Source organism: Vulpes lagopus, chromosome 18 (genome assembly GCF_018345385.1).
Source record: "Vulpes lagopus strain Blue_001 chromosome 18, ASM1834538v1, whole genome shotgun sequence".
Classification (NCBI taxonomy): domain Eukaryota; kingdom Metazoa; phylum Chordata; class Mammalia; order Carnivora; family Canidae; genus Vulpes; species Vulpes lagopus.
Window position 1 is genome coordinate 23,330,002 of NC_054841.1, and position 208,706 is coordinate 23,538,707.

Here is a 208,706-nt window from a genome sequence, read left to right on the forward strand (position 1 = left end):
AGCCACAGTGAGCCTTGATAAGCTTTCACACAGCCCTTCACAGGTGGTCTGAAAGGCTGCACACTTGCACGAGACTTTACACATGCTCACAAGAGCTTAGAGAGCGTCCTAGTTATCTAGTCATCCCTGACTGAATGTGAGGCCCAAGCAGGCAGAAAGTAAAAGGCGGGTAAATCTGTAAACTGCTCGAATTTTCAGCATGTTTCCAAAACCACAGAGAGCTCCATTGGTATAGACTAGAAGTGTTACTGGCTCAAGATGCTTAATTAAGTGTAACCTGAATAAATAAAATGTGGCATATCCACACAATGGAATATTAGTTTCCAAACAAAACAAAACAAAAGAAACTAACTCCTGGTACCTGCTATAATATAAACCTCAAAAACATTATGCTAGAAAAAGAAGTAGATACAAGAAACTACAAAATGTATGATCCCATTTATACGAGATGATCAAACAAGGCAAATCTTTCTCTTTAAAAAAAAAAACATTTAATTTATTTATTCATGAGAGACACACACACACACACACAGAGAGAGAGGCAGAGACACAGGCAGAAGCAGGCTCCATGCAGGGAGCCCAACGTGGGACTCAATCCTGGGTCTCCAGGATCACACCCTGGGCCAAAGGCTAAACCGCTGAGCCACCGGGGCTGCCCAAACAAGGCAAATCTATAGAGGAAGTAGGTTTTTTTTTTTTTTTATTTTTTTATTTATTTATGATAGTCACACAGGGAGAGAGAGAGAGAGGCAGAGACACAGGCAGAGGGAGAAGCAGGCTCCATGCACCGGAAGCCCGACGTGGGATTCGATCCCGGGTCTCCAGGATCGCGCCCTGGGCCAAAGGCAGGCACCAAACCGCTGCGCCACCCAGGGATCCCGAGGAAGTAGGTTTGAGTTGCTTGGAATGAGGAGAGAGATTGATGGTAAATGTGAATGAGGGGTCTCTGATGGGAACATTCGAAACTGGGCTGTGGTGATGCTTACATAACTACAAATTTACTAAAAAAATCATTGAACTTAAAATGTGTGATTTTTTTTGACATGCAAATTGTGCCTCAACAAAGTTGTCAAAAAGAAAAGCAAGGCTAATATTTTAAGATGTTTTAATTTTTAAAAACTCCTACCTTGCCAGAGGCTGGAGAAGATGAAAATAGGACTTGATTGCTTACTGGGAATGGAGCTGCCTCTTGTGGGGATGAATATGTTCCGGAACTAGATGGAGATGGTAGCTGCATAGTACTGCACAATGTACTGTCACTGAATTCTACACTTGAAAATGGTTGGAAAGGTAATTTTTGAGTGTTTTACAATAATAAAAAACAATAATACAATAATAAATAAAATAATAAAATATATCACTTGATATAAAGGAAACTGCAATAAAGCTTACTATACATTTTTTCTTTTTCTTTTTTTTAAAGATTTATTTTTATTTATTTATGATAGTCACAGAGAGAGAGAGAGAGAGAGGCAGAGACACAGGCGGAGGGAGAAGCAGGCTCCATGCACCGGGAGCCCGACGTGGGATTCGATCCCGGGTCTCCAGGATCGCGCCCCGGGGCCAAAGGCAGGCGCCAAACCGCTGCGCCACCCAGGGATCCCTCTAGAGGATTTTTAAAACCTTTTTATTTTGAGGGGTGCCTGGGTGGCACAGTCTGTTGAGCATCCCACGCTTGGTTCTGACTCAGATCATGGCCTCAGGATTGTGAGGTCAAGCCCGAGTCAAGCTTTGGGCTCTGCACTCAGTGAGGAGTCTGCTTGAGATTCTCTCTTTCTCTCCTTCTACTTCTCCCCATTCTCTGTCTCTGTCTCTCCAAAATACGTAAATAAATCTTTAAAAAACAAAACACAACACAACTTTTTGTTTTTAAATAACTATAGGCACATAAGAAATTGCAAAAATAGTAAGGAGAGGTCCTATGTACCCAGTTTCCCCTAATGGTAGCATCTTATATAGTAGCAACAGTACATTGTCCAAACCAGGAAATTGGCATTGGCACAGTACAATTAATTAAACTATAGACCTTACTCAATTTTTTTTGTGTGAATTGTTTTAAAAGCTATAAAATACCCAGCTGGGGAGCCTGGGTGGCTCAGTGGTTGAGTGTCTGCCTTTGGCTCAGGTCATGATCCTGGGGTCCAGGGATCAAGTCCTGCATTAGGTCCCTGCATGGAGCCTGCTTCTCCCTCTGCCCATGTCTCTGCCCCTCTCTGCATGTCTCTCATGAATAAATAATAAAATCTTAACAAAAAAGGGGTGGTGGTGGTAGTGGAAATGAAGAAGGTGGTATGGAGACAGAAACAAATGAATGGAAAATGGTTTTGGAAATCACAGGAGAAGGAGAAATCCAGGAGAGCCCATAGATTTCTGGCTTGAGCCACTTGGTGACAGGTGGGACATTTACCGAGATGGAGAAGTCTTGGGAAGGAATTAGCTTACAGGGAAAATCATGAGTTAGGAGAGGTCTCTGAGACATCTAAGGGTAAGTCCATAAGGCTGTTGGGTATGAGGTCTGGAGAATAGAAGAGAGATCTGAGCCTAGTTACACGTTTGGAGAGAGGGGCATCACACAGACACTAATTAGTCTCTTAGTTCCCTCTCATCTCTGCTCATGTATCCCACAAATATTTATTAAATGATTCTCAGTCTTAGGGATGCAGAGCTAAAAAAGACAGTCAAGTTCCATCTCTGCCCTCATGCAGACTGCTGGTATATCGCAGACAGGACTGGGTAGCGGCTCTGCCCAGGCAGGCTACAGAAGGGAGGTCACAATGTATACTTTATGATGAGATCTGTGGTATGATTGGTGGTATGGGGGACCACACTGAGAGCTAATCCTTCCTCCTGAAGGAGGATACGGGACCCACCATATGTTATCTCTCTGTGCTTGCACTTTCCATCCCAGGGCCAGCTAGGTCCTCTCTGGAGGTGAGCAAATGGGCAGGGAGGCAGGAGGTATGATGTGGTGGGTTGGGGAGCCATAGGGGCCAAAGGGACAGAGAGAGCCTAGGGCCTCGGTTTCTCCTCCTTCTCAATACCAGGTAGAGAAGTCAGTCTGCTGTCTGCCCCAGGACATGAAGCATTTGTGGCAGATTTTTGTCCTGTGGGTCTTCTGGGTACTCATCATGTGGCTGATGGCACCCTGCCTGGATCCCAAACCTGAATCGCCACCCCAGGGAAAACCGATGGTCTTGGTACCACGGCATTGCAACTGCCCTTGGCTCAAATTCAGGAGAAGTGGCTGCCCATCTGAGACACTAAACGCCTCCCTCTGCTACCACAGAGTTGGAGAATGGAACCGATTTGCTACCTGCTACGAGAAGGCCCTGGAATACCTGATGGGAGCAACAGAATCCATGACCCCTGATACTGTACTCTGGTGGTTGGTCAGTGGTCAACCCTGGCCCCAGTCCCACCCCTGGTCCTTCCAAGGCCCAGCCCATGTCCCACTTTCTCACCCGGCCCCTGCCCTCGGCCCTGGTTTAGCGCACCTCTCCTCCTCACGGCCTCAAACCCTGACCACCAGTATAAGGGTCTCACCCTCCAGGTCTGCTTTCTTTCCACTAGAGCTGATACCCAGCTCCCAGCCCCTGGTCTTCTTTCTGCTGTTTCCAGGGCATGAACTCAGCAAGTGGCCTTGGCAAAATGTGGGAAAAGCTGTTCAAGGTGATTCCCAGGCCCTCAGCGAGCCATTTCCAAATCTACTGTGGGACTTGTGCTTTGATGGGGCACTCCCAGACCCTGCGGGGCCCTGGCCTTAGCAGCAACGTCCACCAACCCACTGCAGCCTTCGGGTGGGTGCCGGGAGAGGGCAGGGCATGGGAAGGGCGTGGCTGCCCTCAGAGCTCTGCCAGTTTCTGCCCTCCTTCCCAGGATGAACGAGGGCTGTGTCCAGGGCTTCGAGACAGTGGGGAACCAAGCCATGGGACACTTCATCCATCCCGGGAACGCCAGCAACCAGGGCTCCTGGAGAAAGCTGCTGCTGCTGCTGCTACAGTTTCCTGGTCTGGTGTGGACTTCAGATGCTCCGCGTGAGGAGGTGATGGTCTGGGAACCCAGATGTTCTTAGCACCGGAGTGAGGGGCGGTCACTGCAGGGAGGACAGAGAGGGGCTCCTGGCAGAACCTTCCCAGGTTCTCAGTCTGCCAAGACTCCCCCACTTCCCAATTCTCTTAGATTTTGGAGGGTGGTCCAGTGCCCTCGTGGAATGGAAGATCACAAAGACCAAATAAGGGGACAGGAGGGAGGAAGATGTGGCTGTGGGCTGCCGTGCGAAGGGTCCCAGGTTGGCCCCCTCTCCTCTCTTCCCCACCTCCTGGTGATCATCCTTACCTTCCTCAGGTATAACCAGGGCAACTGGCTGAATGATCAGGGTCAGTATGCTTCTGTGGGGCTCGTGGCTCTCTTCTGTACACCTGTGACCAGGTTAGGAAAGGTTCTTGTCCATTTCTCACACAAGATTTCTCTCCTTCAGGCCTTCAACACAAAGTCTAAAAATTTCAAGACCCTGCATCATCTCCCAGGCTCACACACTGGGCTTCTTGCTGTCCCCCAAAACATACCAGCTACCTTCTGCTTTCTCACACACTGCTGCTTCTGCCTGGAATGCCTTTCTCTTGTTTCCCTGGGGAGTCCTCTTTTCCTCCAATATGACGAGGAGCAGCTAGTTGATGCTCTCCTTGCAGGCTCTGGGATCACACTGTGTGTTCAGTGTGTGTCTTCCCTGGGGAAGGTGAGCTCTGTTCTCCCAGCTCCAGGAGGCAGGCTGTCACACTTGATGCTGAGTGAGGGCAGTAGGAACAAAGGCACGAATCAGCCTGCTGACACATTATATTCCTCTCTCATTCACCAGGATGCCTGCTTCAGATTTGGATCAGAAAAGCAAGGAGAGGGATGCCAAGACTGGGAGGGTGTTAATCGGACTAAGGGCTCCGAGGAGATTCTATGTGCAGCACGGAAGCAGGAATGGAAGTCAGCTATGGTGTGGCGGGTGAACTCACTGTCCACACCCAACACCCACCAGAGTCCCCACAAGTCCTAGTCCTTTGAGCGTCAAGGCAGGTTCTTGGGACAGCGGTGGTGGCGGCAGCAGCAGGACCATGAGGACTTTCAGGCGCCAAAGGCAAGAGGAAATTATATGGAGACCAGTCAGTCTAGTGCTGAATAAAATTCTCGTCGGATCTGTTGCCTACAAGGACAGGGTCAGGAGACGAAGAGCCAAACTTGATTTCCAGATCTCAGGGGCAGTATTTATGTTACTTTCTCTGTTTGACCCTGGATCATGCAGGTGGTGTAGATTTAGACCCAATCTCACACAAAATGCAAGGCCAGACAGAGTTCTTGGGGGAAGCTCTTTTCCCATATGAGGAAAGAGTTGTATAAGCCTTTGTATTTCATCCTGTATCGGGGGTGGATTTTTTTTCTAGCTTAGCTTTTCACCAAAGGTTCAGCTCCTTGAGGTTCCTAGTGTTTTACAGTGACCTCTGTTCCTCCTCTGCCTCCCCTGGGCTCAAAGTCCTCAGCCCACATGGGCATTAAACTCCTAAGTTCCTGGACAAGCACTCAGGCAGCTAGAGCACTCCTTGTGCTGTTTTTCAGGGGACTTCCTGTTTTATTTGGGCCTCTGCTCTGTGTTTAAAATAATTCTTGCTAAAATAATATATGCACTTGTAAATTTTTCAATTAACTCAGGAAGGATACACAAGACATTAAGGATGGTAGTTGCTGCTGGTAGTTGCCAGATATAAACTGTCTCTGGAAAATAAGTGGGGGAAAAGGTGGGGATGGATTTTCTTTTCTTTTCTTTTTTTCTTTTCTTTGTTTTTCTTTCTTTTCTTTTCTAATGATTTTGGATTTTCTTTTAATTCACTTTTTGTACCTTTTGGACTATGTGTCATGGACCCATAATACACATTAAAAAATAAATACAACTAAAAAAATTTACTATTTTAAAAAATATTTATTTATTCATGAAAGAGAGGGAGAGAGGCAGAGACACAAGCAGAGGGAGAAGCAGGCTCCATGCAGGGAGCCCAACGTGGGACTTGGTCCCGGGTCTCCAGGATCATGCCCTGGGCTGAAGGCAGCGCTAAACCGCTGGGCCACGGGGACTGCCCAACTAAAACAAAAATTAACACTAAAAGGGCAACAGGGTAGCTCAGCTGGTTGAGCATCCAACTCTTGATTTCAGCTCAGGTCATGATCTCAGGGTCGTGAGATTGAGCCCCATGTTGTGTGTATGGGGGGGTCCCCACTCAGCAGGGAGTCTGCTTCTCTCCTTCTTACCCTGCCCCTACTCTCTCAAAATAAATATATAAGTAAGTAAGTAAATAAATAAATAAATAATAAAATATTTTTGAAAATTTAGTTACTATATTTTGACCAGGGGTTCTGGATTTTTGTAGCAGGAGAGTTTTCAGGTTATCTTTTCACTTACTATTTTGCTAGAACTGGAGCCCAAACTAAGTCTTCATAGCTCTCCTGCAGTGAGTATGAGTGAGCTGGGTGAGTATGTGATGATTCCTCAGAAAGTTAAACAAAGAATTACCATAGGAGCCAGCAGTTCTACTTTTAGGAAAATACCCAAGAGAAATGAAAACATACGTCCACACAGAAACTGGTACACAAATATTTAGCAGCATTATTCATAATAGCAAAAAGGCGGAAACAACCCAAATGTCTAGTGGTGAATGAATGGGTAAACAAATTGTGGTACGTCCATACACTGTGATATTATTCAGCTATCAAAAGGAGCAAAGTATTAATACATGCTATAGGGGCATCTGGGTGTCTCAGTCAGTTAGGCATATGCCTCAGCTCAGGTCATGATCTCAGGGTCCTGGGATCAAGCCCGGAGTCGGGTTCCCTGTTCAGCAAGGAGTCTGCTTGTCCCTCTCCCTCTGCCTTCCAGACTGGTACTCTCTTTCAAATAAATAAATAAATAAATAAATAAATAAATAAATAAAATCTTTTTTTTTTTTAGAGTGGTTATTTTTTTTATAAGATTTATTTATTTATTCATTCAGAGAGAGCAAAGAGAGAGGCAGAGACACAGGCAGAGGGAGAAGCAGGCTCCCCGCAGGAAGCCTGATGTGGGACTCAATCCTGGGTCTCCAGGATCACACCCCGGGCTGCAGGCGGTGCTAAACCGCTGCGCCACCGGGGCTGCCCTTTAAAAAAAAATAATACATGCTACATCTTAGAAGAACTACAAAAACATTATGCTAAGTGAAAGAAGCCAGACACAAAAGATCACATATTGTATGATTCCTTTTATATGATATATATGGAATAGGAAAAGCCACAGAAAAAGAAAGCAGATTAATGGTTACCAGGGGTTGGGGACAGGAGGCAACAGCGAGTGATGATTTAATTGGAACATGGTGTTTTTAAGGGAAGTTGAAAAAAATATTTTTTTTTGAAATTTAATTTATTAATGAGAGACAGAGAGAGACAGAGAGAGAGAGAGAGAGCACGCAGCAGAGACACAGGCAGAGGGAGAAGCAGGCTCCACGCTGGGAGCCTGACACAGAACTCGATCCCAGGTCTCCAGGATCACACCCTGGGCTGAAGGCAGCGCTGAACCTCTGAGCCACCCGGGCTGCCCTGAGCCACCTGAGCTGCCCCAAAAAAGTCTTGAAAATAGAGCTGGTGGCTGGCTACACAACACTGTGAGTACATTAAATGCCACTGAATTGCATACCTGAATAATCTCCTATTTTGGTGTCAGTTTTTACTAAAGTTTTGAATTATGTTTAATTTTGTAAGGTTTACAACAGTGATCTCCTATTTTGGTGTCAGTTTTTCAATAAAGTTTTGAATTATGTTTAATTTTGTAAGGTTTGCATACCTGAATAGTTCATTGTGTTATGTGTGTTCTGTGAATTTCACCTCGATAAAAAAAGCAGTTGCATAAAAATGCATATCACGTGATTACATCTAATGTTAAAAAATATACACAATTAAATAATATACTGCTTAGATGCACAATGATGTAGTAAAAATAAAATGCCAAGGGAATGATAAATACAAATTTCTCCATACTGTTAACATCTGGCAGGGAAGAAGGAGCATCAAGGTCTTCAGTGATTAAGATAGGTGCATGGGGGTCACCTGGAGAAACTGGGTGGCTCAGTCAGTTAAGCAGAAAGCTCTTGATTTTGGCTCAAGTCATGATCTCAGTCATGAGATGGAGCCCCACGTCAGGGCTCTGCACTCAGTGGGGTGCAGAGATTCTCTTCTCCCTCTCTCCCTGCCCCTCCCCACCTCAAATAGACAAATCAGTCTTAAAAAAAAAAAAAAGGTACATGGGTATTTGTTTTCTTTTATATTCTTTTATATGTATTTAATATTTTAATACAATTTAAAGACATAATAAGGAAGGAAAACCTGTCACATGCTGTAACATGGATGAGCCTTGAGGACATTAGGCTAAGTGAAAGAAACCAGACACAAAAGACAAATAATACATGATTCTTCTCTCATAGGAACAGAAAGTATAATGGTAGTTTCCAGAGGCTGAGATGGAGGGGAAGGGGAAGTTATTGTTCAATAAGAGTTTCAATTTGGCAAGATGAAAAGTTCTGGAGATCTCTTTCAAAATGTAAATATACTTAACTGCCCACTTAAAAAAATGGTTTAGATGGTAAATTTTATGTTATTTACTTTTTACCACAACCAAAAAATTATAGTAATTAGAATTTAATTTTAGACACGTGGAAGAACTGTTGACAAGTTCAGGTATGCATGAACTCACTAAAAAAGTTGCAAAAATTTTTTTAAAAGTTGCATGCTGGGATCCCTGGGTGGCGCAGCGGTTTGGCGCCTGCCTTTGGCCCAGGGCGCGATCCTGGAGACCCGGGATCGAATCCCACGTCGGGCTCCCGGTGCATGGAGCCTGCTTCTCCCTCTGCCTGTGTCTCTGCCTCTCTCTCTCTCTCTCTGTGTGTGTGACTATCTTAGATTAAAATAAATAAATAAATAAAGATTTTAAAAAATAAAAAATAAAAAAATAAATAAAAGTTGCATGCTAGGGTAATAGTGTTCTAGCTATAATTGTAATCATTTGTCAAAGGCAACAAGCAAATATAAAACAAGTGGAACTATATCAAACTAAAAATCTTCTTCTGCCCGGCAAAGGAAACCATCAACAAAATGAAAAGGTATACTACAGGAGACAATATTTGCAAATCCTATATCTGATAAGGGATTAATTAACATCCAAAATATATAAAGAACTCCTACAACTCAAAGCAAAAAAAAAAAAAAGACCAATCCAATTGAAAAATGGGCAGAGGGCAGCCCGGGTGGCTCAGCGGTTTAGCACTGCCTTCAGCCCAGGGCGTGATCCTGGAGACCTGGGATCGAGTCCCACATGGGGCTCCCTGCATGGAGTCTGCTTCTCCCTCTGCCTGTGTCTCTGCCTCTGTGTGTGTGTGTGTGTGTGTCTCTCATGAATAAATAAATAAAATCGTAAAAAAAAAAAAAAAAAGAAAAGAAAAAAATGGGCAAAGAAACTGAATAGATGAGTTTTTAAAATTATTTGGGTATTTATTTATTAAATATTTTATTTATTTGAGAGAGAGAAAGAGCACAGGCAGAGAGCCCCACATGAGACTTGATCCCAGGACCCTGGGATCATGACCTAAGCCGAAGGCAGATGCCTAACCAACTGAGCCACCCAGGTGCCCCAAGATTTTATTTATTTGAGAGTGAGAGAAAGCAGGTGTACAGGAGGGGGGGAGAAGCAGAGGGACAAGCAGACTCCCCACTGAGTGAGGAGCCTGATACGGGCCTTTATCCCAGGACCCAAGATCATGACCTGAGCCAAAGTCAGACACTTAACTGACTGAGCCACCCAGGCACCCTGAATAGACAGTTTTCCAAAGAAGACCTACAAAAAAATGGTCAACAGGGGCACCTTGGTGGCTCAGTCAGTTAAGCTTTTGCTTTTGGCTCCAGTTATAATCCCAGGGTCCCAGGATTGAGCCCTGCATCAGGATCCTTGCTCAACGAGGAGTCTGCTTCTCCCTCCCTCTCTCTGTCCCACACTCCCACCCCCCACAGCTTGTGCTTTCTCTCTAGCTTTGCTCTCTGTCAAATAAATAAATAAAATCTGTAAACAAAACAAAAACAAAAAATGCTCAACATCACTCAACATCAGGAAAATGCAAATCAAAACCACAGTGAGATATCTGTCAGAATGGCCATCACCGACATGGTACTATAATACCAAATATTGTATAGTTGAAAAGTGCTAAGAGAATAGATTTTAAAAGTCTTCATCACAAGGGACGCCTGGGTGGCTCAAGCATCTGCTCCTGATTCCAGGGTCCTAGGGTCTAGTCCCGCATCAGTCTCTTCGCAGGGAGCATGCTACTCCCTCTGCCTATGTCTCTGCCTCTCTCTCTGTGTCTCTCATGAATAAATAAATAAAAAATATTTTTAAAAATCTTCATCATGAGAAAAAAATTGTAACCATTTGAGATGATAGATGTTAATAAAACTTATTGTGGTAATTATTTCACAATATAGACATATATTACATCATTTTGCTGTGTACCTTAAGCCAACACAACATTATATGACAATTTTATCAATGAAACTGGGAAAAAGATGAAATAGAAAAAATTTCACCAAGACAAAAACAGAATATCTTCATATACAAAGTAATTTAAATCTTACAGACAAGCACAGCAATTTTAAAAAAGCAGCCTAATATTTTTTTTTGCAGCCTAATATTTTTGAAGAAAAATCAGACTTCTAATTATATTAAGAGACTGAAAAAAACAACCATTAGAATGGTTAATTTGGGGGCAGCCCCGGTTGCCCAGCAGTTTAGCTCCACCTTCAGCCCAGGGTGTGATCCTGGAGACCCGGGGTCTAGACCCGCATCAGGCTCCCTGCATGGAGCCTGCTTCTCCCTCTGCCTGTGTCTCTGCCTCTCTCTCTCTCTCTCTCTCTCTCTCTGTGTCTATCATGAATAAATAAATAAGATCTTTTTTAATAAATAAAATCTTAAAAAATGGTTAATTTTGCAGAAAAATGTAACAATATCCTCTGTGTCAAAAGCTTAAAGTTGATGAAATTCAATTGGAAGTTAAATTTCCAATTTTAAATACTGAGAAATACTGAGAAATCACGAGCTAGCAAGTTTGATCTGGTATTTTGAACAAGAAATGATGCTGAGAATAGACTTACAACAAGGTGAGTGTGAAAGCAGAGATAGACAGCAGAAGTGGACTTGATATTAAGCAAACCCATCTGTTATTCCTGAGAAACCACAAGACCACATTTTCCGGTTGTCTTGTACTTAGTTATGGCAATGTAATTTATTTCTGTTGGGTGTGTGTGTGTACATGTATCTCATGTGCCACTTCTATGCCTGGTCTAAATAATCTCCCATTTGCCACTTTCTTTTCCTTTTTAAATTTTTAAATATTTTATTTATTTATTCATGAGAGACACAGAGAGGCAAAGACATAGGCAGAGGGAGAAGCAGGCTCCCCATAGGGAGCCTGATGCTGGACTCAATCCTAGGACCCCAGGATCACAACCGGAGCCAAAGGCAGATGATCAACCACTGAGCCACCCAGATGTCCCTCTCTTTCTCTTTTCCTAACACCCAGCTGTGTGTGGCGACCCATGAAAATCTTGGAATCCTTTGTTGAAGATGATAGAGACTTGATGTGTATCTTACTGAGTGCCTGAGTACTTGTGGGGTAGAGGTATTACCCTATTCCTATCTATTTTGAATTTATATGAACAAGAAATAAATTTCCATTTAGTTAAAAAAAATAGTAGCCGTTTGTAACTAGCCCTATATGACAGAAAAGTACTCTTGTCATAATACTTACTATTAATAAAAAGAGGAGAGAAAAAATTAGAAGCAGAAGGAATGCCATTAAGGACACTTTATGATGAGAGGGGAAAAAATGCCTCTTTCTACTGGGGACAAACCCAAGATAGGTGGAATCAGGGTTCTGCCTCCCATTTGGATCCCTCCCATCCAAATGGATCCACCAGTTCCCCTTCCTGCCCATGGAAGCTAGTACACGGGCATGTGCCCTATGTGGGCTCAATCAGATGGTTCTCTCATGAATTTGAAACTTGATGTCATGATGCAAAAGTGCAGAATCAGAGATTACTTTCTCTGTAGTCTGAACTGGGCAGTGTCGGTATCCATTACACACTGTTTCATAGGAAACTTCCCTTAAAATGTACTGACTCAAGACAGCAATTATTATTTATTGCAATTCTATGGATCGGTAGGATAGTTTTTCTAATGGTCTTACCTGAGTTCGCTTATGCAGCTGCTGATAGCTTGTGGCTTGAGGCTGCGTTGTCTCTGATGACTTCACTTTGGTGTCTGCGTCCCACCTGGGGTGGCTGGGGTCACTAGGCAGCTGGGCGTCTCTCTCCACACAATCTTTGATCCTGGGCTTCTTGGTGGAAGTCTTACCGGAGAGTGGAAGCTGCAAGGTGTGTTAAGGTGGAAGCTATGAAGTCACACGGTGTCTGTGCAGCATTGTATTGGTCAGATGAAGTTGTAACATGACCTCAGATTCAAGAAGTAGGGAAATGGACTCCTCATCCTGCTGGAAGGAGCTAAGAAGAATTTGTAGTCATATTGAAACTACCGTCGTCCCACAGGGTCAAGGATCTGGTTGCAGTGGCAACAGTGGTGACATTCCAGGCCGGCCATTCCTGGAGTAGTCTTTGGCTACATCTTACCTCCCTTGGTGATAGCCTCAGACTGGTTCTGCAGCTTTCACATCTATTCTGTAAACTGCTAGATATTTAACCAGTGAGTTATTTTTGTGCTTACATTTAGCAATTTGTTTCTGTTTCTGAGACCAAGGATTCCAATTACCTCAGTCCACAAGGATCAAGCATCATACTTTTGTCAACAGCACCGAAGGCTGGAAGATGATAGAAAAATGTCAAAAAAAATGTCATCAAGGTCTGGTTCTATTTTTGCAACCTAGATCCTCTACCCCCAGCCAAACTATCAATCAAGCCCAAGGACAGTGTGGTCGTTCTCTTCTCTGGGGCTGCCATAACAAATGACTAGGTAGTTTAAAACAATGGAAACTTATTCTCTCATAGCTCTGGAGGCTAAAGTCCAAAATTCATGTTGGTTCCTCTGGGGACTCTTTCTTCTTTCTTTTCTTTCTTTCTTTCTTTTTTTTTTTAATTTTTATTTATTTATGATAGTCACAGAGAGATAGAGAGAGAGGCAGAGACACAGGCAGAGGGAGAAACAGGCTCCATGCACCGGGAGCCTGATGTGGGATTCGATCCCGGGTCTCCAGGATCGCGCCCTGGGCCAAAGGCAGGCGCCAAACCGCTGCGCCACCCAGGGATCCCTCTTTCTTTCTTTCTTTCTTTCTTTCTTTCTTTCTTTCTTTCTTTCTTTCTTTCTTTCTTTCTTTCTTCTTTCTTTCTATTTATTTATTTATTTATTTATTTATTTATTTATTTATTTAACAGAGAGAGGGAAAGAGAGAGAGAGAGAGAGAGAAGGAGCGCACAGGCAGGGGAAATGGCAGGCAGAGCGAGAGGGAGAAGCTGGGTCCCTGCTGATATGGGGCTTGATCACAGAACCGTGGATCCCAGAACCCTGGGATCATGACCGGAGCAGAAGGCAGATGCTTAACTGACTTAGCCACCCAGGTGCCCCACCTTCTGGAGGTTCTGAGGGAGAATCAGTTCCATGCCTCTCTCTGAGCTTCTGTTAGTTGCTAGTACATTCTCTTTATATTTTTTGGCTTGCAGACACACAATTCTAATCTCTGCCTTCGTCTTCATATGGAATGCTCCCCTGTGTCTTCTGTTCGTAAATTTCCTTCATTTTAGGATACCAGTCATTAGATTAAGGGCCATCTTAATCCAGTACAAACTTTTAAAAACTTGGTTACTTTTGCAAAAACCAAAATAAGGTCACTTTGATAGGTACCAGGGCCCAGGACTTGAACATATTTTTTCTGAGGTCACAGTTCTATCCACCATAAGCAGAAAAATAGCTTTTCTAGACTTGCAAAGATTCAGAATGTTTATCTCCTATATGTCCTTTCTTAGGAAATTACAATAAACAATAAAAGGAAAGTAGTCCTAGTTCACTACCAGATTCTATAGGAAACAATATTTGTCTACTCACTGTAATGTGAACATGATCATAGATCTTTGACTTTTAGAACCAGTCTCTAGTTCTCCACCATCAAATGTGATCGATGAGCATGTGACATTAGCTAGTGCAAGTAAGGAATCAAAATTCATCAATCTAAATTTTAAAATGAACACAATTTAAAAAAATAAATAAATAAAAATGAACACAATTCAGTTATTGGAAAGTCTTTAAGTATACTTGTTATAACTTGGATATGTAAATCTACTTTATAGATAATAACATTTTATTAAATGTATAGATCATGTCTTTCTGATGAAAACTGAGTGTGAGAAATTGAGATAGACTGTGAGTGTAAAATACAATTCAGATTTAGAAGACTTCGTTCCAAGCATGAAGAATGCAAAATATCTCAATAATATTTTTATATTCATATATTTCTTGTGGTTAGTGCTGCTAGAGGCAAAGCACATGAAACTTAATGACATCACAGCTTACACAACAGAATGTAAATTTTTTTTATTTTAAGGGTATTTTTTTGTATATTTTTTATTGGAGTTCGATTTGCGGACATATAGTATAGCACCCAGTGCTCATACCGTCAAGTGCCCCCCTCAGTGCCCATCACCCAGTCACCCCAACCCCTTGCCCACCTCCCCTTTGACTACCCCTTGTTCGTTTCCCAGAGTTAGGGGTCTCTCATGGTCTGTCACCCTCTCGGATATTTCCCACTCATTTTCTCTCCTTTCCCCTTTAATCCTTCTCACTATTCTTTATATTCCCTGAATGAATGAAACCATATAATGTTTGTCCTTCTCCGATTGACTTCACTCAGCATAACACCCTCCAGTTCCATCCACGTTGAAGCAAATGGTGGGTATTCGTCGTTTCTAATGGCTGAGTAATATTCCATTGTATATATAGACCACATCTTCTTCATCCACAAAATATAAATGTTATCCTTGATGGTATAAAAGTTCCAAATACCAAGGTCGGGAAGTGTAAAAGGAAAATGATTGACAAGTAGAAGTGTATGGCCCAATATTCTCATCTCAGAGAGAAGGGCTTCAAGAAACCTTGTCCTGCAGTGACAGAATGAGGAATAGATGTTAGGGCCCATTCTATAAAGTTACAATGTGACCCAAGAGGTTATTACTAAGCATGATGATATGATCATACATAGCAAGTAGTCTACATGTAGTATCATGATCTAGTGGTATGAGCACATTATTTAGAGCTATGGAAGCAAGTGCTGAAGAACAGAAGGGGAGATACGAGGGCAGGGACAATTGCTTTATGTTAAAAGCCTTCTTGGAGGCACCTGCATGGCTCAGTAGGTTAGGCGTTTGATTCTTATCAGCTCAGGTCTTGATCTCAGGGTCGTGAGTTTAAGCCCTATGCTGGGCTCCAGGATGGTGGAGGTCACTTAAAAAAAATTTTTTTTTAAATTTTTTTTTAAAAAGATTTGATTTATTTATACATGAGCCACACAGTGAGAGGGGAGGGGTGCAGAGACACAAGCAGGCTCCCTGCAGGGAGCCTGATGTGGGACTCAAACCCAGGACTGCAGGATCAGGCCCTGGGCCGAAGCTGCCGTCAAACCGCTGAGCCACCCAGGCTGCCCCTAAAAATTTTTTTTAAATTAAAAAAAAAAAAAAGTCTTTCTGTACAATGTGATTTTTTTAAAAATAATTTGCGTGTATTTACCAATTCTCAAAAAGAAAATAAATTCAATGTTTGAGAGGTCTTAAGAGTTGAATAGAAGAGACCTGATATTCTCACTTTCATGAATTCGTCAAGATGAGAAATTTTCTCTGACCTAGGAGGTTGAGTGGCCCTTCCTCTTGCTTCTCTCTCTCCTGCTCATCTACATCAGACCTAGCACACACCTACTCCCTCCTCACCTTCTTGTTTCCTTGGCACTTCACTTCCCAAGCTTCCCCCCCATCTGCTGGGCTCTGGGCTAAATGCTAAAGTGAATAAGGGGGACCTGCTGACATGCCTACACAGTGGAGGTCACAATGTGGTGGCTGTGATGAGGTCCTTGTTATAACTAGACTGGCATGAAAGACTTCACTGGGTATCAGTCTCCTCTGGGAGACCACAGGACATGTGTCACCTCTCCCATCCTCTCAGCCTCCAGCCCAGACCTTGGCAGAGTTCCTTTTAGGAGTTAGCAAGTGGCTGAGGAGGCAAGAGGTGAGGTGTTGGAGGCATCTGGCTCAGTCAGTGGAGCATGTGACTCTTCATCTTGGGGCTGAAAGTTTAAGCTCCATATTGGGTGAAGAGATTACTTATAAAATCCTTAGGGGTCCTTGGGTGGCTCAGTCAGTTAACTGTCTGCCTCTGCCCCAGGTCATGATCTCAGGGTCCTGGGATGGAGTGGGGAGTGGGGAGTCTGTTTCTTCCTTTCCCTCTGCCAATCCCTCGGCTCATGCTCTCTCTCTCTCTCTCTTTTATGATTTTATTTATTCATTCATGACACACACACACACACACACACACACGTGCAGAGAGAATGAGAGAGAGGCAGAGACAGAGGCAGAGGGAGAAGCAGGCTCCATGCAGGGAGCCCGACGTGGGACTCGATCCCGAGATCCAGGATCACACCCTAGGCCAAAGGCAGGCGCTAAACTGCTGAGTCACCCAGGGATCCCCTCTCTCTTTCAATCTCTCTCTCTCTCAAATAAATAAACAAAAATCTTAAAGAAAATAGTATCTCTTAAAAAAAAATCCTTTAAAAATAAATTGATCAATCGAACTAAAAAAAAAAAAAAAAAAGAGGTGAGGTGTTGGGAAGAGGTGTGGTGTGAAGGGTTAGGGGAGGGATAAGAGCCTCCAGGACAGGGGATACTGAGGATGTCTGTTGGCCCCAGCCCCTTCTCCTTCCTATTACCAGGTGCCAGAGCCAATCTACTATCTGCTGGGGGATGATTGCCAGGGCCAGAGATGAGGGCTCAATACTTGAAGTGGGGTCTGGTAGCTGCCTGTATAGTTACGTTATGGCTGATGATGATGATGAACTTCCTGGACCAGGAGTTCAAACAGAATGACTTCCCTAAAAAGACAAGAATACAATTATGCCACTGCCCCAGGAACTCTTTCAGAAAGTGTAGGTGTTCGTCTGAGATCCGCGAGTGCTCTGCCTGCCTCCGCGTACCTGGAACGTCTGTCTGGTTTGATGAACGCTTCGAAACGGCTATTGAGCCTGTGCAGAGGCCAGAAGATCCCATATCCTCTGATGCTCTGATATTGTGGTTGGTCGGTGCACAGTTTTGGTCTCTGTCCAGTCCCTACTCCCAACCCCATGCCCTGCCCATCTCTCCATTCATGGCCCCACACTCTAACCTTCTTCCAAAGGTAGTGAGAGTAGGATGAGTCCCTAAGTTCCTCCCTCCCTCCTATGCTTTTTTTTTTTTTTTTAAGGAGATTGAGAGAGAGAGAGAAAGCTTGAGGATGAGGGTGAGTGGGAGCAAGGAGGGTGAGTGGGGAGGGTGAGATCAGCAGACTTCATACCAATCCCAGAGCCCGACGTGGCACTCAATCTCATGACCCTGAACCATGACCCTAGCCAAAATCAAGAGTTGTTTGCCTAACCGACTGAGCACACAGGTACCCTACAACCTGTGCTTTTCGAAACTTCAGGGTGTCCAATCAAAGAGGGAGTTTGAGACTCAGAAGCCAATAGAAGAGCCTCCTGGGCAACCACTGGGCTACGTGGAGTCCAGTTGTCGGACCTGTGCAGTGGTTGGAAACTCAAGGTGCCTACGGGGCTCTGGCCATGGATTCAGGATTAACCAACATGACATGGTCCTCAGGTGGGTGCAGAGTAGGAGGTGGAGACCAGGATGGTCAGGCCAGATCCTCCTCCCCCAAATGTCTACCCTGCTCTCCTTTCCAGGATGAACCAGGCCCCTGTCCAAGGATTTGAGATGGATGTGGGGAACACAACCACCATGCGCATAATGTACCCCGATATGGCTAGCATGCAGAATCCTGGCACAAAATTGCTGCTGCTTCCTCTGAATTCATCTGGTCTAAAGTGGTTTATGGAAGTACTACAGGAACAGAGCTTCAGAAAGCCTATAAACCCTGGGTATGACAGTGAGGGAAGCCATTGTTGGGGGTGATAGTGGGGACTCCAGAGAGATCCTTGCTGAATATTGGGAGATCCCCAAGGCTTACCTAAGCTGCTGTGTTAAGTGACTCTGAAACTCCCCCATCCCAAACCCTTTTTAGATTTCAGATAGTCCAGTTTCCTGGTGGAAGTAACACGAGCAAAGACGAGGTAAGGGACCCAGGAGGGAAAAGGGGAAGGAGTCAGGTGATATGGCTGTGGGCAGCCCCAGGATGGACTACTTTCTTTCATATTTCCCAGGTCTTGGTGATCAGCCTCACCTTTCTTCAGTACATCCAGGATCATTGGCTGCGAAAACGTCATCGTTTTCCATCCTTGGGGTTTGTGGGTCTGTTATATGCCCTGCACACTTGTGACCAGGTAAGACATCTTCTGCAACTCAGATTTTCATCCCCCTGCCAACAATGTCCGTTTTCTCAGGGACTTCAGATTGAGTCTAAAGTTTTTTGCCTGGCTTACAAGATCCTCCTTGATACCACTCCCTTCCTCTTCTCTCTCTAAACTCACACACTGGGCTTCTTAGGGTTCTCCAAACATATCAGCTACCTCCTGCTTTCTCATACACTGCTGCTTCTGCCTGGAATGCCCTTCTCTTATCTCCCTGGGGAGTCCTCTCTCTTCCTCTAATATGATGATGAGCAGCTAGTTGATGCTCTCCTTGCCAGGCTCTGGGATCACACTATGTGTTCAGAGTGTGTCCTCCCTGGAGGTGAGCTCTGTTCTCCTCCCAGCTCTAAGAGGAAACCTGTCACACTAGATGTTAAATGAGTGCTGAAGGGGGCTTTGGCAGACATGGAGGCAGGACAGGATCCAACCTGTGACCCTGTGGCTCTCTCCTGTCTTATCCTATTTCCCAGGTATCCTTATTTGGTTTTGGGACAGATCAGCTCATGAGGTGGTCCCATTACTGGGATGATAAATATTGGTTCGAGAGTAACATGCACAGTTTCAAAGAAGAGCAGAAGCTCATCCTCCAGCTGCAGTGTGAGGGGAAGATTGTTATCTACAGCTGACATGTTTCTGTCCTGTTCAGTCCACTGGAGGCCCCAGGAGGGTGACAGGTAGTCAAGGGGACCACAGAGTGTCAGAGAGGGACTGGGGCTTCAAGTGGACCCTGGATATAGATCACTCTGCTGCTAAATAAAACTACAGCTTGTTTCTCCCATGGGATTCCTGGTGGTATTAAAGGGCTGCATTCTATTCCACTTTCTTAACAGCACACATATCACCATATAACATATATATACATCACCAAAAAATAACCAAATGAAAAAGGGGAACAAACTGTAAAGTTGAGAATAAATCAAATGGATCTAACCATATATCAAATTAATAACATAAGCACCAGAGAAAAGAATTATTTCAAGTTCCTTTGGAACTCAGTACACTCTGTATCCTTTGCAGGATATATTCTGTAGGCAAAAAGAACTACAAAGAAATTTTAAACTTCACTCAGTAGATTTATTATAATATCGGTATTTTTTTTGAAACTAGATAATCAGTATCATGGAATAAAGTAAAATAAGTAATTATATTAACATTATTAGGAACCAAATACAAAGTCAGACATGCATAGTCAAAACTCTGTGACATTTGGACGCCTGGTGGCTCAATGATTGAGCATCTGCCTTTGGCTCAGGGTGTGATCTTGGGATCCAGAATCGAGTCCCACATCGGGCTCCCTGCATGGAGCCTGCTTCTCCCTCTGCCTGTGTCTCTGCCTCTCTCTCAGTCTCTCTGTCTCTCATTAATAAATAAATAAATAATCTTAAAAAAAAAAAACTCTGTGACATTAAGTTCAAACTGGAAATATCATTATAAACTCCATTTAAAAAAATAAACTCCATTTTTAATTTTTGTTGTCCCAAAATATACATCACATTTACCATTTTAACCACTTTAAGTGTGCAGTTCAGTGGCATTAAGTACACACACTGTTGTGCAAGCAACACCACCGTGAACTCACAATTTTCCAAATACATTTTCTGCTCTGTCATCTGAACAATCTAAAAAACCCCTAACATACTGGTAGCAATGATCAGTCCTGGAACTCAGATTTGGTTTTCAATACCTCTTTCCCACGAAAAGATTCCAGGTCTGACAGGAAAAGTACACAGGAAATCTAGGCCTCAAAGTTGGGAAGATTTGAACATCAAAAAAAGCAATTGTCATGATGGAATCACAGGGAATATATAAAAAGTCCCGAGTCCATCATGATACTCAGAAATAAAAACAATTCACTGGAGAAGACTATTACATCAACTGGGGAGGGGGAGGCTTTTTTTTTTTTTTTTTTTTTAATAAACAGAATTTCAAGGTAACCAAATAGCCTCAGTTAATGAGGGTGTTTGGTTGCTGGGTGCATAAAACAAATATCCACTACATTCTACCTCCCTGGCTGCCCAAAAAGTACACACAAACTAACAAAATGCAAATATCCCATATATGGCCAAGAGCACATGTACCTGCCTCCCCCAGAGCAATGGGGTCTACAGAGTGTCTAGCTTGGAGCCAGAGTCCAAAAACCCCAAAGGTGTGAACAGTACAGCTGCCTACCGTCATGTTTTCCAAATCCTGGACCCACTAGGACATCCTATCAACATATTATTTAGGGAAATAAAAGTTACCTGCTACAAAAATAGTCTTAAAAAATTAGTTGCTCCTGGAGAGAGGTTAGAAAAGAACTGGATGGCAAACTGCTTCTTCTTTTTTACTTAATTTTGTAACCATGTGCAGGCACTGGTTCCATTTTATATAAATGAAACAAAAATCTACAAAACAAAACAAAAAGTTTGGTTGGGTAGAAATTTACTTTTAACCACATCCCAAAGTTTTCCTGTAGACTCTTTTCTCAAGAGGGGCCAGAAGGCTCTTTCTTTCCCCTTTCTGCCTCATGCCTACCAACCCTGTGCTGGCAATAGATGGCTCCCATCTCAGAGAGATGCTCCACACCAGCCTTGGCACATATTCTTCCTATTTTATTCCTATCCCCATTATACTTGATTCCCAAGCCCTTCCTTGTCTGTTGGACCCTGGGCTGAATGCCAAGGCGAAGGCAGTTATCCACAAAGCCTCCATGCAGGAACTCACAATGTGACTTGTGGTGGGGTCCCTGATTCTGGGCTGGCATGAAGAAACCCACTGAGCATCAACCTCTTCTCCTCTAGGGAGGCCACAGGATACACCAAGAATTGCCTCTCCCCTCCCTCCTCTCAGCCTCCAGTGGTGCACCCTGTAGAGCTTAGCAAGTGACTATGGAGTTGTGAAGGAGGCTGCCAGGCCGGCGTGGTGCTGGTGAAGTCTGTGACCACATCTTCCTACTTTTCCCAGTGTTTGGTGTCTGAGTCAGCCTGCCATTTTCCCTCTGCATGGGACCGTGAAGCCTTATGGTGGATTTTAGGCTTGTGGGTCGCCTTGATGCTCACCTGTGGCTGATGCTTGTTCTCTTGTCAGGAAGGTCTAACTTGAACGGGCTAGCTCCAAGGTTCTTGGGACCACAGGCACACCCCCTGGACCCTAGAAATCTGTGCATACACCCAATCAGCGTGAAAACACTTTGAAAGGGCTCTCCAGCCCTCTCTTCTACCAAGATGTTCTGTGACACTTTCTCATCCAGTGGCCAGTGAGCCTCTTCTGGACATTGCAAGTGTTTGTCTATGTCCAAGCTCTATCTTCCCTGGAGAAGAGGTCTTCTTTTTCAGTGTTCATTGTAAAGCTTCATGACACACAGGTTTAGTATTTGCCAAGTGAATGAAGAGCTGGATTAGGGGCAGGGACAGCAATCAACTCATTTTCTCCACAAGGTTACTACATTTGGAGATGGGCAGACAAGAGGTGGGCCCCATATAGGGAAAGGAGTTACATCCACCCCAGCACGATTTGTTGAGCCACAACGCCACGGCAGAAGGCAAGGTAATCATATAGCTAGAACGTGGGACTAATTTTGGACAGCAACAAGCCTTAGACTTTTGGATCTGCCAGGTGGGGCTGGAATACTCAGATCTAGGAGAGATTATGACAGGATACCAAGATATGAGGTACAAGAGTGATGTATGGATTATCAGGCACTGGATAAAAGCCTTCCCCGATTCCATCACCTCAACAACTAGCAATAATTAAGGAAGAATCAAAATCGAGTATGAATTCTCATCCCCTCCCTGCCTCCACACATAAGCCCCTGTGCTGAGAACAGAGAGCAGCCACTCTGTTGGGGACACAATGCACAGCCTCTAGAGGAGAACTGCAACTCTCCTCTGACCCCTGACCCATTCCTCTTTTTACCTGCAAACCCTCCCACCAGTGTCATGCTTCAGGCCTCAAGAAGGCAAATAAAGAGCTAGTGGGATTGATTAACAAAGGACCAAGAAAGAGGTCACAATGTCCACACTGTGACAGGCTACTGATATAAACCAATTAGGTGGGACCCATGGCACCAGGGAGCACAGCCCTACCTTATCTGGAAGTCTCCCTTCTCAGCCTCACCTCCACTGGGGTCTAGGCAAACCCTGGTCCCAGCAGGTGTAGATGGAGGAAATTCCAGGGCCCCGAGTTGAGACCCCATGTTCTTCTTGCTCCCTTGGCTACTTCCTAAGTGTAGCAAGCAGAGCTGAGCTTGTACTCCTTCCCCATGGTGCTGGAGGATCACACAGGGGATGTTACTGCTTGTAGCATGCTGATAGACCCTCCTTCTTCATGCTCCCTGACTTTGCCTCCTCCCCCTGCTTCTTCCTGTCCCCCACCTCTGCACCCTGACTCCACTTTTCAGGACCTAGTGTTAGCACAGGGCTCAGATGCTCCCTTCCCCTGCCCTGAGGAGCGAACAGGTGGTTAGCAGGTCAGGAGACAGGTGAGGTATTGCGGGGTGGGGGTGGGGGTACATAACACAGGAAGGTGTCATGTGTCCTAAGACCAAACAATTAAACGACCAGCTGGCTGAAAAGGGACCTGTTTTATGTGATGAGAGGAGGCCTGCATGCAGTCTTTGGCTGGGGGTTGCCTTGTTGCTTTTGTGGGCGACATATCCCCACTTCCACAGGAACATCTGGAAGTTCTGCTGCTGGCCCAGAGCCCCAGAGGCTCTGAGGTTGCTCACCACGGTGCCACATCTGCATAGCCTGCTTTCACCAGCAGGCTTGCCTGATTTGACCAGTGCTTCCAGATGGGCCCCGAAGCTCCTTATGAAGTTGGAGACCATCTCCAGAGTTCCTGGGCTCTGAGCTATACCACCTCCCTGACTCCTTTCTCTGTTCCAATAGCCTCCTTTGTGTTAGAACATGGGGGTCAAGCAGTAAGTGGTTTGTGCTCTTCTCTGTAGGCCCTGATGCTAGGAGACCAAATCCAGTGCCAGCCAACCAAGGAGGAACTATTTCAGCTGACCCCAGGCCACAGCAAAACTCTGAGACCATGACGGTCCTGTGCTATATACAGTGAGGAACTTAGGTAATGTGAAATCGTGTTGTGGCATGGGACATCCACTGAGGAGCACCACACCGTGCTCTGGTGGGGGCAGGAGGGTGAGGGTGGTGAGCAGTGCCAGCCTGTAAGCCTCAGTGCCTTCCTGACTTCCTTTCCTATCTCTGCAGAATAAACCAGGCCTCATTTTTAGGTTCAGGGAACAAGGGCAACAAACAGAACTTACTTGTACATAGTGCACCTGAGAATACCCATGACCTGGTAAGAATATCCACGTGCTGCTGGCGTTGCTGAAGCCTCCATATGCAGTATGGACTGTGGTGGTCTTGAGCCAAGGTGGAAAAGGGCATCTTTTATCAGGTGGTGTGGCTGGTGGAGGCCCCAGGCCTGGAGCAGACAGCCCTTAGCTTTTTGGTGTTGTTACCTTGCCGTCACTCTGCTGTGATTGCACGCTCCCCAACCCCCTCACTAACGTACAACCAGTTTTTCCTTCTCTACCTCATGCTAGGCAGCTTTTCTGCCTTCAAGCTACTGCTAGTTCCAAGCAGGGAAGCAGATGAATCAAGGTAATTCAGTTGTGCTCTGATGATTGTTGCTCTAACACACAAAGTAGGGAGACTGGTTGAGAGAATGGGGTGCCACACCCACCAGACCCAGGCACTCCCTAGGAACAAGAACATTGCCCAGACTCTGGCTAAGCTCTACTACTCTCACGACTTTCTGGCCTGCACCAGCCTCTAGCAAACAGACAAGGAGAAGGTTGAAGAGAAGGGAAAGATTTTGTGAAAGGAACCCTCTGTGCTCAGCTCTGACCTTTCCCCTCAGGGTTCTGGTGATTAACTTTACTGTCCTCAAGTACATCCATGAGACCTAGCTGGTCAGGGACATTTCCTAACCACTGATTTGCTGTGACATGAGATGAGGAAAAGGAAAGGAAGCTCTGGCCTGATGCCCTTAGGCAAGGTTCAGTCCTGCCTGGAAGATCCACACTCTCCTCTAAGCTAGAGAATCAGAGGATGGGACAGAATATAATGAGCCAAGTCCTGTTTGTCTTTGAGAACTCCCAGCACAGAAAAGGCCAGGTGAGGCTTCTGAGTCACAGGGAACCTCACTAGGGTCTAGCATCTCTCAGGCCCCAGGCCTAGTTCTGGGGACTTCTAAACTGTGATGTTTTGCTAAGCATCTGTTGCTGAGTCCCAAGCCATGAGTTTTTGGAATAAAGCTTCCACAGTGGTGAACAGCCCCCTGTCTGCTCTGTGTGATGTGATGAAATACAAGGGGACTGGGCCCTGAGTAAGTAGGTTTGCGGGAGTCAGGTGCTATTCTTAAACCCCTACATTCTTAACCAGGCCTTAGCTCCATCCTCAGGCTTAGGAAAAGGAATTCCAGGTTACACCTGAAGGGCCAGAGGAAGGCCAAGCCCAGCTTCTTTAAAGAAAATTGTTCTTCTAGGTTTCGAGAAAGTTGCCAACAATAAGTTTTAAGGTGGCGAATGGGGTTCAGTCCAGGGTGCCTCCACCAGGGTCAGTCCCTAAGTGACAAATTCTGCCATTGGCCATTCTCTTTACTGGCTTGACACACAGTTGGACTACAGGGGACCAGAGCTGGTCGCAGCTGGTATGCCCAGGAAGGGACGCCAAGGGCATCACCCAGAGCAGAAGGGGACTGAGGCCAGATGGAGTGTGTGAACTCCAGAAACCGACTAGCCTAAGGTCAACTCAATGTTTTCGAAGCCCCAGAAGTTATTTTAAGTCAAGAACATATGATGGTTCCTCATTATCCATGAGTTCAAATCTATATTCCAGGGCCCTCTATAATTTCCCTCCCTACGCATCCAACCTGAGCCCCAGCATGCTTTGCCACAGGCTGACTGATCTTCCCAGCATGCTTAGCAACCCCGCCCAACTCCTCCATCCTTCAAGGGCCAGCTCATGCCTTCCTTCCTCAGTCTCCAGAATTTCTACACACTTCTAGTCAGCACACAGAGCTGTCTGTGTGACTCATTGATAAGTGTTCTTGTCAACTGGACTCCAGCTCCCTGTGGATAGTGGCTTTGTCTTGTTCCATCGGTCATAAGCCTTCTCTGTCAGAATGTAGGCAGATGACAAATTCATGCTACCTGACAGGAATCTTTAGCAAATTCTTCCTTCACAGATGCCCTGATGTGCTACTGTTGCCCAGTGACACGAGTGAAGACAGCAGCAGAGAACAAATGTGGAGACATGGGGTTTATTGTTGGAGGGGAGGAGAAAGATTAGGTGAGGTGCTGGGGTAATACATTCTAGACAAGAGGCAGGAGATGCCCCTGGGCCAGAGCAAAACTCCTGCAGGTGACTCTCGGTTACGGGCAGGTGTGGCTTGCCTCATGCCTACGTGAGTCAGGGCCTTCTCCAGCCTTGTGGGTTTCCTTCCCTGTCTCTGGGCCATGACAGCCATTCATCTGTTCATGTATCCCCAGGTTGGCCCAGATCCTGCCCTCGCTGTGGCTGCTACCTGGAGATGGCCTGGATAGTGCTGGGGCTGGGGCACAGCAAAGCTGGCCCTGGGGATGTCAGACTTTGAGTCAGGGACTCGTCCAGCTTGCGGGTCTCGGCCTCCAGGACGGTGGCTTCAGGGGCCTGGGCCACGGCCAGCAGTGAGTGGGAGAGGCTGTGGTGCAGGCCCGCTAGCTCACGGCTAGTCTGCACCGAGCGAGCAATGTAGTCCTGCCTCTGCTTCCGCTCCAAGGACAGCTGGCCCCGCAGCATGGCCACCTGGGGGCAGGAAACCAAGAGGGAAAGGGTAAGTGCCCCAAAGCTGCCCCACACCCTCCTGCTCTACTCCCCGGGCTCTTGTGAGGGAGTACCTGAATCAACTACCACACACAAATCTCATGATCAGCACTATGGTATTTGGGGCAAGAGTCCTTGGGAATCATGGGAATTCCAGTGATTCTCAACCCTGGCTGCACAGGAGACTCGAATAGGGACCTTAAGAACAAGAGCAACAACAAAATACTCATGTACTTCATTGATGGATCATTTATGTAATAAAATGCCAGGATTTTAACTGTATATTTTGGTGAGTTTGATAATGTTTATACCCATGTATAACCACTATCCCAATCAAGATACAGAATATTTTAAGCCCTGCAGAAAGCTCTACAGTGCCCCTTTGGAAGCTTTTGATAAATACTCTGACTTAATTAGATTGTGGTGAGGCCTGGGCATCAGTATTTTTTCAAAGCTCCTCAGGTGATTCTAATGTGCAGCCGAGGTTGAGAATCAATACTTGTTTCTCTGGGCAGCCTGGGTGGGTCAACAGCTTGGTGCCACCTACGGCCCAGGGCGTGGTACCGGAGACCTGGGATCAAGTCCCGCGTCAGGCTCCCTGCCTGGAGCCTGCTTCTCCTGCCTGTGTCTCTGCCTCTCCTTCTCTGTGTCTCTCATGAATAAATAAATAAAATCTTTAAAAATAATAATAATCCTTCTCTGATGAGTACATGGAGACTACCAGGAGGTGGTTACTGGGAGCTCAGGGGAGATCTAGGACTAGGGTGAGGCAAGAGACTCCTGGAGTGTACAATTTAAGGAGGGACTCCAGGTCGATAATGAGCATCCCCTTAAATTCTCCACCCTACATGCTTCCCTTGCCTCCCCCTAGTCTGGGCCCCAACTCGGGACTGCTTCCTATGAATTCAAATGAATGGCTAAGTGTAGCTATACAGTCAGGCTCTGCCAGTAGTGCTATTAATTTCTGAAACAGACTCAGAAATAAAAATTTCATAGTTCTTATTACTCCTGGGCTTTGGAAGACAGGGCAAACCTTATAATAAAATGCCAGGATTTTAAGTGAGGCCTAAGGGGCAAGAAGGCACTTGATCCTAGCTTTCTTGTATGCGGTGGCTTCAACTGAGCTATGAGGTATGGATCTTGGTGCTGGTGCCAGACTACTGTACCTGGTATGCTGGCGACAGCCCTGCTTGCATGGGTGTATTTGAGGGCAGAGGAGACCAGGATGCTCATGTTTGCTTTTGTTTGTCCTCCTAGAATCTTCTGTCTGCCCCCCGGCCCTCTTCCTTCTCCTTTCCCTTCCTAAGTAGGAAGCTGGTGGTCTGGGGTCTGGAGCATGCTTTCTTCCCCACTCCTACCCTAAACAGCTGGGATGCTGAGTTGGGACTGGGTTCTTCTTGCCTCCCATACAGACTGAAGTTCTCTGAGGAACTATCTCCCATCTCTCTGCTGGAAGGTCCACAAGGGGTCAAGCACACAGCAATTAACCAAAGCCTTGTCCCCGGATTTCAAGGGAGGGGAAAGGGGGCTTAGAAAGCTGATCCTTCCAGAACATACCTCTTTCTGCAGCTCAGCCATCTGCTTGTCATCTGAGGAGCCCTTCTGTCCTCCCCTTCCATCCTATGGAGGACAAATATCATTCTCTATCGGAATAGGCCCTCCCGCCCTGGGGGTTCTGTAGGCATTTTCAGGCAGCTCATCCCAATCTCGGGGGCCAAGGCAGGTGCTGTGGGCCAGATGTGCCTGGATCCACACTGGACTCCATGGGGCACCATGGCCCTTGGGCAAGGAAGTCCATAAGGGGCCAAGCCAGCCTAATGGATGATGCCCATGGAGACATGATGCTGAATATCCAACAGGCTCAGATGGCATTGGCTTGAGTCACCTTTTCATTTACAGAAGTATACCTCACCTCTGCTTTGTGCCAGCCCTGGGCTGTGAGCTAGGGATGCAGAAAGGAAGTAAGGCGAGGTGCCTGCCCTTGGGAAGCTTTCATAAAGGAAGGGGGACAAACAGCTGGGAGATGCTCAGCCACCAGAAGAAGTCTCTCCCGATCAGGCTGCAGCACTGTTTATTGATGGGCATAACTCAGCTAAAAGAGTGCTGGTCTGGAGAGTCTTCCCCCAATTCCTTTTTTTTTTTTCTTCCCCCAATTCCTTACCCAAAAAGCGAGTCTAGTCCCAGGAAATACCATGGACTCTAATCTTATAAATTCAGTACTACCAGGGAGGAGAGCCAAGGGGCCCACAAAGCTGCTATCAAGCTCCTGGGCACATCAGGGTCTGGCAAGCACCACTTGAAACTCATATACAGGGATTCTGACCAGAAGCCCAAGGAACCCCACTCCTGGGTGAGCCTGAGGCCCTGGTCTGGCAGCAGGTAGGTTACACGCCAGGGAAGCCTTCCTGAGTTCCTGAGAAGGTAGGGCTGCATGCTGTGACTCCATCCCTACTGAGGATAGACCGCTTTCCTGGGTCAGGAACAGACTGAGCTGCCTTGGGTGGGTAGAAGCCAGCCAGGAGGGGCTCTCCAGGTCAGCTAGCATCATGGCTGTCTTCCCCCAGAGGGTAGCCTGGGCTATGTACTGCAGGGGACTGTTTCTGGGGGCCAGGTTTGGGCTTTCTGGAGGCCGCAGTCAATAAGAGGCACACCTGCTGTGTGGGGGACGAAGCCGCAGCTTCCTTAACCTCCAGGCCGCCTGTCCGTGACACGCGCATGGACTCCCTCTTCAGCTTCCTGCGCTCTCGCTCCACCTGCAAGATTCAGCTGAGAAGTCAGGACTTGGCTTGGCTCTGGGGCTGGAGCAGGACTGCCTGTTTGAGAGGAGGCTGGTGTGGCTGTGGGTGTAGGTGTGAGCAGAGGACAGCAATCATGAGAAGCTAAACTCCCAGCATGAGGAGAGCAATGGGCCAGGGCAGCCTGAGAGCAGAGATGTGCTGCTGGGCCAGAAGAGGTAGGGCCAGCCACTCAGGCCTTCAGAGCAGGCTTAGTGAAGGCTTTCTGTAGTATTCTAGACTCTGCAGGCCATTAAATCTCTGTCACAACTATTCACTTCCTCTATTGTAGTGTTCCCATGAGAATTTCTTTTCAGCAACAGGCAGCAGGGCTGAATGTGGCCCTGGGGCTACAGCTTACAGCTCTGCTCTGCGGGCTACACGGGAGGTAGAGATGCCTGCCCACTGGACCCCAGTTGAGGGAGCTGAGGACAAGAGAAATGGATTACCTGCTCCAAGGTGGCTCGCAGCTGGACATTGTGGTGCTGCAGCCTGCTCCGGTCAATCTCCAGCTGTGCCACTGCTTGCTGGAGGTACTCCAGCCTTTGTCCCCATAGCTGCCTCTCCTCCAGCCCAAGACTAGGCTCAGCCTTGACTTCTGACACCTGCAGGACAGACCTGTTACTCTCACCTGGGCAGCCCCTTAGGCAGATGGGGATCAGATAGAGGGCAAAGGGATCAATCTGGCAGAGCTGAGCTTCAGGGACCCAATTCCCAAAGGAGGGGAAGAAGCCCCTGGAAAGGAGCTTCCCCCTGGCCATCTGTTCCCACCAGGCCCCCAGCTCACCTCTTCCAGCTGTCCACCTACCTCTTCTCTGGGCCTCTGTTCTGCTCTGCTGGTTGAACTAGGGCTCAGGAGCTGCTCCTTCTCCAGAGCCTGTCTGGTGAGCTCCAACTCATCCTGGGACATCAAGGTGTGGAGCAAATCACCCCCTGACAACGTCATATCCAGACCTTCTCTGCCTTCCATCCTCATAAAAACCGATTACTTTTCTCATCAGATTATAGTCTTATTGTTCCTGGAGCCTCTTCTGAACTATTCTAGTGAAGAATCTTTATTTTACAGGTGGATAAAGCAAAGAAGCAGAGAGGGGTCTATTCAAAGATGCACAGTTGGCTAGGGCTAAAACCTGGCTCGTCTGAGATCTCCCATAAGCTAAACAACAACTTGGAGCACTGAGACATGGACTCTGGGATCACACACAGTTGGGCATTATGTCACCACTTGTGGGCTCTGTGACTTGGTAAAAGAAAAGAAAAGAGAACAGAAGAAAAGAAAAAAAGAAAAGAAAAGAAAAGAAAAGAAAAGAAAAGAAAAGAGAAGAGAAGAGAAGAGAAGAGAAGAGAAGAGAAGAGAAGAAAAGAAAAGAAAAGAAAAAAAAAAGAAAAGAAAAGAAAAGAAAAGCTCTATGAAGCGTAGATCAAGACCCTGAGGTTAAATCCCTATCGATAAGTGGGGACCCCAGCACTAGATATTTTCTAGGTGCCGTATGTCTCATACGTGTTAATGGTCAAGAAGACAGGTAAGAGGAAGTGCGTGTGCACAGGTGGAAGTTGTCTGGGAGACAGGAAGATCTCAGCAATAAACAGGCTGCATTTTAGAGTCAGACTCCCTAGATCTAATTCTGCCATCAACTGGCCATATGACCTTGGACAAGTTACCTGGCCTCTCTGAACTGCAAACTGAAGATAATAATTCCTACTTCACAGGGCTGTTGTGGAAGGAAGCAAGAATAAAAACGCATGGCATGGAAAATGCTTAAGATAAAAAATGACAGCATTGCGATGGAGGGCTGCATCTGAAAGATGTTCTTGAGTGTTTGAGGGGTGAGGAGTGCAGGGGGACTCTGACCTGGCCTACAGTACTGCTCAGTAATCCTCCTGCCCAGTGATATACCTTACTTTCTCTGTGCCTATAAGAATGAGCCTAGAAATAGGAAAGGAATTCTACTTATTGAATGCTTCCTTCCTATGCATTTTATATGTATTATCTCATTTTATACTCAAGATGACCCTTGGGGCTAGTACTGTCATTCCCTATTTTATTGAAGAGAAAACCAAGAGTCAGAGAAGTAAAGGCACTTATCTAGGGTCACACAGCCCATAAGCTGTAGGACTGTGTTACAAACTCAGGAACTTGACTCCAAAGTTCACAATGGATCCCCTTCTCTGCATATCGCTTCCAGAAGGTAAGTCCCTGCATGGCTGTGTCTGAGATAACGAAGGGGGGACACCTTGAGCGTTTGCCTGAGGCTCAGGGCATGATCCCGGAGTCCCAGGATCAAGTCCCACATCGGGCTTCCTGCATGGAGCCTGCTTCTCCCTCTGCCTATGTCTCTGCCTCTGTCTCTTCATGAATAAATAAAATCTTAAAAAAAAAATGAGATAACAAAGGGGGTTCTCTGGGGCTCAGCCCTGGTCAAGGCCCCACAATGTAGAGTCAATTTCCTGGGAAAATTGGACTGGGTTCCTCTTGGCAAAAGAGACAATGGCTCTCTATGACCAATAGCCAACCTCACTTTCCTGACTGCCTACTCCGTGCAGGCCTTATGCTCAGTGCTGGGGTGCCCAGGGGACTAAGACATGGCCCCTGACCTTGAGGTTGAATGCTACACCTTAAGGCCCACTTCCCTTCTCACTCAATATTCCACCTAGAGGAGTACACTTATCCCTAACTGGTGTGGACCCCAAGTCTCTATCCCTAGCATCATCCTTCAACTTCAGGTCACTTTACAGTCCTGCCCACTGGACGTCATCCCCTACACATCCCACAGGCACCTCACCTTGCTGCCTTCCATAGCATTTCTGAAACCTGCCTTTGAGCAGAAACCTGAGGGTTTGGTTTTCTTCTGCCCTTTTTTTACTTCCCCATCTCTTAGCCAGTCAACTGCCAGAAGTCCTGTGAGCTTCTATACCCACCCTGTGTCACCATCCACCCCTACTGTCTTAGGTGACCATCTGTCCCGGGACTTCAATGACTGCCTCCTTGTTCTCCAGATCCACTGTTGCTTCACAGAGTAGCCTGAGTGATTTTCTGGACTAAACATTGGATTGTGTCACCCTCCTCCACTGCCCCAAATGCTTCATCCAGGTCCCACTGGTCAGCCAGGTCCTTGACACAACTTAGAAGCCCTCAACGATGATGGCACCCTGCTGCCTTGTCTTCTGTTGCTAACTGCCCCTCTGTGTCCCAGGCAGCCCGAAGTCCCTATGCAGACATTACACATTCTCCTTCCTTTTTCCTCTTCCCCAGTAAGCTCCTCCCGTACCTGTGCTTGGCTAATTCCTTACTGTTCCCTTCTCATCTAATTTTAAAGCCTGCTTTTATTGGGAAGCCTTTCAGGATTTTCCACTAGGAACGGCTGGCTGAGTGCCCTCTGCATGCTCAAGAGCACACTGATCTTCCCTAATGAGGATCTAATTAGAACCTGACAGTGCATTCTAATTGTTTATCTGCTTGACTAGAAGCTCTATGAGGACAGGAACCGTGGCTGTCTTACTTTCTCCATATCCCCCCAGACTAGCACAGTACCCTGGATTCCACTTATCTCCACTCTCTCACACCCTGAGGTGCCACAAGCCCAGGGTGGTGGGCAGCCCCTGAGCTCAGCCAAACTGGGCTCTGCACCCTCCCTGCTGTTATGATTCATGGGGTGACTCACCTGCAGCCTCTGCTGTTCCAAGTCCCGCTCCAGAACAGAGGCCTGTAGGAACATGGCTGCCTCCTGCAAACTGCTGACGCTAGCCTTGCTCTGGGCCAGGGACAGCGCCAAGTCCTGGGCCTTCTCCCTCCACTCAATCTCCCTGGCCTCAGTTAGCCTCAGCGCTGTCTGCAGTCGCTCCAGCTCCTGCTGCAGCCTGGATCCTAAGGTGGCAAAGTCTGTAGAGGGCTCTGGGGGCGCTGTGTGGCTGTGCAGTGAGTCCTCCAGATTCTTCCTTTGCTGGGCCTCCCTCAGCCCCAGGATCTCCTCTTCCTTTTGGGCTAGAGTCAGCTGCAACTCCCTTAGGCTTTCTCGAAGGCCCCTCATCTCTTCCTCTTCTCTCTCCTGCTCCGGACCTGGCTTCCCTTGGATGGCATCTTCTCGGGCCCTCCGGGCCAGAGACTGCTCTAGCAGCTGCCCCTGTCTCTTCTGATGGCTCAATTCTTCATCTCTCTGGGCAAGTGCCCGCTGGAGCTGCTGCACGGCCTCCTGGTGCCGGAGGTCCCGGTCCTGGATCTCGCCCTCTCGCCTCCTCAGAGCCTCCTCCAGCTGCCGGGCTTGTGCCTGGCAGGAGTCCAGGGCAGCCTGTAAAGTGGCGGTGCTGGTCTCCAGGCTGCGGCTCAACTCTGCTTGACTCAGCAGCCGCTGCTCTTTCTCCTGCACGGCAGCCTGGGCCTTGCTTAGGGCCTCCTGCAGAGCTTGGGCCCAGTCCCGGGCTGCCTCCTCCCGAAGCTGGGAGGCCCGGCCATCGGCTCGCAGGGCCTCCAGCTCCAGGTCCCGTTCCTTGAGTGCAGTCTCTGCCTGCAGCAGGCTGGCCCGCAGGCCCCCGACCTCCGCCTCATGCTCCTGTGCCCGCTCAGCACCCTGTTGCTGGAGGGCCAGCAAAGCCTCCTCCTGCTCCCGAGACTCAGCCCTTAGGTCACCCACCACCTCCTCCAGGGCCTGCACACGCCGTCCCTCCATGGCCAGCTCCTCCTGGAGCCTTCGCACATGCTCCTTGTGGTCCTCAAGCTCTCCCTGGCGCTCTTTCAGTGCCGTGTGGGCCTGCTCCAGAGCCCTCTGTAGGGTGCTTGCCTCTTCCTTCCTAGTCTCCTCCTGCCCCAGGGCCTGCTGCTGTTGGTGCTGCAGGGCCTCGAGCTCCTGTTCCCTCTGGGCCAGGGCTCTCTGGGCCTCTTCCAGGTGACCCTGAAGTGACCGCTCTTTCAGCTCCCCCTGTTCTGCGGCTTCCTGCAGATGCCGCTGCAAGACCACTATCTCCTGCTCTCGCTGAGTCAGGAGGAGGCCAGTCTCCCCTGCCTTCCTGTGTAGGCCCTGGAGCTGCTGCTCCAGCTGATCCTTATACTCCTTCAGTTCCTGGATGCGTTCCTGCTGGCATTCTACCTCCCTCTCCTTGTCACGCAGGATCAGCTTCAGGTGCTCCAGGCTCCCGCGCTGGGCTTTACTCTGGCCCTTCCCTTCCTCTGCCCGCTCCTGCATCGGTGGCCTCTGGGAAGCCAGCTCCCGGCCTCGCTCTCTCAAGGACAGCTTGATCTGTCCCAGGTCCTCCTCCAGGATCTTGGTCTGCAGCGTCCTCTGGTCTTCTAGGACCCGAATCCTTTCCCTCTGGAGCACCACGTCCTGGTCCCTCCTCTCTAGGTCCTGAGCCAGACGCTCCTTCTGCCTCTGCAGCTCCTCGATCTGTTCTCGCTGGGACTTCAGCTCCTGGTCCTTGTCCTGGAGCTCTCGCGCCAGAAGGGTGCTATGGCTCTCGAGCTTGTCGATCTGACTGCTCTGGGCCTGCAGCTCCTGGCTCTTTTCTTCCAGGTCCAGTGTGAGGTGGGTCAGAGCTACTCTCTGCATTTCCCTCTGGCCCTCCAGCTCCTCGATTGCCTTCTGTTGGCACTCCATCTTGTGATGGTTTTCCTCTCGTTCCAGAGCCAGGCATTCCAGAGTAACCAGCTGCTTCTTCAGGTCCTGAATCTCTCCTTTCTGGGACTCTATCATTTGGGCCTTCTTCTCAAGTTCGAGAAGCTGATGCTCCAAGATGTTCCTCTGGGTCTCTCGATCCTTCTCGAGCTCTTGGATTTGCTCCCTCTGTGCAACCAGCCTCTGCTCTTGTTCCTGCATGGCCAGAGGCAGATCTTCTAAAAGGGACCTGCACTTCTCCAGCTCCTGGATCTGTTCTTGTTGCACATCTACCTCTTCACTCTTCTTCTTCAGGTCCAGAGACAGAGCTTCCAAAGTAGCCTTTTGCATCTCCTGTTGTTTTTCCAGTTCCTGAATACTTCCCCGCAAAGCCTCCACCTCCCCTTCTCTTTCGGATAGAGTCTGAGCCAGGATAGCTAAATTCTCCTGTAGAGCCTTCCCTTGGGCCACCTTCAGCTCGCCCTGCTCCTGCAGAGCCTGGGCCCGCTCACGCTCGGTCTCTGCTTCCTCACTCTTGAGTTTCAGGGCTGAGCGAGCAGTTCTCAAGTCCTCCTCCAGAGCCCTGGTGGCACCGGCCTGAGCCCTGGCTTCTGCCACAGATGCCTGCAAACGTTCCACCTGGGCTGTCAGGCTCTCCTTGGCTGCCTGCAGTAGCTCTCGCTCATTCTGGGAAACAAGATGCAAAAACCGCCTTAGGCTACGCTTCCTTGATACTGTCACCCCAGCTCAGGCCCTCCGTTTCCTTACTCTGTGGCACAGCCTGCCCTGTCAAGGAGTAACAAAAAGAACTGGTGCATTCCACGTAAGCTGATACCATAAGAAATCATCCCTACAACATTCCAGGGCTCTGCTAGGCCCAGAGAAGAAAGCCTGATACAAACGAGCCATCCCAGATTCTGGTCTTTCGGGACAAGGGACAAAAATTTCTACCTCAGTTCAGAAAAACTCACCAGGGCCTTCCTAACGGGCCTCAGGGACAGGGAAATAGCCAGGGAAACAGACTTTTGCTGAAGGACGTTGGACATGACACATATGGATGGGTTATGACCATAAGCTGAGGTGGTCTGGAGCCTGGCCCCTGAGAGGTCCTCCTGAAGAAATCCCCTCCCCCAGATCAGGGCCATCTCACCTGGGCCTCTAGTCCCTGCAGCTCTGCTTGCCGTAGACGACTCTGTAATGATGCCACAGTTCCATGCAGTTCAGTCAGCTCAGATTCCAGGGAGTTCTGTTTTCCTTCCCACTTGGATTTCTCTTTGGGAAGAGAAGGTGGTAGAGCAGGGCCCAGAGTTGAGGGTGGAGGAAAAGAGGGATATAGAGGCAGAAGGATGGTGAGGAACAGAATCAAAGGGGAAGAAGGCTAAGAAGGAGAATTACATCATTTCGCAGACCTGTCACCCATCTGCCAGCTGTTCCTGGTTGTCGAGGCTCCTTGCAGCATCCGCACTCGCAACTGTGTCTGCTGCCCAGTGCCAGCACTTGCCTGACTATCCTCCCAACACTGCCTCACCCTGATCACGTAGAGATCGCCAACCCTGAGTTCCAGGCAGGGGTGAACTAGAGGACATTGGAGGTCCTTTCTAGTTTCCAGTTCTATGATTTGCAGAGGTTCCTAGGGACTGGTGTCACTCTATTGGCTGCCCCCTCATTTCTGAAAAATGCACCAGAACCCAGCTCTCAGGGAGCCCTCTGGGATATTTTCAAGGCCCAGACTCCCTCCCCAAGCTGTCCTCTTCTCTTCTACAATGGAGCCTTGGCCCCCAAGACCCTCCCTCTCTTTTTTTTTTCCAAGTAGTCACCACCCATACACTTGGCTGTGGTAGGGGGACATTCTCCTTAGATCCTCACACTTTGCTATCTCCCAAACAAACCCATAATCCTTGTGCTGTCAAAGGTTAATAATTTTGACGACATAGTTGGAGATGACAAAAGTTATCGTGGATAAATGACAAAAGACAGAATTTTATAACCTTCTCACAGTCCTGGCCCTAGGTAGCTAGTTTTTAAGTCTATGGACAGAGAAAGTAGAAGCTTAGCCAGGAACTTCCCTCACTTCAGCCACTCTGTCCCCCTCTGTCTCCCTCCTTCCAGAATGGCCCTCGAAACAGAAAAATAGTCATCACCCCTTTGGAGAGGTCTCTAAGTAGCTTCTCACAGTTGTGAGCGAGCAGTGAAGAGCAGCTGCCCCTTCTGGACTTCGGCATCTCCTCTGTCTTCGCTCCAAACCTCCCTGCCTGCCTTGAGCTTCTCACCTTCCTGGTTCTGGGAGAGTTGTCTCTGCAAATCCTGCAATTCTGTGCAGACCTGACTCTTCTCGGCCTCTGTATCAGTGAGACGCTGTTCCAGCTTCAGGGCCTGCTCCCGCAGATCATCCTGGGAAAGGTAGGGTGAGGTTAAGCTCCTCATCTTCCACAAAACTATCCCAGCTCTGGACCCAAGCACCCCCCTCCTCCCCTTCAGCCTCTGTGGGGTCTGCCCTGTGGATCTATTCCTAGATGGCTCTCTGGAGTGATGACAGGCTCTGCTCCAACTGACTGGAGCCTAGAATCCTTGTCTGACCCTGCTGAGCTCAGGGTCAGTTCTCCCCCCAAATTCCAACTTCAAAGCTCAGCTCAAAGGTCACTTCTTCCTTCCCTGTGACCCTCCCCAAGTAAGAATGAATTGTCCCTTCCTCCTATTATCACTATTTACATCTGTTATTGATCCGATTAATTCTATCAGTTCTGCTTATTTTAGAATTCAGTTTCCTTCCTCAGCCTTCTCAATGGTGGAAACCTGGTCTTTCTCCTTCCCATACCATCAGCCCATAAGGCTGGCATATAGGTGGCATTCAATTTTTATTGAATGATTGGTTCACTGAGAGGTGGAATTTATGGGACATTTAGTTCAATATATAAATGGCAACCTCAAATCTTAGTGGTCCCCAGTTTTGTCGGGTTTTTCTTGGAGGTACTGGCACCAAGAATAGATAAATCAGAGCTAAAGGGAAAATGATACATAACAATATCCCTCATTTCTCCAGGCTTTTCTAGTTCAGAGCCCACTCAGATCCCTCCCTCCCTACCCTCCTCACAACCCCAAGGCAGGCATGGTTTGCCTCAGTTGGCTAGTGAAACCCAGGTCCAGGAAACCAAATGCCATGCTCATGCTTGCCCAGGTAGAGAGTGTTGGGGTGGAACTCATCCCAACTTCATTTTGGGAATAAAACAGCTCAAACTGCTTCATGAGTCCTCTGCCAGGGAGTGAAGAGTTCAAGGAAGGAGAGCACAGCATCATACCCGGGCCTGCTGAGTCTTCCATAGGTCTTGGTGAAGTTTCTGGAGGGCAGATGCCACTGCCTCAGCTGACAGAGCTGTCAGGAGGGGCCCTCTCTTAAGGAGGATCCCAGTTCCATTCTGGTCTGAAAAAATGAGAAAACACGTCCTCGCTTGTCACTATGAAAGAAACAGCCAAACCTCCCCAGATCTGGCCATGGCATCCCTCCTGTCCCCAAAGAACGCCTTCGAGCAATTCATTCATCGTGAACTTTCTGTGTTCCTATGTGCCAGGAGCTATGGTGGGCACTAGATAATGCTAGCTATCATTTGTTAGGCATTTAGTAAATGCCAGGAACTGTGTGACCTATTTTACTTATGTAATCGCATTAACTCCTTAGAAAAATCCTGAGGTGGGGTGCCTGGGTGGTGTAGTTGGTTAAGCTCAGGTCATGGTCTCAGGGTTCTGAGATCGAGCCCCATGTCAGGCTATGAGCTCTGTGGGGAGTCTGTTTAAGACTCTCTCTCCCTTTTCCTCTGCCCCTCCCCTGCTTGCACACGAGTGAGCTCACATAAGTGTGCACAAGCTCTCTTTCTCTCTCTCTCTCAAAAAAAAAAAAAAAAAATCAAGCTCAGAGAGGATAGGTGACTTGCCCAAGTACACATCTAGCAAATGGCAGAGCACGGGTTTAGACTCTGATTGAATTCCAGAGTCTGTGGCCTTAGCCTTGATGCAATACTGCCTAAGGAACCAGAGGCCCCTTCTTTCTCCCCCCAAGGGAAACAGGCCTGGCTTTGGCCAAAGGACTGAGTCCTTGGGTTGCCGGCTTACCTGGCTCGGGGCCCCAGAGGGAAGCAGAGTCTCCCCCGCCATGCAGCTCAGGCCTGCTCTCACAAGCAAACCCCAAGGCCTGCTGCAGGACAGAACAGAGGCTGGCCAGCTGGGCCTGGGCCTGGTGCCCCGGCTGCTGCTCTGCCACCAGAGCTGCCAACTGGTTCTCTGTGCTGCGCAGTCGCAGCTGGACTTGGGCTGCCTTGGCTTCCAGGGCCCGCAAGGAAGCTCGCAACCGCTGCTCTGTTACTTGAGATGCCTCCAGCTCCTCCAGGAGTTGTGCTTCCTGAGCCAAAAAGTCAGCCTCCTTTTCCTTCACCTCCTGCTTCAGTAATTCCACCTGCCAGGAAGGAAGTGTCATCACTCTAAGCAGGGAGTGGACACCTTCTCATCAGACCCTCCCCAGCCTATGCTTGCCTTGATCAGGGCCTTGATCAGCTCTCCAGCAGAAAGGAAGGCTCTGGAATGAGTGTTACTCTCAATCTGACCTGTTTGTCCACCAACTGACTCCTGACACATGGGCCTAGGTGATGCAAATGGGCTGTGGCCCTAGTTCCCCTGGCAGCAATGCCAACTCCCTGCTACAATCAGAACTCTGCCTGAAACCCTGACACTCAGCCCAAAGAAGACTAGTCACAATAATGATGGCTACTATTTATAAAATGCCTACTGTGTTCTGACACCACACATTCCTATAGTGGCTAAGAGTTATTCTTGTCTGATGGATGAAGAAACGAATGCCCATGTAACCTAGAAGCAGGATTGCTGGGAGCAAATCCAGCACTGTCTAATGACTGGACCTGGCCTTTCATTGCTCTGGTCTACTTTCTATCTCTGACCGACTTAGTTTTCCCCTCTGTGTCCAAGGTCTGGGGTTATGAGCAGACTGAATCCTGAAATTTTCTTGCTGCTGCCTCCCAGATCTGTGTAATGACCTGTTCCACTGCTGTGTCTTGCCAACCTGACCAAGCACACTTAGATGTAGCCATGCTTGGACTAGGCCTATGTGAGCTCCACCCCTTTGGGCACCAGGTTCTGTTCTCAACTCTGGGTCAGGTTCTCAAGCCCCCAGCCTGCCCAGTTCTGACTTGCACCTCCTGCCAGGGCTGCTGAGGTCCCAGCACACCTTGTACAATGGAACAAGAGAACCGTCCTCTTACGAGACGATCCTGAACAACAGCCTTCCGCACTCCAGAAGGAGGCCTCCACCAAGGAATGGCGCCCCGGGCAGCATGGGAAGTACCTGGGTGCTGAGCTCTTTCTGCCCTTCCTGGGACTCCTGCATGTCCTGGCGCAGGGAGCTCAGCTCCTGTTGTCGAATAGAGTCAGCTTCTTGTAAGACAAGGAGTCTCTGCTCCTTTTCCATCAGCGACTGAATCAGGCTACAGAGAGGCCAGAGAGTTAAGGTCATTTTCTTAGGGAATGAATAATTCCTTTCACATCTGACTATGCTAAATGTAGCATTAATACTTAAAAGAGTAATTGTGAGAGAGCAATTACAGCGTAACAATAAAAGCTAGAATCTGTTGAGCACTGAGCGCTCCTAGGTACTTCACGGACCTGATATCACCTTTTAGCTTCAGTTTCTTCTTCTCTGGCAAATTCCAGAAATACCTGTGTAATACCACAAATTCAACATATCCAGTTCTTCCCATCCCCTCTGCACCCTCCTCTCCCCAGCCACCCTCTACCCTGCTCCCTAGCTCAGCGAATGGCACCTTTATCCACCCAATGCTCTAATTTGGTGGCCCTGACCACATCAGAGAGTTCTCCCTTCATCCCACTTATGTCCAATCGGTGATGACATATAATGAACTCCAGCACCCTCAATGTCCCTTGAGCTCCCTCCCTGAGCTCCTTCCCTCCTCCCCTTCCCCACTGCCCCTACCCTTGTGCATCCTTAGTATCTCTCCAGCAAACAACCACATCCACCTCCTAACCCTGTCTAGCTCCCTGTGATTGTTTCAACAAGACGATCTGTCCCTCTTCAAACTCCTACGTCACTGAGGAGACACGCCGCACTTTACCTGGATGGCCGTATCTCACTCCTGAGATTTCCTGCCATCACTCTCTTCTGATATATCATAAACGGGACCATGTCAATTTCCCTGCTTAAAACCCTCCTTTGGTTTCCTACTAAACCCAAAATAAATGACACACTCCTGGTTGTGGCCCACAAATCCCAAACGATGCAGACTTGCCCAGGTCATGTACCCTGTCCTCGTTCACCAGGCTCTGGTCATATAGTGCTTCTGGTATCCCCAAAGATCTTCAGTATAGATCTGCCTCCAGGCCACTGAGATTTCTAACCTACCACAGAACTTTCCCTCACCCCTTTGCATGGCTGTTTTCAGTTTATCCTCAGTGATCGGTTTAAAGGCAACCTCCCCTCCCCTTTAAGGGGAGGAAGGCTTTCCCTAAAACCTTAATCTAAAGTACATCCTCACCTTTACCTCTACTTCAGCATCCTGTTTCTTCCCTTCACACCATGTAATGTAACCAGCAATGATTTATCTGGGTGATTACTTAATCACGTCTTCCCCACAAAACCATATATTCTACTGAGGCAGGAACCATGCTGTCTTGTTTATCACTAATGTGTTTTCTCAAAGTATACTACCTGAAGTATAAGCTTTGAAGACAGGGACCATATCCTCTCTACATGGCTACCCATACAGTCCAGGGCTAGAGACATGAGATGCCAGGTTGCCTGAGCAAAGGCCTGTCCATCTCACAGTGACAATAGTGGCTGGACAGGCAAAAACTACTCCATGGACTATCAAGCCTACCTGGCTTTCTCTCTCTCCAGCTCCTTCTGAATTCGGCTATACTCCTGGGCCTCCCTCAGCTTCTCCTGAACCTCCTGCTCCACCAGCCTCTGGGAGTCATCTCTGGAAACCAGCTGAGACTTCAAGTCTTCCACCTGGAAAGATAATGGCATGAGGATCAAGGGCACGGGGCCAGCAAGAAGATGCTTCTCACATAGGGCTCCAGGGTCCTTCGAGGCCACAGTCACTGGCCCATTTCCAATGCTCGGGGGGCTTCTGCCAATGCTTACATACTATTCTGACCACCCGTCCCCCAGTACCATTCAGCCTCACCGCTGTCTCCCAGCCTCACATCTGCTGTGTAAAGGCAGGCACAAATCAAAATCTTGGCTGAATAGAATCACCCAAAGGCCAAGTGATAAGTGATAGGCAAGTGTATAGTGATTGTATTTTTTTAAAATAAACAATGAGAACACCAACTGATAAATGATCCTGAAAAGGAAAAGCAATCAGAGTAGGAAAAGCAACATGATATTTTTACAATATCTGATCTCTGGGGGAGGGTGGGAAGAACGACCGCCTAAGAAAATCTAAGTTCTGTGGTTGCCACAGGGAGAGATGACTATCTCAGGGCTCCAAGGGCACAGGCTCAGCTGTAAGCACCCTTCTGTTTTCCACTCCTTCCCAAGCAGAAGGAGGGGAAGAGCCAGGCTATGCTGGGGAAGGGCTGCAGGACCGGGAGAGAGAAGGACGCACCCGCTTCTGCAGGTCCATCTTCGCCTGCAGCAGGGCCCCGCACTCTTCTTGGACAGCAACAAGGTCATCTCTGTTCTGCTGGGCTGCCTGCTCCAGCTCCCCCCGAGCCTCCCGGAGCTGGGTCTGCAGGATCTGAGTGGTCTCCTGCAAAAGGAGAAGACCACAGTGAGCAGAAGAAAGCTCCCACTGGGGCCCATGTCTTACAATCTATGTCATACAGATACTGGTTTTTCAATTGGGTTGGCAAAAGCGGAGGCAGGACCCAGCAATCCACGTTCTTTTTACCATGCCATCTCAACCCTTACCTCCTGCTCCCTTTCCTCCCTCACAAAGCGTGCTGGCTCACCTTGGCTTTCTCTGTCAGCACCCCTGAGTTGGTAGCAGTCCCTCACCCGGACCACTGCTGCAAGCTCCTATTGCGTATCCCTACAACCACTTCATGTCACCACCACTTGCGCACATGCATGTGCATGCGCGCGCGTGCACACACACACACACACACACACACACACACACCTCCACAAAGCAGCTAAAGTATTTTTTAAAGTACCATCCAACAGTTTCCCACTGCCCTTAGAACAAATTCCAAGCTCCTAGCATAGCTGACCAAGAGCTCCTGGGCTCCTGTCTATTTCTCCACTTGCCCCTGACCCTATTGTGCTGGAGTCACATGGCTTGCTTTCTGTCCTGGCACTCCTCAAGCCCCTGTGTCTCACTGCCCTTATGATGGCTATTTCCCTTGTTGAAACTATTCTTCAAATAGCTGGCTTTTTTTTTTTAAAGGCTTTACCGAGGGGTGCCTGGACAGCTCAGGTCATGATCTCAGGGTCCTGGGATCTAGCAATGTCCCAGCTGAGAAGGGAGCCTGCTTCTCCCTCTCTCTCTGCACCCCCTGCTCGAGCTCTCTCTCTAAAATACATAAATTCTTAAAAAAATAAATAAATAAAAGGGCTTTATTGAGATATAGTTCACATATATAATTCACCCATTTAGGCATATAATGGTTAAACCATATCGATGGTTTTTAGAATATTCAGAGTTGGACAACGGGCACCACATTTTAGAATACTGTTATCACCCAAGAAAACAAGCCTGTACCCTCCCTATTCCCATCTTCTCTCCCAACTACTCATCTGCTGCCTCTGTAGATTTGCCTATTTGGGACATTTCCTACATATGGAACCATGTGCTGTGTGGCCTCTTGTGACTGGCTTCTTACACTCAGCATAATGCTTTCAGGGTCTGTCCCTACTGTTGGCTGGGGCTGGCCTATTTTCAACCTTCATGCTTCAGCTCAAATGCCACTTTCTCGGTGAGCCCTACCCCTTTTGAACCACCTTGTTCAAAGTGGCCTCTGGTGAATCCCTCTCAATTACTTCACCCTAACCATTTCCCTTACAGCATTTATTAGGACCCACGATTATCTCATTTATCTCTATCTGCTCATTTTCGTCTGCTCTGCCACTAGAACTCGAGCTCTTTGAGGACAGGGACTGTGTATGTCATGCCACCTGCTGTGACAGCACCATGCCCAGGACCTAGTACAAAGAAGCACCACAGAACTGGTCCATGCCAAAGGATCATGTCGATGCCACCTTTCTTTCCCACCCAGATCCACTCTCCATACCTGCTCCTTTAACTTCTGGACCTTCATGTCCTGCCTCAGCCGCTCTAGTTGTTGGCTGGCATCTGCCAGCTCCTTCTGGGTCTGCAGCAGGGTCTCCAGGAGGGACACTCTCTCCTTCTCTGTTTCGAGCTGCATCTGCAGAGGGGCAGGAGGCCAAGGGCTTGCTACATCAGGGGTCACCATGCTCATCTGCTGGGCCAGAAACACATCCCAGCTGCTCTGGGTCTCATCCAGCAAATGGGGAGGGGGCTGAGGGCCAAAGAAGGTCTGGACCTGCTTGTCAGGAACCAGGAAGTGCAAAGATTGTCACTGGTTTGCAAGCTAACAGGATGTGGTGAACATTGGCCCTCCCTCAGGAAGTGTGATACACTGCAGGGTCCTGCAGCTAACAGCACTGGTCACCCTGCTCACGAGCAGCAAAGTGAACAGGTACTTCTCGTCTGGAAGCCCCCTGTGGCAGCACTCTTGGGAGTAGAAAAGGAAGTGGTCAGAAGGAGGGGGATCACAGCTCCAATCTCCCCAGCTTCCCACCTGGCAGAGGGCACTCTCTGCCTCCGCCCGTTCTTCCTCCCTCTGTGTCCGGATGGCCTCGGCTTCTGCCTGCTGTTCCCTCAGCCTCGTTTCCAGCTCCATTTTCTCCTTCTCTAGGCTCTCCAGGGCCTTATCCAGTTCCTGCTGGTGCCAAGAGCGCTCCTTCTCCTGGTCATGTGAGGGAAGCAGGGTTAGAACCCAGTGGGTGAGGAGAAGAGGCAGGGGGAGGGCTCGAGTGGAGGTCCGCCCTCCCCAGCTGAGCATCTCTGGTATCTCTCCCTCTGCTGGTCTCCCCCTCGATAAAGTGAGGTTGCTAACTCCTGCCTTATCTATCTTATTAAATTTTAGGAGAATCAAATGAGATTTAAAAAACCCAAGTGATACAATACATGAAAACGTGTTTTCTAAAGTGCAACTGTCCCTAATATAACCTATAAATATCTGTTATTTTAAACCAACCACACCACGGTTGATGGTTATAACCATGAACTGAGGAGACAGATTAGTTCTCTGTTGCCCACTCTCCCCTGTTCAGGGTGGTGGATAAGCCTCCTGAAAAGTCAGGTTGAGCCTTGTTAGGATGTCTCCTGCTATACAAGAGCTTTAGAACAGGGCATCCTGGTCCTTCCAGAGGTCCACCAGTGACCAAAGTCTTACCTGATCCCCTAGACTAACCCAGGATCCTCTCCTAGTTCCCAAGATAGTAGTGAAGGGCTCTCGAACCCAGCTGCCTGGGTTATGGTCTTCTTTTTTTTTTTTTTTTTTAAGATTTTATGTATTTATTTGATAGAGAACACAAGTAGGCAGAGAGATAGGAAGAGGGAGAGGGAGAAGCAGACTCCCCAGTGAGCAGGAAGCCTTGATGTGGGGCTTGATCCCAGGACTCAGGGATCATGACTTGAGCCTAAGGTAGATGCTCAACTGTGTGAGACCTCCAGGTGCCTCCGGATTATGGTCACTACTGTTGAGTGACTTTAGTTAATGTCAATCACATTTCTGTGCTTCAGTTTCCTCATCTATAAATACAGGGAGAGCAATTCAGGTTGCTCTGAGGATTGAGATAAGTCAGTAGAGCACCTTAAGTACATGGAAAGCACTCCATATTTAACACCTGTCGACATGATTCATCACGTTAGCAGTTCCCGGAACCTTTCCTTTAAAATGTGTCTAAGCTCAAGTTATACATTCATTTCATGGGAATGCTCCTTGGGCTTCACCCCTTCCCAACATCATCTCGTGCAGTGCCCCCCCTCTCTGGCCACACTGGCCTCCTTTCAGGACCTCGGGCACACTACACACCCTCATACCTTAAGGCCTTTGCTCCTGCTCTCCATCTCCCTGGAATGCCCTTGCCTGCCCCCGACACCACTGTTCCTCACAGCCTAAATAATGTTTGCTCAGAGAGGCCTTCCCAGACCACACACTCGCAACAGGTCTCCTTGTTGTTCCTCTTGTAACACCCAGTTCTTTGTCTACTTAGATCTTACGTCATCACTTACTTATTTGCATATTAACTTGTTTAATACTTGTCTTTCCTTTGAGGCCTTAAGCTCCATAAGGAGAACCACATCTACTTTGCTCCCACTGTATCCTCAGGTCCCACCACTGTGCCAGCACATAATGAATACTCCACAACGCATGAATGAATCACGTTTCAGCTACTGCACTGTTAAGATGCCTAAGAACAGCAATTTATAATGCCACAATTATAGAACAACTATGAATATCAAATCTTACCCTCTGATTCAAAAAGCCAGCTGTAAAAATATGGGAAAGATGGATTTTAATAGTAGTAAGTGTTAAAAAAAAAAACAAACACAAAACTGACCTATTTGCTCAATTTGAGTTAGAAGTGTGTATGGCTACTGGAAGAGCCAATTCTGTGATGTCCAGGAAGTAATAGTCTAGGGTTGCCAGCTAGGCTGTGGATCAGAATATTCTGCACACTGGGTCATGAGTAATGGGTAACATGTCTAGAGGAGAGCAACCATGTTGATAAGGGATTTCAAGCAAACCTAACACTGATTTGTTTCACATGAATAGATTTTGGCTCAACATAAGGAATAGGTCACAAATCGGGTCTGAACCGATACCAAAAGATCGGGATAGTCCCCTGTATATTCTCAGACCATAATGCCTTGAAATTAGAACTTAATCACAACAAGAAGTTTGGAAGGACCACAAACACGTGGAGGTTAAGGACCATCCTGCTAAAAGATGAAAAGGTCAACCAGAAAATTAAGGAAGAATTGAAAAGATTCATGGAAACTAATGAGAATGAAGATACAACCGTTCAAAACCTTTGGGATGCAACAAAAGCAGTCCTGAGGGGGAAATACATCGCAATACAAGCATCCATTCAAAAACTGGAAAGAACTCAAATACAAAAGTCACCTTACACATAAAGGAGCTAGGGAAAAAGCAGCAAATGGACCCCACCCCCAGCAGAAGAAAAGAGTTAATTAAAATTCGAGCAGAACTAAATGAAATTGAGACCAAAAGAACTGTGGAACAGATCAACAGAACCAGGAGTTGGTTCTTTGAAAGAATTAATAAGATAGATAAACCATTAGCCAATCTTATTAAAAAGAAGAGAGAGAAGACTCAAATTAATAAAATCATGAATGAGAAAGGAGTGATCACTACCAACACCAAGGAAATACAAACAATCTTAAAAACATATTATGAACAGCTATACGCCAATAAATTAGGCAGTCTAGAAGAAATGGACGCATTCCTGGAAAGCCACAAACTACCAAAACTGGAGCAGGAAGCAATAGAAAACCTGAACAGGCCAATAACCAGGGAGGAAATTGAAGCAGTCATCAAAAACCTCCCAAGACACAAGAGTCCAGGGCCAGATGGCTTCCCAGGGGAATTCTATCAAACGTTTAAAGAAGAAATCATACCTATTCTACTAAAGCTGTTTGGAAAGATAGAAAGAGATGGAGTACTTCCAAATTCTTTCTATGAGGCCAGCATCACCTTAATTCCGAAACCAGACAAAGACCCCATCAAAAAGGAGAATTACAGACCAATATCCCTGATGAACATGGATGCAAAAATTCTCAACAAGATACTAGCCAATAGGATCCAACAACACATTAAGAAAATTATTCACCATGACCAAGTAGGATTTATCCCCGGGACACAAGGCTGGTTCAACACTCGTAAAACAATCAATGTGATTCATCATATCAGCAAGAGAAAAACCAAGAACCATATGATCCTCTCATTAGATGCAGAGAAAGCATTTGACAAAATACAGCATCCATTCCTGATCAAAACACTTCAGAGTGTTGGGATAGAGGGAACTTTCCTCAACATCTTAAAAGCCATCTACAAAAAGCCCACAGCAAATATCATTCTCAATGGGGAAGCACTGGGAGCCTTTCCCCTAAGATCAGGAACAAGACAGGGATGTCCACTCTCACCACTGCTATTCAACATAGTACTGGAAGTCCTCACCTCAGCAATCAGACAACAAAAAGACATTAAAGGCATTCAAATTGGCAAAGAAGTCAAACTCTCCCTCTTCGCCGATGACATGATACTCTACATAGAAAACCCAAAAGCCTCCACCCCAAGATTGCTAGAACTCATACAGCAATTTGGTAGCGTGACAGGATACAAAATCAATGCCCAGAAATCAATGGCATTTCTATACACTAACAATGAGACTGAAGAAAGAGAAATTAAGGAGTCAATCCCATTTACAATTGCACCCAAAAGCATAAGATACCTAGGAATAAACCTAACCAAAGAGGTAAAGGATCTATACCCTAAAAACTATAGAATACTTCTGAAAGAAATTGAGAAAGACACAAAGAGATGGAAAAATATTCCATGCTCATGGATTGGCAGAATTAATATTGTGAAAATGTTAATGTTACCCAGGGCAATTTACACGTTTAATGCAATCCCTATCAAAATACCATGGACTTTCTTCAGAGAGTTAGAACAAATTATTTTAAGATTTGTGTGGAATCAGAAAAGACCCCGAATAGCCAGGGGAATTTTAAAAAAGAACCATAGCTGGGGGCATCACAATGCCAGATTTTAGGTTGTACTACAAAGCTGTGGTCATCAAGACAGTGTGGTACTGGCACAAAAACAGACACATAGATCAATGGAACAGAATAGAGAATCCAGAAGTGGACCCTGAACTGTGTGGTCAACTAATATTCAATAAAGGAGGAAAGACTATCCATTGGAAGAAAGACAGTCTCTTCAATAAATGGTGTTGGGAAAATTGGACATCCACATGCAGAAGAATGAAACTGGACCACTCTCTTTCACCATACACAAAGATAAACTCAAAATGGATGAGAGATCTAAATGTGAGACAAGAGTCCATCAAAATCCTAGAGGAGAACACAGGCAACACCCTCTTTGAACTCGGCCACAGTAACTTCTTGCAAGATACATCCACAAAAGCAAAAGAAACAAAAGTAAAAATGAACTATTGGGACTTCATCAAGATAAGAAGCTTTTGCACAGCAAAGGATACAGTCAACAAAACTAAAAGACAACCTACAGAATGGGAGAAGATATTTGCAAATGACATATCAGATAAAGGGCTAGTTTCCAAAATCTATAAAGAACTTATTAAACTCAACACCAAAGAAACAAACAATCCAATCATGAAATGGGCAAAAGACATGAAGAGAAATCTCACAGAGGAAGACATGGACATGACCAACATTCACATGAGAAAATGCTCTGCATCACTTGCCATCAGGGAAATACAAATCAAAACCACGATGAGATACCACCTCACACCAGTGAGAATGGGGGAAATTAACAAGGCAGGAAACCACAAATGTTGGAGAGGATGCGGAGAAAAGGGAACCCTCTTACACTGTTGGTGGGAATGTGAACTGGTGCAGCCACTCTGGAAAACTGTGTGGAGGTTCCTCAAAGAGTTAAAAATAGACCTGCCCTATGACCCAGCAATTGCACTGTTGGGGATTTACCCCAAAGATTCAGATGCAATGAAACGCCGGGACACCTGCACCCCGATGTTTCTGGCAGCAATGTCCACAATAGCCAAACTGTGGAAGGAGCCTCGGTGTCCATCGAAAGATGAATGGATAAAGAAGATGTGGTTTATGTATACAATGGAATATTACTCAGCCATTAGAAACGACAAATACCCACCATTTGCTTCGATGTGGATGGAACTGGAGGGTATTATGCTGAGTGCAGTAAGTCAATCGGAGAAGGACAAACAGTGTATGTTCTCATTCATTTGGGGAATATAAATAATAGTGAAAGGGAATATAAGGGAAGGGAGAAGAAATGTGTGGGAAATATCAGGAAGGGAGACAGAACATAAAGACTCCTAACTCTGGGAAATGAACTAGGGGTGGTGAAAGGGGAGGAGGGCGGGGGGTGGGGAGGAATGGGTGACGGGCACTGAGGGGGACACTTGACGGGATGAGCACTGGGTGTTTTTCTGTATGTTGGTAAATTGAACACCAATAAAAATTAATTTATTAAAAAAAACCATAAGGAATAATTTTCCAATAACTAGATCTATAAAAATAAATGAGCAGCCACTGGCAGAATACAACTGAAGCTAAGCAACCATTGACCACAGCACGAATGGTTAAAAGATGCTTAATCCCTGCTCTACTGTTTATTAGCAATGTGACCCTAAGTGACTTCTTGAAGTTTCAATTTCCTTACCAGTCATAGGTAGGCTATTTGAAATAATGTAAGTAGCATTTAGCATGGCACTTGGCATGGGCAAGTGGTTAATAAGTGCCCACTATCACTAGAATTAAAGTGGGTCCAGGCACCAGGTGGAAGAATGTGAAGACTATAGCCTCTAAAAGTTTTTCCAATTGCTAAGATTCCAGGAGAAGCAAGTCAGTTAAAATTAACAGATTCTTGGGGTGGCCTGGCTGGCTCAGTCAATACAGCGTTTGACTCTTGACCTCAGGGTCGTGAGTTCAAGCTCGACATTGGGCATAGAGCTTACTTAAGAAACAATAAATAAATAAAACAAATAGACTCTCAAAAGTCAAGAGAGTAGTCAACCTTTTTTAATTAGTAGGGAGATCATAAAGTCAGACAATCAGAATTCAGGGGGATTATCTGAATGAGGAAAAGAAAAGATGGAAGAGGCCCTCCCATGACTTAGGTATGGCCATGAGATAGTCAATCCTTTCAGAGAAGCCTAGGCTTTGTCAAGTGGTAACTCATCATTCAGAAACTTTATTGCATCTTTCACTTGCAGGGTTTTCCTTAGGGGGTACACCTGATTCTTGCTGGGCAAAGTGCCTTCTGGACACCATTCAACAAATAATTCAGTTACCTACTTTAGGCACATAATTCCCAAAACCAGCAAACGTTTGTCATCTTGCCAGCAAGTCTGCCTTGTAATAAGAGTCAAATCACAAATACACACAAAGCACAAGTCAACTTCCATTTCCAGAAACCTGACAAATACGATCTCTAACCCCCTCCACCCACGAAATGGCAAAACATCTTGGATAAAATATTAAATCTATGGGTTTTTTTTCCTAGATTTTATTTATTTATTCATGAGAGACACAGAGAGGGAGAGAGGCAGAGGGAGAAGCAGGCTCCATGCAGGGAGCCCAATGTGGGACTCAATCCCAAGATCATGGGATCACAACCCCAGCCAAAGGCAGATGCTCAACCGCTGAGCCACCCAGGCATCCCTTAAATCTAATGTTTTAATGTGTAAGTGAGCCAGCCGTAATTTCATAGGAGTCAAAAATCAAAGCAAGACTTGGGATCCAAAGAGGTAAATGAGCACAGAACTGGCTTTCCACTGGAGGCATTTGCTATACCTAATAACCTTGAAATTCATTTTAATGCTATGTGGAGAAAAGAAAACAGAAGACAAGGGTAGGGAGTCAATAGAAGATTCTCATATAAAGCTGGACCTCCAAAGGGCTAACCGGGAGTCAATAAAATATGGCATGCTGGGCCATAATCTGTCCATCCATGGACATGTGGGCCAAATCTGTCCATCCTCTTGCTGCTATATGGCCTGTGACCTAATAATGGTTTTTACATTTTTATTATTTATTTATTTATTTTTTTAAAGGTTTTATTTATTTATTCATGAGAGACACACAGAAAGAGAGGCAGAGACATAGGGAGAGGGAGAAGCAGGCCCCATGCAGGGAACCTGATGCGGGACTCGATCCCAGGACCCCAGGATCATGCCCTGGGCCGAAGGCAGGTGCTAAACCACTGAGCTACCCAGGCATCCCGGTTTTTACATTTTTAATGGTTGAAAAGAAATTAAAAAAAAAATTTTGTAACATGTGAAAATTAGATGAAGTTCAAATTTCAGTGCTACACTTATGAACACAGAATGTTCATTTGTTTACGTATTATCTATGGCTGCTTTTGTACTACAACAACAGAGGTGAGTAATTATGACAGAAACCATAAGGTCCACAAAGCTTAGTATGTGGTGGCCCTTTACCAAAAGCCCTGGGCTAGAGTGCCCTCAATAGAAAGATAAACCTGGGGCAGGGGGAGAAAAGAGGAGAGAAATGGGGAAGAAAAAAGGAGAGAAAGGAAGAGAGAAAACAAAACAAAAAAATCCCACAGAAGGAAACAGCAAGAATATCTAGCCAAGAAGGGGTCCAAGGCATTCCTCTGCTCCCTTTACAGCCTGGGGCCAGTTTAACAACCTTATGTCCCAGAACCCATGCTTAATTCTCTGTACATACCAAAACACTAACAGCTAACACAAATAGAGAGTTTACTATATGTCAGGAATTGTTCTCAGTGTTCTCCATATATTACTCACTTAACAGCTAGAAACTGGATTTTGCACCTTGGTGGCCAGGTTAGTTCTGTTCAGATTTCACCTTTATAAGCAGCAGCAATATTTGGCCCAAGAGCCAGCAGGTGGAATACTCACTGAAGGGAGGCCATGTGTGCCTCTCCTGTCCCCAGCCACATCCATGACGTACCCATTTCTCCTGGAGCCGGTTCACCTCCTCCTCGTGGGCTGACTTCTGCTGCTGCAGGGCAGTCTGCCCCTCTTGCTCGGCCTGGGCCAGCCGTCTGGCTGCTGTCTCCCGCTCTTGTTCTGCCCGGTTCCGCTCATTGTCCAGTTCCAGCTTCAGGCACCTCACTTCCCCTAAGGTGCCAGTGACAGGTGATCTCTCACCAAGCATCCGCCCTCTTTCTTTCACCCCTCTCCCCAGACCTCATGAGCAACTTCCATCACGGAGGCCCTGGGCCTGGCTGGAGAAGGACGTCTGATAACTTCCCACTGCCTTCCTAGTTTTCAAAATCTCCAAGGAATGAAGTGCCCCCCACCCCAGTTGGGGGTCTCACCTGAATTACTTCCTTGGCTCGAATGACAGTTTGAATCTGGACCATCCCCAAAGAATGAAGTGCCCCCCACCCCAGTTGGGGTCTCACCTTGAATTACTTCCTTGGCTCGAATGACAGTTTGAATCTGGACCTCCAGCTGGCCCTTCGTGACCTCTACCAGAGAATTTTGTTGTTGGGCCTCAAACAGAGTGCTCTCCAGTTGCTCCTTGGCTGAGCTGTCAGGTTCAGGAATCAGGAAGAGTTCTTATCCATCAAGTCCCTTAACCTTCCTTAAGAGGACTTGGGTTTGACATACTGACTACCCGGAGAAATTAGGGGGCAATTATAAATTCCTAATTCATTTGGGACCCATATACTTTGGGCAGGGAACTTAGTTTGGCTACCCCTTGCTTTGCAAAGCTCTCTCTGCCCTTGGCTGAATTGGGTCTGAGCCCTACCTGAGGCCCAGTAGTTGTTCAGCGAGGTCCTGCCGGTCTCGCTCCACGGCCTGCAGCCGCACCTCTAGGGCTGCTCTCTCCCGTACTAGGGCCTCCTTCTCCTGGACTTCTCGAGCAAGCACTTCTTCCTGTCGCTTTGTCTCCTGACGCAGCTGATCCAGCTGAGCTAAGGCTGCCTCCTGCTGATGACGTGCCTGAGAGGAAGAAATCTATAATAGACAGAGGCTGCTATTGCCAGGTTGGGGCCACAGGCCCTTCAGAGATTCTGGGCCCAGCTCTGTGAGTCCTGAGCGTTGCCCACTCATACAAATACTACTTCCTGCATCAACCCATAGAACTCCCAACCCAGGAAGGATGGCTCTCCTTTGTGCAAGACCCTGTGTTAGGGCTGCAAGAAACTACCTCTAAGGAGCTTTTAGTTTTAAGCAGTAAGATAGATATAACATCAGGAAGAAAGCGATCAGCCTCTAAGAAAGGGACTCTGGGAAGGAAGATTATGTATCATTTTTAGGGCAGTGGGAAGTTTGGTAGAGAAAGAGGCCCGTTGAGCTGAGTCATTGGTTCAGAAAAAATTTACTAAGTCGCTCTATGTGTTAAACATTGTACTAACAGATAAAGGAATAGGGGGCCCAGGGGGCGCAGTTGGTTAAGCATCTGACTCTTGGTTTCGTCTCAGGTACTGATCTCAGGGTTGTGAGATCAAGCCCTACGTTGGCTCCATATTCAGCATGGAGTCTGTTTAAGTGTCTCTCTCCCTCTTCCTATCCCCCTTCTCAACGCGCTTGTGTGTTCTCTCTCTCTCTCAAATAAATACATAAATCTAAAAAAAAAAAAAAGAAAGAAAGAAAGAAAGAAAGAAAGAATAAAAACAAGTAAGACACAGCCTTGCCTTCCAGACCTTTTGATCTAGTGGTGGAGACTATAAATGGATAATCACAATACAGTGTGAGTTGTGTGTGGTGTGGCAGTTGGAATATGCAGAAGGTGCTGTCAGAGCAACCAGAAGAGGCATCTAATTCAAAGTGGAGGGTGTGAAGTAGTAGGGAACCTGAAGGATTCTTACAGGAATTCTCTTGAAAAACTGGAAGATGTACCCCAAACTAGTACACTGGTCATTTTTAGGAAGTTAAGACCTCTTCACTTTCTGAATCATTTCTGTAGAATTTTCATTTTTTATGATGAATACACATGATACCTTAATGTGATGGTATTAGTTTTATCTTCTTACCTCGCTTAGTTTCTCTTGAATTTCTTCCTTCTCATCTTGGATGGCCCTGAGATCTGCCTGCAGCTCAGCACCCCTCTCCTCTGCCTTCTGCAGCTGTGCCTCCAGGTGAGTGTTCTTTTCCTGTAGGGTTTCCCTGCTCCTCTCGGCCTCTGCCAGGCCCAACTGCAAAGTGTTTCTTGCCTGCTCTGCTGCTTCCATTCTGTGGCACACAGACTGGTTCTCTTGTTCTAACTACTGGCCAAAATGGGAAAGGCATCAAAGGCAAATGGTTACAGTTTTTAGATCAAGTGCTAAGACAGAAATCCCAGTGAGATGTGAATCTATCCTCCAATGAGGAACACAGGAGGGCTTTTATGAGAGGGGGCTACACATTCATTTGCTCTGGCGCTGTATTTCAGGTACTAGATGGGTTGATGCTGGGGATGGCAATTAAAAAGGCAAAACTCTACTCTCATAGAATTCAGAATAAAGGAAATCCGGGACATTTCTAGGGCTTAAGGTAATGGGTGGTGAAGAAACATGTTAAATTTGCAACCTATAGAGAAGATTCTTTGAGATGTAGGCTCTTTGGCAGATTCTTTTCTGGTGATTACTGCTATCCCATGCGATGGAATTAAATACCTAGTCTTAAAAAAAAAATAAAATAAACACCTAGTCTTCCTTCCAGAGGACATGGGTCTTCTTCCTGGGCCTGGTGATTTTACCCTACAGCCCAAAGGTGGTTCTGCTATAGGAGTGAAAGGGGACTATTTTCAATGGCTAAACCCAGGCCTTATAGTCTCAGCTGTCCTCTGCACCACCAATGTTCCTTTGGCTCATTTCAGGACAGGAGCTGATCCGTCTTGCACTGATCCATTATAAACTCTCCCCTGTCAAGGGCATCAGCTTTATCAGTCACTGGCTTGCCTTCTATCAGGGCCCAGAACTACCCTGTGGGTCAGAGAAATCTTTGCTCACCTGGAGAAGCTGCTGGTTCAGTCCAACCTTATCCAAGGCCAAAGCCTCATTTAAGGCGCTGAGCTTGATGGTTGCAGCCCGAAGATCAGCAACCTCGGCCTTCAGGCTGTTTTCAGAACTCGACAGCTCTGCAACTGACTGTTCTGCCTAAAAACAAAGAGAGTTAAAGGGCTTCCTTGTACCAGCTTTCCTGCCACAGTGAGAAGCTCACATCCCTGCCACCTGCTGCTGTCCTGGTACAGAGATCAGGTAACGCTCCGTTCCTTCCCTTATATTCTAAACAAGTTTTCCCTTCATTCATTCATTCAATCAATCATTCAAACATCAAGAAGAAAGGAGCTCGCAGTATAGAGAGCCAGACAGACACCGAGATGTACAAACAACCATAATTACGATAGCTTCATAGACAATGTAGGCACAAAGTGCTCTGGAAACTCATTCAGTTTTGGGGAGTCAGAAGTACTTGGGAGAAGAACTGGTAATGAAGGTAGGTATTGAGAGGTGAAGAATAGTATGTGGTTAGAGGGAGAGGAAAGAAGCAATCTAGGCAAAGGGAAGAGTATACGAAATGCAGTGGAGTCATGAAAAAGCAGGTGAAGCTGAGGCTGTAATTAGTGCTGTGTGGCAGGAGTCAAGGTGGATGGGGAGTTAGGACAGGATGAGACAGGAGGAGCTAGAAATAGTTTGGGGCACATGCGGAGGAGCTTTGAATGTGTCACCAAGCAGTTGCAAAGCAACTGAATGGGTTACAGGAGGGAGACCAACGTAACTGGATTTATACCTTTGAAAACCATTCTAAGGTCAACATAGAGAGTACATTGGAAGGGACAGAACCCAAAAGCAGAGGCTAGTAAGGGACGCAGGGAATATGGAAGGTCATGGCTTAAAGGATGAAGAACGAGGCAGGCTGCATGTCCTTTGCCTACAAACACAACTTTCTAAGCCATACACCCCACTTAGCAAACAAGCAATGGAGGCCCACGCACCCTGGCCAGCGCCGCAGTCACTTCTGTTTGCTCTTGCCTCAGCAGCTCCCCTTCCAGGTGACAAGACTCCAGGGCTTCCCGAAGAATGATCAGTTCACTGAGTGATTCTGACTGTTTGGCTTCCAGACCTGCTAGTGTCTCCTGACTAAGATGGAAAGAAGAGGAGGCTGGGGGCAATCTCAGGGAGTGGCTACACCCCAAAAGGTAATAGGAGTCGAATTACCTTTGCTATGCAAAAGAAGGAAGAAGGTCTCTAAAAACTGTTAAGACTTCCATGACATGTAAAGCGAAAAAAGCAAAATATTTGGGAGAAATAAGAATATGCATAGGGGTGCCTGGCCAGCTCAGGCAGTAGAGCATGCAACTCTTAATCTCAGGGTCATGAGTTCAAACCCGATGTTGGGTGTGGAGCCTACTTAAAAAAATAAAATAAAATTTAGTTAAAAAAAGATTAGGTGTATATATTTGCATAAAGCAACTGGAAAGATAAACAAGAAAGCAATTTAAGTGGTTGGCTACAGAAGGAAGGGAAATAAGGTGGATGAAGCAGAGAGGAGGATCTCTGTGTTTGTCTATTTTTTTTTTTTTTAAGAGAGAGGGAGAAAAGGGGATCCCTGGGTGGCGCAGCGGTTTGGCGCCTGCCTTTGGCCCAGGGCGCGATCCTGGAGACCCGGGATCGAATCCCACATCGGGCTCCCGGTGCATGGAGCCTGTTTCTCCTTCTGCCTGTGTCTCTGCCTCTCTCTCTCTCTCTGTGACTATCATAAATAAATAAATAAATAAAAATTTAAAAAAAAAAAAAAAAAGAGAGAGAGGGAGAAGAAGGGCAGAGGGGGAGGAAGAGAGAGTCTTAAGCAGGCTCCACGCCCAGCAAGGAGCTTAACACAGGGGTCGATCTCATGACCTTGAGATCACGACCTGAGCCAAAATCAAGAATCAGGAGCTTTAACCAAATGAGCCACCCAGGTGCCCCTGTGTTTGTCTTTTTAAATAGTTTTGACTTTCAGATCATAATAAATATTGATAAATGTATTACTGAATCACACTAATTAAATTTAAAAACATAACTATCGGGATGCCTGGTGGCTCAGTGGTTGAATGCCTGCCTTTGGCCCAGGGTGTGATCCTGGAGTCCTGGGATCGAGTCCCACTTCGGGGTCCCTGCATGGAGGCTGCTTCTCTCTCTGTCTATGTCTCTGCCTCTCTCTCTGCCTCTCTGTGTCTCTCCTGAATAAATAAATAAAATCTTTACAAAAAAAAAAAACAAAACACAACGTTACAATCTTTGTGGATTGTCTATTCTTCTAAAGGTATAAGAGAGACCATTCTTTGTAGGAGTCGTGATTCTTATAGCAGTCCTTCAAGATTCTATTATTCATGCCTACCAGCTGCAAGGAACTAGAGCACAGGAGAGGAGGGAGATATATGGAGGTGAAGAATACAGTCCCTGATACCAGTTACTGAAGATCCACCATCTGCCAGGCTCTGTGCACAAAATGGTGCTCTATTCTTCCTGGTGATCCTTCAAGGTAAATACTATCATCCCTATTTTACAAATAAAGTAATCTGTTCAAATGGTGGAGCCATAATTTTAACCAAACTTTTGCCAGCTTGAAAGTCCTTGCTTTTTCTATGATATTACATAGAAGAATTTACAATTTTGCTATGTCTCTGGATTCTAGAATTCCCTTTCTTAGCCAGTTCATTTCCCATTATTACCTGGGGTAAATCCTACCCTTCGGCCAGCCTGGCCTACTCTGAACATGCCATGAACCTGCATCCTTTTCTTTGCTAATCTGTCCCTTTTGCCCCTCTCCCACTCTCTACCAATCAAAAGATGTCAAGGCCCAGCTCAAAGGCCTCTCCTCTGTGAGGCTTTCAATTATTAACTGTCACTCCCAGGCTTCCAAAGGACCCAGCCTGAAGCTCTGTTTCACTCATACTTCATTTGGCCTCATGCCACAGTTCATTGTTTACTTGAACATTAGACTGTGAACTGCTGGCGATCAGGGCCTGTGTCTTATTTGTTTCTGTGCCCCTGCAGTGTCTCAGCCCCTAGGGGTGCTCAGAAAAGCCTGGGTGAACTTTCTGTATTTATCCTTCTGCAAAAAGAAGGAGCAGTAAGCTAATGTGAACCCACCACAGGCCAAGCTTCAATTTTGACTCTACTTTCTAAGAGATGGGAGTGGATGAAAGAGGGTGTAGAAATGAAGGGAAAATCAAGCCCCAAGCAGGAGGGGACCAGTCACACTTACAGGCGCTCCCTTTCACGGACAGCCAGGTGCAGCTCCTCCTGCTGCTCCTCCTTCTCACCCTGAACAGAATCCCCCTGCAACTGAAGCTCCATGTTTGTCCTTCGCAGCCGCCATGCCTCCTGCTCTAGCACCTCCAACTGCTGCTGCAGCTCCTCCCTCGTCTTCTGCAGGAGCTCTCGCTCCCTGAAACAAAAGACGAGAGATGAGTAAAAACCCTGGAACCTCAAATCCTTCCTGGTAGCAGATATAGGATCAAAGGAGAGAGATGTCTGTTTCTTTTTAAAGATCTCATCTCCCCTTTTGAGCGGGAACCTGTTTGTTTGTTTTGTCATCACAAAGAACACAAGATGGCCCTGAACAGCCCTGGGTGGCAGGGAGGGCAGGGTTAGGCAACCAGAAATGTCCAGGAGTGAGTAAATGGCTGGATGAGGACTGAGCCGGGAGGGATGAACAGCCCCCTGCTCACTTGTTGAGAGACTCCACCTCTCCCTGTAGGTCCGAGGTCTGCCCTGCCAGAGTGTCGCGTTCCCCGGTGAGCTTCTGCAGACGCTGTCTTAAGGCCTCACCCTCCTCCTCCCACTGATTATGCTGCTGCCGCAAAGAGCTCATAGCTTCCTGACAGGCCGAAAGCTGCTGCCTTAGGTCCTGGGGAGGGAGGGTGACAAAAGGGAGATGGTGAGCAAGAGGGCAGAGCAAAGGCAGGGTGGCAGAAGCCTGAGAGTGAGGTTAGGCCAGGGGCCGAGGCCTGGTACAAGGATAAGCTGAGAATAGAGATGCAGCCAGTCGAGGAGACAGGATCAGAGATTACTGGGCTTCTGTGGTTCCTAGAGTCTCAGAGTCCATCATCTTTAGACGTGCATTGGGGGGCCATCACGGAAATGGCTAAGTCTGGCTGGGACCCTTAGAGTCAGGCAACGCTTACTCACGGTCTCCCAGGGCTCCAGTTGCCTATCTTTGCATAGTGCTATATGAAGATAGCATGCAAAGTGAGGTGTACTATTGGGCACAGAGAATGTACCCATTAGCCACAAGTATGACTTGGCAGACACTGAGAGATTCTAATGGGCACCTTGGGAGTACTGACCAAACACCTCATGATTGGTTGACATAGTGGAAGGGACAGTCCAGGCAAGGAGGTTACCTGGGGCACACATCAGTTCAGATACCCACACCCGTGTCTGAGGAAGAATGGTGGTTTCTTACCTGCACAGCCTGGCGTCTTTGAGTCACCACTGAACGCACCAGAGTAAGGGCCTTGTCTGGGTCCTGGGAATCAAACTGGGATGAGAGGCCACTAGGGTCCAATTCTAAGGAGCTGTCTCGACCACAGCCTTGGGTCATACTGTCCCCTTCTTCCACCATGACCTGAAACCCAACACAGCAGAATCACCACCCTATTGACAAAGGCCTAGAATCCACATAGAAGACTGACACTACATCCTGGACAAACCTGACATCTTCTTTCTCAGGTTCTCTCCCTTGCACATAAGAGGAGGGTAGCTAAGAGCAAAAAGGATTGGTTCCTGGGGCACCAGGGTGGCTCAATGGTTGAGCATCTGCCTTCGGCTCAGGTCATGATCCTAGAGTCCTGGGATGGAGTCCTGCATCAGTCTCCCCATGGGGGAGGCTGCTTCTCCCCCTGCCTATGTCTCTGCCTCTCTCTGTGTGTCTCTCATGAGTAAATAAAATCTTAAAAAAAAAAAAAAAAAGGATTGGTTCCTCCAACTCCTCACCTTCTGTCACCCAAACCTAGGACTAGCAACAAGGCCAGAGCATTCTGAGGTAATAATAAACGAAGAAATGAAGAAGAAGATATTGATGTAACAAGGACCAGAGCCCCTGTCCTGAGAAGTACAACTGGCGATAAGAAGGAGGGCCTGCCTGTTCCAGCAGGCAGTGCTAGCATGTGAATGCTTAGCTACCCCTTAAGGTACCAGTCTTCAGATACACTCAGAGAACTCATTCCTCAAAGACCCTAAGCGCAAACATCTCAGAGAGTGGAAATCTAGGCATGACTAAGAAACACGGAGGCCTAGGGGAGGAGTGAGCCGTAACCCAGTTCCCACAAACAGAAGGCTTACCAGTACCTGGGTTATATCCCTGATCACCTGCTGTAAAGACAGCTTCTCCTCTTGGGCATTCTTACTGAGAGATGCCTCATGTTCCATTAATTCTGCATGATTTGTCTCCTGAACAGGGAACAAGACAGAGCTGTGAGCAAAACTCTCAGAAGTATCTATCATTTCAGCCCCCAAATCAACCAGAATCTCATTCTGGCTCTGTGGTCAACCCTACTTTTTTCCTTGACCACATATGACTGCTACTGTTGTCCCAGGACTCTGAGGACAGTGTGATGTGGTGATTAAGAGTTCAGAATAAGTGAATCAGAGCTCTAAATTAGACTCCCTCAATTAGAGTTCTCACTCAATCACTTCCTAGTTTGGTAGCCATAGGCAACTGTTTTTTTGAGCTTCTTTTCTCTTTAAAATAGGAATAATTAACAGCAACTACTTCACACGTTTGTGTTGAGTCTTAAGTGAAAAGGATGCGTGTAAATCACTCAACATAGTGCCTGGCACAAAGAAAATGCTCAATACATGTCAGCTATCACAAAAGAAAGAATGGGAGCAAAAAAATAAATAAATAAATAAAAAATTAAAAAAAAGAAAGAATGGGAGCTGTCTCTGAACAGCAAATTGATGCTTGAGACCTAAGGCTAGTCCAGAGAAACCCCTAGCCCCAGAGCTAGCAATGAATCTGAAGAAGACTCAAGATTTCCTCAGTTCCTTCTGATCCTATTGTTAGTGAAGGCCTGAAGACACAGACCCGCAACTATGTTTTCTTGGGCCTGTACAAAACTTGAGCCAACATTTATAAATTGAGAGATTCTGAGAGGTTTTATGAATTGAGAAATTCTGACCTTCTGGCTTTTCTCAAAAAGTTAACAGATGGGCCATATCAGGCCCCATTGCTACATGGCAGTAATATCCTGAAGCTGAACACCTCCTCCATGTGAGACACATACTCTTCACCCTCCTGCAGTCCCTACTATACCTCATCGTTTCCTTAATATTGAGATCAAGTGTCCCCTTCTGTCCTCAAAACTAACTATGATAATGCTGGACAACCAGAATCCTTACAACTGAACCCACTTCACTCTTTGGCATTATCTGGACACTGCGGACATCTGAATTTGCAAATTTCTGACCAAAAGGAACCAAAAAAGGCATAAATGACTCTGAATCCCTGCCGATCCCAGCTCAGATAAGACTAGAGGTTTGTACACAGATCATCATTCAGGATCTGCCTAAAAACAGAGATCTGAAAATTCTTAGCAATGAAAAGAAATGTAGAATCAAGCCAGAGGTTCTATCTAGTATAACCTTAGAGAGTCCCTCTGATAGTATCTCTGGCAGATGAGAAGCCGAGAAGCCCGTGACACAAACCTCAATCTTCCACAGAACAGACTGGTCAACTACTGAGCAGCTCTTGGTTTTTAATCTCTCACATGTCCCCATCTTTTGCCACTGTGCCTTGTAGTATATGTTCCACTCTCTCTGATGAGGACCCACTGCATTCATACATCATTGTAATTTCCCCAGGAATATAGTAGGCATGGTACACAGTACTCACCAATGAGTGAATAAACTGAATGAGTTAATTACTTTTTCAGATTCAGCCAAAATTTATTTATTTTTGTTTGTTTGTTATTATTAAGGAATATTTAACTGGTCTCCTGCATCATCTGTCTATAGAGGACAAGGAACATATAGGCCCACTCCTAAGTCCTTTCCAGAACAAAGGGTCATGTACCAGGATCTCCACTGTCTCTCTCAGGGCCCCTAACATCTTCTCATACTCTTCATTTTGCTTCCGAGCCTGGATCAGCAGAGCAGAGAGCTCCGTCACCCTGAAGAGAAGAGCACAGCACTGTTACCCAGGAGACTCACCATGGTGGACAGAGCTAATACGCAGCATACCCCAGCCCCAATGGACACTCCCCCTAAAGCCCCCCGAAGCCACCTGGGCACCCCCAGCCCCTGCATTCCCTGGATGCCACACGATGCTATAGCCTTGAATCGGGGGTGAGGGGGAGGGGAGAGTCAAAAGCCACTCAGACACATGCAGGGATTTACCACATCTCAAGACTGGAACACGTGTTTGGGGGCACGAGAGCTGAGGGAAAGCCCTGGCCCAGGCCCTTCCAGGCCTCGCTTGATCTTGAAGTCAAGCACCCTGAAGCCAATAAGAACATCAGAATTGCCACATGGGACAGTCCCAAGGTCCCTCCAGCCCAAGGGTCTTTCATAAGGAAATCGGAGGGGCAGTTTGGGGGAGATTTTAGTCAACCTCTGTGATACTAACCTCAAGGTTGAGGGAAATCATACAACTCTGTCACTTAATGCTATATCTTGGAGTTTATTACCTGGGATTATATGCATAGTTAAACAAATATTTCTTTTTCTAAGATTTTCTTTTTTTAGGTAATCTCTACCCCTGGCACAGGGCTCAAACACATGGACCCCAAGATCCAGAGCTACATGCTCTACCAACTGAGCCAGCCAAGTGCCCCTAAGTAAATATTTCTTAAATGAATGTTATCCAGGAGTAAATATTCTTTTTTTTTTCAAAGTCTTAATAATTTTATTCTGTACCACCTCTAGGAGCCTTCATTAATTGGATGGCCATTCACTTAATGATTGTGTCTTTCAACAAACATTCACTGAATGTTACTCTACTGCAAATGAAGTGCAAAGCACCAGAGACATAGACTCACTAAGACATAGTCTCTGTCCTTGCCTTTCCAGGACCCAGGCAACCAAAACCAAAACAAACTGCTATTTACATACACCGTCAATAGGTGGTGACACAAACCTAGCCATGGGGTATAAGCCCAAACCTGTCCAGAAATTCAATGGGGTTCTTGGTTTCTGTCCCTGCCCTTTTTACTATTATTTTTTTTTAAATAAATTTGAAAAAATAAATAAATAAATAAATAAATAAATTTTAGGGACGCCTGGGTGGCTCAGCGGTTTGGCGCCTGCCTTTGGCCCAGGGCATGATCCCAGAGTCCCAGGATCGAGTCCCGTGTCGGGTTCCCTGAGTGGGGCCTGTTTCTCCCTCTGCCTGTGTCTCTGCTTCTCTCTCTCTCTCTCTTTGTCTCTCAAGAATAAATAAATAAAATATTTTAAAAATAAAAATAAAAAATAAATTTTATCATAATCTAAAAAAATAGGAGAACCTAACAACAACAACAAAAGCTAAATAATCAGAAACAGTGAGAGCAATGCTGTAACAAGCAGGTCAAAAGACCACACCTGGGCATAGAAATTTAACAGGCTATTGAGGTCAGAGAAGGCTTCTCAGAACCATGCCTTAATGGATAAGGTGGAGGCAGAAGGGAGGCAAGCATTTCAGGCTAAGGTCAGTATGTACCAAGGCAGAGAGGCATAGAATAGCTTGGCTGTTCTGGGAATGGGAGTAGTTTGGTGTTGAGAGACAATAGTCACAGCTAGCTCTATAAATCAAGAGGAGAGAAACCGAACTGCAGAGGGCGGTGACACAGCCCCCCCTGTGGCACTGGGTCCTAGACTGGACTCCCTCTGGCACCTCTCCTTCCTCTCTGGTGGGAGAACGCTCTTTATGCCCCCTACCCCCTGCCAGCTCTATCTCCCTAAGGGAGTCAACACCCTCAGCAACCCCTTCCCAGGACCCCAACCCATCTCACTGATCCTGCAGCTCAGCCTTCTCCAGATCGCCCCGACTCTTCAGCTGTATTAGCTCCTGGCTCCTTTCATGCGCTTCCTTCTCCAGCTCCTGGGTCTTGGTCAGTAGTAGCAGCAGCTGGGTTGGCTCACTCCCATCCCGTCTCCCAGATCCATCTGACTCTCGAGACTGGGTGCCCACAGTCAAGCGCAGACAACATGTCAACAGGGACCCTGAAAGCTTCACATGCTCAGCCTTGAGCTCCGTCAGATCTCTGAGTACAAGCAAGGAAAGAGCAGACTCCAGTAGGGATGGGTGAAGGGAGCTTGGAGATCAGGCCCAGTGAACCCTGAGGAGCAGGTCTGGGGAAAATCCTTTGAATCCAATAATATCATCCCTCCCCACTCACTCTTCCATCCTCTCTACTCCCCACCCCCATCCCCAGCTTCCACAGCAGCCCATAGTCATTAAATCTAGAATCGGTAGGGGCAAACCTCCCTTCCTATCCCCACACTTACCTGTCAGTAGCTGACTTCATCTCCAGGAAGTGGCGTCGGAAGGTCACCACCTCCCGCCACAGACCAAGAAGGCGACCGTGCTCCCCTTTCAGGTAGCCCTTGAAGAACTGTGTATTCAGAAACCCTGGTCATATCAAAGGGCAGAGGACCACCTTTTGCCAGCATAGGAGTCTTGGATTCCTCCTGACAACCCGGGGGAGGGAAGAAGGGGCTTATGATGGCATATGACCTTCCTCTGAGCTGATCAGAAAAAGATAAACAGTAGCTGCCACTGCCATTATCATCAAAGACTCACAATGAGGACTAAGTGACATACCATGTAAATCACCAAGCATGGCACCTGGCACACAGCAAAGGCTCAGGAAATATTAGTTTCCTTTGGGATCTGAAAAATCCACCCAGGTCTGTGTCTGGTCTTTCTTCCCCATTTGGTTTCAACAGCTATCTCCTTAGCATCTAAACATGCAGACCTCCAGAAGAGGGAAGTCAGCAAGCTTTCAGATCCTCCTAAAACCGAAGCTAGCCACACATGCAGGGACAGAGCTGCTCTGAGTGTCATACCACTTGCCAGCAAAACCTCAACTAGGCAGGTAAGGACAGAAGTCAGGCGAGAGCTGAAGCAGGGCAAAGCTGCCCAAAGCTGCCTGCCTGCATGGGGAGGAGGGTCAGGGACTTTAGCAACAGCTCAGCTTCTGTGCAGGTCCTGAAGTTAACCCTTCCCAGCACCGACGAGGGTGGTGCCCAGCATGCAAGCCTCCTGTCCAAGTTCCAGCTCCCTGTTCCTCCCACCTCCTGCTCCATCTGCCACTGGCTCTCCTTCCTCCTGAGCTCATCCCGGGCTCGGCTCCAGTCCACTGTCAGGTTTTCCACATCTTCCCGAAGTGCTTTATTCACCATGTCAGCTTTTTCCATGTGCAGCCGAAGCTGGGTGTTCACCTCTGCTAGACTCTCACACCTGCACTGGGGAGGGGCGGGAGCAAGTGCAAAATAAAGGCTTGATCCAACCTTGGACCTCGTGGAGTAAGATGACACACACTGGAATTTTCCATCACCAGGAACAGGAGGGCTAAGGCTGAGGTCTGTGGTTTTAGCCACGTTAGCACTCAGGGCAGGGGTTTGCCTTCAGCCTTCTCAACCCACAGGCCACCACCATCACCCTGGCAGATAACTTGGGGTTCATCACCTCTGTTGTTCCTCCTCCAAACGGACCAGCAACTGTTCCAGGTCTGGCTCCTCCACGCTTTCCCATCTCTGAGGAGTTGGTCCCTTAGCCAGACAGAAACAGTCTTATTGACCTCCAAAGGGAACACCATTCAGACCAATTCCCTGATGCCCCCTTCTGCAGCCACCTGCTTTCTTTTCACGCCTCCTCTCTTGTGTCAGCAAATATGCTCTTTTCTCAATCACTACAGCCTGAAGGTAAATCCATGGCATCCCCTCCTCCCAGAGTGAACCTGTGACATCTGCTCAAACATGGCATTTGGTAGTGAAAAGAGCTTTCAGCCCAAGAAGCATGAGATACAGCTTTCACTAATGGCCTTGACTTCTACTACACTACATTTTTGACGTCAGGAAGTTTTTCAGCTTCTCTGAGCCACAAAGTCTTCACTACAAAATGAAGGAAACACCATTCCTCTAAAAAAGTTGCCTTGTGGATTGAGTGACATCATTATCTGACAATGTCTAATGGTGCCTGGCCTACATAGAATGGTGCTAAGTTTTGGTTCTTTCCTTCCTGAGAGAACTTTTCTGAGGGTAATGTGAGAAGGTGGCGAGAGGGAACTGGAACAAAGGCAATGGTTTTTTCAAAGTCAGCTCTACCCAGCCAATGGCACAAGTAAATCCCTCTGCCACAAACAAGTTTAGGCCTGCAAAGGTCTGCATCTAAGACAGATAAACACTGACACCTTCTGGAGGAAAAATGCATTTCTTCCCTCTGATACCATATCCTTTCCAGTCTGATTAAATCTCCTGAAGCTGCATTTTGTCCTTAGAGAGCCACGGGTTGGCGTCTGACAGGCCTGGAATAGCCAGTCCAACGAAAGTATCTGTGTGATAAAGCTCTCAGGGGCTGAAGACAGACTTCCACCGAACACCGCCTTATCAGACCACAACCTCCCTCAGTCAGCAAACAGAGCCGTCCTTACAGGTATATTCAATGAGGGCACAGGGGGAACACAGAACAGCCTCACTCACCCCAGTGGCTTCCAGCTGCTTCTCCAGCTCTTGGCACCAGGTCCGGTACTGCAACACCTGAGGCAAACAGAGCAGGATGTGGTGATGGTCATGGCTGGTATAAAAAGCCCAAACCAAAGGTCCTGGAGGATTTGGGGCAAATCTGCTGTGAACAGGGTCTAGGTGGTAACAGTGGGGTAAGGCCATACATCTTGTCATTTCTACTTGGTCAGTTAAACATACTCTCTGTGCCTATTGGCTTTGGAACCAGAAAACACAGGGCCAGGTCCTAGCTCTAGCCTAGGAGAACACAGACAACTATTTTAGCCCTTGTGACCATCATCTTTAAAAACGACAGGATATACCTCTCATGGAGTAGTTGTGAGCATCACAGGAGAGGCTGTTTAGGGACATTCCCACCACATGGTTCTGTCTCCTAGAACCCTTATCCCACATTACACTCAGCATTCATTTGGCAGTGTTCTCTTTGCCTCCCTGCAAGGGTAGCTGCCTCACCTTGGCCTGCAGCTTCCTCACGAGGGTTGCTTGCCTCTGCTGGGCCTCCTGGGAGTTCTTCAGCTTCCGCCAGGAGGCTGCTTGGTTCTCTGCCATCTGCTGCTGTAGTGCTAGTACTTGCTCCTCCAGCACCAACTGCAGTGACTGGGGCTTCATATTATTCAACCCAGGGCCTCCCGTCTCCATGGGAGCACCAAACAGGTAAGCTCACAATCCCTTATCTGGCCAGAGGCTGCTCACTCCTAGTAAAGTCTCTAATCATTGCTGTGCCACGTGGAGTGCCTCTTGAGCTGGGGACGAAAGCACACAGAGGAGTTGAAAAGAATGTCTAGGTGATTCAAATTTACTCACCAAATAGTAGGTTTGGCAAAGCTGGGTTGGACAAAGTAAGTGGGTTCCTTTATTACAGGACCCATCAGAGCCTTTAAAATACTAACATGGGGGCAGCCCGGGTGGCTCAGAGGTTTAGTGCCGCCTTCAGCCCAGGGTGTGATCCTGGAGACCCGGGATTGAGTCCCACGTCGGGCTCCCTGCATGGAGCCTGCTTCTCCCTCTGCCTGTGCCTCTGCCTCTCTCTCTCCTCTCTGTGCTTCTCATGAATGAATAAATAAAATCTTTTAAAATAAATAAATAAATAAATAAATAAATAAATAAATAAATAAATAAAATACTAACATGGACCCTAATCTCTAAGTGGTGTGAGAGCTAAGTATCACTCCCAAATCTATTGGGAATCATTAGACAAGCTCACAGGACCAATGTTTCCTTCTGGGACTCTGCACTAGATCAAGAGCTCCTGGTTTACCACTGCATCCCTAGTGCCTGGCAGAGAGCCTAATAAACATCTATGGGATGAATCCCTGAAGGTATTTCTAGTCTAGCAGAGGAGAAGGACATATCAAACACAATGTGGTATATGTAATCGTAACAGAAGCAGTATAGAACAGTAAGAGAAAATAGTGGAAGGGCATTAAACCTAACCTGCTGGTCTGTGAACTGTGCAAATCATCATCATCATAATTAATCCTTGTTATAATTAATCCTGTCATAATTAATCCTTGACCTGTCTACAGGTCAGTCACAGTTAACTGCTTTACCTGTACTATGTCATTTTGTCATCACAAGAATCTTGAAACCTTCCAATGCCTTTCTATCACATTTCAGTGTAGGTAATACTACAACTGTTTGTACGTGGATGAAGAAACGGAGGCTTACAAAGGTTACACCTCAGTTAAGAAATTAGAAAGGTTAAACAAAAGTTGTCCAAATTCATACAATTGGCATTTGGTTGATTAGGGATTTGAATACAAGCCAGTTTGACTCTCTGACAAAGAAATGGAGTAGCAGGCATTTCAGGCAGGAAATCCATTAAGAGAGATGGGGTGGGGGATGAGCAATCAGCTTCAGCAGGATAGTAAACCTCCTCACCCAGCAGAACTGGGCCAAATCAGGGCAACCTGTCACCCACAGGGGCGGAGGGGAGATGGGGAGAGCAGGGACGCCAGCTTAACCAGAGACCTTGAGAGATCCCCAGGAGAGGGGAAAGCACAGTGGTCAGGAAGAGTTTGGAATGCCAGTTCAAGCTCTGCCTCTAATGGGTTCTGTGATCTCAGACATACCACTTCTCTTTCAGCCCCTTATCTAAAAATGAGGGCTACCAGCCATGTGACCTCTGACTTTCTGAGGCCTCTAAAACACACAATAACCTGGGAGGAGGTGGGTAGATTAGAGTTCTCATTTAATTAACCCTGAGGCATAACCCCAAAAGGGTTAAGGAATATTTGTTTTTCCAATTACCTATTAAGAAAATAGAATATTAGAGATGCCCTCTTGGTCCAGCCAGCAGCCCATCAGTATAAACATCTGAAGAAAGCGGTATATACAGCAAATGCAAATCTAACATTTCCATATACAGTGGGAGTTTCAAGGCCCCAAATCCCTTTAATGCACTAAACTGTTGATTTCCTACATCCTGGCTCAAATGCCACCCCCTATCATGTCATCCCAGATATACCCAGGAAGAGTTAATCACTTTTCTAGCTATGTACGTGAAATTATTACACATAAGAAATTTATATATATTTAACTGTATATATAATATATAGAGTCTAAATTACATTTGACTAAATTACATTTTATCATTATTATTTATCTATCTTCTCTACTAATCTGTAAATTCCTCAAAAGCAAAAGCTATCTAATTCATTTTGGTCATTAGTAGGTTGAAGAAATCCATGTAGGCCTCTACTCCAGGCAAGTCTAAATCCTTGGTAGAGGTTACAAGTGTGGCCTGCTGGTTCTTTTCAACCATTATGTGGCCTATATCAAGCTTTTAAGAATTCAAAGTAGGTACAAACATTTACCATTGGGAGAATGCATGTAAAAAAAAAAAATCTTATTTCTGAGGGTGCCTGGGTTGATGGAGCATTCGTCTGACTCAGGCTTCAGTGGAAGTCATGATCTAGGAGTCATGGGATTGAGCCCTGTGTCTGTCTCTGCACTCAGCAAGGACTCTGCTTCAGATTCTCTCCTTCTACCTCCCACTCATGCTCAAGTGCTCTCTCTCTCTCAAATAAATAAATATATAAATCTTTAAAAAACAATTCTTATTTCTGGCTCTTTTGGAGAATCCGAGTATCTAGCAAACTGTGACCTGTGTTCCTACAAGGCAACAACCTTAGCTGCAGTTACATGTGTCTTCCCCCTTAGACAGGACATATTCTCATTAGTTTACCAGTCTCAACCCCCAACACACCATCCCCCGGCCCCAGCCTATTCTCTCCCTCACGCTGATAGATTTTAGTTGTCATTGATCATTGAACTTGTGCTATTGCTTTTCTTATAGGAGTTACAGAAGAAAACTCAGTTTACTAATTTACATTACCTCCTGGACAACAGAAGACAGCTGAGTTTGTAGAGCTTGAAGTAGACCATAAGGAAAGTGCATCAAGTAAGAAGAGTAGAATGGCACCAACACCGCAGGCTGCCTCTTCCTAGCCTCTAACCTGAATGAGTAGTCTTCCCTCACACTCCAAAGATCTTCTTTTTCTGCTCTTCCTTTCCACAGGGTTGTGTCAACCAGCTCACTGTGTCTCTGTTAAATGATGGCTCAGTCTCTCTCTGCTAGTAGGAGGCACAAACTTGCTGGGAAACCACTCTTGCTGCCAACACTGCCAGCAACAAGAGCAGCTCTGAGTTGCTTCAAGGTTCAAGGGACTTGATGGGCCTTTTCTCTAATCCTATTAGGGCTGCTCTGGGCTGGGCTGGGCTTTTGCATGTGCTGGGAGTCTGAGAGGCCTCTCCTCCTCCTTTGAATTCCTCCTCCCTCCTCCCCTCACCCCCTCGATATTTGGTTGAACCATAGAAAGTTGTCAATATTTGCCCATTTTTTAACCTACAAAAATGATAATGTCATATAGTTCAGCCTATATCTCTATAGGCAGCTCTGCCACAGTCCCCAGAATTCTCTTACTAAACCATCTCTAAGGATGAGGCTAAGGCTGCTCTTAACACATAGGAGTACTTCGGTGGCTCAATCAGTTAACTGTCTGACTCTTGGTTTTAGCTCAGGTCATGATTTCATGGGTCGTGAGATCAAACCCCAAGTCCTACTCCAGACTCCAAGGGGAGTCTGCTTCCTTTCTCTCTCTCCCTCTCCCTCTCCCCCTACTCACATGTGCTTTCTCTCTAAAATAAATAAATCTTTTTTTAAAAAAAGAAGGCTGCTGTTAACATGTATACATTATTTGGGAAGGTGATAGTAATACTTCAGTAAAGAAGTGGAATTATATCAGAATTACATGATTATTTTACTTCAACTGATAACTCAAAAATTTTAGAGCTATTTAAAAATTTAGTTGAGGGATGCCTGGGTGGCTCAGCGGTTGAGCATCTGCCTTCGGTTCAGGGCATGATCCTGGGGTCCCAGGATCGAGTTCTGCATCGGGCTCCCCGTATGGAGTCTGCTTCTCCCTCTGCATATGTCTCTGCCTATCTCTCTCTGTGTGTCTTTCATGAATAAATAAAAATTTTTAAATGTACTTTAAAAAATAATAATAGGGGATCCCTGGGTGGCGCAGCGGTTTGGCGCCTGCCTTTGGCTCAGGGCGCGATCCTGGAGACCTGGGATCGAATCCCACATCAGGCTCCCGGTGCATGGAGCCTGCTTCTCCCTCTGCCTGTGTCTCTGCCTCTCTCTCTCTCTCTCTGTGACTCTCGTAAATAAATAATAATAATAATAAATTTTAAAAAATAATAATAATAATAATAAATCAAAATTTAAAAAAATAAAAATTTAGTCCAATCCTCCCATTTTACAGATAAGGAAACTGAGGACTCCAGAAATGCAGTAACTTTATTTTGTTTATGTTTTGTTTATATGCCCCATTTACCTCAAAAAATGATTTGGAACCATAGCAAATGTACCATATGAACATAAGATGTTACTAATAGGGGAAATGGGGTACAGGGCATATGGGAACTCTTTGTATTATGCAATTTTTCTATAAACCTAAAATTGTTCTAAAAAATTTTATCTTAAAAATGATTTGAGGGGCACCTGGGTGGCTCACCAGTTGAGCATCTGCCTTCAGTTCAGGGTGTGATCCTGTGGTCCTGGGATGGAGTCCCACATCAGGTTCCCCACAGGGAGCCTACTTCTTGCTCTGCCTATATCTCTGTCTCTCTCTGTGTCTCTCAAGAATAAATAAATAAAATATATTTTTTAATGATTTGGGGGATCCTTGGGTGGCTCAGCAGTTTAGCGCCTGCCGTTGGCCCAGGGCGTCATCCTGGAGTCCTGGGATCGAGTCCCACATCAGGCTCCTTGCATGGAGCCTGCTTCTCCCTCTGCCTATGTCTCTGTTTCTCTCTCTCTTTCTGTATCTCTCATGAATAAATAAATAAAATCTTAAAAAAAAAATTTGAAGTGTTTTAGGATTAAAACAAAAAAAAAACCCATAAAACTTAAATTCATTAGGGAGTGGAGGCACCTGGGTGGCTCAGCAGTTGAGCGTCTGCCTTTGGCTCAGATGGTGATCTCGGGGTCCTGGGATCAAGTCCCATATCAGGCTCCTCTTAGGGAGCTTGCTTCTCCTACCTATGTCTCTGCCTCTCTGTGTCTGTTATAAATAAATAAATAAATAAATAAATAAATAAATAAATAAACAAACAAACAAACAAACAAATAAATATATATATATTTTTTTTTAAAGAGGGAATGAACAGAGAAAAATTACATCAGGGATCTTTCTGAAATTGAGATTTAGTTCTGAGCTTTTTCAAGATGCAGTTCAGCACTGTTTTATTAACACTGTCAGATCTGCCAGAGAACAAACTAGCAGAGTACCAAAAGACAGGTAGGTTTCAGTATCCCCCCAGACAAAGAAAAGGTCAGTAGTTGGCAAATGGTAACAGACTGGATCTCATTCACGTGAGATAATGGATGTCAGTGTGCTTTGCAAACTGTAAAGCACTGAATAGACAGGAAAAGGAAAAAGAGTCACTTCTTTTACGCATTCATCTTTTATGAATTAAATTATCCCATAAACGCTCATGAATTGGAACTCAGTTCCTGGCAGTCGGTCACAGACAGGAACAAGACTGACCTCCTTTTGCTAGGAACCAGACCAGAAGGGTAGTAACCTCTGAACTGAGGGAAAGTAACAGAGTGATATACATTATGTTTAGTCCCCCTCACCCCAAATTCCAAAAGGGGTATTTAAATAAAGTTTAATATAGAAATGACACCACCTAGACTTGGAGGTATATATACTGCAAGGACTAGGATGGGGACTAGTATCATTAAATAGAATTTTTCACTTAAAGCAAAAAAGAAAAAATGCTTGAAAGGCACAACATTTTACTTCCTGAGCAAAGAAACTACATATATTTGTCTGCAGAAACAATTTCTGTTTCTTATTCCACACACAAAAACGTTGCATGTTTTCTGCCTCCAGTATGCCATGGCACCCGTGAAAAACCTTGTGGCAAGGGGGTGGTTAAGAAAAAAGAGGTGAGTTCTGAGGTTTACCCTTTACTTGCACCCACCCCGTAAAAGATGGAATCATGGAGGCTCCAATTTTGAGCACTTTCTTCAAGAGAGAATCAAAGTGAATGGAAAAGCTGGGAATCTCAGTGGAGGGGTGGTAACCAAGAGCAAGATTACTGTAATTTCTGAGGGGACTTTTTCCAAAAGGTATTTGAAATATCCCACCAAAAAATATTTGAAGGAGAATAATCTACATGATTGGTTGCGTTACTTCCAGATTAACCAGGAGGAGGGAGAGGAGGAAGATGAGGATTAAAACTCATTTATCTGGAATATTTTGTATGAGTTCCTAAATAAAACTTGGGAACAAAAAAAAAAAAATTAGTATGCAGCCCCTTCCGTAAATTTGCCAAGCGAGGCCTTTCTCTTTTCTCCTCCCACCTCTCCAGCCTCTCCTTTTAGTTTCCTTTGCTGGTTTTTCATCTTCTCCATAAGGTCGGAGGCCCTAGGGCTCAGGCTTCAGACCTCGCCTCCATCTACATTCATTTCCTGGGCAACCTCATCCGGTTTCATGACTTACAATGGCACCATGACTCCCCATGTTGCCTCCCCAGCCCACACTTCCCTCTGAAAAGTCACACTCCTAGACTAAACCAGACACCTATTTATCTTCTCCACATGGGCATCTAACAGGCACCTCAAAGGTAACCTGTCCAAAAGTGAACTTCTGCTCCTCCAATCTTCCCCATTTCAGTAAATGGCAATTCCATCCTTCTGGCTGCTCAAGCCCAAAGCCTGCAGTCTTATGTACTCCATTCTCCCACACGCTGTAACCAATCTACTGGCAAATCCTGTTGGCTCTTCCAGATTGTATCACTTTTCAATCCCTCACCACCACCATCCTGAGGCAAGCCACTCTCTCTTGCCTGGAATGGTGGCTTTAAGGTATGCCCACGAATTCTTTGTTACTCCTTCAAGAGGCGGAGCCTAATTCTCTTTCCCGGAGTAGGAACTGGAATAAAGTTAATGAAGCTGAATAAAGTAGAAATGACTTCCAAGAAAAGGTCATAAAAGACACCACAGCCTCTCTCTCTCTTCACTCCCTCTACCACGTCCTAAGGACATTCAGGCAGCCCTGTGAAAAGGCCTAGCAGTAAGGAAACATCTTGGGAGCAAAGCAGCCATCAACTTGACTGCCATCTCCTGAGAGATCCTAAGCCAGAAACACTCGGCTAAATTGCTCCTGGACTTCTTTTTTTAAGGTTGACTTATTTATGTTGAAAAACAAAGAGTGAGCATAAGCGGGAAGGGAAGAGGGGGTAGGAGAGAGAATCCCAAACGTGGAGCCCGACATGGGACTAGATCCCACAACCTTGAGGTCACAACCTGAGCTGAAACCAAGAGTCAGATGTTTAACCTGACTGTGCCTCACTCCTAGATTTTTTTTTTTAAGATTTTATTTTTTATTTATTCAGAGAGAGAAAGACAGAGACACAGACAGAGGGAGAAGCAGGCTCCATGCAGAGAGCGGGATGTGGGACTCCATCCCGGGTATCCAGGATCACACCCCAGGCTGCAGGTGGCGCTAAACCGCGCGCCACCGGGGCTGCCCTAGATTTTTTTTTTTTTTTTTTTTGAGGATTCTATTTTTGAAGATTTTATTTATTTGAGAGAGAGAGAGCACAAGCAGCAGGGACAGGCAGAAGGAGAGGGAGAAGAAGACTCCCCACTGAGCAGTGAGCCTGATGCAGGACTCCATCCCAGGACCCTGGGATTGTGACCTGAGCCGAAAGCAGACACTTAAGGGACTGAACCACCCAGGTGCCACCCAGGTGCCACTCACCCTGCTCCTAGATTTCTATTCCACAACTGTATGAGATAATAATTGCTATTTCAAGCTGCTAAATTTGGGGATGATTTTTTTTCCCAGCAATAGAGAATACATTTAGATTACTGCAAAAGCTCCCTAGACAGCTGAGATGCTTCCACCCTTGCTTCTAAAATTTGTTCCTTCTCAACAGAGTAATCAGAGTGATCCTTTTAAAACAGTGACAGATTACGCAACTCAGAACCCTCCAATGGCTACTCAGAGTAAAAACCAAAATCATCCTCATGGCCTACAGGCTCCTAATTATTTGATCCTAGCCTCCAATCATTTTAATTCCATTTCCTACTCCTCTCCAGTCACACAGCCTTCCTTGCCGCTTGTGCTTGGGAATGCACCAAACTACCCACTCTTTTCTGGGCCTCTTCTTCCAGTTAGTTATCTTGATTCGCTTGCTCCCTTACCACCTTCAGGTCTCTGTTCAACCATCACCTTCTCAGTTAAAGTTGCTCCCTAACCACTCAATATAAAGTACCATGACCCCTCCACACACACTGGTGTTATCTGTCCCTATCTGATTATTATGTGTAATATACTTCTAAGAATACTTGCAAGAATAGTTTTATTGACTGCGATATCCCCAGCTCCTAAAACAGTGCCTGGCATATAGCAGCTACTCATTAAATACTTGACTGACTGAATGAAAGAATATAAAGCATTAGGTAATATGATCCACATCACCAATGGTCTTACAAAATGCTGAAAGCTCTATAACCTCCTAAAAGGTAAAAAACAGATCATGTAGCTTATATAGCACTTTACTCCCAAAACAATTATTTGCAACCTTCACAAAAAAACCTTTGAGATCATTGTCTTAATTTTGCAGATAAGAAAACAGACTCAAAAAATGGAAGACATAAATGATCGACAGCTGAGCAAACATGTAACCCTAATCTGCTTCCAAACTCTAGGGTTAATCTATTACATTAAAGTGCCTCCTAAATCATGAAGTACAAAAAATCACATCTCTGTGAGAGGTACTTCCTAAAGGCTGTGAAGTGATGAGGTCTAGGTCTGCAGCTCTGGCAGCAAAGGAGCAAAGAAAGGTAGAGTGTGCCTGAACAAACAGGGCTGGCAAAAGGTTCTAGAGCCGGTTTTGTCAGGAACTCTATATGTAATTTGGGAACAACAATTCTCCTTTCCAAGCCTTCTCAATCAAATGCACATCATAAGCGTGTGGTTAAAGTAAAAAACAATCCAATAAACATTTATCAAACCCAAAGGCAGTTTGTGAAATTATCACATGCTCTGGAAACAGACATCCTAGAATTCACTGCCCAGCTCCACTCATTAGTTGTGGAACTCTAGGCAAAATGATCTTGTAATGCCTGTTTCTTCATGCATAAAATGTGAAGACGTAACAACCCGCTTCATGAAATTACTGTGAGGATTAAGCGGGCCTTCCCATGTAATGCATTTAGTAGCACTTGACGCTTCGTGACTGTTTAGGATATATTATTATTTATCATCATGTGCCGGACCCTGGAATAATATAGAGACGAAAAAGGCAAGGAAGGCATAACGGCCCAACTGCACGGCTGTACAAGAGCCACAGGAAAAATCACTCGGTGCAACGGGTTAAAGAACCGAGCAGTGGGAGGAACGGCGCTTGCAGAAAGCGGTCGGGAAAGATTTGCAAGCAAGCGACATTTGAAGACCCAGAGTTCCCGAGCTCCCGAGCCGGGCGGCGGGTGGGACTGCGCTTTAGGACAGATCACGTGCAAAGCCCCAAGGGCAGAGGGAGCCGCAAAATTCTGGGAGCGAGACGCGCAGCAGAGCACAGCGCCTTTTCCTGATACTCCCGGACTCGGCAGCCCTGGGTACGAGGGTCGGGAAGGAAGCTCCCTTTGTCCGCGGATTGGAGCCCAGCGCGGTGGCCGCAGCTGGACGCGGAGGCAAGCGGCGGGAATCCCGAGGATGGGTCCCAGACCGTCTCTGGGCCTCGGGTTCCTCCCGGGAAACGGGAGGCCGCTGCACCAAACGGGATTCCCTAAGGCGCCCTTGGCGGGCGGGCCTCTGGGCCTTGGACCGTTAACCCGGGCACCTCCCGCCTGCCCCTGAGGCCCCACCTCACCACGCTCGACTCCCGCGATTTCCAGCGTGATCCTCGGCGTGGGAGTGGGAGACGCAGCCACTAAGGCCCGGCCGGGGGCGGGGGGCGGGGGGCGGGGCCCCAGCGCCCGCCCGCGGCCCAGGCCCCGCCCCCAGGCTCCCGCCCCGGCGGCGGCCCCGCCCCCCGAGCCGGGAGCCCTGCGGCGGATAGCGCCGCTTGAGGGGGGGCCTGCCGCCATGTTGAGTACTGGCAGCCGACTTACTGGAGTGGCCCGGAAGGAACAGTGGGATTACACTAAGACATGTAAGATTCCCCGGCCAGAAACGAGGACAGCCAGGGTTGCTGGATTCGAGCGAGGGAAGTCTTGGTAACAGAAAGATCTTGCCCTCAACCATCATCCTCTTGGCTTCGAGATTACACACTGCGCATGTGTATGGGGCCTTGTTCTTCGTGCGCCTGCTCGCTGCTCCACCCACAAATCCGAATACAATTAGCAACTGCGTGAGCGGCGGGGAAACCTGCTCCTGGGTCTGGATAAAATCTACCCGTCGACCAGTTCTAGGGTTTTACAGCGTTCAGACCTCCAGCCTCCGAGCAGCCTCAGGCCACACAACACTCCTAGCATACTTAGTGTGTTTGGACTCACGGCACTGTTTCTCACTCAAGTCTTGCACCGAGTGGTCCCTGCCCGAGTGTCTTACATCCTTCCAGAGAACTGCAGTTTGTCTAATTTTCTTTATTTTATTTTATTTTATTTTTTATGATAGTCACAGAGAGAGAGAGGCAGAGACACAGGCAGAGGGAGAAGCAGGCTCCACGCACCGGGAGCCCGACGTGGGATTCGATCCCGGGTCTCCAGGATCGCCAAAGGCAGGCGCCAAACCGCTGCGCCACCCAGGGATCCCCTTTGTCTAATTTTCTATGTAAGCCTGACTTCTAGACGACTCTGGGATCCCTGGGTGGCTCAGCGGTTTAGTGCCCGCCTTCGGCCCAAGGCGTGATCCTGGAGTCCCAGAATCGAGTCGTGCATCGAGCTCCCTGCACGGAGCCTGCTTCTCCCTCTGCCTGTGTCTCTGCCTCTCTGTATATCTCATGAATAAATAAATAAAATCTTAAAAAAAAAAAAAAAAAAAGGACTCTCTCTTACCTCTATGACCCAGGTGTTATTTCGTAGCCTTTTGATAAGCTTAAACTATCAATCAAAACATTTTCTTGGGAGTTGTAAATTTCATTTATCTGTCTCTTTTCCACTCAGTGGTTCTAAATTTTTAGTTGGGATTAAAAAAAAAAAAAAAAACCCTGGGAATTTCTTAGAAGTGTAAAGTCTTGCGTTCTACTCCTAGAGAATGGGTAAAACCAAGGGTGGAGTCCTGGAATTGGCATTTTAGCAAGTACCTTAGGTGCATTGGAACATACTTGAAAAGCTTTGCATAAGGCTGTTCTAGGACCTAGAACAATGCCTGGTACAAGATAGGTGCTCAGTAAGTACTGAGTGAATAGAGGAGTGGATGGATGGACAGTAGGAGTGAAACAATCTGCAGCCAAAGAACATGAGAAGCAAATACTTTGATAAGAGCTATACTGTATCTTTTCTCCTATAAGAACAAAAAAGTTCTTTTTTTTTTTTTTTTAAGATTTTATTCACTTATTCATGAGAGACACACAACACAGAGAGAGGCAGAGACATGTGCAGAGGGAGAAGCAGGCTCCATGCAGGGAGCCCGACATAGGACCCGATCCCGGGTCTCCAGAATCGCATCCTGGGCTGAAGGAGGCGCTAAACTGCTGAGCCAGCACGGCTGCCCAAACAAAAACGTTCTTAACAGTTATTTTGAGGAAAAAAGAGGGATCCCTGGGTGGCGCAGCGGTTTGGCGCCTGCCTTTGGCCCAGGGCGCGATCCTGGAGACCCGGGATCGAATCCCACATCGGGCTCCCGGTGCATGGAGCCTGCTTCTCCCTCCGCCTGTGTCTCTGCCTCTCTCTCTCTCTGTGACTATCAAAAATAAATAAAAAATTTAAAAAAGAAAAAAGAAAGTGGGGGGGGGATAAAAAAAAAAGAGAAAGTGGGGGGAACGGGAGAAGGGAGAAGACCCCAATTCAGAAAGACAAACTAGGGAGAGAAAAAGAAACATCACAGACATGGAACAGAGAAAAAGATGCAAACCTGGAATCCAACCCAGAGAAATACTCCTGCAACAGGTACTGTCACTGTGCAAGAATGTTCACTACAACAGGATTTGGAATGGAGAGAAAAGAAACAACCTCTTTGCCTCCGGGCCTTTGCATATACTATGCCTTCCATCTAGACTGGTTTTCCCCCCATCTCTAGGCTTAACTGATATCTTCCCCTCCTTCAGGCCTCAGCTTAAATGATACTTCCTCAGCTAGGTCTTCCCTGACTATGCTATTTAAAATAATACCCTATTATTTTCTCTCACAATACTCTTGTTTCTTTCACAGCATTTTCCACTTATTATAATTTTTTGTTTACTTATTTCTTCCCATCTAAAGTTTAAGCTTCCTAAGGACAGGAGAAAAAAAACAACAACATAAGGACAGGAGACTATATCTAACTTATTCCCAGCATTTAGCACAAAGCCTGATAGGTCGTGGGTGTTAAGCATCCATTGAATGTATAAATCAAGTCAGCCTCAGTGTTACAAATGTTAATAGTATAAAATCCATCACCAAACTACATACTATGTTTTAAGACCGTGAGGCGTGAACATAGGTTTCAGACTACCAATAAAGGGTAAATGGAGTAGAAGGGGATTAAAACCAAACTAAACTTTGATCTTTGCAAAGAGGAATTTGTTTATTCATTCCCTTGTTTGTTTATTCATTCACATTTTGTTTATTATTCACATTTGTTTATTTAGCATTTGCTGAGCATCTAATATGCATTAGTGTTGAATAATAATACAACATATGAACAGAAAGTTGGCAATTGTATTAAAACACAAAGTAGTACAACTGAGTATTTTGTCTGGGCCAGAGCAGAAAGTAGAGTTAACTGATGTGTGGTTGGTAACATCCCCCCTAGAGGTTTTCCAGGCTTTAAGAATACTTCAGCCTTTGAATGTTCCTCAAAGTGCCAGGAATTTTGAGACAAGCAAACAAGGAATCATACACATCACTTGAATTGCTTGAGGCCCTAGTGTTCTCTGAGAAAAGACTTAATCGATCTGGCCATATTCAGTCTGTCTAATGAACCAGAGTGGAGAGAGGTCCTCAAAGGAGGCTGCATTGGTGGGAAAGATGATGGATCAGTGGAAAGAAAACCAACGTTGGTCCCCTCTAGGTGAACTGGGCTTCTTTCTTTATACTCCAAATTCTATCTCTGGAACATGCTTTATATTCTAACCCTCTTCCAGCGCCAAAATATGGATCCTGCACCCCAGCCTTGCTCATTGTTTATAGATACTCTCCCTACCCCATGCCAAGAGACTGCCTGGACTGACTTTCTTTCTTTTTAAATTTACATATGTGAAATTTCAAAGTGAGGTGTAAAAACCGTATGTATTTTTTTCTAATGGCCTAAAATCTATTTTAAGGTTCTTAAATCCGGGCAGCCCCGGTGGCGCAGCGGTTTAGCGCCGCCTGCAGCCCAGGGCGTGATCCTGGAGACCTGGGATGGAGTCCCACGTCGGGCTCCCGGCATGGAGCCTGCTTCTCCCTCTGCCTGTCTCTCTCTCTCTCTCTCTCTCTCTCTCTCTCTCTGTGCCTCAATAAATAAATAAAATCTTTAAAATAAAAAAATAAAGTTCTTAAATCCCTTACCTATGGGGTCAAGAGAGTGGAGGATAGAGAATTTGTGTGGAACTATTTCTGGCTATGAGTCTGCACCCTTCTTGGAGAAGATTTAGCTGCTCAGGCCAGGTGATTTGGGAGAGGGAACTTCCAGGGGCGTTTGAGGTGCCAAATTCGTCCCCATTGCTGTTGGAGAACACAGTGACTGGATCTACCTCCTACCCGGGAAATCTAGCAACAAGAGACAAGCCTGATAACTGCTTTGGTTGCAGACCCAGGAGAGTGCTGCTATATTGCTGCTCTCCCAGAATTTGTCAGGGAATGTTTTGTTTGTTTATTTTAGGGGAGGCAGCAGGAGAGAAAGAGAGGATCTTAAGCAGACTCCACTCCCAGCATGAAGCCAACTCCAGGCTCCATCTCACAACCCTGAGATCATGACCTGAGCTGAAATCAAGAGTTGGACACTTAACCGTCCAAGCCACCCAGGCACCCCATGAAATGTTTTCTGAAGGCCAGATGTGGGCTAAGTGAGAGAAAGCTTGCATAGGCCCATCCTGGGTCCTGTTCAGTAGGGCCTCCTGGAGGGGAAAAGAGACCCCAGAAGTAAGAAGACAAATGACTACTGGCAACAGGGAAATTCAGGACAGAGGCCCAGCAGGGAACCCCTGAAGAGCCTGTAAAAGCACCCCATGAAGCTTTGATGATGGATAGGAACATCTTATAAACATCAGCCAGACCCAAAAAGCATAAAGGCAGATGCATTACTAGTTCAAAGAAGACTTTTCCCACTCCTTTCCCCGTCTTCCTCTCTATGTCAACACCTCACCTCAAGTGGCTGAAGCAAGATGAGGATGACAGAGAGGAAGAAATTGAGGCAATGTCCCAACTATTCCACTCTTTCTTATTACAAGTTACCCACCTGGGGCAGAGCTGGAGGCATAAAAAGAATATAGTATCTTGCAGTAGATTATGAACAACTTGCTGCTGTCCATCTGAGTCCATTCATTCCTCATTAATAAATACTGATTGAGCACCTAACTTTGTGCCAAATTCTGAGCTAGACACTGGAAGGGACCCAAAGAACAATCAAACATGGACTCTGCCGAGAGCTTCAGTTCACAGATTCACATGGGAAGGAGGAGAATACACACATGTTTCTTACATACAGTGTGGTAAATTTTATAAAGGAGTGCCTGGCTCTATAGAGGTAGTGATGTTATAACCTGATTGTAAAAGGTAAATCTGCTGAGCAGAGAAAGGCAGGAAGGACATTCCAAACAGTGCGCACAGCATAGTGGTTACAAGAGCAAAGGATGTTTGGAGAATGTGGAGGATTTCCTCTGGGCATTCCTCTTGCTGATTCTGCCACTTGGTTGGATTATATAAATTTTCTTAGATTGGATAATTAGATAATAATACAGAGCCTTTCATCTGCTGGATATTTTCTCCCTGGTCTTGACCCTGCCTCAGGAGGCAGGTCTCATTCTAGTCCTAGCCCCTTCTTACTGACAAAGTCTAGCTCTAAGTAACTAACTCACCCAAGCTTGACATTTCTTTCTTTAAAAAAAAATTTTTTTATTCATTTCATGAGAGACAGAGACACAGAGAGAAGCACACTCCACACGGGAGCCCAACGTGGGACTCAATCCCAGGTCTCCAGGTTCAGGCCCTGGACTGAAGGCAGCACTAAACCGCTGAGCCACCCGGGCTGCCCAAGCTTGATGTTTCTTAAAGTAGGTGGCATCTTTTCACTACCCTTCAGGAATTGGGCAATAAAGGATGTTTGGTGACAGCTCCCACAGAGGTCCTCTCTTTCTTTCTTTCTTTCTTTTTTTTAATATTTCATTTATTTATTCACAAGAGACACACAGAGAGAGATAGAGGCAGAGACACAGGCAGAGGGAGAAGCAGGCTCCATGCAGGGAGCCCAACGTGGGACTCCATGCCGGGTCTCCAGGATCATGCCCTGGACCGAAGGCAGCACTAAACCTCTGAGCCACCAGGGCTGCCCAGATCCTCTCTTTCTTAAAAAAAAAAAAAAAGAGTCCTTAATTATATTTTAACCTGAGACTTTATCTGCTGCTTCATATGTCACAGCAACTAAGCTCTAAGATTCCAGACAGGAATCAGGTGGAGGAACATAGTGCAAAATGCATTGAAATTGAAGGCAGATGCACTCACCTGAGTTTGAACTTCTGGCTCTGCCTCGTGTCCTGGAGCAACCAATCTCCACTCTCTGAGCCTCAAATATCTCAGCTACAAAATGGGGATAATATTACTTATCTATTAGAATTTTATGTGCAAAGTGGGAGATGAAATTAGATGGAGGGAGGAGTAGAAGTCTAGCAAGAATCTGAGCTTTCTGAGTTCAAGAGTGACAATAAGGTTCCTAGGTCCCAAATATTAACAATGGTTACCGCCAGGGAGAGACACTGGGGAGAAGTGCAAGGGGACTTTCTCTTTTAGTTAAAAAGCATTGCTAATGTTTTTGTTTTGTTTCGTTTTGTTTTTACAATGAGCATGACTTAATTTGTAATTGGAATATATTCAGTATGGGTATCATATTTCAATAAAACGTTTTTAAAAATACCTCATATTGCATAGAAAATTATCCATGAGACTGATAAGAGTGGTTGCTTTCCAGGAAAGACTAGAATAAATGGGTCTTTCTGTGTATTCTTTTGTGCTGTTTGAATTTTTTTTCATCATAAATTTGTATTATTTATTTAATATGTATAGTTTTTAAAAGGGGTTTTACTTTATTATTTATTTATTTATTTATGATAGTCACAGAGAGAGAGAGAGAGAGGGGCAGAGACACAGGCAGAGGGAGAAGGCAGGCTCCATGCACCAGGAGCCTGATGTGGGATTCGATCCGGGGTCTCCAGGATCGCGCCCTGGGCCAAAGGCCGGTGGCCTTTTTAAGATTTTTTTAAGATTTTATTTATTTATTTGAGAGAGAGAGCATGAGTGGGGAGAGAGACAGAGGAACAGAGGCAGAAAGGCAGAGAGAAGAAAACTCCCCACTGGGCAGGGAGCCTGACCCCAGGGCTCTATCCCAGGACCCTGGGATCATGACCTGAGCTGAAGGCAGACGCTTAACCAACTGAGCCACCCAGGTGCCCCTAAATTACTTTTAAAACAAAAATATTTAAAAAAAACATTTAAAATAAAGAATAAAAGTGAAAAACATATGGTTACTCTGTTCATACCTCATGCCTGCAACAGACAGAAACACACGGACACCTGCACAGTTTCCAGATTATAGCCAGTGGGATGGATTGACCTAGGACAGAAAGCCCTCTCCCTGACAAGGTGCAGTTCCCGAGGAGCTCAGCTGGGGGAGCCATGGAGAGCTCCCTAGGAGAGAGCCTTTAGGATTGACTGTTTCTGGGATATTTAAACAACACAAACCATAAGAATGTTTTGGGGGAAGGATTAGGTGGCTCTGATCTTGCAGAGCTGTCTGGGCTCCCTTGATGGGAAAGGCCCAGGCCCCACAGATCAGAAGAAACAGAAGGAGAATCAGGGACTCTGGGCCTTCCTCCCTGCCAACTCCTAACATGTAGGGTGATAGCAGGAAAGATCAACCTTCCTTCTTGTAGGAAGAGCACTAGATTCTGAGTCATGTGTCTGGATTGAGTCTTGCCTCCGTCATTTCTAACTATGTGATGTTGTGTCAGTCGTTTCACTTTTCTGAAACTCAATTTCCTCATTTGTGAACAAGGGTAGCATATTAACAACTGAACCCCCTTTTTTTTTTAACTATAATTTATGGAGCACCTATTGTATGCTGGTCATACAATGAAAGAAAGGTGCTTTACATATGTAAATACAATTTAGTTCTTTTTTTTTTTTTTTTTTTTTATGATAGTCACAGAGAGAGAGAGAGAGAGAGAGGCAGAGGCACAGGCAGAGGGAGAAGCAGGCTCCATGCACCGGGAGCCCGATGTGGGATTCGATCCCGGGTCTCCAGGATCACGCCCTGGGCCAAAGGCAGGCGCCGAACCGCTGCGCCACCCAGGGATCCCACAATTTAGTTCTTAAAAGAAGATATTTTTATCCTAATTTTATAGGTAAAGAAATAGGTTCAGCAGCGACTTTTTAAGGGTAATCTCTATGCCCAGTTTGGGGCTCAAACTCACAACCCTGAAATCAAGAGTTGTATACTCTACCGACTGAGCCACCCAAGTGCCCTTGGAAGTGACTTTTAAAAAAAATATAGATAGGTAACATTATGTACTGCTTACTATGCATGAGACAGTGTTCTAAGAACTTACAACAACAATTGATAACAATTCCATGAGGTAGGCATATTCTTTTTCTTCTCACTTTATATAGGAGGAAACCAAGGCACAGAGATTAAATTAGCCTAAGGTTACACAGCTGGTGAATTGGGGAATCAGGAATTAAAGGTAGGTAGCCCAGCTCTTAATCATGTTACAAATCAGACTTTCTTTCTTAGAACTCTCCGTTGGGTTTCCCACCACATTAACCATAAAATCCAACTTCCTTTCTCTGCCTTGCAAAGCAGTCCTGGCATGATCTGACCTCATCTCCTCTGACTCCCCCCCCCCACTTGCTCACTCTGCTTCAGCCATACCAACTTCTCTTGGTTCATAGATATGCAGAGCACTTTCCTGACTCAAGGCTTTTACATCTGCTATTCCTTCCGCCTGGAATGATCATCCTCCAGACCTTTGGGTGGCTCATTCCCTCACTACCTCCAGATCTCTGCTCAAATTTCACCCCCTCAAAGAGACATTCCTATCTAAAACAAACATTCCTTTGACCCTTCTGAAGTGACCTTTCTGAACTTCTACTTAATTTTTCTTCACTGCATTTAGAATTCTCTGAAGTTATGCATTGGTTTGCTTGTTTTTCCATCTCTTCCACCAGAATTTTGGTTTCACCAGACTTGGTTGTCTTGTCCACTGCTAGATATTGAGTGCTTAGGTACAGAGCCTGTCAACACGGTAGGCACCCAATATATAGTTGCTGAATAATTAAGTCATAAATGAATGAATATCCACAGTCACCCAATTGGTTAGAGGCACAGGCAGGACACAAGCTGAGTTGTCTGATCCTGGAGGCTAGACTCTCAGCCACTGTCCTGTGTGCTGGACTGGCTCTGAGAGATCCCAGGAGGCTCAGATAGTATCATGAATGTGAAATCACTTTGAAAATTGCTAAGTGCCTGAAAAAAAGCAAAGGATGATTATTATTATTACTCAATTCACTATTTGCTCATCTGTGAAATGGGGATAATAATACTCTGGCCCACCAACTTTAAGAGGATGTTTTGTGGAGTACCAAAGAGATAATGGATGGGGAAACATATAAAACTTAAAGGTTCTTCATGGCAAAAGGTACTATAAGGATTATTTCCATGCCGGTGGCTTCCAAGGCTTCTATCCTCTACCTCAAGTTTGACATTAATATTGCTGACAGGAGTGGGGGAAGTTGGGGGACCTGGGAGGCCTAGGGACTGTGCGTCCCAGTAATTAAATATGTTGGGACTGAAGCGTTGCCAGCGGCAGCATCTGGTTGCAATTACCAGAAGGGACTGAAGTGATTAGTCACCTTTATAGTGAGAGCCAGGTCCGTCCCCTGGGCTCTTCCCTGGAGAGGGCCTTCTCAGCTAGCTCAGAGTCCCCTTTCCCTGCTCCTATCCCATTTCTGGAGTTCCCTGATCCCCAAACAATAGCCTCTGTGCCCCTACTCTGAGACTCCTCTGTGTCCCCGAAGTCCCAGTCCTTTGGATGAGACCTTGACTGAAAGCCAAGAATACCAGAATCAGGGACGCCTGGGTGGCTCAGCGGTTGAGCACATCTGCCTTCAGCTCAGGGCATGATCCTGGAATTTGGGATCCAGTCCCATATTGGGCTCCCTGCATGGAGCCTGCTTCTCCCTCTGCTGATGTCTCTGCCTCTCTCTGTGTCTCTCATGAATAGATAAATAAAATAAAAATCTTTTTTAAAATAATAAAATAAAATATCTAAATTCTCTCTCAAAAAAAAAAAAAAAAAAAAAGGAATACCAGCATCATCTCCACCACCCTTTTACTTCTTGTATTTCTAGAGGCCAAGTTAGAATTCTTAAGCATAAAATGTGTCAAAGCAGGAATTAAGCTTAAAAAGTGACCTTTCTGGGGATCCCTGGGTGGCGCAGCGGTTTGGCACGTGCCTTTGGCCCAGGGCGTGATCCTGGAGTCCTGGGATCGAGTCCCACGCCGGGCTCCCGGTGCATGGAGCCTGCTTCTCCTTCTGCCTATGTCTCTGCCTCTCTCTCTCTCTCTCTCTCTGTGACTATCATAAATAAATAAAAATTTAAAAAAAAGAAAATATTAAAAAAATAACTGAACTTCTATTTCTTCATCTGCAAAATGGGGATATCAGGAGCACTTTCATCATATGATTATTGTGAAGATCAATAGGGTAAAAATACAGTGGACTGCAAAAACTGGAGTTTAGTTTATTTGACTACCTGCTCAATAAATAGTAGCTATTATGAATATTTGTCAGGTGAGAGGTTACTCACCTTTTATGATTCAGTTAATTGAATCCCTACAAACACCCTATGATGTAAGTACTTCTTGTGATCCTTGTTCCAAGTTTCAGAGAGGTGTAGAGGCTTCCAAAAATCACACAATGCACTAAAGCATCTAGCAGAACCAGGATTCCAAACCAGTCTGCTCGTCTCCAGGGGCCTTCACTCTTTATCAAACCACGTGCAGGGACATCTTCGTTGTTTGATTCATTCATCCCTTCATTTGCTCACTAAATCAAGCTTACAAAGTGCCAGATAAGTGCCAAGACAGAATCCCTCCCTGTAGGGAACTCAGAGTCCAGCAGGGAAGTCATGATACGTCTATAAGTAACTATATCTTGAAGCTGAAAATTATGGCTTTTGTATATAAGTGTCTGTTAGAGATTTACTCATCCATATCTCTACACACGCTGAGAATCTGCTATATGCTGGACCCTGTGCCCAGTGCTGGGAATAAGTGAAAGATTAATATGTACCGATTAGTCATAAGGATGGAGGAGATAGAAATCTAAATCAATTATCACAGTCATAGGGATTAAATTATGATTTTAAAAAATGGGAAAAAGTACATACACGGAGTAGAAGAAATGAACTGTATTTGAGAAAGGGGACAGAGGCAGAACTGGGTAAACTCTAAGCTGCCCAAGTGGGAAGGAGCACAGAAAATGTGTGATGTCAATTTAGGAGTGTATATTTTGGGCAGCCCGGGTGGCTCAGCGGTTTAGTGCTGCCTTCAGCTCGGGGTATGATCCTGGAGTCCCTGGATTGAGTCCCACATCAGGCTCCCTGCATGGACCCTGCTTCTCCCTTTGCCTCTCTCTCTCTCTCTCTCTCTCTTTCTGTCTCTCATGAATAAATAAATAAAATCTTTAAAAAAAAAAAGAAATGCATGTTTTCTAGTGGATGAGGGAAGGCTTCGTGGAGGAGAGGGCACATGAGCTGGTGCTTTTCTTTTTCTTTTCTTTTAAGATTTTATTTATTTATTTGACACAGAGAGAGAAAGAGTACAAACAGAGGAGCAGCAAGGAGAGGGAGAAGCAGATCCCCTGCTGAGCACGGAGGCCTATGTGGGGCTCCATCCCAGGACCCCGGGATCATGACCTGAGCCGAAGGCAGAAGCTTAACCAACTGAGCCACCCGGGGCCCCATGAGCTGGCACTTTTCAATAAGTAGGTTTTAGAGAGGGAGAGCTTTGGAACAGAGAGATCTTGGAGGCCTAGAAGCCAATTATGGTAGTAAGTGGTGAGGAAGATCGAGATAGTGAGGGACTGAGAGGAAGGAAGAGTGTCAGAGACACCTGCTTCAGTGTGGACAAGTCAAAGGGAGGCCTAGTGTTGTGAATCTGGGCAACTGGGAGGGATAGTAATGAATTCAGCTCTTCCTTAAAGCTGCCCCAAAGAGTGCCTGATGGTGCCTTGGTCCTTTGAGATGGAGAGATGGAACTCTACAGGGTATTCTGACCCAGGAGCACCACATGAAGTTTGAAATGGCCAAGTTATGCTGCTGTGCTCTGAAGATCAGCAAGGATTTGGGAGCATCACCATGAAAGGGTTGGTCAGGTACCTCGACACCCCAACCTGGTTTCATCTTTCATTCATCAAACCCTTACTGAGCTTCTACTCCGTGCCAAGTAATGCGGGAAACCCACCTGGTGACCTTAAAATGAGAACAGATCTCCATTAGGCAGGCCCAAAGAATCTCAGACTAAGAAGGAAGCTTTCCTGATTGCTATCCCTACACTGCCTCTTACAGCGTGACAAGTGTTATAGCGACAGATACAAGAAGGGGTAGTTGGCTCTGTCTGGGATCAGGGAAGGCTTCCCAGAGGAGGTGAATTTTCAGCTGAAGCTCTCAGGATGAGGGCTCCTCCAGCTGTGAGAGTTGATATTTCAGGTGAAGGGAATAGCTTTCCCTCATGAGTCCGGCTGAAATTCAGACTTCCAGAGCTACCAGAAAAACATCATGTGGGAAATCATTTTCCCAGCCTCCTGCAGGGGCCGCTGCTGCCCCAGGCTGAAGCTGCCGCCTCTGGACTCAGCCAGTCCTTTCCCACAAAACTCAGGAGTCTGTCTCTGCTGGGGTGGTAGGGAGGTACACCCTGGACCTGCTTCCATTGAAAGAGTGGGCTTAGGGGTGGCAGTGCCCCCTGAAGCCTGAACAAATCATCTGAGCTCGGTCAATGGGACTTAGGGGGAGGGATGTAGTGGGTAAGATATTTTTCTGTCTCTGGGTCACCACAAGTTTATTAAAATAAAAGCCACCGTGGGTAAATGCTGCCATCTGTGCCGCCACCCCCCAACAACAAATCAGGCCCCAGACTAGACGCAGGGGTTGAAACTGCTTTAAAACACCCCAAGGACTTAACTGAAAACCCACACTCCCCAGGCTTCTGGGGCTTAAGATCTTGAGCTCATTCCTCAGTATCTCTCCTCAGGAAGGTGGGGTGGGCTGGCCCTTGAGGTGGAGGTGAAGACTCCTGAGTCTGCTCCACGGACTGAGAGGGCCCCCTAAGCCTAGAGCCCTGCTGCGAGGCTCTGTGCCAAGAGCCCCCGTGAGCCGTGGCCTCGAAAGGGCAGCGGTGATTTTTTTCACATAAATATATCGCACTTAAATGAGTTTAGACAGCATGACATCAGAGAGTAATTAAATTGGTTTGGGTTGGAATTCCGTTTCCAATTCCTGAGTTCAGGTTTGTAAAAGATTTTTCTGAGCACCTGCAGGCGTGTGTGTGTGTATGTGTGTGTGCGCGTGTGTGAAGTATTTTCACTGGAAAGGATTCAAAACTTAAAAAAAAAAAAAAAAACTGGAGCACACAGGCAGCATTACGCCATTCTTCCTTCTTGGAAAAATCCCTCAGCCTTATACAAGCCTCCTTGAAGCCCTCAGTCAGTTGTGCAGGAGAAAGGGGGCGGTCGGCTTTCTCCTTTCAAGAACGAGTTATTTTCAGCTGCTGACTGGAGACGGTGCACGTCTGGATACGAGAGCATTTCCACTATGGGACTGGATACAAACACACACCCGGCAGACTTAAAGAGTCTCAGACTGAGGAGAAAGCCTTTCCTTCTGCCGCTCCCGCTGCTGCCGCTGCTTTTGGGGGTCCACTCCGTTCATGGTTTTTCCTGCCAAACCAGAGGCACCTTCGCTGCTGCCGCCCTTCTCTTTGGTGTCATTCAGCGGCTGGCCAGAGGATGAGACTCCCCAAACTCCTCACTTTTTTGCTTTGGCACCTGGCTTGGCTGGACCTGGAATTCATCTGCACTGTGTTGGGTGCCCCTGACTTGGGCCAGAGACCCCAGGGGGCCAGGCCAGGATTGGCCAAAGCGGAAGCCAAGGAGAGGCCCCCTCTGGCCCGGAGCGTCTTTAGACCAGGGGGTCACAGCTATGGTGGGGGGGCCGCCAATGCCAGGGCCAAGGGGGGCACCGGGCAGACGGGAGGCCTGACACAGCCCAAGAAGGATGAACCTAAAAAGCTGCCCCCCAGACCGGGCGGCCCTGAACCCAAGCCAGGACACCCTACCCAGACCAGGCAGGCGGCACCGCGGATGGTGACCCCCAAAGGACAGCTTCCTGGGGGTAAGGCACCTCCAAAGGCAGGATCTGTCCCCGGCCCCTTCCTGCTGAAGAAGGCCAGGGAGACTGGGCCCCCTCCAGAGCCCAAGGAGCCGTTCCGCCCGCCCCCCATCACGCCCCACGAGTACATGCTCTCGCTGTACAGGACGCTGTCCGATGCTGACAGAAAGGGAGGCAACAGCAGCGTGAAGTTGGAGGCTGGCCTGGCCAACACCATCACCAGCTTTATTGACAAAGGGCAAGGTGAGGGGGTGGGGCGGCAGGGGCGCGGCTCCGAGGGAGGGGCACCTGCATGTGTGGAGGGGCCTTCCAGAGCCCTGATGCCGCTGCACGGCTGCACCAGCGGGAGACAGTGTGTGCATCGGCCCAGGGTGGTATCAGGGACATACCTCCCACATCCCGGCTCCCAGGCTCCCAGGCTGCCGGCCGTTGCAGAGCCAACTCCTGCAAGGTGCAGAAGGGGTAGCCGAAGCCCAGACAGGAGACGGGGCCTGCCAGTTGGCGGCAGATTTGGGGACCACACTTTTAAGTCTCTTACCAGGCCATGCTGTGTTCCTCGGTGGGTTGGCAAGACTTTCCAGGCTCTGGAGGTTTGGAGTTTTCTAAGATGTCAGAGAAATTAATCTCTAGAGAGCTGTGGTTCTGCAAATTTGCCTTCAGGCTACAGGGGGCAGAGGAGGCAGGATAGGTGAAGACACTAAATGGGGCATCTTGGAATCACGGTGGAGTGTGGGGTGGGTTGCGGGGTGGGGGTGTGGCAGACTTAGGGTCTAATTCACAGTGTGACCTTGAGAGAGTCCCTTTCCCTTTGGGGTCTTGGTTTCCCCATTTGCACAACTATAGGGGGGTTGGATTGGGTAATTTCTGAGAGTCCTTCAAATATGAATGCTTTATGTTCTATCCTAAATGCAGATCATTTTTTTCATCAACCTGGGAGGATATCTGTTCCCCTCTCTTCTCCCTATGCTCACCTAGTGTTACTGTTCTGGCTTTCCCCTCTCTGCTTTGCTGTGTGATCTCAGTAAGTCCCTTGCCCTCTCAGGGCCTCAGTTTCTCTGTAAGTGTGAAGAGGGAGATGGATACTTATTGCTAGGATTGCTTGTAGGTCTTATGCTCTGGTTCTGGGAGTCTTGGGATTTTGGCTGGCAGGGTGGGGGAGGGGTCAGAGATGGGGAGAGGCTCCTCATTAGAGCTAGCCTGTGGGGGAATGACAGGGTGGGAGGAAGCAGAAGGCAGCAGGTCTGGCTGGGTTGGGGGAGGTGGCCTGGCTGCCTGCCCAGCCAGGGAAAGCTGTGACCCCTTGGGGGCTCATAAAATAAGTCCTTGTGCCCCCCAGCTCTAAGGGAGCTTGCAGAGGGGGAGATGGGGAGTTTAAAGGCCTAATTAGTCACCTTCTAGAGCAATGTATGAATGCTTCCCAATGGCAAATTGGTATTTAGGAAGGAGGGCATGCTGATTCGGACACACTACAGAGTTTCTCACACACATACAGCCTTATATTTATGCATACATGCTGAATCACACACACATGTACACACGTGAACACACACCTTGTTACATGTATACACAGAATCATCTTACATATACACACATATACATACATATCCTTCAAATATTCACACAAGTGCAATCATACACACGTCACTCACTATACTTTACCTTTTATATTCACATGTAAGCCCAATCATACATACACACATGCACACACACGCACAAACTGTCATTCACACACACACTTATACACCCAGCAGGGTAAGCCCTGTACACAACAAACTCGTTAGATGAGGAAGCCAGGGAAATTGTATTATAGCTTTACCTTGAACTGTGTTAACTTACACAAGTCACTTCCCCCCTCCATGCCTCACTTGTAAAACGAGAACACCAAGATCTTCCTTGAGGTATAGTGGGAGCAGCTCAGGACTGGGTATAAAAAGTTCTAGACTAGAGTTTCAACTCTGCTTTTTTTCCTAGCTGGGTGATCTTGGGCAAGTCACCAAACTTCTTTGAGCCTCAGGTTCCTCCTCCGGAAAAATAGAGCTAATTATAATACCCACCCCACCTATCTCTCGGAGGAGATATCATATAAGATAACAGGTGGGGAGGGATAGCTAGAGGCAGTTTTAAGGCTGATGCATCTCTGACATGCATTGTCATTGACAAAACACCCGGAATTGTTCAAATCACCACACCACATCTACGGATAAACAACTCTACTTGGTCTGCTGTTTAGGAAGCTCCCCTATGTTGAAAAAGGCTCTCAGTGGTTTGGGTCTTGGCCTCTGTCAGAGTAGGGGAGAGGTTAAAGAAAGCTGTCTCCAGAGGGGAGAGAGCTGTGGCCCTCCCCTGAGGGGACTGGCTGTCTTGGTGAGGTTGCAGGGAATGACTTCTGGGTGTTTTCTCTAGATGACCGAGGTCCTGTGGTCAGAAAGCAGAGGTACGTGTTTGACATTAGTGCCCTGGAGAAGGATGGGCTGCTAGGGGCCGAGCTGCGGATCTTGCGGAAGAAGCCCTCGGACACGGCCAAGCCAGTGGCCCCCAGCATCGGGCGGGCTGCCCAGCTGAAGCTGTCCAGCTGCCCCAGCGGCCGGCAGCCGGCAGCCCTGCTGGATGTGCGCTCCGTGCCAGGCCTGGACGGATCTGGCTGGGAGGTGTTCGACATCTGGAAGCTTTTCCGAAACTTTAAGAACTCGGCCCAGCTGTGCCTGGAGCTGGAGGCCTGGGAACGGGGCCGGGCCGTGGACCTCCGTGGCCTGGGTTTTGACCGGGCTGCCAGGCAGGTCCACGAGAAGGCCCTGTTCCTGGTATTTGGCCGCACCAAGAAACGGGACCTGTTCTTTAATGAGATTAAGGCCCGATCAGGGCAAGATGATAAGACTGTGTATGAGTACCTGTTCAGCCAGCGGCGAAAAAGGCGGGCCCCACTGGCCACGCGCCAGGGCAAACGGCCCAGCAAGAACCCCAAGGCCCGCTGCAGTCGGAAGGCACTGCATGTCAACTTCAAAGACATGGGTTGGGATGACTGGATCATTGCACCCCTTGAGTACGAGGCCTTCCACTGTGAGGGGCTATGTGAGTTCCCCTTGCGCTCCCACCTGGAGCCCACGAACCACGCAGTCATCCAGACCCTGATGAACTCCATGGACCCTGAGTCCACACCACCAACCTGCTGTGTGCCCACACGACTAAGTCCCATCAGCATCCTCTTCATTGACTCCGCCAACAACGTGGTCTATAAGCAATATGAGGACATGGTTGTGGAGTCTTGTGGCTGCAGGTAGCAGCACTGGCCCTCCATCTTCCTGGGGGGCACATCCCAGGATGCCGGTCATAAGAGCCCTACCCTACACTCCCAGGAGCAAAGAGGTTGGGAAGCAGCAGCCAAAAGCACCTACACAGCCTGTGTGGAAGGAGGGGTTCCAACAGCCTTGCTCTTAATTTCTGAGTGGGACTGGGTTTGAGGTTCCTTTCTATCCACAAGTCCCCTTGTCTGAGGATTTCTGCCCTTCTGCTGCCCTGATCCAGGAAGACAGACTTGAATGGGACTAAGACCCAGGAGACCTTGCTTTCCAAAGAGACTCAGCCCTCAACCTCTCCTTACCTGGGGCTTTCTTGGCTTCTGGACTCTCCGGGAAGGGCTCCTCTTGGAAGAGCCACAGGTGCCACCCTCTCCTTGAATCACCGTTATGCCTGGCAATTTCCTGCCCCTGGGCAGATGTGATGCTGATTGGGCGGGGGTGGGCAAGAGGGGGTGAGGGCTTGGGCTGGGGTAAGGAGTATGAGGCTGTTAGACTGTTAGATTAAAATGTACATTGATGAGATAAAAAGCAAAACTGTTACTAAAATTGTGGCAAATTTCTTGTTTACTCCAGGAGACCCAGTGACCCCTCAAAGAATGACGGACCCAGGGAAGGGAGGTGGGTTGCCTGCAGGAAAACGGGACAGAGAGTACAGGCTGAGCAGGGCCAACGCTACCTCTAACCCCATTCCCTTCCTTCCAAAGGCCTGTTGGTCCGGAGCTACATCTGCTCTTCTGGGGCCTGGCAACAGACTTAGGTTTTCTTCTTGACATTCCTGAGTCAAACTGTTGCCTCCAAAATAGATCCCTACATGGGAGGGAAATTGGGGATTTCATTTCCTCTAAAATCATTCCCACTTCATCCACCTATCTGTGCCCCACCTCCCTGCCTACTCACAGAGTCAAATGGCCACCATTTAGAGGGCTCTCTACCTTTTAGTGGGGAACCTGGGCTGGCAGGGATCTGCTCCTCTCCTGTTGGGGCATCTTCCTTTTGCCACTGATCAGTGTTCCTTGTGTGATCTTGTCTGTGGCCCTGTTACCCTCCAGCTTGGCACCTTTACCACTCCTATCCCAGCTCATCCATCACCTCCTACCCATCACCCCAGCTCCAGAAACAGAGTATAAGTCCCTCCTCTTTACAGTATATATTATACAAATACGTAACTATATATTAGATAAGTAACTTCCCCACTAACCTTAGACAGACAAATGCCAGACATATCCTGACAATGTTTCCTGCTTGGGGTTTGGCCCAGAGTAAATGCCCACTTCCCTTTATCCACTAGACTCCTTAGCGGGGCCATGAGGCATGAATGCTCGGGAGGGGAACGAAGCCCTCTGGTAGAGAAATGTGGGCACCTAAGTTTTTGTTCTAAGGACTCAGGATGAAGAGAGGGAGGACCAGGAGAAGGCAGTCTAGGCCTCTGCTTCCCACCCAGGGGGCCTCAACATTTTCCCCACCTCTCTCCAGCTGGGTCTCTGATTCCCAGGGCTCCTAGCCAAAGCTGTTTCAACAGTAGGGATTCCTGCCCAGCTATGGGCAGATCTTGTGTCCCTTCCCTCTCGGCCTGAAACCTGGGTTGTCAGAATCTGAAACAAGAACCCAGTGCAGGGGGCAGCCTACCTTTGAGCTGCCTCCCTGGCTTGGAGGCCATTACCTGTCCCTAGGGGCCAGTCTGCACCTGGAGCCTAGCCCTCCCTGGCCAGGGTTCGTTGTGTTTGGCTGGTGGCAGCCCTGTGAGCTCTGGCAGTAAACAAAGGAGCTGCCACAGCAGACAGAGTTCTGGTGTGAGCGAGGAGAGTGAGCCTGGAGGCGGTGCTGGGGAAGCCAACCAGTGGCCTGTGGACACAGGGAGAGCAGTGTAGAAGCAGGGTGGCTGGAAACTCAAAGGTAGAGAGGTAGAGGATGAAGGGGTTACAGGTGGGGCTGGCTTCTACACCCACTGATTTTCTGGGCTATGTGTCCTTACTTTCTTGGAAAGTCTGACAGACTGGAGTGGCACCCTGCCTGAGCCCTGTCAGAGGGCTTCCTGTCATCTCAGCCCCTGTGCTCTTCCTGCTGAAGGCCTGGGCACCAAATTGACTGTTGTGGTCTGGCTTGGTACCTAGGAGCTTTGTCTCCTACCTCAACCTGCCCTAGAACTTGCTTTCACAAAAGAGCCACTCAGACTGTGTGCCCTCCCCCTTTCCTCCCCAGACTATAGGGATCCAATCAGGTCCCTGTGGGAAACAGCTCTTCTATCCTAACCATTCAGATCAGCTGCCTCCTTGGACAACGATCTCTACCAGGCATCCATCTCCAGTCTCAATCAGAATAAGCTGTAGACTTGTACAGATACTTGAATGCAACAGGGCAGGAAACTTGTATCATTCTTTGAGATTCACAAACAGGCTCCCAGCTGAGGTTCACAAACAAGCTCACCGCTCTGAAGTACTCAAAAGGCAGCCCAGTTTCGAATTTCAGATCTGTCATTTAGAGTTACTTGGGCAAGTAACTTAATTCCATGAACCTTGGTTTCCTCATTTGTAGGGGCGGGGCTGGGGGGGGGAAGGAGGGGGGAGGTGTAGACTATATGCCTATTTCATAGGGCTAACTGTGAGGATATGAAAGACACTCAACACAATGGCCAGCATAGTGGTGGCACTCAATAAATATTAGTGGTTATCATTATTGTGTCTCCAACAACCCTGTGAGGCAGGTAGGATAAGGACTTCTACTCCTAATTTTATAGATGAGGAAGCTGACACCCAAAGAGGTAATGCAGGCCGCCTGCAAGTCATAGTATACTTTTTTTTTTTTAAAGATTTTTAAAAATTTATTCATGAGAGACATAGAGAGACGCAGAGACAAGGCAGGGGGAGAAGCAGGCTCCATGTAGGGAGCTGGACATGCGACTTGATCCCAAGTCTCTGGGATCACACCCTGGGCTGAAGGCAGATGCTAAACCACTGAGCCACCCAGGCTGCCCAAGTCTTAGTATTCTTTGTACCATTCTTGCTACTCCTCTGGACCTCCAATTCCACTGACTCTGGTCCTGGCAAGTAGTTAAATTACCTTCCTAGGGCTTCCCTTCCTGTTCCTAAGTTTCTCCCTAGGGACACACAATATGTTAGGTTCTGGGGAGAAATAGCTAAGCATACAGGTTAGGCCAGGGAAGATGAGAGGCCCATAGGGGTGGAAAGAGGTGAGATTCCTAGTGCTGTGACATCATCTTTTAGCCCTTTCCATATCCCTATGTCCCAGGACCATATGTAGGAGAATCTGCTTTTCTAAAGTCTGGACACACAACTTGGGGAAACCTCTCAGACTTCACTCTGACTTCACAACTAGTTCTTTTGATCTGTGTCACATGTTAGGAAGCAGAGTAAGGAAGGATTAGTCATACATGCTTAGGAGTCAGGCAGATCTGGATTCCAGTTCTGGTTTTACCACTTTCCAACTGAAACTCTCTAAGCCTTGGTTTCTTTGTCTATAAAAGAGGGATAAGAGTATCAAACTTAATGGACTTGGGATTTTGGAGAGGGGATATTTATTCATTCCATCAACCTTTGATCCATTCATTCATTCATTAATCAATAAATATTTATTGAGGCTTTGGTATGGCCCAGATGCTATGCTGAGTGTTGAGATAATAATAACAATCACAACTGTAAATGTTTATCAAGGGCTTATTATGTGTCAGGTACTGTGCTTAGCACTTTACCTGACTTCTCTTATCTTGCAATGACCAACCACATCCTCAAGTTCCATGCATGAATGAAGGAGAAAATAAAGATCTCAAAGGAAAAAAAAATAAAAAATAAAAAATAAATAAAGATCCCAAAGGATGCTAGGATGATAATATAATAGGCTGAATCAAAAGAGATGAAATAAAATGGAGGGGAGTCCAATTATCCATTAGAATGCATGAAACCCACCATATAAATATGATTTCAGGAATCCCTGGGTGGCTCAGCGGTTCAGCACCTGCCTTCAGCCCAGGGCACGATCCTGGAGTCCCGGGATTGAGTCCCATGTCGGGCTCCCTGCACGGAGCCTGCTTCTCCCTCTGCCTGTGTCTCTGCCTCTCTCTCTCTCTCTGTGTCTCTCATGAATAAATAAATAAAATATTTTTAAAAATATGATTTCACAACTTCAGATGAGAAAGAGAGAGTATTACAGGTAGTTGTGAACTGAATTGAATCAATTGAATATAAGGTGGGTGCTTAAATGCAAATATGAAGTGTGGACTTCATTAATAGACATGTAGTGTACAAACCCAAGGAAGTTGTGGTTCTGGTCTGTTAGGCAGAACTTGGGAAATGTTGGGATGGACAGAGTAAGGGAGAAGCAAAGTCAAGGGTGAAGCTTCTGGACTTTTTTCTCAGGCAACTGGGTGGACCATGTGCCATTCAAAAACAACGAAGGAGAACACAGGAGGAACAGGTTTTGAGAGGAAGATGATAAGGTCAGATTTGGACATGTCAGGTTTGAAGAACCCTTAAGAGATTAGCTTTAAATAGGAAAAGCAGCAATTCTTTCATGAAATGAAGAGAAGAAAGGACATACACGGAGCACCTGGATGGCTCAGTGGTTGAGCGTTTGTCTTTAGCTCAGGTCATGATCCCAGGGTCCTGGGATCGAGTCCCGCATCAGGCTCCCCACAGGGAACCTGCTTCTCCCTCTGCCTCTGCCTCTCTCTCCGTATCTCTAATGCATAAATAAAACAAAATATTTAATAAAAAATTAAAAAAAAAGAAAGGACACACACATACAATAAAAGTAGGTTTGTTGGTTGAATGGTGGGAAGTCAAGTCTCATTCTGATAGCTTCTAATTTCTATTTTCTCTGTGAGGTAGGAGATGAGGCCATCTGTTCAGAGACAGTAGGAAGGGGTCAGAGTCAAAGTTTGAGGAATGTAGAAAAAGTTCCTGTTATGGGTTTAATTGTGTCCTTCAAAAAGACGTTTAAGCCCTAACCCTCATACTTGTGAATATGACCGTATTTAGCAAAAGTGTCTTCATAGATATAATCAAGTTAAGATGAGGTCATTAGGCTGGGCCCTAATGCAATATGATTGGAGTCCTTACAAAAGATGAGATAGAGAGACAGGCAGACAGGGAGAAGATCATGTAGTGACAGAAGAGATTGGAGTTATGCCGTTGTAAACCAAGAAACACTAAGGATTGCTGACAACTGCCAGAGCTAGGAAAAAGTAAGAAAAGATCCTCCCCTGGAGCTTCAGATAGTGTATGGTCCTGCCAACACCTTGATTTTGGACTTATAGCCTCCAGAACTGTGAAACAATACATTTCCACTGTTTTAAACCACCTGGTTTGTGTGTTGTTGTTGTTATTGTTGTAGTGGTGGTGGTAGCCCTAGGAAATTAATACAGTTATACATAGCAGTCCTAAAGAAAGTAAGCTAAGTTGAGCATAGTAGAGGTGGGTAACCATGTTTTGTGGTACTAATAGGCCCCTTGCATGATTTTCCCCCAAAGTACTCAATAATTTGGATGCAGGCATGGAATACATGAACAATTACAGGGTTGGAATCTTTCTAGATGGACAGGATAGAAAGACGTTTGAACAAGGGAGTTTAATATTGGTAAGAGAACAATTGAAGTGATAGACCATGGGGTCTGAGCTAGATAGGAGAAATACAGAGAGGAGAGCATTGGCAGACTATAAAGAGAAGAGATAAAAAGCATGGAAGTCTAAGTGGGACAGAATGACAGGTGTATTAGAAGTAATAAATGAAATTGAAAGCTGCGAGAATAAGATTGTAACAACACAGAATGGCATAAATTAAAAATTTCAGAATTAAAATAATTCCAGTAATAATTCCAGTCCAGGAATTGGCCATGGGAGTGAATGGCTGAACACTTCACTATAATCATGCAATATGTAGCCTCTTGTGATTTATTTCTTTCACTTAAACATGTTTTCTAGGGTCATCCATATTGTAGCACTTATTCGTAGTTCATTCCTGTTTATTGATGAATATCAATCCATTTTCTAAATATATCACATTTTATTTATCCATTCACCAGTTAATGAACTTTTAGGTTGTTTTCACCTTTTTTTTTTTTTAAGATTTTGTTTATTTATTCATAGAGACACACACAGAGAGAGAGAGAGAGAGAGAGAGAGAGAGGCAGAGACACAGGCAGGGGGAGAAGCAGGCTCCGTGCAGAGAGCCGGATGCAGGACTCGATCCAGGGTCTCCAGGAATCATGCCCTGGGCTGCAGGCGGCGCTAAACCGCTGCGCCACTGGGGCTGCCCTGTTTTTACCTTTTATATGCTATTATGAATAATGCAATGATGAACATTCATATACAAGTTTTTGTGTGGCCATATGTTTTAATTTTGACCTAGGAATGGAATTAATGGATCATATGGTAATTCTGTTTTCATTCTGAGCGACAGCCAGACTCTTTTCCAGAACAGCTGTACCACTTTACATTTCCATCACTAATATATGAGGGATCAAGTTTTTCCACATCGTTGCTAGCACTTTGTATTGTATGTCTGCTTGATTATAGTTGTCTAGTGAATGTGTGAAGTGATATCTCTTTGCGTGCGTGTGTGTGTGTGTGTGTGTAGTGTTTCTAGTTCCCTAATGACTATTGATGTTGATCATCTTTTCATTAGCTTATTGGCCATTTGTAGATCTTCTTTGGAGAAATTTCTATTCAAGTCCCTTGTCCATTTTTAATTGGGTGGTTTTTTAAAATTGAGTTATAGAGTTCTTTATATATTCTGGGCACAAGCCTCTTGTCTGATATCTGATTTGCAAATATTTTCTCCCATTCTGTATCTTTTTACTTTTCTGATGGTATTTTTTGCAACATAAAAGTTTAAAATTTTTAAAAATATTTTATTTATTTATTTGATGGAAAGAGAGGGAGAGCACAAGCAGGGGAACAGGAGAGGGAGAAGCAGGCTGCCCTCTGAGCAAGGAGCCCAATGTGGGGCTTAATCCCAGGACCCTGGGATCATGACCTGAGCCGAAGGCAGATGCTTAACCAACTGAGCCACCTAGCTGCCCCAAAACTTAAATTTTTATGTAGTCCAGTTTATTTTTTCTTTTATCTGTGATTTGATGTTGTACTAAGAAGTTTTTACCTAACACAAGGTCATGAAAATTTACTCCTATGTTTTTTTCCTAAGAGTTTTATAGTTTAGCTTTTTACATTTAGGTCTCTGATTCATTTTGAATTAATTTTACATATGGTGTGAGGTAGGAGTCCAACTTCATTCTTTTGCACTGTTTTTTAAAAAAAAATTGTGAAAAAAATTGTGAATATGTATTATACCTACTCCTCCCAACCCCAACTGTACTATCCTTGAGAGCAGGGACCAAGTTCTAGTTCTTTGTGTTTTCCATAAAATCAATGAGCAAAATTTGGGGGGGAACAGGATTTTGAGTGACAAGAATGTTTTTATTTTATTTAGATTTATTTATTTATTTGAGAGAGAGAGCATGAGCAAGTGGGAGAGGGGCAGAGGGAGAGAATCCTCAAGCACAGCCCCTCCTGAGGGCAGAGCCTGACAAGGGGCTCAGTCTCATGACCCATTAGATCATGACCTGAGCCAAAACCAAGAGTTGGACCCTCAACCAACTGAACCACCAAGTGCTCTTATTTTATTTATTGATTTGTTTATTTATTAAAGATCTATGTATTTATCATTTGAGAGAGAGAGGGAGAGATCGAGAGCAGGAGAGGGAGGAGCTGAGAGAGAGGGAGAAAGAGAATCTCAACCTGGCTCCTCACTGAGTGAGGACTGGGAGGCAAGGCTCAAATCCAGGATCCTGAGATTATGACCTGAGCCAAAATCAAGAGTTGGTCGTTTAACTGATTGAGCCATCCAGGTACCTCTATTTTATTTTATTTTATTTTTAAAGATTTTATTTCTACTAATCTCTACACCCAACATGGGGCTTGAACTCAAACCCCGAAATTAAGAGTCACATTCTCCAGCCACCGACGCAGCTAGGTGCCCCTATTTCAATTTCAAAGGTAAGTATATGGATAAGTACAAACTTCAAATAAGACAAAAGGGTAGAGTGAAAAGTATGTCTACCCTTCATACCTAACCTGCTGAGCCTGCTGAGCCACCCAGGCGTCCTTTTCCAGTGATTTTTTTACACCTATACTGGCCAACAAAGTCCTCCCAGAATCTGGCCTCGAGGGCTACCTTATCAACTTCATCCCCTACTGACCTCATCTCCTATTCTATCTTATTCATTTGGCTCTGTAATAACCTCTTTGTACTTCCTTGGAAGCACCAAGCATTGTCCCATATTGAGGCCTTTGCACTTGTTGCTTCCTCTGCCTGGCATGCTCTGTTCTGAGATATTTACATGGATCACTCTCTCATTTCATTAACATTTCTTTCTTTTTTTAATTTCTTTTTTTTATTTATTCATGAGAGACACACACAGAGAGAGAGAGACAGAGACAGAGACACAGGCAGAGGGAGAAGGAAAAGCAGGGAGCCCGATGTGGGACTCGATCCTGGGTCTCCAGGATCATGCCCTGGGCTGAAGGCAGCGCTAAACTGCTGAGCCACCCAGGCTGCCCAACATTTCTTTTTTAAAAAGATATTTATTTTTTTTTAAGATTATTTATTTATTTGACAGAGAGAGAGAGAGAGAGCACAAGCAGGTGGAGTGGCAGGCAGAGGGAGAGGGAGAGGGAGAAGCAAGCTTCCCACTGAACAGAAAGCCTGATTCGGGGCCCATCCCAGGACCCTGGGATCATGACCTGAGCCGAAGGCAGCTGCTGAACCGACTGGGCCACCTAGACACCATCATTAACACTTCTGATCAAACATAGTGAGGTCCTGCTTGATCATCCCATCTAAAATAGCACCTTGCTCTATTACTTTTTATTCTTGTCCTGCTTAGCATTCACCAATGCCTGACATTAGATTATGTATGTTTATTTGCCTATTGTTTCTCTCCTTTCATTGGACTATAAACTCCATGAGGGTAGGAACTTTAATTCTCTGCTCTATTGTCAGCATCTAGATCTGAGCCTGGATCATGGTAAATACTCAGCAAGTGTATTTCTTTAATGAATGACTGAATTTCAATGTGGAATCTCTAAAGGGAAGCAAGGGAATCTTGAGGGGTAGAGGCAGTGTGGAGAAATGTTAGAGAGACAGAGACAGAGACAGGGAGAAGGGAGAGGGAGAGAAAATCTTAAGCGGACTCCTCACTGAGTGAAGAGCCCAACTAGGGCTCCATGTCATGTCCCTGAGATCATGACCTGAGCCGAAACCAAGAGTTGGATGCTTAATTGACTGAACCAGCCAGACTTCCCTGATCACAGCTTTTTTTTTTTTTTTTAAGATTTTATTTATTCATTCATGAGAGACACATAGAGAGGCAGAGATGTAGGCAGAAGGAGAAATAGGCTCCCTGCAGGGAGCCTGATATGGGACTCGATTCCAGGACCCTGGGATCATGCCCTGAGCCAAGAGCAGATGCTCAGCCACTGAGCCACCCAGATGCCCCTGATCACAACTTTTTATCCTTTAAAAGTCAGTGAATTTTTCTCATTACATTTTTCTTTTACTCACTTGTCCCCTCTTCTTTCCTAACAGCTTCTTCCTGTCTTTTAATCCTTCACCATATGGGGATACCTTGGTGGCTCAATGGTTGGGCATCTGCCTTGGGCTCAGGGCATGATCCCTGAATGCTTGGATTGAGTCCTGCATCTGGGTCCCTGCAGGGAGCCTGCTTCTCCCTCTGCCTATGTCTCTGCCTCTCTCTCTCCCTGTCTTCATGAATAAATAAATAAAATCTTAAAAAAAAAAAAGAAATCCTTCACTATACAGATTTCCTGGCCTATCACTTGAACCTTTTTCTTGACAACAGCATCACTTTCTTTGCGCTGATGACCTGGAAAAACCTTAATCCTTTCTTGAATCCAACTATCAGCTCTCTCTTCTGCTAATCCCAGGTTGGCAAATGATTTTGAAGAAAAAAAGAGGTAGATTGGAGCTATTAAAACTTTCCTCATGAATGTACAAGAATATTGATGGAAACACTGGTCATAGAAACAATAACAACAAAAAGGAAACAAATGTCTGTCAACTGTATCATATGATAGAACAGCTATTAAAAGGACATGAATAAAAAAATAAAAAAAGGACACGAATAAGATCGATACAGAGCAATATACATAAAATAAAAAAACAACTCTTGAGTGAAAAAAAAGGAAGCAGCAAAATATAAGACAAATGCAAAAATGAACTATTGGGACTTCATCAAGATAAAAACTCTTGTACAGTAAAGGAAACAGTCGACAATACCAAAAGAAAACCAACAGAATGGGAGAAGATATTTGCAAATGTCTTAACCAGATAAAAGGCTAGTATCCAAAGTCTATAAAGAACTTATCAAACAAACTCAACACTCAAAGAACAAATAATCCAATCAAGAAATGGGCAGAAGACATGAACAGACATTTCTCCAGAGAAGACATACAAAGGGCCAACAGACACATGAAAAAATGTTCAACATTACTCAGCATTGGGGAAATACAATCAAAACTACAATAAGATACCACCTCACAGGGCAGCCCCGGTGGCGCAGTGGTTTGGCGCCGCCTACAGCCTGGGGTGTGATCCTTGAGACCCGGGATCCAGTCCCACGTCCGGGCTTCCTGTAGGGAGCCTGTTTCTCCCTCTGCCTGTGTCTCTGCCTCTCTCTCTCTCTTGTCTCTATGAATAAATAAACAAAATCTTAAAAAAAAAAAAAAAAGATACTACCTCACATTGGTCAGAATGGCTAAAATTAACCACTCAGGAAATGACAGATGTTGATGTTGGCCAGGACGTGGAGAAAGGGGAACCCTCTTACACTGTTGGGGGAAATGCGAGCTGGTGCAGCCACTCTGGAAAACAGTATGGATGTTCCTCAAAAAAATTGAAAATAGAGCTATCCTATGACCCGGCAGTTACACTACTGGGGATTTACCCCAAAGATACAAATGTAGTGATCCGAAGGGGCACCTGTACCCCAATGTTTATAGCAGCAACGTCCACAATACCAAACTATGGAAAGAGCCCAAGATGCCCATCGACAGATGAATGGGTAAAGAGTATGTGGTGTGTATATATATACAATGGAATACTACTCAGCCATCCAAAAAAAAAAAAAGAAATCTTGCCATTTGCAACAACATGGATGAAACTAGAGGGATTATACTAAGCAAAATAACAATCAGAGAAAGACAATTTTCATATGATCTCATTCATATGTGAAATTTAAGAAACAAAACAGAGGATCATAGGAGGAGTGAGAAAAAATTAAACCAGACAAAATCAGAGAGGGAGACAAACCATAAGAGACTCTTAATCATAGGAAACAAACTGAGAGTCATTGGAGGGGAGGGAGGAGGGATGGGGTACCTGGGTGATGGACATTAAGGAGGGCACATGATGTAATGAGCACTGGGTACTATATAAAATCGATGAATCACTGACCTCTACCTCTGAAACTAATAATACATTATATGCTAATTAACTGAATTTAAATTAAAAAATTAAAAAGATAAAATTTCTTTCAGTGAGCAAAAAAGAATGTTGTCCAAAAAAGAATGACAAATAAGTAAAAAAAAAAGAGAAAGAAAACCCACACCAACCAACCAACCAACCAACCAACCAGAATGCTATATTTTCTGAGGGAATATGTATATGTATGTGAAAGCACTGCAAAATATCTGGAAGGAAGTTCAATTTTTTTTTTAAAATCTTTATTTATTGATCATAGTCACACACACACACACACACAGAGAGGCAGAGACACAGGCAGAGGGAGAAGCAGGCTCCATGCACCAGGAGCCCGACGTGGGACTCGATCCCGGGTCTCCAGGGTCTCCAGGATGAGGCCCTGGGCCAAAGGCAGGCGCCAAACCGCTGCACCACCCAGGGATCCCAGAAAGTTCAATTTTAAGAGAGTGGAAGGATTTGGGATGCAAGGTTCTGGTAAAAGGAAACTTAGTGAGTGCCTGGGTGGCTCAGTCAGTCATGATCCCAGAGCACCCCTCACAGTTGCTTCTTGAATCTGATTAACAAGATTATCTCTCTGATCTCTCTCTCTCTCTCTCTCTTTTTAAAAAAAGATTTAATTAATTTATTCACGAGAGACACAGAGAGAGGCAGAGACATAGGCAGAGGGAGAAGCAGGCTCCTTGCAGGGAATTATCTCTCTCTTTTTTAAAAGAAGAGTTTATTTATTTATTTGACAGAGAGCACAAGCAGGCAGAGTGGCAGGCAGAAGGAGAGGGAGAAGCAGGCTCCCCACTGAGCAGAGGGCCCAACGTGGAGCCCCATACCAGATCTTCCGGATTGAAAGATGAATGGATAAAGAAGCTGTGGTCTATGTATACAATGGAATATTACTCAGCCATTAGAAACAACAAATACCCACCATTTGCTTCCACATGGATGGAACTGGAGGGTATTATGCTGAGAGACGTAAGTCAATCTGAGAAGGACAAACATTATATGGCCTCATTCATTCGGGGAATATAAAAAATAGTGAAAGGGAATAAAGGGGAAAGGAGGGAAAATGAGTGAAAATATCAGTGAGGGAGACAGAACATGAGAGACTCCTAACTCTGGGAAACGAACAAGGGGTAATGGAAGGGGAGGTGGGTGGATGGTTGGGATGAATGGGTGAGGGGGCCACTTGACAAGATGAGCACTGGGTGATTCGCTATTTGTTGGGAAATTGAACTCCTATAAACAACAACAACAACAACAACAAAACTCTCGGATCACGCCCTGAGGGGAAAGCAGACACTCAACTGCTGAGCCACCCAGGCATCCCTTTTTCCTTTCTCATTCCCCAATACTTGCTGATAAAATATGTTCAAAGTCACTTCCAAATGCTAGACTCTTCTCATCCTTTGGGTCTTATATGTCATCTTCTCCGAGAGGCCTTACCTGGCCATATTATCTGAAGTGTAGCCTCTTATGTTATTCTTAAGTTTCACTCTTTGTTGTTGCCTTCAACACTTACCATAATTTTTTTCACAATTTTTAATTATTATTATTTTTTCATTGGTTTACTAGATTTTTGTGTGCCTCTCCCACCAGTGTAGGAGCCCCACAAAGCCATTATCTACACCTGTCTTGTGACTGGCACATAGTGAACATTCACTGAGTCTTTGTTGACTGAATGAAAAGAAGGAAGGCCTTGAACATCCTGTCCCTTTGCTGTCAGTAAAGCCCCGGGAGCATCCACCCACACCTTCTCTCCTCCACCGCTCTTGGGATAAGAGGTCCTCCAGCCAAGGCCATCCTCTCACACCGCCTCAAGAAACTCCTTGCATCCTTCTTTCCTACATATCCTCACCTACACAATCGTTTCCTATCAATACTCAAAGATGTTCCCATGAAACCACCAACCAGCCAGAAACCCCAAGGGTTCTTTTCTCTTCAGGCCTCAGGTCACCCCATTGACTACCCTGGTCCCCTGACTTTCGGGACTCAGCTGAACACTCTCCTGCGTTCCTCTGCAACTCCTTCTCAGGTTCTTTTTCTAGGGAGCCCTTAAATGCTGGGATCCCCCAAAGTCCTGTTTCTTTCAATCTCCCAGTGACAAGGGGCAGGGATGGGGGGAGGGGCGGGTAGGATCTGGAAGCCTTCTGCCAACGGGGCTCTGAGGAGTGAGGCTGGGTGAAGCGGGGCAGGGAGAGCTCTGACAAGCCCGAGACCTCGGGTCAAGGAGGACAGGTGCTGCGGAGCGCACTCGAGCCTCTGTGACGTGCGGGGAGAAGGGAGAGAACGGCAGGCGCGCGCCGGGGCCAGGCAGCCTCGCGCACAGCAAGGGGAAGCGCGCGCTCGTGAGCGCGGCGGCCTCTGTGCGCCTGCGCCGCCGTTGCCCGGCACCCGCCGGCGAAAGGACGACAGAGACCAGGGGTGGGGGCCGCGGGGACTCCGGAAGGCCACCCTTCACCCGGAAATGGTTGTAGAGGAACATGGCGTTGCTGGTGCGAGTCCTTGTGAGTGAAGGAATCATTTGTTGCGGTCGCCGCCGGGCCTCAGGGTTGGAGTCGGAGAGGGCAGGACGGGAGAAACTGGAGCAAAGTGCAGGGGGGGAGCTTGTGTGGCAGCGAGGCTGCGTGGCCGCCTCTCTGCGGGGGAAACTGAGGCAGCGTCCCACTTCCCCCTACCTTCTCTTTGGCGGTGGCTTCCCCCGCTTTGGGGGAGGGAGAGAGTTACATCGGACCAAAGTTTGGCGAAGTTTGCTTTTTCCTTAGTCACCTCAGGCGACCGCTTTTCCTTCAGGGAAAGGCCGCACGTGGGGGCACTGATTGGAGTTTCGGGAGACCTGGGTTCCAGTTTCTGTTCATTGATGCCCAGTGTGACCTTGGACGAGTCACTTTCGGGCCTCAGTGTCCCGATAGGAAAAAACGACGTTAATTTGCAGTCCCTTTGGTTTCTGAGGTTCTCTGGGTTTGTTTCCGAGATCGGCAAGACAATTCGTAACTGTACAGTTAAGTGGAATACTGTTACAGGTTGTCACATTGAAAGCTGCCCCAAAACCCGGGCTCGTGTCTGTCGTTTTTCCTTTTCCTAACACAGTGTATGGCACGTCATAGGTGTCCAAGAAATATTTGTTGAAGGAGTTAATGAAGTAGGTAAGGAAGGGTTACTAGACTTCTTAGCACCCTTATGGGAAACTACTGTATTTGTGATTCAGTCCCTATCCTTCCAGCATACCCTAACATCTGGGAATAAAGTGACGGCAGAAAAAGGAAGATACAGAGCTTAGTTACTGATCATTGAGGGATGGGAGGATTTACAATTTTGCAAGTCTTGGGATCCCTGGGTGGCGCAGCGGTTTGGCGCCTGCCTTTGGCCCAGGGTGCGATCCTGGAGACCCGGGATCGAATCCCACATCGGGCTCCCGGTGCGTGCAGCCCGCTTCTCCCTCTGCCTGTGTCTCTGCCTCTCTCTCTCTCTGTGACTATCATAAATAAATAAAAAATTAAAAAAAATTTTTTTTACAATTTTGCAAGTCTTTCAAAAATTGGGTCAAGGACATTGTTTTTCAGAGCACTTTTTCATTCCTGCCTCTGACGGTCTCGTGAGTTGTTACTTACACTTTAGGTTTCTAATCTTTTTATGTACGGTTTAGGTTTACAAGGACTGCAGTTTTACCTCTTGTGTTACTTGTCAGCCTAGCAAAGTGCGGGACTCTGTTGCTGTTTGGAAGTGTTTGGAGAAGAGCTCATATAACTTAAAGATTCACTTGGTGAAGTAATTGTTGATGCCAGGGCAGATATGGATTCAGATTTGAGAATCGGCTGTTGGAAATTGCAACTGGGATGTCCTAAGTTATTTATTTATTTATTTTTAAAAGAACTTTTATTTATTTATTTATTCATTCATGAGAGACGCAAAGAGGCAGAGATGTAGGCAGAGAGAGAAGCAGACTCCCTGCTTCTAGCCCGATGTGGGACTCGATTTCAGGACCCCAGGATCATGCCCTGAGCCAACGGGCAGACGCTCAACCGCTGAGCCAGCCAGTCCCTTGGATGTCCTAAGATACTTAGTTTTTAAGGTGGATATGTCATGGAAAAGAGGACAAGTTTATTGGTCTATACATCTGAAATGAACACCTTTATTTGTCTTGGAAGTTAGTAGCTGTCCTAGATAATTAAATATTCTTGCCCAAGTGTGTGGATTGTTGCAGATTTATTCATAGGTGATAGCATCCATAGAAACCACCTAGCTGCCCTCTTTTAGTCTTTTTTTTTCTATTTATTCTTTTCTGTTCATCTTTTTTGATAAAAACCAAATTTATTTTTTTTAAAAATTTTTTAAATTTATTTATGATAGTCAGAGAGAGAGAGAGAGAGGGAGAGACACAGGCAGAGGGAGAAGCAGGCTCCATGCATCGGGAGCCCGATGTGGGATTCGATCCCGGGTCTCCAGGATCGCGCCCTGGGCCAAAGGCAGGCGCCAAACCGCTGCGCCACCCAGGGATCCCTAAAAACCAAATTTAAATAAGGAAAGTCACTTTTACCTTTTTAGGTTTATTTATTTATTTATTTTTAAGAGTTTTATTTTATTTTATTTATGATAGTCACAGAGAGAGAGAGAGAGAGAGAGGCAGAGACACAGGCAGAGGGAGGAGAAGCAGGCTCCACGCACCGGGAGCCCGACGTGGGATTTGATCCCGGGTCTCCAGGATTGCGCCTTGGGCCAAAGGAAGGCGCCAAACTGCTGCGCCACCCAGGGATCCCACCTTTTTAGGTTTAAAAATCACTTTCACTTTATACTGTGATTCTTTAAAGGCCTCTTATTATATGATAGAATCAGATTATATCAATTATATGTGCTGTGTGACAAAGCAATGGAATCTCCCTTAGGACTTGTTGAAAGTGGCAGTAAACATGAAAACAGCATATATTGATTGATTACCTATTCTGAAGAGGTATTTGAGTTAGGCGCTGAGGAATTCACAAATATAGGAAATCTACCCGTCTAGGAGTTTGAAGTGCCTTGGTTGAAAGCTTGGCTCCATTACTTACTATGAATGTGACCTTGAGCAAGTCACCTAACTTCTTCTCTGAACCTCTGATTTTCTTAACAGTAATTTTGCTAGGATTGATCAGAAGATCAATTGATACAGGCGACATTCAAGTGCTTTTCTTCCCTTCCTTTTAGTTTAACAACTGTTTTGAGAGTTTACTACATTCTAAGGACTACCTAAGGGACTGAGGATGCAAAACATAGATCTTTCTGTCAAGTTTATAATCTAATAGGAGAACAGAAAAGAGGACTACTAATAAAATATTTGAGATGCTGTGATAGAAGTTTGTACTAGGTGCTACAGGAGCAGAGTAGAGATACACCTAATTCAGGTTGAGTATAAGCATCCATCAGGGAGAGATGCCTGAACGGAGTGAGAGCACTAGATAGAGAATGGGAGAGAGAGCACGGAAGAGAAGCGTTAGCTTATGCTACTAATGACAGTCAAGAACTGTACACATTATCTGTTGGCTTGACCCAGAGACATTTATGGGGAAATATCAGGAGAGGAGTCAGAGCCTTGTGTTTCATGGTTAGGATTAGAGGTTTATCCTGAGGCAGAGGAGAACCTTTGAAAATAGTTTAAGCAAGAGAAGATTTATTTTTAATAGGGTTTTCCCTCCAAATAATTAACTACTTATTTATTTTCAAATAATTTTCAAGTTGAAAACAACCCGATCTTCATTCTCAAGTTGCTCTCGTGCCTATTATATAAACCACTAAGATGTTTCTATAGGGTGAAACCCTGAGTTTTTCAAATGGGCAAAGGGAGGAGATGCATCATGGGTAAGCTGCAAGTGCACACTGAGGAGGTTTGAATGGTGTGCAACCTCATGTGAACTGATAACAGCTCAGTGTCCAGGCTGGTTTCCTGTGGTCCCCAGTTTGCACCTGGCCCTGGAGACTAGGTTCTAGGACAAGGTTATGCATTCCCTGACCTTTTGTGAATTCTGCTGGAGATAGGCAGGTAGTCTGTGACAGTGATGTATATTTTTATTGCTTGGCATCATCTGTCACGCTGTAGATGACATCTATGTCAAAGTGTCTGTATTTAGGGCAAAAGTTTGTTTCTAAAGGTTTTTGAAACACTTATTTTTATTTTTAAAGAATAATTGACACACAATAAGTTGTACTTATTTAATTATACAATTTGATAACTGTTAACATAGATATACACTTGAAAAGTTATCACCACAATAAAAATATTGAACATGTCACTCCTGCCCCAAAATTTCTTTGTGTTCTTTTGCAAGTCCTTTTCTCCTATTGTTCTGCCCCTGCAATCGTCACTGATCAGGAGAACGCTTTAGTTTCTTCTCTCATTTTCTATTTTTATTTTTTAAATTTTTGTTTGTTTTTTTAAAGCTGTGGTCTTTTTAATTTTTTTTTTTTTTAAATAAGCTCTATACCCAACGTGCGTCTTGAACTCATGGCCCTGAGATCAGGAGTTGAATGCTCTACCAACGAGCCAGCCAGGTGCCTCTCCTCTCATTTTTAAATTTAAATTAAAAATTTTTATTTTCAAAGTACAAAAATGTTAAAAAAAAACTCATTGTAATAAACCCTCATGCCTGCTATTAGATTTTTCTTTAATAGATCACTGTAGCACTTGTGAATGGATCAGAGGGCTGAGATTCAAGTCCTGAAGGCCAGTCAGAAGTTACTCAAGTAATCCTAGAAGAAGTGAGGAAGGCCTGTACTAAGAGGGAAAGTGTGGTTAAAGAGGAAGGGATGATTTCAACAAGTATTGAGGAAACCGGCTATAGGAGTTGGTGAAAAGTTAGATATGAGGGTAAGGGAGAGGGATGTTTAATAGTGAGTCCCGGGTCTGCCTTTGATGTCTGAGTTAATATAGCAGTGTCCTTCACTGAACATATCCAGCTGGAGATGGTGGTGTTTTGTTGTTTGTTTTTTTTTTTTTTTAAGCAGCTGGAGAGTTGGTGTTCAGGAGATAGTAGGTAAGCTGAGATAGAGGATGTAGTTGAAATAAGATGTTGAGATTTCCTGGGCAAGAATATGGATAGCTAACATTTTTAGGGCATTTACCAGGGCGCTTGGGTGGCTCAGTCGGTTAAGTGTTGGACTTTTTTTTTTTTTTTTAAAGATTTTATTTATTTATTCATAGAGACACACAGAGAGAGAGGCAGAGACACAGGCAGAGGGAGAAGCAGGCTCCATGCAGAGAGCCTGACGTGGGACTCGATCCAGGGTCTCCAGGATCACGCCCTGGGCTGCAGGCAGCGCGCTAAACCGCTGCGCCACCAGGGCTGCCCTAAGTGTTGGACTCTTGATTTCAGCTCATGTCATGATCTTAGGGTCCTGCGATCCAGCCCCACATAGGGCTCTGCGCTCAGCAGGGAGTCTACTTGAGATTCTCTCTCCCTTTGCCCCCTCCACCTCCATGCATGCACGCATTCTCACTCTCCCTCTCTAAAAAGAAAGAAAGGAAAGAAAGGAGATGTTTAACATTTATAGGGCATTTACCATGTGGTAAGTGCTCTTAAATACTTTGTATATGTGAATTTACTTAATCCTGACAATAGCCTTTTGAAAAGGTAGGCACTATTTCTCCATTTTAAGAAATTTGAACCCAGAGAAGTAGTATTCCTAAAACATTCTCATTAGTTTCTCCTTAGTTTTTCCCCTTTTCCCTTCTCTAACGATGGGTTTAGGAAGCAGGAGGAAGCTAAAACACTATTATTGCTGACTAGCTCCAGTAGAGGAACTAGACATTTGAGTAGTAGAGTGGGACTTGTTCATGGTTTTATGAGCAGTCCTGGGCATTGGTGATCATTTTTGCTTTACTTTGACAGTAGTAGAAGTTGCAGACAGCTACTCTTTTTTTTTTTTTTTTTTTTTTTAAGATTTATTTATTTATTTGAGAGAGAGTGTGTGAAGGGGTGAGGAGAAGAGGGAGAGGGAAAGAGAAATTCAAACAGACTCCACACTGAGGGCGGAGCTGGACTTTGGGCTCTATTTCACAACCCTGAGATCATGTCCTGAGCTGAAACCAAGAGTTGGATGCTTAAGTGACTGCACCATCCAGGTGCCTCTCTGTACTTTTTAAAAAAATTGTAGTAAAATACATAATACAAAATATACTACTTTAATAATTTTTAACTATACAGTTCTTTAGCATTAATATATTCACATTTTTGTGCTGCCATCACAACCATCAATCACAGAACTCTTTTTATCTTGCAAAACTGAAATTCTACCTATTAAATGATAAATCACCATGCCTGCCTCTACTTAGCTCCAGGCAATCACCATTCTTTCTGTTTTTATGATTTTGACCACTCTAGGTACTTCATATTAGTGGGATCATATGATATTTGTCCTTTTATGACTGGTGTATTTCACTTAGCCTATGTCTTCAGGGTTCTTTTGTGTTATAGCATGTGTCAGAATTTCCTTCCTTCTTAAGGCTGAATAATATTCCATTGTATATATGTGTGTGTGCATGTGTGTATATATATATATATACACACACCATATTTTGTTTACCCATTCATCTGAGGACAGACACTTGGGTTACTTCCATCTTTTGGCTATTATGAAATAGTGCTGCCATGAACATGGGTATATATTATCTGTTCAAGTCCCTTTTTTCACTTCCTTTGGTTATATATTCAGAAGTAGAATTATTGGATCATATGGGAATTCTGTGTATAAGTTTTTGAGCATTTGCCATTTTATTTTCCACAGTGGTTGCACCAGTTTACCTTCCCACCAGGAAAGCATAAGGGCTTTTTCTACATCTTTGCTAATGCTTGTTATTTTCTTTCTTTTTTTCATAGTGTTCATCCTTTTTTCTTTTCTTTTCTTTTCTTTTCTTTTCTTTTCTTTTCTTTTCTTTTCTTTTCTTTTCTTTTTTTCTTTTCTTTCTTTTCTTCTTTTCTTTTCTTTCTTCTTTTCTTTTTTAGAGAGAACACACTACAGGAACAGGGTGGGGGAAGAGGGCAGAGGGAGAAGGAGAGAGAGAATCTTAAGCAGGCTCTATGCCCAGTGCAGAGCCTGAGCCTGAGGTGGGGCTCGATCTCACAACCCTGAGATCATGACCTGAGCCAAAATTGAGAGTTGGATACTTAACCGACTGAGCCACCCAAGTGGCCATCATAGTGAGTGTGAGATGATTTTCTCATTGTAGTTTTGACTTGTATTTCTCTAATGATTAGTGATGTGGAGCATATTTTTTTTTTTTTTTTTTTTTTAGAAACATCTTGGACTGGAATAGTTGTTCGCATTTGACACTTTTTTTTTATTTTGTTTATTTGTGTTACTCTAAACTGGTTGTATATAAATTCATGAAAGCAAAGTTTTTCCAATTATGTTGAAAAATTATTTGGCACTATATTAGGCAATTCTTTGAGTCTTTTTTTTTTTTTTTTTTTTTATGATAGTCACAGGGAGAGAGAGAGAGAGAGGCGCAGAGACACAGGCAGAGGGAGAAGCAGGCTCCATGCACCGGGAGCCCGACGTGGGACTCGATCCCGGGTCTCCAGGATCGCGCCCTGGGCCAAAGGCAGGCGCCAAACCGCTGCGCCACCCAGGGATCCCTGTGGAGCATATTTTAATGCACGTTGGCCATTTATATATCATTGGACAATTGTCTATGTGAGTCCTTGGACCATTTTTTTTTTAAATGCCTTTGTTTATTTATTCATGACAGACACACACACACACACACAGAGGCAGAGACACAGGCAGAGGGAGAAGCAGGCTCCACAGGGAACCTGACGTGGGACTCGATCCCGGGTCTCCAGAATCACACCCTGGGCTACAGGCGGCGCTAAACCGCTGCTCCACCGAGGCTGCCCCTTGGACCATTTTTTTAATTGAGTTTTTTGTTGTTGAGTTGTAGTAATTTTTTTCTTTTTAGTATATTCTGGATTTAGTGCCTTATCAAATGAATGATTTGCAAGTACTTTCTCCCATTCCATGGGTTTTCTTTTTGATAGTTGTCTTGTTGATAGTATTCTTTGATACACAAAAGTTTTTAATTTTGATGAAGGCTAACTTAACTATTTTTTCTCTTGTTGCCCGGGCTTTGGTGTCATATCCAGGAAATCATTGCCAAATCCAATGTCATCAAGCTTTTCCCTATGTTTTCTTCTAAGAGTTTCATAATTTTAGGTTGTATGTTTAGGTCTTTAATACATTTTGAGTTAATTTTTGCATATGGTATAAAATTTTACTGTTTTTTTTTTAAGATTTTTATTTATTTATTCATGACGGACAGACAGAGAGAGAGAGAGAGAGAGAGAGAGGCAGAGACACAGGCAGAGGGAGAAGCAGGCTCCATGCAGGGAACCTGACGTGGGACTCGATCCCAGGTTTCCAGGATCACACCCCGGGCTGAAGGCAGCGCTAAACCGCTGGGCCACCAGGGCTGCCCCTGTTGTTGTTGTTGTTATTTTCTCTTTGTGTTTTCCATGGAGATTACAGTTATAACAATCTAGTTTGAATTAATATCAACTTGATTTCAGTAATATATAAAAACTTTAATTCTGTTTAGCTCCATTCCTTCCTGAGTCCCTCATGCCATTAGTGTCATCAAATTATATATTATACATCATGTGTACATCAGCATAGATTTACAATTACTTCTTTATGCAGTTGCCCTTTAAGTTAAAAATAAAAACAGAAATAAAAAGAATTATAAATAAAAAAACATATTTATGCTGTATTTTTAATTTATCTAAATAGTTTCCTTTATCATGTCCTGTATTTCTTCATGTGGATTTGAGTTACTGTAGTGTCAGAGGTCTCATTTCAGCCTTTAGTATTTGCTGAAGAGCAGGTCTGCTGTTGACAAATTTTCTTATTTTTTGTCTTAATTTTTCATTCCACTGCCTTCTGTCCTCCATGGCTTCTGAGGATAAATCAGCTGTTAATGTTTTCATGCATCTCTTATACATGTTGAATAGCTTCTCTTCCTCCTTTCAAGATTCTATGTCTGTCTTTCAACAGCTTGATTATGATATGTCTATTTATAGATTCCTCTGAATTTATGCTACTCGAGTTAGTTGAGCTTCTTGGATTTCTAGATTGATGGTTTTTATCAAATTTGGGATGTTTTCTGCCAATATTTCTTCAGATATTTTTCTGTCCCTGTATTTCTCTTGTGTCCTTCTGAAACTCCCATAATACCTGTGTTGGTACATTTGATGGTATCCCATAGCTCTCTGCAGCTCTGTGAAATTTTTTCATTCTTTTCTCGTCTGTTCCTTCGTCTGGATAATCTCAGTTGACCTATTTTCATGGTCACTGATTTTCTCTTCTTCAGATCTGCTGTTTAACTCCTCTAGTGAAATGTTCATTTTATTTATTCTTTTTTTTTTTTAAGATTTTATTTTATTTTATTCATGAGACACACAGAGAGAGGCAGAAACACAGGCAGAGGGAGAAGCAGGCTTCCTGCAGAAAGCCTGTTGTGGGACTCGATCCTGGACCCTGGGATCCCACCCTGAGCTGAATTCAGGCAGACGCTCAACCACTGAGTCACCCAGGGATCCTTATTTATTCTTTTCAACACAAGAATTTCTATTTTTTTTTTTAATTTTTATTTATTTATTTATGATAGTCACAGAGAGAGAGAGAGGCAGAGACATAGGCAGAGGGAGAAGCAGGCTCCATGCACCGGTAGCCCGACGTGGGATTCGATCCTGGGTCTCCAGGATCGCGCCCTGGGCCAGAGGCAGGCGCCAAACCACTGCGCCACCCAGGGATCCCAAGAATTTCTATTTTTTTTAAAAAAAATAATCTCTCTGTTGATATTCTCTATTTGGTGAGATAGCATTCTTATACTCTGCTATAATTCCTTAGGTGTGGTTTCTCTTTTTACATTTAAAATAGCTGGTTCAAAGTCTGTCTAGTTTGTCTAACACCTGAACTTCCTCAGGGACAATTTCTTTCTTTTTCATTTTTTTCCTCAGGGACAGTTTCTATAGATTTTACCCTCTCTGTGTATGGGCCATGCTTTTTTATTTCTTTACATGTTTCATACTCTTTTTTTTTTTTTTTTGGTTGAAAACTGGACATTTTAAATAATACAGTGTGGCAGCTCTGGAAATCAGCTCTGTCCTTTTCCAGAGTTTGTTATTATTTTTCTGTTTAGTGACCTTTCTGAATTAATTCTGTAAAGTCTGTACTCTTTGTGGAGTGGTCTCTGCTCAGTTAGCTTAGTGGTCAGATAGTAATTGGAGACTTCCTTAAATATTTAGAACCAATAAGTCTTCTGGTTTTTGCTGAGGGACTGTGCACATGTAGGGGCATACCATCAACATTCTACTAGTCATTTAACATTTCTGTCTTGAACTTCACTCCTACTTGTGAGGAGCATCAAGGTCAACCAGGAGTCTCAGGTCTTTCCTATTCATGTACACAGCCCTGTGCATATGCATGGCCTTCACATTCCCAGGAGTATGTTAGACCTTTTCAAAGTCCTTGTGAACAGCTCATTCTTTTGCTTTTCCTTTTAAGCTTTTTTGTTAGCCTATTGTTTCCCACAAGTATTATATACTGCCTTAGGCAGCCGTGAAGTTAAACAATTGCCTCTATTTGTTTTGAGCCAGTGCTCCTGGGGAAACATTTTTCATATTGGGTGAGGTCCAGGACAGCCTTACCAATGAAGTCTTCCAAAGAACTACTAAACAGGGACACCTGGGTGTCTCAGTGGTTGAGTGTCTACCTTTGGCTCAGGACATGATCCCAGGGTCCTGGGATCGAGTCCTACATCAGGCTGTCTGCAGAGAGCCCGTTTCTCCCTCTGCCTCTCTCCCCCTGTGTCTGCATGAGTAAATAAATAAAGTCTTTAGAAAAACAACTACTAAACAGTTCAAATAATGCTGGTTCTTTGCAAATAAGGCTTTAAGGAGCATCAACTTCATTCCGATGTCAACTTTTCTCTGAAGAAGACTAGTCCTTTTTAGTGAATATTGCTATTTAGAAACTAAGCCTGAATACTAGATGTAGTTATTGCCCCTAGCACCTATCAAGACAGGGATAGGAAGTATATGTATGTGTATACATATACATAAACACACTTTAAAAAAAGATTTTATTTATTTATTCATGAGAGAGAGAGAGAGAGAGAGAGAGAGGCAGAGACACAGGCAGAGGGAGAAGCAGGCTCCCTGCAAGGAGCCTGATGCAGGACTCCATCCTAGGTCCTGGGATCATGTCCTGAGCTGAAGGCAGATGCTCAACTGCTGAGCCACCCAGGCCATAAACACACATCTGTTTCTATATTTATCTATACATATTAAAAACCCATACTAGTTACTCTAAATTCACCCTAGGACCACAGGGCTTATTGTATCTTTCTGCCTTTTCATACTTGTTAACTCTTTTCTCTAATAGAAACTCTTAATATTTGTAATAATATATATGCTTGTTTGCTAAATCTTAATATATTTACTGATTTGCTTCAATCTCTCCCAGATTTAATCAGTCTTTTAAGAAGCTTGGATTGGACACCTCCAACAAAATGGGAAGAGGCAGAGTATTCAGTTATTATGGAAGGAATGATTGAACATTCTCTGCTCCTTCTAAGTATCCTTTTATAGCATGCCACTTTGTAACTTGCAGGACAGTTTGCTAAGGTAGTGTTTATCCTTTGGGTTATGTAATTGGATGAGTATTCAGAGTACAGGAACCAGTGGACATTTGCAGAGTAGATTTGGTGACTCTGGTCAATCTTCATTATTCATAGATTCTGTATTTTTTAATTCATTATACTTGTTAAATTTTATTTATAATCCCAAAATCAGTACTCATGGTACTTTTGTGGTCATTTATGGATATATGCAGAGGAGTGAAAAATTTGAGCTGCAATATGCAAGTTCCTAGCTGAGATAGATACTCTTAATTTCTTATTTTAGATAAACAGATAAACAGATATCCTTTTCACGGTCTAATTAATGCCATGTTTTTTGCATTTTTGTGGTTTTTTGGTGATTTTCGTGTTTAATATGGCCTTGAAATATTAGTGCCATCTTGTGCTATCTAGTGTTGCTAAGGACAAGAAGGCTGTGATGTTCCTTACAGAGAAAATTTATGTGTTAGATAAATATTGTTCAGGAGTGAGTAACACAGTGCTATTGGCCATGAGTTCAATGTTAATGAATCAACTATATGTATATACTATATACATATACATACATATATATACACACATTTATTTTATATGTATTTTATTACACATGTATAATATGTAACTAAGATATCTTTAACAGAAACACACAAGGTTATGTATTGATTGATGAAAATGTTGTGATCAGAGGCTTGCAGGAACCTAAGCTTCTTTTTACCCTAGGGGTGATTATTCAGTATTTGCTAATAACTCAGTGTTTGTGTTCACTTTATTAACATAAAACTATAGAGAATAGAAGAATGGGCTCCCTTTTCCTGTTCATTAGTAAGCCAAAGAAAATACTGTATCTTAAAACCACATTCAGCAAAAGGCTGGTCATTGGACTGATTAAGGTATAGTTGAAAAATTGGTATGTCAGAATATTTTGAAGTACAAATGTAAAATCATTTGCAATCTGCAATTACAATATGAACAGGAAATAAAAACATGAAACTTGTCTTTAAAGTTTTGGTTTTGAGGTATTGATGAGGCCAAAAAGGACAATAAAACCAATTTCTGTTTTGTTATGGTGTATATATTGCCTAAGTTAAAGCAGTAGTAACCATTGGAAGTGGCTATAAATGTTTTCCTAAACTTGAGAGTTGAGGTTGCTAATTGTTATAGGCCTAATATGTTAGTACCTGTACGAGGGAGATAAGTACTTTCACAGGTTTATATTTATAAATGAAGTACTGGGAAACGTGGGGAGGAAAATGAACCAAGTAGAGTCCGTAGAACCAGTACCTGAGTCTGGGGACACTTCTTGAAGGTAATGAGCTCATGGGTTGGGTAAGAGGGAAGAAGAGATTCCCAGAGGAAATGACTAGAAGGGGATTAGCTTGTGTGGAGAGGAGCAGTCATTCCCAAACCAGAGGATCTGAGTCAAGTTTTGGAACTCCTGAATGGAGAATACAAGGCAGAGTATGTAAGAATAAAGTTGAGTCTAGAGGAGTCTATTTGGTTAAGATTGGGTGTTTAAGTTTGACTAAAGGGGGCACTTGGAGGCACCACAAGCTTTTGAGAAAGGGACTATCAGGTTCAAAACAATATTTTTAAAAAATGGTTCTTGCTGCTATGACAGTTTGCTGGTGAAAAGAGAAGCTTATATACATAATTCAACTATTGTTATTAACAATTGTTAATAACAGTCATGATGATTTTATGTGTTTTAGTTTTCTTGAGATGCTTTTATAAATGATCCTTGGAATACTCCTGTGAGGTACTTTTTATTATTCCCATTTTATATAAGGGAAAATGGAGGTCCAGAATGTTGAATAACTAGTTCAGGGTTACACAGCTATTTAATAACAGTCTTGGGATTTAAACACTCTCTGCTGCACTTCAGTTTCAGTTAAGGGTTTGGACAAAAATTGTTGTAGGATTGGAGAAGGAAAGAACAGAGCTGATTGCTTCTTTCTTCTAATAAGAACTAATTTAAGATATTGGCATAAAACCAAGTAGAACCAAAATTACAGAGGAAAAATATGTTGACGTGGTGAAAAATATGATGAAATTCTCCAGAAAATCTTTCAAAAGTTTGCATTGTTCCTACTTGTAATTTCCCTTTACTTTTCTTCCCTTGCTTTGGGCTTGAATATGCAGAAATTTCATCTTATCCCATATTTATATTTTTAGGAAAGGAACTTCTAACATTGAATGATTCAGTGTTAGTAAACAAAAAGCCAGTAACTATCTCTTATTTGAACATTATCCCAACAGATCAGATCTCAGCTGAAATAAAATATTTTGAAACTTTGCTTCTCATTTAAAACATAAGGTGTTGTGAGTGGTATATTAAAAATAGTTATACAGTTTTAAAACTGTGAGACACTTTAGAAAGCATCTCTAGGGCAGCCCTGGTGGCGCAGCGGTTTGGCGCCGCCTGCAGCCTGGGATGTGATCCCGGAGACCTAGGATGAGTCCCGCATCGGGCTCCCTGCATGGAGCCTGCTTCTCTTCCTCTGCCTGTGTCTCTGCCTCTCTCTCTGTGTCTATGAATAAATACATAAAATCTTTAAAAAAAAAAAAAAAGAAAGCATCTCTAGGTTTAAAATCCCTACACCTGGGCAGCCTGGGTGGCTCAGCGGTTTAGCCCCGCCTTCAGCCCAGGGCGTGATCCTGGAGACCCAGGCTCGAGTCCCACCTTGGGCTCCCTGCATGGAGCCTGCTTCTCCCTCTGCCTGTATCTCTGCCTCTCTCTCTCTCTCTCTCTCTCTCTCTGTTTCTCATGAATGAATAAATAAATAAAACTTAAAAAAAAAAAATAAAATCTCTACACCTTTCTCCACATCACCCCTATCCCTTCCTGTCTACTCATGAGGAAATGGAGATTCAGATTCAACTTAGTATTTATTGAGTTGGACATGCTGCAAGATACATTTGTTGATATTTCTTAAATCTTGAGAAGTAGGGATTTTTTCTTTATTTTATAGAAGAGATGACAAAGGCTTTTAGTTCACAGTGGAGCCAGTGCTTTCTGAGTCCCAAGTATATGGCTCTTTGCATTGTACTATACTGTGTTTTAATTGTTTCAAGACTAGATCATAGAATGTTAGGAGAGATTTTGGAAATATTCCCGTAAATGAGCCTGGATTCTGGAGTTGGGCTGCCTGGGTTTATTTTATTTTATTTTTTATTTTTGTATTTATTTATGATAGAGAGAAAGAGAGAGAGAGAGGCAGAGACACAGGCAGAGGGAGAAGCAGGCTCCATGCACCAGGAGCCCGACGTGGGATTCAATCCTGGGGCTTCAGGATCGCGCCTTGGGCTAAAGGCAGGTGCTAAACCGCTGCGCCACCCAGGGATCCCCGGCTGTCTGGGTTTAGATCTTAACCTTCTCACTATATTAACTATGTGATTTTGGGAAATTACTTATCCTATCTATACTTCAGTTTCTTTATCCATATAAATGGGATAATAGCAATACTCATAGTCATTGGGTGGTGATTGTGAGCTTTTTTTTTTTTATTTGACAGAGAGAGGGAGAATGAGAAAGCACAAGCAGGGGGAGTGGGGAAAGGAGAGGGAGAAACAGGCTCCCTATTATTGGGATGGATCCTAGGACTCTGGGATCCTGACCTTAACTGAAGGTAGACACCTAACTGACTGAGCCACCCAGGTGCTGAGTGTGAGGGTTTTTTTTTTTAAGATTTTATTTATTTATTCATGAGAGACAGAGGCAGAGACATAGGCACAGGGAGCCTATGTGGGACTTGATCCCAGGACTCGGGATTACACCCTGAGCTGCAGGCAGACACTCAACCACTGAGCTACCCAGGTGTCCCTTGATTGTGAGTTTTAAATGGGCTCATATATGTAAAGTACCTAGAAAAGTTCCCAGCACATAGCAAGTGCTCATAAGTATTGCTAATAATTGATATGAGGAACCTGTGCATTGTAGAGGTTAAATTATTTGTAAAGATCATATTTAAATAGCTGAGTTTAAACTAGAATTCAGATCTTTTGACTCCTAGTACAGTAGTTTATGTTTTTTTGTTTGTTTGTTTGTTAGATATTTATTTATTTATTCATGAGAGACACAGAGAGAGGCAGGGACACAGGCAGGGGGAGAAGTAGGCTCCATGCAGGGAGCCCAATGAGGGAATTGATCCTGGAACTCCAGGATCATGTCCTGAGCTGAAGGCAGAGGCTCAACCACAGAGCCACCCAGGCGTCCCTATGTGCTGTTATTTTTTTTTTAAGAGAGAATGTGTGCACGTGTGTGAATATGAGTGAGAGTAGAGGGTGGGGAATGGGTGGGGGGCAGAAGCAGAGGGAGAAAATCTTAGGCAGGTTCTGTGTTCAGCACAGAGCCTGAAGTGGGGCTTGATCTCACAACCCTGAGATCATGACCTGAGCTGAAATCAAGAGTCCAATGCTTAACCTACTGAGCCATGCAGGTACCCCTGACAAGGTGTTTTTTTTTTTTTTTTTTAATTTTTATTTATTTATGATAGTCACAGAGAGATAGAGAGAGGCAGAGACACAGGCAGGGGGAGAAGCAGGCTCCATGCACCAGGAGCCCGACGTGGGATTCGATCCCGGGTCTCCAGGATCGCGCCCTGGGCCAAAGGCAGGCGCCAAACCGCTGCGCCACCCAGGGATCCCTGACAAGGTGTTTTTAAACTATTTGTGTATCCAGTCCTCATTGTGGCCCTTTAGGATCTACAGGTCAAGTGAAAGAAACCCTTGGCTCCCTCAGAGCTAGTTCATAGAATAGAGATCTCCAGTACTATGTACATGAGTGCCATTATACAATGGAATGTATTTCAATAAAGTTTGTAAAATAAAGTAGGCTTCTCATTTAGCAAAGTAGAGCTCTTCCTTTCCCCAGCCTAGTCTTTTACTTTGGCCAAGACCTTTCTGGGTTCAGCTAATACCAGAGGGGAAAACTGAACTTCAGTCATAACTCTAACAGCCATTTAATCTCCCTCTTTTGTTTTGGAAATTATTTTTTTTAAAGATTTTATTTATTTATTCATAGAGACACACACACACACAGAGAGGCAGAGACACAGGCAGAGGGAGAAGCAGGCTCCTGACGTGGGACTCCATCCAGGATCTCCAGGATCACGCCCTGGGCTGCAGGCGGCGCTAAACTGCTGCGCCACCAGGGCTGACCTGTTTTGGAAATTAAATTGCCCTACTGTGTTTTCCCACCCTATAAGTTTCAGCCCTTGTTTTTCATCCTTTTGAGGATGATAGTGATCCCATACTGCTTATTAGAAAGGGATTCTGTGAAGATCAGACAGGTCAGTGTTTTTGAAAAGGCTTTGCAAACTCTTATTTAAATGATAATCTAATTGTAAAATGCCTGAAGTCTGCTTATTTTGTTACTCTCCTGAGAAGGGAGCCCATGTCCCCTTGCTTGAATCAACCATTACTAGAGTTCGTAGATCAGGAATAGGCAGGGATACATCTTATCCTTAGAGAGAAGAGCAGGGGGAGGATTGGTCCTGGTTTTATTTTGGAAGTTCTCCTTTCATGTACCCTGTTCTGGCAGGATTTCTAAACTTCTATACATGGAATTGGCTATAAATTCTTGACAGACACTTTTTTTCTTTCTCTAGAGGAACCGGATTAACATTTCCCAGTGGTTTCCAGTATGTGGCCGATTGGTACCTGTGTCTTCTACACAGGGACAGTGGGGCAGGGCTCTGTCTGGTACTTTCCAGGTAAGGTTTGTTGTTCCTTTGCTTGGTATGAAAACCTTAGTGTTTATTTGCAAATGTCATATATTTATAGATTAGCCAAACAAATTGTGTGATGGAAAAACCTCATGAGACCACTTCTGGGTCTCTGTGGTGCCAGCTCAGGACTGATTCCTACAGTATGGTGTCTAGGGCGTTGCTTCTAAATACCCCAGCAGTGGAACTTAGCCTAGGATACCATGCTACAGTCTGATGATTTTTACTGTTGGGAATGCTTCCAGATATTCATCTCAGAGTTAACTTCAGTTTTCTTTTTGTAGTCACATTGTGCCACTTTTATTTGGGGTAAGAAATGTTTCTTCCTTTTTTTTTTTTCTTCTTTATGAACACAAAATCCAAGGAACAATTATTTGAAGTCCTAGTTTACCATTGACCACATGATTCATTACCTTGGACCCTCCTTGAGAGTTTTTTCTCCTGATTTTTGTTAATTATACAAATAATTTAGTAATAAAGGAAATAAAAATCATCCATGACCTCAAACGTGAAAACATCTGCTGGTTTTTTTCCAGTCCTTATGTGTGTGTGTATGTGTACTAATTTTTTCCTTAGATACCTTAACAAATATCCACAGAATTTTATTTTCTGGTGCCTTTTCACTTATTAAAGCAGACATTATTCATGTTAGATAGATTATATAAATAATTTTTTTAATGGCTATGTGTTATTCTCTTTACTTAAGCTTTGTTTGATATTAAAATTATTTCCATTTTTTTGCCACTAAAGCTTTAAATAGTTACTATTTTCTTGATATATAGTTTTTAAAATTTTAAATTATTTATTAAAGATAAATTCTTAGGAAGGTATACCCTGGGTCAATGAATATGAGCAATTTCTCTCTCCAAAGGCATACCCTGGGTCAATGAATATGAGCAATTTCTCTCTCCATAAGGTTGTCTTAATTTATAGTGCCACCAGCAGTGTATATATAACTAGTATTTCATTATTACCTCCTCTGAATTTGGTGTTTTAAAAAGAATTTAAACTAACTGGTTAGAAAATGTTACCTTGTTTTGCTTTGTATTTCTTTATTTGTCAGGATTAAATATTTTTCTATGTTTATCAATTCTAGTTTGAAAAAATCATATGCTTGTATCATTTCTCCATTTATCTGTGCAAATTTATTTTTCTTACCAATTTATATGAATTCCTTCTGTAGTCATTAACTTTTTCATATTTGATGAAATTAAAATATTTTAATGTAAATTATGTTATATAATTTATTCACATAAATATAATATACTAAAACTATTTAAAATAGTGTAATTCTCTTTAACGTGTGTAAGCCTTGCCCTTCTGAGGACATGTTTTGTTTGTGCTTGTACTTCCTGGGCTTCTCATTAACCCTGGCACAGAGTAGGCACTAAATATATGTTGAATAAATAAAGAATATCTCTGTACAGAGGAGGCATTCTACTTTGTGTAGTCATATAGCTATTTCTTTTCAGAGTTGGAGTATGTTTTGTTAATTTTTGTCTATTGGAAAATTTTAATGGGATTTATCATAGAATTCTAAGTCATTTGTTTTTCTGTGTGCATAGGTGGTGGAGGGGTAACTCTTCAGGTGAATCTCAGACTTGTACCTCATTCTTTCAATCAATAAACATTTCTTAAGTACCTAATATGTACCAGATACTGTATTAGGTTTTGGGACAGCATTATAGCAAAGCATTCATGTAAATAACTTAGGATGGTTTATCTCATGCTGACAAGATGTAATTTTAGCCAATGTAAATAAACTGGACATTTTGTCATATTGTGCCTCATTGGCACATCTTCCCACTTTGAAGACCCCTTGTTGGAAAACTCTGGTTTTCCTCACGTACATGTCTTGACAAGAAGGCAGATTTAGCTCAGAATGGAGAACTTTGTGGTAATTAGAATTGTGGGGTCATGGAATGTGTGGGCAGTATTTTTAAAAAATTATTTGAATTCAGTTAATTAATGTATTATTGGTTTCAGATGTAGAGCTCAGTGATTCATTAGTCTTATATAATACTTAGTGTTCATTATATCACATGCCTTCCTTAGTGCTCATCACTCAGTTACCCTGTCCTCCTGGCACCCTTCCCCCTTCCAGCGACTTTCAGTTTGTTTCCTATGATTAAGAGTCTCTTATGGTTTGTCTCCCTGTCTGATTTTGTCTTGTGTATTTTGACATAGTAAATTTTCTGTTACTAGAAATATTCAGGCAATGGTTGGAAGACTGTTAAGGGCATAACATAAAAGAATTCTTGGGATCCCTGGGTGGCGCAGCGGTTTGGCGCCTGCCTTTGACCCAGGGCGCGATCCTGGAGACCCGGGATCGAATCCCACATCAGGCTCCCGGTGCATGGAGCCTGCTTCTCCCTCTGCCTGTGTCTCTGCCTCTCTCTCTCTCTCTCTCTCTGTGACTATCATAAAAAAAAAAAAAAAAAAATAAAAAAAAAAAAGAATTCTTCGTTGGTTGAATGATAGTATCAGATGATCTCAAAGGTAATGTCCAATGCTATAACCCTGTTACCATTTTCAAAAAGCTAGGGACATTGTTTTTTTTTTTTTTATTTTTTATTTTTTTATTTTTTATTTATGATAGTCACACACAGAGAGAGAAAGAGAGAGGCAGAGACATAGGCAGAGGGAGAAGCAGGCTCCATGCACCGGGAGCCTGACGTGGGATTTGATCCCGGGTCTCCAGGATCACGCCCTGGGTCAAAGGTAGGCGCCAAACCGCTGCGCCATCCAGGGATCCCAAGCTAGGGACATTGTATTCTCACCTCTGTCTTTCCTAAATAACCTTTTGAAGTTCTGTCATACTTTGATGAGTCTGCTTTAAAAACATTTTTAAAAATTTTGAAATAATTTACACTTACAGAAAAGTTGTAAAAATGGTAGGGTTCCCATATACTCTTCGTCTAGCTTTCTCTAATGTTAGTATCTTCTATAACCATAGTGCGATTATTGAAACCAGGAAATTAACATTGATATAATACTATTAACTAATCTATGTAACTTAGTACAATTTTACCAGACTTTTTCCCACTTATGTCCTTTTTTTGTGTTCTTCAATTTGAGTTTGTCTAATATTTTCTTATAATTAGGTTATACACTTTTGGCAAAAGTGATGTTCCCTTCTCAGTGCATAATTATAGGGGATGTATGATGCCAATATGTCTTGTTACTGGTGATGTTAACTTTGATCACTTGATTATTAAGTTGGTGTCTGTTAGGTTTCCCTACTATAATGTTACAATCTTTCCCTTTGTAATTAATAAGTACCTTGTGAGAAGATACTTAGAGACTATGCAGATATCCTTATTCTCATCATACTTTTGCTCACTGCTTTTAACATCCATCAGTGGTTCTTTTTTTAGGATATTAATTAATTAATTGTTTTAAAAGTTGTGGTTAAAAAAACCCATATAACATTAAGTTTACCATCTTAACCATTTTTAAGTATATAGTTTGATAGTGTAAAGTATATTCACATTGTTGTATGATAGATCTCTAGAACTTTTTCATCTTGCTAACCTGAAATTCTATACCTATTTAATACCAATTCACCCACCCCACCCCTAGCAACCACATTTCTACTTTATGTTTCTATGATTTAGACTATTTTAGATACTACATATGAGTAGAATCATAAAGTATTTGTCCTTTATGTTGCTTAGCATAATGTCCTTAAGGTTCATCCATGTTGTAGCATGTGATAGGATTTCACATTTATTTTATTTTATTTATTTATTTATTTATTTAATTAATTAAAAATTTTTTTTTATGATAGAGAGAGAGAGAGAGAGAGGCAGAGACATAGGCAGAGGGAGAAGCAGGCTCCATGCACTGGGAGCCCGACGTGGGATTCGATCCCAGGTCTCCAGGATCGCACCCTGGGCCAAAGGCAGGCGGTAAACTGCTGCGCCACCCAGGGATCCCAGGATTTCACATTTTTAAGGCTGTATAATATTCCGTTATGTATATATGTCACATTTGCTTTATCTACTTTGTTTTTTTTTTTTTTTTAAATTTTTTTTTTATTATTATTATTTATTTATGATAGTCCTACAGAGAGAGAGAGAGAGAGAGGCAGAGACACAGGCAGAGGGAGAAGCAGGCTCCATGCACCGGGAGCCCGACATGGGATTCGATCCCGGGTCTCCAGGATCGCGCCCTGGGCCAAAGGCAGGCGCCAAACCGCTGCGCCACCCAGGGATCCCTGCTTTATCTACTTTGATGGACATTTGGATTGCTTCCACATCTTGGCTATTGTTAATAATGCTGGAGCGATGTAGTATGCAAATATCTTTTCAAGGTCCTGCTTTGAATTCTTTTCGATGTATACCCAGAAGTGAGATTACTGCATTATGTGGTATTGATGGTTCTTGACTGCAATCATTACTGTGGTGTTTATATAATGATGATTTTCTATTTCCATCATGACTACTATATTTATTGCTTAGAATTCTACTGTAAGGAAGAGCTGTTACTTCTCTATTTATTTATTCAATTATTTATATCAGTATGAGCTCATGGATATTTCTCTCTGTGAGTTGTAATTCATCATGCTTATTATTAATTTTGTTGATCAAATTGTCCCAGATTTGGCTGTTTTTAATAATAAATTTATTTTTTATTGGTGTTCAATTTACCAACATACAGAATAACACCCAGTGCTCATCCCGTCAAGTGCCCCCCTCAGTGCCCGTCACCCAGTCACCCCCACCCCCTGCCCTCCTCCCCTTCCACCACCCCTAGTTCGTTTCCCAGAGTTAGGAGTCTTTAACCAGATTTGGCTTTTAGGAACTCCTTCAAGTTCCTTTCTATGTGCTTTCATCATTTTTGGACATTCTTTATTTTCTAGCATCACAAGATACTTCAGGTTCATGTTGTATTTTCTTTGCTTTAGTCCTAGATTCAGCAATTTCTCTAAGGAGTCCTGGTTCCTTTAACTGGAGAGTGGTATTTGGAATGTTTAGAAATCAAGATCTTTGTGCTCAGTGTTAGAGAGAGAAACTGAGAGGCAGAGACACAGGCAGAGGGAGAAGCAGGCTCCACGCAGGGAGCCGACTGGGTCTCCAGGATCACACCCCAGGCTGCAGGCGGCGCCAAACCGCTGAGCCACCAGGGCTACCCTCTACTTAGGTTTTATAAAGCAGTTTGATGTAGGGGAAAGAAGATAGCTCTGAATATATGGTTAATCCCTTAATGAACTATATTACTTTGGGTCTTAGTGTCCTCATTTCTAAAATGAGAGAAGATAGTATCAACTTTGCAAAGTTGTTGTGAGATAATATAAGTAAAATATTAAGCATATAGGAGATCTTCAATAAATTGTAATTGCTATTTTTGTTGCTATATGTATGTTCATGCTACTTAGGTAAATTTTATCCTCACTGTATAAATTGAAACTTAAAAAAAAAAAATTGTCCTAAAACTACCTTAAGTTGCGAAATGAAAAGGTTGAATTTAGATCTCTGAGATTTCTTCCAGCTCAAGTGTGATTCTGAGTTACTCCTTAGTTCTTCATTTGCTTTTTCTCCAAGCTAAACAGCCTCAATTCATTTTAGCCTTTCCACTAAGACCTTTTATTCATCTCTTTGGTCATTCCTGTGGTTCTTTTCTGGACCTTCTCTAGATTGTCCTTCTATTTAAAACACACACACACACACACCATTGGAAAAAAAAATCTACCTAAGTTTTATTGAGGGCCGACTCTGTGCCCAGAATGATATTGAGTAATGGGACAGAAAATAAAGGAAGTATAAGATAAACTATGCCTTGATAGAGCTTATAGTTTTGCTAAAAAGACCAGTTACATACACCATGGTATTTCAGAATTGCTGGAGTCCTTCCTTCCTTTCTTTCCTTGTTTTTTTTTTTTTTTTTTTTCCTTTCTCTTCCCTTCCCCATCCCACCCCTCCCTTCCTTTCCTTTTCTTTCTTTCTTTCTTTCTTTCTTTCTTTCTTTCTTTCTTTCTTTCTTTCTTTCTCTCAGGAAGGTCTCTTTCAGAATCTCCTGAAAGCATAAATAAATAAATAAATAAATAAATAAATAAATGTCATATCTTATTTCATTTTAATGAGGAGCTTGCCTGCAAAAGAGTTCATCATTGGAGTTGTCTGGAATAGGTCTTTGCATTTATGTTATGCATTGTAATTTGTTTATCTTTTTCACATATGTTGTTTTATTTGGTTTCCAAAACAAATTTGTGATAGGCAGAGTTGAGGCTTCTGCCTCAGTGCTTTCTCTTCCACTCTACTGTGCTTCATCCACTTTGACTTCTCATTCACCTTCTCTATCCTGCCTACTTCGTAAGGCTTCTTTGTAAGTTTTTTTGGATAACTCTAGGTAATTCTTTTCTCCCTCCAAACTTCTGTGGTTTACACTGTTTACTACACACCTTTTAAGCATTTTTGTATGTTTTATTGAAGTATAATAAAAATACAGATAAAGGTATAAATCAGGTGTACAGCTCAATGAATCATTACAAGTGAACTATCTAGCACCCAGATTAAGAAATAGAACCTAAAAAACTCCATGAGCCCCCCAGTCACTACCCAGAGCCCCCAGTCACTACCTATAGCCCAGATTAACCACAGTCTTCACTTTGAATATCATAAAATAGTTTTGTCTTTTAAACATTCAGTATGAAAAAATAAACATACAGTGCATACTCTGTATGTACTGTAGGTCTCTACTTCATCATTATTGTTCTGTGTTGTAATAGTTTATTCAATCTTGTTATTGTGTAGCATTTTATTATATAAATATACCATGTTTCACTTACCCATTTATCTATTGATTGGTATTTGGATTATTTCTAATTTGAGCTGTTATTAATAGTGCTGCTATGAAAATTTCTTGTAGATGTTTTTTGAACATGTGTACATATTTCTATTGGTGTATGTACTTAGAAGTGGAATTGCTGAGTCTTATAGAATGTGCATACATTCAGCTTATATAGATACTACCAAATATTTTTTCCAAAGTGATTGTACCATTTTACACTCCCACTAGCAGTGTATGAGAGTTCTGGTTGCTCTGCATCTTTGCTAACACTTCCGTGTATGTGTGCATAAGGGGGTACACGATCTTTAACTATTTCATTTTTTATTTTTAATTTTTATCTTTTTAAGATTTATTTAGTTATTTGAGAGAGAGAGTATGATCATGAATGGGTGATCTGAGTTACCCAGGTGCCCCTTTAACCTTTTTAAAATATGATATTTGGTTCCATTTCATGTGTAGTGAGTCTTCTTTCTGATCTCCACAAGACTATGAGCTCCTTGAAGATAGGGATTGTTTGTATCCTAAAACCTGACACAAAGACTGGTATATTATGGGCATTTAATAAAGGTGGGATGAATGATGTATGTATTCATGGCATGTATGTAGATAAAGACAAGAAGGAAATGTAGGGAATAACCATATGAGTGAGTGGTTGGGTTTGTTCATTCAACAAATATTTGAGTATTTCCCATATCTAACACACTGTATTTGATTTTGGTAATATGCCTAGTTTCTATCCTTGTGGATCTTTATGGTAGTGGTGATAGGAAATAAGCAAGTTTCATAAATATATAATTGTACGTTATAATGAGTACTATGAATGAAATGAACAGGCTACTGCTATCATAAAGAATAATGGTATGATAAGAAACTATTTAGATAAAATGACCAGAGAAGGTCTTTTTGAAAAGGTGAAATTTTAGTATCTTAGGGTAATTTTTTTTCTTTTACAAAAAGTTGTTTATTGGGATCTTTTCAGTTTTTTTTTTTTTTAAGATTTTATTTATTCGGGATCCCTGGGTGGCGCAGCGGTTTGGCGCCTGCCTTTGGCCCGGGGCGTGATCCTGGAGATCCGGGATCGAATCCCACGTCAGGCTCCTGGTGCATGGAGCCTGCTTCTCCCTCTGCCTGTGTCTCTGCCTCTCTCTCTCTCACTGTGTTCCTATCATAAATAAATAAAAATTAAAAAAAAAAAGATTTTATTTATTCATGAGAGAGAGAGGCAGAGATACAGGCAGAGGGAGAAGCAGGCTCCATGCAGAGAGCCCGATGTGGGACTCGATCCTGGAACTCCAGGATCACTCTGTGGGCCGAAGGCAGGCGCTAAGCCCCTGAGCCACCCAGGGATCCCATCTTTTCAGTTTAAATGAAGGAAAAATTGATGTCTTTAAAGGTCAAGGGAATCTATTTTAGGGGGCAAGAACATTTACAAAAGAGTAAAAATATATATTTATAGATATGTGCAGGGATGGGGAAACTAGTTATTGTTTTTGGTACTAGATACCTAGGTACTCTAGTGGTTCAAATAGTGTTAAATATTAACTAATGAAACTAATGGTAGGACAAAAAATACAGGAGTTGGTGAGACAGTCACACAGGAATCCATTGGTTACTCCTGGAGCTATGGGAGAAGAGAAGGATCATGTAATCTAGTAAAAGAGAATTTGCCCCAAAGCTCAGCAGGTTGAAATGGTTGTCCATTGTTCTTTGAACCTATTTAAGTGCTTTGTATTTTACAAAGATGAACCATTACATTGATGTATTTGATGTATGTTCTGTGTTTAGTCTTTGTTTAATACCTAAATTAAAGCATAAGTTCCCTTGGGACTGACCAGGAGAATCCTAACTAATTTTTATACTCTTAGCTTGGAAAGAAAAGTAAATAATAATTGTTAATTAGAAATTCTATTTTTCCCTCATTAGGATTAAAGAAAAAAGTCATTTTCATTTTATATGTCCCTTCTTGGAATAAACTAGAATTGAAGGGATAACCCTCCTTCTGTTCCCTCACCCCTTTTTTGGGTAAAGGTAATATAACATTACTGAGAATTTGGAAACTATTCCTAAATTCATCCATAATTCTATGAACCTAACAAACTGACCGCTGAGCCACCTGGGCGTCCCGGTCTTGATTTTAATACCAACCTAATACTGTTATGGTGAGGATTAAATAAGGTAATATATGTAAGGCACTTGGCATATATAACCTGGCACATGATAATTGTAAATAATGGCTATTTTATTGCCAAAGTGCATTCAAGTGCAATGTGAACATAAAAGGAAGGCAATTCTTATCTGAACAACAATGATATGAGTGGGGACACCTGGGTGGCTCACTGGTTCTGTGTCTGCCTTCTGCTCAGGGTGTGATCCTGGGGTCCTGGAATTGAGTTCCGCATTGGGCTTCTTGCAGGGAGCCTGCTTCTCCCTCTGCCTATGTCTCTGCCTCTCTCTCTGTATCTCTCATGAATAAATAAATACAAATCTTTAAAAAAACACCAAACAATGATGTGAGTGATGATGGGAGCTTCTATTCATTATTTCGTGAAAGGTACTTTACATGTATTATCTTCTTTAACCCTCCCTACATATGAAGTTCAGTAAATTGCTTATGGCCACCCAGATTGTATGTGGCAAAAGTAGGCTTTAAACTTAAAAACTGACTATTTAGTCTTTTCCCCACATATACCAACCACACTGCTACTAATATTTAGGTAGGTCTTTATTGCAATTGTAGTTCCTAGAGTTGACTCAGATTTATTTAGTTCCAGGTTTCCAGGACCAAATCCTTTGATTTATTCAGGTATCCAAGAGATATTTATTGAGTCCCTGCATAGGTGCCCATCTTGGATTCTTTTGGTGATCAGATCACCAGGAACTAGGTTAATCAAGTTTACGAAGATTCTATAGTTCTTACTTTGAAACAGCTCTACTCAGATTAACTGTCTAATGAATGCTCTCTGTTGCTTACATTTGTTTTTTTTTTTTTTTTAATCCCCCAGTGGTCCCCGATGAGCCAGTTCTTAGGATGTGGTAGATCAGAACAGATTCCTGGAGTAGGTGTACAGTGGAGTAGGAAGTATCACACCACAAATAAGGTGAGAATTATTAGTGCTTTCTGCATTTATAGACTGCTTTCACACAGGTGTTCTTATTTGAATCTCAGCAAAATTGTTAGCTGGATGAGGCAAGGAATTTTATTGAATGCACAAGGTGAGGCTAATGGAAATGAAGTGACTTACCCAGGTCACAAGGATAAGTGACAGACCAACTGAATATTTGAATCTACAGCTTCTGATCCTATGTCCTATATCTCTTCTTGTACTGTCTTGCTTGGAAAACACTTTAGAGAAAAAAATTGTTATGGGTTTTATATGTTAAAAGTAATGTAAAGATTTTTATATGTTAAGACATATTATATATTTAAAGTAATATTTAACTTCTGGAGAATTTCTTATTGATTATATAGCCTGCCTTCATTTGGAGAGGCCTAGCATTAGGATAGGTTTTTCTTGGAGTCTGTTTGCCAACAGGACTCATATTTTCAATAGTCATTAATAAAATGTGTTATACTAAAAAATATGAGTTTATTTTATTTATTTATTTTTAAAAAGATTTTATTTATTTGACAGAAAGAGAGAGAGAGCAAGCATGATCAGGGGGTAAGGGCAGGGAGAGAGGGAGAAGCAGACTCCCCACTGAGCAGGGAACCTGATGCAGGGCTTGATCCTAGGACCCTTTGATCATGACCTGAGCCAGAGGCAGATACTTTACCAACTGAGCCACTGAGGTACCCTAAAAAATATGAGTTTAGGAACATTTATTCAGGGCTTGCTTTAGTTGATTATGATTTTGAATAACTTTTGACTGCTTTCAGACAATAGTTTTCTTTCCTTTTCCTGTTATGTCAAAACCATAGAGCTTTCCTTTTCTCAGAATTCTTTGGGAAATGAGGGTCAAGATTTACTTTTAAAAGTACCCTTTTCCATAGCACTTTTTTTTTTTCCCATAACGCTTTTATTCTGATAGCCCAAATCTGTCATTTCCTAGATATGGGTTCATAGGCATATGGTTAATGAGATGGGTCTGAAATTTGGAGGACATCTATTATGTGGAGTTCCAGATGTATTTGCACTGAGTGATAAGATGCCCAGAAAAATGAGAATTAGAAATTCTAGGTAAAAAAAAAAAAAAAAAAATCTAAGCAATAAAAAATACCCTTAGACCTAATAAGAAACAAAAGCATTCTTTTTTTTCTTTAAATCAGATTATAGGGATACCTGAGGGGCTCACTCAGTTAAGCATCCCAACTCTTTTTTTTTTTTTTTAATATTTTATTTATTCATGAGAGACACAGAGAGAGAGAGAGGCAGAGACACAGGCAGAGGGAGAAGCAGGCTCCATGCAGGGAGCCCGACGTGGGACTCGATCCCGGGTCTCCAGGATCACGCCCCAGGCTGCAGGCGGTGCTAAACCGCTGCGCCACTGGGGCTGCCCAAAAGCATTCTTTTTTTTTTTTTAAACATTTTTTTAAAGATTTTATTTATTCATTAGAGAGAGAGAGAGAGAGAGGTAGAGACACAGGCAGAGGGAGAAGCAGGCTCAACGCAGGGAGCCTTGATGTGGGACCTGATCCCGGGACTCCAGGATCAAGCCCTGGGCCGAAGGCAGGTGCTAAATCACTGAGCCACCCAGGGATCCCCAGCATTCTTTTTTTTAAAATTATTTTTCAGGCTGCCTGAATGGTGTAATTGGTCAAGTGCCTGATTCTTGGTTTTGGCTTAGGTTGTGATCCAGGGGTTGTGAGATTGAGCCCTACATTAGGTTCTGCACTAAGTAAGGAGTCTGGTTAAGACTTTCTCTCCTTGGGCACCTGAGTGGCTCAGTTGGTAAAGCCTCTGCCTTTGGTTTAGATCATGATCCCAAGGTGCTGGGATCAAGCCCCGGTGTGGGACTCCTGGCTTAGAGGGAAGTCTGCTTCTCCCTCTCTCTCTGCCCCTCCCCCTGCTTGTGTGTGTATATGCTCTCTCTCTCAAAAAAAAAAAAAAAGATTTTCTCTCCCTCTGCCCCCCTTCTATAAAATAAATAAATAACTCTTTAAAAAAACTGATTTTGCAACTAATTTTGTCCCCTTCTTTTTGATTAAATAGCTTTCTACTACCAAGGATTCCCCACAGCCTGTTGAGGAGAAGGTTGGTGCCTTCACGAAGATAATAGAAGCCATGGGATTTACAGGACCTTTGAAATACAGTAAATGGGTAAAGTCTTTTAAAATTTTTCTCATTTTCTTTTTGGGCTTTGTGCCTTCTGCTCCTCATAGAACATTTTTTAAAGCTTCTGCTTTGCTTTTGTGAAATTCATACATTTTCAGAACTTTGAAATGTATTGTGTCCGCTTCCTGCCATGCCCTCCCCATCCCCAACTCCAAGTCAGATCTATGTATTTGTGGGTCTGGAGTACTCTCTCTGTTCCCTTAACCTGATTCCTTAAAAGTGTCTCAGTACAAGTAAGCCAATAAGACTGGACTTTCCAGGCTCTTGCTACATGATATTCCATACAAATGAGTTCCAAGGAAGTAGATGGGTAGCATTCTTATGGAAATATTACTCACTGATGAATCCGTATTCATAAGTGATTTTTTTACTAGGTCATTATAGTGACTTTTATTAAAATTTTACTAATAAGCATTTTTTAAATTAATTCTGCAATTTATTGTAATTCTTATTATGGAGGAATATTTGCTAGCTGTGTCATTCCTAGTCAAGTCTTGGTCTACCACATTATTTGCTTTATAGTAGTTGCTATAAATGAATGACTATCTTCTTTGCATCAGGTATGTATTGCCCCTGGGTTTTTATAACAATGCCTCTAACCAATTAAAGTAATAAAATATTAGCCCAGTTATTTCCTGGTGCTAGCATTTCTCTCTACCTTTATAGCAGAAGTGCCTTTTAATGCTTTTCAAGGTTGCTAGAATGTTGAATGAGCCTAATCAGTCATAAGTTATATGTTAATCAAAGCAAATCAACACAAAGCAGTAGGGAGGACTTTTCTAGAAAACATCATAGCTTTGCCCCAAATGATCAAATAATGCCAGTTATACAATTTTAGCAGGATGGATTCAGATTAGAATTTCAGTTTTAATATAGACTTTACATGTAGTTTCTTCTTGCAGTATCTAGTTTTCTTTCTGAATTCTCACTGCAGCAAGTATAGGCTTCTCTCTCTAATCTCTTTTGACATAAATTCTGAAAAGCAAATGGGGATTCCACAAGCATTTATTTTTAAGAGACTTTGAAAAGTATAAAAGATAACACATATATAGGTAATAATGATGTTCTTGAGACCCTAAGATTACAAAGTGCCTTTTTAATCGTTAGTGAAATATTAGTTATATTCACTGAAGTTATCTTTTTTACATCTTACTCTTTGGGCAAATGATAATCATTGGTATGTCTGGTAATGTTTTTAACAAGAATATTTTCCCTTATTAAAAAATGTTTGTGATTATGGCATTTGGACTCAACAACTTAAAATATGTGTTTTGTTTGAAAATTAGAAATTAATTAAAAGAAAAGGGAAATGAGAGCAGAAAGGGGCAAAAAAAGGAAAAATTTACTGTTTTATTCATTTCTTGATGGTTGAGTTCCACTTGGTTGCTACCATTGCTTTGTCTAGTCTGTTTTTTTTTATGATTCCAGAGGGAAAGTTGGCTACCATTTGGAGGATTACTAAATCATCAGGAAAATTTCTTCACTGTTGTAGTTTAAGTTAGCCTTTTGATTTTTCTTGGTTCCTTTGTGACCTCAACTAAGTGCTTAATATTTGCATTTTAAAGGGCTTTGTGGTATGGCAGTATCTTCCTTCTGTAACCTTCATTTTAAAATTTGTGACATCAAAACATCAAAATACGATGTTCTAGTATAATTTGAGTGGAAAACATAGGTATAGCTTTACATTTTGAAAGATTATAAGCCCTTTTCAGCAAATGATGACTTAGATATCTGTGACTAGACACTTGTATTGGATTGCACTGGAAAGATCCTTTGCATTTTGTATTTTCACATCTTTCATTAGGAAGTAAAATCTGCTTGACATCAGCATTATCAACCATCTCTCCTTCATTTTTTCCTGTAACATTTTCATATGTAGTTTCATTTTTCTTCTAGATTCTTATTTAGGAATTTAAATGTAGCTTTTCCTTGTTTGTCCTGAAATAACCATTCTTTTCCGTTATCTTTTGTAGCAACATCAGGTAAGACAAGGACAACATTTGCCCGGTTCAGTCACATGTCATAGAATAGGCAGTTTCCAGATTAGCATAAAGCCAAAAATTATTTCTGTTCTGAAGGACACTTACAAACTAGAATGCATTCAGAAGTGGGCTGTAGAAGGAATTCCAGTATGGAATAGAAGGTTCAAATGACTTCAAAGCCCCTCCAACTCTCACACAGCTGTTAGTGCAAACCTTTTACTACATTCATTTTTCATCTTGTAAGATGGCACAAGATGCAAATGTCAGTGGGAGAGCTGATTTTCATTTCTTAAAGCTGTCTTAGGTGCTTGTGTTTTCATCAGGGACACTGATGAAGTCTTCCAGAGTTAGAATGAAATAAACATGAAGTCATCTGAGAACCAGAATAATTTGTATTGACTGGGTGGAATTTAGTCCACCCACCTCTTTAACTTATATTAATGCATGAATCTTGGAAGAAGTTCTTTCCCCAAGTTGTTATTTCCAGTCCCTCTGTGATGGTCTTAGGGGACTTGCTTTAGACATTTGTCCAGGAAAATGGCTCACCCAAGTATAAAGGCTTGGCTTCACTGCAGGAAAAGTGAGGAACTATAAAATGCTTCTGATTGCCACATTTTGAGCACTGTATAAATACACTAGCCAGTCTAGTGAGGTCTTTATTATTTGTAATGAAGGCTTTCTTCATAAACATGTTGTGGTGGGAAAAACCTTTTCAAGAGAAGATTTGGGTCTTGGTGGCAAATCTGTCTTTCTCAGGCAGAATGAACCTAGAGGACTCTATATTAGAATCTGAAGGAAACTGCAGAGTTAGAAAAAAAATTTAAAAAATAGGCCATTAGGAGTTTTATTTAAAAGTGTAAATGTGAGGGCACTTGGGTGGCTCAGTGGTTAAGGATCTGCCTGTGGCCCAGGTCATGATCCTGGGGTCTTAGGATCAAGTCCTGCTTAGCAGAGTCTGCTTCTCCCTCTACTTTTCCCCCTGCTAGTGATCTCTTTCTCTTTTTTTTTCTCTCTCTCTCAACTAAATAAATAAAATATTAAAAAAAATAAGATAAAATTGTAAATGTGTTGACATTTATATACCAGTACCCATATTTGACAGATAATTAATTTTTGCCATATTTGCTTTAGTTTTGTATTTTCCAGGATAAACTTTTACAGAAAAAATCCAGCCCATTTCTCCTTTCTTCTCTTTCTTCCTCCACCAAGATAATTACTATTTTAAAGCTGGTTGTTATTCCCTTGTAAATTTTTGTTCTTCTACCACTCATCTTTTTATCCATAAACAATATATATACCATTATATATTGTGTTCATAAAAGCTATATAATATTTCACTTTTCAACCTGTTTTTATTAGTCAACATTATGTTTTTGAGTGGTGATCTGATTTTTTTCATTTCAACTGCTGAATAGCTTCATATCATATAATTAAAGTACAGTTTAACTATTCCTGTACCAAAGACAGTAGTTTTAGCTTTTTCATAATGACAGAACCTTTTAGGTTGTACAGTTTTTTGAGAGAGAGAGATGGAGTTACTGGGTTCTAGTCTATGAATATTGTTAAGTGTATTAAATTATTCATCAGTTTTATCAGTTTATATGTCCATCAGAGTTTAAAGGTTCAATATCATTTCCAACACTTGATACTGTCAAATTGTTTATTTATTTATTTTTGTCAAATTGTTTAATATTTACCAATTAGATGATGCGAAATGGCATTTTTTATTTAATTTGCATTCCTCTGGTTACTAGTAATGTTGAGTGTCTTCTCATGTTTATTGGCAAAAAAAAAAAAAAGTATCAATGTTTCTATAGCTGAAATAGGCTGTAAACTTCATGAAAACAGAATAGTTTTTGACTTTATTTACTGCTCTATTCCTAATATCCAAATCCATTTCAGGCATGGAGTTAGGTACTCAATAAATTATTTTTGACTGAAGTGAAGAGTTAACAGATGTCCTAAACTCCCTGTCTCAAGGATAGAAATAGGCCTATCAAAGCTAAAGCATTGGGATAATGATATTAGGATATCATTAGTTTGATGATGGTGCAGACCAGTACTTCCCAAAATGACTTCTGTGTCAAATGCTTTCTAGAGTTGCAGATGTTAACAAAGTTAAAAGGCTTCTCTTTTAGCCTGCTAATATGGTGAATTACATTGATTGCTTTTTAAATGTCCAATCAGCTTTGCTTTCTAGGGATAAATCCCAGTTGGTCGTGATTTATTGTCCTTTTAAAATATTGCTGGATTTGATGTTAATATTTGTTAATGTTAAGGATTTTTACATCTATATTCATGAAACTATGGTTCTATAATTTTAATCTCTTCTGATGACTTTGGTTTTGATATCAGTAATATTTGCCTTATAGAAAGAACTAGGAAGTGTTCTTCCCTCTTGTTTTTTGGAAGAGTTTATGTAGATGTAGTATCATTTCTTTAGATGTTTGATAGAAACATTGAGGGGATCCCTGGGTGGTTTAGTGGTTTAGCACCTACCTTCGGCCCAGGGGGTGTGATCTTGGAGTTCCGGAATGGAGTCCCACATCGGGCTCCCTGTATGGAGCCTGCTTCTCCCTCTGCCTGTGTCTCTGCCCCTCTCTGCCTTTCTCTGTCTCTCATGCATAAATAAATAAAATCTTAAAAAAAAAAAAAAAGAAACATTGAGTGATGTTTGGTGATGCCATTGAGTGTGTTTTCTTTGGAGAAAGGTTTGTTTTGTTTTGTTTTGTTTTTACCACATTAAAGAAACCCCATTTCTTTAATAGTATAGGACTATTCATGTTATTTATTCTAGGAAGTTTTGGTAGTTTGTGTTTTTCTCAAGGAATTTGTCTATTTGCTCTAGTAATTGAATTTGTTGTCCTAAAGGTATTCATAATCATCCCTTTATTATTCTGTGAATATCTTTTGGATATGTTGTGATACCTTCTCTGGTTCTTGATGCTGCTAATTTTTTTAAAAGATTTTATTTACTTATTTGAGACTGAGAATGAGAAAGAGAGAGTAGGAGAAGGGGAAGGATCAAAGGGAGAAGCAGACTCCCTACTGAGTGCGAGCCAGATATGGAGATGCTTAACTGACAGAGCCACCTACTTGCCCTGATACCACTAATTTTTATCTTCTCTTTTTTTCTTTTCTTCCTTGATCAGTTCTATTAGCGTTTTATTAATTTTACTGGTATTACTAAGGAACCAGCCTTGGCTTCTTTGATTTTCTGTTTCCAATTTTATTGATCTCTGTTTTTTATTATATCTCTGCCTGCTTTTAGGTTTAATTTGCTCTTCTTTTTTAGTGTCTTACTGTGGGTTTTGTTTAAATAGGCTTCTAATGCTGATTTATTCCCATGTAAATATATATATTTTTCAGTTGTTATGTGTTTATTTTCCCCTATATGAGCTTTACTTTAAAAGCCTTGAAAACATAACAGACCTCAAATTAGCAAAGAAAAAACCTTAATTACAATTAGAGACATAACCCTTTAATTTATTCTGGGTACTTCTGCCTAGAGACACTGTTGTTTTGACTGTAGAATGTATTGAGAAATGAGCATTATATAGTACTGGATATAGTATATTTTTGGTGACTTTGAACCTTAATAATACAGTACAGCTTTACTAAAATTCTAGATTGTTTTTTCTTCAGTTGGTATCATATTCTCAGTTTGTGCATGTTTTTTAGTCTGCATATTTGAGTTTGTAATTTTCTATCATTTTACGAAAAAAATAAGCTGCTATAAGCCTTTTGTGGATGGGCTCATTTATTTAATTGTATCCTTAAGGAAATATTTTGAAAGTCCTTAGAAATGCTTCCTTACTTTAGCACTAAGTTGGTCTTCAGACCTACAATTTAACTCTTAAAAGAATTTATTTTTCACTTTTAGGCTTATTTTTAGGAAGGCAAAGTACACATAGTAAAATATACAAATCTTAAGTACACAGTGAAAAAATTAAAACCATTACTCAAATCACGTTCCTTTTTTTTTTTTTTAATTTTTTTTATTTATTTATGATAGTCACAGAGAGAGAGAGAGAGAGAGAGAGAGAGAGGCAGAGACACAGGCAGAGGGAGAAGCAGGCTCCATGCACTGGGAGCCTGATGTGGGATTCGATCCCGGGTCGCCAGGATCGCGCCCTGGGCCAAAGGCAGGCGCCAAACCGCTGCGCCACCCAGGGATCCCTCAAATCACGTTCCTAAGAAGTCTTAGTGCTTTGAGGAATAGTAGAAAGCTGATCCTTTTACTATATTTTGCATTCATTAAAAACCCTTATTTGTAAACTCTTAATCAGCAAACTATAAAACTAGGGAAAATATGGAAAAAAATGACTCTTTCCCCAAGGTATAAAAAAGACAATGGATAGTAGTGCTTCTCAGGTAACATTGAAGGATTGAGGGGTTTTTTTTTGTTTGTTTGTTTGTTTGATTTTGGTCAGAAGAATGGGTAATTTTAAATATAAAGGGGTTTCAGATTATAAAGAGTTAATGTGAATGATGCTGAATAGTGGCTTATAGGCTCAAATGTGATAAAGTTTGAATTAAAGTAGATATTTTCATTGAAATACTAGAAAAATCTTTTTGACATTTTGATGCTGAATCTTAAAATGTGAAAGTTGTGTAAAGTCTGTGAATGGTTAGCTTTAAGAAAGAAATAATCTATGTTGGTTTAGCTATTAAATTTGCCTAGAGACAGGTTTGGGCTCATCCTCTTAGTTGAACAAATATAAGATGTTGTGACCTACATCTGATAGCACTAGAACATCCACTTGGTCATATCTTGAGTTTGTTTTTGTTTTTGTTTTTTTGTTTTTTTGTCTAGAAGATTAAGATTGCGGCTCTGCGCATGTATACTAGCTGTGTGGAGAAAACTGACTTCGAGGAATTCTTTCTAAGTAAGTTACTGTTTTTGATGGTTCTAAAAAGGAAAATGAACCTACTTTTCAAGGGGTGCCTGGCTGGCTCAGTAGATAGAGCATGTGACTTGATCTTGGGGTTGTAAGTTGAGCCCCATGTTGGGTGTAGAGATTACTTAAAAATAAAATCTTAAAAAAAAAGAGTCTATTTTTCTTTTTTATGACTGTATCTTAGTAGGATAGGTTTTGAGTCACTAGTGAAACAGTTTTTCCTGTACAAAGTGTGTAATAAAAGCTGCTTATTTTTCTCTTTTAATAGAATAAACAACGGCAAAAGAACTCTATAAATAAGACATTTTTAACAAGTTTGAAAAAAGAGGAAACCTAAAAATTTGTCCAGTACTTTGACATTTTTTCCACACATGCATCTTTTTACATACGAATACTCATAGTAAACAAATCCTGTTTATATTCTGGATGTTTTACTTAGCATTTTGACATGAAGTGAACTTTTATGCCAATCATTCCTCTTTTATTTCTAGTTTTTAATTATTTTTGGTTAGTTCTGGCATATGCGTAATGATTGTTTTCTTTCTGTTGAAGGACAGTTGGGTCAAAAGGTATATATATATATATATATATATATATATACACACATATATATATATATACACACATATACATATACATATATATATAGTTTTTTATTTATATCCCATTGATAAATTGTTTTCCAAAAGGGTTTTACTGGTTTAGACCACCATTATCAATTGATTACATAAATATAGTATTTATTTTGAAGCTATAAACCGCTTAGTTATAAATAAAGTTAGTTAAAGCAGGTACTTGTGAAGTAATTAGGAAAGTTGAAGCTGTTTCCAATTCCACAGATTTTGGAAAATAATGTGTGCTGTGCACATCTGTGGTAACAGCCATTATCCTGCAAGCAACAAACACTTAACTGTATATCTTGACATTTTTCATGGAGAGCAAATATTTATATGGAATTATGTTAAACAAGGAAGATAGCTAGTTGCAGTTTGGATTATTTAATAGCTATTTTGGTTTTTAAAAACCAAATGCAAGTTGTTTTGGTGATTTTACAATTTCAGCAAATTGATGTTATGTTAGGAACTTAAAATACCCTACTGACTTATAATCCTGATTTAGTGTCTACCTTCTGTTTCTTATTTATTCATAGTGACAAAAGAAAACTTTGTTTGTTTTTAATCTCTAAAAACTCCTCATATTATGACAAATTGGTCTGAAAGGAGAAAATATTCTTTATCTACTTTATGAAGAAACTATTCATATTAGAAGCTGGATTTTTAAGTGATTTCTGGATTACATATATGTCCCTCAAGTACTTTTCATCAGATCTTTTTAAAACCTCATCCTCAGATATCTATTTAATATTTGATTCCATAAATAACTCATGAATTTATAATTATTTTGAAATGTTTACTAGTTCTCTTTGTCTTAGTCCTCATTTTTGAAGATCCTTGAGTTAGTATTATAGATTGATTAATGAGGTTATTATTACATATTTAAGGTAACATATGTTTCAATTTATAAGCTTTTGTAAGCTACTTAAAAATACAAATTTATAAAAATTATTATTACCATTATATGCTAATAATTCACATTTACATGGTATGCTTTTACACTGTCTCATTAGGAGTTGTAGAACCTTATAGGGTAGGAAGGCTTGTATTCTTATTTTCATTTCAGAAATAGTTGAAATTTAAGAGACTAAGTAACCCAAAGTTGCTTAGCTAAGGCTTGATCATATGTTGTCTGGCTTAAAGGCCAGGAATTTTTCCACTATAACATATTGCTTATGAATGAATGTACCTGCAAATTAGAAATTATAATTCATTTTAATATTTTTTGTATGTTATTGCTTTTAAATGAGAACTACCTCTAGGAGATACTCTATTATTATAAACTGATATATATATATATATATATTAGAGTTATGTCACCTCAATATTAGACTTATAGCTTGTTCATTTGTATTATGCTCCATTGTGGTCCATCTTTGTCATTTGTGGGTAGATTATATTTTAAAATCAAACAAAGTGGTTCTGAACTGTGGGTAGTGAATAAAAAAGGGAGCCAATCTGAAAAATACCATTTGAAGGCAGAGAAATATCTACAAAATAATGAGACTTTCTTGCATCTTCCAAAAAAAAAAAAAAAAAAAAGATTCTAAAGAGTAGGCCAGACAGATTTGGGGTAAAAGAAGAGAATATATACATTGTTTCCCAAGATTACACCTTTAAAGTGGCTGTTGCTCCCTTGGAGTTTTGGTATTTTAGGGCTTGACTTTTAGAGTTCAGAGCATTCAGTAACTTTTTAAAAGGATATAGAGGTTTAGGTAGCTCAGCATTCTCATCCTTACTCTTCCAACAAAAGTGAAGCCAGTGTTAATTCATGAAGGTGTATAAGAATGAGTTTTTTACTCACAGTGTGCTTGTGAGTAAAAAATAGGCCTGTAGTCTCTTGGATAGGCCCCCATAAAATGCCCAAGTTATAGACTCTCTATCATCTCAGAGCTCAAAGGTCTTGATCCAGAGACCTAAACCTTGGGGACTCTGACTGGTGAGATACCTTCACAGCTAGCCTCCTGTTGTTTCCAAGATGTTCTGATGTGGTGTATGTCATTTGTAGCATCAGTGAGGATACCCTCTGTGAGCATGCAGTGGCTTGCTAACTGGGGTTTTTTGGAGATGAGTTTTGTTATGAGGAGCACTTTGGAACAGATGAAGCCAATCAATAAAGTTTGTGTTTAATTCTATACTGAAATTCCATACTGTCTAAAAACTGCTTTGTCTTTAGCTCTTAATACTTTTAGACTTAATACTTTGGAGAGGAGCCTCCTTAATGAATAAGTTCTGAGTCAGTGATTGAGGTTCATCATTTTATTGACATAGTCTTAAATAGTGAGCTATTTAAGATATTTTTAAACCCTAGTGTTTAAATAATTCACACTGAGAAACAACAATAGTAAATATTTATTGAGTACTTATTAAATATTAACTATTTTACTAAACATTTTACAAGCCATATCTCATTTAATCCTCACAAATACCTATAAGGTAGGTTCTCTTACTCTCCCCATTTTTACAGAGAAGACAGCTGAGGCACTGAGAAAGCTAAATAATTTTACCTAGAGTCACTTAGCAAGTAAGAGATAACAGTCAAGATTTTGAATCAAAAAGTCTGACCCCAGAGCCTGTATTTTTTTTTATTTTTTATTTTTTTATTTATGATAGTCACAGAGAGAGAGAGAGAGAGAGAGGCAGAGACACAGGCGGAGGGAGAAGCAGGCTCCATGCACCGGGAGCCTGATGTGGGATTCGATCCCGGGTCTCCAGGATCGCGCCCTGAGCCAAAGGCAGGCGCCAAACCGCTGCGCCACCCAGGGATCCCTAGAGCCTGTATTAAACAAACAACTGTATTGATACTACCGCTCCATAACAGTGATGAATTACTTAATTTTTATCCAATGAAAGTACCTAGCCTCAGAAAATAATGCACTGAGCATGTATTGGTACAAGAGTGTGATCTTGACAAAAGACAATAATGGATTTTAACTTAGAAGTGTTTAAACACGGTTCATTGAGCTAAAGATCTGCTGTGTTTTTGCAATGCTCATGGTCAGACATTCAGTGGTCTTGTTTCTTAGGCCTTCACTCTGTGGGTTTCTGTTCTGATCCCAGTGGGTACAGGGAATCAAAATGCCAGTTCTTTTCCCATCGTTAGCCCTGAGCCGACCCCCAGAATGGAAAATTGTGACCCAGGTCCAACTGCTGGCCTGTCTGTCTGTCTGTGCTTTCCAGCCCAAGAATTGATTCCCTCTCGGAGAAAATTGGAAAGGCTCCTGGAGGCTGCTGAGAAGCTTTGATGTAGAGGTAGCAATTGAACAGATTGTCCTTTAGAAGCAGCCAATTTTCATTTTCCAGATTGAAAGACAGACTTCCAAGAAAACTTTTCTTTTTAATGTTTTGTTCTAGCATCCAAAAAAGACCCAACTTCAGATCTGGGCTTGAGAGTTTCTCATGGCTATTCTTGTTCTAGGTGGAGAGTGGTTGGCCCACTCTCAGATGGCATGTGTCTTAATAGCTGTATGGTTGGCCAGGCCAGCCTTCACCTCCCTCCTGCTGGGTTCCAAGAGGAAGTCCACTTGACAACTGCTGGGCACCTCCCAGTAAGCTCACCAGAGTATTTTGGTGTCATTTTGTGACAGACCTGGACTTAAACTCCAGCCCAACCACTAGCTTGTTATATTGTGGCTGCCCTCAAGTTACTTAGCCTTTTTGAGCCTGTTTCCTCATCTCTAAACTGAGGATTATAATGCCTCCCTTCGGGGTTAAAGTGAGGACTAAGTGAGATAATGTATTGATGTGACTAGCAGTGGACCTGGCAGGAAATATGGGTCCTTAGAGAATGTTAGTTTCTGATATATTAGTATTAGAGAAGCAGTTAGTGATTAAGACTGAAGTGCCTAGGAGCAAGCAGATCTGAATTTGATTCTAGATGTTTCATTTTATAGCTGTGTGAGCTTGGGCAATTGTCGTGATCTCTCTGAGAGTCCCATTTTCTCACCTGTCATTGAGGTTATTATTAATACCCACCTCATAGGCCTGTTGGTAGGATTCATTGAGCTCATGCATGTAAGCATCAGTTACAGTGTCTCACACAAAGTAAGCCCTCAAGGAATTAGAGTTCTTTATTATTATTGGTGATGTTAGTGTTCTTCTTCACAGAGGTTCTGCTCTGTGTTTCTCTCCTAGTGGCCCCAGTTTGTCATCATTTAATACATTGTATATTTCATTGTTTACTGCAGGGTAGGACAGATTCTACCCAAAGGGCCCAAATTGATCACTGATAGTCACTTTTCTTTGTCCTCTTGCACCAGCTTTTCTTTCTGTTATGTGATAGAAGGGTAAATTCAGTGGGGGGGCCCTCGTCTAGCCAGAGGCATTTTGTAGCCATCTGAGAATTGGGAGATATGGATGTCTAAGCATTGACCTGAGTTTTAATATCTTAAGGTTTTGTCATTCTTGGGGGGAGATGAATGGCCTTTCATTAGATGTAATATGCTTTCTTATTCATCTGCAGCTTCCTAGAGCCCCCATTTTTTCTCTTGGTCATTTATTTTGGGTGAATCATTCAGCATACTCATGTTCATAGTACACTTGAGTTGCCTTAAAGAAGGAAGGCGGGAAAAAGAAACTAGAACTTAGACTTCTCAGTAGAGTTCCAGTGAAAGACACCTATACTTAAGTGGGGTAGGTAAAGTAGTATCTGCCTACCTTTCCAGATGAATTTGAAACCAGAAAGGGAAAATAGCATGTGAGTTGGAAGGAACCATACAGATCATCTAGGCCACATTATACAAAGTGAGAAAACCAAGCATCTGAGAAGAAAAGCGATATGCCGAAGGCCACACAGCAAAGTGGTACCAGGGCTGTAACTGGAAGGCATTCAATACCTTTCTTCAGGATTAAAGTGAGGATTATGCATTCTGACTGTATTCAATGCTCTTTCAGTCTGTCATTTTGTCCTGTGGTTCCTCTGGCCCTCTCATGGTCGCATAATCAGAGAGCACTGTAACTGCCAAATATTTGAGTTGAATAGACTCCTACCAATATTTAATATATAGTCAGTATTCCTTCTCTAAACCCTCACATATTTATACTTTATTGTTATTTTCTAGGATGTCAGATGCCTGATACATTCAATTCATGGTTTCTTATAACTCTACTTCATGTCTGGTAAGTGAGCAATTTAAATGAAGTCACCAAATGTTTTTTTTTTTTTTTAATACTGCTGACTTGTAAGGTATAGCCTTCAGCAGGGCTGATTATGTAAAATGGCAGTTGTTTAGGCATTAAAAACTGTTCCTTTCATTTTAATAACTAGTGTCTTAAAGCACATTTTTATTAAAGGTCAAAGCATAGTCCCAGAAAGAAACTAGTATTTGTAGGCTTTTCTCAAAGAACACCTAACCTAGTGAACAATGCTATCAGTATCTCTAAGAGACTCTCTGAGCTCAGATGGAAAGTTCTCTCCCTTGGCTGTTTTAGGAAAGTTCACATTTACGTAAAAGTGGTTTGAATTGTGAGAATCCGTGGTCATTTTCATTGCTGGTCATCAGAAACCTATAACAAATTACAGCACTGACATTTACGCCTGTACCTCTAAAATGTGCATACAGGTTAGATTCATGCCAGGTTTGTTGCATGTAAAAATATTTAACACCTTAAACAGTATATTTTTTCTTCAGCTGCAAATTAAGTAGCCAAAAAAAAAATCAATTTTTCATCTAATGTTACACACAGTATTAAAGGTTAGAAGGATATAGGAGAGACATTGAAGTGGGGGCTGGGGAATGCATTTATTGAACTGCCAGATCTCGGGAAAGTAAATTCTAGAGAACTAAGTTTACTACTTTGACCATAGTGAGTATCTGAGGAACGTGGGGAATGGTTGCTCTGTCAAAAGGACCCTTGTTTGAGACTGCCTTCAGCTGAGCTTTGCATCACAGGACAGACTACTATATAAAGACTTTTTGGTTTTGATCACCTCTGAAATATTTCTCCTTCTGAACTCTCATAGACACTGAGATTGGCTAAGGGGCATAAGATGGCAACTTATTTTATGTTATTTTGTCTAAGCGGGTACTTCCTTGAGTGCACACTATGTCCTGGGCAGTTTGCTGGGAGCTAACAGTGGTTCTCAAGAAGCTCACAGTCTAATGAGGGAGATAAGACATTTACAATAGTGATAAGTCAAAATGGCTAAATTCTCTAATAAATCTGAGTAAGTAGTGCCTTTGGGATCACAGAGGAAGCCACAACTATCAAAACCTTTACTAGTTCTGTCTATTCTTTGAAATGTACCGTGTCTTTTAGGCAGCTGAGAAGGCAGGCTACCTTTTTTCTGAATGGTGAAGGTTAAGAAAAGGTTTAGGGAGGGAAGCTGGATATACTGAGAGGAAAACCACTTTTTCAAAAGGAGAGGACTGCAGAGGTGGCACTGCAGAATTACTCACTGGAAAGGTGGGAGGGTTGAGAGGAGGCTAGGCTGTTCCCAGAGGAGCTCAAAGATAATATTCAGAGTTTGTATGAAAGACTCTTTATTACCCATATAGCTAGAGGTATCAGAGTGTTAGAGGGAGTGGATGGCAAAATAAAATATATAATCCTTGTGACCACATCCCAAGGTCAATCCCTGAGTAATAGTGGGCAAGAGAACCTTGAAACTACTTATAGTTCTTTCAAGATAGACACCATTTCCAAACATGCCTGCTGTGCCTTCCTTGCTGAGGTTGGTTTTAATTTCTCAGAGGAGTGGGGAGTACTGCTACCAGTTAAGTAGGGGGAGGGAGGCTGTCTGCTTCAGATCTACACTTGGTCTCCCCCCCCCCCCCCCCAATTCCTCTTTAGTTGTTATGATCTGCAGGCTTTGGTGGAATGAATCAATAGCTTTTCAGTTTGAACCAGCAAATTCTTTTTAGATTTTTATTTATTTATTTATTTATTTGTTTATGATAGTCAGCGAGAGATAGAGAGAAGCAGAGACACAGGTAGAGGGAGAAGCAGGCTCCATGCACCGGGAGCCCGACGTGGGATTCGATCCCGGGTCTCCAGGATCGCGCCCTGGGCCAAAGGCAGGCGCCAAACCGCTGTGCCACCCAGGGATCCCCTGAACCAGCAAATTCTTATTGAGAACTCACTGTAGTTAAGGACTGTGGGGCTTTGGAGAGAAGGGTTTGACATGGGGTGCACCTTAAGAAACTTAATCTAGCAAATACCAGGCTGAAAGTACAATTGCCTGTAATGGATGACAGTGAAAGAAGTGCTGTGCCCAGGGTACAAACAGATACTATAGGTATGACTAAAACCAAATTTGGTGTTGGGGGCATGGAGAAGAGTATTGGATAAAGAGTGGCTCTGTGGTAGAAGTGACATTGAGATGTACCATGAAGGATGAGTAGAATTTCTGTCAGAGAAAAGGAGGGCATTCTAGGTTGAGGGAATATCAGGAGCAAAAGACAGAACATATGTGCAAGGACATGGAGTATTTGAGGACAGCCACTTGTCTGAAGTGTCTAAAGCAGGTTTATGGAGGAATTTAATGGTCAGGGTTGCCATAAATGCGGTTTGGTGCCCAACTGTGCTGTCATCCTCCAAGAATTGGGGAAACTTTCTCTTCTAAGCAATAGGGGTATTAGGAGTAATGGATCCACTCCAAATCTATGGAGAAGCTATGTTCTTCCTGCCTTCTTCTCTTAGCCTGACACTCCAGGAGGATAACTGCGGGGTAGCCAAATCCAGTATTACGGGACTAAGTCGACTTGCTAGAGATGTGTAGGGTTGAAATAACTCCTGTAGGTGGTAGTATGAGGGAGAAGTAGAAAGGCTTAGAAAGCAGTTATAAAAGAATCCTCCTCACCCCTCAAGAAAAAAAATAACCCCTAATAAACAGAATACCCTGGCAGTGGACTTTGCAGAAAGCTTGCTTGGGTTCCCAAGGGTGATTGCTCCCTATTGGCTCTTAGAATGGGGACAGGATTTCTCACATCCTTTTAGTTCCCTGGGGGAGGTGTTGATGATTCCCTTATCTTGTCTGCTTTCACCAGTTCTCAAGTTTTTCTGGGTAGTTCCAGTTTCTAGAGGGCCCTTATCAGTTGTGTATTCATGTGAGCCTGCAGCTGCAATGACCATGTGTCCTTTGTCTTTGCTGAACAAGATTAGTTTTGACTGTGGTTGCTGAAAAATTGTTAAGAAAGGTTGCTGTCTGGCTTCCCTGAATCCAAATGTGGACTTAATAAAGGCAGGCCTCCTCCTCTGTTCCCTGTCCTGGACAATGGCACTGCAATACATTCAGGCGTCCACATCAGAAACCCTTTTATCTGGTCTCAAACTTTTTTTTACCATGACCCACAGTAAAAAATAAATTATACTTTGCAACCCAGAACTCACACATATCTGATACTACAGTTTTGAAAAACTTATCCCTACCAATGTCAGATAATCTGATATTTTCCATTCCATTTGAATTCACTTTATTAAAAATTTAAGATGTTACCCATTTAATTGATTTTACTGGGTTATAAGCAGCAGTACCTGGAAACTGGTCTTGGGCCTCCAATTTCCATCTTCATATGCCATTGGTCTTCTCAATACAAATTGAATCAGCACACACACACACACACACACACACACACACTCCTTAATTATTCTCCATTATTCTCGGGACAAAGTATGTTTCTTAGCATGGCATTCATACCCCACTAAATATGCCACCTCTGCTAGTCTCGTATGGTGCTATTGTAGGTACCACTATCATCACCACTTTCTCCTCTGCAAGATAATACAATATTAAATAATAGAAATATCAAGTCTTCTGTACAAAGTTTTCTTCTGTCCTGAAAGCCCTTCTTCCTCCTCTCCACCTGACAAACTCCTGTTTTTCATTCAGTATCCAACTCAGATATTATTTTTCTTTGAAGCCTTCCCTACCCTTTGAGGGCAAGAGTTAGTTCCTCTTCTATGTTCTCTTAGAATTTTAGACACCTTGGTCATACAAACATTATTATGTTTTATTGTATCAGTCTTCTTTGTGGATGGTGTATTTATTGAGAGCAAGAATTACTTTTATTATCTTTTCAGAAAGATTTGAGAATGGGGTATTACTTTCCTCAGTTCCATGTCTTACTCTTAGTTTGTATCAATAATTGTTCATTAAGTAACTGATAGCTCCAGGTTTGACTTGGGCCCCACAGCATTTGGAAAGGTCCTGGTGTTGTCTTTTGGTTGGGTGAGAATGACGGAGCTTTGCTCCTACTTAAGTTTCTCTGGTGGTTACATGTATGTAGCTGGAATTTATGTTGGCTTTAATAGATTTGTTAGAGACTTCTCTTGTAGTCATGGAATACTAATACCTTCTAGATGCAGAAGTTAATTTTAGAAAACGGAATTGGATAAATAAAATTAGAATATGCCTATGATGGAGATGGAATGCAGAGAGTAAATTGCAGTTTGTATTTTTAAATTTAATTTTATTTATTTAATTTTTATTTTGTTTATTTATTTATTTAATTTCATTTTTAAATAATCTATATACCCAATATGGGGGTTGAACTTACAACCCAGAGATCAAGAGTCACATGCAACATGGACTGAGCCAGCCAGGTGCCCCTGCAGTTTGTATTTTTAAAAATTATTTTAAAGCCAGGTGTATCATAAATATAATAATTACTAAGCCTTTTACTATATTTTCTTTTATTTATTTTGCATATATTTTCTCACACATTCTTACAGCTACTTTATTTTTATTTCACATATGAGGAATCAGCAGCTTAGAGAAGTCAGAGAACTTGCCCAAACAACTAGTTAGTACATGGTGGAGAGGAAATTCAAAGTATAAGTCTGGGTAGCTCAAAGTATTAAGTTGCTTTCCTCATTGGTAATTAAAACTACCAAAGTAATAATTGCTTATTAATACTAATATTATTGAATTAATTTACTTTTAAAATAAACATTTATTAATGCTATTTATTATTTGAAGTACCTGCTTATTCTTAAACATAAATCTGTAAATTGTAGAGGCTCCGGCTGGTCTGATCTGTGGAGCATGTGACTCTTGATCTCGGGGTTTTGGGTTTGAAGGCTACATTGTGTGTAGAGATGATTTAAATGTAAAGCATTGCAGGTGTAGGGGTCTAGTGGTTTAATCTTTTTACCAGCTGAGCCCTTTTTAAAAATGAAATTTTAGGGGTGCCTGGTTGGCTCAGTTGGTTGAGTGTCTGCCTTCAGTTTAGGTCATAATCCCAGGGTCCTGAGATTGGACCCCAATGTTGAGGCACTCTGCTCAGCAGGGAGCCTGCTTTTCCCTCTGCTTACATCTGCTGCTCCTCTTGCTTGTGCCCTCTCTCTTTGTCAAATAAATAAATAAAATCTTTTTTAAAAATGAAATTTTATGTTCAGTTACCATGTATGAATAGATAAAGAATTGCTACTTGGGTTGAGGAAGTGGGAATGACCTCACTTCAGATCTTTACAATGTGCCCACTGGTAAGGGACCCTTACATAATTCTGTGGAAACTCAGACCACAGCTTAAAAACAACAGATCTAGAGACGCCTGGGTGGCTCAGCTGGTTCAGTGACTGACTCTAGATTTCAGCTCAGGTCACGATCTCAGGATCATGAGATTGAGCCCTGCATCTGGCTCTACACTTAGCTTGGAGTCAGCTTGGGAGTCTGTTTCCCTCGCTCTCTGCCCCTCCCCCCTGTTCTCTCTCTCCCTCTCTCTCTCAAGTAAATAAATAAATATTTTTAAAAAGATAAAAAATAAAACACATCTAGTTCAACCCCCTCATTTTACAATTGGGGAGATGATTTTGATGATTTTAAGGAATTTGTCACAGGCCTCTTCATCTGTAATGGAAGATCTGAGACTCAGACTCAAATTCAAAGCTAACTGTTCCTTCTGCAGTACTTCGAGTGTCTCCTTTTGGTGGTCATGGGGATGGGGGTTTCTTCCCATGAATATGAACAGCATAGCACTGATCATCAACTATATGGAACTGTCTATGTTCTGGGAGAGGCAACAAGTAAGTAGACCTGAAAACAGTAGAGGGTGGTAAGTGCTATGTATAGCAGACATGCAGATCTTATGGAAGCACAAGGGGAAGGGGGACTGCCTGGAGATGGTCAAAGGAAGCAGTTGCACTGGCCTTCTGGGGTCTAAAACCAGAGCACATGGGGTGTTAAGGAGTTTTTAGGAGGATAAGAGGTAATTATAAACTACTTTTTAAGACATTCCAAGTGATTAAGAAAGATGATCACTAGAGGGAGAAACAGGACAGAGGGGAAACTTTTTTTTTTTTCTTTTTTTTTTTTTAAGAGGGGGAAACACGAACATTTTTGTAAGTCTGGGGGAAGAAGCCTCTGGGAAAGTAGAGAAGGAAGTAACTTGTGCAGGTAGGAAGGGGTTGGAAAACAGACTGGTCCCAGTCTCAGTCCAGCCAGAGGACACCCTGGCAGATTCTCCTGGCCTTTGCAAGAGGCTCTTTAGAACCGCCACAGCAGTTTTGATGTAGCTGTAGGGCTTTCAAGCTCTCGCTGGATTCCAGCAGCTCCAGACCTGCTATATATGGTAAGCCCTGGCCATGTACACATCCTTTCTCTCTCTCCCCCATCCAGTCACTCTGTTCATTCACGCATGTAGCTTTTTGGACAAACCAAAGGCCTATGCAGCATCATTTTATCAACATTGCATAACCTAAAAGTACTGGTACATGCTACCCAGGAGCTTGTTCTCTATAGTGGATCTGACAGGCGGGCCACAGGGGCCAGGTGTAGTTCTTAGAGGAGGCTCACTGTCAGGTGAGATGGCTTCAGGAAGTGCTTCACCCCACTTGTCTGTCCACAGACTGTCCTGTGGCCCCCACATTCCGCACATAAAGGTTAGGCTTCATGGGGAGGGAGTTTAGGAAACTAAGTGGAGATAGCCATGTACACAGCCCCAGGAAAGGGTAGGCATGCCAGCTTACAAATAAATAAACTTATTCATTAGCACACTGCTGAGACTTGAGTGTGGGCATGTAGACTCTGCTTCCTTGGCCTCAGCTGGTGGCAGAGTAAGGGAAACAAGCTACGTGAAAGCCCCTTTTGGGATTCCTTCATAGCAGCCGGAGTGACAGACCTACCTTAAATGCCCACTAGTTTTCATTGAAGTCAAAATCAGATCCTCTCTGAGCAGCTTTATAAACTACCATTAGGGAGAAACAAGGCCAAAACACAACTGGCATTGTCAGAAGGCCCAAACAGAACAAGCGGGACAGGATACTCAGAACTGCCAATACATGGCAGGAGGTCAGCGTCAAAAATAACAAGAATTTTTCCCTCCCAGATTTAGGCAGAGAGGAGGAAAGCATGGTTAGGACTCTTGTTCCTTTGAACTCTGCAGGCAGTGTTCCTGTCTTCCTCCTTGTCTGATGTAGGAGGAAGAGGCTCTAGCTGTCACAGAATGGGGGAACATGCTGATACTGACACTGCCCAGGGAGATATTAAGCCTTAGGGGAAAGAGGGAGTTCAGGCTTCATTCCAGCTCTGCTCTTTTCCATTGGGCAACTTAGGTTTTTAAAGTAATTATGAACTACATTTTAAGGCTTTCCTGGTGATTAAGAAAGGTGGTCACTAAAGGGAGAAACAAGATGGAGAGGAAACATTTTTTATTTTAAGATGGGGAAACACTGCAACATTTTTATAAGCCTAGAGGACGAAGCCTCTTTACTTCCTTCTCTTCTTTCCTCATAGCATCAGGGTTTTTTTTGTTTTGTTTTTGTTTTTGTGAAATGGGAACAGTTATAGTTGATGAAAGAGAGAGTGAATGCAAATGCATTTTCAAGTGACGAGTCTGTTACTGGAGGATGTCATAAACGGCAGTAATCACTATTATTATTTGCCATACGGTAAAATTTATATTTAGCCCTTTGTTTATTGAGACTCCTAGTGAGTGAGTATTTTTCCCTTTTCCCCCACCTCTGTGCTTTCCTTTTAGTGATAGTTGGGAGCCAAGGCTAGGGCTTGACCACTCCTTTTTTTTTCTTTACTTTGCTAGCTGGGTTATTTGCTTTCCTTATATGTAAAGAAGATCAGTATTATTTATGAGCCACTGGAATCACTGAGACACAAGGATAGTACTGTGAAGCTTAAAACCTCAATAATAAATTGTGGGTTTAAGAACATCATCAAACTTGGGAGGGGTAACTGGAATTGCTCCTAAACAGTAGTTTACATACAGACTTAAGTCTATACTCAGAGTAGGTGCTTAGTCAATACTTGTTAAAGGAATGATTAATTTCATTAATTAATACAAGAATATTTTTATTGCTAGGTTCTTTCTTTGTAAAAAAAATTTTATTTTTTAATTTTTTTTTTTAATTTTAAAGATTTTATTTATTCATGAGAGACACAGAGAGGAGAACATAGGCAGAGGGAGAAGCAGGTTTCTTGCGGAAAGCCCGATGTGGGACTTGATCCCAGGACCCAAGGATCACAACCTGAGCCAAAGGCAGACACTCAATCCCTGAGCTATGGAGGTACCCCTGTAAAAATATTTAAAAAAATAGTCTATTTTTAGGGCAGCTTTAGGTTTGAGTGGAAGATTATTTCTTTTTAAAGTTTACTTTGCATTCATAAAGGCAGTTCTTATTACGTTTTAGCAGGAAAATATCGCCCCTTTCCCTCCACCATTTCTCCCAGGACAGAGCTCTGAAATGATAAATCAGTAGTAAAATGTAACTGACTTCTCAACACTTAAACATTTATTATGAGGAATGCATCCATAATGTAAATTGAAGTAGAGCTATCCCATTCTGTTATATAAACCTAGTGTTCTCAATTGTTGTGGAATATAGTTTACTTAGTGACTCACACATGATTGTTGACAGTTGGGTTTGTTTCGTAGTGGGTACTGGGATCTTCAGATCTTTTTTGCTTTTGTTTACCATTTTGAACTTGTTTCATTCATTTTCTTTTCACCTGCCAATGTACTTTAAGCTTTTCTGGATGATTCAGGAGGTTCTGATAACTCTTAGTTACACTTTGCCAGGCTATCTTTTTTGAGTTGTGCTGAGTGTGTTCTCCTCACTATTAAGTCTCAGTTGCTGTGCTATTTTTTGTGTGTTTGTTTTCAATATATTTTTAGTTTTTTCTTTCCTGTAAGGTGGCCAGCAGTTACTTTTGGTTGTTGTAGGTATGCTTGCCTCAAGTTAGCCAGTCTTTCCCCTTATGATATGCTTTTTCTAATGTGATGCTAGTTTTGAAACTGTTATTACTCTTGTGAAGATTAAATGGAAAGCAGAGTAAATGGATTCTGTAAGATTTGTACTAGTCATTACAGGAAGCAGAAAAACAGTATAACTCTGGGATCAGATGATCAGGGTTCAGATCTTACCCTTTACTAGGTTTGTAACTCTAGGCAAGTTACTTCTCTACGACTCAGTTTCCTCAATTATAAAGTGTGGACAGTAGGAATACCTGGACTACACCAGAAGATAAAGCTTTTATATAGAGCTTTTTCAAGAAAATGAAAAGGCAAACTACTGAATGGGAGAAGATATTCACAAATGATATATCTGATAAGGGGTTAATGTCCAAAATATATAAAGGATTTATATGATTCAACATTCCTCCCAAATAAATAATCCTATAAAAAATGGACAGAGGACCTGAATAGACATTTTTCCAAAGAAGACACAGATGACCAACAGACACATGGAGAGATGCTGAACATCACCATCAGGGCTTCGCAAATCAAAACTATAGTGAGATACCACTTTGCATCTGTAAGAATGGCTAGAATCAAAAAGACAAGAAATAAAAAGCATTGGCAAGGATATGGAGAAAAGGGAACCCTCACGCACTGCTGGTGGGAATGTAAATTGGTGCAGACACTGTAGGTTCCTCAAAAAATTAAAAACAGAGATACCATATGGTCCAGTAATTTTACTGGGTATTTACCCAAAAGTGAAAACATGAATTTGAAAAGATATACACACCTCTGTGTTTATTGCAGTGTTATCTACAATTGCCACGATATGGAAGCAACCAAAGTGTTCATCAATAGATGAATAAAGAATATTAAAAAAAAGAATATATATATGATATGTATATATATATATATACACACACACACACAGTAGAATATTACTCAGCCATAAAAACGTTGAGATCTTGCCATTTTGACAACAAGGATGGACCTGGAGTGTATGATGCTAAAATTTTAAATAAGAGAAACAAGAATACTATATGATTTTACTAATGTATGGAATCTAAAAAAAAATACAAAACCCCCCCCCCAAAAAAAAAACAAAAACCCAAATGAATAAAAGCAGAACAGACTCATAAATACACAGAACAAACTGATGGTTGCCAGAGGGAAGGGAGGGTGAGGGATGGGCAAAATGGGTGCAACAGAGTGAGAGATACAGGCCTTTAGTTTAAGGAATGAATAAGTCATGGAGATCAAAGGTACATCATCAAAAGTATAGTCAATGGTATTGTAATAGGGTTCTATGGTGACAGATGGTAGCTACACTTGAGGTGAGCATAGCATAATGTATACTTTATGGTCTGAGAAAATCTGTGCCTTTTAAACCTCAGAGGGCAGGTGTATTAACAAACTACAGAATTTTCAAATAAATGAAGAATTCCATTACCTCACTTGCTGTTGATGAATTGGCCTCTGACGACATGTAAGCATCAAAACTCACCGTGTCTTTTCAGGTGAGAGTCTGACATGAACGATTTGATTAACTTTAAGAAAAATCTTAAGAAAAAGGACTATTGGGCAGCCCCGGTGGCGCAGTGGTTTGGCGCCGCCTGCAGCCTGGGGTGTGATCCTGGAGACCTGGGATCGAGTCCCACGTCGGGCTCCCTGTGTGGAGCCTGCTTCTCCCTCTGCCTGTGTCTCTGCCTCTCTCTCTGTGTGTCTATGAATAAATAAATAAAATCTTAAAAAAAAAAAAAGGGGGACCATTGAAATTTCCCCACTTCGTTTCTGCTTTGGAATATATCCTACATCATATAAAGTAGCCAGATCTTTTTCCGTGACCTGTTTTTATTGTTAGAAAGTGTTAATTCTTAGGTACTAATTGGGTTCAGAGGTTACAAATTTAAAATCATAACATCAGGGGATCCCTGGGTGGCTCAGCAGTTTGGCGCCTGCCTTCGGCCCGGGGCGTGATCCTGGGGTCCCAGGACCGAGTCCCGCTTCGGGCTCCCTGCATGGGGCCTGCTTCTCCCTCTGCCTGTGTCTGCCTTTCTCTCTCTGTGTCTCTCATGAATGAATGAATAAAATCTTTAAAAAAATAAAAAAAGAATTAAAATAACATCAGCAAACCTCATGGTTGGAAGGGATGTGGTCATGTAGTCGGCCTATCAAATAGCTGAGTTCTCACAAAGGATTTATTTGCCCTTCAGAAGTAGGCAGATTCTCTGTGTCTTGGGTTTATTCTTTCCATCACTTGAAACTTCAGAAACTCTCCTGTTAGAAAGTTATTTTTTTCAATGTTCAGTGTTGAATAATTCTTTCTCCCTCTGTGGCTCACCTTTTGGTTCTAATTCTTAGGCAAATAGTCTAATCACTTTTCTACAATATTTAAAGCAACTCTCCTATTTTTCTCAGGGAATTTATCTTCTGATCTTTCATCTCTTCATCTTATCTCTTAAAATATGATGTTCAAAACTATGGGTAGTATTCCAAGTAGAATCTGACCTGTGATGAATGGAACAAAAATTTCACTGTTGCACATGGAAGATATTATATTTCTGTTACTGTATCTAAAATCAAATTAATTTGGGGGGCAGCCTCATCATCACCTTGACTTCCTTTGAAGTTAGTTAATTGTCAACCTAAGCCTCCTAGACTTTTTCACACATAGATGGACATGACTCACCTATCCTGCACTGCTACATACAGTTCTTTAAGACCCAGGTACAGGACCTTAGATTTACTCCTGTTCAAATTCATTCTATTAGATTCAGCCCATTGAAACAGTCTGTTGAAGTATTTTTGGCTCATAGTTGGGTCATCCAGCATATTTGTCTTCCTGCCCAACTTCTTGTCATCTGCAGATTTGATAAGTATGTTTTCTTTTCTCCATCTTAGTGGTTACCAGAGATGTTGAGGCAGGCCAGGCTGGAATCATTCCATTGTATCATACTATTGCTAGTAGATTTTCTTTTTTTACATTTTTAAAAAATTTAAATTCAATTTGTAGATTTTACTTTATTTTATTTTTAATTTGTAGATTTTAACAGGTAGGATTGTGTATGGAGACAGAATTGTCAGTTTAGATAGAATATTACATAATTATAGCAGGAATTGTCTTTTTGGTGAGTAGTCCTATTATAGCTGCTTAAAAACTAATTAATGAGAGGTAACAGAAATAAGGAAGCTCATTAAGAATGAGATAAGGAACTCGTTTGGAAAGTTGATGACCCGGTTTATATTCTTATTTATAATTAAGTATAATACATATTTACTAATTAATAAAATATAATTCTTTTTTTTTTTTTTTAAAGATTTTATTCATTTATTCACAAGAGCCAGAGAGAGAGAGAGAGGCAGAGACACAGGCAGAGGGAGAAGCAGGCTCCATGCAGGAAGCCCGACACAGTACTTGATCCCAGGACTCCAGGATCACACCCTGGGCCGAAGGCAGGTTCTAAACCACTGAGCCACCCAGGGATCCCCTAAAAATAGAATTCTTATGGAAGGTCTTAAGCAGAGACCCTTATAGACTGATTAGAGGCAATGTGGTATAGGAGAAGAAGCCCTAAACTAGCTTTGAGGTGTTTTATTCACTTACTTATTTAGCAAGTAAATATTAAGTACCCACTACACTTAAGCCCTGGGTATATAGTGGTTAAAAAAAAAAACAACAGAGCCCGGACTTGATCTTTGTCCTCAGTGGAACTTACATTCTAATGGGGGAAACGATTTGATAATTACACAGGTGAATACTTTCTGTGATCTGTGTTCTAGATAGATACTGTCCAACAAACAACGCAAGTCATATATTAAACTAAAAGTTTCTAGTAGCTCCATTTTAAAAAAGTGAAAAATAATGAACTGAATTTTAAAAATTGGTTTTATTTAACTAAGTATATCTGAAATAATATTTCAGCATGTAAGCAGTATAAAAAAATTGAGGTATTTGTCTTTTTGTTGAACTAAATCTTTGAAATCTTTTAAATGTTTTATTTATTTGAGAGAGAGAGAGCATGAGCAAGGGGAGGGGCAGAGGGAAAAGCATACCCCCCACTGAGCAGGGAGCCAGATGTGGGGCTCTATCCCAGGATCATGACCTGAGCTGAAGGCAGACACTTAACCAACAGCCACCCAGGCACCCCTAAATCTTTGAAATCTTAAACCTATACCACGTGTCAGCTGGAACTAGTCATGTTTCAAGTGCTCAATAGGCATATGTAGCTAGTAGCTTCTGTGTTGGACAGCACAGCACTATACCCATCTTTACAGACTACTCTGTGGTGCTGGGCAAATTACTTCCCTTGTATAGGACTTCTGTATTCATTTAGCAAAATGAACGATTTTGTCTTACTTATCTTCTAATAGCTAAATGTGGGTTCCTTTCATGTAGGAGAGTGCCTTCTGAGGTGCTCTAAATAATCTCTATCTTGAGATAGACATATCTCTAAATATCTCGCTGCTTACGTGGGTGTGTGTGTGTATATATATATGTATATATATAATATGTAAAAATTCATCAAGCTATACACTTAAGATTTATGTTCTTTACAGTATTTATATTGTACCTCAATGAAAGTTTCTTTTTTTTAACAAGATCACTTCCAGTTTTTTTATTATGTGTTCTCTACTGAAATTACCAAGATGAGCTGACCTTCAGGATAATTATAAGGTGTGATAAAAAAAATTACAAACAGCTAGTTACTCTTTATGTCTTCTTCCCACCCAGGATGTGTCTAGTCCGAATGAAGCAGGAAGGCCGGAGTGGGAAATATATGTGTCGGATCATAGTTCATTTTATGTGGGAGGATGTTGAGCAGCGTGGCAGAGTTATGGGGGTAAGTAAAATACTGTTAGATTATGGTCCAGGAAAACTCCAGTGAGGGATTGCTTGACTTGAGTTGATGTTTTATCTGTTCTAGAATAGCTTTGCTTTTAGATTTCTGTGTAATGCTGCCTAATGTCAGGTGGTAATTCAGTTAGAGTTGTTTCTGCCTCTATGAAGACTGACATACCATGGACACTTTATGTGTTTGCATACATTATTATGATTTGTCAATCCAAGGACATCCTGTGTTTGAAAATGGAATTATTAATCCCAAATAATGGTGGTAAGAGGGATGGATTTGTTGAATGGAAGAAATCAAATAGTAATCGAGTTTTAGGGTACTATGCCTTTGACACCAATTGAATGTTTGAACTAGTCCTCCTCTAAATTAGTTCTGATGGAAATGCCCTGGCATTGGGCCTGCACTGTCCTCAGGAACTGAAAAACAAGCTCCTTGATCACTAACAACCTAGAAAAATTTGGCAACATACTTGCTGAAAATGTATGTTAGTACATTTAATAATTAACCTGAGAGAGGGGGATGTATACATATAAAACATAGAATGTAATGGTAATGGAAAGATGAAACCAAAGCATTAGAAACAGTTGTTTATATAAATAGTAATCTCTTCTTTTGTGTATTTTTGCATCTAGACCATATTTTAGTAGATTGTAATCCTTGTTTTATCCCCTTGTTTTTTCTCCTTAAGCCTCCTAGCTTAGGATCATCTAAAGCAGAACCATCAGATGGGGTCATGAAATGGGTTGTTTTTTTTTTCCATTACAAAGTTCTCCCTATGGACTGAAGAATAAACAGAGTTTATATATGTATTATAAAAGTCATACATGTTCATAGAATAAAAATCAAACAGTGAAAAGCATTTAATGTAAAGACAAGTGTTTCCTCATTCCAACCTGCCAAAAGTCACCATTGTTAAGAGTTGATGTGTATCCTTCTAGTTTCCTATATAAATGCAAATTATAAATGTATATTCTGTAACATAACACAAATGGGCTTAACCATACATAGTTTTGTATCTTGGCTTTTTAACTTAATATATATATTAGATTTTTTAAAAAGATTTTTTAAAAGTAATGTCTACACCCATATGAAAGCTCAAACTTATGACCCTGAGGTCAAGTTACACACTCCATGACTGAACCAGCCAGGTGCCCCTATATTAAGATGTTTTTACTTTACGTTTGTTTTTAAAATTCAAAATGTTTTAATTAAGACTGAAATCCCTTTAATCGTCAATCTCATTCCTGGCCAGTTACCTCCTTTTAAGAAGTAATCACTGTTTCCACTTTGGTGTATATCTTTTAAGGCTCTTTTCTACGTTCTCTATAGAAAATATATAGCATTGATTTTGTGTGTGTATACTTAATTTTTTTGAGATTTTATTTATTTATGAGAGACACACAGAGAGAGGCAGAGACCTAGGCAGAGGAAGAAGCAGGCTTCCTATGGAGCCTGATATGGGACTTGATTCCAGGACCTCAGGATCACGCCCTGAGCCGAAGGCAGATGCTCAACCACTGAGCCACCAGGTGTCCTTGTATATTAGAGTATACATGAAATCATCCTCTGTGTACTAATATGTATTTAATTTTTTTCACTCAACAATATGTCTTAGAGAATTTTCCATGCTACATGGGAGTTGAGTGGGAGGTTGTCACCACGTTTTATTTATTGTGATTATTTTCACACACTCCTGTGTCATTGTCTAATGGTATCATGTGCTTACTATATGTGTAAAATTGAGGTCTTTGAAGCTAAATCATGGAGATGATGGTTGCCTACTGAGAGGGTATTCCTAAATTCTCATGTCTTTGGAGGCCCTATATATATATATAGGAAGCACAGTGGACATAGATTTGTCTTAAAGGTGTCTTCAATGACATTCACATGCCTTTCTCTGAGACAGTAGACCATTGGTATTTCTGTTCATTCCAAGAAGAGGATAGCATATGTCAGAGTTTTAGTTGCCATCAGCATCATCATCATTTGTTTTGGAGTCATTGAGTGCTGTCTTTGTGTATTCTTTGGTTCCTTGTTCCATTTTTTTCACTGTCAGGCCTTTCTGATGTCTTTGCTACCCAGAGTGGTATCAGCAGCCTTAATCCCACGGAGTGTTCCATATGCCCTCAGGTACTTACTATCCAACTCCGTGGCAGCACCCAGTGGACATAGGGTGGTGCTGCTACTATCACATCACGTAATGATAACCAGTGACACCCCTGGGCCAGCCAAAGCCTTGGCCGACTGCCATGCAATGAAACAGTAGTTCTTCTAATTAGTTAACCTGTTTCTTGTCACTATTGACTAAACTCGGCTGGACAGTTGGGCTGCAAGAGTCATGTGGGCCACAACTGTCCACAATTTGAATAGCTAATGAGCCATAGGTTACTAACTCTTGAACTACAGGAATCTTTCAGTTATTTATCCCGTCACCATGAATTTCCTTTGGACCTCCATAAATATCTCCATCCTAATCTCCAGCACTTTGAACCTTCTTTGTTACTTTAAAACATTGCTTCCACTTGACTGCATATTTATAAAGGCAGGAGACCTGTTTTAACTACATAGTTTTTTTTGCTTATGTAGTAAATAGTGGATGAATAAATACTGTTGGATGAATAAATTGAATTTCAGCCTCTAAAATTGTTTCAAAGCCCACTTATCAGATAGGCGATACTTGATTTGTATGTTTCTAGTCCAAGTGTGTATCAGTGCAGTCCTGTAGGAATTAGTTTTTCCTCTTTATTTTTCCTCCTGTTTTATTGAACCATTTTTCTTTCTGAATTTTTCTAGATATGATGTTGTCCTATAGAGCAAGGTGTTAGATTGGTGTTTGTCACACTTTAATGTGCCTATATAGTCCACCTGAGGATCTTGCTAAAGTACAGATTCAGTAGGTTGGGGTGGAGCCAGAGAGTCTACATTTCTAGAAAGCTTCAGGTGATGATTGCCACAGGTGGAGCAGGGTGAGGTTGTGGTAACCACACTTTGAAGAGCAAAGTTTTAGATGATCCATAATACTCCCCAAGTACAGACTTGTAAATTCACCTGTATGAAGAGAAATGCCAAGCCCCAGTTCATTTACAAAGACTATAAATAAAGGTGGTGATTTAATAATAACAGAGGTTTGGAAGTTGGGAAATTACTATTATTGCTTTTCTATTGCAATTGACTTGGTCCCCCCGCCCTCCCCCCATTCCCTTTCCAAGCTCATTGTATAAACAGACACGCTTTATACAGGCAAGAAAATTGTATTTTAACCACTTCTAAGTTACAAGTGTGATTATGTGTATAGAGTTCTTAGTCTTCTGTGTGTGTACAACCTAAAGAAATGAGAAAAGTTAGGGACATACAGCTGAAGAAAGTAGTAGGGAGCTAAGCTAGTCTGGCCTGGTTCTGACCCTGGCTGCCAAGTCTCCTTCTCTGTGCTTCAGTTTATTCTTTGAAAAATGTGAGTTGTTGGGGTGCCTCAAAAAATCAATGATTTGAAGGTGGTAATTTGTAAATCTGTCTCTGTGTAATTTGGCATCCCAGGTGTACATCTTTAAGAAAACTCATATAAAAAGTAGAATTTATAAGACTGATCAATGTGGTGGTGATTTTTTTCATGCCAAAGAATTCTTAGAGGCTATTACTTTGAGTGGAGCCACTTGTGAATTAATAATGAATCAGAAATTTGAATCAAGAACTCCTTTGAAATTAGAATTGCAATCTTATTTGGTGGGGATATTTTTATTAAAAATTTTTTTGCTTTTTATCAGCTTCTTAGGAGTCCAACTATTGTGAAAAACAAGGCAGACTCATATATCATTAGTGGAGCTGGTATAAAATGCAAGTGTTAAATTTGAGGTTACAAAAATCACATCAATAATTTAGAGTGTTCTAACTTAAAAAAAAACATTATTTGGGATTTAAACATATAAATTAGCTGTGGAAATAAAATTCATTATATCACCTCATCTGGTCTTGTTTTATTTCATTAACTGGTTCTTAAAAACCTTTGTGAGCTGAGTTGCAGCTGAAGAGGTTGGAGACCATTTTTCCTTGGGCCCTTGCCTCACTCCTGAGTGTTGGTAAGAGTAGAGAACTAAGACTTGACACAGCTGTAAAAACAGACAGCGCCTTTGGCCTCAGCACTTTCTCCTGGTGCAGGCACATTTCAGATGTAAATTTCACTTTCTGCCTCTCCTACTAATGAAGTAAGTTTCTTTTGCTGGGTTTGCAGCCAGGTGTGTCCAGTCTTGTGGCTAACCCAGGCGCTTTAGTTAATTTTTCCATTTGTGACATTTCAACCAAACTTAAAAAACAAACATAAAAATTAGCTCAAGGCAGTGGCTCAAAGTGTTAATGGTAACCTTAGGCTGGCTAAACGACTTCCTCTTAGTTCTGCTCTGCCAGACATCTCCACCTTGTGGCTTACAATGAGCAGGTTTAAGCTTTCCAAGCCTTGGAGACTAGGTGGGAAGGAGTAGTTAAGAAATTCTGAGTTTACCCTTATCAGTGGTCCCTGGAATCCCAATTGTCTCCTCAAGACTTTAGATGACTTCTTGCCAGTACCTTTCCAGAATAAGGATGAGCCTTCTGTCATCTGAAGGTCTTTTGTTCTCTCTAGCAGAACTGCCTCCTGAGACCATGCAGAAGGCCTAGAAAGAGGTGGAGCAGCTGTGGGCTGAACCGGACTTCTTTGTAAAATTCTACTTTTCTTTTTAGAAAACTTTTTGCTTTGCAAGATCCTCTGTGATCACACTCCAGACTACCTCTCCAAACTCATTTCCTCTAGCTTTTCTTGAACTGTAAATATGTGAAACCTTCTAGCACATGTGCTTGGCACATAGTAAGCACTCAATGAACATCACACTCCAGCCTTGCTTCACATACTCTTCAGCCAACTTGAATGCCTTGCTCTTCCTGTCTTATTTATGTCTTTCCTGGTGCAGTACATACACTAGGTTGCCTAAACACCACAGCCCCAATTCCTTTACATCCCTCCATCCCACACTAGAAACCAGTCCCAGTTGTTCCACTAGCTGGAAGTACCTTAGTAATTTATATGTACCCTTCTGGCTATCTTGTATCATTGTTATTCATGAGTATTGACTATCTTCCGGGTGCATTGCCTGGGGGGCTGCATCCCCTGTATCCCTCTTTGTAGTCTCCAAAGTGCTTATCCTAGCCCCTTGACTTAATCCATGTCCAGTAAATAACTGACAACAGAAGACCATTCTGGAAGCCCCTTATCTGTATTAGAAAAAGTGGGGTGGAGAGTTATCCCCCTTTTCATTCTGAGCATATTTGTTTGCTCTGTTAGTCTTAAATACTGTAAGAAAAAAAGAGAAATTGTTTCCCTTACCTTCAAGTTTTTCTCTTTCCATGCATTCCCATCTTCTAATGGATTTGACTAAAACAACAACCAAACCACAAAAAAACAACTTCTACATGAGGCCTTTTATGATTCTAAACAAAGACTTTAAATCTATAAAAGGTGGTAAAAATAAGAATTATACATACTTTAGTTTTTCTGGAAATCTTCTTCTAGGCCTCTGTAATTCCATTCTGTTTTTCTCCCTACCTCCCCACAGAAATTTTCAAACAAACTCCTCTGTTTTACCATAAGGTAAAAAAATTTGCTATACTTTGCATCTCTAGGTCAGAATTAACACTCACTGCCATCCATAGGTATTATTTTAAAATATGAGGACCACTTTAAGGGCATAGTTTTGCAGCCAATGATACAAATGATGGAGTGTAAATATAAAGCAATTCCTTGGGCTCCAGGTCTTTAAAAATAAAGACATGTTTGTTCCCAGATATCAGTTGTTCTTTTGGAAGTTTTTAAATGTTCTAAGCTGTTGGAGTAGATATTTGTTTATTAGGTGAGAGAAGGCTAAATTCTTAGAAGGCAGAGCAATTTCATTTTGGGATTGGTTCATGAACATTAGCAGGGCCCAACTGAAATGTATCTTTAGTAGATGCATTCCTTTCTCTGCACAAGTTTCATGACCCCAGGTCTCAGTAGGTAGCAAGGATGCATGGAGTATGTGCTTTAGGCAGTTTTTTGACTGATCAGATGCCTGGGAGCATACAGGCAGAATGCCAGTCTGATGGCTCATTTCCCCTGTCCTTCTGGGCAGCATACTGGACTCACTTCATTTCAGGGATCATCCCTGAAAGAGAAGTTGTAAACCTTTCTGAAATTGAAATGAAAATAGAGCATGAAACTCCTTTCTATGCACATGATCATTTATCTCTCTCACAGCCGGTTTTTTTTTTTTTTTCACAGCCGTTTTTATCTGCAGTTATAGTTTGGAAGTTGCCTGAGGTATAATTCATATTTGTTTGCCTTTATATTCCTTTGGTACCTGAAATGGAGCTCTATACTTAGTAGACATTCAATAAATGTTTCTTGACTGAACAAATCAGTAAGTGAATTCGGTCCTCTTTGCTATATCTTCAGTTTACCTCACGGAATTTCTGTAGAAGAAAGACAGTGACCTAATTCCATTTTCTTTTTTCTTTCTTTTTTTTTTTTTTATAATTCAATTTTCAAAGCCCTGGCTGCCTTGGTGCATTGACACTGTCCTGTCTTTTTAGTACCTTTCTTAAGTACTCTTCATACTAAGTACTCCAAATTCAGTTCATTGTTTCAGAACTGTTTAACTCTCCAGCCTACCACTTTTTTTTTTCCTTTGGGTGCCCTGTTCCCTTTGGTATCTTTTGTATCATACTTGTAATACTGCTTAGAGCTGTGTACCTTGGGCACAGTTAAAGCCATTTTCCTTATCTTCCTTTCAGGCATTGCTAATGGTTCTCCTAAATAAACCTCTCAAGAGATGGGATAAATAGGTCCATGAACCTGTTCTTCCTGTGTTTCCAGTCTCACTTCTGATGTCATTGCCATCTATCCAGCCCCTCCAAGCTGGAATTCTTAGAGTCCTCCTCAACTCTTGCCTCATCCTCTGCACCCAAATTGTCTTGTCACTTTTCTGCCCAAAATATGTTTGGATTTTTTCCACTCTTCTGTTTCATTGCTTCTTATCAACCCTCATTGTCTCTCCTTTATTGCACATGACCTCCTAATTAGTTCTGCACTTTCCCCACTCTAGTGAACCCTGTCACCCTATAAACCACCAGAGGTTTTTCCAAATTCCACATCTGATCGTATCCTTCCTCTGTCTAGAAATCCTAGTGGCAAAATTCAGATAGCTTAGCAACAGTTTATAGAACCCTTTGTAATTATATAGAACAGGAGAACCCTTCGTAGTTATATAGGAGAATGTTCTTAGAAGATACAGTATTTAGTATTTAGGAATGAAAAGATTTGATGTTTTCACATGGTTTAGCAAAAGAAAAAGCACGTGTGTGTATATGTGGAGAGAGATGAAGCAAATATTAAAAATAGTAACAGTTGTGAATCTAAAAATTATACAAATTTTTGTTATATTACTCTTCCATTTTTTAAGTAAGTTTGAAACTTTTCAAAGCGAAAAATGGGGGGAAAGAAATCTTCATATTCTAGCCCCAACCCATCTTTCTAGTCTGATTGCCAGCAGACTTCTCTAATACACAGATATTCATGTGTAGTCACACATTTACACTCAAACACAGGTTTCACTCATGTCAGATTTTCACTGATGCTATAGTATGCCATATTCCTTTATGCTTCTGTGCTTTTGTTTATGCAGTTCCCTTTGTCTAATGTGGTCTTAACACCTGTCTCCTCTGCTCGTGGTACAGTAAGACACAGGTGGATAGTACCTCTTCCATCAAGCTTTTCCTAGCACCCCCCCCCCCCCCGCCAGCCGACAATATTGGTATATTTGCCCACTCCCTTCTCTGTATTGTTGCAGCACTTTGCACAAACTCCTACAATAGGACTTAACATGCTCTACTGTAATTGTGGGTTTGTGTAGGTCATGCCCATTAGTTGGAGTGAGGATCATCGGATTTCTGGTCTAGCACAGAATGCCTAACTAACATAATCACTCCTCAGATACTTGGGTGAACACAAGTACTTGCCTCTATTATTAGTGACTGGCAGCACTATCTCCCAAATACTGACTTAATGAATGATCTCTTATCACAACTGGGTTCAATTTCTCTGACCATCTTTCCTCCTCAGAAAGTTTCATTTTTCTCTCTGCCCTGCCTCTGGGAATTATAGCTCCATTTTTTTTTTAATGGAAGAAAAAAGATACAATCTCTGCCTCATCATTTATATTTCTAATTCATTTTATGGAATAGATAAACCTTAGAATGTTAGATTGAGCCTTAGAGATTCTTTTGTTCAGTGGCTCTCAGTCTAAGGGGCTCAGAGGTGTGTGTTTTGAGAAGTCTCCCCAGAGACATCAGAGTCTCAGAGTAAGGACTATAGATTTGGTCTCAGTGGCTCATTTCTCTAGTAAGAAAAGGGGTCCCAATGAAGTTAATTGTTCTGTCCAAGCTCATGCAGCTTTAAACAGCAGAATGAGGACCCAAGCAAGGGTATGCTGATTCCCAGTCTACTGTCCGCTTTACTGCGCTGTGATCCCTCCCGGGGTGTGGGAGGGGGATCAACTTCATGGCAGGTTCCTTCTCCCTAGCCTTTAATCACCTTCCAAAGGCTAAGAGGACAGCTTTTCTTGAATCTCGAGGCATTCCATTTCTTCAGTGCAGTCCCAAGCTCGAGGCCCCTTTTATTCAGTTTCTAATCCAATACGGCAGAGGTTTCCTACTCAACAGGACTCATAAAGATTAAGGGGGAAAAAAAGGACAGGTGAGAATGCTAACAATGTTCTGAATTTGTTTCTTTTTCCAGCATTTAGAGTCTGAATGTCTCCACATCGTCTGAATTTGCCTTAGTTGATTTTACAATTATTTTTCAGAGACTCCTTGGTTGTGTTTTTTTAAGAGTAGAGAACACCGCGACTGAACACCGTGCTCGGAGAGGCTGGGCTGGGAGACTAACAAAGGCAGTATTATACTGCGCACGGCAAAGCCAATAAATGAATTCAGGAGACATCTAGATGTGTTTCTCGAGAAGGGCATAAGGGGGAGGGGTCTGGTGAAAAGGCAGAAAGGTGGGATTAAGATAAATTAAAATGGGGCCAGCATGTTGGATAAGGAGACAGCCTCTTCCTGTTCCCACTATTGCTTAAGATTTTTCATTCTGCTTAGTTCAAAAGTTAAAACTAGTCCGTAACCATGTTCTTTATACCCTCCCATCCCCCACTCTCTTACATAGGAAAAGAACTTAGTTGTAAAGCTATTTCAGCCTGGTACGGCAGTGTTTATTATTTGAATGCTACCTCTGTGGGGTGTCTCTTAAAACTGAAAAGAACCAAAAAAAAAAAAAAAAAAACTGAAAAGAACCTTCAAATAATCTAGACCAGAGATTTTTCAAAATGTGGTCCCCAGACCAGCAGCCTCAGCATCACTTAGGAATTTGTTAAAAATGCAAGTTTAGGGCCTGACCCTCAATCTGCTGAATCAGAAACTCTGGTGGTAGGGTCCAGCAATCTGTGTTTTCACACACCCTGCAGTTAGAGGGCCACTGCTCTCGTCTGATACTGTCATTTAACTAATGGAGAAACTGGCTCCAGGAGAGCTGAATAAATTTTAACTTAGAAACCAAACGAAGAGCACAACTTGGGTCTCCTGATTTCTGGCTTTTACTGTTCTCCCTGCTGATGGGAGCAGGATCTGGGCATGGGCTGTGAAAGTTGAGGATTTCAGCATAATACAGACAAACAGGTCACCAGTAGTAGTAGCTGACATTTACCAAGAACTTTCTCTTTGCTGTGCACTTTATAAGCACCATATGAACTTTAAATTTTGCAATACTCACATGTGAGATAGGTAGTATTTCTATCCTCATTTTACAGATGAATACACTAGGATCAGAGAGGTTAGTGGATTCATTTCCTGTAGCTGCTGTAACAACTAGCCATAAACTTGGTAGCTTAAAACAAATTCATTCTCTCATAGTTTTGAAGGCCAGAACTTTAGAACTTCATGGCCAAAATGGAGATCTTAGCAGGACTGTGCTCCTTCTGGAGGTTAGGGGAGAATCTGTTCTTTGCCCTTTCCAGCTTCTTGTGGCTGCTGGCATTCTTTGGCTTGTGGCCACATCACTCCGATTTCAGCCTCCCTCTTTAAGGGTCCATGTGATTACATTTAGGGCCCACCTGGATAATCCAGGATAACCTCCCCATCTGAAGACTCTTAATCTAATCATAGCTGCAAGGTCCTTTCTTCCCCATATAAGATACATTTCCCAGGTTCCACGAATTAGGATGTAGGTATCTTTTAGGAAATCATTATTCCACCTACCGGTAAGGTAATTTAATCAGTCTTACATAGTAAATATGAGAGTCTGGATTAGAACCCAAACCTGCCGCCAAACTTTAGAGCCCATGTTCTTAATCACTACTTTACTGCCTGGAAAGGTCACTAAGAACTATGGCTGTAACATAAACATTAAGATTTTTAACTTAAGCGTTGTTTCCTTCTTCCTCTAACTTGCATAACATTACTTGTCACATGACACTGAACCTCCAAGTCCTTAGGCCTGTCTGTATGTTGGTCTTCATGCCAGTTAAATTGTTAGCTCCTAGAGGGCAGAGATTGTATCTTTTTTTTCTTCCATTAAAAAAAAAATGGAGCTATAATTCATCTGCCATAAAAGTCGCCATTTTAAGTGCTTTTTTAAAAAGTAAATTCACAGTGTTATGCAACCGTCACCACTATCTAATTCCAGAACATTTTCATCACCTCAAAAAGAAACTCTAAGCCCTATAGCAGTCACTCCCCATTCCTCTTTTACCCCAGCCCCTGGCAACCACTCCTGTACCTTCTGTCTCCATAGATTTATTCTGGGCATTTCATAAGAATGGAATCATAATATGTGGACTTTTCTTTCTGTCTCCTTTCACTTAGCATCATGTTTTCATGGTTCATCCATGTTGTAGCATGTGTCAGTACTTCATTTCTTTTTACGGATAGTCTATTGTATGAATATGCCACATTTTAGTCTCATTTATCAGTTGGTGGGCATTTGGGTTGTTTCCATTTTTTGGCTCTTATGAATAATGCTGCTGTGAACATCATGTACAGGTTTTTGTCTGAATATGGGTTTTCTGTTCTCTTGGGTATATTACTGAGGAGTGGAATTGCTGGGTCATACAGTGATGTTAGGTTTAACTTTTGAGCAATTCAGAGCATTTTGTGTCAAGTTGTTTGAATTTTAGCATGACATCCATTGTTACTTATTTATAATGAAATAGCATTCTCAAAATAAGTAGTCTTAATCATATTTCTCATCTCACTGCCAAATAAATATTTACACCTATAATTTTTGATAGTAAAGAGAAGGAATGGGTGGTATGGTATAATGCCCCAGTTCTGGCCAGCCTGCCACTCTCTGAGTGAGCTCGAGTAAGTCAAATCGCCTCACCTCTCTGGGGAGGAGAGCTAGATGATTTCTAAATTCTCTTCCAGACTTAACATTCCGCAACTCTGTGAGAGTCTGAAAAGCTAGCCTTGTGTTAAATCCCAGAGCTTGTGTTCTGTTTTTTTAGCAGTTCATCATTCTCTGTCTGATTTCTGTTCCCAGACACAAACAAGATTTTACCCATCTCTTCCTCCATTTTATTGTGGCCTGCTAGCTTCCAGGTACTCTGCTAGGCACTGGAGTATACAGATGATGAAGATATTGTCCCCAATTCCCCAGTCTTATAGGAAAAGACACACATATGAAGCAGGTGATTACAATATTAAGAGATTGTGATATTTAAAAATTGCTGAGAAGGCCCAAAGGAGAGAAGCTTGGGGTAGATGACATTTGGGTTGTATCTTTTCAGAAAAGTTTTTAATAGACAAGAGAACCCCCCACCCCCCGCCCCAGGCAAAGGAACAGTGTAGGTAGAGTCAGGATGGTGTGAGAGGACAGAGCATGTTTGCCTTTGTATGGTAACTTTTTTCCTTTTCCTGCAGTGCTGAAACTAGACTCTTTCTATCCAGACTAGCTCCCATTTTGAGATCCTTTTGGGTGTCCAATATTCAGACTCATTGACTCAAAGGTCTGCAAAAGAACCTATTTTGTCTAAGCCTTGGCCACCTGTAGATCTTTTTCCCTGTTTTTCTTTTCTTTTTTTAAAAAAAAGATTTATTTATTTATTCATGAAACACACACACACACACACACACACACACACACACACACGGAAGCAGAGGCATAGACAGAGGGAGAAGCAGGCTCCTCATAGGGAACCTGATGTGGGACTTGATCCCCGGACCTGGGATCATGCCCTGAGCTGAAGGCAGACAGTTCAGCCGCTGTTTTTTAAGGGTACTTCAGACTCAATTTCAGAGTAATGAGGTTTCCTGAATGGCTAAGAAGACTTGATCAAGATTTGGGTTTTCTCCTAGCATCAGCTTAGTTTGGGCTCCTTGCAAATACCCTCTGGTCCCCCTGAGGGTTTTAGTTACATAAAAATATCGGGAACGTAAAATTTTACAATATGATCAGCACAGCACAAACTAGATTTCTAACCTTTGACTAGAAACATATATGGAAGGCTTTGTGTTTTAAACTGCCCCCTTCCCAGCCTCCTAGCCTTCATGAGAGGTCATTGTACAGCTCTTTCCATGGTCACTGTTCTCTTCCCTTTTACTGGAGGGCAAAACTAGGGCAGAGAAATAATTTTTATTCACTTCTGAAAGGTTACAGTAATAAAGAAACTCTTGTTAACATCAGAGAACGTTGCAGCCAAGAGTTTTCACAGTCTGGCATTGTTTATTTTACATGTAATTTGGAACCTTCTGCACTCTTAAAATATTGGCACAAAAATGTTTTAACTGTTGAAGTACTTCATTGCATGCAGCAGTAGTGTGGTGTCAGAGGGGCAGCAGGGCTCTGGAGAGCTCTTTTGCCCTGTTCCTGTTGGAGAGAAAAATGGTGTAAGTGTGCATATGTATGTATGTGCACATCCACATCCACTCAACTGTAGATTATCCTCTCTACATTTAGAATTAAGAACTTTCTCTGTTCTGATGAATGTACACGTTTCCCTTTATTTAACGATGAGAATGGTATAACAATCCTGCTTCCCTGTTCCATGGGAAGCTGCCATGGAACTGCCAGCAAGTACAGAGCTTCCCTTATTTACGTATTTGATATAATTTTTCATTATCCTCTTTCTCTCACACATACCCTTTATTAATGCTTTTCTTCTTTTACTTTTTTTTTTTCTTTTTGGTTGAGATGTTTATTTTGGGCCAGATTCTGACAGGCATTCTACAGATCTTGTCTCACTTACAAATTGCCTGGTTAGAGAGAAGAGTGTGCCCATTTTGCAGCTGAAGAGAACTGAGGGGCAGAAAAAGTCAAAGAACTAGGCTGTGGCCACCATAGTAAGTCACAAGTCCAGGTCTGACTGATTTTCAAACTTTTGGCCATACCACAGGCCTTTCATTAGAAGCCAACTTGAACCTTTTTTGGAAGTAGGTAGAATACAGGAACAAGCAAATGAACTAATGACTAACCTATTCATTGACAGGATCACTGGTGTTGATCGAGATAGTAATACACAGAAGTATCTGGCTCTATCAAATGTTTGATTTTTTTCTTTAAGATTTTATTTATTTATGTATTTGAGAGAGAGAGAGAGTACACAGCAGGGGGAGAGTAGAGGGAGAGGGAGTAAACAGACTTCCTGCTGAGCATGGAGCCCAGTGAGGCTATCCCAGGACCCTGAGATCACGACCTGGGCCAGAGTCAGATGTTTAACCAAGTCACCCAGGTGCCCCATCAAAGGCTTTTTGTTGTTATTGTTTTCATAGGTTGAAATTAAGAAGGATCCCATTATTAAATGGGAAGAGTGTTGGAGTGGTGATTGGGTTTCCATAGTACCAGGCTCTGCTTGGCTCTTAGAGTTTGGAGGACCTTCCCTTTCCCCCATCTGCTTTTTGTCCTATGGGCTTAAAATAGAGCTATTTATATTAAGCTTGCTAAGACCCAGGGATTCCCCAAGTCTGATCATACTCTCTCTAACCTGTCTGGTCTGCAAACAGTGGCCTGCTGCCCCATAAGCTCTTCTTCCCTCAAATCTTTCTTCCTTGGTCTCCAAAATGGAGCATTGGCAAAAGAGGCAGAGGTTACCCCCACCTGGGCACCTCCTGGGCTCTATAGAGCTGTCAAGCCAGAACCTTTTCCAGGGATCTCCAACAGAGGCCTCCTTCCTCTGCAGGAGTTCTACTCTGCCTCTGAGAAAAGGATGCTCTGCTGTCACGTATGTATGTATGTATGTAACTTCCCAAGCACTTAACTCCTATCATAGGGGCTTTGGAGCCAGACAGACGTGGGTTCTAATCATACTGTGCCATAATTAAGACCTGAGCAAATCTCTTAACCTTACGTACCTCCACTCCTTTCTCTGTAAGATGAGTCACATACAGTGTGTGACTTCAACAGTATACTAGTAAAGACTTAGCACAGTGCTTGGCACATTTTAGTAACTTGATAAAATGGGCACTGTTTGGACCCTTCCTATAACACCTAGCATTGGCTGCCTTATTTCAAGAAGATGAATGTACACATCTGTCATGCCTCACTGGATTCTGACTCTCCGGAGGACAGAGATCATATTTTTCATCTTTGTATTCTCTGTTCTGCCTGGCATAGGTCATGTGCATTGCAGGCACTCAGGTGATGTTGGCTGAATCTGTTAGGATGACTTGGACAGAGCACGGCGGCCATGAATGTTTTAGTTTCTCCATCTGAACCTGGGGAAATAGTAACCCCTTATTTTGGAGCCTTTGAGGACAATTTAAAACGATATGTGTGAAGTGTTTGGAGCCCTTTGAAAGGAGGGTACTGGGGAAATTAATGGTGTTTTTGCTGTTCTTGGGAAAGCCCTTTGTGGTTCCCAGCGAATAAATTACTTGGAGTGAGTTTTCTAACACCTCCTACTCTGCTCTGTTCAACTAAGGCTTTTTTTTTTTTTTTTTTTTTTTTAAATTACTGTCTGCTGTAATACTTCTTTTGCTCTGACTTATAAAGATATATATTTTTGGTTTTGGACTTTTGACTCCTTTCTGCTCCCAGGAGAGAAATTTCTATCAGAATAATAAAAGGTGTAAACTGTGTGTGTTGCCCCTTTTGTGGGCTTTGGGCAGTTCAGCTGCTGGGGTTAAGAATCAGCAGACTTGTGGTTTGTGCCTGGTTGTGGGGGAAGTAGGAGACCATTCCCATTAAGCACTCAGTGGCATTCTCAGTGTCTCCCACACTACTACTTTTATCCCTGTCCTATGCCCTTCTGCTAAGATTCTTTGGATTTCAAATGAATTCTAGTGTCTTTGGTATTTTGAGTACAGATAATTTATGGCTATACCCCTTCTCTTTCAAAGACAGGAAGTGAAAAAAAAAAAAAAAAGACAGGAAGTGTTTATCCTCTACTGTGCCTGCCAAAAAAGATCCTCCTCCAGAGGAAGGAGAGGAGGGGAGAGTCGAAAAACTACTCACTAGTTTTGGAGTCAAAAGACTAAGGAATTAAACATGGGTTCACCATTAATCAGCAGACGCAGGTGAAGAGTCTAGACGAGATTATTTCTCTCTCTCTCTTTTTAAAGATTTATTTATTAATTTTTAGAGCAAGAAAGAGTGCACACATGAGAGTTGGGGTGTGGTAGAGGGAGAAAGAGAATCCCAAGCAGACTCCCCACTGAGCATGGAGCCTGATGTGGGGCTTAATCCCATGACCCCAATATCATCACCTGAGCTGAAACCAAGAGTTGGACACCTAACAGACTGAACTACCTAGGCACCCCTGGCCCATATTATTTTTAAGAGCCCTTCCAGCTTGAAAAAATATGAGATAAGAGTTTTCCAGCCCAGCATAGAATTCACAGGAGGGAACAGCAGTTTGTCAGACTTCCAACTTACTCTCCAAGCTTCTTTTGCTCTGTAGCCTTGGAAGAACTTGGTCCTTTCCCTATTATCCTCAGCTCAAAGGCCCAGAAGAGACTAGAGTGGTTTGGGGACCAGAGGGGGATTCAGAACATGCTGGAGTTATCTGGTCTGAAGCCGTGGGTAGACATGGATGGCAGAAGAATCCCACTTGGTGATGACCCTCAGATGCTGTTTTAAGGAAGTCCAGACTGCTCTGGCTGATGGCAGGAAGCCTAAGTCAGGGCTAGCTCTCACTGGTCAGAACTGCAAAGCAGTCAGTGTTTACATTTTGTGCCATTTCAGTGGCTGGCAATCTCCTTGGAGTTTGACAGGCACAAAGATGATCCTAATTTAATCTTTTCCAGTTGAGGACACTTAGTCCTGGCAAGAAAAAAACTAGTTTGTTTGGGGGTCACAATAGCAGAGCAGAGATTAAAACTCACTGTTGATTCATTCTCTTCTTTTCAGTACATCGTACTATCACCTTTGCTGTTCTCTAGAGCTGCTATACATACCTCCATTTGTCTTCCTAGGTTACTGCTCTTTTGGTCATTCTCTCTTAAGGTCAGTGTTCTAGTGTCTAGCACAGTGCTTAGTACATAATAGGCCTTCATCAAATATTAGTGGATAAGTAAATGAACTCACAGAGTCTATTCCTAACTTCTTATCAGAATGAGAATCAGTTCTCTACTGCTACCTTACCTGATAAACTCATTCATACTAAATTGTTGATGGATGCTAATAGGATAATGTTTTAATGGTCCCAGATAACTTTTGCATTTTTAGCAATGTTAATAGCGTCTTCAGCAAAAGGAATGATTGTAGTAGCACTGTGGGGAGCTCTTAGGGTAAGGCAAGATTATTAGTACCCTTCACTCTGTGTCCTACCAGAAGGTAGGCAACTGTCTGCGCTTTACTCCTGTGAGTTTAATCCTGCACTGGACACTACCAGAGGACAGTGGCTCTATTAAAGATGGGATGACTACGTGAAAAACTTCTGAAAGTTAAGGGGGAGGGTCACACCTGGGGTACAGTAGAGACAGACATTGGTTATAGCTGCCCTGGATGTGCTGTACTTCCGGATCCATTGGTGAGGCAGTTCTAACAGTCCTCTTCCCCATTTCCCTAAAATGGTGGGTGAAAATCCTGTGGTGATAGACCTGAAGGGGCCTAGCTAGAAAGCAGGGACTTCTTCCTCCACGTCAATGCTATCTGTTGTAGTTGCTCTTTCTTTTTTTTCTTTTTTTTTTTTTTTTAACAAGCTACATACCAAATCACATGGGAAGCTTTTATTTTTTTATTCATTTATGATAGTCACAGAGAGAGAAAGAGAGAGGCAGAGACACAGGCAGAAGGAGAAGCAGGCTCCATGCACCGGGAGCCCGATGTGGGATTCGATCCCGGGTCTCCAGGATCACGCCCTGGGCCAAAGGCAGGCGCCAAACCGCTGCACCACCCAGGGATCCCGTAGTTGCTCTTTCTGAGTGGCACTGATATGCAACATAAATGTAACACGTCTGGTCCTCCAAGGAGCAAAAAGAACCACAACCACTCTCTGGACATGAGCTGTATTACTGATGCTTACATCTAATCCTGACATCCTATGTCCACTCGCTGCCGGCTGCTTCACTGATTCCCCGCCTCTTGACCCTCTTCCATCTTATATGCATCTTGCAAATCATTTAACAGCCTGGCTCATCTTCCTAAACACTGCTTATGTCAAATACTCATCACACAGAAACTCACAGTGTCTCCTGGTGACCTGCTAGCTATACGCCAATCCCCTTAACCTGTCTTCAGGGTTTCTTGTGATTCGCCATCATTTGATTATCTTTTCTGCCTGCAGAGCTTTTCCTTCAGTCTCTGCCCATCCACATTCTACTGACTCCCCCTAAAACTCTCCCTAACCACTCCAGATTGACATTTGTGTCTTACTTTGCCAGTATGATGGTACCTTTCTTGAGTACGAGGATCTTGGGGCATCCTCCAGTAGCCTTCTCAGGGTCCAGCACAGAGCACAGGAAATGCTTCTTGATCTGATCAAACAAGTAGTTTTGTTGCAATGCAAGAGGCTCCAGGGGAGATTAGAAAGAAAAAACTTGATGGATATTGAGATAGCTATGCTAAATATAAGGGTAAAACATATTCTGAATAATATATTCTTTTTTTAAAAAAAGATTTTATTTATTCATTTGAGAGAAAGAGCATATGTGTGCACAGTGGCAGCAGGGCCGGGGGCTGGCAGGAGGGAAGGCAGAGGGAGAGAGGGAGAAGCAGACCTCCCGCAGGGAGCCTGACTGGAGGGCTGGATCCCAGGACCTGGAAATCATGACCTGAGCTGAAAGCAGATGCTTAACCTGAGCCACCCAGAAACCCCTAAATAATATTTTCTTGATTAATTTTCCTCTGCTATCCCCTTGACTCTTTCTTATCTGGCACGGTGGTGGAGAGCAGAGTGATACAGATGAAGGCAGGAGGCTTTCCAGTCTCCCTCCCTCCCAGTTCCCAGATGCTCTGCACTGGCATAAAGTGTTTACTCAGTGCCTGCCATGTGCTGGGTACTGTGCTAGGGATACAGATGGGACCATGTGACCTGTCCAGGAATATGCAGTAAAGCTTCCATCACATGTTCTTGCTTCTGTCTCTTAGCAGCTTCTCCTGCCTTTACATCAGGGCTTGTCAGCATTTATCAATAGCTGACTCCCATCCTGTCCCCTCATCAGAACACCATACACAGCACTGGGCAGTTCTCATTTTAGGAGTCTTGAACAACAGGAATCGGGCAGTAGCACTAAAATTAGTATCTAACATTCTGAATATTTTATTTTGCCCTTTTCCCCTTCTTAGAATATAAGCTCTAGGAGTTCAAGTATTGTGTCTCTCTCCCCCCCCCCCTTTTTTTTTTTAAGATTTTATTTTTAAGTAATCGACACCCAATATGGGGCTCTAACTCACAATCCCAAGATCAGGAGTCGCACGCTCTACAACTCAGCCAGCCAGGCACCCCTGAATTGGCTCTTGTTTATTGCTAGAACAGTGTTTGGTGGATGGTTAATACTGAATATACATCTGTAGATGAAAGCACAATTGAATTTTTCCCCCTCCAGGTCCAGCAGCATTATTCATTTTATGGCTCTGTTAAGGATTGTTTTATTCATTTATTCATTTAGGGAACATTTTTGTCCCTCACCATGTGCTAATCTCCAAATCCTTTTGGTAGAAGGTATACTAGAGAGAAATGATCTTACAGGGCTTACAGTCACTAGCCTATGGCAAAAAAGAGAAATGAAGTCGAATCTTTCCTAGATTCAGTTCTACACTACATAGATGAACCAGTAAGATTTGAGTTCACCTGTTTTGTTTGTTTGTTTGTTTTGTTGTATTTTCACTGCAGACTTTCCTAGGGAGGCTGGCCCAGCACAGTACTGAGTATGATGGCAGGAAGGTGTGGGAAACTAGGCAGCCCCCAGGGTCTGAAAGGTGGAATGGAGCCTGGCAGCCTGGCACCTCTGCTCAGGTGGAGAAATGGGTTGGGTTTGTAACTTGCTTTCTAACGCAGAATCTCAGTGCTTGAGAGCCCTTGGACAGCAAAGCCAGACTAGGCTCAGACCCCACGCCAGCTGTGTGACCTTGGGTAAGGTCCATAGTGTCTGTGCTTCCATTTTTTCTCTGTAGAAAGGTATGGCTATTGTATGTACCTCACCTTACAGTAGTATGGGGGTGTAAATGAGTTATCACATGTGAGACTCTTTTATTACTAGGTATTTGTATCTGGCATGATAATTAAAATAGAAAAAAAAAAAAGGCAGTTTTCATAGTTTAGATGGCAAAACTGAATCTCAGAGATTTGTCTTCCAGAGTCACAGTGTGAGGAAATGGAGCTACTTGGGCCTAGAGTTTACTTAAATTTCAAAGCATTTCTAAGGTCCAAGTGGAACTTGAATACAGATCGCCAGAGAAAGCAGCTCTTTAATAGATACAGCATCCCAACTGAGATTTTTTTTTTTTTAAGATTTTATTCATTCATTCATGAGACACGCAGAGGGAGAAGCAGGTTCCATGCAGGGAGCCCGATGTGAGACTCGATCCTGGAACTCTGGGATCATACCCTGAGCCGAAGGCAGATGCTCAACTGCTGAGCCACCCAGGTGTCCCATCAACTGAGGTTTTCTTTTTCCTTTAGGCAAAATGTTTATACTGTTCATCTCACCATTGGCCTTCTCATTACTTGAGCAGGAGCCCTTCTACCAGAATCCAAGCTCAGCCATTCGCAGGATACTTCTACAGCATTCTTTCAGAGGAATGGCACTTGTGTTGAGTCTTGAGACAAAAGAATATTGGACTAGGACTCAGATGACATTGTTCTGTGAACATTACCATCTATGAGTGGAGTGACAGTGGGTGACTCCCCTTTCTGAGCCTTTGTTTGCTCATCTCCAGAGGAGACCAGCCTGTTTCTCAGGTTACCACAGGGGCAGTATTTGGAAAATTGTATGAATCTGAGCAGTGAGCAGTAAGGAGACAGTAGTGAAAAACAAGCATTGTCTTTGGGGATGTAGACTTTGGCCTGACCTCCTCTGCCCAGCAGGAGTCACCGTTAACATGTATGATTCAGTTACTTAGGGTAGCCCATCTCTTTTGCTCCCCGCTACTGCAGAGAAAGAGAAGACAGGACTGTTTAGTAGAAGGGCTAGGAACCTCAAGATTGGGAAGGGGGTAGATTTTGGATCCTCAGAGAATGTTGTTTTCCAGGCAGCATGATGTCTGTCTTGGAACTGCTGAGTGAGAAAGGACGGTGTTGCTTCCAGGTCTTCTGGGATGTTTAGATCTTTGGCATCCAGGACAAGCGATAGTGCCTAGGCTCCATTAGCAAAGTACTTACTAGCATGTTAATTATCCATTTTCATCTGTTTTGCTTAGATGTCTGTGCACTTGAGATGGCCAGTACTGGTGGGGAACAAGCATCCTGTAAGTTTCCCACTGTCCCCAGTCTGCTTAAATTTAATTTAAAAAATCAATTAAAAAAGTAACGTTGTGCCTGCAGCTTTCTTGTACTCAGAAGTCCAGGAGTGAGATCCAGGGTATATTTGGGAGCCTGCAAGTATCTCTCGAAACCTAAGGTGTGTCAGCATCTTGCTGACAGTGATCAGACCTCATAACTGCAGGTAGAGTGCAGAGGACCCAGATGAGTGATATCCACTGATGTGTAGTGAATAGATTGCTGGGATAGAGGGTCAGGCTCATAGGCCCTGGTGTTCTGTACTCCTGTTCCACTGGAGACGCCTGCCGGGCTCAAGCTAAGTACACATCTTGCTCATATTACATCTTGTTCAAGTAGGATTTTCCATTACTGCAACACAGGAGACATTGAGGGCACTGTGGTTGCTAAAACCCTATAAGATTGGTTGTCTGCCCTGAGTGTGACCAAGGTCAGAAAGTCATCAGCTTATGATTACATATTAACTGTTGCATTCTTTTTTCAGCTAGCATTCAGTGAGGTCTGATTACTTGTGAGTCACAGCCTCCTCCCCGTATACCTAATAATCAAATCCTGTCAATCCTGTTGTAGACATTTCTCTTGAAAGCCTTCCTTTCTCTTTATTCCTCTTTCCACTTATGTTAATTCAGTTCCTTACCAACTCTCACCTGGGCCATTGGTGCAGCCTCCTCTGGTATTCCTACCTCTGGCTTTTCCCCCTACCTTGTGGTCTGTACTTTATACTTCTCGAATTAATTTTTGGAAATAAATCTGTCCATGCGACTTCTCTGTGCTTAGACCTTTTCATGCATTCAGGGCCATTTCTAATCAAACACATACTGCCTTTCTAGTTTGGCCTCTGCTTCTTCCCATTCATGGCCTCTTTGTTACAGATTTTCCTCTGAAAATGCAGTATTTGTTTACCTCTCTATGGCTTTGCACATACTGTTCTTTCAGTCTGAGAGGTAGTAATCCCTGTTCACCCTTTAATATCTAATATAATAAATGTTGCTTTATCTCTGAAGCCTTTCATGCCCCAGAGTCACTACTACCATTTTTTTTTTTACAGTGTGCTAGGTGTTTCATTTGTATGTGGTGTGTCTTTCACATGAGATCACAGATCACAGACTTCCTCAGGATAGCTACTGTGTTTCATTCGTCCTTTATGTCCACTGCATACTATAATGCCTTATATCTAGTAGGCACTCAATAGATGCTTAGTGAAAGGTACAAGACGATGTAGAATTCCACATTTGGACAGCTTGGGGTCTGCAAGGAACATAAGTTACTTCATGATACAACTGCTCAGAACGGGGTAAATATTGTAAGAGAGGCTTTAATGTATACACATGGTTAAGTCACAGATTGAAATTCTTGTTTGAGAAAAATTATTTATAATTGAGATTTTCTTTTTTTGTTGTTGTGGTAAAATATACATAATTATTATCATTTTAACCCTTAACAAGAGTACCATTTGGTGGCATTAAATGCATTCACAATGTTATGTAACCAGCACCACTATGTATACCAATTTTTTCATCATCCCCAACAAAAACTGCCTCATTTCCACTCCCCAAGTCCTGTAGCCTCCTTGCCTATCCTAGTACCTCACAGAGGGGAAATCATATAATATTTGTCCTTCTCTATCTGATTTAATTTCATTATGTATAATGTTTTCAAGGTATATGCATATTGTAGCATATTATCAGTTTCATTCCTTATTATGGCTGAATATTATTCCATTTCATGTAGATACCACATTTTGTTTATCCATTCATCTGTTGATGAATGCTTAAGCTTTTCCCACATTTGGCTATTGTGAATACTGCTGTTATGAATGTTGCTGTACAAGTATCTGTTCCAGTCTCAGCTTTCAACTCTTTTGGGTATCTACTCAGGAATGGAATTACTAGGTCATAGAGTAGTTCTGTGTTTAACTTCGTGAGAAATCACCAAACTGTTTCTCACAATGTTGTGCTGTTTTACATTCCTACCAGTATTGCTTGAGAATTCCAGTTTTTCTGCATCCTCGCTAACACAATTTTCCTCTTCCTTTTTTTTTTTTTTAAGTTATCGCCATCCTAATAGGTGTGAATGGAATTATTTTTTGCTTATTATACTTCAGGTGATTGCCTTGCTGATTGGTTCTACCTTGATTATTGGTCATTAATGACCACTAATAAATAAAACTTTTCACTTTCCAAACCTTGTCTTCGGTAACAGAAAACCAAAGCCTAATCAAGACTTTTGTGCACTGGCACTTGTTAGCAGAGCATAAGCCCTTTGTTAAACTTGGAGGTGTAAGCAAAAGGGCACTTCTTAGAAAGTTTCCTAGTTATTCTTCTGTATCACCTGTTATAGAACAGACAAGGATCAGAGGTCTATTTATGTTTAACCTGTTGACTTTAGAGAGTTAGTTGAGTATTATCTCTTTAGAATGGTCAGTGAGAGAGGAAAAACTGAGTTGTCCATTTTGTGTTTTCTTACCCTGACAGTCATGAAGTTCTTGCTTTGTTCAGTCAGAAGCTCTCCTTCTTCTTCTTTTTTTTAAGATTTTATTTATTTATTTATTCATGAGAGACACAGAGAGAGGCAGAGACTTAGGCAAGAGGGAGAAGCAGGCTCCCTGTGGGGAGTGTGATGTGGGACTTGATCCCAGGACCCTAGGATCATGACCTGAGCCAAAGGCAGATGCTGAGCCACCCAGGTGTCCCATGAAAGCTCTCCTTCTTACTTCAGACTTCTGTTAAAGTATTTTAATTTCAGGTCTAGAACACTAGCAGATGGTAGTCATGGAAATAGAGATGGTCTTGAATATTTCAGTGGAAGACACTGCTTTGAGAGAGGTGTGGGGTTTCAGAGGCTATGTGAGGACACACTGAAAGGACAGGCATGGGCCTCTTTGGTCTATAGTCGTGTTTGGAAACCATGAAAACGACAGCATCATGTACACAGACCTGCTCAACCCCTCCTCAAATCCTTGTACTCAAGGGAGCTTTTCAGAAATTTGTCAAAGTGGATGGATATCACAATACAAGAGGTAATTATGATAGGAAATACTATATTGAGTCATTCTACAGACATGCGCTGAGCAATGCACCATCTTTGCCCTCAAGGAGCTCACAGTCGGGGGGGGGCAAATTATAAACAGATTATTAAAATAGCACAGTATGCCTTCTTGGTGGAAATTAATTAAAATCCATGTGAAGGAAAAAGCAACAAACTTTGGGGAACTTGAAAGACTTCACAGAAAATGAAGTGATGTATCTTCTGTAAGATGAGGACAATAACATCCCCCTTTAGGATTATTGTGAAGATTAAAGGGATAATACATAAAGCTTTTAATACAGTTGCTGGCACATGAGAGACATTCAACAAATGTTAGCTAATGTTGTTATTATATTATTATGGAGAGGTTTTATTGAATCGATGAATGACAGTATATCCATTGATTGCACTCAACAGAGACAGACTTCAGCTAACTTAAGTAAAGAAAGGCATTTATTGGAGAGTAACTAGTAGTCACAGAATGGAAAGGAGAGTTTGACAACAGGCCTCAGGAAGCTTAGGAATCTCAGTATCTGTAACAGGAACTTTGTATAGTCTCTTTGGGATGATCCAACTTTAGCTACCTTTTATCTTTGGATGTCTCTGCTCAGAAGCAAGAGTCAGATTAGATTAGCTGGGATTCTCTGCTGATTTCTATGATGAGGGACTAGGTTTCCATGGTCAGCAGTCTGCCAACTCATATGAAGTTAGGGAGGAGTAGGTCCTGGCCCTAAGGAAGGGATGCAGAGAGTGAGTGATACTCACCTCAGGCAGTATCAGAGTAATTCCAAAATCTGCTGATCTGTTGAGACTGATGATGAAAACAACCAGGCCAACTCATGGTACAGCCTCTGGACATTTCCTTTTGTCCAGAATCTTGAATGCCCCAGCTCATGACCAATGGCAACCCAGTATGACCATACCTATCTGACATTCATCACTGAAATATCTCTGGTTTCTCCATGTTTCTTCTTAAGTATGGTAGCTAGAACAAAGACTCTTAACTATTACAATTATAGAGGAAAAAAAAAACTTTTGACCTTTGTATATGGAATTTCTTTTCATATGTCCACATTAAAATTTTCTCATTTATCAGCTCATGACCAGAGATTTGCTCTGGGGCTATATTATTACTATATAAATTGTCAAAACCTTCCTTCATCCGATTACTTGTTTTTTTTGGCTTATACATGCTATTGTGCTTTGACCTTTTTGGATCTCATCTTGTTTCTAGAATAACTTTTCAACAATTCATAGTCATTTCCATTTTATTCTCGTTTTTAAAAGTATTGGAATTAGCAGTTTTATTTTTATTTTTTTGCTCACGTGGTTCTCCCATTTCTGATGACTCATCAGAAGTAGAAAGGTGTGACATTTTAGAGAAGACACTAGATTTAGGGGTCAGCTGTCTGAGATAAAAGTCATAGCACTGTCACAAGCAGGGTGTGACTTTGGGGCAAGTCCTTGAACATTTTTGAACTTCTGTTTTCTTGTTTATAGAATCGGGACAGAAGTAGCAGCTAGGTTGTGAGCTCCTAGAAGGGCAAGGTTATGGTCGTGAGGTACACATAAGATTGTATATGTGAGAAAAAAAAAAAGATTGTATATGTGAGCACATATATCAAATCAAATGTGATGTATGCTTATTGTTACTATCACCACTATTGTAATTATTATCAGTTAAGATTTTCAGGGGAGACTCCCCCCCCCCCCCCCGCCCCGAAATGTTTCTCTTAGGACTTTGTGCTCTAAGTGTTACTGTTAAAATAGTGACTCTTTCAAGCCTGTGTTAGCCCCTCTGACTGCAGTACACATGAGTCTTGCTGTCTGGGATGCTATAAAAAACTTCAGAAATCAAAGTAGATTATAGCTATTATCTTCCTCTTGTCTGGATGTCCTGACATAGAAGAAATAAATTGGTGTGATAGTTTGATCTTCCCGGGACCATAATGTCCCTCATCAGCTCTTTTCAAGGTGATTTCAGACTTACTGATGTGTTTGAATGCCTTGTCAAGTGGGTAAATGATCTTAATTTTCAAGGACAGATGTCTCTTGCTTTGCTCTTTTCCAAGCCTGAGGAAAAGGCTCCTGTACTTTGCAGCCATTCAGAAATTAAAGTTGGTGGTTCTGTAGGAATGCCTGCGAAACCATGTACCTCATTTTTCAAGACATGATCAGGCTGCGCAAATCTTGAATATGTAGATTCTAAGCTGCAAGACTAGGATTTTAAAAAAAATATATTTTATTTATTTATTCATGAGAGACACAGAGAGAGAGAGGCAGAGACACAGGCAGAGGGAGAAGTAGGCTCCATGCAGGGAGCCTGACATGGGACTCGATCCCGGGTTTCCAGGATCACGCCCTGGGCTGAAGGCGGCGCTGAACCACTGAACCACCCAGGCTGCCCAAGACTAGGATTTTTAAAGTAAGTAAATAAATATTTTTAAAAAGGCATTTCAGTGTAGCAAGCTTCCCTATCCATTAAAAGTTTGAAATGATTTATTAAAATAAGATGTAAGAATTGTCTCATGTTTTGTTTAGGTTGGCTTTTCATCACAGCTGAAATATGCTTTACTCAGATTCACATGATTTTCTCTTTTTAAAAAGATTTCATTCATTCATTCATTCATTCATTCATTCATTCGAGACACACAGAAACAGACATAGGCAGAGGGAGAAGCAGGCTCCCTTTAAGGAGCCTGATGCAGGATTTGGTCCTAGGACCCTGGGATCATAGCCTGAGCCGAAGGCAGACACTGAACCACTGAGCCACCCAGGTGCCCCTCACATGATTTTCTAAAGAAGAAAGAAGAAATTGAAACTGTCCATCTTTTCATGTTTTATTATTTTTCCTTTTCTTCTTGGTATTAATTACAGTTTTCTCTGGATCTACCACACTCACACACACACACACACACACACACACACACATACACACGATTTTATTTTGTTGGGGTGCCTGGGTGGCTCAGCCAGTTAAGCATCTGCCTTTGGCTCAGGTCATGATCTCAGGGTCCTGGGATCAAGCCCTACATCAGGCTCCCTACTCAGTGGGGAGTCTGCTTCTTTCTCTCCTTCTGCTTCTCCCCCTGACATGCTCCTCCACTCATGCTGTCTCTCTCTCTCAAATAAAATAAAATAATTTTATTTTATAGTGTTTTGTGATCATTGCTAAGAGGTCCTCAGTAGATCTGTTAGTCTTCATACAAGTAAGTGAATTACATGCACCCATGTGTATTTAGTCTCTCCATGTCCTCCTCTCTGTCTCCTCTCACCTGTTTCTGTGTGTTTCACATAATATTGCACAGTGAGCTCATTTCTAACATTAAATTTAATAGACTGGCTGATGTTCAATGCACATTAGCCTATTGCCATGCAGTCACTGTAGCTCATGGTGCAAAGTGTCGCTGATGGCGTTTCTGACTGCTAGAAAGACCTGACCTGCGATCTTTTGCACTGTTACCCTTATGATGAATTTCATGTATTCCTTATGCTTTTTAGTCAGCAGCTCTAGCCACCCTTTATCATTCATTGATTCCAAGAAATTCTTTTTTATTTAAGATTTTATTTTTAAGTAATCTCTATACCTAAAATGGCGCTCAAATTTACAACCCTAAGTTCAAGAGTTGCATGCTCCATTGACTGAGCTAGCCAGGCTCCCCCATTCCAACAAATTCTTATTAGCTTGCTACTGTTAATAGCTTTGCCTCAAGGCAGTAGCTGTAAAACTTATTCTTACCTTCATGTACACCTGTTCTTGTGTTGTCCCCACCAACCTTCTTTCATTTTGTCCTCCTATGCCACATCACACCCTTTCTCCCGTTAGTTTTCTCAGGAGTGGGGCTTAGCTATACTAGCAATGTCTAATATGTATTAGTAACTGGCCACTGATGACCCATCTGGTGACCCATCTCTAGCCACCATTGCAATTGGGAATCTCCAAGTTGTGTTTACCCAAGACTATATTAGCTGTTCTTAGCCCTGCCTCTATAAAGAATCTCAGTTGTAGGTACATGAGCAGGTGGCTATATTATTTTTTGTTTGTTCTAATGTAGATAGGCATTGGAGTCAGACTGCTCTATATTCTAATCTTGACCCACTATTTCCTAGCTTCCCAAATATCAGTTTCCTCTTCTCCAAAGTGGGGATAGTAACAGTACCTATCTCACAGAGTCACTGCGAAGGATTAAGTGAGCTCACATGCATGAAGCTCTTAGCATAGTTCTTGGAACAGGGTAAACAGTGAGTTCTGGCACCTCGTTCTGGACTTGAATCACTTTTGTGGCACTTTAGACTGGGGAGAGGGGAGGCTTTGCAGAAGGTATAATTTATAAGCTATGTCTTAGAGGATAAGAAGGAGTTAGCATCCCAGTGGATAAAGAAGGGGGAAGGATTCCCAGCAGCAGTATGCTTAAGAACTATAAGAGAGCAAGGCCTGTTTGTGGAAATTGCATATAGTTTATCCTGACTGAAGGGTGAGTTAAAAGTGGGGAGGTGGGAGGAGGTGAGGCAGGAAAGATGATCAAGAACAGATCTCAGAGAACCATGTAGAGCTCCTGGAGGAGTTTAAACTTGATCCTTCATCACTCCCTCCATCTGCATAATCTGGTTCCTCTGTTAAGCAGTCACATAAACTTCTTTAAGAGCAGCAATAGCTAAAAGGGGCAAGAGGGCAGCGAATTAGCCTCAAACAAACTGCATCTCTTTAAAGCTAATATTCCTCCTCGAGAATACTATATTAATTAAACATGTGCCTTGCAAGATTCATTATTGTTTTACTTGTGTTCCCTGTTGGTTGTCTCATTCATTAATTGGCTGATTAGTAACCCTGAACTCTTGTATCTCCCCACCCCCTTTTTGGCATTCCCTTTTTAATATACTATGCTGTTCCTCCTGGGACGTAAACTCCAGGACCCGTCCCTGGCCTGCTCGTGTTTGTTTTCTTTGCCCCTTGTGCCTGCCTCTGCTATAACATTTGTAGTATGTGTTAAGTAATCCTTAAGGTAACATTTTTATTATGTCATAAAAAGTGCATGGCAAATATATTATAACTCATGGACTTTGTTTAAAAATGAACGGATAATTTATTGAGTGTGTTACATGAGCCTTGCTCCCCTCCCCATTTCAGCTAAGACTTGCTGCTCATTTAGCCTAGCCTCCTATTGAGTGCTCCCACCCTGTGACATGCTGGGAAAGCAGACCCATGGTTGGCTAGAAATGACATCATAGTTTATGTACTCAATAAAAATTTAATTAAGTCATTACAGGAATTGCAGTCATCATTTAACCCTCTGATTTCTTCTGTTTAGTTTATTATTAAACATTCAGTAATACCAGTCACCAAATCCTGATGGCTTATAAAATATCTGCATGAATTTTAATAGCTTAAATAAATGGGAAAATATGAGTAACTGATATAAAAGGAACCTTTTCCTTGTGGTGGTGCTGTATGTATGGGTTTTTATGAAAAGCAAAGCATTATAGAAAGGATAAGAGTTTACTAAGAGAACAGCCCAACACTATCTGGGAGGAGTTTTTCATTTGGTTTGTCCCATCTGTATTTCCATCATGGGCAGGGTGCTCCATACAGAACCATCTGGCAGCAGGGCACAGAACCTGTATGCCAACAAACAAAAGCTTAAATGAGGGAATAAAATCCCAACAGAGGTTCACCAGAGGGAGTATCGAGCTTCCTTTGACTGCTGGGCTGGTTAGAAGGGCCCATTGGGGCAAGTCCAGTAGTTCAGGAAGCTGTTCTCACTCACCCTCACCTGTTGCCTGCAGATCATGTGTCTGCACTGATCGAGCTTCCACCCTCTTCCAGGAAGGGCCTTTTTCATGATCTAATGCAGCCTGGGTGATGATATCTGAAAGCCATTCCTAGCTGTGGCTGCTTGCCATCCTTCAGCTAGAGGGAAGAGGGAGAGGCAGCTTACAGGTCACTAGAGTTAGAATATAGGACCAGAGGTAGTGGAGCCTTGCTAATAGGGAATTCTAGCCCTGCTCTCCATTCTTCCTGGGTCACAGGCAGCCAGAATGTAGGTGCATCCCAAGAGGAGAAAGTGTGTTTGTATGTAACTGAACCTTGCTGGAAATTGAGGTTTGCACATTACCGTGTTGCTGATCTCTGGAAATGCCCCTACAGATGGTGAAGTAGGTAAAGCACTTGTCTGGAAATCACAGTCTAATCCTGGCTCTGACAGTAGCTTTCTGTGTGACCTCAAGACAAGTCCCTACCCCTTTTTGGGTCTTAGTTCACCAGTTTCTTGGAGGCATTGAGCTAGGTGATCTCTGATGACCCTTCCAGGTTTAAGGTTTACTGGTTAGATACAATACATAAACTAGCTCTGCTTAGCAGATTCAGTGAATGTTTGCACCTGAGATGCTCTTGCCTTTGTGTTTGACACCTCTGACGTCTGCTTGTGGCTCTGATTCTTCTTGCACGATTAGGAGAATAACTTGTATGGGAGTAGGGAGAGACCCAAAATGAGTATCAACATTTTGGGTTGTAGTCCTATCCTCCCACTTCAAAAGGAATGAACTCTAGCTCTGGCTTGTTTCTTGACTCTGCCTTTTGCCTCAACCCATTCTGGAAGATGATGCAATAAGAAATTAGGCAGTACATATTTTTGAAATTTTAGAAACATGCAAGGTACTCAAAGCAGCAAAAAAGAGGAAACAAACAAAAGGGTGTCATTGGACAGAACACACTCTGTGTGACACTCAGGCACTTGTAAGGATTCAGCCATCAGCATGCCAGTCTTAAACCCTTCTCTGGGCCAGGCCCTGGACTAGATGTTGGGGGTGCCAAGATTAATCAGACAGAGTTCCTTATGACCTTTGAGTAGCTCACAGACTAGTGAGAGAGACAGGTACATAAATAGCTCTAAACCACATTGTATATCCAGGAGGAGGAATGTGGACAGAGCTCTAGGAACATAAAGGCTGGAGGTCTGATTTGGCCTGGACTGATAGTAGGGGGAAAGGTCATGGATTGTATTACCAGCTATATCTACTCTCACATTTTCCAGTTTGAGCTGTGCCATTCTCCTCCTCCTCCTCCTCCTCTTTCTTCTTTCTTCTTCCTTCTTTCTTTTTTCTTCTTTCTTCTTTCTTCTTTCTTCTTTCTTCTTCCTTCTTTCTTCTTCCTTCTTTCTTCTTCTTTCTTCTTTGAAAATTATCCCTATTAGAACTGGTTTTAGTTTTCTATAAGTGCAGAGCACTTTACAGTTTACTGGGGCTTTCAGCATACGTTGTTGAATTAATGAATGAATATATGCTAATTCATTTGCTGTTTAAACCAGCAAATGCCCTGTGTGTAGAGCATTTGAAATGCAAGGAAATAGAGAGGTTTGACTTGCCCGAGATGGCATCCTCTGTATACAGCAGAATTAGAACTTGAACCCAGGTTGTCTGACCAAACCCAGGTTCTTCCAGTACTCCTTTCTGCTCTACTTTCCAGATCAGTTATGAACCATAGAATTAAATCACTCCTTTGATTTATGATCCAAAGTTAAATCCTCCTCTTGGAGGTAGGAATATGATGGAACGTAAGGCACATGAACTTTCGACTCGGATGACTTGGATGCTAATCTCAGCTTTATCACTAATTTGCTGTGGGACTAGGGCCAGTCCCTTCACCTACCTGAGGCTCAGTTTTCTATGTATGTAAAAATGTGACTCTGGCACACCTACCCTCTGAATTCCAGTCGTAGTTAGAGGAGATGATATCCATAAAGCATGTGGCCCAGAACCAGGTGCTTAGTAAATGGAGGAGATGACAGTGGGCATGGTTATGGTCAGGGTTGGTAAGCACAAATCTTATTCTCCATGTAAAGTTCCAGATAACTTGGTTGTTTCTAAAATCTGTCAGTTTAAATATCCAGTGAGTCCTTACTTATGTACTGCACATTACACTAGGCTCTCTGCTGGGATGAAACATGGAGCAGGCTCTCAAGCATATTCCTAGAAGTCTGGAGGTCTGAGTTTTACCCTACTGAAGATATTCAGTGAGCTGTAGTATAAGACTCTGAAGGCCCACCTGGCTGTTCTCTGAGAAAAGTTCTACCAAGGTGTCAGTGGCCTCACTGGAATTGTATTTCAAAACAGTCTCTTAAGATTAACGGTCTTACTACTTCAGCCTGGCTTATTCCAGCTGGTTTATTCTCTCCTCCTCCCCACAGCCTCCTGGCTCTCCTTTCTCCTCAGCATCTCACTCCAGGTCCTCCCTGTCTCCCTCCTCTTCACACTTCTTCCTTCTGTCTTTGATACCACAGGCTCCTTTGAGTAGCCCTTAGGCATTTCCTAACCTGATCCTAGCATTACCTTTCCAGTGTTACTGCCCATTTACCTTCCCTGGCATCCCCAGACATTTTCTTTCCTGCCTCTGCACCTTTGCATACCTTGTTCCCTTTGTCTAGAATGTCCTCTCTCCTCCAAGGGTCACATAAGCATTACTTCCTGGAGAACTCATCCCTTGCTTCCAGAGCAGAGATCATTTGTATGAAAATTAATTTATTGGGGTACCTGGGTGGCTCAGTGGTTGAGCATCTGCCTTTGGCTCAGGTCGTGATCCCAGGGTCCTGGGATCAAGTCCTACATCAGACTTCCCACAGGAACCCTGCTTCTCCCTCTGCCTATGTCTTTGCCTCTCCTTTGTGTCTCATGAATAAATAAATAAAATCTTTTAAAAAATTAGTTTATTGTTTACCACCTTGGGGATAGAATTTGAGGCAACGTATTACAGTTTAATTCTTCTTTACATGTCGGTTTTTCCATACTAGACTGTGTGCTCCTCCAGCTAAAAAACCATTTCTTATACTTTGTATTCATGGGGTCTACCATGAAGCCTGACATGTACCTGGGGCTCAGCTCATTAAACCAAGTTACTGCTTTGTGATCAGAACCCAAAAGAAGCTATCAAATTGGGGAGAATCCTGACAGATCAGGGAAACGGAGGTGGCCTAACAGTTCAACTGTTAGGGGCCTTCTCTCTCTGTTTTACTAGGAGTTTATCATAGTTAAGAGGCAAAAATAATATTTTTGGGGTTTTTTCCCCCTTTTTTCATACTTTTGTTTTTGTCATTTTGTTTCTGTAGGTTAATTCTTATATCCTGAAGAAGAACATGATCCTTATGACAAATAATTTCTATGCGGCAATCTTGGGATATGATGAGGTAAGATCATTTGCCAAGCTTTAAGCAGAACATTGACTTCCCCCAACAAAGACTTTTTTTTATTAATTTTTTTAAAAGATTTTCTCTATTTATTCATGAGAGATACAGAGAGAGAGGCAGAGACATAGGCAGAGGCAGGCTCCCTGTGGGGAGCACAATGCGGGAGTTGATCCCAGGACCCCAGGATCATGACCTAAACCAAAGGCAGATGCTCAGTCACTGAGCACCCCCAGGTACCCCATTAATTTAAATTTTAATTAGTGAACACACAGTGCAATATTAGTATCTGGAGTAGAATTCAGGGATTCATCACTTACATACAAAGACTTTTGGTGAGAAACTCTGAGGGAACCTTCAAGGGACATCATCACTATCTGCCATCACAGCTTAGAATTTATTTCCTCATCATCAGTGACTTGGCAACAGGAATGACTATGCCCAGCAATTTGCCTAGTGCTTGGAAAAAGAGCACAAATGGCATAATATGGTCAGATCATTCAGCTAGTAGCATTTATTGAGTCCTTGTGAGGTGCTAGATGTAGGGACAAAGGCAAATCAGTCACAGTCTCAGCCTCCAGAGATAGGAATACACATCTAAACAGTATGGGCTGCCAGACATCACACACTTTTATGGCTTTAATTATAAAAGCAATACATACTCATTTCAAAAACTCATAAAACTGCAAATAAGAGGTTGAAGTAGAAAATAGAAGGCTCCTTTCCTATCCTGCCCAGTTCCCTGTCCCAGAGGAAAACTTTGTTAATAGTTTATTGGGTGTCCTTCCAGACGTTTGCATACACAGACATCTGTATATTTTCTTTACACAATGGGAGTCACACTACATGCACTATTCTGCACCTTGCGTTTTTCCGTGAATAATATATCTTAGGCCTCTTTCCACATCAGAAGTTTTAGATCTCATTTTTTTCATTGTAAAATATATGTAACACCAAATTTACCATTTTTTTAAAAGATTTTATTTATTTACTCATGAGAATACACAGAGAGGAGAGAGAGAGGCAGAGACACAGGCAGAGGGAGAAGCAGGTTCCATGCAGGGAGCCCGATGTGGGACTCGATCCCGGGTCTCCAGGATCACGCCCTGGGCTGAAGGCGGCGCTAAACCGCTGAGCCACCCGGGCTGCCCAAAATTTACCATTTTTAAGTTACAGATTTTAGTGGTCTTAAGTGCATTCACATTGTTGAGCAGCTGTCACCACCATCCACCTTCAGAACTTTTTCCATCTTCCCAAACCGAAGCTCTGTACCCATTAAACCCTTACTCTGCCCTCAGCCTTCTCCGAGCCCCTGGTAACCACCACCCTCTCCTTGCTGTCTGTGAATTTGAATCCTCTGAGTATCTCATGTACTCTTTTATTTTATTCTTTTATGACTGGCTTATTTCACTTAGCATAATGCCCTCAGCGTTCACCCATGTGGTAGCATCTGTCTCATTTTTTTCTCCCCACTGTTATTATGGAAATTTCAAAAATTCCGAAAAGGTAAAAAAATGCTGTAATGAACACCTGTATGCACAATACCAGGGTTCATCATACCTCATCTTTTTAACAAAACATGTGCTTTTATGCTTATTTTGTGGTGACCTCCAGCTTTTTAATACAAGCAGCACTGCTTCTGGAAAATAGGCCTGGAACTCCCCCATGCTCAACTCCGTTCACCCACCCTGGACTCCACAGCATTTGCTACACTAGTGTTAAATGTCACCCTGGCTGGATGGGGACTTCTTCTGGGTAGTGGCAGTGTCTGCTGTGTGTGCATTTCTTTTGCTTGTCATGGTACCTGGCATGTGGCAAGTGAAGAATGAGGAAGGGAGGAAAGGCATAAAGGATGAAAGTAAGAAATGAGTTCAGGCTGGAGGAAGTGTTATCAGTCTGAAGATAATAATTAAAGTCAGGAGATAAAAAAAAAAAAAAAAAAGTCAGGAGATAAGCTTACAAAAATAGGACTTATTTGCAGTTAAAATGGAGATCTCCTGATTCTCAATCCACCAAATATCTTCAATTATTGGAGAGCAATTTAGATTGCATACTACACACGTCATTGATTTAACATGAGCTTTGCGGGAGTGGGATGGCAGCCCCGCTGAAGTTGGACAGCGCCGTTCTACAGCACTTTTCCTAGAATGTTGCTTGGGTTGTGCCCCTATCCTGGCCACTTTCAGAAACTTCCTGTTTTCTATTATATTAAGTCCAAATTCCTCCATGGCACTTTCAGGCCTTCTGTCAACTGTCCCCAACATGTCCTATCCACTGTTATCTCCCATGGTTTTTGAGTGTGTAACCTTCTTTCCAAGTGAGGCCATTTGCCCCACTGCTCCGTGGACATCCTGTGCTTGACTGAAGCTCTCCTGGACAACTAGGTGTGGAGGGCAGTGGCCAAGTCTATCAGCTTTAGGTCTGAGGGCCTGGTTCAGGGCCTGGTACCTTGCAGGCACTCTCTGTGTGAATGTTCAGTGAACCAATATATTCTCTCTTAGAATGTAGCTCTCCAATATTCTCCATTCTTAAAGCCCCCCTTCTCCACAAAGCTTTCCTGACCTCTCTAGATCTGTTTGTTTACTCTGAATTTCAACATCATCCATCCATTGATCCATCCATCCAACAGGTATAAAGTGCCTACCATATGGGATGCACTGGGAATATTTTGGTGAATAAAACAAACATGGTGTGGTTCTTTCCCACTGGAGCTTACCTTCTAGTGGGGATATGGGCAATAAACAGGTAAACAAGCAAATAAAGATCTGGTTACAAGTAGAATGTCATAGAAGCTAAGACTGAAGACTGAGGAGCCAGCCATGCACAGGGTATACCTTGGAGTCTCCCTGTACAGATTGGCAGTTGTTCATTCTCCTGAATTTAATCTTGTGCTGTTGTTTGGTATGCACTAGCTTGTCCCTTCAACTTGATTGTCAGCTGCCTATGACCAGAGACCATTTTGCTGTGACTCTGTGTTCTCAGCATCAGGGTAAGCACATCATGGTGTCAAAATCAGTCTTCTGAGTGAGACTGCCACTCCAAACCCTTAACCATACCCAGGACTCTCAAGGCACAGGCTTCTTCTCAATTAGTCTAGACCTAGGTGTCCCAGTCTCCTGAAGCATGCTTTTCTGTGTTGTGAGGGAGAACAGGCAGGTCCCTTAGTAAGTTGTGGGAAAATTGCTATGCAAACTAATATTTGGCTGCCAAACACTCTTTTTCCTTTCCTGATTTCTCTCTCAGAACCAGTTTCCCATTTGTTTTCACTGACTCATAGCAGTTGGGTGGAAAGAAGGCTGAAGTGTTGGGTTCATTGATTTATTTAGCCATTTTTATCGCCCACCCACCCCCATCCCCCGCCGCCCTGTACTCTGTGTTAGGTACTGCATCGTAAATAGAGCTAGTTGGGCATCATCCCTTAAACTCACCAGTGCATTCTGGTCCTGAGTTTACTATCAATTAGCTAGAGCCTCCAAGCCTCTGTGTACTCTGTGTACTTATCTTTCAAATGGGGATAATAATATCTGTTCTTGGCATACATAGTCATCAGAAGCCAGGTGTGTGAAAGAACTCTGACAGCCTGGAATAGTCAGGTGTTATCACTGTTAATCTGAGTCCTAAGTCATCCTTTTCTTTCTGACTGATTATGGACTTGCCCCTTTCCAGCCATCTCACCCATTGCTAGGGGTGCCTATTTGCAGCAGGCCATGGCTCCCATGGTTTTTGCTCTATTGCTCATTCTCTAGGTCCTCATGACACCTGCTCCCACTCCTGTTCCTTTCCATGTAGCACATGTGGGTTGCTGCCAGCAGCACTCCAGTTTGTGCCCAGGGCACTTCAGACACAGGCAGGCTGTTGTGTTAGCAAATAGCTTGGAGAATGGTGATGTGCCTGAGCTTGTTCTTGGGCCCTGTCCCCATCTGCCAGAAGAAGCTGATTTTCCTGACTCAGCCATTGTACCAGCACAGCCTCTTAAGCTGGGGAATTACAGGGATGTTTAGCAGGGGGCATTTGGAATAGGTTGAATGTTTTTCCACCAAACTGTCAGCACCCCATCCTGGATTTGGCCCTTCCTGGCAGAAAGCCTAAAGTCAGACCTCAGATGCCACCATGTCCCAGAGGCCAGCCCACAACATCACACTGACGACATGATCTGGGGTCTTCGTATAATGCTTTGCCACTTATAGAACCTGTCTTGGCTATTATCTCTGAATTCTCACAACAGTGCTGTGGGCTGGATCTTGCTGTGTTTGTTTGGCTCATGAGAAACTGAGGCTCGAGAAGGGCTGGTGGCTTTCAGCGGGCCACACAGAGCTGCCATTTGAATGTAGGTGGTCTGATCCCTAGATCTCACTGTTGATTCAACTATATCCACAGCTGCCTACCAAAGCAAGCTCCTGATCCTTGTATCTGACATACTACATTTAACAAAATACCTTTACATGATCTGACTCTTATAATGCAAAGATGCTGTGTGTAGGGCAAGCAGTTTCATCTGTTTCATAGATGAGTACTGAATTGCCCACCATCTCTAAGCTTAGTAGCGGCAGAGCCAAGACTTGATCAGGCCTTCTGACTTCTGAGTCCCAGTCAGTGTTTTGTCTGGTCTACATGACCTTGGCACCTGGACAGTCCCTGAGGAAGCTACTCTGGACAGAGTAGCTTCTTGGGGCCTTTCCCTTCAGTCACCCTCACCCCATGAAGCCGACTCTCCCTTCTCTTTCCCTTAGAGGTCCAAGCTAGGAAATGGCCCTAGTCCAAGGCCCAGGTGCTGCTGATTAGCCTCTGTGACATTGGGCTTCTTAGCCCTTTTCTGTGCTGCAAAGGATAGTATTAGGCACACACACACATAGGCTCTGTGAGCGTTCCTTTTTTGGCTCATGGCGGTCCTCCGAATGGCCTGTTTCTCTACTTGAGGCCGTGTCAGCCATGACCAACCCAGAGATGGTTGACAGTGAGGCCAAGGTGCCTGTTTTCCTTCCCCATAAAGCTAGCTGCCTTGCAGATATGTGCCCTTGGACCAGGAGAGAAGGTGCAGCCTATGCCCAGATCTGTTTCTGGGGAAAAAATACCCACCCACACTACTCTGTGCCCATTCCTTGCAGATAGCAGTAGGAGCATTGTGGCACCATTTCTCTTCCTGGCCTCATAAGTATTGCTGGGTCAAGTATGGTGCGGGAGAGTTGAGGGAGCTATGGCCTAGGAGGGCAGCCATACATGAACCCCATTTCCACATTAATCTTAGCCAGTCACTTGCCCCCCTGCCCCGACTCCTGTGTCCTTCCTTTGCATAAAATGAAAAGTTTGGATCTGATGCTCTCTGAAGACCCTTTCCAGCTCTACCATGTAGCTGCCGTATTTCTTTCTTGTAGTGTCTGTAAGGCCTTTCCAGTCCAGTTCTGTGGTTTCCAGCATATTCACAATATCCCCAGCTCTCTGGAAGACCAATTGTACTGTGTGTTCCAGGGGATCCTTTCAGATGACCATGGGCTGGCTGCTGCCCTCTGGAGAACCTTCTTCAACCAGAAATGTGAAGACCCTCGACAGCTTGAATTGTTGGTGGAGTATGTGAGGAAACAGGTGAGCAGACCTACCCCTCGCCTCCAGAGGCTCATGGAAAGCAAGTCTTTCCTGAGGACTGTGGATGCTGGACTTGCAGAGGATTGGGAGAGGTTGAGTTTCCATAGGCCAATCTGAGGTTATTCTGACCATATCACGTGCAGCCTAGCCATGAGCTGGGGTGGCGATGGGGAATGAGATAGAAGAGGCACTGAGTAGTCTGCTCTCAAAAACTTTTAGGCGTTCATTCACTACACCTTTGATTGCCTGTTATGTGCCCAGTGCTCTATGAGACCCCAGGCACACACAGTCCTGTAGGCTTTGGGAATGGGGTACAGTGCAGTCACCCACTGTAACCCCCTCTGTCCCCACTTCGAAGCTCCAAGGCTCATGTTTCCCACTCCTGATTTCTAGCAGGACCAGACTCCAGGCAGCATTCCACAGACATCCCTCGAGCCTCTTCCCACGCCTCATTCCCCAACCTCCTCTTCCCCCAAGGCTCCCTGACACTAAAACTTCCAATAGAAAACTCCAGTGTGAGGACTGCTTAACTACATAGTTTTCCTCGAAACCATGGCTTTACTTCTTGATCTCTCTGTCCCCTGATCCTGTCCTGATGGGAAACCCATACCGTATAGATGAGTGAACTGAGTGACAGGGAACAGGAACATAAGGGCTTTTCCAGGGTCTCCCATGAGTCAGATGGCACAGCTGGCCTACAACCCCAAGCTGGTGATTCATGTAGCCACTAGAGGCCTTAGCTGCTCCAGACAGCTCATCAGCTCAGGCTGTCCCATGAGTCACACCTTTGCTTCTTGGGCTTGGGCCTGGCCCTGGAGCTGAAGGGGCCTCACCCCAGTTATTCTCTTATTCACCTGTATCCACAGCCTTCAAGCCTTCAGCAGCCAGGAAGGGGAAGGCCAGGCCCTGGCTCTGGGGGAGAAGACAGAGCCAGCAGGAACAGCTTGTTGATCGCTAGAAAAATCACACAGTGGGGCTCTTCAGACCCAGACGGTAGAGAACCCCCAGAAGCCAGGACTTCTGTTTGACTATTCTTCAAATCTGACAGAGCTGGGAGAAGGCACTGTGGCCAGAGGGCTCCACCCACAGAGAACTCTTGAGACTCACACTGTTGACTGGACTCACCATCAGACACAAGTAGCAGTTGGCAAAGCAAATGCTGAGTTTTTTGAGAGACCAGCTTAACTTTTCCATCTGCCATGGTGGGCTTGTGCCAGGGGCCACAACAAGGGCATAGCTGGGACCTCTCTGAGGGCCCTAAAACAAGGGACTGCACACCAGGGCCCCTAGAAGAAGTCCCATATTGTCCAATGAGAGGCAGGCAATAGAAAAACAGTGATGGGGCTCTTAAGGAATCAGGGAGCTTTGATGGGGACCCAGTCCTGTCAGCAAAACATCTGAATATCTGTTGTGCCAGGCACTCTGTTGAGGAAGTAGAAATTCATAGGACCCAGACCTGTCCTTGAGCCAGCTCATGGTTTAGCGATGAAGCCAGTCAGGCACAAGGCTAACCCTGGAATAAGTCAGTTTGTGATGTGATACAGGTAGAAACAAAGTGCTGTGGAAGGCCAAAGAAAAGCAAGACTAAGTATGAGTGCACTGCTCGGGAAACCAAAGAAGCTGGGTCCTGAGCAGACTAGTTCTGCACCATAATCCTAGTTGGCTTGGTGGGTAGCCCAAGACCCAGTCAGAGGTTATGGTGATATTCCCAGTGCAGAAGATGGACAGAGTGGTAGCATCAGGGACAGAAATGGAGTTGTTGGAAAGAGGAGTGTATTTTAGGGAAGGTAATAGGTCAGTTGCTCTCCTTGCTCTGGAAGACAACAGGACATGTGGAGATCTAGACCTGAGGTATCTCTGAGAGATAAGTTGAGTTCAGGGGTCAGCAGCTGAAGGTGAAACAATAGGAGTGAAGGAATTCTTGAAGAGGGAGATGATCCAGGGACTAAGACGAGGCCTCCAGACTCCTGTCCCTTCCCTTTCTCCCAAGGGCCTTCTCACCCTACAATGGAGCCTCATCTCTCTGAATCCAGTGCTCTCACTCCTGATGTGATACACATCTCCCCTTGATAGCATTTCTCATTCTGCTGTCCTCCTTACTAGCAGCAGCCTGGGGAGGATTTCCCAGAGACCACCTTCATCTCCTGAGACTTGGCCACTCATTAGATCACCTGCCTCTTGCAGAACTACCCAAATCTCACCTTCTCCGCAGCTATTCCCCATTCTCCATCACAGGAGTCGCTTCTCTGCTTGCTGTTCAGGAGGTGAAGCTGGGCCCACTGGCCAGCATGGTGGTCCACTAATCGTGGGCTTGGGGCTCACTAGAGAACATTAGGGACATACATAGTTAAAATTTAAAAAGTGCCAGTGACTAGCAGTGTACATATGTTGTATCATTTAATCTTTTCATGAGTCCTGTGGGGTGCATGTACTATCCCTCTCTCAGACAAGGAAACTTAAATCTCAGAAAAGGGAATTGGCTCACCTTGAGTACCATCCCTGCCCTGAATAGACAGATAAAACACACACACACACACATCCCAAGGACATGTCTCCCCAGTACATCCTCCCTAGAAAGTTCTTGCAGTCCAGAAAATCAGGGCATATATGTCTGTCTATCCAGAGGTATGATGGGGTGTTCCCTTAAACCTTTCTAATGAGCTTCCCCAGTGATGTGTTTCTCCCAACCCACTTTAATGAAATAATCTGGGAGATCAGAGATCTGCTGTGCCGGGACCTGGGACTGGCAGGTCCCCTCCACAAACCTCCCCCCGCCCACCATCCTCTCCATTGGAAGGCTGGTTCCGTATGACATCTTATGTCTCTCCTGCCCTTGTCCCTGTCTTGTTTCCTGCTCTCCCTGTTGCAGATGCAGTACCTGGACTCCATGAATGGGGAGGATCTGCTTCTGACAGGGGAGGTGAGCTGGCGCCCTCTCGTGGAGAAGAATCCTCAGAGCATCCTGAAGCCCCATTCCCCAACTTATAACGACGAGGGTCTTTGATGGGCTGATGCCTCTGAACAGCTGGCCAGCTGGCTTTGAGGAACTGCCAGGAGAGAGGTGCTTGTTTGGCCCAGAACCCTGCAGAAAGTGGCCTGAACTGACCTTCAAACAGCATCTGTCAAATATCTGGCCCCATTTGTGTTGATTTTCCTCTTAGTATGCCCAGAAGTCTGATCTGGTGGACTATAGTGCTGGGAGAACCCTTAGCTCTTCTGAGGAATCCTCCCCCTCAGGAGAAGCCTGGAGCAAGAGCTTTCCAGCACACACTCCCCTGGTCCCTCCAGCAACTATGTGATTGACAACTTTTCCTAAAGGCCCCAGAGAGTTTGGGATAGGTTAGAAAGGGGACACTTCCACCAAGGGCCCGCTGTGGCCAAGGGGCAGTTTGGAATGCTGCTGAGTCAAGACGGGTAACCATGCTCTGTCCTCTGGCTTTGAGCCATGGGGTTGAGTTGGCCATTAAAAGAAACAGAGACTTATCTCTGCCATGGCTCTTCTTTATTCCGGGGTTTTTAGAAACTTATCTGAGATGGCAGTTGCCATAAGTTGAGGACCCCACCCAGCTCAGTTAGAGACAGGGAGGGCAAGAGGTCAGGAAGGTCTCTGCTGCTGCTCTTATCTCCAGTTCATGGAGATGTCACTGTTATGTCCAAGGCATAGCCTGCCAGGCTCCATCCTCTGGGACCCAGGAGGCTTCTGATGGCCAAGGGGCTTGTCACATCCTGAATCATTTGGAAAGAAGTTCCAAGAACATAGGTCCTTTTGTCACTTCCCCACCGAACGGGGTGAGGAACATGCTGTCTTTTCTCTCTTGACTCCCTTTACGTGAGATACTGGGGAGAAGAGGAGAAAATTCTTTCTGACTTAGTTGTACCATCCCAGGGCCCAGCCCGTGCCCAGCTTTCTAATCCCATCCCAACTTCTGGAGCATGTGCTGCAGAGTCAGCTCAGTCTGTGCACTTGAATCAGTCCCCTCCTTCCTGAGTATGGGTCATTTCTTGGGGAATTTTCTTTGCATTGAAGAAAGGGGGCGGGGAACCATATTGCCCCTCCTTCCCCCATCAAACTTCCTTCATTTAACTTGCTATAAAATGAGTCATATAAAGAAATTCTATATGGGTGAGGTATATCCCACTTCTGTGAAAACATTACAAATCAGACCGCCTTCTCTGAGTTTATTTAAGATGCTTTTGTTGCGAGCGGAGTTCTAGAGTGAAGCCCCCCTCTGTGTGTGTGAGATAGTAACACCTTGTAACTCATTACAGCTGGGCACTATTTACATAAACCAGAGCTGAGCCAGGCAGGAATTTGCTGATTAATTTATTTTTAATGGAGTGAAGTATACCATGTACCAAAATAAACTTTACTGTGTGTACCTAACTGCTCCTGGAATGGATGGAAAAATTAATGGAACAGATTTTGGCTCCCAACTCCACACATTAATTCATATATAAAAGTTATTTGAGCCTTAACCCATTTGCTGCCCAGGGCAGCTCCCCAGCCACAGATCCCAGCCCACAGCACCAGTTCAGCTACTGGGCTTGCTTGAGAATCACAGAATTGCAGATTTTTTTTTAAAGATTTTATTTATTTATTCATGATAGTCACACACACACACACACACACACACACAGAGAGAGGCAGAGACATAGGCAGAGGGAGAAGCAGGCTCCATGCAGAGAGCCCGACGTGGGATTCTATCCCAGGTCTCCAGGATGGCGCCCTGGGCCAAAGGCAGGCGCTAAACCGCTGCGCCACCCAGGGATCCCCCAGAATTGCAGATTTAGAAGAAACTTTAGAGGTCACTTAGTCCAGCTCAGGTCCTGAACTTGACTCCTCTTCTCAGCATCTCAGCTGGCCTATGTCATAAACATATGGCCCTGTCATAAACAGGCCGTTTATGAATATCTCTGCCTGCAGAGCCAAATCCTGTCTCCATAAGCTGAGTAATCATCAAACGGTGCAACTTGCAATATGGAGCTGCCTTTTAGAGAGCTGAATTGTATCTATCAGGTGGGGGATGTCCCAAAGCCCTCAATTCCAGCTGTCAGCATCTTTCACCCACTACACACCCCCTTCCCTTTCAAGATAAAATCCAGGTCCCGGCAGGCTGCAAGGCTCTTCTTAATTTGACCTGTGTTTGTTTCTGAGTCTCTAATTCATTTTTTCTCTGAGCAAACTGAACCCCTTAGGGTTACCTGAAAAGATCACCCTGTATGTTTCCTCCACCTGGCATCCTCGCTTGCCCTTCTGACTAGAGAAATCCCATGTGTGCTCAAATACCCACCCCCCGTTACGTCTTGTCTGCCCCAGGTGGAAACTATTATTTTTTATACCCACTCTCCATCCTGCATTGTGAGCTCCTTCAGAGTGGGCACTGTGTTTGGGTCAATCGCCTTTGTTTTTCTAGTGCCCTAGGAGTGCCTGGCTCACAGTAGGCATCAGTATAAACTTTGACAAATGGAAGAAGGAATGAATAATTAGATCATCAGTCATTATCAGTACAAGCCCTATGAAAAAATCCCTTTCTGGATCATTCTCTGACCTATAGTTCACCTTATTTTAGCAGTTCAGTATGAAGTACCTCCATTGACCTTTGCATAGTAATGAAAGCTAAATGTTCATTCTGTAGCTACTTTTTTCTTTCACTCTCTCTTTTTTAAGTAGTCTTTACACCAACATGGGGGTTGAACTCGGCGACCCTGAGACCAAGAGTCACGAGTCACATGCTCCACTGCCTGGGCCAGCAAGGTGCCCCTCTAGCTACATATATTTCTACTGT

The 208,706-nt window shown here is 43.3% G+C and overlaps 4 protein-coding genes, 1 long non-coding RNA gene and 1 pseudogene across 14 annotated transcripts; 5 read left to right on the forward strand and 1 right to left on the reverse strand.

Moving 5' to 3' along the window:
* The first annotated feature begins 3,077 nt into the window (after positions 1 to 3,077).
* C18H20orf173 (chromosome 18 C20orf173 homolog) lies at positions 3,078 to 19,279 on the forward strand. Its single transcript, XM_041732372.1, has 9 exons — positions 3,078 to 3,389; positions 3,619 to 3,797; positions 3,877 to 4,048; positions 4,856 to 4,993; positions 17,774 to 17,946; positions 18,030 to 18,224; positions 18,368 to 18,416; positions 18,507 to 18,626; positions 19,124 to 19,279. The coding sequence occupies exons 1-9, from the start codon at positions 3,078 to 3,080 to the stop codon at positions 19,277 to 19,279; spliced, it is 1,494 nt and encodes a 497-aa protein (XP_041588306.1).
* Positions 19,280 to 25,891: 6,612 nt separating this feature from the next.
* Positions 25,892 to 78,683, reverse strand: CEP250 (centrosomal protein 250). 9 transcript variants are annotated; one of them, XM_041732749.1, is made up of 33 exons: positions 77,658 to 78,681; positions 67,710 to 67,999; positions 67,215 to 67,271; positions 66,202 to 66,284; positions 65,808 to 65,973; positions 65,019 to 65,125; positions 64,523 to 64,774; positions 62,608 to 62,704; positions 60,876 to 60,983; positions 59,998 to 60,159; positions 59,261 to 59,439; positions 58,795 to 58,977; positions 56,540 to 56,684; positions 55,554 to 55,700; positions 54,597 to 54,827; positions 53,369 to 53,577; positions 53,019 to 53,146; positions 52,562 to 52,731; positions 44,595 to 44,762; positions 44,064 to 44,198; positions 42,437 to 42,580; positions 41,702 to 41,835; positions 40,156 to 40,294; positions 38,913 to 39,252; positions 38,105 to 38,226; positions 37,079 to 37,199; positions 35,959 to 36,080; positions 32,886 to 35,495; positions 30,032 to 30,124; positions 29,673 to 29,828; positions 29,101 to 29,202; positions 28,007 to 28,069; positions 25,892 to 26,431 (listed from the first exon to the last, which is right to left on the reverse strand). In XM_041732749.1, the coding sequence occupies exons 2-33, from the start codon at positions 67,893 to 67,895 to the stop codon at positions 26,168 to 26,170; spliced, it is 7,323 nt and encodes a 2,440-aa protein (XP_041588683.1). In that variant the 5' UTR covers positions 67,896 to 67,999; positions 77,658 to 78,681; the 3' UTR covers positions 25,892 to 26,167. The 9 variants fall into 9 exon arrangements, with proteins under 9 accessions (XP_041588683.1, XP_041588685.1, XP_041588686.1 ...); XM_041732751.1 differs by having other exon boundaries at positions 60,882 to 60,983; positions 77,653 to 78,681; XM_041732752.1 differs by having other exon boundaries at positions 53,369 to 53,562; positions 77,653 to 78,681.
* Positions 72,822 to 74,496, forward strand: LOC121478031 (annotated as a pseudogene).
* A 12,144-nt stretch (positions 78,684 to 90,827) lies between the features above and the next one.
* GDF5 (growth differentiation factor 5) lies at positions 90,828 to 95,237 on the forward strand. The gene is made up of 2 exons (XM_041733081.1): positions 90,828 to 91,749; positions 93,910 to 95,237. The coding sequence occupies exons 1-2, from the start codon at positions 91,125 to 91,127 to the stop codon at positions 94,782 to 94,784; spliced, it is 1,500 nt and encodes a 499-aa protein (XP_041589015.1). The 5' UTR covers positions 90,828 to 91,124; the 3' UTR covers positions 94,785 to 95,237.
* Positions 95,238 to 108,662: 13,425 nt separating this feature from the next.
* Positions 108,663 to 207,304, forward strand: LOC121478036 (ubiquinol-cytochrome-c reductase complex assembly factor 1). 2 transcript variants are annotated; one of them, XM_041732765.1, is made up of 10 exons: positions 108,665 to 108,811; positions 125,556 to 125,660; positions 135,467 to 135,562; positions 137,615 to 137,722; positions 144,536 to 144,608; positions 150,295 to 150,352; positions 164,096 to 164,204; positions 197,266 to 197,343; positions 202,807 to 202,920; positions 205,790 to 207,304. In XM_041732765.1, the coding sequence occupies exons 1-10, from the start codon at positions 108,788 to 108,790 to the stop codon at positions 205,922 to 205,924; spliced, it is 900 nt and encodes a 299-aa protein (XP_041588699.1). In that variant the 5' UTR covers positions 108,665 to 108,787; the 3' UTR covers positions 205,925 to 207,304. The 2 variants fall into 2 exon arrangements, with proteins under 2 accessions (XP_041588700.1, XP_041588699.1); XM_041732766.1 differs by lacking the exon at positions 135,467 to 135,562 and having other exon boundaries at positions 108,663 to 108,811.
* Positions 115,921 to 122,617, forward strand: LOC121478038. The gene is made up of 3 exons (XR_005984402.1): positions 115,921 to 115,967; positions 119,796 to 119,906; positions 120,736 to 122,617. It is a non-coding gene; the product is annotated as an uncharacterized LOC121478038 (long non-coding RNA).
* Positions 207,305 to 208,706: the final 1,402 nt, after the last annotated feature.

Coding starts and splice junctions, on each gene's coding strand:
- GDF5 (XM_041733081.1), top strand. CDS start 91,125: ATGAGACTCCCCAAACTCCTCACTTTTTTGCTTTGGCACCTGGCTTGG. Junction 91,750..93,909: donor CTTTATTGACAAAGGGCAAG/GTGAGGGGGTGG, acceptor TGTTTTCTCTAG/ATGACCGAGGTCCTGTGGTC.
- CEP250 (XM_041732749.1), bottom strand. CDS start 67,895: ATGGAGACGGGAGGCCCTGGGTTGAATAATATGAAGCCCCAGTCACTG. Junction 67,272..67,709: donor TGAGGAAGCTGCAGGCCAAG/GTGAGGCAGCTA, acceptor TGTTTGCCTCAG/GTGTTGCAGTACCGGACCTG. Junction 26,432..28,006: donor TGGCTGAGCTGCAGAAAGAG/GTATGTTCTGGA, acceptor TCCTGCCCCCAG/GTGGCCATGCTGCGGGGCCA.
- LOC121478036 (XM_041732765.1), top strand. CDS start 108,788: ATGGCGTTGCTGGTGCGAGTCCTT. Junction 125,661..135,466: donor CTCTGTCTGGTACTTTCCAG/GTAAGGTTTGTT, acceptor TTAATCCCCCAG/TGGTCCCCGATGAGCCAGTT. Junction 137,723..144,535: donor CTTTGAAATACAGTAAATGG/GTAAAGTCTTTT, acceptor TTTTTTGTCTAG/AAGATTAAGATTGCGGCTCT.
- C18H20orf173 (XM_041732372.1), top strand. CDS start 3,078: ATGAAGCATTTGTGGCAGATTTTTGTCCTGTGGGTCTTCTGGGTACTC. Junction 17,947..18,029: donor CAACATGACATGGTCCTCAG/GTGGGTGCAGAG, acceptor TCTCCTTTCCAG/GATGAACCAGGCCCCTGTCC. Junction 18,417..18,506: donor GTAACACGAGCAAAGACGAG/GTAAGGGACCCA, acceptor CATATTTCCCAG/GTCTTGGTGATCAGCCTCAC.